We start from the raw sequence: 288,358 nt of genomic DNA on the forward strand, positions 1-288,358 counted from the left end.
TGGCGCCCACCAAAATCCGACAGAAGGATTGGATCGACAACCCAAAACAATATTTCTCCAGCTTTGGCTGTCGCAGTCACAGAGGCATAAAAACGAAATCAGATTTATGACAATAGGATCAGACTTCAGTTCAGTTTAAACACAACAACTAAGACATAATCCCAATTTAGATTCTCCTGGGTTGTGCATTACACTTAGATTTATTGTTTGGTGTCTATCAGTGAATCAAAGATAAGCATGATGGCGGTTGGATGTCTTCTCTGGGGCCTTGGTTCTGATGATGTTGGTGTCATCTCCGGTTGTTTTATGGCGGAGTCTAGATTGGGTTTTGTTGGTGCGCCTTGATTACAACTGCAGCACTGCTCATTTCACAAATGAACAGCTCAGCAGACACCACACCCTGTTGTATCATCGGTGACACGCTGAAACGGCGCCCGCTGCCAAAGGGTCCCACTCTTGTGGAACAGCAGCAGCTGCTCTTTAAATCTTCTTTGCATTAGTGTGACATTGAATTGAAGATGCACTCTGTGTGGGAGGAGATGTGTAAACAGGAAGACAGAAAAAATATGATCTTTTTTTCCCCCCTCGACATAATTGTTGTGTTGCTCAACATTTTCTTCTCAGCAACTGGTTTTTGAGATCGTTCTCATCCAGAGAGTTCTGCATGTTTCCTCAGGAGCCCTGTACCTCAGCGGTGCAATAGCTGTTGGACATGTCACCTGCTGCCTGTGTTTATTTGCCTCAGTCGAAATGGTATGAACAGCCTGTTATACGCTCCCTCATCTAATCCACTGCTGGAGTTATTTATACTGCTGTATTGTCACCGTGGATCCAATCTCACCAGGAGCCTGAGCTCAAAAGAGTTGTCATTGTCATGTGTCATTGTCAGTCGGGCTGTACATGCTGCGCCTCGGTACGTTTCCCACCAGCAGAAAAGCCTTATCTTTCTGTTTCACATATGGCCGGGGGTAGAGAGTAATGCAGCCTTTTTTAAAAACATAAAGACAAATCTGATGTGGGCTTTGACCTTTCAACCTAGACCAAAGGTGACAAGCGATGCAAAGCAAAAGATAGAGAGAGCAGCCGGAGATGGGCAGCGGTGCAGCCCATAAGCAGGCGAGTTTAGACTCAGATAGGGCGTCGGGGGAATACAAGTCTCCATTTGTTCCATTAGTCTCCTCCCATGGCACATCCAATTCCTTTGGGGAATTAGCCTGTCGATAAGAACGCATCAAACCTGCAGCAAAGGATAGAATCCATTTAACCAGCCTTCTGTTTCCGACATTTTTCAGCTGCCATCTGGAAAATGTCATGGCAACCTTATCACAAAAGTCACATGCTGTAGTGTCGACAGTCAGCATCTGACAGATAGAGCAGCGTTGGAAATAATGTGACATGTCAGTTCATATATGGTCCAATCAAGCGCTTGCCATTTTGCCGAGTTGGCCCCTAACATGCTGTGAGTGCTAATGTGGGCAGTGGTGCAGGAATGACTGGTGATGCTTCATGGTTTGCACCGTGTGTAATGCAAAGTCATTTTGGGTTGCACAAATGAACTCAAAACATGATTATTGTGGTGATAGGTTATGACTGTAGCTATCATTAGCTGTGTTAGTATTCATAATGGGCAAATCGTGAAAAAATGGGCCCCAGGGCACAGACAGGTAAAAGCCTCCCCTCTTTAACATTCATACTGTATATAAGCCTTGTTTCTATACAGTAGCTTGTGGCTGTTTATCAGCTCTGTAGTCGGCTTTGTGTCACTATTGTGTGTCTCTTTGTGGTGATTTTGTGTCTCTTTGTGGTCATCATGTGGTTGTTTTGTGTCTCTTTTTTTTGGTCATTTCATGTTTCCTAATGGTCATTTTGTGTCTTTCTGTAGACATTTTGTGTCCCTTTGTAGCCGTTCTGTATCTATTCCTAGGCATTTTGCATTGCTTTGTGGTCATCAGAGTTTTTGTTTAAGCAGCAGTAAACATGTTGACATTGAAATATTTGTGAGGATAGTTACTTAAGGAGATGACGCTGCCTGGCTTGTGTTCTTGTATTCACTTATTCGCTTATGTTTTTGTAGATCTTGTGCCAGCAGTGCTACTAATGGCAGTGTTAGTCATTGTAATGGTAGCGGCAGTTGTGGTTACTCAGTATTTCATGTTGCCAGGCTTGTGTTGTGGGGATTTCTGTACTGTCGTACGTTCTTTTGACATTTCTCAGGTATGTAGGAAACACACAGCACATGATGTCAATATTTCAGGATATCGCTGTTTCAAACAAGCAGCTGCTGAAGACAGCACCTCCTTTATTTTTTTTTTAAAGCGAGTCCCCCTTTCAGCATTTGCAGCGTGCCACAATACAGCAGACAAGCAATTAGTCGACAAAGACCAGACAATTACGGAGACTGCAGCAACACTTCAAAGAGTCCAGGGTTATAAATCCTTAAGGGCACAGTATGCATCCTCTCGCACAACTTTTGCTGGTTGGCAGTTTGTTATTTTGTCTACATCCAGTGCAGAGAACCAGCTGGAATGTGTCCGTCTGAGTCTCAGCTGAGCCTGAGGCGAGTTAAAACGGCAGTCGTCCTGCAAACACACACATGCACACGCACACACACACAAAGACCTGTCAGTAATTCTGGAGGAAGCCTGCCTCCTCTGTGCAGTTAGCGGTTGCTTTCCTGCTGTGAATGGTGCTGTGAGAAACTTAGCCTCTGCCAACACTGACCTCCACAAATGTTCCACTCTGAACAGACATTTGCATCTGAATCAACTGACTCAAGCTTGCGCAACTTTTGTCAGATGGAAATGTAGTCAAGTGATGAAATCAGCTCTATTATCTGTAAAGCTGGTTGGCCTCATGGTGTGATGGGATCTCACATGACTGGAAGGTCGATTTAAGAATTGGTAACATCCTTATCACCAGTCAGTTGTCCCGTGGTGAAAGTGAATAGAACAGAAACAGGCAACTGGAAAAAAACAACAACATGGTTTTAGTTTTCCTGTCTTCATCATAAAAACCTCAAGGGACATAAGACATAAAAAAAGAACAAAAGAACCAAGTGTTGTTTGTTTTTTACTTTGAGAAATGAAAAGAAAGAAAAGATAATCAGAAGAACTGCCAATAATGGTAAGCTGCTGTGCTCAGCTTCGTGCCAATTGCTTGATTACACTGTTGTTGATTGGAGGAGAAACACTATCATCATATCAAATTACAATAATTTGGTAAAATTGCAGTCTGTGATAGATTTTCAAGTATGTGAGCAAAAAAATGTTTTTCTGTTTAAAACTGAAAATTTAAACTGACGAGAATACCACCAAAAGAATTACAAACTTTAGAGGAGGTCACAATGACGTTTGAAATTCTGGTAGTCACCAACAACTATGATATTCCAGGAAGAAAGTTTTGCTCAATCCTCAGCTAAAGCTTAAAGGGATAGTTCAACATTTTGGAAAATTGACCCATTGCCATAATCCCTATAGTCTTAGGAGTAGGTTCGTTACCTTTAATTGTCGGTGCAAGCTATTTTTAGAACGGCGGAGAAGAGCCGTGAGCTGCTCAGAGCTACGCTATGGAGGCTCATGGGATTTCTTGGTTTCCCTCATCAAATATACACTATCTCTCCAAAACACTCGCGTGGGCAAGTTGTGGCCTGCACATTCACCACGCTATGAGATAATAACGTAATGTTACGAGACGGAGTGATGAGGGAAACCAAGAAATTACATTAGCCTCTGTAGCGTACTATCCCTTTAAAACCTGTTCAGGCGTATTGTCCCACCCGTCGGATACTTTGACCTGTGGCTGAGCTGTTTTCGGTGAGTTTGGTCTGCACTGTGCTCAATCTTCATACAACCTTGATTAATTGAATTATACACTGTTTGAAAGCTCCTGGTCTCCTAATTCTGTTTGTGCAAAAAGCAATTCAAGACCCCAAATTACTGCAATACTGTTGACAGAACTGGTTCACACTTGTGGCTGGGGCTCCAGTTCAAGGTCTGACCAGGTAGTCCTGCTAATGCCAAAAAAGTAGATTGCATTTCAACTATGTTTGTGGCTTTGTAACTTTGGTTCAGTATCACTTGTACTCAGTTTGACTTTGTGTTTGGAAAATGTTCAAGCACCACTTTTTAAAGGTAGGGGAGAAGATATTTTTCTGGAGCAATTTTTTACTGTATTGCTTGAAATCCTCTCCACACCCCGATTGCAAGCAATGAATTAAATGCAAAAATGTCAGTCACCCGTGGAAATGGACATAACCAAAGAACTCATTCGATCGTGATGTGTCTATCAAACTGCCATCTGATGCCAATGATTTACGATACAGAAAAGACGACGCCAGAATTTATGCTAGCTTGCAAAATTCAACAAGACAGTTGCAGCAACGTTATGGCAGAAAAGAATAAGCATTGAGCGTTCCTGTGCTGTGGAGGCGTGGCTTCGGATTTAAGTCTAAGGAAAAGGGCGTGGACTTTTGAATTGTGTATTTTCAAATGTATAGCCTGCTCAAACCGCTTTTTTTTTTTTCCACGATCTCCAACTGTACATTTAATGGAGATGTTAAGACTTCAACAAAAAGTTTAATGTCTGTTGATGCCTGTTGGTGTGTTATACAGTATTGTATTTATAAATCAGGGAAAGTGTAAAAGATGTGTCATCCGAACAGCCCGTGTGTGTCTACAGTGGATCATATTTGATTGGATTCAGTGTATTTGTTGTAAGTCGTAGCTGTTTCCTGCAGTGATACTGAAATTTCTTTCTATAGATTACCAAAATCTTTGTGTCAATAAGAGAAGGGAGCTTAAATGTGTACTGAGTTTCTCTAATGCAACCAATCTCCTCTTTCAGAAAAGTGTTGCTCCTGCAAAATTTTGTCAATAAATCCACTCAGCAGATGACAGACTTATATTAACACATGCCTCAAGCTTTACTGTATCGCTGCTGTGTGGTGTGTTGAAGTTGATAAACTATGTTGAGCTGTAAAAGGGGAAAAACCTGCACTGATATGTTTTCCGTGTCATCCTACGCACCAGTGGCCGCCTCGGTAAACGTCATCATGGGTTCACAGGATACAGCATCTTGCCATGATGCACAGGTGTCCAGCTGTTTTATGATGTTGATGTAGAAACTCTCCAGGTGAGCAGCGGTTTTCATGACACCTGATCGATGGTTCTGTGCCCCGACCACCCAGGAGCCCAGACGGTCTTCTCTCTGTGTAGTTACTTTCTACACGTCTTGTCGTCTTCATGCATTAGGTTGTCCTTCTTGTGTCTTAGCCATTAAACATTGAGTCTAGTTGCATTTAGGACAATGTCGTACATTAGGATGTACGCACACCAGATTTGATGATGATTATCTAAAGGTACGACCACTAGCAGCATGACTGGCTGGTGGGTGATGATGTGATTGGATATTTCCAATTACTTCCTAAAATAATGTTTTTTCCTCTAGGGATTTTCAGATAAAAGCATCCACAGAATGTAATCAGCAAATGTAGACCCAATTTTCTTTTGTCTGTTACCCTCCAACTGCTTGATTATTACAGTGGAGTAGTCATCATGTGAAGGAGCTGCATCCCAGAACGAGAGTATTCAGCAAATTGTCTCGTATTAGAAATTACTACAATTAATCCAGCCCCCTGAGGGCAGATGGTTCCAAGGAAATTAAGCCTCTGTAGAATAGAAATCCCATCTGTCACTCAGTGGACTTAATATTGACATTTGGGTGGTCCCATTATTTTGACCTTACCTTGTATGTAATTTATCATAAAAAGCGCCTGCTGATCAGATAAGCTGTCTGTTTCAGCTTTGAAACATATATATCAAAGTGCTTTTCTGAAATCACTGGTGCACAAAATTACAGCTCCAGTTACCTGACAGTCCTATCAAGTTTGTGATTAGGTGTTCAACCTGAATGTGAACCAATATCGAGCTGCGATTGTTCTCTCGCAGCCACCAGGCAGTCCTGGTTGATGATGTGCTGCCCCCCTTCCTCTCCACCCACCACCACCACCACTACACACCCACCCATTCAAATACAGATGAGTCATGTGTGTCACTAATCATCTGCAACATTTCCATTGGATTTAGAGTCGACTCAAGGAGCAAGACTCCTGAAAACAGATCAGTGAGACGCTGTGAATATTTAAAAAGGACCTTACTTATAACCTTATTCATAATATGCTGGCTTTCATAGATTTTTGATTTTAGAAATATTTTCGCTGTGCACATGCTTTTCACACCAGCTTAAATGATATTTCTCACGGGTTAACATCTTCATCCATTACCCCCGTGCTACCATTACATTGACACCGCATACAAAATTGAGCAGAGAAGCAGAAAAGTAGAGACTACTTCCCTGACTTGCTGCTGCTAAAATGAATAGTCTTACATCTGAGCACAGTGTTCTGCTTGGCTGGATTTGTCTGCCAGCTTGCCTTTGTCAGAGCTCGACAGAAACCAAGCGAGAGCAAGAAAGAGAGAGAAATATGTAGGGGGAGACCGGGAAAGCTTCGCTCTGCCAGATGCGCACTTGCACGGGAAGAGACAAAAGGAAGAGCCAGAGGGTTCAGGGCAGCCAAGTCAACCCTCCTCTCTTTTACACCTCATCATTCTTCACTATCGCACTCACCTGTGTAGCAGTGGTATTGTTAGGACATTCAAAGCTGGGGGGAAAGCGGACTCATGGGTGGTTGCTTTATTTTGTAATTAAGCTGCGATTACCGCATGGGCAGGATTTCCACAAAACAGACCGTCATTGATTTGGTTAGGGGACCATGTATATTAATTTAGCTGAAAGTTGCACTGTCGACAGTGTATTGTGTGAAGTGGTATAAGGACTGCACTAATAATTAGTTTTCCTTTTGCTTTCTAATGACTTTCACTGAAAACCAAGGAAAAACAACGTATTAAACAACCACACACAATGTGTGTGTGTGTACAGATGTTACTGGTTCAAATTTGCGGACTTCACGCGTGGTCCACGCGAGACGGCACAAGACTCATGCATTTTTTTTCTTTGGCGAGACAAGAGGTTTTAATGAAAAGCCTCAATGTGCCAAAACAACCGCCAGGTGGCATCTGTGAGAACGGAGGACGACAGGCGGATGACTCAGTGATCTGTGCAGTAATCCACAGCTTAAACTCTAGGCTATTAAACTAGAACTAACTACTGTATACACTGCCTAAATCACAGAAACTATTGTAATATGATAAAGCCTGTCTTGCTTTATGACTTGATGATTATGTATCACATATCGCCGCGATTAGGAGTGGCGCTGTTCATGATACAGAATACAAGAGGATGAAAGGAGAACTAGCTGCAGACAGTAAATAATATAGTAGCCTAGTTTTTCAATGACAAAATGTAACGACGGCAGCTACAGTAGACTATAGCCCACGTCTCACTCTCTTTTTTCGGTCATCTGTCTCGTCATCTCCAAAATGTGTTTTTAAAATGAGCCAACTACAGTACTGTGCAGTAGTGCCGCAGATTTCTCACTCCGCACCTTGTTTGAGAGTGCAGCTGGATGATTTCTTGTGAATGAACGGGTCTGTGTCACTTTGGGGCTGGGCGATAAAACATAGGATAAATAACTTTCCCTCGATAGAAGACGCGGCCGATACAAAGTGACACCGTCAGCCATGCAGCCGGCCTGGACTTTTTATTTTTAATTATGAAGGATCATCTGCGCAAGGCAAAGATGATAGCATCAACAAAACACGGCGTAACACACGCGGCTGTATGGGACAGGCTTTTATTTAATTCAGAACAAACCGCTTAGCAAAAATGGAAAATATAGTCTATAATAATTAATTGATCTGTTGTTTGGCCACTGTTTGAAAATAACCCGAATTATGAGCAAATAATCTGATCCAGAACAGCAGTCATAATCAGACTTCTTCTAAATAAACCTAAACATTAAATAACTGGGTCAGGTCGGACCATGGGGTTATTTTTTCTCTTCTTCTTCACAGGAGAAGAGGAGGTGCGCTGCGCTCACGGACGCGTTGATGTTTTGTGATTTATCTGCTGCCTTGACTCTGCCCTTTATACATGTGCGTTCAGATTAACAATAAGACAAGCCATGGTTGAGTTTATTGAGTTTTAGCTGCTCAATCTCATTGTTTCAAAGAAAAGGGATTGATTTTTATAACGAAATGAAACGAAAACAATATTATATTGATACATTGTTGTAAAAAAAAATCCAAAAGAAACGAAAATGAACTAAAGAAAATAACTTTCACACACACACATTAAAACAGTGCGATTGGTTGAAAGCTGATAATTAGCCATGTGCTTATAAGCTGATTGGCCGAAACCAAGAACAAAGCCGCGTGAATGGCCAATCGCCATGTGTTAACATTTCCACATTCCGCACATTCTGTGACAAACTGTAAACTGTTTTCTTGTCTGTAACAACATCTATTGCACGTCTGTCCGTCCTGGGTGAGGGATCCCTCCTCTGTTGCTCACCCTGAGGTTTCTCCTGTTTTTCCCTGTTAAAAGGGTTTCCATGGAGTTTTTCCTCAGTCGATGTGAGGGTCTAAGGACAGAGGATGTTGCTACGATGCCATGTGAAGCCCTTTGAGACAAACTGTTTGTAAAAACGGGCTATACAAATAAAATTGCCTTGCCTTGCCTTGCCTTAACGGCCGACATGTAAATCAGCTGTTTCGATGGGCGTTATATGAATAGAGATGTTAATGTGGTACTTTGCACATAGCCTCCTCTTCTCCTGTGAAGAAGAAGAGAAAAAATAACCCCATGGTCCGACCTGACCCAGTTATTTAATGTTTAGGTTTATTTAGAAGAAGTCTGATTATGACTGCTGTTCTGGATCAGATTATTTGCTCATAATTCGGGTTATTTTCAAACAGTGGCCAAACAACAGATCAATTAATTATTATAGACTATATTTTCCATTTTTGCTAAGCGGTTTGTTCTGAATTAAATAAAAGCCTGTCCCATACAGCCGCGTGTGTTACGCCGTGTTTTGTTGATGCTATCATCTTTGCCTTGCGCAGATGATCCTTCATAATTAAAAATAAAAAGTCCAGGCCGGCTGCATGGCTGACGGTGTCACTTTGTATCGGCCGCGTCTTCTATCGAGGGAAAGTTATTTATCCTATGTTTTATCGCCCAGCCCCAAAGTGACACAGACCCGTTCATTCACAAGAAATCATCCAGCTGCACTCTCAAACAAGGTGCGGAGTGAGAAATCTGCGGCACTACTGCACAGTACTGTAGTTGGCTCATTTTAAAAACACATTTTGGAGATGACGAGACAGATGACCGAAAAAAGAGAGTGAGACGTGGGCTATAGTCTACTGTAGCTGCCGTCGTTACATTTTGTCATTGAAAAACTAGGCTACTATATTATTTACTGTCTGCAGCTAGTTCTCCTTTCATCCTCTTGTATTCTGTATCATGAACAGCGCCACTCCTAATCGCGGCTATCAGGCTGTCAGCATTGTCCCCAAAACGTCTGAGCAGTATTTAGTACGGTGCTGCCACCTAGAGGAAAACAGTTGTGGTGAAAAGTCACGCGATCACGCGATCCTGCAGTGCAGGACAAACCCCGCAAATTTGAACCAGTAACATCTGTATGTGTGTGTGTGTGTGTGTTGGTGATGTCTACTGGTGCAGGAAACTACTACATACTTTAGCAGGTGTTTGTGGTGACTAAACAGTTGTGTAGTTCAGATCAAAGTGGAGGCAGAGCTCGAAGGTGGGTGTGGTCCAACCCATGACCGCTGAGTCGTTATGTAAAAAAGACAACACACACACACACCCACACACAGAAAGACTCATGAGATGAAAACCATACCGGCCCAGCTGTTGCTGCTGCTGATCACAAGGAAATGAGAGATATCTGGATTGAGGAGATGTGTTTGTGGGTGGGTTAGTGAGTGAATAGGAGGTGGGAGGAAAGGAGAGTGGAGAGAAGAGAGGAGGAGCTACATGGGAGACTTGGAGAATGTTGGATGTCTGCCCTGCTATTGCAACGCTGCCAAATCCCCTCTTGGACCTGAGAGCTGCTCGAGCAGCTGAGACAACTGTGGGAGGTTCTGGGATGCTGGGCTTAGGGCAAGGAAACATCTACAGAATGATGAACAGGCAGGTTATCATTTTCATCTGGATATTATTAGATTACTTTACAAGTGATGCATTTTACAAAAGCACTTTCTGCGACTTTGTAGTCGGATTTCATTCCGCAGGCATGAAATTAAAATAATCAGATAATCACCAGTTGAAACTTCAGCTTCTCAGTGGAATTTTTAAATCGACATTTCTTAATGCAATATTGTCAACGCAGAAAAGCCAAACCTGGCAACTTATGACGAATAATTAGATGAGTTTCCTGTGAATTAGGTGTCATATAACCGAGTAGCTAGTTATTGAACCTAATCATGGCTAAAAAGAAAGCCATAACTCGAGGCTGTGAGCTCCTTTGAAAGATTCTTTGAGATCATTTGACCACATAGTCTTTGGGCCAGACCGGATACCGGTATCACTTGAGTGGGCAAAACCTTACCTATACTAAATTGTTTTTAGGGTCAATATAAGTAAATTAAAATATGATAGCTTTTTCATAGGAGCAGCTTTTTATATATATATTTTTTTCGCATTTTGTTGTTTTCCCCTATAGGCAGATTGTCATTAATTCCAAAAAGAACACAGACGACCAAATAACACATTAAAAGTAATTTAACACTCTTTTTGGACATCGCACATCATAGTTTTTTCATAGTCCTTCGAGCCGGAACAAACACCCATGCTGGAAAATTGACCTGAACGTGTAAACGGGGCAAATACGCATGGAATCGGATATTGTCAGATCAGATTCAGGCCCCCGTTATATGTGGAAGGCTGTCTTTACAGTATAGGCCTTGATGCCCAATTCCAATTTGTTGCCTTAATCTGATGTTTTTGACTTGTCTATTTACATTTTCTATCAGAAGTGACCCATATCTGATATCTGCCTTTACACCTGCTTTGTTTGTGTGAAACAACCCGCTGGAAATAAACTAGTTATTTCTTCTTCTTCTTTTTTTTTTTGAAGACGGGAGTTTGTCACGTTTTGATTCCATAATAATTTTAAACAAAGGTGAGTCTGGTGCTCAGAGTTTATATCCAACCCCTCACTGTTTACAAAGTGAACACCTAGTCTGTCCTTAGCCTACTAAATAAAGTCAGTGAAGTGGCTGCGTGGAGCGGACCTGTTGTGAGATGAGCAGCTGACGGTGACGGTGATAGTTGTGCCACCGTTCAATCCTCCGTCACTCAAGTGAGGACACGACCAAGCCTCTTGGACACATTTGTGTACATTGTTTGATTTTCCTGTCTTGATTTCTAATGGGCTCGATTCAGTTTTTGCCGGCAGGAAAACAAAATCTGGTGTTTGTCTCGCGTGCTCTCTCTTTTCACACTCCCTCACTTGCCCTCGTATTGATCCATAGACTTGACAAAAACAGACACGTGGACACCATGGAAATGAAACACTATAATTCCTGTGACAACTGGCTAAGGTAGTCCAGGTCAGACCCACGTGTCAATCACAAGCTACAGAGGTATCTGATTAATTTCCACATATAACGGGGGCCTGAATTTGATCTGACAATATCCGATTCCCTGCGTATTTGTCCCGTTTACACGTTCATGTTACAGATCTGATCTGAGCCACTTGAACCGTGCAGTGTAAAGACAGCCAAAATAAAGATACAAATCAGATATCTGCCAATACGTCTGCAGACAGACAGATCGGATCTTTCCTGGCAATGCATGTCATACGTCATCAATAATAATATTAATTCCCGTGCCCCCGCGTTTTGCTGAACCTCTGTAGCCTGTCAATCACAGGCTACAGAGGTTATTGACACGTGCGGTCAGTGTCAATAATACCTAGGCCAGTTGTCACAGGAATTATAGTGTTTCATTTTCATGGTGTCCGTGCATCTGTTTTTGTCCAGTCTAGGCAGATCAATTTGAGGGTAAGCAAGGTGCGAGTGTGAAAAACAAGAGCGCAGGAGACAAACACCAGATTTTGTTTGAGAAAGGCCCAAAGTTATTAAAGTGTGACTATCTAACAAGGACAAAACCTTTGATACCTATGCCATGATGGATCAGAGTGCACGATGTTGTTACCTGGTACAGCAGAATATCTGGGCTTGGAGGGAGAGCCTGAGCAACTTGAGCTTCGTACAGTGAGGCGACAGGCCAAGAAACGTGAAGGAAGAACCTTAGATTATCCGCTGCCTCAAGCCCTGAGAAAAAAATACTTAATTGTTCATCATTGTTCAGTTACCAAAATAAAGGACTGAACTGATATCTGGATCCAATGTTTTAATGTGCACACCACATGGTTGTTCTATGAGCCGGCACCACCACCACCACACCACCCAGCATCGTTTTTTCATTGTCAGTAAAGCTATCTATCTATCTATCTATCTATCTATCTATCTATCTATCTATCTATCTATCTATCTATCTATCTATCTATCTATCTATCTATCTATCTATCTATCTATCTATCTATCTATCTATCTATCTATCTATCTATCTATCTATCTACAATTGGCTAATTGAAGTTTATTTACACCTTTATTAGATAGATTACTTGAAACACTACTCAAGGGTTTACTACAAGTCTCTGTGGCTGGCCATTGAAACAAAGATGATTTCCATGGAAGGCACTTTTTTCGTTTCTGAACAGCAACAGTCTATTACTTTACAGTTTTTCTCAGTCGCTTTGGTGCTTTTCTCACATCACTCTTAACATTTGCACAACAGTTAGTGCATTTCTCAGAACAATTATCACAAACTGCAAAACCTAGTGGATGACCTGCAAAAGCGCGTCACTTGCTCAAAATGGATTGTCCATCCCTCAAAAGCAAGTACTCATGTCAATGAAACTGTCAGTGTCGTCAAAATGAGAAGTCCTGACACCATCGTTTATGAGCAAGATAGTCAAATGGCTTTGTCATGTTTTCATTAGGACACTTTATTCTCTAAGTGTGTTCCAATGCAGAAAGTGATGATACTACCTGAAAATGCTCCAGGCAGCACTATACACTACTTGTACAGCCATGTGAAAACTACAGTAAAGTTACACATTACTGTATTTAGTGGAGATACTGAATATGTATGTTTCACATTTCTACTGCATATGCTCTTTGCAATTCTGATTTGTTCACAGCGTTGTGCAAAGGAAAAATACACTACAGTCTACAACAAACATACATAAGAAACACTCTTTGGATACAACTTTACGTAAACAATGTTGCAGTACATATAGTAACTGAACCTACAGAGTACTGTAAATCATTCCTGCACATCCAGACGTTCCAGTCACATTTTCATCTACATCACTCTGTCAATTGTAGCGATTGAAACAGATTCAATATTCCCAAAGATACAGTAATGTCATCCTTACATTGTATCTCTTTCAACCTTATGCCATTGTTTGTAATGGGCTCAGTCTCTTCCACCTCTGTGAGGTTGTCTTGTAATCCTATGTGATGCAGAGTCAAATTACAGTAATGTATAGTACATGTACTGCATCAACCATTATTACTGTAGTGTACAATACTGTCAAAGTGCTTCCTACTTGTAAAATGCTGTAGTACAGTACCGTACTGTAAAGATGGGACATCTTTACTGTGGTTGCTGTAATACATTACAATACAGTAAATCTGTTCTCTAGTGAAGCTGTGAGTCTAAATGTAAATGTAAAAAGTTCTTGTCCCACTGTATCTTACAGTAATGCCTGACACAATGACAGTAGTGCAGATTGTTTAGTGCTGAATTACTGTCCAATACCATACATACCTGTTGTTCCTTACTTTAAATGTTTGAATAATTGAATTCACAGTGCTTCTCCCAACATTTAAAACTAGTTTGACAGATTTTGAAAACTAGTTCAAGAATTTTGTATGTAATGACTCAAACAATGAAATGAGGACTATTAGTTTTATAGGGAAAGACTATTCAGAGTTCAACAGTATAGTTCATTTTGACTGACATGACATAAACAAATGATAATGTTGTAAAACAGCAGAGAATTGTATGAGAGCAACTGATACATGCCCAAAAGCATTTGCAATTTGTTCAAAGGAAGGAGAAACTGCTACTATGATGTGGACAAATGACTACATGTTGTGGAGGTTGAACTAATAGTTATGAGAACTTTCATTCTGATCTGAGAATAGCACCAAAGCGACTGAGAAAAACTGTAAATACTATAAAGCTGCCAGTCAGCAAGGTCTATCATATCAAAACTTAATCTAGGGGTGTATAGGAATAAAAAAATCACAACTAGAATTTGCCCTTCCAGGTGATACCGATATGTGAAATTTTGGGTCTTGGCCCAAGGACTAACAGTGGATCTGGATCTAAACTTTGATATGCACCAGATGTACAGTAAGTGCAGGGTTCTTGATATTAAAAACATTGGTCTTCGCAAATGTTTCATAAAGGAAATACCATCAACTCCTCAGGGATACACACAGTACATTTTAGCAAGAAATGCTGACTCATATAATTTCCCACCAGGACCAGATCCACTGATTAAAGCAGTTCCATTCAAATGAATTGAATTGGGTCCACATTGTGCTGTGATAAATGTTGGTGTTTTAATGTTTTAGCTGGTTATGTTTTCCAGTCACAATCAGCCATTGGCCGCATGTAGCTGTATCTATCTACCGTTATCTAGGTTTTGCAGTTATGTAAAAGTTAATGTGTTGTTAATGGGTTGGCAGCACATTATGAACTATTGCTGCAATATTTACTAAACCAGACCATATAAATACTTGATTAACTGCAGCTATAAAGTGAATTCCTATTCTAAAGCGCAATATTGCTGATAAAGAGGCTGGTGCAGTAGCAGTAATGTATCTAATGCTGGTAAATGTAGTGAGTGGAGGGTGAACTTGTCAAGCCTAATGGCCACCTTGGCTAAAAGGGGTATTGTGCATTGCATTGGGTTGCCAATGCCATACGTTACATTTAGACCAGTGGTTTTCAACCTTTTTGTCAGACACCACCAAATGTTGTGCAATTATTACCAGGATAAGAGAACAGAGAGAAACCTGCTTCTGCTTAACAAAATGTATTATCTCTTAACTTGTTCTAATGAAGCAGTCCCAGGAGATAAAGTCCCTTCACAGCCACTGACCATCTGACAGAAGAACTGTCATGAATAAAAAAAAAAAGGTGTGTGCAGTACAGTAGTACACGCCCATCCGTCAGCCATCAGCAGCAACATGGTGAAATACATGCAAAAAGCCTTTAAAGGAGTCTTTTAGCCACATGTGTTTACCTGTCTCACTCGCTATGTGTTTGTAGAATAACATCCCAGAGCTAAACATGACATGTATAACAGCGACAGACTAACACTTCCAAGAATTTGTGACGGTTTCTTTTTCTTTTTCGTATTCATAGACACTGATGTTTCATGAATATCACAGTCTCATTATATATTAATGTAAAGTCAGAGACAAATTAATTTTTTAGTTATTCTTGCAGAATAGATGGGTTTATTATCAGTCACAGACTTCACTCTGTGTAATGAGTTTCACTGATTCAGCTATCAGATCATCTATTTGTCAAGTGTCATGTGTTAAAAATGCATTTATCATTACTGTATTTGCACTTAAATATACACATACGAGCCGTGAAGACAATTTTGATGATGAGCTATGTATTTTACAGAGAACTTCTTTTTCTGATTATAATGACTAGATAGTACACTAAGTACAGACACAATCTACTGTATCCTTTTTTCTTTCTTTTCTTTATGTTGGAGAATCCTGATTGGAAAAACATTCAATCAAAGGTCCATTTGCTTGATCATATCGGTGGATTGTTTGCGTACCTTTTTGGGATAAAGTGTCAGATTGCTGGGGTGTAGATAATATCATTGGGTTTGGCAGTGGGGAAAGAAAAAACATGTTTAGAATTATAGCCTTCGTAAAACTGGAGTAATCCTGGCTAAATTCACTCATGGTATCTGGTTTCTGTCATCCTCTAGTGCTGTTGTGGTTTAACTACCAGTCTGTCATAGCTAATCACAACATAATTTCCTTTGTCCCTGGACAGTTTCCTCCCAGGAATTAGATCTGCTTTCTTCATCCTCAGCAATTCAGAAAAGTCCTCATTTGCACAAATTGGAGCGTTGTTGAGGTGAGCACTTGCCTCAGCGAGTGTGAGCTTTTTTTGTGTGTGTTTTTGTGTGTGTTTGTACCGTAAGCATTTCAACATATTGGTCTTGGCTAGAGTTTAGTTTCACATTTGGTCTGGAGTGGGCTCTTTCACTTCCAATAAATATTGGATCAATTTTCAGTTTGTAGTGCAAGAACTCTCTGACCTTCTGTTCAGTATCTGACTTGTCCTGCATCACACTATAAATATTTACAATGATTGTCTAAATGATCAATAAAGGAAACTTTCAGAGTTCCTACACTCAGTGGATGGAAACTGCTGTTGTGATCTTAATAGTCCAACTTTTTTCTTCATTTTTCTCAAGTCATAAATTTGTGCCAGAGAGAATTTAATGGTACATTTGACCTTCGGGACTTCTTTCTTATTCCATCAATTGTTGCAGTTGTAGATTCAAGCATCGTCTCCGCAAGAGATAGAAAGTCCGTCCTTTATCCATTAAGCATTTCCACATCCAGTAGAACAACATCTGCTCTTCCATCATTCCTCTCGCAGTCTCCATAGAGACACAGCCCTCATCATTAGTGATGTTTTTGTTGTTGTTGTTACGGGGCACTGTTACCTGCTGTCGAAGGCGCAATGGATTTTCAACACTGAAGAGATTCCCCGGGGCCTTGTCGATCCAGAGTGTCCTTGTCACTTGACAAAGTGGATTGGATCACAGCAGAGGGAGTGGGTGGAGGAAGAGTGGATCCACCAGATACAACATGGCAAAAAGAGTCTGCAGCTTTTGGTTGCTTCTCCACTTAGCTTGTCATGAGATGTCAAGTAGCACGTTGGATTAATATAATGAAAGTTTTAACATTGTAAATAGTATTGTCAAACCATGTTGGAGTGTCAGCAGCTCAGGCTCTCATCCTGTCTCTTACAGAATTACTAAAGATTGAACTGCATGCTTGGAAATACTCAAATCTGGCTTGTCACAGCTTAGTTATATTTACTATATGCCATCATTAAATTGATTCTTTTTGGTCTGCTGAACTTAACAAGGGATTTAAGTGATTGTGAGACCAGAGCAGTCATTTGGGAGGACAATTGTTCTTAAGCATTGGATGCAAAACACCTTGGTGTCCCTGACACCAAACTTTGGTGAAGGGAAAACGTTGTGGAGATGTAAATAATATTGATCAGACTGGAGACGGAGGTGAGTTGAGTCAGTTTACTCTCCACAACAAAACACTGAAAACTACTGGTTGCTAAGAAACCATCAACATTCTAAAGAACCCGGAACCGGCATGAGCTCTCAGGTTGCTAAGTAACCATGTAAACTCTTAAAGGTACAAGACCTCTGGTACCTAGGTGAATGTCTCTTAACTATTAACTATTGTGGGTCACCACACAGGCCCCCCCAGAATTCACCCATACAGAAAAATAATGCAAACATACAGGCAATCAACAAAGTTCAACACCCAAAACAGTGAACAGTTTTCAAGAATAATCAACGGGGTGGGGGGCGGATCTGGCGGCCAAAACGGCTGCGCTTAGCAAGAGGGGGGTTAAGGGAAAGAGGAGGGGCAGGGGCAGTGCTGGGGGCCAAAGCAGGGGGGCGTCCCCGCCGCGGGGGCCTGGCCAACTCCACAGGCTCTTCCACGTCCAAATGAGCAGGCTTCAGACGGTCTATTGCGATGCGTTCTGGTTTGCCTCCCATGTCCACCACAAAGTTCTTAGACCCCCACTCCAAGACACGGAAGGGCCCATCGTAGGGGGGCTGCAGCGGGGTCCGATGACTGTCGTGGCGGATGAAAACATACTTGGCCGACGGCAGGTCCTTGGGGACGTAGGACTGGGGGAGGCAGTGACGAGATGTCGGCACGGGGGCAAAAGTGTCAGTGATGTCTCGGGCCACAGTCTGATGAGAGTCAGCTGACCAGGGAGCTGTTGCATCTGGGAGGAACTCCCCCGGGACCCGCAGTGGCTGGCCGTACACCAGCTCGGCAGATGAGGCCTGGAGGTCTTCCTTGGGGGCAGAGCGGAGACCGAGCATGACCCATGGAAGGCGGTCGACCCAGTCGCTGCCTGTAAGGCTGGCACGTAGGGAGGCCTTCATGGCACGATGAAACCTCTCACACAGTCCGTTGCCCTGCGGGTGGTACGCCGTGGTGCGGTGGAGCTTCACCCCCAGGTGCTCAGCAACTGCAGTCCAGAGCTCCGACGTGAACTGTGGACCCCTGTCAGAGGTAACATCCGATGGTGTGCCAAACCGGGCCACCCAGGATGCGATGAATGCTCTGGCCACCTCTGCTGACGTAGTTGAGGACAGGGGAATAGCTTCTGGCCACCTGGTGGTCCTGTCCACCATGGTGAGGAGGTGAGTGAACCCGCGGGAAGGAGGCAGGGGGCCCACCAGGTCCACATTGACGTGATCGAAACGCCTCTCAGGTACTACAAAAGGTGCCAAAGGGGCCTTGGTGTGACGCTGCACCTTGGCACGCTGACATGCCACACAAGCGCCTGCCCAGGCTCTGACGTCCTTCTTAAGGCCCGGCCAAACAAACTTGGCCCCTACCAGCTTGACAGAGGCCTTCACACCCGGATGAGAAAGGCTGTGGATGGTGTCAAAAACCTGGCGTCGCCAGCCAGCAGGCACGATCGGGCGTGGTTGGTCTGTGGAGACGTCACAGAGGAGCGTGGTGTTGGCTCTGTCGAACACCACGTCCTCCAGCCTCAGTGCAGTGGGGCCCTTCTGACAAGCCAGAATGTCCGAGTCTGTGGCTTGGTCCTTCGCCATAGCAGCATAGTCCAGTCCCAGGTGAACAGACAATGCAACCACCCGGGAAAGACAGTCGGCGACGAAGTTGTCCTTGCCCGCCACATGCTGAATGTCTGTAGTGAGCTCAGAGATTGCAGAGAGCTGCCGCTGCTGACGACCAGACCATGGCTCCGAAGTCTTGGACATGGCGAATGTCAGAGGCTTGTGGTCCACGAATGCAGTGAACCGGCGACCCTCCAACAGGAATCTGAAATGTTGGGTTGCGAGGAAAAGACCCAGGAGCTCTCTGTCGAAGGTGCTATATTTTTTTTCATTGTCGCGGAGCTGCTTGCTGAAAAAGGCCAGGGGCTGCCAGGCACCGCTCACCCACTGCTCACACACCGCCCCCACTGCATAGTCAGAGGCGTCTGTAGTGAGGGCTATGGGGGCACTGGGAGACGGGTGCGCCAGCAGGGCAGCGTTGGCCAGTGCGGTCTTGGCAGCACAGAAAGCTTTGTCTCTCTCTGGGGACCAGTCCACTTCACTATTAGCTTTTTTGCCTCGCAGGGCCTCGTACAAAGGACGCATGAGGTGGGCTGCATGGGGGAGAAAACGATTATAAAAGTTCACCATGCCCAGAAATTCCTGAAGAGACTTTGTGGTGCGGGGACGTGGGAAACCAGTGATTGCCTCCACCCTGGCAGGAAGAGGAACCGCTCCCTGTGGGGTGACGTGGTGTCCCAGGAACGTGATTGACAACTGTCCAAACTGGCACTTGGCTGGATTAACAATAAGTCCATGTTCACTGAGCCTTTCAAACAGCTGCCGGAGGTGTGTTAGGTGTTCCTCAACAGATGTGCTGGCTACGAGAATGTCGTCCAAGTAAACAAACAGGAATGACATATCTCGTAGCACAGAGTCCATTAGCCGCTGAAATGTTTGTGCCGCCCCTTTAAGTCCAAAAGGCATTCGCAGGAATTCAAAAAGGCCAAATGGTGTGATGACAGCTGTTTTGGGTACATCCTGCGGATGGACCGGAACCTGGTGATATCCGCGCACCAGATCGACCTTGGAAAAGATAGTGGCCCCCGCCAAGTGAGAGGAGAAATCCTGTATGTGCGGGACAGGGTAGCGGTCAGGGGTCGTGGCGTTGTTCAGGCGACGGAAATCACCGCAGGGGCGCCAACTGCCGTCAGCTTTAGTCACCATGTGTAAGGGGGAGGCCCATGGGCTGTTCGAGCGGCGCACTATGCCAAGACGCTCCATAGTAGCGAACTCCTCCCTTGCGATGGCCAGCTTGGCTGTGTCGAGGCGGCGGGCCCGTGCGTAAACTGGGGGGCCCGCGGTGGTGATGTGGTGCTCCACGCCGTGTTTAGCCACCGCAGATGAGAACGTGGGTGTGGTGAGGTCAGGGAACTCGGAGAGGAGGCGTTGATATGGGTCTCCAGTGGCAAGCGTGTTTGACAGGCAGAGCGCTCCAGCCCCCCCGAGTGTGCAGGGGTATGATGCAAAAGAAACGGCATCAATGAGTCGGCAGTTTGTAACATCGACCAGCAGGTTGAAGGCGCAGAGGAAGTCCGCGCCCAGGATCGGCGTAGACACAGCAGCCATAACAAAGTCCCAGCCAAAGCGCCGTCCACCAAAAGAAACCTCCACATACCTGGTGCCGTAGGTACGTATGGGCGTGCCATTGGCTGCATCCATCTGGGGTCCGTGTCCGCCAGCCATAGTGTCCACAGTCTGTGCTGGCAGGATGCTACACTGAGCTCCCGAGTCGACCAGCAAACGTCGGCCGGACAGCTTGTCGGTGATGAACAGCAGCTTACAGACATGGCCAGCGCCCATAACTGCTAATGAGCCCCGGCCCTGGCGTTTCCCTGGACCCAGCTGCATGGCTTGCGACACTGCTTGGCCTTAGCTCCAAACCTGGCATGATAATAACACAGTCCACCATCATCACGCTGGCGGCGGGCAGTCACTGCGGCCGCGGTGCCAACAATGTCAACAGTGTCCTCCAGAAACGGCTGCGGAGTTGAAGCCCCTTGGTTAGGCAACAGTGCGTGGACAAACTGTAGCCGGTTAGCGAGGAAAATCCTGTCCGCTTCCTCAGCCAGGGCACGATAGTCTTTGGATGAGGAGTGGTGTGAACTGGCCAGAGCAGTGCGCACAGGCGCGGGGAGCTGCCGCAGAAAAATGTGCGTAAAAAGGAATGAGGGATCCGCTGAGCCCAACACCGCCAGCATTCTCTCCATCAGCTGTGACGGTTTGCCGTCCCCGAGGCCGTTGAGGGACAGCAGGCGGTCCGCTTTCTCCAGTTCAGACAGCTCAAAGAGTCTCAGAAGGAATGTCTTCAGTGTGCCGTATTTACCGGTAGCCGGTGGCGCTTCCAGCAGCACCATTGCTCTGGCCGTCGTCGAGGCATCCAACGCCGCCACAACATGGAAATACTTTGTAACGTCCTGCGTTATTCCCCTCAACTGGAACTGGGCTTCGATGTGTTGAAACCAGGCTCGTGGGTTGTGCTGCCAGAAGTCCGGTAACTTAACGGTCGCGGCGTAGATGTTGGCGTTGACATTAACCGTGTCATTAACCTCGCTCGGTGCCAGTGCCGCCGGAGTGTTGTGTCTGCTTCCTTCGCCGTCAGACATGTTCGTATTCTCGGGGTCACCAATTGTGGAGATGTAAATAATATTGATCAGACTGGAGACGGAGGTGAGTTGAGTCAGTTTACTCTCCACAACAAAACACTGAAAACTACTGGTTGCTAAGAAACCATCAACATTCTAAAGAACCCGGAACCGGCATGAGCTCTCAGGTTGCTAAGTAACCATGTAAACTCTTAAAGGTACAAGACCTCTGGTACCTAGGTGAATGTCTCTTAACTATTAACTATTGTGGGTCACCACAACGTGTTGTTTATCAAATTAGAATATATCAGAGTTTGAAGTCTGTTGAAACTAAATCAGCACTGAAAATCAATCACGCAGCTTTTCAGAACTTATGTTTTAAGAAAAAACAGCAGGGAAGAATTATAACGATGACTCATTTTCAGGTCTAAATCGTGATTTATTTACCAAAGAAGTTGCATCACTCCTCATGTTCTGACTCTGTCTTCTTCAGAAGTTGAGATCTTGACAGTTGATTAGGACTACGAACAGGATACAATTAGACCCTGACAGCACAAGCATCACACACACTCATACTGTAATTTGTTGTCTGCGGAGGCTTAACAAGTCTGTGAAGAACTGAAACTTAACTTTTTGGAAATCATGTAATGTTTACTCTGGAGATCCAGACTGTTGTTTTTATGTCTTTTCATGTCTGGTGTTACTACAACCAGACTAAAGTCGACAGTATGATGGCAGCAGGGAGCTGTGGATGTGAATATTTAGAGTTGGACACAAATAGATGAACTTCTTCTTTAATCTTTAATTCTTTAATTTTATTTTAATTTGCCATTAAATCACTGCAGAAGAAGAACAGGTCACAATGTGATTGTGTGAAAAGAGTTCAAGTAAATTAAACTATGTGGAAAACGTGTAAATATGACATTTATTTTTGGTTTATGTATTAATTTGTGGGAAGTTACAGTCTCCTCGTTAGTGGAAAATGGAGTGACATTTAAGTCTTGTGTGTCCCAGCCACATAATGATTTATTTTTGCAGTTTCTTTCCAACACAAATAGTTTTATCCATATGTTGCTCATGTTTCGTCCCCCCCCCCCCCCCCCCCCCCCCTTTTTTTTTTTTTTTTTTTACAATAAACATAAACTTTACAAATTTCCACTGTGTCTTCCCTGATTTTTCTCTTGTGGAACAGTGATTATTGCCAAGAGGTCCCCTGTATGGAAGAAAAATGAATTGTGAACATGTGTAGGTTGGTCTCCAGCTGTTATGCTACATGAAAATACTTCTCTAAAAATGAATCGTTAACACCTTTTCAAATTGTCTGCAGTGTTTATATCAGATAGAGCCTCCATTCAGTCAGTCATTAGGCCTACATCTTGTCTATTTATATCCTCATTAAGGTACTTTTATCCAGTCAGGTAGAAGAGGGACTGGTGTTGATTTCTCAGACCCAGTGCTTCTCAAGCTTGATGTGGCCCAGTGAGAACTTGATGTTTGTAGTATGGAAAGTATGATCAGATGTTATGCCCCCCATCTAGCTGTCATAGGCCACAAAGGCTCAACTGAAATAAGCTCCGTCTCTTACCACTGCATTGCAAAGTGCAGCTCTTGTTGCCGAGCAACCTTAAAAACACTGATGGTTTTTTACATTTTATTTATTTAAATAAAAACTTGAGGTTTTAAGGCCCTTGGTTTGTGCTGTTGGCTGTTGAATGGAGCTGAAATTGCAGTAGTTCAAGGGGAACTATGCAAGTCCGGTCCCTTTTCCGCTGTTTTGCTAATCCTCCTCTTGGCCATGTAGTACATTTGTTTACAATGAAGCTGGTGAAAAATCAATACAGTACATGGATGGAGCGGTGAATAACGTTATATACGATGTTACGACGTGTATACAGTATTTGTGTAGTCTTAACCGTCTGAAACAAAAGATTGCCAGTTACGGAGCACGCTTGTGTCGCAGTGCGCAGACAAGAGAGCTGGGACACCGGGGCGGCGACCGAGTAACTATACTGATGTTGCAAGGTTGGTTTTCAGCCATTAGATGCCAGGTGGAAGGCAAAGAGTCACAAGTCATGTACAGTACTGTAGTTAATCACAATTAGTCCGGAGCTTTTTAAATAAGGTAAAAATGTAGCATGGCCACGGGAGAAATCCTGCTTAGTTCCTCTTTAAGGGTAATAATCAGGCTCTCTGTCAGCGTTGTTTGTTCAGATATTATTTTCATGACTGGTGCGCAATGAACCATGGAATAGATTGGACCACAAAGGCTCACAAAACAAGGCTGCATTTCTTGGCTGCGTGTGAAGGAGCCTTTGATATGGGACAGTCTAGTTATGCCACTGTGATGCACTCGCTCTTCAATTGCAGCCTCCGAATGATGCAGGCCCTGGACTGGAACATAGTTGTTGTCCATTAATATGAAGGTTGCAGGTTTTCCATTCATCCCCCTCACATTTGCAAAGGTGTAGTATATCAGTGCGTGTTGGTAAGAGTTTGTGCAGTTATCTTTTAGCAAAGTAGGCCTTCCATCCTCTGCTCCCTCTCTGTTCCATTATATCTGCAGTCACATCCTGTTGCACTAATGAACAGAGACATGATCGGGTGCTGCACACAGAAATTAGAGAGTTAAAGAAAAAGATGAAAATGGATTTCACGCCTGGGTTGTCTGGAGAACGGAGGATTATAATTTACATGACTCCACTTTTAATTCATAAACCTCAAATTCAATTAATTCAGCAAATATCATTCAGTAAACACAATGTAATATTCTCCCTAACTCATTTATATGACTGCAGCTGTTCTTGTGAGGCCACAAAGTTCAATACTTTTTTTTATGGTGTTGCATGCATGATTACCAATATACCTTTGTTCTGTGACAGAATTTCCAGAAAAAGCCGGAGGCCAACACATCTGTCATGACTGCAACCTATTTTGTAACTCATTGTGTATTCTTAAATTGTGCATAGTTCTCCTATTCCTCATTCATCTCTCTCTGGCACTCTTAAGCCTTTTTCACATTCAGTACAGTAGGACACGATGAGCGCAGGCTGCGCACAGCTTACCATTCATTGTGTATGTGTTGTGTGGCGCGTCTACGCAGTGCGGAGCGGTGCACAATGCCCACCCGTGCCGCTTTTGTGCACTGCACATAGGTTGAGCCAGTCTCAACTTGAGCGCAGCGCTCTGTGACAACACCTCTGTGCGTCCAGTAGGATGGAGTCCCTCAGTTTCCTTGTAGAAACCAATCGTTGTGAAAACGGAAAGCAGGAAGAGTTGAAACTCTCCTGATTGGGCCCCGACGGTTTCGTGAAGCATTCCCTCCCCCTCTTTCTGTTTGCTGCTACTCCTCTACTTCTCAGAGAAACTAATGGTGGGATTTTCTTTGGCCTATTTGTCAGATACAAAGGGCAAAGGTATTGCTTAGACAGGCATGGGGGAAAGAAACACTTCCTGATGCCGTTTCAATCACCCAGCAACACACATGATTTGCACCAGGGTCCTGGTGCGCTCTTGCGCTGCACCCTCGGATGGAGGAGCATGGAAAACGCTGCGTCCTATGTGAAAAGGGCTTTAGTAGCCAATCTCTCATTGAATAGCTAAGTGAAGCTATTAGTGTCCCACTGACTAAAGGCTTCACTTTTTTCCTTCATTTTAAGACCAGAAGCGTGAATTGCGAGGAAAGGTGCAATACAGATTCATAACCAATCAAAGAATGATTTCAGGTTTTTTCGGGCTAAACACAAAGAGGAATTGTAGCTGAAATCGTCTGTGTGATTTGTCATTAGAAGCATGGTATTAAGTGGTGAGGGTAGAGAGAAAAATATCTAGAAGAATGTGAACTGTCCCTCCTGTTTCTTGGTCCTTTGTTAATCCTTCATAGCCTGAAAAGTCTCTTGAAGACAAAACAACACTTTTGTATTTTCTGTGCAAGAGTAATTAGGCATTTTTCTAAATACTCTGCCGTCACACGTCTCACAAAGCATCAAAAGAACAAAGAGGATAGCCTCATTGTCTTTTTGTGCTTCTGTAATGAAGTTTTACATTTTTTGAATAAGTGAGTGAAAAGGTTTGTAATTTAATCTTCTTCTAATCTCAGCTAATTTTCTGGAAAAACTACAGGATATTAAACCTTGTTGACTTCTCTCCTTGTTTTCATATTACATTGTATTTTACTTTTTATTTGTATTATCTCTATTGATCTAGATACCGAGGTGGTGTGCAACTGTGCATAGGACTGCAGTAGTCAGTAATCAGCATGTGGGTGGTGTCTCTGCTATTGTAAACTGCAGTTGTTGGCATGTATGCTTGTCTTCTTACTTCCAAACTCAAAGCCCTGATTACATCTAGCACATCACTGGGTTGTATTTAGTCATTATGTTGGTGTTGGTCCTGGAATTGATGCTAGCAGAGTTAAGGCTAATGTTAGCAGCTCAGCTCTGCACTAACAGCAACTCCAGCTAACGTTTCCCAGTACAGTATGTAGCCCATTCATTATTAACTCAGCCTATCCCTTGGATGTATTATCATCCAATCAGTCTGTTTTTTAAGTATAAAAATTGTATTCAATATTTATCAAGTTTAATAAGCAAGCAAACAGTTCGCAATACTGTAGGTCTGAAGTGCTCTGAGCCTTCATTTTTACTTTTCATACTATAATCCTGTGACTAACTAGTGTGATGAAAATATGAAACCCACCAGACTATAGAGGGCCAAAGACATCCAACGAGCAAAAAGTGGTAGACGTTTAAGTGCATTGAGAAGGAGAATAATGCTTCTCATTCATTTCAGTGTCATGTGCATGAATCATTAGATTGAAACGATGCTGAAATGCAGCTTTTATTAGTCTGCCTGAACATTTTAAAGCCAGAACTGGACAGTTCCAAGGAGTGAATGTGTGCTTTTGTCTAACTGTCTGAAAATCAAGGGCCCATAGAATTTCAAGTGCTAATTATGGCACCATTATCTTAGTTAATGGCATACGTGTGTCGTGCAGGGAAGAAAAGCCTGACACGCATAGCAACAGTAACAGTCAGACATGTCTGTTGTATTATGCAACTATTATAGATATGCATTATTTGCATGCAAATTCCCCGACACAGTGAAGGAAATTGGCTGAAGGAATAGAAAGAGCGAATGTAGCAGCAGAATCTCACGCCTCAGTACACTGTAAGGTGTCAGGAGAGCAAGTTGGCAAAGCCCTGCTTTACATTAAAACTTGAGTGGGGCCATTTCAACCAAAGGTTATACACTTCATATTAGTTCGATGAAGTGAACAAGTCTAGATAAATGCCAAAAAAAAAGAAAAAAAAAGGAAAGTGCCAAGACAAGTTTTTAAGTCATTACAAGCCACTGGGAGTTTTGTAGCACTCTGGCATCAATTCAGACAGTGTCCACACCTACAGGAGGGAGGAAACAACCTCACTTCACTTAGATTACAAGACTGATTCATGATGGGTTGTCAGTGTTAAGGGGCCTCTGCAGAATCTCGTATAAATTCACAAGTTAGGTGACTTCCCCACAAAACAAAAACTCACATACACACTGAAGAAATGTTTTAAAGTGAGGATGCTTTGAAATAATACAATAAATCGATTTCATTTAGCAATTTAACTGAACACAAAGTCCTGAAACCTGGAAAAACAAAATAAATCCAGTTCCACGCTTCATATTTAAACAGCACCAGTTCTCCTTGGTACACACTCACTGTATTTGGCAGGAAGGTTGTTCCCAGTATCCTGGCCACCATTCCTCTATGGATTTTGGATGTCTCCTGGCTCTTCATACAATCCCAGACTGACTCCATGATGTTGAGATCATGGCTCTGAGAGAGAGCACAACATCTGCTGCAGGACTCCTTCTTCTTCTTGTCTTTGAAGATGGTTCTTTATGACTCTGGCTGCATGTGCTTTTTGCTTGTTGTCATGCTGCAGAATGAATTTTGGAACAGCCAGCACACCTCCTGATGGAAGTGTTGAATTATGGATAAGAATCTAAAATCTATGCCACAGTAGAGTGTATATGTATTTTTTCATATTCATACCAAAATCCATTCAGTGACCAGTCGTTGCCTGCCATTCTGCTGACAGGAAGAAGCTGCTTTTATTGTTATAGATCCATCACAACTGGACCATTATGGCCTCTGAGAAGGATTAAATGCTCCTTCTAAGTGCTGCAGGGAAAGAAAACAAACAAAATTTAATCCTAGCCCTAACCTTCCTCTCACCACAGCAGTTCAGACAGGTATGAAAATGTCATCCGCCGTGATTGAAAGTGTCTCCCTGCTACAGTTGTGGTGGGGCGTTTTATATCCTTTGGTGAGAAGGACCCCAGCAGTTTGTGGACGGGCAGCAGCAGCAGCAGCAGTGATCACTGCTCAAATGGTTTCAGACGCCTGCAGCACAAAGTAAGTGCTGAGCCCCAAGTTACCAAAGTCGTGCACTCACTGTCATACTGTGAATCTGCTGAGTTACGTTTCTGTCACACAACCTACATCATACATTACAATATACAGCACATGTACAGGGCTTTGATGGAAAAGAGAAAGATTGAAAAAACACTGGTGTGGCAAACTTCTAAATTACATGTAAAGTGCTTTATTATGGACGGTGGTAAAATATCCTGAACAAAAATGAAATTATTAATACTAAATGTCCAAGAACAATAAAATGCACACCATGAAGAGACAAAAAACACTCTTTAGAGCCAGTGTATGACTTTGTCCTCTCTGGGCTATTGTAGAAACATGGCAGTGCACCATGCGGACCCTCTTGTTGTCAATATAGCCCCCTGAATCCTACACACTTGTCCTGTAAATTACAAAGTGTTGAAGTAACCACAGCTCTCAGAAAATATTACATTTTATTTTGCTGTATAAAAGAAGGAAGATAGACAAACTTCTAAAAAAAAAAAGATAAAACAGGAAAAATTGGATGATGAATAATAAATGAATGAATAAATAAAAGTAACGGCTTTCTCTTATTCCTTCCTTTTATTCTCCTTACCTGATCTTTGAGCACAATAAATGAAACGTTGCTATTAATTTTGAATTCAAAACACCACATTTCTCCTTCCCATTTCATTTTTGGATTACCAATGCGGCGGTTTACAGCACTGAAAACACAATGGGGCATCTACAAGGAAACAGCAGTAGGCTGAATGATGTAGGCATTATTAAAAAAACGGCCCATTTTCTGAGACACTTGTTATGTTTTTGCCTCTGCAGCCTCAGATAACCGGTTGTATTAAACACATTTTGTTGTGTTTTGGTAAATTGTTGGGTGGCACACACACTAGTTCTGTGTGTGACTTTGTTGTGAACTGTCTTATCTGTTGTGAGTGATGCAGGAAAAGGCTCTTAAAAACGGTTTTCACAATACACAACCAATTACTTGGATCATGTACCTAAAGTGAGGTGCGGAGGAAGTATTTAAGCTAGCAGTGATGCTGTCATGTTGAGGGTATTTATTAGATTACTGCAAAACCCACACAGCGTGCAGCTAGACAATTTGTTCCAGCTTACAAACTATAATTTCTGTCATGTTGCTGTCATGGATAGTTGAATATTGTGCAGCCACCTTTTGTGGAAAGATATTGGGGGGCTGTCGATGTACTTTCAGGATGTTATTAATCCCCTAAATGAGATGTTTCAAGCCCTGTGGTTTGAAATATAAATTTAATTTGGACAGATCTCTTTATATGACCTCATTAATCCACATCTCTGCCCTACAGTGACCAATTAGGCTTTCTATTGCTGAAAGAAAGACCAATATGTGGATGCTGGAGTTTTATCTCTCTTTAAGGAGAACATATGGAGGGAAAACTAATGGCTGTTGTGTGGGATTTGTTTTGTTTTTTTGTATATAGTGTTTAACTGTGTAATGGGAGTTTTGCTTGCTTTTGGTCTCTCTCTCATTATCTCTGTAAATGGGCTCTCTGTGTGATAATTAAATGCAGTTCTGCAGCGGAAAAATGCAAATGAATGGGACAAACAGAGCAACAAGTCTTCCTAGTTCCCCGTGGATATGCCAAGCCAGGAAGTGATTCAGAGGAAACAAATGAAACAGCCCTCGTTGTGATAGCAGGAGAAATAGCATTTCATTCCTACTCTGCTTCATAATGAACTACTTTGCTTAATTTTGTATAGAGCAGGCCGCTGACATCTCCAACACTTGTTAATGGGAAATTAAATAAAGATAATGTTCCACTGACAGGCCCGATTGGTCACAAGATGATCGGATTTGAAGAACGCCATTTTACATATTCTCCTCATCAAATGTTTCTGCAACTCAAAATTGTTCACTGGATCACTTTCTAGTGAACTGCTTAACATGCATACAGTAGCGCAGTGCTGTAGGTAAGTGCCACACCAAATTATTTTCCATATTTCCATAATAATTAAGGTCAAACTAATACAATAAGAATACAGCCACCGTCACAGTAAATGTCTGCTTGCTAACCCTAACCCAGCTCCCCAGGGGGGGTGGGCGATACAGCCGCAAAATCCATTTAGACAGCACAGTATGTGAAGCATGAGACAGATTTTGACAGATGATGCTCATCAAACAAACTGTCACTTCACACCAAAGCAAAGAAAATATGACATAGCTTATCGTTTTAGGTCTGAAAAAGTCTGGTCTGCAAAGTTTGACTTGCATTATTCCATTTTCTAACAGTATAATGATAAAAGAAGTCATCAATGAATGCTGCCCAAGCTGATTTTATTTTGTTAAGTGTTAATAGGCTACAACTACTCAGTTCAGCTGTTTTCTGGAGACGTTCTGATGCTACTGCCTCAGCACCAAGATGCAGACAGTTAGCAGGCACATCACTGAGACCGGAGAGTGGAGAGTAAAACAAAAGTGAACGTTTTGTCTAATGACTAGAAATATGTCTTACTGTAAATGTTGCTTCATGGAGGGTAAGGATGAATGGTGCTGTTATACTTTATAATTTGTAACGTTAAGAGGACAGGATTTAACTTTTCTATATCAGGAGGAAAGAAAAGCCTGCATGGTAATGGTGTTTGTGTTGTAGGAGGAGGTTGGAGTGGATGACCTGGTCAGTAAAACACAGGACTTGGAGCAGGCAGCTGTTCTTCTCTCATGTTAAAACCATTTTTTTTTTCCAACCGTGACCGTTCCACAGCCATAACTGCATGTTTATTATTGTTACCATGACAACAAAAGTCCAATCCACCTGGTGCCAGTTGGGGTAAACGACCTGCATGGTTTTTTTCAGGATGGAGGAGCTCCATCGATGAGCTCCGTGAATGTGGCTGACACGAGAGGAAGGACCGGGGTCCAGCTTGATCATGCAGTCTGTCCAAGTGGCATTGTGGGACGAGAGACTGGTGGAGCGTCTCCACTCAGCTCATAAATGCAGATTTTTACACTGGATCCATTGATTTTTTTTTTGTGGGCAAGAAAACAGGAAACTGAGAAATGGAGGAGATTGGGTGGGAGTGATTGTGTGCTCTCTATACGCCCTATTGCAGTAGCACATGAATAAATTATATATGAATATGCTCTCCAGTTAGCACCTCCAAGCTTGGAAAAAAAGAAACAGAAACAATGCAAACAATATACAAAAACAATAAACCCACTGTGTTCTTTCTATCCTACTCACATACATGTATACAAATAAACACCCACGTCCACCAGCCGTTACACACTGTATGCATACATTTCTATACACTTTACACCTCCATAAAAAGACATGCAACACACTGTGGCATGAAAGTAAAGCTGTCGGAGTGAAGGCAGAGACTTTCAAACTTGGTCACCGGATATAAAAAAGCAGAACAGCTTTGACTTTGCAATAATAAATGATGAACGTGCAGCCTTCTGAGCACTGCCTCTGTGTTCAGTATATTCCCAAGAAAAACTCTTAAATCCCAAGTGAGAGGAGTGTGGTGGGTCGCAGGCAGGCAGGCTGTTGAGAAGAAGTATTGGCTGGCTCTGTATTATTTTGGGAAATATAAGCTTGCTTGCTCCATTGCATTTGAATTGCCTCCAACTCACCTGCGTATAGCGTTCTCCTAGAGGGAATAACTGTTTATACTTGCGCCATATGTGTTTTTTTTTTCTTTTTTCTTTTCCCAAGTCACAACAAAAACAAATTTATATTGAGCACCATATGAAGTCGCCCTATTCTCTTTCCAATGTAAGAACTATTACTTTGGTCGGGGGGAACATGTGAGGAAGAAGATTAAAACCTTGTTACTGTGTCAAACATGGGTGAGTCATCTGACAGCTCTGTGCCTGAGAATGTAAATCAAACATCCCCACAGACCTGAATGCCAAACGCACTCAATTTTACCACTTTATTGTACAATAGATTGTGGTTCAGTTCTCACGGCCTATGTATACCACTGCAAGCACTTCACCTCAGGAGAATAAAAAAACAATGTCACATCACTAGGAAATGTTTGTATCAGACCAGGGAAAAAGAAATACGCTGATAACATGCAGTAGCTTTAAACAAGCGTTGGTGTGGGTCTAACACCGCTCTTATTGACCTAACGCCAGGGGTTAGACTCATATTTTTATTGCTAAACTTTGTTAGTGTTTCCTATTGTCTTGATAAATTCAGGTAAATGTCTATATCACAGCACTGATAGAGTCAGAGGAACAAAACAACCTTATTTATTTGCCAGCCTGCAGAAAACAAACAGGAATACAGTTTTTAATCACAAACTAATTCCTGCCTTTTCACTTTTGCCATTCCCCTTGATGAGTGAAAATGAAACTGTGCCCCCTGCAGGTTTTTCACATTTAAAGATTTCCTGCCTCCGTTTTGTTGAGCGTGGGCTTTTATATTAGAATTGATATCAAATTACTGTTCCCACGAAGAAAGTGCTCCTGCACATTTGATAACAATAGAAATAGAGGAGTCCAATAACAATAACATCCTCTACCCTTCATTACTTTGATTACATGATAAACATGCGAGAGTGAAGGTGATAACATGCTATAACGACGTTGTGATGTACCATATGTTAACAGATGGGTTTTTTTTTTCAACCAACCAGGCCGGTTGGTTGCACTTTGCGGGTCATTTAAGTAATTACCTCCCCTCATCTCTGCACCGGTCGGGGGCAGCTGGTGTTGACAGTTGTCAGACCCGTTCTCTCCAGTTCTCTCTGCAGGCTCGACGGTCTGTGGAGCTCATGCCTCTCCATCCAGGATGTCACCGAACCCTCTTCACCTTCGTTCAGTAAATGTCACTGCGTGTACACAGTGCAAGTCGCCGGGCGTCATCCATCTCTGTTTTCCTACAAGAACACATGACAGTTGGCGTTCTCACATGATTTGCTCAGTCGTCTATCACCAGAAGTCAAGTTGTTGCTCACCAGTCATTCTGTTTGCTGTCTGAAGTGTCGACTCATTAGATTTATGCCTCCGACTGTCAAAGACTAAAAATCTGCACGTGTTGGTGGAACCAGTCCTGATGTGTCATTTGTTCAGTCTTCAGGTTCTTTTTCACTGGTCTTGTGTCTCTCTGTCTCTCATGTTGTATCACACTACTGCACGTTTACCTCTTTTTAACGTTTTCATGTGTACCACCGGAGAACTTAAGGTGTTACTGTAAATGATTTCAATTTAATGGCCTTTTCATTGACGATTGATTGAATATTGTTGTTATGCTAATATTTGTAATCAGGTGTCAACAGTTGCCTATAGCGAGGGCTCCTGTAAGCATGAGATAACAGATGAGAGCTGGCTAATGAGGGGTGGGCATTTTTTAAAGAGGTAATGGACTGACTAGGTGAGATCAGGTGTTTTTCTTAATACTTTGAATAACCTTCACAGAAATATGTGGAAATAACTGGGAGACACAAGCTCAGATCCAATCAGTGCTGTTGTCCACTCTGCAGGGCGTCTGCTGGACTCATGATAAACTGAGAGTTACACATTGTCTATTCATCTACTTTACATTTTGGTGCAGAACTCTTTTAGGTGATTGTTTTAATGCCTTTGGAGAAGAAGCATGTAGTAGAGGGTAGAATAGGCCTGCTCAGGGTTCAGTATCAGATTCAGATTCAGGTGTTTTTTTAAGAAAAATATGATACACATGAACAATATGCTTATATTGTATGTATGTACTGCAACTTCTGGTCCATTGGGTCAACCATAGTGCAAAACTCAAAAATTAGTAAAACAGTTCTTCCCTTAAAGTGTTGCTTTCCTCATTAACATATTAGCTGATTGACATATTAGCTTTTAGTGGCTCTTCTATCAATCTCATGAGCTTCAGTTTCCTTTTCTGCTTTTTCAATGGCCAGGAATGGACAAGAAGAAGCATAGACATCTTTTTTACCCTATCCATTTAAAAGCAAGTGTGCTGTATGACTGAAAGCACCAGGGCACTTACTGAATGGACTGTTTATGTCAAATCTTACAATGCACACAAAACTAAATAAGATGTATACTCGTGTAGTGAAGGTGTTTTTCAAAAAATAAAGAGTTTCCTCTAGAGCTAACAAAGCTTAGGCCCTTAGAGTTTTCTTTTTGAAGACAGATGGTAAAAAGACTTGAAGGGGTGATGGAAAATTCACATCCATCGAGTATATCCATCAAAAAAAAAAAGAAAAGAAAAGTTTATCCTCCTAAAGAAAATGAAAACTAAGTCTGGGTGAAAACGTAAATATCATCTTCAGAAAGAAGCTTGGGGGTTTATAAAATCAAAAACACGATTCTTCACATGGGCGAAGAGGATCCTAACAACGCTGATCACAGTCTCATCCATGCGTGTAGTGATTAGACGGCGGTAGCTCAATTAAAAATGTTAATAATAATAATTCAGGATTGAAATTCTGCATGTAGCGCAGAGTTCATTGAACACTGTGAGCGGCTACAGTAAATGTGCTCATACCCAGACAGAGTTGAGAGGGATCAGTGGAGATGACTGATGATTTACACAGAGTCAGAGAGGCTGTGGTATTTTAGCAGAGTGTGTTGCTGTGATAGACAAACTTATTTATAATTTCTTGAGGAAGTAGTGACGCGCATTAAAAGGTTAGCAGCACCATAGACGCACAGTGTGATGTGGGAGCTTGTGTGTGTGTGTGTGTGTGTGTGTGAGGCAACAAAATGGATTTAGTTTGAATTTCTTTGATAAACAGCAGCACATGCAGCTGCAGGCAGAATCCCAGAGGGCAGGCAGCGGAAAGCTTTGTATACAGTGGGGCAAAAAAGTATTTAGTCAGCCACCAATTGTACAAGTTCTCCCACTTAAAAAGATGAGAGAGGCCTGTAATTTTCATCATAGGTATACCTCAGCTATGAGAGACAAAATGTGAAAAAAAATCCAGAAAATCACATTGTCTGATTTTTTAAGAATTTATTTGCAAATTATGGTGGAAAATAAGTATTTGGTCAACTACAAACCAGCAAGATTTCTGGCTGTCACAGACCTGTAACTTCTTGTAACTTCTTCTTTAAGAGGCTCCTCTGTCCTCCACTGGTTACCTGTATTAATGGCACCTGTTTGAACTCCTTATCAGTATAAAAGACACCTGTCCACAACCTCAAACAGTCACACTCCAAACTCCACTATGGCCAAGACCAAAGAGTTGTCAAAGGACACCAGAAACACAATTGTAGACCTGCACCAGGCTGGGAAGTCTGAATCTGCAATAGGTAAGCAGCTTGGTGTGAAGAAATCAACTGTGGGAGCAATTATTAGGAAATGGAAGACATACAAGACCACTGATAATCTCCCTCGATCTGGGGCTCCACGCAAGATCTCACCCTGTGGGGTCAAAATGATCACAAGAACGGTGAACAAAAATCCCAGAACCACACGGGGGGACCTAGTGAATGACCTCCAGAGAGCTGGGACCAAAGTAACAAAGGCTACCATCACTAACACACTACGCGGCCAGGGACTCAAATCCTGCAGTGCCAGATGTGTCCCCCTGCTAAAGCCAGTACATATCCGGGCCCGTCTGAAGTTTGCTAGAGAGCAGTTGGATGATCCAGCAGAGGATTGGGAGAATGTCATATGGTCAGATGAAACCAAAATAGAACTTTTTGGTAAAAACTCAACTCGTCGTGTTTGGAGGAGAAAGAATGCTGAGTTGCATCCAAAGAACACCATACCTACAGTGAAGCATGGGGGTGGAAACATCATGCTTTGGGGCTGTTTTTCTGCCAAGGGACCAGGACGTCTGATCCGTGTGACGGAAAGAATGAATGGGGCCATGTATCGTGAGATTTTTGAGTGAAAACCTCCTTCCATCAGCAAGGGCACTGAAGATGAAACGTGGCTGGGTCTTTCAGCATGACAATGACCCCAAACACACCGCCCGGGCAACGAAGGAGTGGCTTCGTAAGAAGCATTTCAAGGTCCTGGAGTGGCCTAGCCAGTCTCCAGATCTCAACCCCATAGAAAATCTTTGGAGGGAGTTGAAAGTCCGTGTTGCCCAGCGAAGGCCCAAAAACATCACTGCTCTAGAGGAGATCTGCATGGAGGAATGGGCCAAAATACCAGCAGCAGTGTGTGAAAACCTTGTAAAGACTTACAGAAAACGTTTGACCTCTGTCATTGCCAACAAAGGGCATGTAACAAAGTATTGAGATGACCTTTTGTTATTGACCAAATACTTATTTTCCACCATAATTTGCAAATAAATTCTTTAAAAATCAGACAATGTGATTTTCTGGATTTTTTTTTTCATTTTGTCTCTCATAGATGAGGTATACCTATGATGAAAATTACAGGCCTCTCTCATCTTTTTAAGTGGGAGAACTTGCACAATTGGTGGTTGACTAAATACTTTTTTGCCCCACTGTATACAAGCATATGACAGCAAATGATGACATGTTGTTCTAGTTGCAGCACGATAATGTCAGACCAGCTTGTTATTTGGTTTATATTGATGTAACATCCATCACAACTCTATGTTATTTCATCAGCTATCACCGGCACTGTGGGGCCAGAGGTTATGTCTCCGAATTACGCTGAAGGTTTTGAGTATAATGCATTATTCAGTTATTATGGTTTTCAAAGACACAGCGTATTCCTCTTATTATGAATCAAGTATGAGGATTGTGGCTATGCTGTAGCATGGGCAGGAAGTATGTGCCCTGATCCAGGTAGTTGTAATTTAAAACGAACAAGATCTCCAGAGAAAAGCTGCGTTTGTTTTTTACTAACTTAACAACGCAAAGAGTCGACAGTCACGCCAGCAGCTCTGCAAGGCTGCACGGTAGCACAGTGACACTTTGGGCTAAATTCTTACATCAGCATGCAAACACATGTCCACAGTGACCATGCTAAAGTATGTTAGCATCCTCACATTTGTTAATAAGCCCCTAAATGTGGGACAGTAGCGAGCAGAGCAGAGCTGCTCTGAGATAATGATCACAGAAACGAAGCAGAGTCTTGTGGAAGTGTGGACGGGCTCTAATAGTCTGTGTGCAATAGACGTACGGCCTTGTCTCGCTGCCTATACTCAACACACTTCTTGCAGTTGTTACACTATATTGAAGGAGAACAAACTGTCTCTTCCCACAGACGGATGGACAGCGCTGGTCACTCACTTATGTGGAAGTCACAGCTCACTGTACCTCTGACTCATATTCCCACAATACCCAAAGCAAATGTCTGTTCCAGCGCTGTCAGCTTTTTTGTGTGTGTGTGTGTGTGTGTGTTGAGAGTTTCTCCCTGGTCTGCAATTGTTACAAGCCGAGTGTGTTTTTTCTGCCAGACTGGCTCTCGTCTCTGATGTGTGAATTTCACTTGTGAACGTATATAAAAGCCTGAATTTAGTGACAACTGACTCACATTAATTTCTATAATGCTTCAATTTATTTGTTACTTACTGTCTGAACACACACGACTCTGAACTAGTTTCACGTGTTTGTAATTGGTGAGATAGAGACAAATACACCAGAGAGAAAGGTGTATCCACTCTCGTGTGTTGTGTTTTAATGCAGCTGAACTCATGATAGAGTTCTTCTCAGTCACATGTTTTTCTTTTTCTATTCTTCAGTGTCAGAACTATAATGTGAAACTTGATTAAGGCTCATATGCTGCTATGTTTACCAGCATTCATTACCAAGGTGGTGTGTTGCAGGTATAGGATAATTATTTTGTGATCACTACATCGTCTGACAAAATGAAGGAAAACACAGGTTAATGACAGCGGCACAGCTGTGAGATTGAGTCAGGAAGGGGTTTCATGTGTTAAGCACAGGCAACAACACATCTGAAGAAGCTGTAAATGTGTCTTCGGTATTCTGAGCGAAACAACTGAACTTCAGTACAGTGTTTTAGAAATGTGACTTTTGTTTCTGCTCTACTGACAGAGCTGTAAGTTTAACCCTGTACAGGAAAAGTTGAGGTACCACCAAAGTCTGTGTAGGATTCCTGTGGGATGGGTTTCATCAGGTAATTGGGATGAGACAGAGAAAAAGAGTCGCCAGGAATGGGTAGGACAGGAACCGTTATCATATCGATATCATCAAGGCATTTATGGCGCAGCTGCAGTGTCCAAGACAAATTTCCCTGAACGGGGCAATTAGGTTTATCGTATCGTATGATAGCTCTGTCTCTATCAATACAATTCTGATATGAATAAATGCAGTTTTTGTATTTTTAAATATTATGCTGAGGACAGGATTGAGTCAATGAATGATGATGTCAGTTACTGATGATCAGAGCGATCGCCGATAGCTCATGCCTTTGCAAATGTCAAGATGTATTTGTCTTGTTTTCTCATGAATATATTAACCCAAACCCCCAACCCTACATGGTCTCTATCTTAACCCATGGTGACAGGATTCTTCAGGAACATTTCAGTGGGAGCAGGGAAAAACAGGAGTGACAATCTGCGTAGACGTCAACCACTAGTTAGCTTCATACTCGGGGATCAGTGAAGAATTCATGGCAACGCAGCGCAGATATTTCAGTCTGGACCAAAGCTGGTGAACTGACACTGTCATTTCCATTCGTGTGCCTAAAAAGCATTAAATCTTGTGTATAGTGGCCATTCATGGACATCATGGACTCATCATGTCAGGATTAACTGTTGTTTGAGCTGAATGAAACACTACAACCATGTTTCACTCCCACATCAGAACGCTATCGTTATGCAAAACGTGCACATTCAGTCGTGCTGCTGCTTCATATTGGATGCACATGTTATTTACTCCTGAGGTGTTGGATGCTCTTTAAAGTTTCATGAGGAAATATGAATAAGTAATGATCTCACCTGTCTCGGCAGGTTAGATCAATCCGCATACATTGTCCCCGTGTGACAGGACATTCCTCAGATGACTTTCCCTTGATAGTGTAAAAGGGGGGGCCGTGATGTGGGTCTAGTGGTGCGTAGGTGAGGGGGAGTGTGCTTGGGAAAATATTGCTGAGTCTAAATCAAAGCAGTGTGACTGGTTAATCTGCACATAAAATGATTTTGCATTTAATGAGAGAATGGGAACTTTGTAATGAGAATATTAAAACTTTCTTAAAACCCACTAACTGAACTGACCTTTAGTTGTAAATACTGTAAACTGCCTGTTCTGATGTTTATCAGATGCACTCAAAGGAGCTGTTTATTGTGCATGTGGGGCTTGTAACAAATACTGACTTTTAGTCCTTACTACGAGTCAATCACCAAAACACTGTATTCTACATTTCCCATAATTCAACCGATAAAACAATTTCATTAGTCCCTCCTGTTATCTCCACATCTTTCAAAAACTCCTGCTCCTTATAATTTAAGCTTTCTGTTATTCATGAGGGTTGGTTTCACAGGCTGAAAACTTCTCTTCATCACAACCAAACCGACTTGTGAGAGTGAAATTGTTGTAACATTTGATACGCTAACATTAAATATGCATTGAAGTGATGGACAAATTGATATTTTATTCAATAGTTTTCCAGTCATTCTAATCTGGATCAAAGTGGCGAACTGAGAAAACAAACCCCTCAGTTGCCAGATAAACATGTCATGCTGTATATTTACACTCTGCAGCAAAGATAACCTGAGTCATTATTCCTTGTATACTGTGCTGAGCTTGTCAACGGTCTTTGTTGCGCGGTATATTCAACCACTTTAACAAGAGAAAGCAGTACATCCACTGGCTTAATGGGAGTAAATGGAGTGCACTTATACCGTCTTATTGACCACTCAAAGCACTTTACACTAAGCTTTTATCTATAAATACAGCATTGTTATACCAGGGGTAGTTTGGGGTTCGGTATCTTGCCCAAGGACGCTTGGATATGCAGACGGGAGGAGTCAGTCATCAAACCACCAACTTTTCAGTTAGTTAACTTAGCCAAAGACACAAACTGTATCCTCAAAAGCACAAAGCATCCAAGGCCTTAATATTTACAGTCACTACTACTGTACTGTCTACCGTCAGCAGTCGCTATATGTTGTGATGGCAGTTCATCATCATGGCAAAGGTGTTTTGACATTTTACACCTAGATTAACACATCATGTCAAAGCAGAGAGCAGTATTATTACCATGTCTTAGTGCCATATATAATATAATGCAGCAACACTACAGCACCAGCTTCAAAATAAATGAAATAAAAGTTTATTTTGGAGCTTCTTCTTAACATATTCAAACAGAACATTTTTTCTTTCTTTCTTTTTTGTTATTACTTCTGTCATTTGCAGAGCTAATTATAATTTATGGAGCTTACATGGTAAAACATACTGTATGAGCTCCATAGAGGAAAATATTCCTTCTTTTCTAAATTACATTTCTGAGAATCGACTTCTGCAGCGTTCTGCAGAGTTTTTGCCAAGTCACAGTGATATTTTCTGCTGACTCCCTGCCTAAAATAAGAAGTTATTTACATGCAATCATACCATTTCATAACAAAGCCGCACTGTTTGTGATCCTGCGGAGGCTCTTGATGCTCTTTATGACTAGTTTTATGAGAAATATGTATGAGACCTGACCTCATCTACACCAGGAGGGCAGAGCAGCCCAACTTGTGTCTCAGTGAAATAACAAATACTTTTCTTTTCAAACTCTCACTTGATAAATTAGGAGATAAGGAGTGTGTGGTGTGGGTGTGTGGATTGTTTTAGGAATAAATCAATACACGACTTTGGGAAGTATTCAGACCCTTTTTACTTTTTACACACTGTTTTGTAGATTTATATAGATAAAATTTGAATCTTTAACCAATGAAAACATGTTTTTAGATTTCTTTCTCAAACACCAAAATCAAAAGTATTTAAATCCTTAATTCAGTACTTTGTAAAAGACCCTTAGGCAGCAATTACAGCTTCAAGTCTTCTTGGGTAAGTCTCTCTAAGCTTTGCACAGTCGGGGCAGTTTATCCCGTTCTTCCTTCCTGGTAGATCCTCTTCAGCTCCGTCAGACTGGATGAGAAGCGTCTGTGAACTTCAGGTCTCCGCTCTCCGGGGGTCGTCAATTAAAATTCAAAGACGTCCAGTCGGACAGAAATTTCCTCCAGCGAAGGTCCGGAACATTTACATTTCATCTTAAATAAGAGGTGTAATAAGTATGTTTCTTTAAAAAAATGTCACTATTAAAATAAAGTGCTTAATTAAAAAATTCAATAGGCCTAAGAAGTTCAGCTTCACTTTCCACTTTTCTTCTTCTTTTGTTCATTCTCTTCTTCATCCAGTTTCAACCATTTTTATAATAAATTCAACACATCTGAATAATTTTGAGGCCTCTTAAATCCCACTTCGCCCATTTACTTCTCAGACATTTACTATGGTCTTGTCTCTCCTTGTGTTTCTGTCTCGTTCTCTGACTCAGTGACGCAGTGATTGGTTGAGTCGCATCATGTGACCAGGACCAAAAAGACTAGAAAAGCTGTGCTGGTTTAGATAGAAATGTCCTGTCAGAATGTGAATAAGTCAGAAGATTTTATAAGAAAGGTAAAAGTATGTAATATTAATCTGACCTGAACCTTGGTCGACTGGTCCACGGACAGTTTGAGGCTTGTTCTTAAGTCACCACAGTCTCAGGTGACCAGTATATCCTGGTGTATCCTTTGGCTTCATATAATAATGGGAATTTCTCATGTCTTTTCTGTACTAGTTGACTTTTGGCTGCCATGGTTCTGATGAATACTTCTATAGCCACATACTTTCAGGGTGTTTTCACACCCGAAAGTCCGAACCAAGGTTGGTGTTTTTGCTACATTGTCTACGTTTTAGTCGGTCGGTTTGGGTTTCACTCTGCATTAAAGCAGAAGTAAGTGATATATTTGTGTTAATATAAGTCTTAAATAGTTATATCTTCCGACAGCAATCACTTACATAGAGTGTTTGGACTGAAACACGGGTCTGTCAGTCACTCTGCTCTGCTCTGAGCCGAGGAGAAAACATTTATCGTATCCTACAGTTTTTATCCAATGAGGAGAGAGAACGGCATGCAGGGCTGTGTGTGCAGCCAAGGGACGCCGTGAATGTGGCGACGTAGGGACGAGGACTGTTATGGTGCGTTCAAGGAAACTCGTATTTTTCCGACCGTGAAGTCGTACCAGTTCGATCTGGTACGAGTTCACCGGTCGGAAGTTACGAGTGGCCGTTATAGTTACTTTCACCGGTAAAACAGGTCGGAAAAACACGAGTGGGTTGCCTGGAACGCTACAAAGTCGTAAGTTGTGACTTGAAGCTGTAATTTACGATTTCAAAAGCCTGCCTGGAACGCAGCATTAGCAAAAACGACCGGACCACTTACTTCTGCTTTGATGTTCGCACACCAAAGGACTTTTTATGACATACTGACATCCTGTCTTTATTACCTGCATATGCTGCGTCTCCTTACACTTGACACTGATTGGTTTGTAAACAGGCGTGTGTATGACGTAGTCACTTCACCAAAACTCTCCTCAAATTAGCCAGCTAGCAAAGTAGTGATCTAGAAAAATGAATGAACAAGTTCCAGCCATCGCGGCATCAGGGCAGCATCAACGCCATGCCCGATATGCAAGCCTAGTTTGGATTCGGATAAACGTCCTCATCATGCAAAAGCGTTATTGTCATCAGCAGGAAAGGAGAAGACAACTGACTGCAAGCTTGTTTAACTCACTTTGTAGTACAGACTTCTGGTAATTACACACTTCTTCCTCATCATAGTTAAATACAACCACTACGCTGCTGGGAAGAAATAGTTTTATACCTTTTTTGTTGATTTATATCATTACATTTTTTGTGGAGCTCCACATCTATGTCCAGTTGGTTCAGTTTGTTACATCTGGGCTCCCATCAGGTTGTAGACACCTGATCACAATTTGGAGAGCAAAGGCTCTGAATACTTTTGCAAATGAGATATTACATTTTTCAATAAATTGCATTAACATCTAAAATCAATCTTCTCACCTTGTCTCCAGAGGTTATTGAGTGCAAAGCGATGGGAGGGAAATGGCAATTTCAAAATCGAATTTGAATATACAACAAAAGCAAAAGCGTTGTGGCTCAGATTACCTCATGACAGCTGATTATAGATGATTACCACATTTAAAAAACAGCAGTGTAATTAGCGATGCTGCTGATTAAAATGGACTCTCGCTCCCGGTGTGGCTGATAATTATTTGGAAACAACAGCATAAACTCACAACTGTAAATTCAAACAACCTTGTATTTAATAACCATAAATTTTATCAGTCAAAAAAAGAAACATTATGTGCTGGATTATAGCTGTTTCTTTGTAGTTTGACAAAGACCAAGCTAATTCTATACTTGTGCTTCAGTCTTGTTGTATAACGTTGAGTCAGAGTTACAGTTAATAAATCCAGTTGGTGCAACAAATTCAAACAATTGTCCTCATCCAGTTCTGCAGTCTCATTCTTCAGTCGAGGGCTTTACGTATTGTTTGAGTCCCTCTCGGCCTGAAAACCACGGGGTGGCTTCTCCTCTGTGCACTCAGACTTCCTCTCTAACAGCTGGCTCTTTGGCTAAGTGTCGTCAAGCTGGAGAGAGCTGTGTGATGTTTCCTCCTGGCAGTGACAGAGCTGCTCTCTAGACTGGTTTCCCCCTGGTGAAGGATGCGTCTCACTGTGTTTGGCAGCCCAGGAGATGACCATCACATCTGCTCCTCCACTCGGTGGCAAGGAGTAAATTCTCCTAATGACGGCTGGCTGGCCAATGGCCCGATCCGCCAGGGCCGATGTGAGGAGACCGTACTCTTGCTCTAGTGGAGAGAGAAATCTAAAGACGGGGGACCTTCGTGATTTGTGAAAAGTGTGAACACATTTCAGAGGTTTCTACTCGGTAGCCTGAATGAGAATGAGGAAGGGTTTGAAACAGGACACGCTGTTGCACGTCTCACTGCATCGCCTTACATTTCACTCTGCTGCTTGTTTTCTCCAAGGTCACACACACAGTGTGGTCTGACGGCTGTCGAGATAAACAGTGAGTGGGCCGGGCCACACGGATGATAAATGTCTGTCCCGGATTAATTATTGATGAAAGACAATAGAGATTTAACCCACTGATATTTGCTGTTCTGACATTTCTGCACTAATAATGCAGGAAACAACAAATCCTAGACGATGGCAGGTTCAAGTGCTAATATTTTAAACAGCAGATATTACAGATTACTCCACATGTCAGTGTTTTGGTGACAGAGACGTCGCAAGTGTGATGGTCGGAAGCCATTAAACGGACAGACTGGACAGATGAAATCTCCACCGTTCATCACACACACAGGCAAAATCAATGATGTAGTTAATAACGATAAATTACTAACAGCCCCAGCCACAGAGCCGGTCCTCTTAGAGTCAGAAAGACCGCTGACCAACGTTAGCAACATTAGCATGTCAGAAGAAATAAATGTAAACAATCCAAACTGCTCCCAGATGCTGGAGCTGGAGCTGTAGCATCACTCAGGGTTTATGCAAATATTTAGGCACATGGTCATATTGTATTTGTAATATGAATGTCATTTACACCGCAATCCTAGCTAAGTCTTGGGACAACATGATGATATTGACATTACAACGTATCCATGGATCCAGAAAGTCCAGACTTTGTCTCTTATTGTTCAATTAATCACTTATTTAACCACTGAAATAACAGAGGAGAGCATCAGGTTGATCAATATTCCTTTGTTATACTCTGCTGTCACTTCCTGCTGGTTCAGCTCCGGCTCCACAGACAGGTTTATTGTACAGGGAGAGACGTCTTAAACTGCTAATGATACATAAACACTGCGATTACATCTGTCACATCCATATAGTTTTATTATCTCTTTTGATAGAAGACAATAGCTTCAATATCAAAAAAAACAAAACTAGCCTATATTTCTTTACACAAAAAATGAATTTGAATTTCAGTATCACCATACAGGTAGAAATGTTTTGAGAGTTTCCTACAAAAAACTGTTGATACAAAGGACAAAAGATGCATGAAAGATTTTAGATAATTAGCATGAGCAGCCGTTTCCTCCATGGATGAATGAACGCGTTTAATGTTTGAGAAACTTTCAACTTCCACAGGAGAAAATCAAACTTCAAAGACGTTGTCTGCAATCATCCAAACAGATTGTTAGCAGCGTGCTAACATGTGGATGTCTCATATATATATATCAACCTTATTTCCCTCAGTCATCTCAGCTGGATGCCACTGACAGAGTAATAAAACTGCTGTAGTCGGGCGTGTGCTGTGATGAGATACTGTAGCACTGTGCACTCATTTAGCTGCACAGCACTTTCAATACGCTGCAGACTGCGCTTTGAGAAATGTGATGGTGATTTCATGCCTTTCTCAGGGCTCAGGAACCACGCCCCTGTTTAACTAGTTTGGGATGAAGCTAAGGAGGAACTGCGGGGCTAACTCGCTGTGGGTTTGGTAACAGGCTGCTGGCTCAGTGTTCACAGAGTCTGCACTGGAAAATTAGAGTTTGGAGTCAGGAATATCAGTTTAAAAGAGAAAAGTACTAAGTTGAAAGTCATTTTGCAAATGTATTCAAGACAGTATTGTTATTTCAGGTGTTTTTTTCAATGTTATTCTCCTTACTGTATGTGCAGAGGGAAATATTCGTGTTGACACAGCCAGCAGATTGAGTTTGCTCATTTGCAGCTGAGCCAAACTTGTTATGACTCCGAGCAGCTCTAGGTTGTCTCCACATTTCACTATGTTTCTCAATTCAGCATCCACTTCAGGCCTGCACCCAACAGCTGTTTTCATTATTCATTAACCTGCAGATTATTTCCTTGATTCTCCAATTAATCATTCTTTCATTAATGTCAGAATAATTGTGAGCAGTTCCCTGCTACAGTATAATCCCCCCGAAGCACAAATGTCTTGTTTTGTCCAAAGAGTCACTCAGTTTACAATGATCTATGACAAGAGATGCTCTGTGTTTGGCTTTTTGCTTGTTAAACAATAATGATCATTCAAATAATAATTCAATTAGTTGATTAATAATTTCATGTTGATTGACTAATTTGCAGCTCTGATCTACTCATTTGCTCGTTCTGGAGCTTTGATCATATCCCACTCTTTTTCTCAGCGGATAGAGTTTGCTCATAAATCATACAACAGTGCAGGGTACAATTTCATTTGCAAAAATGAACTAAGCAGTATTTTTTAAAAGTAGTCAAAAAATCTGCTCAGGTTTTCTTCACTCAGTGAAATAAAGGAATGTTTATGAAATAAAGGTAAAGAGGCTGAATCATCTTCACTTCAAGCTAAAAAAAAAGTCAGACTTTCTCTAAGAACCATAATTTCTGGTTTTGGGAAGAACTGAACAGACAAAACAAGTCAGTTTGTGGATTGAATTTGTGTTTTATTTTATGTTTAACAACCAAAACCTTGCGGGCTCCCGTCCCGAATGTGCAGAATCCAGAACAGCAGAACACAGATCAAAATAGTTTCACTGGATATTCAGACAAAACGTGTCAGGAGTGGTTTAAAAAATTGCAGAGAAAGATCTGCAAGTTCATCGTTGAGACCTGTCTGCTCCCTGTTCTTCCTTCTGGAGCCGACCTTGCTGAACGCTCCCCCTGCTCTCCTCTTCGCAGCGCAGTGAGCAGCTACAGGACAGACAAGGTGCATGTTAAGCGGAGGTGGTGGCTCCTGTCATGGCCGACCTGGGCGCTATCAGGACGGGATCAGTCAGCTGTGTGTGGATGACAGAATTTCGCCTGCGTCCCCGTCACCGCCGAGCGTCCACAGGCGTCCTCTGGCCTCGGTGTCATGACAACCAGCTCAGCATGACAATAGGACAGCTAAAGGGGACGAGGCATCTACTGTCAGCATATTAAACCACATCCTGGGCGGCTGCCATCACCATATGTCCAGGATTTTAGGATGAAAGGTTCACCTCTAAACTGATGTAAATAAATAGATATATAAATAAAACATAATAAACATCATCATCTCCATTCAGCATCACCCAGCGAGTTAAAATGTGAGTGGTAAAGATTCACCAAGTGACCTATTAAAAGTTCCTTTTTGCAAAGACTGTCATGTAGATCCCTGAAACCAGAAAACCAGCTTAATGAGTGAAAAGCTGAAGACTTCACCTGCTGAAGGAGGTTGCAGGGTTTGAATATTATCCTCAGCACTAATGAGTACTTCTCTCTCAATTAAAGAATTGTGTTAAAGAACTTCTTTTAGTTGATCAATATCATCATTTTTCTAGTAAAAATGCAGGAGATCAGAAGAATAAAGTTTGGACCACAGGAAACAATAATATTTTTTGAAACATACTTTTTATTTCTTGCTTCATAACTTTCCTGAGCATCTACTTTAACTCATTAAACAAGTTGTTAATTAAACAAGTTGTGAATTAATTTGTACCACAACAAAAATCTCCAATGGAAGCAACATCTGCTTCTTTTTTTTTCTTTAAAATCTCAACATTGTAATGTGATTTTTAATTTTTTTATTTAGACTTTTGGAAAAAACAGCAACAACAATGTTTCTCTGTCTTCTCATCAGTCCAGACCACAGACTGTAATAAAGATTTGACAATCTGCATGTTTCTTAGGGAGCTGTCAGACTGTTCCAGTGTCATCCTCTTGGTGAACTTCCAGCTAATCTACCTATATGCTGTAGATGTCTTCACTTTTACTGGACATTAAGATATATATATAGGAGCCAATAGGGATCGACTCAGTTTTGGAGTCAACCTCCAGTGGCCTTTTGAAAAAGTGCAGCATTTGTTACTTTGTTGGCTTCGTTTTGTGTTGTTGCTTGGTGTTGACTGAAGTTGTTCCTCGCTGGCCTTCCTGTAAGTTTTGACCATGTGTAAAAACTTGGTGATCATTTTTACACTGTGAGTCACACACACACACACACACACACACACAGCCGTCTTTGAACTCCAGCGCCTTCTCGATCTCATGTCAGTAAACATTGACTGAATCTTGCAGAGTCCAGACGGTTGACGAGGTGAGATCAATACCAGACAATACTGTGGCTCATTATCACCTGCTCCACATCTAGCACACATTTTGCTCTAAACTTAGTTAATTCATCAATCAATACATACATAGAGAATAATCCATAATGAAAATAATCACCTTGCTTGCAGCGATGCAAAATGTGTGCGTGGCTGCTCCTGCATATTTACATTTTGCTTACTGCACCACTGTGACAAGTCCATTCTTTCCCTGAGAGCAAATCCATTGCTTCCCTCCACCAGCTCACAGACGTTCACTGATTATTCTGCAGAGAGAAAGAGAGAGAGAGAGAGAGAGAGAGAGAGAGAGAGAGAGAGAGAGGGAGGGAGAGCAGGCAGCAGAATGCAGGATGAGGACCTACAACTGGCAGAAGGTGCAGCTCCACCAGTGGCCTCAATCAGTCATCAGGTGCCTCGGTATGGATGGAGCAGAGAGGTTGTACTGTTGGCAGGGCCCCGGCAACATGATTAAGGAGCCAGCGGCATGATTACGCTGCTCGCCTTATGAATGGAGTAATAGAGAGAGGCAGAGTCTGGTGCTAAATTCTCCTGATGGAGGGGTGTGTGCATGTGTGTGTGTGTGTATGTGAGTGTGTGTGTGGTGGGGAGGAGTCTGAGGCCCTCCCATGTGACCGCGAGAAGATAAAGGACTGACGATAGATAATTAAGGAACTGCCAGCACCTCTCTTCTATTCACATGGCTGTTTTATTAAAGGGGATTCGGTAAGGAAGAATATTAATATAAACTACCAGCCTGTGTGACTCTGGGATGAATATAAATTGGGAGTAGTGGGGGGGAGGAATGTGTTAGGGAGCGTTTAACAGGAGCGGAGGGGTGGGGGGTATGGGCGGGTGGCCACTGGCCACACACTTGTGTTCTGTTGATCTCTGGTGAATCAGGAGAGTTTTCAGGCCTGTTGCTCTGTCATTAACTGGGCTGTGTGGACGAGCGACAGCTGCAGCGTGTAGTTAGTTTGTAGCTGAAGACAAAACATGACCGTGATCATCGATTGAGTCACTGTTCAGCAGCTGAAATCAGCTGAGGAGCACTGAAGCCTGTTACTGTAAATGAATTGTAAAAGCAGCATGCTCTTTTGTGCTGTTATTACTTCACTTTCACCTTTTTTTATATCTGTATTGAGCACAGACCCGTGCAGAATACCGTACTCTTTGCACACACTATAATTTAAGATGAAGTAATTGGTCACTTAAAGGACAATTCCAGGCAAATTCAACCTGGGGCTATAGACTTTATGCACAGCTTGACTACTTCTTGAACTTAAACAAGCTCCTTTATTTCCTTTTTTACATTATTGGACTGACTCTGACCTCAGTGGTTTGTCCAATAATGTTAAAGGTGTACAGAAAAGAAAATTGAATTTGAGCCCACTTTGGGTCATAAAATGAATGTGATAACTCATCTTTCAGACGATGTAGGCCAAACTTTGTGCAAAATTCTATTTTTGAGTAAATCCGGGCTGAAAGTGTGTATTTTTTTTTTCGCATTGGATAATGCAGGCGCACGGATTATACGTCAGCCTGTACACGATTCACCAGCCACTGATATTGGATCCGTCATCCGTCATTCAAACGTCTGAGACACGCACACACACACGGAGCTCGGGCTCGCCCCAAGCTTTGAATATCCCGCCCGCTCGATAACGACCAATCAAATTCGTTTTCCTCACTCGGGTAAACTCGTGTTGCAGCTCGTGACAACTCGGCGCGACAAACAGGACAAACGGCCATTTCTGTACACCTTTAATGTTAATCCTCCTAATGTCGGAGCTTTAAGTCTGAAGTGCTCCTGTTTGGAATATCAGATCGGAGGCGCAACGTTTTCGTAGCAGTAAGATTAACTTTGGCTATTGTTTACTAAACATACTGAGGACATCAACTTTACTCTCACGCAAGACTTTGTATTACAGCATGCATTTACTAACATGTCGGCTCTCTTGAAGTGAACAAACCCCTCGGTGTATGTTTGAATAGCCATTTGACATTGTTTGTGAAAAGAAATTGCGTTTTTGTGGGATGTAAAAACTTAAGATCGGTCTGCTCCCATTATACGCTGCTGTGACGATGCAGGGACAGACGGAACTACTGTATAACAGGATCAATGGGCTTTATGCACAGCTCCACTACTTCCTGAACTTAATGCTGCTCCTTTGTTTCCTGTCTTACATTATTGGACAAACTGATTAATCCAGGTGTGTCTGACCATTGTCACTACTCAGACACACCTGGATTAATCACAAAATCTTTAGATTCATTCTTTTAGACATAAAATGTTAGGAAACTAAAGCCCCATTTTTGCCTGGAATTGTCCTTTAATCAATCAGTTGAGTTTCTTTTGCTTTAGGAAGGATGCTTCTTCATTTTAAAGATTTGCTTTACTTTGGGGGTTGCTCATACAGTAGGTTGGAGGCAAAGCAGCAACTTCTGAGGTTAAACTCAAGCAGCCATTCTTTGGTTTCATATTTTTAGACTTAGATGATAAAATGTCCGACTTCACAGCTGAAATAAACACGTTGACAGCCTGTTCCAGAAAATGTTGACTCAACAACGTACTTTTTAAAGTTATCAGCTCCACATGTGCTTCTTGTCTGAGCTCGTTTTTGTTTTTGCTGTAAGAGTAAGGTCAGAACCCTGAGAGGCTCCGTCCACCTTTATTTACAGTCGATGTTGGTGGCAACAACTGCTGTTGTGTTGCTTTTCTTTCAGTTTGACTTTACGTGTCGTGACAGACGTGTTTGGAGCAGGAAATGTGGCCACAACTCCCTGTTTGTTCCTCAGTTATAGTGTTTAAAAAATGACCATGAGATCAACGACACGTTATTATATAAAATGTCATCACTTTATAATTTTATTCTGTTGGACATTTGTGGTAATTCTTTTGTTTTGTGAGCTTGACCTTTGACCCTTCGACAACCGAAACCTACTCAGTTCACCCTTAAGTCTAATGGCCCTTTTTCACTACACAGTTCCAGCTCTACTCGGCTCGACTCGACTCAGTTTAGGTCCTTTTCCCTCACAGCTGATTACTTCAGTTCCTCCGCAAGGGGGGCGGGGCCGTTATGTCACGGCGGCTAGCTACGGCCGCATCATCTCGCTCTCTTTTTTAGATCCTCTCGTCAGCTCCAAACTCACTCGTCTGCACCTCGATTACGGACCGCAGTGTGGTTTTCCACACAGCAGTCTTTAACGCACATGCAAGAATAACAACAGTCTGAGTACAGATCAGTGGGCGCTGTTGTCGGTGTGTTTTTAAAATTAGAGGGTTTGATTCTAGTGAGTCTGATGAAGAGCTATGAGCTCGAAACGTTACTACTGATGCGCTAATAAATCTGCACATAAGGGAGCTGATGTGTGCGGTCTCCTCTTTTTGCTTTTCAGGGTTTGATTCTAGTGTCAGACGTCGTGCACGTGACTCTTTCAGTGACGACGCCCTGGCCAATCAGTGGAAGGCAGTTGGCTGATGTCATGTTTTAGTATCACCTCAGCTCGCTTGGAACCCGGGCTGAGGCGTTACCAAAAAGTAGCAGGTACTATGGGCTGGTGGAAAAGCAAAATAAATTAGTAGAGCCGAGTCGTGCTAGTGGAAAAGGGCCATAAGTGATTATTTGAGCTCAATGTGATGAAATTCCCCATTGGTGTTCCTGATATATTGATTCACAAGGATATGAGATCACTGTGACCTTTGACAACCAAACTCTTCTCAGTTCATCCTTGAAGTCAAATGAACATTTGTGTTGAATATGAAGAATGAGAACAGGTTGTAAACCCACTGCCTCAGCTCTCACCAGTGTGGAGACATCTTAATCCACTCAGATGTATCACAGTGAGAGAACAGTAGAGGCGTCTCTCCCTGGATCCTCACGTGTCTTACATCATGTAATTATAACACATAAATTTTAATACTTTGTGCGATTCAAAAGCCTCCTCTCCAGAATACACAGAGAGTAGCTGCTGTCTGTTTTACAGCGTCCCCTCAGACCGTAAACCACGTCGCTGTATTATGCATGAGCGTGTACTGTGAAACTCTGCCTACATTTATTATCCATGATGATTAAAGGCGCTCTAGTTCTATCAAGGCTATTGTTTTTTTTCAATTATCAGTTAATATGTAGATCATTTTCTTGATTAATCACTTAATTGTTTTGTCTAACAAATGTGGGAAAATGGTGAATAACACTCATCACAATTACCCAGAATCCCAAGGGAGGTCTTCAAATGTCTTCTTTTGTTTAACCTGTTGAAAATATGACAAAACTTAAAAGAATCATGTCTCCATTTATCAACCAAGCTAAATATAAACTAGAGTATTATTACTACTTTATTATTATTATTAATAATTATTATTTTTTGATTAGTCAGTTGTTTTATAAGACTTTATATAATTTTGGGATGCACAATAATTAAATATTGGCTGACTATTATTTGCAAAAATACACAGATAAGTCCGATGATATCTTTTTTTGTTGATTACTAGAACCAGTTATAATTGGCCAACCTTGCCTTGATTTCGCTCATTTTCAGTCCGTTGGCCCCATGAGTTGATTTGAAACAATAATAAATGTTGATTTTTGAAGAGTCGTGTTATTGTTAGACGTAGGCAGTTCTGCTGAAAAACATAAAAAGTTAAATTTATCTTTGGAGTGTCTCTATAATATATTCCTGTCAGTCTATCTATAGACTAATGAAACAGTAACTGTAGCTGCAGCCCTAGTTGGCGCCTACAGACTAATCACAGTCACAGCAGTATGGCCACTTCTACATCACAGAAAATGAATCATATAATAATCATCCAGATAATCCCGTCCTCTTTGTCACAGACGTGGTGTAACGCTGTAGGTTTTTATATCCGCTGCTCGGATGTAGAGCTGTTCAGATATAAGGACCTCTCCACATGGATTTCAATAAGTGCGCTGCCTTCTGCAGTTTGGAGGAGCCTTTTATCCAAAACACCTGACAGCACCTGCAGCCATACAGACGAAGAAGCCCAGAGGGTAGAAAAGGAAAAAAAAGACACACACACAGATAATAAGATACAGTTTTTACCTGTGGTGAAATCCACACCTCTTGGATCCAATTTAATGCAGTGGCGTGGGCCTGAACACAAACCGCTGAGTAGGAATGGCATTTCATTGATGATGACTGATTTGTCTTTAAAGGTTATGACTGATAGAGAATCGGTGAATCAAACTGGCAGCTCTGACATTTCTCTGACTCTAAAACATTTTGTCTTCACGTATTAGAACAATTAGTCAGTCTACAGACTGTTATCTCTCCTGAACCTCAACCAAGTGCTGACAGTGTCCAGACATAACCAGGAGAGGTTTGATAACACTAACCCCTAACTATGAATGGATATTATACCGTAAGATCATATATTATATGGTAAACACATGAAATAGCTGGTCTGTGAAACATTTATTGTTGACAAATACATTAGCTTTTCCCTAATTATACTGTATTGGAATCAAAATGACTTCATTGATCCTCTTTACATGTAATATGTTAAGGTATGTAGAGACAGGGTAAAACTAACAAAACAGGCTTGAGAATCTGAGCTTAATCGAGGAACTGTATTTTTAACAGGATGGGTATTCTCTTTTATTTCTCCTTCAGGCAGTTATAGGCTGAGTTCTGCCCCTGTCGATCACATTTTCCATACAGTCATATATGAAATACACAGACATTTCATGTCAAAGAAAATCGAAGTGATTTCACAAAAAAAGGCACAAAATGATGAGTTACTGCAAACCGCTCTGACGTGGTGCAGATGCAGGATTCCTGCACCTGCGCACATGGTTTTCCAAAGTCATCAAGGTTAGCTGTGCTGTAAAGGCAGTAACAGTAATTGTTGGTGTGCTCAGTGTTTCTTTTCAGTATTGTTTAATAGTCATTATATGATTTGTTTTTTATCATGTTTTACAGTAATATTTTGGGGATTTAACAACCTGCAGATTTCTGTCTTCCCCTTTTAATGCACCTCAGTGTCACAATAAGTGAACTTGTGCTTCTACCTGATTGTTCTTCTCTGTGTGTCTGATCACTTGTGGTGTTTTTTTGTTAAAACCATCCCTTTAATGGCCTGTGCACATTTGCTTAACATCTCAATAAGTGAGATATTTTAAAGCAGAACCATGCAAACGCACAAGTTAATAATTCTGAAGATAAAAGTTTGTGCATCGTGCCCCTGCTGTCCCAGCAGGTCAGTCTGCTGCTCTTTCTGTCCCACATGTGTATTTTCTGTCTTTGCTAATTATAAGTGAACATTATAGTCCTTCCTTTGCTGCAAAATAAATATGCCCAAGGGTTAGAGCGGAGTCTTGACCTCGCTCCTGTGGCGTCTCTTGTAGAATAGTAATTGGCAACAGGCTGCTCGAGCTCCTAAAGGAAACTTGTCAATGCGTAACTGTGAGAGCAGCAGCGGCTCCACAAGCTTGTTTTAATGAGAAAAAACACTCGACATTACGTTGTTTTTCATGGTATAGTTTTTTATTATTGGGTAAAATGACAAGCGTGTTCTCTCTATATAAATAACAATCACATGAATAAACATACAAGACGTGGCGCTATGGAGGTGACAGCAGTGTTTGTGATCACAATGTACTTGAGTACAGGATGTAGGTAATGACAGCTATGTTTTCATTTCTTAAAAAGGAGTGTGCTGATAATTTGCTGGGAAAACGAACAGAACCTGCATGAACCTTTACATTCATGGGAAACTAATGGACTCACAGTAAGCCGCTATGTACAGAACAGAAAGAAAGAGATAGGTCAGAGGTCGTCATTAGCAGTACAGTCGAGTTTAAAGGTTGGAAAACAACACGTGATGGGGAGGGGGAAAAAAAGACTCAAAATAAAATCAGACCAAAATATATACGAGTAGGGTTTAACAGGAAGGACAGAATGACTTTATATAATCTGTACACATCAGAAGTCCATACTAAGTTTGAAATACAGTTGCCCATTGTGATTCACAGAGTCATAGAGTGCTAGGGTGAAAATGCATAGAAATGTGTCCAGCTAGGAAAACGCTTTCATTGACTCATCAGCTACGACTCTACAGCAGGAACGTTCACGGCCTCTACACGCCATGGTGGAACCACAGCCCTGTGTGTGTCAGCTCGTCATTACCTCACATTAAAACAGCCACTTGAAACATGCTGTCAAACACAGCAGACAGTGCATGTTTTCCACTCTTCACTCTCTTTTACTCTACTATGCTTTGCTTTTTCGTTCTTTTTTAACTTAATCTTTTTTCTTTTTTTTGGGATCAAGGGATATTGAAGTTATGATAGGATTTTCTTCACACACAAGTGCTCTATTGACTCTTTGCTAAGGAACATTTTGAAATACTTAAATCTCACAATGTGCAGCGTGTAAAGCCGGTACAATTTAACTAACATCGCCGCTGACTTTCATTATTCTGCTTTGGACTAAAAATAAAAAATATCATTCAGAACCTTCCAACGCTGGTTATAAATTTGGATCAAAGGTTACGGAGCGCACAACCATAATGAACCACTCAGTGTCTCAGTCTCCACTTCAAACAGGATGGGATCACAGCGAGGGCTCGTTTTAATTAGACTGAGTCGGTCGTGTTGGATGGACAGATAGACGAGAGAGAAACCACACTCACTACGAATGGAGGAGTCAAATGAAGGGATGTAGTCTGCAGTCATTCTGGGAATAATTACACTAATTCCTCTGATGGAGGGCAATTTTCCTTCAAGGCACAGGAAAAAGTTGGGGACGGGTAAACTTAAATTACAAGAATTAACCTGGACATACACAGTATATATATCTATTTCTGCCAATTCACTTATGCATTAATTTTAGATTCAGAGATTATCTACAGCATTCCCACACACTGAATACAACTGACTGTGAATAATAACGCAAAGTTGCACAGATTTACGGATTCATACCAATTTTTCCTGAAAATGTTACCAGCAAGCAACTTTATATCGACTTAGAGACAAACCTCCCAGTGGGTGGAACAAAACAAAATTAACTTGGCCTTGAGACAGTGTCAATCAATTACTTCCTCACTTGTGATTTTCTTTTTCTTTTGTTTCTTTTTTTTTCATGGATGACAGTTCTTCATCCAATAGACTTACAAATGGTCAATTTGGTTTCTGAATCTGTGGTTTTCACTATCGTGCTTCCACAAAAATTAAAGAATCTGCAACAGAATTCAGTGCAACAGTACCTTTGAGGAAAACAAAGCTCCTTGGGTGTTGGTGTTACGACTTAAGACTCCCCCACCCACACCACGACGTTGCCCTTGACGACGTCGGTGATCTCACAGTTGAGCTTGTTGAGCCGTCCATCCAGGATGAAGAGGGACTCTCTGGACGGGGTCATGAGGTACTGGCCGAACAGTCCGCTGCTGGTCATCACCCTGTTCCTACTGCTCCACGGCCACTCAAACGACTTGGTGGCCTCCTTCAAGCTCTTGATCATCTTGACTTTCCCGGTGCTCAGCTCCACAAACAGAGCGTCAGTTTGGCGACCGGAGCTGCCGAACACGTTGTACTGGTGGACCTCGGTGAAGGAGCGCTGGAACGCCACGTCGGACAGGTGGAGGTTGGTGTGGATGTCGAAGGGTTCCTGGATCTCTCCGCGCTCAGAGACGGTCTGGATCCTCATCAGGCCGTCGCCATCGTCGACGGTGACCAAGTAATGACCATCTGGAGACACGTAGGGAGTGCCGGTGACATCGCCGTTCTGGCCAATCGCACTGTCCGTCACACTGTCCAGGATGAGCTGAGGTTGTGTGGCGCCGGTGGAGTCGGGTCTGCAGTTGACAAAGTAGTAGCCGCCGAGATGGGTGTAGGCTACGGACTTGGGGATGCAGTTGTACTCCCTCAAACTGATGTTTTTCACATACGACAACGTCTCCAGGTCGATTTTGTGGAGGACAGGCTCATTTCGATGAAGGATGAGGCCAAACCTGTATTGAATTTAAAGAAAAACAAAGATTGGATCAATAAAACACTCCTGTCCTGTAAAACCCCAAATTATTTATACAAGAACATTTGATGTCAAAACATCCATTAATTCTGAGAATCATATTCCCCGAGAGCGGAGACTACCAACTTCTACCAACCTTCCCTCCAGTGCCACCGCAAGATTTACATTTTTGTTCATTTTTTGTTTTTTGATATTTCTCATTTCTCAACAACTTTTGGATGGATTGCAATAGTAGTTAGTCGCACACATTTATGGAGCCTGGAGGATAAATCACAGTACTTCTAAAGAGTTCACCCATCCTCTCAACATATACCCACTTTGAATGTACCAAGTATTGGACATTCATGGATCCCAGAACATGTAAACCCAATCATTTTGATGATCTGAGGTTGACATTTGTATCACATACTTTGAATGACGTCACAAAAACAATTTCATTCAACAATGACATTTGAAACATTTATGTCCGTCACAAGATCAGTCATCATGGTGACCTCTTGTTATTTCATCAAACGCCATTATGAGGCTACATTTTCATTTAATCCAGTACTTAATGACTAAATACTTATCAATTGGTCTCAACAATACTAAGTGTGATGCTACTTAACATACAAAACAATGTTGTACCTACAGTATGAATATGAATTTTATGGTTAGAGGGCTTGAATTTTTGGTTAATCAAGACAAAATGTAAAGTAAAAGATAGTAAAACTGATTTAAGAAAGTTAATTTGACCAAGTATTGTATATGAAAATGTATTGTTTCCTGTTTTAAACAGAGGAATATATCAGTTAGACGTTGAGGTTCTTTTTTATTTCCATGGCTTATGAAATTTCCAGCAGTAAGTGGTAACGTCTTGAATCAGAGCAGCACCATCTACATATCAAGATGACGTCAACCTGAAACAAGAAATGCAAACTGATTTTCACAGGGTAATTATAAGAATCTTTGGACTGGCATAATTTCAAAGAAAGGTTAAAAAAAATTAGATGTTGCTGAGAGGTCCATTTAACTACTTGAACAGGCAAATTGTGGACCCTGACAATCTTAATATTGGCAGTCTAACATTATCTTTAGTTTCCTCTCTAATAGAATTACTGCAGTGTTTTATGTGGGCATGGATCAGTGGAAATGCTCCTCATTACAAAAACCTAAAGAATCTTTTAATGGCACATTACATTTTAACAGCTGAACTGGGCAGAGGGGGGAATATGCAAGGAGCTGACAGGCCTCAATTAAATGTGAATACCAGCTGATCGATGCTGACAGGCACTTCAATCTCGCTGTTATTCATCATCTTTTATGCCATTTGAGCACCAAGCTGTCTGTACCTGTGAACAGAAAATGGCTGTTTGAAAGCCACGAAACACATTATCATCCCTGTGGAGGGAACCATCGATCCAGAGATGATTCTGTCCACCAGGTCCAGACGGGAGGCTGCAATGGGCCAGACAAGATGAGATCTGAACTGATCTGAACTGTATTTTTAGTTTTTTTTATGTAAAAAAACAAATTACACATTAATGCTAAACTGTCTTTGATATTAGTGTCACTACACTGAGCCAAATTTGGACCTTGAATTGGGCACCGCCCGACAAATTTCAATATAGATTTCTGCCAAGTTTGTTTTCCTTCGATTTGTCGCTGCTGTTGACTTGATGAGTTGCTGCTAGGTCAGAAATTCTAGTCGGCCGTCGTACTGTTTGAACAGATCTGTAATCAGACTCCCCACAAAGCTGCAAGCAAAAGATCCATCATAAACCAGAATGAAGTTGTCTTATCTTTATTGGAGTAGCGTTTTACATTTGGTGGCTACCTGTTGTCTTGACTGAGACAGTGCTGTGACAGAAAATAAGCTGAACTTCAGATCATACTGTCCATATACTATACATAATGTCCAATATTAGAAGTCTGTTTTAGAATAAAAAATAGTCCGTTTTTTTTCAGATTTTTATGTACTAATTTATTGGAGCTGGTGGTTTTGTGTTGACTGTCAGTGTTGGATGGATGTCTATAAATAAAAAATGACATTAGCTTCGGATTTTAATGTGAGTCCAGAACAAAACTGTCTCACATTACTTACATTTGAGTGTCTCATTTGATTAGACAGTGCATTGGCCTGACTGCTGTCACTGTTAATTTTAGACTGCACAACCAACAGCCTTCACAGCACTGTGTGTGTACAGCAGCCAAAGCTAACCAGTACTGCTAAACAACAATTAATATTTTACTGGAACTGCAGCAGCAGAACAACAACAAAAGATTCAGTACAAAAGTACTGAATGTGATTGTGATACCAAAACAATATCACTAGGAGGAATGAGTTCAGTATTTTTAGGTGCATGAGTGCTGAGCACAGCTATCTAAAGGAGCTACATTAAAGCAGAAGTAAGCGATCCGGTCGTTTTGGCTAACTTCGTTAGACACACAGCCCTTCATGCCGTTCTCTCTCCTCATTGGATAAAGGTTGTAGGATACAAGGAAGTATACAATACATTTTCTCCTTGGCTTACAGCAGAGCAGAGTGACTGACAGACCCGTGTTTCGGACCAAACACTCTATGTAAGTGATATAACTATTTAAGACTTATATTAACACAAATATTCCGCTTACTTCTGCTTTAAGGTGACATTTGACTTTTAATGTCAGTACAGTGCCAAATAAATACAGTAAGTCAATACATGGATGATTATCTTTGAGATATTAAGTTGAGTTCAAATTTTAATTTTAATTTATTTATTTAGGATAGCCCCTTGAGATGAATCATCTCATTTTCGAGGGGGTCCTTCCACAAAAAGATACAATGATACAATGTCAGGTAAAGAAATACAAATAAAAACAAATACATTGAGACACACACACACACACACACACACACACACACACACACACACACACACACACACACACACACACACACACACACACACACACACACACACACACGCACGCAAGAGAAGGCTCTCCTAACCCCAGCTAATCCACAAACGGCCAGATATCAGAATAATAGTAAATTTGTGATATCTAATCTATATCAAATTGAGCTGAGAAACTATGAAACCTATGATTCACTGTTACAAGTTTCCATCTGTTTACATCACATAAACTTATATTAAATCCTTTAATTACATATAATAATGATCTCATCTTAGAACTTCAGATGTAATTAGATGCAATTAACATGTACGTGGTTTTTAATTAAAACTGAAAATTATTTCATAACTATTATTACCGTCACAGAAGAAAAAGTGAAATTGCCTGCTCCAGGCTACATTTACCTCCTGTTATTCTTGAAATAAGTCTCATTTAATACTCATAACTGACTTGGAGACAGATTTATTCCATCTTCTAATTCAACAGTTATGAAATTGTAGGTCTTTGGCTATTATGTCAAATCAATTTAAGAGTCTTGATATGACTGGGAAAGCTAAACTTGTTAGATTAAACTCTACACAGGCTGGTTCATGAACCGGTATTAAAGAAATAAGCTCTCATTGATTTTTTTTAAATGTGCAGTTTAAACCTGGACAAACGTGTCCCTCTCTTATCCACTCAGAGACGGAGCTGAGGATTTACTGACTGATATTACCACTCCGCTCGTCAAACACTGTTGAAATTGTTTTGCAATGGGTTGTGTTCAATATTGTGGCTGTTGTGAGAAATCGATGAGTAGTGCTCACATGCTGTGAAATATTGGTAACATGCTTAGAAGCTAAAGGTCAATGGTGCATTTATCCCACAATGAAGAGATTATTTTCACCAACAGTGAGACTTTTTTTTTCCATGTATGAAAAATTCATAATCAGACATTGTTTGGCCTTGCTCTGATCTGAACACAGCTGGGTTGCTTCATTGGCAGACCCAGATTGCTCTCAGCCAAACTGACAGCTGCTGTTTGTCGTTTCTAGTTTCTACTATTGATTAATACATTAAAGATTCTCCCTAGTTCTGCAACAACAGGACTGTGTTCAAATGAAGCTCCTTCACATTTTATTATCTTATCCTATTTTCAGTTCGGGAATAGGCTGGGTGTGTGAATGTCTAACCCTGATATAATGTTTACTTTGAGGTTCAAGTTATAGATCCAGAGGCCAGAATTCATGAACCCAGGGCAGAGCAGTGAACGCTGCACAGGAAAAGATATCCACAGCACAGCAACTCTCACTTACCCGTCCTGCATCATAAAAATAGTGAATCAACATCTCGCTCGGCTTGTTTTGCCAAGAGCCAGTCTGTGCAATGATCAGAAATTTGTGACAAATAGGTGCAAGCAGCCGGAGCTGCAGGGAGCGGTAGATGTGGCTGAAAATACGAAATAACAGGGTTTTTTTTGCTGACGAGCCAAGTCCCCCGACTGTAACTCGATGGGTTTAATGAATGACAGCCTCCAGAAGTTCCCGCTTGCTCTGTACTGTAGTAGCTGCCGAGGGAATCCCCAGTCATTAAACAATTCCCGGAAGTTGGTGAATATATGTCGGCTATTCACACACTGCTCATGCTGCTAAATCGACTAATCGATGCTGCGATGCTGGCAGCAGACAAATAGCTGTGTGGGTACAGAGAAAAGCCACGAGGCGGCAGTTAATTCAAGCTTTTCCTAATATCTGCAATAAAAACAGCTGTCGAAATGAAATAAACAACAGCCATGCACATGAACACAACCCAAAGCCTTTCGTGTACTTCATCTGTAAACTGAGATATTCTGGCGAAGATATAAAACGACCACTTGACTGTTCCAAGGATGAACTTCAGGATTGTAGCAGCAGTATAAACACAAAAATCAAACCAAGAATTAAATTCAAGTTTGTTTGGACGAAAATTAATTCAGTTGAATTCAACAGTTACATAAATGACTCCTGAAAGTGAAAAATTACAGTAATAACCTCTCAACATTGCCACTGTATTATACAGAAGAACTTTGTATTGGTATTTTAATTAGTTCATAATCGAATTGGAGATGTTAAAATTGAAGTTTCTTAACCACCATAGGTTTTGAGACACTGTTTATATTTTCAGTGGAAGCTCAAAACACCAGTCTGATGCATGAAATATTGAAGTGAGAACATCTATTTTCAACATAATCCCAAGGCGGCAGAAGCAGACATGAAACATGCTGCATTATAACACTGTCTTTTCTGTTGTGGACAGATACCAGGAATTTGCTTCTTGTATCAACTTGATTTTTCAAGTATTTAATTTCCTGGATTAACCAGATATGAGTCGTTCGTAACAATGGATTAGTCAAAGGACAGAAAGGTAAATCTGCATCTGAAATGTGACACACCCTCTGCTGCGCGCTGGGTTTTCTCATGTTAAACATAATCTCTTGGTTTTAGACTGTAAATCAGACAAAAAGAAGGCGTTAAGACTCTGGGATGACGTCTGACATTTTAAAGACAAAACTAATCGATAATGAAAATTAGAGCAGTTAGTCAATTAGCATATCCAAAGAATTCTTCTTAAACTATGAATCTAGTTAAACACTTGTTTTTACAAGTGGAAAGGTCAAATAGTTGACATTTCCAGCTTCTACAAAGTAAGAATTTGTCGTTTTCGTCTTCTCACTGTGGTGATCTGTTTATCTCTTGATTTTTAAATCACAGTTTTGATTTCACAGCTTTGCTGAGTAATTTCATTTAAATGGAATATTTTCCTTCTGCCAATAACGGGTCATTAATATTCAATGAGATCACCTTGGGTTTAGAGAAATTACAAGAGGAGTTCTTCACAGATTTCTGACTAAATACTTGATTAAGAAAATGATTGGTTATAAAAATGGTCTAAAATTATGTTGTTATATTGTGAGGATTTTATCCACACTGCCGTGTCCACTGAGACGTAGCTGTACAGTGACAAATCACTTTGGTCACAGTGTTTGTACAGTTAAACGCCGACACACCATTAACTGGTGAGATACACAACATCCATACTGTGTGAAGGTAATTGTCATTGTTCTGTGTTTGTGTGTTTATGTAAGTGACAGTCATGTTCCAGCAGCAGCAACAAGGAGCTTATTGTGAGCTTCAGAAATGATGAGCTGGTAAAGACGACAATTTTCAAAGGCAAAAAAAAAAATGCAGCCACACTGTCCTGCAATCTTCCATGCAGGTCTCGGAGGGTCTAATTACAGCTGTGATGAAATTAGATCCCAACACAGTCCACCAAACTCAGCTTCACCACACACGCGCACACATACTGGACTATCACTCACAAAGCCTCCAGACCTCCAGCTCGTTCCTGGCCACACTCTGACAACAGCCACGTGTTTGAATTGATCATCAACTTCAAGATTTTTGCTGATTCTTTTTTTTGCATGCATTTCCATCCACGTTTTAGTGCTAATTCTCAAGTCAGCTGCCAATGTGCAGGAGAAAGAAGGTAAACAAACGGGAAAGTCAGTGGCAAAGAAAACAAAGGTGGCAAAAGAGAGAGAGAGAGAGAGAAGAAAAAGAAGAGTTTTGAAGATTTACTATTCCAGATATGTTGTCTTGGAAGAGTTATAATAACAGCCATGTCTGCTTACATGGCCGTGTTAGGAGCAGTTCAGACTAGAGATGCTGGAGAAGGCAAACGGTTGCTTGGTCATTTATCCATTTCCATCATCTGTATCAATACAGCAAATTTTTCACCCTCCCCCTTGTGCAAAAAAATTTGATGCACACTTTTGGCCTTTCCACTGAGGTTTTTTGAAGCGCAAATTCAAAATGTGCATGAAATAGGTGGATGGAAACATGACTCAAGTCTGTTATGATTAATGTTATTCAAAAAAAGCCTAATTGACTATTGACACAAAGTCTGAGGATATATACCGGTAGATCTAAACATTATAACTGATTTAGTGTTTTAAAGTTCACCCTGACTGTGTGTGTGTGTGTGGTCTTTTTGTTTAAATCAGCACACACGACCTGCACTGCATTCACTATGAGGCCGAGCTGATTCAAGGCTGCTCGGTCCAACCGATCGTCAGCGTTTACTTACCATTCAGGACGCTTAGCAACACAATTAAAATGCCTATCCTCGTTTCAGTGATAGAGCCGGTAAAAACAATGTGCTTAATCACTAAGCGCCTTCCTCAACACCACCAGATATTTATAAGGACGAGCGATGTGGGAGAGGATTTTATTGGAATACTTTATTTTAAGTAGCATTAGTGGATAGAAACATATTATGAGATATATGCACACACTCAGTGGTCGTTTAATCAGGCAGATCTGTAGCTACACTACAACTCTGCCCTGAAATGTGCTTCAATGATTTTCTCCACTGACACAGAGCTGTTCATTGAATCATGTGTTAGCACTGAGGTCATGTAGTTAGTGGTTGTGTTGTATTGAACTACATTATCTACAGGGGTGTTTGTAATGTTGAACATAAATGAACATATAGCTAAACATTATACCAACTTACAACTGATGACCTCACAAGATAGATTTTCCAATTAACACATTTCTAATTGTCAATAAAACTGAACATTACAAACATTGCGTGGGTTGAATTTATATCAGAGCTGTTGTGTCGGATTGAGCTTAATAAAGTGGCCACTCAGTGTAGATTCAGTTCCTATTTGTTTTAAGATTAAAGATTTCCCCAAAGCTTTTGATTCCCTGCTCCTTGATTCAGAAACTGAGAAAAAAAAAGCCAAAAAAGAAATCTAAATCTCACCAATCTCCTTAAAATTCTCATAAATCCTCCAGAGTGAAAAGTTTACGTCCTCAGTCAGTCGTGTTTATCGGCTGAAAGTCCCTAATTTTCAACCTCAGCTCTTCTGCCCTTAAAGCCCCCCTCCAACCACCCTTTTTAGTTATTGTAAAGCATTCTATGTGGTCTTTAAATTGTGATTAAGCCAAAATCACAAAACCTGTGCCATTTCCCAGGGCTCTCCTTCTGCAGAGCACCAGTAGCTCATTAGCAATGCGCCTCTGAGTGGTGGGCGGAGACTGCGCTGCTGTGCACCCACCCAGCAGGGGGAGCTCCGACTTGCATAGATCCCCTTTAACTCATTTTATGTAGAAGGCTGCTGTGACATCACCGCATTTCATCTTGACATTTGACTTTTGTAGAGATGTAACTTCGCAACCGTATAGTAAAGTTTCTAATTTCACTTTCAAGGAATTCTTTCTCAAGTGTTGAGCTTCTATTATTTAAATCACACGGCCGTGCTGCCTCAGGTACGGAAGCCGAGAACGGCCAGGTCCGTATACATTTTTTTATTACCGTTTTCTCGTGATAACGACTTATTATTTCGTTATCTCGAGATAACAAAGTCCGTTTTCTCGTGATAACGAATTAATTTATTTCGTTATCTCGAGATAACAAAGACCGTTTTCTCGTGATAACGGAATAATCATAGAATGTGTCGTTGACATGGTTGCCTAGCAACAGGAGGCTACTGTTCAGCTCGAGCATGGGGCAGTTAACTTTAGTCTACTCTAGCCTACTCACTGGTGTGATTATTGTCCACACCAGCTGTCAACAATAACTTACCAGTAAGTTACACTTAACGTTAGTTTGTATAACGTCACTGTGCTGGGTTTATTTAAGGGGCTACCGGCCGGTGGTCCTGGTGGTCCCATCGATCCTGTTTCAGCTAAGCTAACGTTAGCTACTGGCTGCTGCTGTCAGAAACCACAACCATCAGACACCTGTTGCCTGCGACCACTGACATGTAGGCTAATGTTAATTTGGCAAGACAGCAGTGTTCATGGTGTTCATGAGCTTTATCTGAGCAGCAACTAGCTAACATTACCTTAGCTGAAGCTGCCGGATAACGTAGTCTACTCTCATGTGTTTATGCTAACCTAACCTGTAGCCCCTTAAATAAACCCAGCTCAGTAAACAAACTAACGTTAAGTGTAACTTACCGGTACTTCATTGTTGACAGCTCCTCAGAGCAGACTCGTTAGTGGCAGCTCTTGAAGGCTGAAATCAGGATGATGTGATCACATTAATCAGCTCACTGATACGAGTTCTACACATGGTTCTGATTATCCCACGAAAACATCTCTTCTGTTACGTTAGATCTGTAGATGTGTAGTGTTTCCAACAGACTCGCTTTAGTAGCCTCCTGCTACGAACATAGGCTACAGCGGCTAACCAGCTGCTACCATGGATGTATTATATTAACCCCGTAAACAGAAGCGATTGCACCGGGGAAACATGTTGCTAGGCAACCATGTCAACGACATATTCTATGATTATTTCGTTATCACGAGAAAACGGTCTTTGTTATCTCGAGATAACGAAATAAATTAATTCGTTATCACGAGAAAACGGACTTTGTTATCTCGAGATAACGAAATAATAAGTCGTTATCACGAGAAAACGATAATAAAAAAAATATTATGGACGTGGCCGTTCTCGGCTTCCGTACTCAGTAATGTTCGATCTAAACATTGTGTGTGTGTGAGCATCTTCTTTGGTCCATGTGGGCTGTGAATGCTCCAGATAACAAAGTGGAGGGTTGTTTGGAGAGAGGAGACTCATTTATATGATTCCTGTATGAAACGATACAAAGGAGCAAAAGGCTTTGAACTCCTGCCCTTATTCTGCTGCTCTCGTCGAGCGCTCACACATTATAGTTTCTCTTTTTGCCTTCATGTCGTTATCTCCTCTCCTTGTTGGTTTTTATAGGTTGGTTAACGACACTGGGGAAATGCTGAACATAATAGTAGTAGTAATAGTTTGAGTGGAACCATGTGTAGCTCTGCAGCCGTCTGGACTTTTAGTAATTAAAAAAAATCAGTTGCTGTCAACTGGCCTTGTTGCTTTTGGATCCATAACATAATCAGATATCAACGATTAATTCAACAGGGCTCATGCAACAAGGATTTGTTCTGAGGGGATCTGGCCATGTGCTCATCTGCAGCACAGATAGACACTGGACCTTTCTCCCAAAACCTCTATTAACAGACAAATACACACTCGTTCTCACACACAAAACACCCATCCACATCATTACGGCAGAATTGAGTCTTGGAGAAAAGAAAAAAAAAAAGTGAATAAAATGCCAATGGGGTGAATTTAATTTGAAAATCAATTTGCATTAGGAGTGTTCTTGGATCACGCAGTACGTACCTGATGTGGTTAATGATGAGGCTGGAGGCGGGAATGAAGAAATCATCCACCCTGTCGAAGCGCCGGCCGACCGGCTGCGTGTGCACGGTGTGGTGAGAGACTCTTCCACTGGCCTGATTGATTACCTGGTGAACACCAACAGAGGAGGTGGTGGGTGTTTAACATGAGCCTGATGAATACACTCAGTGCTGCTGGTTTCCACTCACTCAGCTCTCTGACTCACACGTATCTGTAGCATAACAACCAGAGCACATTAATACTTGTACAATAAATATGTTTATCTTTAAGAGACGGACTCATAAAAGCAGTGTCCACTCGAGTATAGCACTTTGTGTTTTGCCTTCATGTTTATCTTGTTGCTTGTTTGCACAGACTTCAGATAAAACCCTGAAAGCCTCTTCTCGTGTCGCTAACATGATATGTGCTCTTGTCACTGGCTCCTAAATGATAGCTGTGCAGGCATCAGCTCGGCTGTCGGCAGGGTTTGCTTTGATTTTTACCACACAATGCACAAAAAGCTAATTTGCCTCAGACCAAACTCTGCTCCATGAATTCTTGTGCAGGGTTTTCAAATCAAACAACTCGAGATGAATCTCAAAGGAGACGAGGGGGGAAAAAAAATCTTTACATATTTGTTGATTCTATTTATAGCGTATTCTTCAATTGTCTGTCACGCAGTGTAATCTTTAAGTATTTGGACCTTGTTTTCAATCTGAAATGAAACAGTGTCTGACACTGAAGTTCTTCTGCTTGAACATCAAAGTGTTTACATCCATCTAAGATCAGTGACTGAACTATGACCTTTAAATGTTCCTTTGAACAATATAGTTAAACCAGTTATGTATCAGCCAATTCTAGCTTGTTGCAGATATATACCCATTATAAAATCACAAATAATGAGCAATTTTATTGATTACAGACATAGTGAAAAATGAATGTTGCAATTTCCATAAGCCCAAGGTGTTGACTGTCTTTTATTGTCTCAACAACAGCCCAGAAACCTAAATAATCTATCATAAACAGTACTGTATATGAGAATATCAGAGAGAAAATCAATATGTAATATCAAATGTATATTACTTTCTGATTGTTTTTCTGGCATGTGACTAACCAACCGATTGTTTAAAACTTTTTTTTGTGTTTCTGATATTGAAGTAAATAAAAAAGTAACTATCAAACAATTAATGAGAAGAAATTGCACAACACAAACTCTCTGTTGGTGCAGGCCTCAAAAATCCATTATTGATTAGATTATAGATGTGACTGTCCTCACATTAAAGCTCAGAGTCAGCACTTTGACTCAGAGTTTTTATTTCAGTTCCACTGAGCTGGAGTCCAGAGCCAAAACAATTGAAAATGTGTCACTGTCCAAATACTTGCTCACTGCACTGTAAGTGACTATTAATTACCCTCATCAGGCGGAACAAACAAATCAACAATTGAAAGTCCCAGAGAGGCTGTAGTGATTAATGCCACATTCATGTCATATTGGAAAAAGAGGAGGAACAAGTCAAGTTGAAGGAATTCACATATAATTAGTTGTCATGCCCTGCTAACAGGCTGATAATAAGGTTATTTATAATGCACGGTGTGTGTGCCTGTGTGTGTGTGTGTAATAAAAGTTTACATCAAAATGCAGCAGAAGTTTCGCAATTAGTTGAAGCTAGAATAAAGTCTCAGTGTGAGTCTCATGACCTTAGACGTTGTGTATTTTCTGTCTTGACAAATCTTTGCAGTTTCTTTGTTCAGAATAGAGTCGATAATGAAAAAAAAAATGTTCTTATTATAATCAGCACTAAGCTATAATCATGTAGTGTGGTTTGAATTTGTCACTGTTTTGTTAAGTGACTTGAAGGATTAATTGATTATCAGTCAAAAAAAAAAAAAATCCAAAGTTGTAACATCTTTGATCTGTTTTGTGTGTAAATTGACTCTTTGGCTTCTGGACTGTTTTGGAGAAGTCACTTTGGACTCAGAGAAACAGACAATTTCTTTCTTTTTCTGTCATTATACAAATGATCAAAATTACAGAATTGTTAATCATTTGAATGGACACATGCTGCGTCTTCACAAAGCATGGATCTGTTCCTTGAACGTCACACTTGGGCACACACATCATCTCTGCAGAGGAACAACAACAGCAACGTGTGGATTTACCTGCAGCGTAGGGAAGTTCTTCTCCATGTCTCCCCAGCTGAGCAGCCACACCTGGTCGTGAGATTTGTCATAGTGGAGCTTCACAGGATACGGGTCGGTGCTGACCGTCTGGGAACACACACACAGACACACACACATACACAATCAAACCAAACTGAGCTTTTAAAGACAGCGGGGACACGGAATAACAATTCAAGGCAATCTAGACTTTGCTTTTGAAGAGATCCCTCTTTGATGTGCGGGGGTAATGCTTTTGAAAAGTTTTACTGCACACTCATGCGTCGGGGGCTGACAGGAGCAAGCCTTCTTTTAACAAGGCGGACCGGAGATGTGCTTTTTATGTATAAGGTGTTTTTGGTGTTGAGCTGCATTTCAAATCAAGTGGTGACAGACACAATTGCTTTACCACACTGAAGTAATTGCTTTCAGTCTTTATCCGTTCCCTGACACACGGCTGCTATATTCCCAGTCAGAACAATAGATGAGTCGCATGTGACAGAAAACGCTCCTTATGCATTATGTCCACCTGAGTGCAGATAGACAGCCAGCTCACAGGGAACAGGGGAGGAGGTATCAGGGTGAAGACTGCGTGCAGTCGCTTCCCTGCGAACAGCAGCCAGAGAAGGCAATCATCTTTTCTCAAGGAAATTATTGCAGCCTTGAATTCCCACAATTTCCTTTGACTGCAGCTTACTTTCTATAATATTTGTTTTTGCTATGGAGGCCCTAATAGTGTTGTTTACTGAGGCAAAATATATATTGTTTTACTGAGAGTGAACAGCTCCTGAGAGGGTTACTGCACAAAAAAAGATGAGAATATCCGTGGAATCCTAACTAATCTCTGAGCATGTAGTCATCTGAGAAAACAGGTGTTCATGTTGTTCTTTTTTCTCTTGACTAACAACTTCTTTCTGGATGAGGAAGATTATCAGGATCCTCATCCAATATGCTCGTCTAAGTTCAGCTCCGAACGCCGATCTGTCAGAAATGAACCACAGAAAACATTACAGCGCCTTCAAACATTCATCCCTGTGCACTTTGCATACAATCAGCTCATTAACCAGTCTTCACAATATTTAATTAGTTACAAATGTAAAAATTAAATTTGTTTATTAATATTACTTCATGCATATCAATCATATTAATATTTCATGTGAGAATGGAAACTAAAACTTGTGCCTGTCTTACTATTCAAGACAAGGGATGGGTTCAGGTGGTTAATTATCAACTTCTAATATAATGCGAATGAATCTAAACCCCCAGGCAGCTGAATAATGAGCTTGTGACAGTCTCCGAGACAACGGCGTGTTTACTGGCAGGTCCCTGAGGGGCCCGCGAGCTGTAAACAGCCATCATGGTGTCAGGAACATCTGCAGGGATCTGAGCCACCATGGATGAACCTGGCACACCCCAAAAACCCACTGACACAGATGATTTAACTGGATGATGCTCATGAGAAATGTGCTCAGCGTTGTCATGCAGGAAATGTGCTGCTTCCTGAGTCCGCCTCACAAAAATAAAACTCCCTCAGGAGAGTAAATGATGCTGTGAGGTGGCAGAGTAGTTGAGGGATTATCCCCCCCCCTCCCCTCCCCTCCCCCCTTTCAACATCTGTGTAGAAAACTGCAGGGGTTGCCATGTAGTAACAATATCTGTGAGGAGTTGCCAGGTTACAGTATCCACGGAGAGGCGGCTCTCAGGGGTTACTCGGCCCCCACATCGATGCAGAGGTTAAGTGTAACTCTTGACATGTGCAGTATGTATAAAAGGGGTCGGGTCAGAGGTCAGCGGTTCAAATGAAGGTGAAGGAGCTGAAAAGCTCTTAGACTAGAAGTAGAGCAAGCAGGAGAGATGTTCTGATGTCAGAGCAGAGAGAAACCTGAAGGAAACATCCATCACACAATGAAGTCCTGTAATCTGTGGTCACATCGGAGGTTTGAGAGTTTTAATCTGAATTCTTTCAAATCCCTCCATCAATGCTACTCTAACAACGTCTAGCCCAGTGTGATGTTTGTTGTGTGTACTGGGTGCTGTGTACTTTTTATGTTTTTTTTTATTCAGAGATATAGATGTACTTTTAATGGTGATATTTATTCAAATTCCTATTTTTAATGAAGTTATTTATTCACTTTCCTTACATGTAACTAGCAGACTTTGCACACAGCTGCCAACCCTCTTTTTTCTTTCCTGGTTTCTCTGTTTTGTTATGTGTTTGTAGCCTCGTAAACCAAACTCTCGCGGAAATGCATTTCATTTCGACGGAGAGTCTGGCCTCATTCCCGCTGTAAGCGTTTGGCCTGAAACCCTCAGAAGGCCGAGCCAATCAGCGTCATCAGCGTGTGATTGACACAGCACGTTGGCCAATCAGGGACCGACCGGTGCAACGCCCCGTCACTACACTAACTTGCTGATTGGCTGAATGGGGTTGTCTCTCAACGCTACTACTCCCGCCCAGCTCCCGCCCACCCCAAACGCTTACAGGGGGGATGAGGCCAGACTCTCTGTCGAAATGAAATGAAATGCATTTCCGCGAGAGGCTGGTTTACTGTACGAGGCTAATGTGTTTGTGCTATGAGCATGTGGTGTGTGAGCTGCCAAATGGAATTGCCCTTTAAGGGATTAATAAAGTTGTCTTGAGTCTTGAACAGTTGCAGGTACATGAAATTATGGACTATTAAAGGGACAACGAGGAGTTTGTATTTGCTTATAAAAAAGTCTCACATTAATGTGGATGAATCTACGTTACCCACACTTGTTAATGGCTCCATTTTCGATCAATATATCGTTTTGGCTATATCATTATTTTGTTATTATTATTAGTGGTGGAAATGCTGGACAAGCCGACCAGCATTTCCTTACTTTCGGTTTCGCAGACGCTGCCCAGCGGGTCATGGCAATAACGCAGCCGAATCGCAGTTTATGGTCAGAACTATGACGGTATCTGATCGTCTTCAAACCCCCGACTTTCATTCTTGATGAATTAAAACATTCTTGGCAAGACGTTCGTCTTGCGCCGGTCCAAGAATTTCACTGTGCGTGCGGAGGCTCATGTTAAATGTGGTGTGAAAACACTTCGCTTTCCAAAACTCCTCGTTGTTCCTTTAAAACAATCAGATACGACCTGATCGACTCGTCAGCCTGTGACCTCTGACGCCTGAGGTTTCACCAGCAAACTGCTCCAAACACCAGAGGATCTTTTTTTTCTCATGTTCTTTTACTGTTTGCTACTGCTTTTAATGGTTTTACTTAATATTTTCTCCTCATGTAAATCACGTTTAGCTGCATTTCATGTTATGAACCGTGCTACAAAAGTTTGTCATCATTAAGTATCATTCAGTTGATACGATAAAACATCCATGTGAGTTGCGCTGGATTAATTCACCCAGAGAAGTCTGAGAAACTACAAAAACATTTAGTTTACTTGTCACTTGCCATGATGAGTGTGATGTTTCTTTTCCTTCACTAATAATCTCTGGTTGAACATAGAAACTCACTTGTAATGAACTCTCCAGAGAGACAAAAGTTATATTTAATTTCAGCCTTCACAAAGTTAATGATAATTAGCTACAGTTGATATTATTTGAGATTTTAATTGGCAGAAGCAGCAGTCAGTGCTGGCTCTGAATGTGGAGCCTGATACCTAAATATTCTCTAAATGACTGTGAAATTGGACAAAGTGTTTGACTCTAGAGCAATGAGAGCAACATGGACTTCTTCAAATTTCAGCTCATGTTGTGTAAATAAAGATCAGAAACACAACAAATGTACACTTCTTTTTTCGGACAACAAAAAAAAAATCAATGTGTCGCATTTTACAGCTACAAAAATCCCAGATGTGATCAGCTGTCGGTGATAATGCACATGTAGAAGAATACAATTAAATAAGAGCAGGAGTCTGAAATCTTGATCAAGCTCAATATTTAGCAAACAACTGAATGTGTGTTTATGAAGAGAAGTGAGTGGGTGGGAAGCCGAGGATTTTAGACACAGGGGCCGTTTTGAATGACAGCTTTTAAATTGAACCTTTAATTATAACTGACTGACAGATGAAGATGTCTATAAAAGAAAGCCTGCATTTGTTTGCATCGCCTGTCGCCAGGCAACCAAGTGATTCATAGTTACAGTACTGTTGCTATGTCAAAATCAATCAATAAAATGTTGACTGCAATGAGGCCGTTTTTAAGTTTGTTCAATTTTTTTTTGTTTGTTAGTAGCTTCAAGTTATTGTTATCGGCTGTACTTCACATAGTGTAGCCTACATTACAGACTAAATCAGCGCCTCTATGTACATTTTCTGTAAATCAGGTTTATGCTCAAGTGTAAAAACAAGCAGCAGGTGTCTTCAGAACACAACATGTTCCCATTTCCAGGAAGTTAAAGGACATAATTACCCAGTCAGGACAATTTATGCTGAAATGCATCAATACAATTACGTTAACTGTTCCAGGAAAACATGACGTGAGCCGACGCTGAGGCGACTGCGAGGTTTTCATCAGAGCTTCATACACTTTGACATTTCAGCGCTGTGTGTGTAATTTGTAGCATATGTGTAAATGTGAGCACTCTTCAGACCTTTAGTATTCAGTAGGGGTGTAACGGTGTTTGTATCCGTCACGGTTCGGTGCACACAGTCATACGACGAATACGTCTGAGTGATTATTAAAAAAAACTTAAAATTAAAAAAAAGTTGAGTCCTCGAGTAATGAGCCAAAAAGCTTCCAGCAACTGTCATAACAGACGAAGAAGAGAAGTGACGAGAGTGTGAAGTTAGAGGAGTCGCTTGCCTCATTCATGTCACTGTGTGGCTTCTCAGTGAAACACAACGACGGCGGCGGCTTGCGACTGGTCGACTGGACAAAGTCTGTTGGCGATATTTCACGGATGTGCGGTAGAATTGTTGCACGTTAACGCATATAAGGCGGCATCACCCCAATATGTCAATCGCTGGTGCAAGGAAAAAGACAAGTTGTGCAACAACTTAACCCCATTGCTGCTTTCAAGCCTCTAGACATGAAAACAGACAGGACCAGAAACATCACAAAAGCAACTATTGTAAATTAACTAAACCAACCTTGATGTTGTTTCTTGTTTTTTGGGTTTTTTTTTACAACAGTTGCCAGTTGTCAAGTGCAAGCTTTTGTCCTGTAGAATTAATGAATGGTATTATAACATTCCTAATAGGCTACACTTGTTTTTTTTTACTTTTATAATAGAAGATGTTTTTTAGTTTTTCATTCAATTAGTGTCTGTTGTACCAAACCGTGACTTGTGTGTACCGTTACACCCCTAGTATTCAGTATAACATTCAACCATGGTAGTTCAGGATTGTACTTACTATCTACAGGCTTTGATTGTCTCAATGAGCTGAAGGTGGCAGGTATTAAACCGTGCAACACGGCTCATGTTACTGACATAATGAAGTGATGCTTAGATTCAACAAACTGTCAGACTTGTTGTGTTTTACGCAGCGTCCTTCCTGCATCTGAAGTTCACCATGATCAGTATAAACACACCACTGCACTGACTCCTGTGTATAAGCATCGTACTAAATTATTACTCAAGTTGAATATTTTAAGACCAAACATATATAAACTTGTGGCTTTGTGCAGAAACCCTGGATGCAGTTTGGGTGAGGGCTGGAGAGTGTGGCTCTCTGCTTTTAAATGACTGTGTTTCTGCATGAAGGACAATGTGTTGTTGTATCAAAATGAATCCTCAGTCGAAGGGGGCAACTTCATGAAAAAGAATGTGTCCTTCACTCTCACACACTACTGTATATGGAGTTTAAAGTTACCTAAGCTTCATGTGAAATATGCTGCCTTCAAATCAACACACAAACACATTTTCTTCACTTTGACATAATAAGTCAGAGAGAAGGGAAAGAATCTCTCCTGCCTCCTCCAACCTTGAGGTTTGTTGGAACAGATGGAGGCTTTTTTTTTTTTTTTTTTTTTTTTTTTAAGTTGTGTGAGAAGCAGCCTTATATAAAAAAGGCACAAATGGTAAAGGATATTAAATTTTTCCGCTTGCAATGTAAAATTTCCAGCTTTTCACGTTATCGTTGTGTTGTTTGCATAACTGACATGAACCTGGTTTTTCCAATTTGGCCTGGAAATTACCTGGACGGCCTTCTGAGACTGGATGTCGACTATGAGCACTCGATTCAAGGTCGGCTGTGTCACATAAATAAACTTGTCCTTGACGTTGACCGCTGATGACCACACACACCTCTGGACCGTCTCTCCTGGTGACATCGGACACACCTCCTCCTGGAAAAAACAAACACACACATGACCTGTCAATCTATTGTTTCTCATATCACAAGGAAACATAGCTCCTTAAAAAACAATTAACTTCATCCAGCCGCTATTCTGTGCTGTTAACTACTCGCAGTCTTATCACCTATGTTGATGGGAGTTGTGTTATCTTGGCAACTTAGATAAATGAGCTTTGCGAGGACCTGTGAAATCTCTTTAATCGCCCCCATTTGTCCGAGCGTAATCCACAGAACAAAGCCTGCAGACGATCTGCGGCCGTGCAGCTTCCAGTCCTGGCACAACTCGCCTTCCTGGCCAATGGAAAACCTAAACCGGCCTTCTGTCTCTGGAGCTTTCCTCCCTTTCACCCCCTTTCCCAGCCCCTCCAAGCCTCCAGGCTGTGCCCAGTCGTTTGTTCCAGACTCTGTGGGATGATTGAGGGAGCTGCTGGCCAAGCAAGGATGAATGAAGGGCTCCGGCATGGCGGGATGAACTTTTATTTATTTATTTTTTTTCCAATATTTACAACCGCAGAGGCATTCCATGACAGGTGCCTTCCCACAGGCCAGCGTCTCTTGGTTAGAAGGGCATTAGGTAATGTGTGAACTACAGTGAACTATGGACAGGATTAGAGGTGATAGTTGGCGGGGGGGCAGAGACACCAACAGAATTTATCTCATTCCTCCTGCAGCCCCCTCGCCACCCCGCCACCTTGTGTTTCCTCTCTGGAGCTGGGTTAAAACTGTTAATTCGACTATTCTAAAACAATGACAGCGCTTTGGCTTCCTAACAAGCTTTTTTAATTCTTTGTATCTGTGGTGTCTTTCAGGGTCCAGCTGTATTACCATCTGTCTGTGTTTTTGATCCAACACAGGTTTGGGGGTGGGGTGGTGGTGGGCAGATCTGAGAGCCAGAAATGGCTGCACTTGCTGAAGTAATCATTGAGTCATTGGTATTGAACCCTGTGAAACCCCTGCAGACCCACACTGTGGTCACTTTGTGTTACATGGCGGTAAAATCTTACTTATCGCACCTTTGAAGAGGTGAGAAATTGAACATCTGATGCCCAGCTGAGGGTGTAAATGGAGGCGGCGGTAATCCTCTCTGTGTTTATGTGTGTTGCATATGTCTGGATGTGTGTGGGTGCATGTATGTATGTGATTTATGTTGTAACTGACAGCTTCTAAATAGTGAGATGTGTGTTTTCCCCTCCCTTTATTATGGTAATGCCTACACTCTCCCTGTTACAGAACACTATATATATTTCATGGATTGACTAAAATCCTCAGTGTGCATCACATTATGCAGCCCTGGAAAATTCACCTATAATACAACACTGTATCTATTAAACATACACTGTTAAAAAAAAGTACCATTGTAAAAACATTTTTAAAAAAGACTTTCATGTCTTTACAGTTGTGAATGTGGATGATGACACTAAAAGAGTCCTGCTGAGATGTTCCCCTGGTAGTAGACAGCAGCAACATCCAATGTGTCAAAAAGAGGAAGTTTACAGGAAGATAGCAGCACACACACACACACACACACACACACACGTTCACCGCTTGTTCTTCAACTAGATCTCAATCCAGGCTGCGATGAGTTTACAGCATGACACGATGCTCATCTCATAATATCTTGTGCAGCTTTTCCATACGGGAGATGAGTCAGATGGAGTTCAAGCTTTCGCAGCCGTTAATATCACTGAGACGGATTCTCCTGATGTCGACGTTCATCACATCCACACGAGGCTCATTATTTACCAACTTTCATCCTGGCTTTTATTTATTCGCTTTTTTTTTTTTTTTTTTTAAAGAGCAGGTTTTTTTTCTTTCTCACGCATCCAAAATTGTCTGATGTACCCACTTGTTGATCATCATGGTTTTAAAGTAAACAAGCTTTTCTTGGAAAACGAAGAGTGAAGTGAAAAATTGAGAGAAAGTGCAAATGAGTGGTTGATTACATCCCTTCAGGGACGCACGCTGAGATTTTAGATTCTCCTGTGCTGCATGCGGAGGCTGAATGAAGACACTTCCTGGACTGAGTTTCCTACAATTGGACATCAGTGTGTTCCCCTGATACTTTGTGTATCACAGTAAAACACTCTATATGGTAGTTAAGGATAATGGATTGGCTCTGCGATTACCATAAACAAATCAATCAATGCTCTTTTGCAATTCAGAAAACTTGAGCGCCACGCTGGGAGCGGCCGCATGTGTTCGCGCAGCAATCCCCCAAGACGCCACTGGAGCTGGCACCGCGGCGCTCACAGTGATTGATATCCTAATACAAACAGCTCTCAGAGGAACGCTTGGCTGATTGTTGTGCGTTCACGGGCATATCTTTATGTAGAACAGCCATCCAATCAGCACCGCGCTCCTGGATGAAAAGCAGCTCAGACGGAAAAGCGTCCATTCGAGAACCCGTGTGAATCAAACGGGGATCTATCAGCGAGACACTTGGAATATTTTTCCTGCTTGAGAGCTTCAGCGATAAACGTTGAGTCAGTGAGGGGGGTGTGGGGTGGGTGTAAACTGAGAGGAGAGACACCCCCCACTGAGTACATGTGGTCTGTCAATGAATTAAATTAAACAGAGCGGCAGGAAGATGGCCGCTGTGTTCACTGCCCAGGGGAACGTGTGTGTAACTATCAATAACCACTTTAGAGCTGCACCAATCAATGGTTTTATTATTAACAAAGGAAACAACTACTGGGTTATATAAAGGTGTTGTTCATAGCATCAATCCAACAGACTCCACTCTGAGCCTCTTCCAGCTCATTGTCCTCACACGTCTTAACACTAACACTACAATAATGAACCTGCAGTGAACTTCCTGCCCAGAACCAACTGCACAGAACATGTGGCAGCGTAAGAGCCAGATGTTTACCTCTGTGAAGACTGAGTGAATCATGAACTGATAGAAAGTGTGAATGAATCCAAACAGATGCCAATAACGTTGATAAAATGTCTGTATTGATAAAACAGACTCAACATTATCTATATTATTTACTATTATACTGCCCCTTATGATGTTTCCATGTTACTGTTATTTTATTCTTGTTCTGTATCTGCGGAAAACATGTTTTCAAAATGTCAATTTAAAAAAAAAGAAAAAAGAAAGAAATAAACGCCACAAGTGAACACTTTTTTCTTCAGTTAATGTGAATTTAAACTCACCCGATATGAAGACAAGTGCTTTTCACCGGACTCATTTTGCCCTTCTATTATAATGTGACTCTTTTATGTGAATTTTCAGGGTGAGACAATGGCGTCACTATTTTTCAGCACACACAGTGCGCAGTAGATCTACAGCTACATCTAAGTTGATGGAGGTCCAGGAGGTTCAGGGCATTGAACCTTTACCTGCTCACATGACATGAATCTGAGACAGGGCCTCGGTTAAATCCCAGTATGAACTATATTGACTGCTAACGATTGATTTCAGTAGCTGCTCCTTCAGACAGCTGGATACTTGAGGTGTTGGTTGTCAAGGCCAGTAAATCAAATCACACCACCAAGTCCTGTACATCCACATTTGGCCATTCAAAGACACGGGGGCGAACACTTTCCCATTTCCCCACAGGAGTTCACTGTACAACATCGACATCATGAATGTTTCAGCACTTTTTACTTTGTGGAGGAGAAGGTTCAGGTCTTGATTTATGTCTGCCAAGGACCTGCCACGCTCTCCATAACATTTCTTTTCTTTATTACACTATCTGGTTCTTTGACAAAATGTTCTCACATAATAAAAAAGAATTTTAAAGGGATTGTTCAGCGGTGTCGTGAGTCTGACAGGAATAAATCATCACGTTTTCTGGACTCGGCTCCTGGACAAGAAGATTTTTTTTTTTTTTTTTTTTGATTATTTGAAATTGCATTATACATTACTTCAGAAGTACTCAAATAATACCATGAAATATTGCACAATGACTTGTGAGCCAGTTCTGGCAGGCAGCTTAAGTCGCAACACGTATCCAAGACACCTTGTGCAGTCAGGCGACCTATTTAAAGTCCTGACATGTGCTGCCGCCACTTTAATCAGCTTCACCTCCACTGCAACATCCACCTATAGACTCTGAGGTGGAGCTGCCAAGTCTCCTTCTGACGAGGTCACAACCCAGATGCCAAACATACCCCCAATTCCAATCCGCCCCCTAAAGACTCAGGCCCTGAACCCTCACTGACTAAAGTGACGTCAGCTCTAAGTGACAGAGTGTGAGAGTCTGTGAGGGTCCAGATTCTGTAAACATGAATGGAACAGCACTTACCCACTCTCACCACACGTTACCTTGACAACAAAATGTTTTTAACTCCGCCCTTGGACCGATAAATTTACTGTAATTTCAATACACACAAGGTGTGCAAGGGAGGCGGACTCAAAACAAAATATTCCTGGATCAGATCTGATCAAATCATCATCAATAATCACAAACTGCACGTTAACACTGACAGTAAACTTCTTCTTTTCTTTTTATGTATTCCTTTTTTTTGGCTCCTGTCCATTAACAATAAAGAGACTGGCAGAGCTCTCTCTGACTACTCATGTTAATTTCTTTTTGTTTTAACACTTGCGTTCTGACGGCATCCCATGTGTTATGGTTTGACTTCACAACGCTATGAACTGTGGGTAATTCCCCTACCCAAAGTCAGCATCGGTGCTGACTTACGGTAAGGGGGCAGTAAGGGCTCATTCACTGACTCACTGACTTGATGATCTGACAACGGAACAGCCCTCACACACTCACGGACTTCCCGTGAACGCGCCTCTAAGTCAGTGAGTCCGTGAGGGGTCGGATTGGAATTGGGCCATTCACTACACTCTAGTCTCTTACGACATCAATATGACACAGGAGAGTTGTGTGAAGGGGCAGAAGATTCAGACGGCTGAATCAAAGATGCTGTTACTTTATAACTTTTGAATAAAACTTTATATTTGTATTAAAAGTTTCACAGAGCTGAGAGGAATTGCTGAGTGTGGTGATAATTGTCTGTGGGTTTGTCACTGCATCCGACGTCTGTCAGGGCGCACAGTCATTTGATCCGTTGTTAGAAAAAGAGAAGTCAGCCATGACACTCTGGCAGCATATTGGTAAAAAAACAAAAACTCTTCAAAGTCTGACGCCTTCACCACTCAAATTGAGCTGTATCTACTGTAAAGCTGATCATTTGTAAAAACCTGACAAAAACATTCACTTCTTTCAGTTTTCTTTCATTCTTCAGATCAACGTTACACAAATCCACGCGGTCTGAATTTGCTGCTGCACTGATTGTGTGAGCTTGCAACTGGATTCATTTGCATAACAATTAAATGGGAATTGTAACAAAGAGCACAAACAACAAACCAACCACACTCAGAAATGAAGCTGAAATAACAGACTGATGACCAAAACACTAGCGTGAGTATTGTTGAAGTACCTTGGAGACTGTGTGGATATTATACAAAGGAAACCAACACCAGCACCTTCACTCATTCGAGAGTTTAGTGCATAGATAGTAGTGATGATCTTTGCGCCTGCAGTGGTGCAGGAAAAGCTAAATTAGTCACTGTTTCTCTACACGTTTCTTTTCCCCCAAACACTCACCTGCAGAGCCAGCAGCTTCTCACTGGGTTTAATGTGTCGCTGTATCTCACATGCCACCGGCTGAATGACTTTTATACCATCTTCATAGAACACGTAGAACATGTTGCCGATGCCAAGACCTGCAGGAGGGTAAAAAAAAAAATCTCTGTCACACACCTGAAATAGCTCGTGCACAGTGTGAACGTTTATAATAAAGCCTACAACATTGTTATCTACTTCCAAGGCATCAAATCATATAATCCCTCTCATCACAGTTCACTAACCCTATTACAAAAATTCAATTAACGCAGTTTAATGAATGCTATGGTGGAATAGAAGCCGTCTAGACATACCTTCTTCTCGCCACAAAATGTTTGCCACTGTGAGGGAGAGAAAGAGGAAAGCACAGTTGAAAATAAATGCAAGAATCAATAGGATCTCCTTTGCAAGAGCTAACACCCAAACACTAACTCCTATTGAGGGAAAAAGGAAAACAGACCACATGAAAGTTTTATGGAAACGGTCTCTCTGACACCTACTGCAACAGACAATCGATGGAGCACTCTGCTTGGAAATAATTTGATACCAAACACTGGAAAATGAAGTGCAGTCAACAAATACAAGCACTGTAACAACAGAGCTGTGGCTGCTGCGACCGAGGTATGCTGATGTGGATAAGTATTAAAAAATAAAACCTTAGATATCAGATCATTACTCATCAATATGAGTTTTAGGGATAAGCTGCCTTTGACACCCCTGAGTAGTCCACAGGTGTTAGGCTCAGATGACTCTCATAAGTCATTAGGACGGATTAGTGTGTTGCTCCTTCTGTGGCAAAACCAGTTTGGCTCCTATAAAAGGTAATTTCTCATTAAATTCACTTAGAGTTGACTAATGACACGGAAAGAGGAAAGAAAGCCACATAACACCCTGAGTGCTTTAATGGCCGACCTAAAACTCAGACTAGTTCGCTTTCAGGGCAAACACTGAGCACTCAGAGACGAGACGCCATCGTACGACTAAAAAAATGATGTGGTAAGAAGAAAATCGAGAAGTATTTATTTTACAGACATATATCAGAAAGGCTTTGACACAAGTGAAAAGGTGGAAATACAACCTCTGCAACAAATACAACAAACATACATATTTTAAGTTTGGGCTCTAGGACTTCATCAAGGTGTTTGGCCTTGATTGAATTGTTTTAGCTTTTAAAGGGATATTTCAACATTTTGGCAAATTCACCTATTGCCATAATCCCTATAATTTAGGAGAAGGGGCACAGACATGATCTCTCTGCACGACGCTGTATTTTCGCCTTTCCCTCATCAAACTCATCAAATACACAATCCAACAACTCCAAAACGCTCTCGTGGACAAGTTGTGACCTGCACATTCACCACGCTATGAAATAATAATGTAACAATACGAGATGGAGTTGTTTTTGTTGGATTGTGTATTAAGTTTGATGAGGGAAACTAGGGAAACTTAGCAGCAGCTCACGTCTCTGCCCCGCTGATTGAAAAACAGCTTGCTCTGACAATTAAACCTAATGAACCTACCCCTAAAACTATAGGGATTAGGGCAATAGGCAAATTGTTGAAATATCCCTTTAAAGGCAGGTCAAGAGGTTTTATTAGAGGTTTTGTTGGCTGATCACATTTCCAGAAATGATGAATTCTTCTCACTTTGGCAAGACTTGTCAACTGCGGGCTCCTCTAAGCTACTGGCTGAGGATCTGAAAACCAAAGAGCTGAAGCCTGAAGAGCACAGGAGGCTATAAAAAGATATCAAAGCACTTCCATCTTGAAATTTCCTCTGACTGAAATGTCATTAGGAACCGACAGTTGTGAGGAAGTGTGGAAGTCAAGACAAGATCTGGAAGGAGAGAAAACTTTCAGATAAAACGACACGTCTGTTGGGCAGGAAAGAAAAACAAAAAAACCCCACATGCAGGAAGGTTTTAGTCGACAAGGGTGTGGTGGTGGTGGTGGTGGTGGACCGATGGTCCTGCAGGCAGTCAAGACAGTCTCACTGAGAGGAAGCAGGATAGTGATTACACCACAATACTTAACAAAAGTCATTCAGGAAAAACAAAAACGGCCTTGACAGTCCTCTGACCTCAACATCTTTGACAGTGTTTGGGTAGATCTTTAACATGCTGTGATCGCTTAATAATATCAAAGAACTTTGAGTTGATCTGCAGAAAGTTTGAGTGAGAATTCATAAATCAAGAACAGAGGGAGTCTTCACTGCAAGACGTGTCGTCAAGCTGTGATATCTGTCAGAGGGGGGATTACTGATTCAGTAACTTTTGCACAAGTCATGATCACTGGCATGTCTTTTGAATAACTTTGGAGCAGACGTGAACATGACGTGCATGAACAACTGAAGAAAGGTTCGCTGCAGCAATTCACCTCTTTTCATTTTTAAAAAAATCAACAAATTTGCCAGGAGGTGTGCAGACTTTTCACTGTGTCCTTACTTTTTTATGCAAATCCTGCCACTCAATCTGTATTATCCTCCACCCCACCAGCAGCACTACTGTCCTCTCACACCTGCTTTTTAACTGTGACCTTCTCTCTCATTGTTCATCTGTCCCCAGTCTTCCCTCCGCTCCGCCATCCCATCTTCCATTTTCAGGCATTTTCAGTCTACAAACCAATCTCCAGACCAATTCACATCCGATTCTAATCTCGCCTCTAATGCAATGCTCATTCTCACAGCCTCTTGCTCGGGTGGAGCGATGCAGAGAAAGAAAAGGGAGGAGACAAAGCCAAGTAGACACCACTGTGCCGTTAGTCAGCCTTAATCTTTCAAAAGTGCTTTGTCAAGTGTTTCCTGTGCACTCTTGCATACCCTTTAGCTCATTAAAAGTTGCACAAAAGGAGCGGGGTCTGTAGATAGAGGGACAGGGAAGGGGAGAAGGAAGGAAGGAATGAAAGCCAAGGACAAAACAAAAAGAAAAACAATACAATTTATTTGAGATGTGCCAAAAATGGAAAATGGAGAAAATGGAAAAGAGGAGTTGAGATGAGATCTTGTGTACCCCGGTCTTTTCCAATAGCCCACAGTATTGATGCTATTCATCACTTGGCAGAAAGACCGCGGCTGCTCTGCGCATACAAGAGGCCCATACATCAACTTCATCATCCATATAACAAAACAAGCTGGCTGCCACTGTAGGCGGTGAGTTCACTCTTTCTGGCCGTAATAACTGTTTCCACTGGGCTCCAAACATTGGGAACGCCACGCTTTCCCAACCAGCCTGGACTCTGCGGTTCCTACCCGTCAGCAAGGTTACATAAATTCAATTTGTTTACAAGAGCAAGCTGCTGCGACAGTCAGCCAAACAGCCTGTGGTGTTCACCATAGTGGCGTGGCAGAGGGGAGCGAATGCATAATATAGGTAGACTAATTGGGTCAGAGTAGATGCAAATGCAAAATGTAACTCGGGAAGACTTGCCTTGGGTGAGCACGTTTTCGCTGCTCTTTCCAGAAATCATCCAAGAAGTTTCTAGGAAATATTGACCCCTGCAGTGTGTTTATGTTGTGCTTTAATTATGAGCTGAACAACAACAACACTTTATCACTAAAACGGCAACTGTTGTCAGGAGTCTAGTGCCCGCTCACTGCTGGAGACAGTTATGGAGAAGCAGAATCATTTTTCCTCCCTCCTCATCTGCATTGATACAAAACAAATATCCTTTCACTGCAGTGATTGATAACAAGCAGAGCAGGTACACCACATTCCCATTACTGTAGCAGTGCCAGGAGGATTTTAGATGTACCTGCCAACACCCACTTACAGTACACATCCAGGCTTGGATTAAGATGCCTCTGGACCCCCTGCTCTGGGTCTCTGCCAGAGCCTGTAGAGCTGAACATCAGCAGAAATTTATCTTTATCAGTGGCGTCTGTAACACTAACTTCAATTCTGTTCTCTCAACTGTTCCTTTTTTCTTTCTAATGCGTCTCTCTTTTCTCCGATATTAACTTGGATTGTACCACCTCACACAGTGGCTTTGTCTTTCTCTCATGTTTTTTTTCCTGTTAAGAAGTAGTTTTTGTTTCTCTTATCAGAATCAGACAAAGTTTATTTTATTTTCTTAAGGACCCTTGAATTCTCAATCAGCTTCATACTCTGACATCCCACATTGGCATGTTCGCCTAAAAGCTCAGTGAAGGAAAGCCTGATCTCTCTCTCACATGGTAATAAACTCTAGACTCTCCTCTAATACAGAAAACAAAGGTTTGTCCAGAACATCGCAAGATCTGTAAATTGGTTACATTGTGCATAAAGTTAAAAGATTGAAACTAATAAAACTATTTTTTTTTTAAAGATTTTTTTTTCATTTGATTTGATTTTATATGATGGAATATTAAGAAAGAATAGAATACAATAAGGCTGAAAGGTCTATTGCTTTATAGCGTATTCAGGTGCATCATGTTTTTGAAAAGTACTTAAAGGGACAACGAGGAGTTTTGGAAACTTAGTGTTCTCATACTACATTTACCATGAGCCTCCGCGCGCACGGCGAAATTCTTGGACCGGCGCAAGACGGACGTCTTGCCAAGAATGTTTTCATTCATCAAGAATGAAAGTCAGAGGTTTGAAGATGATCAGATACCGTCGTAGTTCCGACCATAAACGGCGATTCGGCGGCGTTATTCCCATGACCCGCCGGGCAGCGTCCGCGAAACCGAAAGTAAGGAAACGCTGGTCGGCTCGCCCAGCGTTTCCGCCACTAATTAAAATAACAAAATAACGATAGAGACAAAACGATATATTTATCGAAAATGGATCCATTAACAAGTGTGGGTAGCGTAGATTCATCCACATTAACTTGAGACTTTTTTATAACCAAATAGAAACTCCTTGTTGTCCCTTTAAGTAAAGTAATTATTTAAGTAACTAATTACTTTTGAAAATAAGTATTCAGTAAAGTAACTGCCTGGATTACATTCTTGGAGAAGTAATCAGTAACTAATTACCAACGGCCATTGGGCACATGGTGTAACAGTCAGCTGACCAGTGGTGAAACTTGGTCAGTCAGTGACAATAGGGCTGTTGCCCTGCTCCAACCAAATATAGCAAAATAAAAACACAACAAAAAGGGACAGTAGAAAACATCCAGCTTACTGTAGTGATATGTTTTGTCCCTTCAGCTCAAATGCACTACAGTATGATGTTTTTGGAATAAAAGAGATGGTTATACCAGTTGTAACTTTACCAGACAATCAGAACTAAATCTATATTTTTCTTGTGCAATTAGCAAAATGTAAAAAAAAATGACAGTCAGGGAATGTGAAGGTCATTTTAAACACTGCGGTTCTTCATGTTTAATTCAAAGAGACAAGCAGCTGATAATGTCTTGGTGTTTCTAATGTTAAAGTGAATACTAATGAAAAAAAAAATTCAGAGCTTTGTGCTCCTCACTTGGCTTCGTCTCTCCCACCACACAGTCATGACTCACCTAGGGATCAAGTCTTTCAGCTTTTTTATACTTTAACCACCCATTGTTCAGCCAGAAAGTTCCTGTGATTTTTAACAGCTTTTTTTTAACTTTTAGCAACTTGCTGCTTCGTACAGTATACAGTACTTAAGGAGATTGAGGGTTGACCTCGCCATAGAGTTCCAAACAGTACGATTTACAGTCACGTACTGTAGAGTGAGAAACTTTGAAAATAACAGGACTGCCTGCACTAGAATTAGAGCTGGATGCCTGTGGGGGACTGATGGCTGTATCATCTCTTTAAAAGGAAAAGCATTCAAAAGACTTAATCCTCAGAGAAAAATCCTTGAGAGTTTCATATAAGTACAACTTGGAAAGAGCCTGAAACATCGACACAAGTCTGATTGTGCCTCGTCACAAACCAAAAATGTTATTGGGAGACATGGAGAGATCTGTTTGTGCAAAGAATGTTAGTCACCTACAGCACTGCTACTTTGTCACGTTTAAAATGGCTTTTTTTTTTAAGGCTTTATAAATGTTTGTGAAGTCACAGAGGTGACTAATTCTATACATTTCAAGCAGTTCAGGTTACTTGGTTTAATCTTGAACATAATGTCAAATAAATCCCTATGAAGGTTTACCACACTTTATATAATTCATTTTTTCTGTTCTTGCTTTGTCCACTCTGTGCTTCTTGTTTTCTATTGATTGCTTGATTAGAAAGATGAGTATTGTCTCTCGGGATCAAGTCCTCTTGTGTCAGTCTATTACACATTATATCATCAAAATATTATTATTCATAAACTGTCATGTTGTAACTGCGGCTTAAACAGCGTTTAAACTTTTCTCTGGATTTGCAATATTCATTTCACAAAGCCTTCAGCATGAAACTCAGTCGACAGGCAGTAGGCTGCTGACACCGGGGATAGCGTCACTGCCTGGTTAGAGCTCTGTGTTGCTGACAGCGTGTCCAACACTGTGTGAAAGCCCGCTGTGATGGGAGGGACTCCGCTGATGGAAACATGGACGCTATTTTGGCACAAGCTGATCTTCTCTATTCAGAGGATATGGAGCAGACAGCGTAGAATAAAACAGCTTTGTGAAGAGTTTGGTGTGAGGTAGTCGCTGTCCGCTGTCATCCGTGTGGGATTACAGGGCTTTGTTGCAACCAATCACTTCACCAGCAGATTTCAATGATTAGGATCTTCTTCTGCCTCTCTGCCTCGATCTGTGAAATCAACTGGTGCCGTGTTTGATTGGAACTAACGATTACAAACTTAGAGCCGCTAAGAAATGGTGGAGAGCAACAAGAGTATGGAACAGAGCAGTAGAGTAAGTAGGAGTTGGAGAAAGTGAAGAGTTACTCATCAATAACACTGATCAAACAATTTCTTATCTTCTACACTTTCCTATATGTTGTATGTATGTCTTACATGTCATATAATGTCAGATATAGATTTGTTTACTTCTCAAAATGAATCTCCGTGTCTTGACACAAGCCACAATGATCAGATTTACATTTACAGTCAAGATCACGACTGTAGGTACTTAACACTGTGTTAAAACAAAAGCTTATGTCTTGGGAACGGATGAAGACAAAAAACACTTCACCCAATCTGCAGAAGTGTCACATCAGTAGCTTCTTAAGATTCAATAACTGACTCACGACTGAGGCGAGTTGTTTCTGCTCTGTATGAACTCGTTTCCCTGCCCACTGGAGTTTCAAGACTCCCGTGTGAGTCATGAAGCGGGGAGAGGGCAAAGTGTGGAGCAGGGGCGTTCACAGGCGTTAAGACGTTATGGGACATATGCATAACATTTCCAAGAGATGAAACAATGTGGAGTAGATTGGCATCTATGTTTGTTTCACAACAAAGGAAAGTTCACATGTGGACTTGATAGATCATCACTGTCTGTCACAGATCCCCTGCACTAGTACTTCCTGTGTCCCATCACAGTACGGAGACAAAAGTACTTGTCGGATGTATAGTAAACTGTGTGAAATAAAGAGGCTGAAGACTTCATCCTGAAGGATTCATCTCTTGGCTGGCTGCATCTTTGAAACCAGGTTTGCATAACAGGCTCTTCTTTAAGCTGCCTTCCCCCAGATTTTTGTCTCTGCCTTTGTGTAATCTTCACTATGACTGTAAACAATGTGCATCCAATAATAAAATCTATTTTTAAAAAGCAACATTAACCCGAGCCGAGCAGTCAACTGTCAACCCATTAAAATCTTTTGCTACTCCGAGCGCAGGGATATCTAGTGCGACACGATGCACTCATTGATTTAAACGTTTTATCAAGGGTCGGTGTTAGAGCACGGTGACAACAAACCAAACACCACAACAGCCGCCATGGTGCGTCCTCTGTGCTAATTAGCTCAATTAACAGTGAAATCATGCACAAAGAAAGACAGAAAGGTACAAATGGAAAAGTTTTTCCGTCATTCACTGACTGACAGTGTTTTAATTCATTTTAGCGCCGTGGCTTTAGCGGCTCAGTGAATGGTTCTATAATTAAAACTTCTTTATTTGGTCCAGAAGGGCACTTGAGCTAAAAAGGGGAAAGGAGCAGCAGTTTGAGCCACTACATCCGCTGTGCAATACTCTGCCAGTCCCTGATATGAGCCATGAAGTGCAGCATAATGTAGAGACGTAAAGTGCAGAGACGAAAGCAACAACGCTCGTTCTGAGCCTCGCGGATCCTCTGACACTGCAGAAATAATTGGCACATTGTGAAGGGCAGATATTTATGCCAGTTTAGCGGCAGACTGTCAGAGATGGATGGTGCTCTGTCTGCTGGTGACAGACTGTTAAAGAGATCTCAGAATAGTGACTGCTTATGTTTTCCCCAAACAACGAAGTGCATGAGTAAATTTGAGAGAAAAACAATTCACTCCAGCGTCGTTGTCCCTGTGAAGTCAAGCTTTTGACCTACAAGTTCGTCTGCGGTGAATTCATCAAAAGGAGCCCTTTTCATGCCTCGCTCATCACATCAGGTTTTTTAGTTCATCTCCTGCTTAATACCTTATTCAGGCCTTTGACAACCGGCGTCGTTAGTTATCCAGCTCTCTCTCTTATTTGAGTGTTTCAGCGAGAGGCCCAAGGCAGGTCATACACATGATTTCACAGAAATGCGATCATTGCTTCACACAAAGTCAAACTTCTAAAACATTTCCACGTATAATCACGACACGCCATACAACTGTTTCAGATCAGTGGTGTTAGATCAAGGGTAGCCTGCTGCCACAACTTGCCCACCAGCATCTCAACTTCTCACAGTGTGGAGCTTTTGATTGAAAGCATCCTCGATTCTTAAGGCAAATTCCATCCAATTTAATATGGAGCCGGTCTCCTTCCTGGGACTCCAGACAATTAACTCAGAGTCTGTGAACATACAGTACAGTACTCATGGCTATTGGAAACCAGAAGGACTAATGCTAGAATATGTAGAAGAACAAAAGCTTCTTTCAGCTTGAGATTGCAAGCTTTTTTCTCTTTTAGATCAGATTGAAAGCTCAAGATAGACTTTGAAAATTATAATTTGGCGAATATGCTATGAAACACTTAGGCTACATGTGAATCATTTGATTTTTCATTTTAAGTGTAGATCTTGGGTTGGTACTGTAAGGTTAAGGTTGTACAGCTTTGGAAAAAAAATAAAAGATCACTTCAAAATGTTACAAAACACTTTTGTTTCATTCTATAATCTACTGACAACATTTCTCCCAAATTTGAAATGAGAATAATATTGTCATTTAGAGCATTTACTTGCAGAAAATGACAACTGGTTGAAAATAACAAAACGATCCAGTGTTTTCAGACCTTGAATAATGCAAAAGACAAAACAAAAACAAGTTCATATTCATTTTTAAACAACATGTTTTAACTTGAGAAGAGTTTAGAAATTAACATTGGTGGAATAGCTCCAATTTGTAATCACGGCAGTAGTTTTTATAGTCTTCATTTTTTCCAGAGCTGTATTTTCTGCTTTGATTTCTATCATATTTTCCTGTTGTCTCTCCTGGAAACCACACTGTTGACCCAGATGCACTATAGATGTGTGATAAAAAATGCCTTTAAAGAACCTCTCAGCTCAGAGCGTGATGCTTTAAGGTAATCTTTGTTCAGACACTTGATGATCTGACCTACAATGTTTTTTTTTATTGGACAACATTTTGTTTTGCAGTCGTTTTTGGTCACAGCTCACCACTTTAAGAAATGAAAACTGACATACAGTCAGGTTTGGGTTTTCCAGTAAGCTACGAGTTACGTACTGTACTTCCAGATTTTTTGATCGATTTTTGACCATTGGCCAAAATGTGTCCTTCAGTTTAGAGGTTACTTCAGAACCTCTATTATGCATGTTGATAGAAAATACAGCTACGTGACCACAGAAATTTGATTTGAAGCACAAAACCTTTAGAGGCAGTGATGTAAAAAACAAAATATTTAGTTACAGTAAGACTGTAGTTATGAGGCATTGATTGGCTGCGACAAATATAAAAAGTGTCCAAGGAGGAAAGAAGGATCAAGAGGAACTAGAACCTCAAACCTAAAAAACAAACTGAACCGCTGCATCTGGAAAACCAAAAGTACTGGTTGTAAATAACTATCAGACACTTCAGAGCAGCTTCAGCTTCTTAAACGAAGATCAAAGAACAGAAGTAAACACAGGTAATTCACATATCGAAGCGCCCTCCTTCACAGCACGAAGCGCAACAACACACAACTCTCACACACGATGCCTCCTGCTAACTGATGAGGGGGAACAGCTGTGTGCAGCTCACCTCCTCCCCTCTCCTGGAGGAGGAGCGATACCTGGAGCCGCAACACCTAAACACTACTGGGGTTGTCACGCTGCCCTTGCCGTAACTTTCACTAAACAGTATGAGTGTCTCATTTTATTGAATATCTCAAGATACTCAAGTGTTGGCCAAGGATACACTGGGTTTACTTTTTTTTAAATAATCTGGCAGGGTCACAAAGAGTGCAGCTGGATGTCACATGTTGGTGAAGAGCAGTTATAACATGAACCTTTGTTAAATCCATGGTCACATTTATGTGCATTTTGATCAAGTGCTTCCTGAACAACTTCAGTTAATAGTCTACTATTTGCAGTGTGGCACATTTGGATGAAAACATGTTTTTGTGGAATACAGTACTAGAAAAACCTGAAGTACAATTTCTCTATCCGTAGTGCAGTTGAATTCAGCACTGGTTTCAAAAAACCACCTTCACCATCATTTTGTAAACACTTGTGATTGCATTGCCTTGTGCTCTCAGGTGACAGGCCTAACACAGTTTGACAGTTATTGCTAGGAGGGTTCAAATGGGCTCTGAATTACAGTCCATGCTGGTGAAAAGCTCTCGGTTGAAAGGTGGCCCAGGGTTTGGCGAGTTAGTAAGAGCCAGCTGAGTGTTGGAGACGAGTGGTCAAAGTCACTGAGAGGTCACTGGTTATTGAGCGTTAGAGAGAAGTGAGACAAGAAAAGATGGTTGGAAATGAAACAAAAGGTCGACATCCAGCAGAGGTCAAGTTGTTTCCTCAGGGTGCTCATGTTGATTGCTCTGTAAGTCAATGGCATTATCAATATATCTATATATACTAAGCTGACTTCAAGTGCATTGGCTGCATTTGGCAACTATGTCATTACCGAGTGATCACAGGTTAATGGCAAGTATCTTTGGCCTCTGCCTGATTGTACGTCATTGCAGGGAAGGTAGTTAATTTACCTCCAAGACTGGAACCAGAGAGAGGACAGGAACAGGAAGGCTTTCAGTATAGATAGAAACATCTGCACTCAGGAGAAAAGATATACTGAGTGTAAGTATTTGTCAGTATCATGTAATTGTTGCCATTTCTGATTAAAGAGCATCAGACTGTACTTTTAGCTCAGCAACCTGGAACATCATCAGCCTCCTTCAATCTGTCTTTGGGACAGTGTGGTCAGGTCACCTCGATCAAGATGTATGCACAATGAAGGAACATTTACTTTTTATTCTATTCAGCGATGACCCATTCAACTTCATGCCATCTTATTTTTCCACTTTTATTGAGTCACTATATATTATTTTTCTAGCTTATGACATTTTATGTCAAAATGTCATAAGTAAAAGAATGTTATATCAAAATGTAAAAAAAAGAAAAAACAAACGAAAATATTATGATATGATCTGCATACTACCTACTGCTGTAACATGTTATGTCAAACGTCATAAGTAAAAGAATGTTATATCAAAATGTAAAAAAGCAAAAAACAAAAGAAAAAGATTATGATATGATCTGATTATGAAAAAGATTTTATTCTGTGGGTAATGGGGGCGGGACTAGATAAGCTTTTGCTTCTCCCGCTTTCCCTTTCGGCCATGTGTATTGTATTATTTGAACTAAGATGAAGTGTGATGATGATTATTTAAATTGACATGCCCGAAATAAACAAATTGATTGATTGATTACATACATTGTATGTTGTCTTTGTCTTTTGGCTGATCTGTTCTTGTAGCAAGTGGAAAGTTTAGCAGGGTGTGCTTTTCTGTTTGCCTGTTGATTACTAAAAATAAAGTAAAGCTGACAATTAATTACTGTAGAACCTGAACCAAAAAACAAATTTCGCTAGGATGTGTAACTTGTCACATTTCAATGTGTGAAATAAATTACCATTAATTAATGGGAGGTGGATTTAATCAAGAGGAACTTACGCGTTTGAATTTATGAGAATAAAGTTAAGTTTGGAGAAAATATGCACAGATAATTTCAGTGATATTCACAGAATAGCATTGTTTTGAGTGAAAGCAGTGTCTGGGTGTGAGCGTTGAGCGCCAACATGTGCATAAAATACAGATAGAGACTGTGTTGTTGAAGTCAAACATCTAACAACTTCAACAACATCAGCAGCCAAGCGAGCTATAAATACTCACTGCAAGATCATCTGTTTGCACTTGACGCAGCACACCATATTATTATTATTTCTTTAACAACAGCTTCTTTTTTAGCATATAAATATCCATTAACAAGAAAATGAAATAATGGCTCCACTAAAGTCAGCAGCGGTAAACACTAACACTTGTTGTGTGTGCTTTGTTAACCCTGAACATCACAATATACACAAGCAGCTCAGACTCCCAGTCGCCCTGCTCCGGCCTTAACGCTGATGTACTGACAGCAGCTGGCAGCTTTCCTAGAAAATATCACCCAGCTGGCCCCTTATCGGAGAGCCCAATAAGAATATCTGTCCATCTGCAGTGGCTAATCAAATGCCAAGACAATGCAAATAACAAGAGGGTCAAAACTCAAACCCGCAGCCTTCTCACAGATTTAATGAGTTTTGTGTTTATTTCACCTCCTTACAGGCAGCGGATCTTCTTCTCCACATCCACATGTACATGAAACTAAGTTGCTAATACATCTGAAGGTTGATTGATCAAATCTTTCTCCTGCAGTTATTGATGAAAGCAGAAAGCTGAACATTGTACAAAACTCTTTGAATTACTGTAGTACTGAGGAAATACATTTGACTGCATGGCCTTTTTGTGACTTATTAAACTAATTACACACAATTTGACCGTCCTCTTTCTGTCTGCCTCTTATCCCAGATCCTCTTGTTGTCTCTTTGTTAAAGGGATAGTTTGATGCGGGGTTGTATGAGGGTTCAAGTTAGTTGATGAGAAAGCAAAACATTGAAAGCCCATTATCAGTGGAGAGCTGAGTGGAGGTTAAACTTTTGGAGGTTCCTCTCGTCATTTCAGGTTCTTGCTATCTATAAAGACAAAATGGTATATATATGGACCCATTAACACGTGTTGGTAATGTAGATTCATTCCCATTAATATGAGACTCTTTTATAACCAAAAGCAAACTTCTCTGGGTATCTTTAAGAGTCTGCCCAACTACATGACTATCAGGATGTATAGTTTTTAGAGGCAGGGGTTTCTGCCTTTCAGAGCTGCAGCCAGTGTGAGCTAAAACCCCACCTCAGGCTCAGGCTCAGGCTCAGAGAGCTGGCCAGGCCTTGGAAAATAGTCAGCTTCCATTTACTTACTCTACTAGTTCCTGAATAAAGGTGTTATTCTCACAGGAGAACTAGAGTGGGTCAGGTACACTGTACAGTCAGTCAGATATTCAGGCCAGACTACGGCTACAGTGTAGTAAAGACGGTTTCTTCCCTTTCGTAGCGTAGTAGTGCAGCGGCGTTCGGATGTCTGCTGGCATCCCTTTGAACTCCTGTGTCCTGTGGGGTTGCTCACTCCAAACGGGTTCTGCAATATCCAGCTCCTATCGCCGTTTTGACCCACAGTGGAGCATCAAAAGCTTCAAAGCACAAGAGTGACTTCTGACCTCGTCGAGCATGATCCTCTAATGTGTGGCAGGCTGGGTGGAGGAAGTGTCATACAGCCGGAGTGACATCTGAAGGCGTTTGGTCTGGTGGAGGTGTGGAGCAGGGTGTGTGTGACTCGCCTGCAGAGTCACACACACTGTGCGCGCGTGCACGCTGTTTGAAAACCCTAATTACCCAAAGGAAAATACAACAAACCAACAACTGGTCTCGAACCCCTAAGACAGATTTTGACATTTCCAAGAAGGTCAAAGTTAATTACCATGTGAGACTCTGTTCAATGGGCGGGAACAAGAGGAGATTGTTTGTGTCGAAAATTGCTTCCACATTTGAATAAGAAGGTTACTTGTGCCACAACCCTGATGTTAAAACAGTCGACAAGTGACGGCGAATGGCAAATACCACCTTAATCAATGATTCATTGATGCAACAAATCATTAACGTGGAGCTTGACTTAGTCAGGACATTTTTGAGCTGGCAGTGCTGAACTATAAAAGACCTGAACATTTCAATAGACAATCATTTTAACACCTAATTAACATCTGTCAAAAATGTCAAATATCCACTTTACACACAAGATTAAGCTTTTTTTCCTGTTTATAAGCAATAATACAATATGTAATTATTCTGTGCACACATGCTCATGCTATGTTTGTCATATTTATTCTCATCAAATGCCTTTTCTGTCTGACTAACAGGCTAGACTAATTAAAAAAAAAAAATTCATCTGTGATGATATAATATAGAGAAAAGCAGATTTTCTCATCTCTCAGGCAGAGAACAACTATAAATGTTTGGATTTTGTCATTGATTAGCAAAACTGCTGACAACTTGAGATCAACTTTCAAAATAATTCTTAGCTGCAGCGCCAGTGGTGGATGAAAAGGAGCCAAAAACAGTTTCTCCTGCTTCCACACTGGGACATGATAGAGAGTAAAGACAGCGTCACCATTACCTCCCTCACAGAGGCTCCATCATTGCATCGCAGGATATAAACTATTAAGAACTGACAGGATGAATTATTGAGACCTCCATTTGCATGGCTCCATGAATAAGAACAGAGACAGACAGCATGACTTATACATACGCGTTTTGCGCGCAGAGTCCTCCACAAATAGCGATGAGATGTCCTCGTCCACACCGGCATCGTTTTTGGCGATGCAGGTATACGCGCCGGTGTCCTCAAAGTGCACGTTGCTGATGTGCACCTCACTTCCATTAGCTTTGAGGAACAAGAGAGGAGACAGACAAGAAAAAAGACAGTTTGAGATAAAAGGCGACTGCTACCATCCTCCTCCTACCATTACTCCGTTACGTAACGTTTCTCTAACATGTCGGGAGGATGGGTGAGAGGTTGATTTCAGAGAAAATTCAAAAAGGTAGGAGTTCAAAGTAAGACGGTGGCTCAGGCCCTGACACACGCTGTGAGTCTGTGCACAGCCTCTAAAGAAAAGCATTTGTCTCCACTGTTTATCGAAACAACTTTGAATAACTTTAAAATGTGAACATTTGATACTGGGGCTCGAGAAATGTGTCTACATGCTGAGCTCATGAATTGTTTGTTGAAGTACTCATATCGCAGTTTACAGCCAACATCTTTTAACCAAAGATAGCAACAACAACAACAATGACATCTATCCAGAGAGTCAAACTGCAAGGACGCCATTGTTCAGTGTTTATTCTCGAATTAAACAACACAAATAAAACTGAATTTAAAGACAAAATAAAAGCACTGATGTTTATTCTTTTGCATTTTATGTTAGTGAAGTTCATTCATCTTGCCCCAGTCCTATGTTACAAAGGCAAAGGTAATAATCATAAGCTGTATTAGTAGGAGAAGGAATAATAGTGACTTTTATCTTAGTGGTAGTAACAATTGCAGGAGTAAATGTAGCAGTTAAAGTGTTAGTAACAGCAGTAGTAAAATAATAATGGAAGCAGCAGTAGTGGCAATAAAAGCAGATAAGTGTGACTTCCGGTCTGGCTGGCGAAGCGATGGCAGCATAGACTAGCAGGCTCCCGACGGTAATATTTAAACACGGCCCGGCCACGACTCGAAATACCTTTGAGACGCGCAAATATAGAGGCAAATGAAACGGGCCAAAGAATATGCCCAGGAAAACTAAGAAAAGTGTCGCACAAAGGAAGGAAAACGACGACATGGAAGAAGATCGTCTGTCACAAGCTAGCGACGACATGCTAGCGGACACGGAACCGACTGACCCGGAGCACAGCCATGATGCTAAACTCGGAATTATCCTGAAAGAGCTACGAGAATTTAGAAAAGACTCTAGCCAGAAACTGACCGACATCAGCGAAGACATTAATAAGATCTACAAACGAGTGGAAGAGACGGAGGAGCGCATAGACGCTGCGGAGACTCGAATCCAGTCTTCAGAGGAGGTTTTGGTTGAGTTGGTGAAACTTCAGGCGCAAACAGAAGCTAAATTGGTGGACCTGGAGGGGCGCTCCCGTCGGGAGAATGTCAGACTATATGGGGTAAAGGAGGGAGCCGAAGAAGGCACGGCAACAATGACTAAGTTCGTGGAAGATCTGCTAATTAAAGGCCTGGAGCTCCCGTCCTCCACAGCCCTGAATATTGAGAGGGCGCACCGGGCGCTCAACACGAAACCCCCGGCCGAAGCCCCGCCAAGATCCATCGTGGTCAAATTCTCCAGCTTTAAAATGAAAGAAGAGGTACTCAAAAAAACATGGCAAAGAAAGGGAATCGACTTCCAGGGGAAGAAGATACATATGGATCATGACTACGCACCGGAGCTGCTGAGGAAGCGGAGGGATTACACCGAGGCAAAAGCTGCGCTGAAGGAAAGAAACATACGGTTCCAGACCCCGTTCCCAGCCAGGCTGCGGGTGCACTACAAGGAAGGCACGGTGACCTACAACTCGGCAGAGGCGGCAACGGAAGACATGGCAGCGAGGGGGATACCGGTGACGGTTCTGAAAAACCCAACCTCTCTCTTGGATCAGATCAGCCAGCTGACTTGGCGACCCAGCGGAAGGCGAGGAAACCGGGAGAACCTGAGTACCAAACACGGCTTCAAAGAGATACTTCATAGATTCCGACGTCAGGACACTTGATAAGTATTAATAATGTAACGATCACATAGCCTACCTATTTCTCCCTGTGACTTGACACTGAGATGAGAGAATCATATAGGACATATTCTGTGAGGTTATTTGTGTAATACTACGCATTTTAGCCTAAGTAGATAATTTTAAGGGCATAAGGAATAAATATGTGAAGTCGGGACATTTTACTGGACACTGGACCTGTCTATCAGCTTAGAAGCTGAAGAGGGCCCTCTCTCATCGTTAGATGGAAGAGACTTTCCCTCTCAACTCACGTTCCATCTGAGTTACGAGGCCATGAAAGAGGCCTCATCATTGGAAGTCAAAGTGTATTTTTGTTGTGTTCTCTGTTTTGTTATAGTTAAGGTTCGTGTTGGTGCTATTGTTACCCACAGCACCAGGGGTGCAGAAGTCTTTTTTTTTCTTTTTTATCTAGGCGTTCAGGGCTTCAATTATACTTAAATGACATACAATGCAAAGTACCAAGTCAATTAAGGTCATTACGTATAATGTAAATGGTCTAGGCAATCCAATCAAGAGAAGCAAAATTATGGCAAAATTAAAGAGGGAAGAAGTAGAAGTAGCTCTCCTCCAAGAGACACATTTATCAAAATCGGAACATGAAAAACTTATAAGATGGCGATTTAATCAATACTCGTCTTCCTATAGACAGGGCTCAAAGAGAGGGGTGGTAATCTTAATTTCTAAGAAATTAAATTTTGAGTGCATTTATGAAAAGAAAGACTTGGATGGGAGATTTGTTCTGGTCCGAGGTTATTTACAGGGTGCTTTAGTTACCTTCTTGAATGTTTACGCTCCTCCACTATCTGAGTGGACATTTTTCAAACAAATTTTTGAGTTATTAGTCTCGGAAGCGCAGGGCACCCTAATCTGTGGTGGAGACTTCAATGTTAGACTACACCCAACCCTGGACTCATCAAAACCCTGCCACACAGGAGAAAAGAAGACTACTAAAAATATAAAAATAATGATGAGGGAGCTCGGTCTCTGTGATACTTGGAGAGAACTGAATCCGACTAAAAAAGACTTCACTTTTTTTTCTCACCCACATTTGATCTATTCTAGGCTTGATTATTACCTTATGTATCAAAGGGACATTTATAGGGTTACAAATTGCAATATCGGGACTATGGATTTATCAGATCATGCACCAGTCTACTTAAATGTAACATTAGACACCGAAAAAAAGAGGACCATTTGGAGCCTAAACACAGGGATCCTAGATCCAATGCGGGAACAAATAAGAACAGACATAAAGCAATATTTTGATGAAAACGACAACGGAGAAGTATCCCCACTAACTCTTTGGGATGCTTGCAAAGTGGTTCTAAGGGGAAAACTTATAGGCTACTGCTCGAGTTTGAAAAAACAGAGAAAAGCAAAAATTGAACAGTTACAGTCGGAACTGGAAAAACTAGAGAATGCACATAAAAAGACCTTAAATCCAGGAATAAAAATGGAAATGAGTAAGAAAAAAAACGAATTGAATGAAATTTACTCAAATGATATTAAGAAAAAATTAACCTTTCTAAAACAAAAATACTATGAAACCGGAAGTAAATCAGCTAAATTATTAGCTTACAAATTAAAAAAGCAACAGGCAGAAAATACAATTCATAAAATAAGAGACCCCATTACCAACTCTACACACTACAAAATAAAAGATATCCAACAAACCTTTGAAACATTTTATACCAATCTATATGCCCAACCCAAAACGGATGAAGAAGCGATGGAAGCTTTTTTAAAACTCATAAAATTACCCAAAGTGAGCGATGAACAAAATAGGTTTCTAATTGGCGAAATTACAGATGAAGAAATTAAAAAGGCAATATCACATTCAAGGATAAACAAAGCGTCAGGGCCAGACGGATTTCCGGCGGAGTGGTACAAAGAGATGAAGGACTTACTCACCCCTAGAATGAAAACTACATACAACTATGTGCTTAAAACTGGTATTGTTCCTCTCTCTTGGAAAGAAGCAGTGATCTCTGTGATACCAAAAGACGGTAAAGACAAGTTAGACTGTGGAAGCTATCGGCCGATAAGTGTTTTGAACCAAGACTATAAGATCTTTACCCACATCTTGGCAAAAAGAATTGAAAATATTCTCCCTCAGATAATAAGTCTAGATCAAACAGGTTTTATTCAGCAAAGGCAGACACAAGATAGCATTCGCCGAACGCTACATGTGATTGAGGAGATAAACAAAAATAAACTCCAGGCAGTATTGTTAAGTCTTGACGCCGAGAAGGCTTTTGATCGGGTTAATTGGGAGTTCCTATTTCGACTATTGGACAAATTTGGATTTCATCAAATTTTTATTAAAACTATTAAAGCACTATATAATAAACCAAAAGCCAGAGTAAAAATAAATGGAGCAATTTCAAACCCATTTGGCCTGGAAAGAGGGACTAGACAAGGCTGCCCGTTGAGCCCATTGTTGTTCGCATTGTTTATTGAACCGTTAAGTCAGGGGATTACTCAGAATAATAATATCTCTGGTATAAAAATATTAGACCAAGAATACAAGATTTCCTTATTTGCTGACGACGTTTTAATTAGTTTGTCAAACCCTGAAAATTCAATTTTGAAACTACTATCTTTCCTAGATGCTTTTGGTTCTGTCTCAGGCTATAAACTGAACATCCAAAAGACCCAAATATTAAACTTCAATTACAAACCTAGCCAAAACATTACTTCTAAAATTCAAATAAAATGGGATCTAGAACATATGAAGTATCTGGGAGTCAACATCCCAAAAGATTTATCAAAGTTATACAACTTAAATTTTGATCTATTAAATAAAAAATTAAAGGAAGATATAAAGAGATGGAATCTTATTCCAATATTAAGTTTTGAATCTCGACTTGAATCGGTAAAAATGAACATCCTACCAAGGATATTATATCTATTCCAGACCCTCCCAATTGAAATAAATGATAAACAATTTAACGAATGGGATAAATTATTATCACGCTACATTTGGCAGGGGAAAAAACCGAGAATAAGGTTCCAAACTCTTCAAATATCAAAAAATAAGGGTGGACTGGCTCTTCCCTGCCTAAAAGATTACTATATATCAGCCCAGCTAAGGATCCTGTTTTGTTGGTGCGTCTCAGATTACAAAGCAAGATGGAAGGAAATTGAAGAAAACATATCGGGGACGACACCAATTCAAGCAAGAATAGGAGATAAAAGACTAATTAAATGCTTGATGGAAACAGGAAATAAATGGATCAACCTAACACTGAAAACATGGTTAAACGTTATCTCGAGATATGATATGTTAGAAGAGGTGAAGATTCTGAAATGGTGCTGTTACGATCTTGACTTTGCCCCAAATAAGATGGATGCCAACTATAGGAGATGGGTTAGCCTGGGTCTCTCCTCATATTGTACCTTGTTCAACCAGACAACACTGAAGAGCTTTCAGATGTTGAAAAGATTACATGGTCTCAACAATAGTGACTTTTTTAGATTTCTTCAGGTACGCCATCACCTAAACAGCACTATGTTAAAAAGTCAAAAGGCGTTGGAAAATAGTTTATTAAAAGTGTTTATCAGTGCTTATAGGACAGATTCCATGCTTAAAGTCATCTCTAGACTTTATAGAGGCCTGCAGGAAATAAAAACAGTGAATACCACATATATAAAACAAAAATGGGACAGGGAAACCAACAGCTGCCTTTCAGAAGATACCTGGATTAAATACTGTGAATTTCAGTGGAGGATATCATGCTCAAACACATGGAGATCTTTCGGCTGGAAGTGTCTCATTAGGTATTTCATTACACCTGCTCAGCAGGGCTACCACACAGGATCTTCTAGCTGTTGGAGGTTGTGTCGTTCTCAGGAAGCCAATCACTACCATTTGTTCTGGGCCTGTCCAAAAATAAATATTTTCTGGCGCAAGGTTTATTCAGAATTAACAACAATATTTGGTACTGTCATCACATTTAACTGGGACGAACTTCTTTTTGGTTTTGTACACTCAGCTAATGTAAGTGAGAAAAATAAATATTTATTTGGAATACTGAGTCTAGCTGCTAGAAAAGCAATTACAAAGAAATGGCTCAAGCCAGACGTCCCATCTATAGATGAATGGTATGATATTATTTACGATGTGTATGTAATGGAAAGAATCACTTTTTCAATGAGGCTCCAGCAATCCAAATTCAATGACATCTGGAAGCAATGGAAAATGTACATTTCTCTGAAACGCCCTTCTTTTGTTTAAGTTTCTTTTCTATATCAAGTTGTACTTGATTGGTTACACTTTGCTGTAATTTTGTGACAGAAAACACCCCATGTTCATGTTGTGTTACTTTATAAAATGCTTTGTAAAAGGAAAAACAATAAATATAAAAAAAAAGAAAGTGAATGCAAAAAAAAAAAAAAAAAAAAAAAAAAAAGCAGATAAGTGTACATCCAGTGAGCAGTAAACCCTGAACTCCCTCTGTACCTTGCAGCGTGAGCTGTTTGGACAGCTTGGTTGTGATGTCCATGCCGTTCTTCAGCCAGGCCAGCTGGGGGCTGGGGATACCCTCGGCATGGCAGCGCAGGCTGGCAGTGACGCCCGGCTCCCTGGCCTGGCTCTCTGGGTAAACCCGGATGACAGGAGGAACTGGAAGGAGAGAGAAGAGAGAGGCGGGTGGGGTGGAGAAATGAATAAATGCTGCATGATCCCACACTGTTGTTTACATTAGTATCAGTTGAGGAGTGGGGCAACGTTATTAGAGGAGAAGTTTTAAAACAACTACCAAGTCCTAAACTTATGTGTGAGCATACACTATCATTCAGATCAAGCACATTTTCAGCGTTTCTCAATGCCTTTGGATAAGGTTAACATGCTCTTTGAAGCCAAACAAATCAGATAGATAAATAGGGGAGAGAACCTCTGTTCGAACATTATGGATTTGGCTTGGCAGTCATTGATTTTATGTAACCTTTTGTCAGGAAGGAGATGAGAGGATAGAAGCAGAGAAAACAAAATGTGTGAAGAAAGAAAAGGCACAACACTAAATGTCACTGTCTCTTCTACAAACTGTTCCAAGAGCTGACGTTACATATTTCTGCACACTGTGCCACTGTCATTCGAGTTTCACTTCTTTACCCCGAGGCAAAAATAAACAAAAAGTCTCCTCCATACTGTACTTCCAAGTACCATAAATCAACATGAATCAATAAAGCACACAAATACATTAATAATATGCATTTATGCATTGGCTGAGAAAGTGCCACAAGTTTTTTGCTCTACACCCTGGGGGCTAACTTGTTAGAGTCTTGCTCCACAAAACATGGGAAATATCAAAAGCATGAATTTGAATAATCCTTTAACAGGAAGAAGCCTCTGAGCAGCGAAACAACGATAATACCTTTCAAAAGAATAGTGGTTTATCGGGGGAAACTCTCTTCCTGAAATAGCGACTGAGACCTGGACACTGACAAAGAGCTGTTTACTGAGCAACCATAAAAAAGCAGCATCATTCATTCCACAACAGCCTGTCACGTATACGGACGGCAACCTGGCTGTGGTTTAAGTAGGGACATCAAATCTCTCTATCTTGCCATCATGTTTTGAGAAGTCCCTCGTGGCCTCTGTGGCCCAAATCAGTGTCCTCTTTTTTTTTTTCCTTCTTTCTGAAACAGATTTCAGAGACACAAGCGTGGGATCGAAGTGAGAGACTTGGCAGAAGCAGAGAAGGCAGACGTGCTGTAGAGACCGTTTCCTGTGGGCACTCGGTTAGAGGAAGTCTTTACTCAGCCAGGTGAGTGAAAGGCCTGAAGATTGCTGCCACGGCCATCTGGTAACCATGGCACTCCCGGGCTTTGGAGCTCACGTCAATCTGTCTGCCAACACGCCGTCCACAGTGGGCCACTAAGGGCTCTTATGGCACCCAGGTTACTTTACCAATCACAGTCACAGAGACACTCCAGTTACGCTGATGGCCCTAAGCAGTAACGAGGTTGGCTGAACACAACCCATGGAGTCAATTATTTTGTACTATCTTTCTGAGTGATGACACGTGCCCATACAAGCACACACGCAGACTCCGACCTCATTTCTTTGTGTGTGCAGTTCCTCCACTAGTTTCCCCCCTCTCCCTTTATCTGTCTTTGAAACACATGTTTACCGCAAATCAATTTGTGACAGCGGTCTTTGTTGCAGTTGCTCTGTAAATACAGGTTGTTTGAATCTACTGCTGCATCTGGAAATCAGACCCTCTGAATGCACACAATAAAAGGACTGGTCTCCATAGATGTATTATTTTAAATCAATGGTTCGCTCTTGTGTTTTGCATTTTCCGACTGAGAATGGGATCCCTGCTGTTTATAACCTGTGTCTTTGCACAGAATTTACTATGGCAGAGGGAAATTCCTGCACATTTCACATGAAGCACCTTTGTGCATATAAATGTTATAACCTGGTGTCAGAAATCTGTAACAGCATGTCATGGTTTTGAAAAACCCTATTGTGGACACAGGTTTAGAATTAGAATTAGAAAAACGTTATTGTCCTGCCAAGGCAGGAAATTCATCTTTGGTCTCACTTATAGACAAAACAGACACAACACAAACGCTTGCCAGCAAGGCTTACATGAGACAAAACAAAGTCAACAGCGGTCACATCACATACTGTACAGATAGTAAAAATAAAAATAATATAAAATAAAATCCCCTTTACTGTGTCTTGTTTATTATGTAGATGGCATTGGGGATAAAGGAGCCCTTGTAGATCTTTTTCTTTGCTAGAGGAACTCTATAACGCCGCCCTGAGGGAAGTTGTTCAAATTCACTGTGTAGGGGGTGAGTCTCATCTCTAATTATTGACAGGGCTTTCCTTTGTACAGCGGTGTTATAGGCTGTCTAGTGATCTTTGTTGACGGCCAACTATCTTCCCAGCCGTGTTGATGATCCTATTAAGTTTATTTTTGTTTACTTGAGTCAAGTGCCCGTACCAGACGGTGATATTAAAAATAAAAATGCTTTGTACCAGGCTGACATACACCCTTTCCAGAATGTCCACCCTGACCCCGAACCCCCTCAATTTCCTGATTACAAACATTCTCTGACTAGCCTTTTTGTGGATGAAGTCAGTATTATCAGTAAAACTCAATTTGTCATCTATGAGTGTTCCTAAGTACTTCAAACAGTTAACAATTTCCACAGTCTGGTCACATAGTATCAGAGGGGGCGGGTCTGCATAATTTAGAATCAGCTCCTTTGTTTTGCCTTGTTTACTGTGGCATAAAAACATCTGATGCACGTCTTAGGGTGAAAATATTATTTGTTTGCAGGTTTGCCCTCAACATATAATATGAGGTGGTAAGACAGTAAAATAAAACACAACAAAAGATGATAGAGCATTATGACCTATACCAGTGGTTCTCAGCTTGCTTTTCCCATCCATTAGGGATAGTCTTTATGATCCCCAACCAAATTTTGTTTGGGAAAAAAGCAGGCAAGGAGGCTGGATAAGCTTGTCAAGAAGGCTGGCTCTATGATTGGAGAAAGGATGGACTCTCTGGGGGAAGTGGTGGTGGGATGCAGTAGAGGTCAGAGAGGTAGAGGTCATCATCCTGAACAACACAGATCATCCACTTCATAACACCTTGATGGACCAAAGAAACAACAGTGGTGGATGGCTCCTCTCTCTTTGTTGCAGGACAAAGAGAGATACAGAAGATCTTTTATACCCACTGCCATCAGACTTTTTAATTCTTCTGCAAATGGTGGATGAGCTGACAATTTCGGGGATTAATAAAGTAATACATTCGTATTCGTAAACAAAGTTGTCTTCCCCTTATTCTAATGTTGATTATTATAATTCCAATACAACACGATATGAAATACTTTATTAATCCCCAAAGGGAAATGTATTTGTCTGGCAGCTCATCTACCATTTGCAGAAGAATTAAAAAGCCTGATGGCTGTAGGTACAAACAATCGTCTACATCTCTCTGTCCTGCAGTGAAGAGAGAGGGGAGCTGTCCACCACCTCCATTTCTTGGTGCATCAGGGTGTTGTGAAGTGGATGATCTGAGTTGTTTAGAATGGCCTCCACCATCTTCAGTGTGCATGTCTCCACATCCCCCAGTGAATACATCAGGGAAAAATGATTGAAGTCTCCTGATATTACTAAAAGTGCCTCAGGATGTTTAGTCTGCATGCTAGCAACGACTTCATGGAGAACTTCACATGGAAGTTGCCTTGGGTGGGATGTACACAAGTATCATTATGATATGAGTAAAATGTCTACTTTCTGAGTCTTCACCAATATCTCAGCTCATCACTCTTGTTGGGCAGAGAGTTGACATTTCCCATGATGACTAACGACAGACAAGACCTACTGTACTGTACATCCCCACTTCCAAGCCTAACCTATGCACCGGCAGCACAGCAACTATGAAAACACCTCTTCATCTTAGCTGGAACGGGTGGCATCCTCCAGAGTTGCTCTGTTTTCAATGAAATAAGCTTATTTCATGAACAAACTCCTCTCCTAACAGAAGGTATGCATCAGCAGTTGACAGAATACAACAAAAATATAACAAAGACATAAAGCAAAGGTTGAGTAAAATCTCAGAACCTCCTAACTTTGCTGTTACCAGTTGAAGTGCATATTCTAGAATGTTCTAGAATCATCATGTGTTCTGGAAACAGAATGTCATGGAATAATTCATCTGATTTAACTGGACAGTTAAAATGTTACTGTCCCTTTCCCTGAGTGCAAAAACAGCCATGTGAATAGACATTATAAATTAATGAGTGTTAAACAAGCAACCATTAAAAATTTGACATTAAAACTCTACAAATAACAGCCGATAGTGAAATGCCAGACAAGACATATGCTTATTAATTATTCCAACAGAAAACAAGCATAATTAATATTGATAGAATATACATTTCTTTTCTCTTTTTTTTCCAAAAAGGTCACTCTAGTCACATATTATGCAGGCTGTTACATTTGGCATTGAATAAAGAATTATTTTATCCGACACTTGAACAGTTTGGTCTGACACCGCTTTATGTTATTCCAGAGATTTCACCTTTTGTTTTGATCGTATACTTGAAGACGTTTCACCAAGGCTGTAAAGTTCATGGTTAGACGAAACAGTTTTACAACACTGCAGAGAGAGAAGTTCTAACAGTGTGAACTCCTTCAACTCGGCTGGATCAAACCAGCTGACTGCATCGCAGTGACACCAAAAGACCAGAGCCACCAAAAGTACGGTACTGCTCCAGGTTCCCCCCCGACACGCTCCGAACGTCCCCTGGGGGGACAGGACCACCCCAGTTTCAAAAATACTAAAATGAAAGTCTGGTACTGGTAAGACTGAGTATTTAGCCACATCTGCCAGCCAGTTGGTTGAGATATTGATGAGTTGGAATTAACTTTGTTACTTTTTGTGGGTTCAAGCCTCTTAATCATAAATATTTGTTTGCCTCTATTTGTCTTATATAACAGTTAAATTAATACGTTTGGCTTTTGGACTGTTGGATAGAAAAAAAAATAGCAAATTGAGGAGTTCACCTTGGGCTTCAGGAACACCACAATTCTGCCATTTCGTAGGCAAAACAATAAATCAAAAAAATAATATGCAGATTAATCAATTACAAAAACAATTTAGTTGCAGCCCTCCAGAGGATTAATTTCGTCTTTGCTCTAGTTTTCCATTACTGACGATTAAATGAAGAAGCTAAATTCAGCAGAGTGGTAATTGCAGCAGGGTCCGTGCAGTCGATTCATCCTTAGCCGCTGGTGGAACTCGGTCAGTACAGAAATTATAGATTTTCTGCATGTCAGAAACAAACACGCACTGATGCAGATAATCAGAAACCTGTATAATCAAGTTTATGTACACAAGACATGTAGCTGAGCAGCCAGGTGTCTTTATGAAACAGGCACGCTCATTTTGATCCATGTGTTGTAAATTCATGGCAAGTTTAGTACTTCATTTAAAAATATTACACGATCAGATGAAACTTCACAAACATCAAATATTTTGACCCCTTTTAGAATTTAAAGAGATAAATGATCAATTTGTCCACCTTGTGATCTCTCAGCCTGACTGGCAGGATGTTTGTGTGTGTGCGTGTGTCTGTGTGTGTACGTGGTGTTGGGGGAAGATTTTGAGGTCATGGCAGACATGGCATGACATGTACCTTTGTTTCTGGCAAAACCACAGCAGCCTATTAATCAACAGCTGTATACTGTGAGCATGGATAGACCAGGTTTCCGCTTGAACACCTCATTAATAAAACCTCTCAGGCAATCTCACACTTACATTAATTAGTGCGTTGAAATTCAAATTTAGGACAGATCCACAAGTCTTATTCCTGGAAAAAAATACTTTTCCTGCCATGGTGGTTGGTAAGAGTGACATCCAGGTTAGTTAGTCGGGATGGGGTACTTCAGTTGAGTGAAAAGCTCCAACACTCACATACAGTACACGCTCACCAAGAGCTTTAATAGGAACGCCACACTAATACTGAGCAGGGCCTCCCACTGCTCTCAGATCTGCCTCAGCTCTTCAAGGCATGAATTCCACATGATGTTGGAAATACTCTGGTCCACACCGACATGACTGAATACACATCATTTCTACAGATTCGTGAGCTGCTGCATATTATTATCACACTGTCAATCATCCATTCAACTTCCACCTACCAAAGGTTTTTTTTTTTTTTTTTTTGCATTCAGCTGCTGGAGTAAATTGAGCTCATCGAGCACAGTTTCCCTAGAATTATCCATTAGAAGGTGGTAAACTGTGGCAACATCACTCAAGACAGGGTGGTGGTATTCAAACCATGACTGATCGGTACAAAATGGGCCAAAGTGCATCAAGAAAGCATTCGCCACACCATCACGCCACTAACCACCCGCCTGGGCTGTCGACACAAAGTTGGGTTGGGTGCTTAGATTTATGCTGTTGATGCCAAACTCTGACCCTGCCATCTGTGTCCCTCAGACCAGGATCCATGTTCTCAGTCTCGAGCTATCTTGAGTTATCTTAGCCTTCCTGTCAGCTGCAACCAGTCTGACCTTTCTCCTCTGACCTCACTCATCAACACAGCGTTTTCATTTGCAGACCTGCTGCTCAGATTTTCTGTGTGTGTGTGTGTGTGTGTGGGGGGGGGGGGGGGGGGGTTCCCAGGCGATCAACTGTTTTAGAAAAACTCAAACAAGCCCATCTGTCACCAACAATCGCACCACAGTCAAAGCAACTGAGATCGCACTGATGTTTGATGTAATCATTAACTTCAGCTCCCAACCTCTATGTGCAAGATAATAAGCATTTCCCTGCTTCCCTGCTGTGCTGTTCATGAACGAAGTGGTGTGGAGGTAATAAAGTGTTCTTTTAAGCTGTGCACACACCAAAGTGGCAACGTTGCGTGGCCACGCCTTTTGCCGAGGAGCGACAGCGTGTAAATGTGGGCGCACGACATCCTGCGGAGGCGCACACAGCTTGGAGAGTTACACAGCCTTCTCCAGGGATGTTGGCCGTTTCCAGCGCTTCCTGAGGCTCACCAGTGCCTAGTTTAACAACGCTTTGTTTAACACTGATCAGCTGTCATGGGCCGGACTTTAGTTCAATATTTTGAAATTGTGGCACTCACTCTGACGTGGCATCAAAAGGGTTGTTGTGTCATTCCATTATCTTTGTAAGTAATATCGTCGCGCCACAAATAAAAGTGGCTTTAGTATACACGTATACATGAGGATAGATGCAAATGTTTTATTTCTGCTGTATGCTCAGTCATATGTTCCATAGGCACTAATAAAAGTTTTTTATTTTGTAGAAACTGGTTAAAAAAGAAGAAGAAGAAGAAAAGAATACAACATGTCCTGTGGTAAAAGTAATTACATATTACATATATTACAGTTTTTCTCTGTGGAGGATAATGGTGGTGAGCAGTGTCAGAGAAAAAAATTATCTAGATGTAAATTCACCAGGTGCTTTCCAGAGGGTAGGTGATGGTTTAATACATTAATCCACCCGGTAAAATGAAATTTGACCTATAAGCTTCATTTTGTAATATTTAATGTTCAATAACTTGATTTTATATGTATGCTTTTATTAATAAAAAAAATTAAATCTTATACTATAGATTATAAGATTTTTTTTATTTTTTCCCCCTCAATTTCTCTTATAGTGAATACTGAACTGGAACCAGATGCTGAATAGCAGGGCAAAGTGAGTCATCTGATGATGAGGATAGTGATTTTGTGGGATCAGTACAGTACTGTATATAGAAATATCTTCTGATGCTATTAAGGATGATCGAAAATTGGAAAAAAAAAGGACAGCATGTCATCAAGTTCATATCTAATGCCATACACTTTTAGGGTAAATTGCTTGTGTGATTTGAGAAGACTGAATTGGTTGTCACTTTGGAGGTCTCTGCCCGTGATCCAATCAGACCAAGTAACAGCACCACAGCAGTCAGACAGGTTACAGTGACAGTGCGGGTGCAGTGTGTAGAGGTGTACTGTAATTACAGAGCAGGTAAGTGCAGGTCTAATCAGAGTGAGTGAGAACGGGCGTATTCTGCTGAGGCAAAGCAGAAGCTGGAGTGAAGTCCTCTGTAGGTTCATGGACCTAATTCGACCAAAGATCTGCGATGGCCGGGGCACAGCCGCTGCCAAAACCTGAACAACCCAACCCAGTTCCCTCAATACAGGTTTTCACCCCATCTCAGTTCAACATACTGTACCTACTTGACTATGTCCAAAATATCTGCACAATGTGTTGATCGATGGGAATACTTCTAAACACTGTCTGCAACCAGTGCTCCAGCCTGCCCGTCAGTTTAATAGTGAAACCCCAATAGCTTAGGGAAGGAACTGTAGATGTTCAAGAGTCAAAATTTCTGACCTGTCCAGGATTCTTTTTTTTTCCTGAAAAGTTGAGATTCAGAAATCGTTCTTGGCCTTGGCACTGAGGTTATTGTTTGGTCCATCGCTACAAGGATTTCTTTATGAAAACTGGGCATGAGTAAAATTTTAATGTGAGTTTTTACAGTGAATTTTTCAAAAGGGAACAGTGTGTCCTTAAATCTCCTTAAACCATCATACACAAGTGTCTTTGTTGGGTGAATCTCATCTTCACTAAATGCTGTGGTTGTTTGCCTTTAATTACTAAAGTGGGACAATGCAGCATCACTTCTGAACTCAGTCTTCAGCCTGAAAACCTGTTTAAAATGCTGTGTCACCACAGTCTGCATTGTATTACATCCTATAGATTTTCCTTCCAGGTATCCACTCTGAATATCTAGTTTACCGATCTCTTCTGTGTAAATGTGGGTGCTGCTGTCTGTCAGCTACAGGCCACTGCTGTTACTCAGGGGACAGCAGTGCTGGGGGGGGTTGTTACAGATCTGTGCAGAAGGAACCAAGTTATATCAAAGTTTCTGCAATTCCCACTCTCTGCCCGTAGAGCCCAATAAAGGTCATTCCTTAGTTAAAGGCCCATTATTTGAGTAAAAACCTGTGTCAGTGAATTCCCATTGTGACCGTGAATGTAGGTGAGAGTGAATGCTGCTCTGCTGTAGATCGTCTCTCTCCATGTTCGCCAAGTCTTAAACAATTCAGAAAATCTACTTCATTAGAAACCTGTGCAAAATGATGATGGCAGGGTTTGAGTGAGTACAAATCAAAATGTTGCATTGTTAAATTTCTGATTCATCTACGTATTTACCATCAAAACTAATTCAGCTGATCCTGTACCGGGAGGTCTGTGATAATCATTGTCAATTTAGGAGAAGCACTGCTTGCTGCTCACAGCAATTATCTACGCAGCGAGTGATTTTTATGCATTACATTAATGAATGGGACCATTAAACCAAATTTAGTGTAATTATTGACAGTGTTTGTGACTAACAGAAGTCTAGCTTGTGCACAAGTGTCCTTGATATTGATATGATAACTGATATTTTAAACCAGGAGCTCCCCTGACACTTTAGATTCAGATTTTACTGATACCTGACACACTCTGCATACTCTGCTTCTTAGTTACTACAGAAAAGTCAGAACCTGAAAACATAACGTCTGTAATCTTGACTGTGGCCCACGCAGAGGCATACAGTAATTATGTTTGAATGAGTTACAGTACATGATAAAGTTTTAGTCACAGTGAAACTGCCGGAGCATCTTTATCTACAGTAATGAGATGAGGCTTCATGGGGGATGTGGAATACGTAGGTGGGTTCAGTAACGAGAGGGATTACAATCAAATCTGATGGATGGAGGAGAATTAACAAATTAGACTTCAAACACCTTCTTTGGGATATTCACTTTTTTCTTCTAGATTCTATAAACCACAAGACAATTTTATGCACATATGACAGATTCGACACACGAGTGTGCCACGACATGGCAAAGAAAAAAAAGGTGCCGATAAATTATAACATGAATGTATTAATGAAATTATTGAAAGCATTTCAAATATCTCTCAGACTGAGTAGTTTTGCTTAAATACATTAAGAACTGTTGTTTGATTTCACACTAAACCGGCCCCTTTCTCCAGGTTCCCAAATGCCTTATTAGGCAAGGCAAGGCAATTTTATTTGTATAGCCCATTTTTACAAACAGTTTGTCTCAAAGGGCTTTACATAGCATCATAACAACATCGTCTGCCCTTAGACCCTCACATGGACTGAGGAAAAACTCCCAAGAAAACCCTTCTAACAGGGAAAAAGAATTGGAGAAACCTCAGGGTGAGCAACAGAGGAGGGATCCCACGTGCAGTAAGTGTATACAGACAAGAAAACAGTTTATAATACAGAATATGCAAAACATGGAAATGGTTAACAAGAGCTGATGAAGGCAGCTTCACAGACCCTTGAAATTCTCCTTTTCTCACTAAAAGGGGGGTATTTTGGTATTCTGCCTTTTGAAGAAACACCTCGTTCTCACACCCCACCAGTGTTCATGTGTAAACCCAATCCCTGCGTGAAAATCATTAGAATTTCTTTTTGCCTGGACAGTGGTGAAAATGAAAAGGAACGGCGCCGGTCGGTGATATTTTTCTACTCAAAACTCGATTCAGACAAGATGTGAAAGAAGTTGCATTCTGATGTGTTTCTGAGAGTGTCAGGAGAGTCACTGCCAGGAGAATGCGACACAGCAGGGCTGACAGCTCCATCATAAAGCTCCCTAGCCAGTCGTCAATCACTCAGCAAGGCTCCCGTCGGCCATGCTGCTGTGGAAGATGAGCAGGCGTGCAGCAGACACACCACGAGCGAGCGCGTGCACTGAGAGAGATGAGGACGCACAAACACCACCATGGCAGGAGACCACTTCACCATCACACCACTGGGAGGTTTCCAACTATGCCTGGCAGACTCGTTACAACTCTTCAATCGAACTGAACTCACGGCTGAGACTCAAAAAAATTGTTTTAGTCACATAAAGCAGTGAATTGTTTGAACTGACCACGTCCTGTGTTTTCTCTCTCCATCACATGAACACAAACACAAACACAGAATCATAAACCACAAACACACGCCACAAACATATGCTCACAGGTTTCCTCTCTCAGCTCACATGGGCGTCATTCCTCCCATGGCGCCGGCTCAGACAACAGTTTTGTCTCGAGCACGAATCTACTGAATGGCATGTACATCACAATGCTGGTGGAAAAAGTACTTCTCAAGGATAAAAGTAAAAAAACAAAACAAGTAAAACTGAAAAAATACGATCTAGGACAGTAATTAAGAGGCCTGATGGGAATTCTGCTGATTCATGTTTGAATGCTCTCTCTTTTCTCATCTTGCATGGATTGGACTCCTCATACGCCTCAGTCTGATTTATTATTTATGACAAGGAATCTAAATAATAACATTAAAATTAAATAAAGTCCACGGAGAATCTGAAGCCTGAAACAATGGAAAGTAAAGAAAACAACACCATACAATATATTTTCTAACAAATTCCTGTGTATAGATAAAACTAGGGGTGTTCTGTTATTCTTCCATTATCAATACACTTATTAAAAGTGAGAGAACATCAATGTGAGATGATCTGATTTGATTTAGGTTAACATTTTATTCAAGAAGCGAAGGAAAAACAATTCATATTGAATAATCTACCACCAGATATTGAACAACACACACTGAATTGACCTTGTATGTATTGATCAACCGAAATCTCTCACGCAAGCAGGAGATGATAACAACAATGTCTACAATATGTTTGCCGATTAACTCTTTCATTGTTATCAGTAGCCTCGCCTATCACAGAAGAAACCAACTCCACTCCACACAAAGATTAAAGCAGGTTTCTCTGCCGTTACCCGAGTCGAGTCGCTTTGACTAAACTGTGACGACCCCGGTGTCGCCCTCCCCGAGACCCTTCAGCCAGACACTCCAAGTCTGTAAGTCTTGTGTCGTCTCTGAGCTGCTTCTCAGTGCCTGGTTACAGCGACATTTCACAAAACACTGTCTCATGTGGGCTGCCCTCTGGCTCTCCGGGGGAAAAAAAAAAACTCAACAGAGTTTCAGGTACTTGTGGGTTGTGTGTCCAGAGTCGGACCCTGGTTCTGGAGCTGCTGCTGCTGTGCATCATCTAGCTTTGGCCTCTTCCCAGTAAGAAACATGACACTGCAGGTCCTGAGGGATGGTTGTTGTAGTGAGGGATCAGCACGCAATGGCCTCCTCCCTCTCTCTCCCTGTGCCTTCCATCCACAACTAGCCTCACACTGAATTGGCTTTAATGGAGACAGTCTCACATTACTCCTCAGAAAGGCCCCCCCAATGGTTGTAGGCTTGGCCACCAATTGTGCCGGGTCTTTAAAATTACTCTTAATGTGACCGTCGCACCTTGGAGACCCAGTACGTTAACCCCAATAAGACACCAGCCACAGTCACCACAACAACCCCCCCCCACCAGGACAAAAGATATAATCAAATCATTCTTGGATACCGTGCAAGGGCAGCAATCATACGACAGCAGCAATATATTTTGAAAGATGATGCTCCCAGGCACAAGTAAACGCAACATTAGGAACCACTTTTTTTTTTTTTTTTTTTTTACATTTTACCAATCAGAAATACTCACATTTCAAATTACATTTTCAAAACGAGTGCAGCTTTTCCAGAGTGAAAAACTACATTTATTTTTCTTCCAGCAACAGAACTGGTCGCTATACTTGACAATTCAACCAAGGCTTTCATTAATGTACCCCAAACAACAATTTGTTTTCCCAGCCACAGTACAAATTAGATGCAACTTTATTGATTCCCGTGGGTAAAGTGTGGTCACCGCAACAAAGGAAGGGAAGACAAAAAAAAAAGAGCAGGGACAACAAACAAACAATCACAACAAAATGAACACCTTCAAGATAAGAGAGCACACTGAGGACAGCGTTACAGTGTCTTCATCAAGATGAGGTCGACCAGGCAGCTGGCTGGTGATAAATACTCATGGACAAATGCAGGTGTAAAAGGAATGAAAGGTGTATTGAGTCTATAAAAATAAGTAAATGATCCTACGTACACCACACATAGCCTCCGGTACATAAACCCCTCTGCTCTATGCCTGCTTCACAGGGAATTCAAAAGTACTTCTCAAAGTAGATCCAGTCCAAACTCCATCAGCTCCTCTGAATAAAAACCCTGAATGGTATATATATCTTGTCATTCTCTTGTGGCTGCGGAGCGATGGATGGCATTGTGAATCCATTTTCCCAGAATTGCCCTCTCTTTCAGCTGTTTCTTAATTGAGTTTTTAGAAAAATCTCAGTAGTCGCTGCAGAGTGATAGTGGGTCCTTGGAGGCTTCACCCAGACTAAGAATGTGAAATTCATGGTCTGCGGTTAAAAAAAAAAAAAGGTCATGTGGAAGTTTTGCTATCAATTACCAACAAAAGTCATCCGTCTCATGAGATTCACTCTGTTTCCATAAACACAATATTTGGTATAATAAGACCAGTATATCATTGCAATTAACCTCAGAGTAATATTTTAGAGGAATGATAATGAACCAACTGTCTGTCAATTGTAATGAAGATGTCGAGTGTTCAACGTTGACACACCACGTTGTGATTTATTCATATCCAGTTCATTAGGGCCAGAACGGGAGAAAACAGTCTCATTCACACAAGCGCCACCACTTCACCTTTGCCTTTTCTATAATATCTCTAGCTTCAGTTTCCACAAGGTTCACTCAGCATGCTGAAAGCTCTATCCCAAACCAATTACAACAGAGGGGAACTCTTTACTCGGCTATAGGTATTGATGCGTATTTAAGGTATGGTCTTCAGCTGAAATGAACATGAGGTATGTGAGCTGGGAAATAAATTAATACTGAACAGAGTGATTCTACATTTGAAAGAGTGGGTGAGAACAACACTGCAGTTTCTAGTGTGTTTAGGGTCATTTGTAGCAGTCGGTAAAACAGCACATGGCTCAACACAGATAAACACAGCTCACCTATTTATTATAGTGCCTCTATTAACCAGTGGCCTTCCCTACTATTAAAATCAATTCAAAGAGAAGCACTAGTGTGGTGGGAAATTAGCACTATGTGACTTTGGAATAAATTCTACTACTAAAAATTATAATGATAAAGTCAACAGATTTTCCCTAAAATAAGATTTTTACTTTTGTTTACAGAATATGCTGTTGATTTTAAGACACACTACTGACTTCATATCTGATACCTCAAAAGTTTGGTGCATGCCTGGTTCAAGGGTCAGGAGATTTTTCTGTTGTGCACTAGTCTATGGCTTAATCTCAATATATATTCAGAAAGGAACGCATAATGAGACAGATCTGAATATGTTTAATATCGAAATATTTGCATCATTATTCAGAAAATAAAAGGGAAACCCAATTTTTATGTCATGTTATGTATCTTGACTCTGCAACGTCGTCTCTGGGACGTTTGTTTACTGAAGCCGGTGAGAAGTTTGTTTTGAGTTTGGCTTGGTGACTTTAATGTAGCCCACCTCCAATCGGCGGTGTGTCTCGTCTCATGCCATTGTCTCTTGGTGGAGGAGGCATTAATAGGGAATTAATTGCAGTGAAAGTGTCTGGCAGGATTTTTTTTTGTTCCTGTAAACTACACATTGGAATTAACCTTAGAATTATATCACCTTATATTTAACCTTTATTTTTACCAGGTTGTCCTTTGAGATTAGATCTCTTTTCCGAGGGAAACCTGCAACTTCTAACAATAATGACATGTTATTATTTACATGGTAATAGTATATGCTGCCAGAATTTACACTACTTCCTTAAAGAGGAACTATGCAGGATTATTAGCTTAGCTACTGTATGCTACATTTTTAACTTAATTAAACAGCTTTGGCGTAATTGTGATGGTTTAATAAATGACATGTAATTTGTTACAGGGACAGTGGAGTCTTTCTGCCTTCAACCTAGCATCTCTTGGCTGAAAACCAACCTTGCAAGATCAGTGCCACCGCTGATCTTGCTCTCGTCTCTGCTCACCGTGACACAAACGCACCCCGCAACACAATCTCTTGTATATGACAGATAAGACTACACAGATATACACGTTGTAACATTGTATATGACATATAACCTTATCTATGGATCTATTGATTGATTTCTCGCTAGCTTTGTTGTAAACGAATGCACATGGCCAGTTAGCAAAATAGTGGAAAAACGACCAGACTTGTATAGTTCCACTTTAAATCCTATGTTACTTTATAAAAATTGTTTGGAAAAAAAAGCAACAAAAAAATGAAACAAACAAAATAAAACAAAAACAAACAAAGAATTTCCAGTATAAACAACACCCACTTCCAATTAACACCAAATAGACATGCTGACACACCATTCTTGGAATAAACAGATACAGCTATAAATAGTGGAATATCTGTTCCTCCTGTAAAATAGTGTAGTACCGGTAAGTCATCAGCAAACGCTCTTAATTTGTAACAGACAGAGAAAATACAGACCCTCAGTCTGTCAACAGAAAATCCAAAACGTTTTTTGACTGAAATGTGAAAACACTAGAACAATGATCTTGTGCAACAACAGATGCCATGCACTAATACGCTGCAGATTATCACATTAAAAATTCATGTCAAATATAAAGACTTTTTGAACAAAACATCTCAACCACAGGAGCAAATGAGAGCAGGTGAGAGTCGAGGCTAAAGTCAGGTCTGATGCATCAACAGTGTGTAGCTCTTACTGTTCACTTGAAGAGTGTGGGTCTGGAAGAGTTTCTCGTAACCGTCGGCGTGACAGGTGTAGTTGCCCATGTGGGTCGTTGTCACCTTGGTGATGTACAGTGAGCCATCATCTCCAAAATCCTATCAGCCAGACACATAAAAAAAGAGTTTAGATGAGTCTGAGTAACTACTGGTAATCTAGAGGCAGCAGTGATGGTTCACGCCGTTGAGAGATGAAATGAACTGTTTCAGTGGGAAACGCAACAAGCCTGTCATGTGCAGATGAGAAGATAAACATGTTTCATGGCGTAGGAAATGAAAAATACAACAATATCTCAAAAAGGCACATCGTGTAGCAATGTCCATAAATCTCATTCAAAAGTTGGAGCCATTTGGTGACACGAAGAACTCAAAGGAAAATAAATGTCAGAGTCAGAAAGAAGAGAAATTGCTACATGTCACATTTTCCCAATCAGAGGAAAGTGATCTGATGGTGAGGGAGGCTATAATTGATTAGTTTAAAATGACACTGTGTTAACTGCTTGCAAAACAACAACAGGGAAACGTAGTGCTGCAGACACAGACACAGTCAATCAAAGTAACTTCTACTGCATTCAAATGTCATTGTGCCTGATAAGGACAAAATGAGTGTTAGTCAACGTGCTCGCCACACAAATACACAGCTGCACATGTTGCACTTTGACTTTCAAACTAAAAACCAATCCAATGATGTGAACTTGTGCAGAGAGGCAAGTTGAACACGATTAATTCATGCTATGTTATTTTTTTTTTTTTTACCAGCAAATGAAAACAAAAAACAAAAAGAAATGGTGCCAGACAAAGAAAGACAGAAGACGGAAATACATTTCTCAAGCTGTGGCAGAGAGAGAAAGCCCCCAAAGCTACTGAGCCCTCAGACGACGGAAAAGAGCAAATGTCTGCCACCTTGGTGAGATCATGCTGCGATAAAAAGTTATCCTCACAAGACATTGTAATGGGCTTTCCCCAAGTATAAAGTAACTGTATAAAAAGAGGTGGTGCTGATCCTTTCAAACTAAAATCTACCTTTTATGTTCTCTGGGCCCATAACATAAAGACAAAAATGTTGCACTTGTGAATGGAAGGTAAAAGTGGAAAGCTTTCTTCTCCCTTACTTTCAAACTCGATAAAACATTTAAAAAGCGAATAATATAAACTTCTCTTTCAAACCTAAAAATTAAATGTTCAGACCTCAGGAGGTCTGTGAAGTGGAGAGTGACCTGTCAAGGTCATCGACGGCTGCAGCAGTGACTCAGCAGAGTGCTTTGGAGTGACTGCACAATATCACACTGGTAATGCAGGATTTGGATAGACAATTAAAACTCAGCATCGTTCTTTTTTAGATGAGGGTAAAGGTGATTTTGTTTTCCATTGTGAAGCTAACTTATTGATAAATCTACTTGGAGCAGGATGTTGTTTTGTTTTGATTTTATATCTGTTTTAGACAGTTTTCTTGTATTGTTGTATAGAGATTTATATATAAATATAACATTTTCTTTCTCCTAATGTTAACCCTGTCATGTTAAATTACAAAATAAATCTCAAACTACATTGGAACTAAAAATATCTCTGAGGTGTTAATGTGTTGACTCTCAGTGGGAAACTCAAATCTATAGTTAATTACCTGTCTTAGATCCAGTGACTCTATTACTCGTCTTTAGAAAAGTACTTGGAAACAAAAGAACTGCCTGAGCTTAAATAATAATAGGTTTCACCATTTTCCGATGCACAGTGGCTTTTCAGAGATGAACGTGCTGCAGCACTCATTATGGTTTTCTTCAGTCCCCGCTAACCTGATGAAGGCCAAGTGCCAAAACGTGTTCATTCCTCATTGCCGCCATGCATTAAAAAAACATTCAGATACCTTTAGTGGTGTTAACTTTTGTTCTCAAGAATGTCCATGACTCTGCCCCTGTGCTCCTCATTTCTTATGACTGAACTCACCATTCTTATGTAGAAGAAAGACTCGGCCCTAATTGCTAGTCCTCCTTCAGACAGGTTCATAATAAGAAAAATGCCTTTTCTCATTAAAGAGCTTTTAGCATTTGGATCACATCTTCGCTGGCTGTTTACATCTCGACATTCAGCTTCCCCCCCTTTAAAAAGTCTACAGACGAGCTAGGAGAGTCGGCCGTCGTGTTTACAGGCGAACAGTGTGTTTATCAGTTCGTCCCGGTGTGCTCCGATCTAACCCACGAGCTCGGTAACAGCTCGGGCTGAGTGAAGCATCAGAGCTTCACAATATGAGGGGAAATCGATGGTGCGTTTTGGCCCCTTGGGCTGAGAGCATATTGTGTCACCTTCTTAAATGAAAAATGAATGGGGGGAGAAATGAAACTCAGAGGGGTGGAACGAGCCGCGGCGGAGGCTGTCGACATGATTCCTCCACCTCACCTCAGCTATCAGCTGCACCCAGCGACCAGCTCTCTGCAGACAAAGCAGAGACCGGGGTAGGACTATACTCAGAGAAGGGAGACAAGGGCAGGTAAAGGTGGACTTACAAATAGGCCATAGCCCTCAAGAAACTATAATTAATAAAGCTGTCAGTGGCAGGTCACCTCTGAAGGGGCACTAAAGAGCCACCTCATTGGATAGCCAACCTCAGGTAGTGACGAGGTATTTCACAAAATGGCCTTTGAAGAAATTTCCAGCTCGGCCTCATGAACCATTGTGAAAGGAGAAAGAATGTGTGGAGAGAAAATCTTCTCCAGTGTGAAGAAAAGGTGAAAACAATGTGGAAAGGAGTCGACACAACACGGCCGAGAACAGATCTTTATAAAGGTGCTGTTCACCCAAACGACAAAACATGAATAAACATTTCCTTTCTCACCTCTGATCATATGAAGCTTTGCAGATACTCTCAGTTCTACAAGCCAATGTTTTGAGATTTCCCTACAAAACGTAGTGAAAGATATTTAATCTGTGGTGCTCACAGCAGTAAAAACAGATTCAACTGCATGTGTTTGTCCACAGACCTCAGTGTCCAGCGCTGTGGGGACAGTTTGCGGAGAGAGAGACGATGTTGCTGGGGTTAATTTGTTTTCATGTCGTGACCATCAAACAAAACTCCATTCACTGCCTTTGTATTGAGGCAGAAGTCTGAGATGGATAACTCAAATCTTATCATATAATGACTACACCGTCGGCATGGTCGACCACCACCAGAGGTAGTAAGAGAATGTGTTGTTTTTTTCATTTGGATGAACTAACGCCCTGAAACTGTGAAAATAATAATTTGAACCATTCAAAGTCAACTATGAGTTTAGTTTCATTTCTCATGTGTACAAATATTTTTCTGTCTTGGTGTAAGTTTTTGAATTTCACAGTAATATTTCTTGTTTTGCCAACAAAAAAAGGTTTCTGGTACAACTCGGCGTACGGGGGAAGAAAAAAAAGTCAAAAATAAATTATAAATAATAATAAAATTCTGCTTAGTTGGCTAATCCTTTTGTAGTGAAGCAACATAATGTTTAATCTCAACAACTTGCTCTCTGCATTTCAGTGTTTCTGACGGGTTAGTGATGTGGATATACAGCATCATGCACGCAGGCACTTCACTAGCTTTGTGGGCTTTTTGTGAATGAGATGTTTTAAAAAAAAAGGGTGAGGTAATGTTAGTTTGTTGAGACAAAAAAACACCCTACCTGGGACGGGATCTGTAGGGGAGAAAACAGATGTCAAACAATTAGAGGTTTATTTCAAATCACACAATGTTAAGGCATCAGAAGTGGACAGGTGACATTACTGCTGGTGTTTCAGTCAGAAACTAAATTATGTGAACATTACATGTACTGTAAGTGAAGCAAAACATTCAAATGGCATCAGCTTTTGTCTTGTTTGGTATCACATTTTAGAAGATAATCAGCAGATAATTACATTTACTATTACAGCAGCCCTACTGTAGATTGAGTGCAGTATGTGGCACAGTGTAAGTCTAATGTCAGGGCAATATGACAGGAGTGTGGTTGTAGGCTCACACACACCACATGATACATTTAACCAAACACCCATCTTGACAGACTCTGGAGGTTTAATGAATCAGGCCACTGTGACTGAGTAAGATTCATGTGTTATCTGCCATATGATGTTGCACAGCTTGATTTGTTCATCCTGCTGAAACAGCACAGGAACAATACAAATCGGATTACTTGGCGTGGCTCAAACTGATCAAAGCTGAACATAGATATTATAAATAATCAAACACATTTAATGTTACATAAAAGGTGCATCTCCTCTCTGCAGAGTGGGAACTAACAGCACAAGGCACAGGGTATTATGGGAGATGAAAACACCTTTTACTATGGACAAGATAAGACGGGAGAGGAAGAAAGATCGAACTCAGATTGTACGGCTTCCTGTCCCGTATCTATTCCTGCTGAAGCCACAGACTTCAAAACATATTTTCTATTTTTAACAAATCTGTGTGTTTTTTTTTCATGATTAAATTCAAAGATTTCGCCTGCAAACTCAGATATATTTTATTGTGACCTTGCAAACTTCGCTTGCCCAATGAGGACACAACGCTCTGAAAAGTGGAATTCTTCATACAAACTTTGACATTTCATTTTCAAACTGTTTAAGAATTACAAAATATCAAATGCAGTTTTCATCTTCTGAACTATTTCCGGGAACACAGATTCAGCATCCCCAGACACAAACATGAATGTGTATAGAGACACACACACACACACACACATACACACTCACACACTCACCAAGGCATAGACAGTACATGACTGTGTCTTTTTGCTCGGCCACTCAGGGAGGATTGAAATACTGACAGCCTTGGATGATGATGCAATAGCCAGCAACTGTCAACTTCATGGAATTACAGTAAGCTGCTTTGTCAAAATTTAGAGAGGCTCTATTGAACTCTGGGATACAAGCGCACCGCTGGGATTAATACGCGATTCACTAAGTCTGAATGTCGACAAAAAAAAAAAAAAAAAAAAACTCTAAAATAACCACGTTCTAAACTGGGAAGGCCTGCGAGATTAGAATACATAAACCTCCCATGTGTACTCACAGGAATATGACTCTAATTAAGGCTGGCAGTGGATGCTCACAAATATTAACAGCCAGCAATTATACAGAAATTGTCTGCAAGGCAATTTAGAACCGGTCTGCGGATGCCAGGTGCAGACAAAATCCATTCTCCTCTCTGGAAGGAACAACAATGATTGACTGGACGTCTCACAGCCAAATATAAATCTGGATTAAGCCGGCGTTGGTGTGCCGCTTGTGCTCCATTGGTTAGTTTTTTCTTGGTGCTTGCTGCGTGGTTTGCACACTTTTCTCTTCTTCTTTCTGACGAGCCACAGGAGACCGTTGGTGCTCGTGCTGCTTTGTTGCTGGTTGGTGTTCAGTGTTAGTGCATCTGCTCTCTGGAGGTAATCTCTGCGCTAGCGAACATTGTAAACTCAAACTTTGTTAGGCATCAACTAAAAAAAAAAATGAAAGCCACATCTGACAATTGCAAAGTACAGCAGGGAATTTCTGTCTGAAGACACAGATTGGTAAAGTAGTAGTTTAATTCACTCTCACTTCATGACGCTGCACTGCCATCAACAAATGCTGTGTGTACTGTATAAACAGCTGTAATTTTTATGCAACAGCCATAAACGTGGGCAATTTAAAGATTTGGGGATACAACTGTGGTTCAGGGTAATTAACACTTAAAACTGTTATTTGCCTTCTTCTTCTTTCGGCTCTTTTCTCTCTCTGATCTCTGAGCTTATTTTTGAGTTCTGTGGACTGAAATCTAATTTGATGCTCTCTCCGGGAGGAAAATGGTTATAGACCACAAAAGACCAAATGGTTTTAAGGTGAGGAAAATGAAAACTGACATTTTTTTTAAAGAGGTTCTGATGCTCAGTTTGAACATTGTCCAACTATTTTAAAGGATAAAAGGTCATTTCAAGTCCCTCACCTACTGTATGTGCTGTCTCCGTTCCAGCTATTGATGAGTTTCAGACCTAGTTCTCTCTTTTTACAATGGACATACTTGGAACAGCATTCAGCGCTTGGCTGCAGACGTTCTCATCCCTGAGGTGACATTTGAATTGAAAATACACCTGAGCAAAGATCTGATATTAGTCTCAGGAGAAACTGATGACGGCGTGTGAGTCGCAGACAAAGACCACCTCTGGTCGGGACATTGAACTGGTTTGTGTCTTCAGGCAAAATCAGGTGATGAAACAAAAAACTATGTCTATTGAATCTGCAAAAAAAAGGAAGAAGTAAAACAGTTCCAGGATAAATATATATATATATATGAAAGATAGATCAAAGCCTGCAGTAACCTTAAAAGACCTCACACCTTTTCTTTTTTTTCTCTCCCACAAATCCACCAAAAGATAGAAAGAGTGTTTTTAAGAAATAATCTAACTTGACATTTCTTTTTTTTTTACATCTAGCACTTGCTTTTGACTTCTTTTGGGGGTTATGAATTGCTTAGAAGCAGTCATAATATATAATACAGAATGACTAAAAAGGGCAAACGGTGGAAGAGCTGTTACTCTCTTGTCTACGGCCGAAAGATTACCTCGTGGTTTGGAGCTGCTCTTTATGGAAATCACACATCATCAACAACCAGAACCAGCACACTACTTTAGAGCCAGTTGATGGTGCCAAGGATGACTGGCGACAGCTGGGCGCCTCTTACTCATTTTAAGGGTCATCAACATTTAATGTTACATTAGCGGCTTCGCTGGGCCTCCCTTTATCTACTGCGACAGTGTTGACTTAATTATGCACAGCAGTATCACACTCATCTTGGTCAACCCTGACACACACAGAGGGAAAGGGTAAGGCAGAAGAGGTCTGCTGCCTTTTCTGCACCTCGCCACATAAGTATCCTTGCTCCTTTTGATGTGGATGAAAGTGACACAGAGGGCTGTCTGAAGCCATGCATGTAGATTAAAACACACACGCACACACACACAGAAAGACAGACACACACAGGTTTTCACCGAGTTGTAAAAGTAGGTTCTTCCTCTAGGGCTGAACCCCTTTGGTATCCCCCTTCATCTTCCTTTTTTGTCTGAAATCCCTGTCCCTCCCAGCAGTCTCTAAACACAGACACCAAGAATACAAACTGACATCCTGGATTACTGTCAGACCTACAATACAAAGCCGGCGCCAACAGTCAAATAAAAAGTGCTGACAATCTGACTCGCTGCCAAGGAAAATAAAGCAGAAATATGATGAGAGAGAAACATAGAATGAAATTATCAGAAATTTACAGCTCGTCTGCGAGACCGTCGTTAAAAAACTGATGATGCTTCACAACGTGAAACGCTGTAATTAGATCTGCTCACTGCATGTGTTGGAGTAATTCAACTATAAATCTCATTATGTGGCTATTAACATATGTATCAGTGTATTTATATCATGTCCTTGTGTGTCTACTTAGGTTTGTGTCTGCATATCCGTGGGCCTGTGATGATAAGCAGCTCTTACATTGATGTCCTCCAGGTTTAAGGAGTTCAGATACTGGTAGTTTCTCTTCCACTGGATTGGAGGCCTCCGCTCCCCTGTGATGGCGCAGGTCAGAACAGCGCTCTGGCCGACTGTTACTGTGGTGACGCTCACTTTCTGGTCATCGGGAAGGTTAAGCAGGTACACATCTGGAAAATAAACAACACAACATTAAACAGACTATTTAAGTAAAAGCAGAAACAATTCAGGTCTTTGTAAAACTTATTTTAAAATTTGAGCCAGTTTCTCTGCACACAACCCACTGGGTTGCTGCACAAGGTAAAGGCAGAGTTCTCACTAAACTTAATATCTGTGATTTGATGGACGGATAAAAACCCATGGAGATACTTCACAATGTGAGAGTTCATGTTTTGTTCACAATTTCTCTTCATGAAGGTTGAAAAGAAGAATAAAAGCACATGAGTGTTTCCATTAGGTGCTGTTAAGCTGCTGCAGCAGATGTTTGTTTAGTTAAAGATCCACCAAGGCTGCACATTTACTGCAATTTCCAAAGTAATGAGAGTGAATCGAGTTTAATATTGTAAATACTTTGCATAATTTATGTGATAACAGTATAATGGAAATTCCACTTGCTCTCGGTATCCTCTCCCATGCACCTTTTTTTTTTTTTTTAAAACAAAGCAGACACTTCAGGAGAGCACCGGTGCTGCTGGTCTGCTGACTGCTGAAATCTCATCTCAAACTCACTGCTTTTTAACTAGAAGTTGGAATATTTTTAACGTGCTCGGTGTTCTGAGGGTTTAAAACAAGCTCGGCTCTCCACGCTGTTGTAAAAGCCCAGGAGTGCATCCTTTCTGATGAAAGTAACATGAATGTGCTGCCAGGAGAGCTTCCCCCGTGGAAACACAGCCCTAGACCTCGATCAGAGTCTCTGCTTTGCTCGCCTCAGTATTCCTGCAATACCTCAAAGTTTTTCCAAGCGTGTTGCTGGTGATGATGGGATGTGGTCGAGATCTTCACGGTTAATTTTTCACCGAACTGTGAGAGCAAATATCGCCACAAAGGAAAAAGGCCAGGGTGGGGTGGGGTGGTGAGAGGTCAGTGATTGGCTAATGCCTTTTTTGTGTGTCCAGTATTTTGATGAAACAATGAGCACAATGTACACTCATCCAGTTTTTTGGTTGTATTATGTAATGTGGCCTGTGAGAGAATGCTTTTTAATCTTTCTCTGGGGTAATGAGCAACAGAGCAAAAGGAAACAGAGACTCAATTTGTTCTGCTCCTAAGGGCATGAAATACAAAACCTAATGAAAGAGCAGGTCCAGCAGACACTGTTCACTTGCCACAGCCCAGAGAATAAGGATGAGAGCACCTTCAATTACGACATGACACCAGTGGCCCCCGTACCATTGGCCTCTGAATGTTTTTTTTATTATAAAACCCTCTCACTGATTTGCTGCGTTTGGACCACTTGTTGTGTCTTTGAACTGTGAACCCGGCTCACCCATCAGATCCAGACCGATCGGACCAGAGCCATGAGACAACTCATACTTCTCTTTAGCAGGAAGCTCAGAGTTAAGACTTATAATCTCTCATTTGGCCCCATGAAACCCTGCTTAAGCCCGGGCAAATCACTGCCAGGCTTACATCAAAATTAGAGGATTAATAACAGCCGCCGTTTTCTTCTGAGGGGAGTATACCTCTAACTTCAGACAATTACACTGTTAGCAAAGAGCTGATGCAACTCTGTGGTCATCTGTGAGAATCTATTGTACTCGGCCGATTTGTTTTGTGTACTAAAAAAGAAAAGAAAAGAAAAGAAAAGAAAAGAAAAGATCCAGGCACTTAGTTTTCATTTGACTATGTCAACAGGTGAAAATTGGAAAAGCACTTATAGGATGCAATGAAACCTGTTTTTTTTCGTTACGTGTGGCGCATAATAGACAGCTAATTTACATTTTCTAATTTTCACATTTGTTAATTTTCTCTTCATTTTCACTGTAGTACTCCTCTTGCAGGGAACAAAAACTTTTGGAGGTTTAAAATCTAAGTGGAAATTGTGCACTTTCAATCTAGCTGATGGAGAAAAAAAAGTTTTTTTTTTATTATTAATCTGTGAACCATTATACAAGATATTTCTGTCATTGTATGTAGCTAGAAGGCCGTTTAACAGAAACAGCTCATTGTAGTGAGGCACAATGAAGAGCTGCTCATGCTTAACCTTGCCTACTGCTTTATGGACAATGCAATAAAAAAAACATATTTTCATGTAAGGTAGTTCAATGCAACACCACTAATGTTAAAGTTTACACAGAGTTGAGCCGGTTGCTCTGTGGCAAAGTTGACAAAGACTGAACATTATCAGCTCCAAGAAGATGGAGCAAGTGTACAGTATATTGCCAGGATGTTACATCAGATTGTATCATTGTATCAAATATTCCAGGTATTCTTGTTGCCGAGTCCACATCCGTGTAAGTTGTAATAATTGATGTATGCGTTTGACCTTCACTGTATTTTTTTTTTTTTTTGTATATTTTTGCCTTTATTGGATAGTTTAGTATAGAGAAACAGGAAATGGGGAGCAGACTGTGCCACACGACATTCCCACTTTCTACCAACTACGCCACATGACACCCCCACTTTATGTAAAGTGCTACTATCATTTTTTTTCGATTCGAAAGCTGCATCTTCTTATTGTGATAATATTGGTGAAATGAAAATATTAGTATGCTTATTAAATAATCTGCCACAGATGAAGAACTGAGGAAGCAGGTCTCAAACATCTATTAATGAGCCTGTCTTTCATTTCTAAAAATCAAACATGAGTTATTCGTTGGTCTCCTGCGCAGACTGTAATTCCTCTTGTAATGGATATTACCCATAACTCGTACTGAACTAGAAAAGGAAGGGTTTAAATGGCACATGAAAGGAAATAATCAACTGAGACGTTTCCCCTGTGCACATCATAAAGTGACAGAAGTTGTTTGATGGAACATGTTTGATCATTAAAGGGCTGTTTGTATGTAATAAATGACAACAGCAGTCAGCAGGGGCGATATAAGAGTCATCATGGCCACACAGAAATAACAGACGGGAAATGAAAAATGTTCGAGAACAAAAGCTGCATTTTTTTTTTTACAAGGCCTCATTAAAAGTGTATCCCACCCGGTGAGGCCACAATGGAGCAACTTCAGCTCTGTCCAACTTCAGCAGGATCTTTAAAAAAATGGTCTTACTGACAGATTTTAAAGTAGTAACACTCATTTTTAATGCCTCAACAGAGTGAAATCTGCTGTGGAGAAAGACAACACATCAGTGCTCAACTTGACACATACTAAATAATGGTGGACGTTTCTTACAGGATGGAACAAAATCCACCCTCAGAGCTGAAGTTCAAACTGCCCCAAACTGTGCTGAGTCAGAGACGCTGTTGTTTCTTTAGTGTAACATGACAGAACTGGGATGGCAGATGTCAACAGATAACAGATTCAGTTTATCACAACTTGGCTTTGGCTATCTGATCAATCTGATCATGACAGCATTGGACTCAAAACAAGAGAAACTGGTAATATCACAAAAAAATATTCTCAGTAGGGAAAAGAAGTAAGTTGTAAATGGACAGTTTTAAATTTTTGCTATTGATGCGTCCGTCGAAGAGGTGCAGACAATGTGTTTGGAGCAAGGGGGCAGTTGTCGGTCTGAGAAGTGAAGCTCACTTCCGCGTTCAAAAAACTGCAATCCCCCCGGCTTCCTCTGGGGGCTGGTGTCAGAAGGGAGCATTCCCCATAGACCCCCATGTTAAAATCGCCAACTTTACATCCTCAATAAACATGTTAAAAGCCTGGTGTCAGAACGTTTTTTTGTCTCAATCAATAGTTTCTACCCCCGCGCACACTCTGAGGGGGGTGATTTTTTTTTTAACTCTACCGTTTTACTGTTATTAGGTTAAAACTCTGGCCAATTAGGGCGCGGAAACGTTGAGTGACAGGTTCGAGCAGCTCCGTGGACAGCTGCTTCGAGGCCAGTGGGCGGGTTCTCGGCCGGCCAATCCAACATGGCGCTGTTCAGGCCGCCATATTTGAGTCACAAAAACGACTCCCCAAAACCAATGGGTGACGTCACGGACGCTACGTCCATACTTTTTACAGTCTATGGTTTGGAGCTGACGAGAGGATTGAAAAAAGAGAGCAAGTTGATGCGACCGTAGCAGCCGTGCTATGACGACCACGCTCACCTTGAGGAGGAACTATGAAGTACTCAGTTGTAATGGAAAATGACCTAAACTGAGTTGAGTTGAGTTGAGCTGTAACTGTGTAGTGGAAAAGGGACATAAGAGATGAATGTTTGGTGTTTTTTGGGGAAATTCTCAACATTGTCATTATCAATCTTTTCCCTGTGTTGACAAAATTATGTCTCTGCACAGCTGTATGTTAACATTTCAAATTCAATAACTGCCACTGTCTCTCTCAGATCACAAAGCTGCAACAGATACAATAACTACAGTAATCTCTCTACTCCAAAACCTGCAGCACATTCAACTCCACACAACTGCAGGTGAAACCTTCCTTTTTACAAATGAAGAACAATTTGATTAATTTATTATCAGCCCGCTCTCTGTGCAAGTTATTTATTATGTTCCCTTAGTTCGTGGATAATCACAACCGAATACCAAACATTTAAATACCTATTAAAACAAAGATTAAAAATTGTCTTGTCTTGTAGTAAAATGCAAATTCAAAGCAGTTTGGTGCAGATTTTAAATGGATCAGAATATGACTAGTAGTAAAATGCTTTAAAAAAATAAAATAAAATGTTGGCCTCAGTGTAAATTGGTGGACTTACAAGAATTAATGTCAATTAAAAAGGATCTTAAAAAACAGAAGCACACAAACAAAACTGCATAAATTGGACAATTAAAGGAGCAAAATGAAACGCACTGAAACAGCCCAGACGCAGGAAGTGAGGAATTAAAGGAAAAGTGGACCTTCCATCAGTCACGCATCCTCCTTCTCCCCTGACACTGATAACACTACAGCCGGCAGATCAACACACCATGCAGCTACTCGGCTCTCCATGGACTTGAGGTGGTGGTAGGTGGATACGCTGACAAAAATCTCCTTCAATAATGTCCTCCCTAACCATTCAATTACAGCCCCCTTGTATCTTAATGCTTTTGGAATACGCTGCAAGCAACAAACTCGATTTGCTGCTGATCCCTGCGGGGATAGAAATGTGTGAAGTTATAGGAAGAATTTAAAGAAGAAAGTGGGCGACAGACAGCCAGGCTGGCTCCATCGTAGCTTTAGCTGCTGGATGGAGGAAGGAGGGGAATTAGGAAGGAGGAAGTCAGGGGCTGAGAATCCGACCTGAATGAGAAACTCCTTGGAGAGATGGGAGTCTGGACTGTTGGAGCCAGCTCAAACACTTTCAGTCCAGCACCTCCTCTGTGAGAGATTTATCAGAGGTGGAAGTGGCCTTGGCTCCTCTCCTGGTCTGATTTTAGGCCTGAGGGACTCGGGGCCTCTTGGGATGGATCAACCTTCAGCATCCAACCTGTACTGTAATTAGTGATTAACGGGAGAAGTCCTGACTTCTGATTTACTCTGTTCTTCTCCCAGAATGGGATGTTGGTCAGTGCCACGGTGAAGAGGTAAATCACCTATTGCACTGGAGGCAACAAGCTTGTCAGGGAAAATAGCCTGGGTCTGCAGGACGTTGCGAGGGGCCAGCTGCATGAAGACAAATTGCACCGATGTTGCTCAGCCAACCTCCTTACTCCATCCTCTATCATGCTCTCTTGCTCTCTTTCTCAAACACATGCTCACTTGCTCTGATTCTCTCCACCAGGTCTTTCACTCGTCTAACACACTCCCTCTCTCTCCCTCTCAATGATGTTCAATATTACCCGGGCTGAATGGTTGTGTACCCCCATTTGCTTTTGAGTTTGACATTTTGAAGTGGAAATAAAAGTATTTTCCCTGATGTTGAGTATTCAGAGCCCCTACGCAAAGACTCAAAAGGGAAAAAAACATCCCAATAACAGAATACACATCCTTGTGAACATGCTCTGATCTTGGCTCAGTTGATTTGCACAAACTCTCTCCCCAAAGCAGGAAGAATGGAGTCTCTGTTTTTGATACTTTGGATGAGTGACTCAGTGGACTCAGTGAAATAGTTTGAATGCTGCAATTCACATTCTCCCTTTGTAGCTGATTTTTTTTCCCTTTTTTTTGCTTTCAATGTTGAACTGCTGCCACGACACTAACAAAGTGGCTTCATGTACAACAAGAAAAAAACAACAACTAATGAGTTGATTCAAGCACACCCAAAGCTGACAGGGGAAAGATAACACCTTTGCATAATCATTCAACTATATAAAAAGAGGCAGTTGACTATATCAAATATATATAATACACGTTTTAACTCATTGAGTGCCGCGCTCCTTTCCAAAGTTTTAGTCAAGTGTACCGGCAATTTAGACCATTTTTGACGATTTTTGTAGAGCCACAGTGTATTCTCTATTATTGCCACCAACACATACTGTAGCTCATTTGAAAGGTGAAACTTTATGCTTCAAATGGCCACAAACCGTTTGTTTCTACGTGTGTCCGTTCCTGAGAAAAGTCAAGCTAAACATGGCTGGGTTTCACCAAAATCCCTCCTTTTTTTCTAGAAAAGGAGATAGAGCGTCTTTTATGAAAGGTGCTCTGTTTGTGCCTGTCGCTCTTCTGACACTCGCATTTCTGGATCAAAGGGCTCGTATAAGATAAATATATACAACAATTGTTGTTCTATTCACAAAACCACCATCGGGGGTGGGGGGTGCCACTAAACAACAATAACGCAGACGCACCGTGCCGTGTCACAGCCTCTCGCCGCGGAATGTGATTAACATGTGTTAAAGTGTCTAGTTTCATAATTTAAAAAAAAAAGCAAAAAACGAGAAATCTCGTTTTTGGCACTCAACGCATGGGAAGGAAAAACGAGAAATTACGTGGTTGGCACTCAATGAGTTAATAATAGTTTTCTTAATACCCATTGGGACCTCCAAACAGTGACCTTATAGTCAGGAGTAGGCCTATATCTTGTCTTGTTTATACATCATGTATGATCGAAACTGCAGTCCATTTCTATAGATCATTTCTATAGCATATGATCTCCAAACTCCAATTTTAATTTGTGTAGATGACAATACTTATTTTCAAATCAGCTCTACATTGTGTTTACCTTTGTATACCACCTTTACCACACTATCTGCTGTCTTTGTTTTGCAGGCAGGCTGTTGTAAATGCATATTATGTCGGCCCTTCTATTTAATTTTACAGGCCTGTAAAATAAGATAAGAGGGTGGGAGCCTCCTCTGCGAGTGCTGCGTTGACATTGAGATTTAACAATGATAATTAACTTGATAATATAGCAGTATTCTCGCAGCAAAGTGTTCTAGGAGAAAATAAGTTAATTCTAAAGTTCATGTTTCTGTATTTATTCAGTTTAAATTCAGATGTTATTTATCAGTGCCTCGTAGTTTGATCTTATGGGTTTTAATTTGACCATTAGAGTTTTGTATTCAAAGATGTTCTTGTGTAGCATGTGTTGCGTGTACAAAATGACGAACGAACGAATGAACCCAAAAGCAGAAAAACAAGACCGAAAATAAAAACAGATGTACATGTCAGCTTGTTATTGCAAGATCACAGACCTGTAAAAAGATCTTCTTAGCATTTTTGAAGGTAATAACTTCATCTGAGACGGTTGTGCACTATTTCTGAACGAGTTGAATTCATCAATGTAAGTAAATGTGTTTGTCAACGTGGAAAAAACTCTGGAGCTCAACTTTAGGTCAAAGAACTTTGGCATCATTTTAAGGGCAGAAATACCTTTGATGTTGAATCTGAGCTTTTCCACTTAAATGAGATTATTTTATAATGCTTTGAACAGTCCCAAGCCAAGGAAAATACTCCAGGCACAGCTACAGTGACCAGGCTTTTAGAAACCATCAGCATCTCCCGTCTCATCTCTCTGCTTCTGGTGAACCTGAAGAAAAGATTTGTGTTTTTATAGCATTAGCGCTCAGAAATGCAGAAATGACTTGTTAGGTAAAGAGTGAGGAGATTATAATTACCCACCTCCTCTCCCCTCCCACAAACATTACAAATATCATGATGACTGTAAAATGTTAACAAATGGCCTGGCCAAATGGTGAGTGCATTACCGCTGGCTTATCAGCCGCAAGACTGTTTCCAAAACAGCTGTTGGGAGACATCCTGAGGGAAGGCCAGCATTAGTATGCAGCAGAACCTACGAGGAGCTCTAATTGGACTAATTTTATCACTGCTACCTTGTGGAAAACAACTAATGAAAAATTCTGCTACCCTACTGCAGTAAGAAAATCCTAGAACTGAAACCGTAGAGCTCTTAACTTGTAACATTGAGGGTTTAATGTTGAGTGATGTCTGTGTTGGTGTGTGTGAGGGCAGGGTAGTTAGCACCTGCATCAATCAGCTTCACCTGCTGGAAATGCAGTAAGCTTCACTGTAGGTCACCTCTACTAGTTTGACATCGGCAGCGGCCGTGCAGCACTGGAGAAGCTGCACAAACACAAATGGTGCATGTCAACACCTTCCACTGGTTGACAGGAGATGTTAAATGTTGAGAGAAGAGGATGAACGCAGCAATCTGTTTACACTGAAATGCTTAACAATCCTGACAGCCAGAAAAGCACGTTGAACCTCTCAGTCAGAGGGCAGAAAATATATTTGGAGAGAAGGTTTATCCATACTGGGAATTTAAACCTGACCTCTCGGTGGCGGGTGAGCGCTACTGAAGCGTTCATTCAGTGAATCCAAAAAAGATTGTGACTCCACACAGCATCACCGTCCTCAGAACCAGCTGCCTTGTCAGCAGCAGGGCAGTCACTCATCCTTACCAGGCTGAGTAACATCAGAGATTCAAGTAAGCTGCAGCAGGGTTTCACAGGAAGCAAACAGCAGTGTTTAATCTGGACTCATTTATTTCATTTTCATTCATCATAGTTGCATGCGGCTGCAGTGAAACCAAAGAGCTCATACTCAAACTTGGACCCTTAAAACGATCATTATCAATGTAAAAGAAAGGGAAGTTAACAACAAAGTACTGTTGGAGTTTGTGTGATCTGTACCGCTCCCTATGGAGTTTACACAAAAAAGACTTTGGGGCTTACATAGTGACACACTTCTCTTGGGAGTGGATGTGGATTGATGGAGCGACTACTGTTGTGGTTTGTCTTTTATTCTGATTTATTGTTCTGTCAAACCACTTTTGCTTCTGAAAGTTATATTTTATCATGTTCTTTGCGATGTATCACTTAAAATTCTGTTGCTGCTCCACAAAATGAAAAACAATATAGCACTTATTTCAAGGATAAGGATTTTTTTTTTCCTGCCACAAACTGGTGTTAAAAGAAGTTAGATATATACATGTTTCTGTCTCATTTTTATGCCAATGAATAAACTCTAATGCTAAGTGTCTGGTTTTCTTTATCCATAATTGAACTTTATAGTCATTACATGGCCATGGGGTAATTTCTTTATATTCTAATGAAAAAACTGCTATAGTAAAGATATAATTTGTCATCAAGTTCAAAGGGAAGAACAACAACAATCATTCCTTCAGAATCACTGAATTGGCCCTTGTACTTTGCTCAAGGATCACTTAGAGTAAAAACAAGTCAGTCAACTTCTTTTAAATCTCTCTAATGCATTCTGGTGATAGAAAAGTCACAAAATTAACCATGTATAATGAAACCATTTGAACACCACTTCTCTCAGCCTGTGAATGGAGTGCTCAGCAGGGGTTCCTCCAAGTAAAAGCCTGCGTATCCATTAATTGTTGCTGTGCCATGGGTGCCAAATAGACAGCAAACTTCCCCTGGTGGAAGCATTTAAAGAAGGAGGCCCAGCTGTTATTTGGGGTGTCGAATTATAATCTTTACAGAGGTAGAGACAGTAAGTCAACCAATTTTTGAGCTTGGCAAACTTACACCAGGCTTGGAAACACACACAAGACTGATGCAGTGAAGCCTTTGACCAAAAGGAAATGAGAGTAAGGATGACATAAAAAGAGCTAAAAAGTACTGTAGGCACAAAAATGTTACAAATGATGTAAAAAGGATAGTAATGAAAAGGGAAAAGCAGAAGGACCACCACAACAAGACAGATGCAATTGGGACTATGGATGGAAACTAGCAGTTGTAGATAATACGGTGTATCTATCTTGTATTGTACGTCCATTTACTGTATACGCACAGTCCCATTCAAATAAACAAATGAATTAAATTAAATGAAATTTATGTGCTTCCCTGCAAAATAAGTAATTCAAAAGGCTGACATATGAATTTGCTTAGACTTGCATTAGAATTTTGGTATATCCACAGCAGCCATGACCAGAAACATTGACATGATTGTCTCTCTTAAATTTGACCTTGAACATGTTTCCTCAATTAATTTATTAACAACATTTTAATGTAATCAAGTAGATTGACTCCAAATTCATACCTGACCTTGTTCACAACTGGCAAAAAACAAAAAACAAAAAAACAATGTCACCACAAGATCCATGTTGTTATCATCAAATGTTGAATATTACTGTAAAACCAACATGGACAAAAGGTAATTCCTCCATAGACATGCCAAAAGTACCATCTGCTGATGAGAATCAAGTGATTAAAAACTTAAAAACAGGTACTAAATGGAGCTTGTGGTAAGATTGATTCCTCAGTTTAATGATGATGATTTAGTTGCCTAAACTTGGGGTTGTGCTTTTTTACTTAGAGTGCCAAAGAAAAGAAAAATCCTTTAATTGAACCTGGCTACCATCTGTTCGTGCAGTGTTGGGTCACCTCCATGGGTCATTTCACAGCTCAAATGTCCTTATGATTTGCCCAAGGACCTCTCCAATTGGCCAGAATGTCTCTATGGTGAATGCAAGACAAAGAAAATATGTGAATCATGAGGAGAGAGATGGACCGTTTCTTTCTTTTTGCCTCTTATTATGTCAGTGCATGCTTCAGTTTAATTATTCCAGTGATGGTTGATCCATTGTGCCATATAGAATTTCAACTCAGCCATATTCTTAGCCAGTGCCTCTCCTCCAGTCTTTCCACAGCATCTCTACTGGATTATGGTCTAGGTCGACTTTCATGTTTGGAGTCATTGTCAACCCTTTAGTGAGCTTCAGGACGTTGGCAGCCTCCCTGACATTATCCTGTCAGATACCTTGATAAACTTGGGTATTCATTTTCCCCTTGATGATTGGAGCCGTCCAGGCCAGGCTCCAATCCTTTCATTGATTTGACTCTAGATTTGATAACTCCTGACTCCAATTAGCTTTTGTTAATGTCATTAGCCGAGGGGTTGATGTGCTATTTCCAGCCTAGACTGTGAATATCTTAATGCGGACTAGAACAATACTGACAATGATTTATTTGTGTATTTTTTTTTAGCTCAGTAAGATTGTATTTGTTCATAATTGCAACTTGGATGAAGATCTGACCATAGTTCAAGATGAATTTATGTATAAGAGGTGTCACTCGCTGTTATATGGTGAAGGGGCATCCCTGATATTAACATACCATAAGTGTTACCTTTAATAGAAACAATCAACCCTCACCTTGAACTCATGCTATCTGTGGTGGCATCATCAAAATTACAATATGATGGATCACGTTACAGTCCATCTTGGGTTCCCACCAGTCCCTCAGGAGTCTGACGGGCGCTCCAAGGCTTCTAGCCTCAGCAGAAATCAAAGAGCTGTATCTCCTGGCTGTGTGCTCTGTCAGTGGTGTCAGGGTTCAGATCAATATCTTGGCACCCAAGAACAATAAGCGTGTGTGAGATACAACCCACAGTGCAGCACAGATAGCATTACCTATTGGTCATTACTGTGACTCAGTTTAATAATGTATACTGAGTACTAATACTTAATAATAAATACTAAAGACGGGCTAAAAATGAGATGAAAACTGTCATTACAGCTATAACAGTGCATAAAGTAGGACAACTTGTGTTTCTGCTCTTGCCAGAGACTTGAAATGAAACCATGACAAGTAGTGAGGACTTTTGCATGTAGTTTATACAGCAAGGTGCACTGCAAATCTGCTGCGCAAGGACATAAGAGGAGGTTTTGTTTGGGACAAGTTATAATGCTAACAAACTAGCCTGAGGGAGCATTCAGACTGAGGATTCTTTCCAAACGCTTGCACATTCATTTTCATTGTTGTCTGTGGAGCAGTACGTCTAGACGCTCAGAGAATGCATTAACTGTAGTAGGTGTAACCAAACTAATAACATTTAAACTGCATGGTGCAGAGGCAAAGCGCTCTGTGATTGCCCTGCCAACTTCAAAGGGCTTAAAAAGCACATTGGCACAAGGATGCAGTCGCAGTCTGGCTCACGTGTAGCAGCCTTTAAAATGCTATCCAACTTGGTTAATTATACACTGAGTGTGGCTTATACTGCCTGGATATGCCACCCACAATCAGATAAACTCACAGGTGAGTCGAACATCAGATGCACTGTGTTCCTGACTCCCTTTTTATATTTAGGGAGAGATAATACTTGGCAAACTGCGAGCATGACCTTTTCCTAAGTTTGTTTGGCTGAGATCGCACACGTTGACTTGTCTGCTGCAGAAGACAGACAGATCCCTCTGAGCACTGACTGCACTAAAGTGGTTTCAACCACCTCGTTTTAGCAGAGTGCACAGCTACGGCGGCTGTGAAGACAGTCCTGGATGCAGCGCCAAGACGAAGGAGTGTTGCAGATTACTACATACACTCACAGCCAAGGTGGCTATATATGCCACGCTGCACAAAATTGACCTCTGCTTGAAATGCAATAATTATATTTCACCTTTAGTGGCTGACAGCATAAAGTACAAGTGCTACACTTCATAAGCCAAAGCTCATAATAGTGTTTTTGGTTTATTTTTTATTTTCCTATATGGGACAGCTGCAGTGTGCTGTGTATTTCATAACATTTATGTTTTTCAAAACTTTATACTTGAGCGAAGTACATTTAATGTAATTGCTGTGCCTTTAATGGTGTAATACCAAAGGCTTGTGTTTTTTTTTGTTTTGGTAGTGCATATAGCAGATGTTAATGGCTGCCAGTCAAGGCCCCAATGTACTGTGACACTCCTACCAAAAGTTAATGACACTTTTTGATAGATGGCACCTTATCTGTTTACCCATGATGCAATGGGCCATCATTCACCAAATTATTGAACGATGACAAAGAGCTGACTATCAGTAGTGTGGCAGACATCATTCATATCTGTAACATCATCTAATTAAAAGACATCACTTCTGCCAGACAGTTTCCTTACTGCAAGCTGAAGCAAATTGATTCTCAACCCCCTTCTTGTCTATGCAAAGGAGGAATGAATAATGCATGGACATTAAAGTCTTATCTTCTGCCCTGACAAACAATGTTGCCACGCTTTGAATATTCCACAAAGGTGTGCAAAGGGTCCTTATTAGCAGAGCAGTCAGACAGGTGCCGTTTTCATGGGGAGTCGGACTGAATTTGCTGCTGTTGGTTTCAAAGCTGCGCCATAATTTTGGACACACTGGATCAACGGATTTACTGTCTGTGCTCAGTTTACGACAGCGCTTCAAGTATTTGCATAGATTTTTATTGCTGCCACTCACAGATTATGATTGCAATGACTGCCACACATTTTTTTTTGCCTCAGTCACTGTGAGCATCGACTATAAGCCCAAATAAATCCATGGATTCTGTCCATGTCTCTCCTGGCTACATCTGCAACCAACCAATGCGATGCATGTTAAAGTCTTTGACTTAAGCCGTTATGAAGATGCCTGCAATTGCATTTTGTCAACAGCCAGTCAACATCCATCCACACAGGTAAAATGACGCTGTGGTTGTTTATTACCTGGATATGGAAGAGCACCAACAGTAATAAAACAGATTGGCCATGCTCAGTAAATCTGACCAACTTGTGTTTTTAGTCGATTCAATGCCATCGTAAAAAGTAATGTGTTTTCAATTAGCTTTCTTTTCCTAATGTGACTCTTATAGATGATTATAGATGTGTCACAGTGAGGCACAGATGCAGAACTGTGACGTAGCAGTGAATGATATGGATGATTTTTTTCAACTGGATGACATTAGTTTAAATTGGATGTCTTTACAGGTCAAATCGGTTTTTGAGGGATGAAAACCTGACCCTGAGTCAGACCGTGTTGGGCTCTGCCTCATTTTGTTGCCACCGGATTTATGACTGTGTGTTACAACATGATTACTGTGGCATGTTTTTAGAGGGAGAACAGGAACTGGACTTCACCGTGCACAGGAACATTGTTCTGATGAGGCAAATGAAGCCTTGTTTATTTTAGGACAATTCCTTAGCCTGTGGGATTGATGCTGTTAAATGTTTTTTTGGAAATTGATTCATAAATATTAACGTGGTTGAATCACAGCATTTTGTGAATCTATCTCCCCGTTCCAGCTACAGCGTGTTTTACTGTTGGTGCAGGTGGTGCAAACAGGACTTTCAATTATTGATATAAATTTTTCTTTGAAGCATGTAAACAAATCATTTTAGTTTCCATTGGTGTGCATTTGTTCTTAGGACATTTTAATAATATTCTTGCTCTTTTCCTCCACAGCTGCTTTTTTAATTGATTGAATAAATTGTCCTCAGCCCCTCAGACTGAGTCTTCATTGAAAATGTATTCAGGCACAATGAGTAAAGGGAGGTATTCTTCTCTGGCTTGTTTCAGAGCAGGTCCAAGACCTCTATTTTAAATTCCATGTTGCCATGATGCTTTTAGTGTTTTGTTTGCCAGTCTGGCAAAGATTTATTGTCTACCCACTTTTCTTTCTTTGGACCACATGACAGATTATTTTTGAAGAAGGTCTCTTGGATTTTTAATGTGTTTGGTCCTTTGCACCACGAATATCTTAAGATAAGATAAATAGAGTACTATTGAAATTAGATGAATTGAAATGTTGAATACAGCTGTTAGTCTCCAGAGAAGGTGAATTTGTGACCTTATTATCAGTCTTTCGCTCTTAACTGCCTCACAGGCTAACTCAGGGTCTTTGTTAAAAGTACCTCAGCGTTTAGCAAAGTAAAGAAAGTTTTGAAATGAACAACGTGCAGAAGACAACCGCTAAGAACTAGAATGACCTCCATGTATGTAAAACAGTCATCTAAATACATCACTGAATGGAGAGAGGTGAAATGAAACGAAGAGACACAAAAATCGCTTCAGTCATCCCTAGATCGTCATTAACTTATTCAAACTGCTACTTTTTCTTTTATTGAATACATTTTTTTTCGCTCATTCCTCAGTCGAGAGTTTTTGCAGTGAGTCGTATATTTTCATATAGATTTGGAAAGCTATTCACTGTTGCTAAATAACAACATTTAGTGGCACTTGCGGACAAAGACTGGAAAAGAAGCAGTGACAGAAAAGAATGAAACAGGTTGAAAGAAACTGCCCCAGAAGGAGAGATTTACATAAAATATCCCATTCCTTTGTGAGCAGTTAAGCTGGGAGATCTGAAAACTGAAGAGGAAGTAGTTGGAGTTTGCGCACTTCAACTCTTCAAGGAAGTGCAGCTCTCCCCAGATTGGCTCCGGTACCTTTATACCCATGGTTTGCCAGAAGGAGTTTGCTCCCACACATTCATGTGTGATGTGGGGATTAGCAGACAAGGTGAGACTCTTTAACTTTGCCATTTGCTCTTGTGACTCTTTCGTATTGTCTTGTTCTGAGAAATGATTTAAATACAAAGAGCCGATGATATGAAGGTTGATTATGAATTCTCTACCACCGTTAAATGTGTCAAGCCAGCCAAATGTCAGAGGATATTCTGTCAGAGGATATTGAGCTGACTGAAAATGTCAGACAAGCAAAGAACAATGAAAGAGAGCACGAGGAGGAAACAAAGGGAGGAAACTGGTGCACTGTTGTTGGTGCGACTTGGATATGGTGTAGCACTTGTCATCATTACGGGGGGGCGGGGAGATGGGGAGATTGGGTTGGGGTTTAGTTTGAACTACTGTTTCGCAGTAGTTGTGACCTGGTTCCTTTGGCAGCAACTCAAGGTTTAAATCCTTTATCCATCTATCCCTGTGGATCCAACATCTGAAGGCCGACAACACAGCTGGCAACAATATGGAGTTCAAAGTGGGAATACCTTTGGCGAGATATCAAACACTTTTCCAAGTGTATCAACACCTTTATCAACTTTGAAAAATGGCCCGGGTTTCCAAGGAAATGCAACAAAAAAATGACAGTTCAGACGTTAGTGGCTCCTCAGACTTCAAAGTGAAAAAAAAAGATCTAAATTTATCTAAATCAACTTTTCCTTTTGAGGAGCCTATAAGGTTTATTTAAAGAAAAACACTGGGAAGGAGCATTATGAGTATAAATATATGTTAATTATGTTGTCAACATATTTATCCCACGGTGGTTTGCTCTGACAGGTAGTTGTTGTTTCTATGGTTTCAGGTGGACTTTTTATAGGTTGTTCATAATGATTATTTGCATTACTGCCCAGGTTGATTATGATTAAGTGGTGAAAAATAAAATGTCTTTGTCTTAATGTTTATGCACAGATACAATGTGAGCAATAAACTTGGAGAAACGTTATAAAACAAATGCGGAGGAATCAAAAAATACTGACTTATTCTCTGCCGGTGAGAAAATCATTTCTGTCTCATCAGATCAATGTTTTTCTCAGACAATGTAAATGGAAAATGTTGGCGCGGAAACATCACATGCTGTTGCTTTCATTCTGGTCAAATGGGTTTTTCTTATCACGAAGAAATCTATCGCTAGCAAAGCATTGTTTGTACTCACCAAAAGCTGTGTAAAACTCGTCTTTTGTCAGGTGTTCGTCATCGTTGACGTCGTTGTACTTCAGAAGGTCAAACAGCGTGCACTCGGAGAAATCCTTGGACAGACCCTCTTGCTTGATGACCTTCAATGAGAATGCATTGGTACTTGTCATCAACCATCTCACCTACTTATTATGTTTAAGCAAATGTCATGTCAAGCAAATACTTTTCACAGAACACACAAAGCTGCTATAACAGTATTTGTTTTGTTTGAAAAAAGAAAGAGATGAAATGTTGACCGATAACAAGTTACTGTAATATCCAATTTTGCAGTTCAATATCTTCAAGCAACATCAACAGCATCATTAAGTTTCTTATGGTTAGGTTCATGCACTGACAGCAACATCACGGAAAGGTCATGATCCGGTTTCAGACAGAAAAACTCCAGCTTTAAATACAATCAATACACATTTATTATTTTTTTTTTTACAGCAAACGTTCCATCATCTATTTCATGGCACACCTCCATGTCCACCAACACAACATGCATACATATGTAACCTTTCCACAATTTTTAATATCTAAACGCATTAAACCTCCCACAATCTGCAAGTTTAATAACACTGTTATTCTTTTAAGGAAAAGAAGAACAAGTTTATTTTTTCTAAAGCACTGAAAGGAACCCCATAAGTAAAGTGTTAGTGTCTCAAAACTGTGGTTATGTACCGTCCTTGGGTAAATGTACTTAGTTTGTTTACTGAATTTTTTGATCTACTTTGAAAGCTGTGGATATAATCTCTAATGAGTCAACATTACGTCCCCAAGCAAAGCTGTGTTGAATGTGAAAGTGGATGAAACGCATAAACGGCCCTAAACCTGTCAGTTCACCGCGGCCAAGCTTAAGGAGTCACTGAAGTTCTGGCACAGCGGATGGTGAGACGGCACCCCAAAAAACACTGCACAGGTTTCATCATTATCCTGCTAAAGCTTGATCCTATCCAACACCCTGAGCCTGGCCCTGGCAGGAACACATCCATCATAGTAGATCAGCAGTCAAAATGCTGATCACAAGGGACAGCTTTATACATCATGCCTCGTCCATCGGATCAGTGCACTTCCCTTCCCTAACAAAAAAAAAAAAGGAGTCACCTGTAATGGGTTATCTTTAGTCCAGCCCACGGATGCTACAAGTGACAAATAACCAGAGTGTAAGAGGTGCCTGTGTCTTTCACATCTTCAATCGTTTGATCTCATCTGTAAAATTGGTCTTTTATTCCTCTCCTCTTTCAATTCTATTACCCAATGTCTGTTTTTAAGCCAAACCAAAAGTGAGCTAACAAATATAACCGATCTCTTAAAATGCCATGCAGATCTTAAAGGAGAAAAGAAAAGCTAAAAGACAAAAACATTCTTGACTCATTGATTCTTCTTCCGTCTTTCTGCTTGCTTTGAGTCAAAGTAATGCAAGTGGCCTTTGACAGATTTTTAAGTGGAGTTGAAGTCACGGGCTTTGATAACTGAACAACGTGTTCTGTTTTGAGGAATATGTATGGCTCCTAGAAAAAGACCTTTGATGGCTTCGCTCATAATTTCTAAAGATTTGTCCCTCAATAACTAAATAAGTGTGAGCAGAGGTCATCTATTCTAAGACTTATTTTATAATTGAACATTTTCAAATTTCTTTTCCATACAATATCTGGAACAGGATAAAAGACCTTCTCTGTACTTCAGAGAAAGGACCAAAGCCATGACCTTAAAAACATGAAAATGTTCTTTTTTCTTATAAAATAAAAAGTAAAAAAAATATATATATATATAATTATTTCATTAAACTTTTATAACATTGAACTGATTAATCGAAAAATAATACATTTTTCTAAGGGGATGAATAATGTGTCTCTGTATACCAATCTCTTTATCTCCATTAAAACACATTTAACACAATCTTCGCCTGGAAAAATCTCAAATGCTCTTTGTCCTCCACATTATTTTGTCTCAGATGACAGCTTGACATTGCCAGAAAACAGTACATGCTATTGTTTTTGTTTTGTTTTTTGTGTAAACTCTATAATTGCAACCATCTTGTGTTTGTTTTAATGATCAGTCTGAACAACACATAAGGGAAAAAAAAGTTTTGATTTGACATTTCTAAAGTGCACCCAAGACTCAAAGGTCAGTGACAATTGCTCCCCGTGCCCCTTCATGTGCACACTCACGGGCAAGTCAAGTAAGCCAGGATGAGGGATTTCCATCCCAGAATTTCAAATGAGATCTGAGAACACTCCAATTATATAGGGCGCTTAAGGGCACGAGGGTGGCGGCCGTGGTTTTGTACTTTCAACAGCTGATAAGAGTGTGATTTGCTTGTGTAGTGCTCTTTTGATGGTTGCTCACAATAACATTTAATTTGCATAAACGTCTTGTCTTCTTTCTCTTTCATCTTTTGTCAATAAACAAAACTCTGCACTTCAAGCTCAAGCAGCTCAAGTTTAGAAAACAAGAGCAGATTGTCCCGACAAAGCAATCTAAGTTAGTCTGAACTGTTATGTATTGTGCACAATATCTAAAACTCATATTACTCTGAAATTACATTCTGAAAGACATTTAATGCACCATCATAAAAACTCATTAAAGACCCAATCCATAATTACATTGAGGGGCCGCTTATGTTTGAGGCACACTCAAGCCATGACTACCGTCTTTTATCAAGTGATTTATCAGATTGATGGAGCTATTTCGCTCTCATATTTGTCATGCAATTATTTACTCTGTGGTAATTTTGTTGCGACTTGACAGTCAGCAGAAGCTGAAAGGTCTTCTCAACATTTTTAGGTCATTTAGACGTGTGTGTGTAAGTTTCCTGTCACTGCAGCGCAACACCTTTGGGATGCAGTATGAGAGTGTGACCAAAAAAAAAAAAAAAAAAACTGGTGCCGATTATAAATCAACAGGACCGTGAATTTATGCATTTATGTGAATGAAATTCTTTTGGATTCAACTGAACGCCTTCTAGAGGCCACCTGCAACCCACTGATATTTTCATTTCTAACTGTCCCTGAAATCCTCTCTTCCCCTGCTTTCTTTGAAACTTTGATTTACGTAGCTGACACCATATAAAACCTGCCAACACTAAATGTGCCAAGGCTAAAAAAAAAGACGGAAGACTAAAGGCGGCCCTTGAGGAACCCCTGAAAAGAGCTCCTCCATGTGGGTGTTAATTACTGACTTGCTTCTGTCATTCAAACACCTCAGGAAAGGTGTAGAGGTGTATCTGTAGGTTGGCCTGCAGTAGAGAGGTTTGAGAATCTATCCAGGGTAATATTGAATAGGTTTAAAGGGCATATTCAAATTCAAACTCAGAGCATACTGACAATGTTATTCCATGAAATACAGCACAACATGGTCTATTGACTATGCATTTCACCCACTAAGCATTGATTTCTCTCATGCTGGCACAGGGCACCGTGTGAATGTAAAAACATGTAAAAATATGTAAATAATATGAAAATATGGCAAAAATATCACTGTTTTTGAGGCATTATTTAGATGCTTTGAACTCAAAATACTAAATTAATCTAATGAGACCACCCCCGTCGGGATAGACAGAGAGCACTGACAAAGCAAACCAAGGTGACCCCCACACAGACAGTATATCCTATTGTGTCAGCAGGAAACTGACCTCAGAGCAGCAACTTTGTATCATGGTTCTGAAAACCACCGCAGGTTGCCTACCTTTGTTAATTATTCCAGTACTTTCTATATCAAACCAGTCCTGGGGTACTGGGAAGCTTTGTTTGTTATGCACAAAATATCCTCTTGCAGGGAGCCACAAAAAGCTCTTTTCACAACCATCCCTCTTGGCAGCGCTGGTCAAAGGCTGAAGCCTCCCATGAACACACGACTCCTTTGACCCACATTGCTTTTCAAAAGATTTACCTAGAGCCGCGTACCACAGCTACGTACCAGAGGGAAGGGTAAGAAGAATAAAATGGACGCAATTATGGCAGACATCAAAGCAACTAGTTTAAACACCTGGGCATGTGGGCTGTTTGTTCATTTGTGGGCTCCTTTTGATTATTCTTTTTATTTTTGAATTTAAAAAAATAACGTCTTGACAGCCTTAAGAGAAGCTGTGGTGCATCTTGAAATAGGGTATGTGCTGTCATGAAATGGTAAGCAGCTTTCTGCTCCTGTAGCTAAATACATTTTACATTGGTGTTAGACTGAGTCAAGGTTAAGTTCTTACATTAACCCTGAAGCCCTTAATTAACTGAATGTAAGCACGTTTGTTATTTAATTTTTATTTCTCAATCTATTTGTGTTAATTATGAAAATGTTTTTCAGTGTCTTTACCTGTGAGAGCTCGCTGGCTTCCACTCGACCGTTATTATCTGCATCAAAGCGTTTAAACATCATGTCAACGAGTTGCTTCCTGGCAGCCATGTTGTCCTTGTGGGCGCCATGGAGGTGAGACCCCATATAGCGTTTGTCATGGAGATCCAGAGTCTTGGTTTTCAGCCGACGGTAGTCACTCAGTCTGCAGTTGTCATCTGAGAAGGAAAAGGAAAAGCAGGATGGTCAGAAGGAGGGAGGAAATGGATCATCATTTTTTTTTTTTTGCTTTTCTTGGATATAATTAAATTGTTCACAGGATGTCTGCAAACAGATATTTCTTAAATGATTCCCCGGTGCTGAAAAAGGCACATGATTAAAAGCAGTGAACATATGATTTCTAAAGTTGGATGCAATGTTACAAATCTCAGCCAATTAGTTACCTGTGAAAACTAGAGTCCCCCCTGAAGAGTCGTATTTTTAAACAAAAGGCTGCTGTTTATTGCTGCAAAAACCCAAATCTGAACATGTCTGTGATTGTTTGCGTCATAATAACAAATGCAAAAGATTATTTTCCTGGGCGGGTTGAGAGGAGGGCACAAACAGTGACAACTAAGAAAGCAGCAGTCCCGTCGACACAAAGAAACTTGCACACAAATCCATCACACAGGTGTCAAGAGCTAACCCTGACAGCAACAGAAAACACGGTGGTGTTGTATTTACAATCCGCCATCAAAGGCTCTAGATCAAAGAAGTCAACTACATGAAAGGTTCAGCCGAGTCGAGTCGAGGCAAAGAGAAAATAATGACTAGAACTAGAGGTTGACACATATCACATCAAATTCCCATTGTTAGATCTGGAAGTGTCTCTCCTCTAATAACAGTTATATTAGCTGATGTCAAGCAGCCCACAAGGAAAACTTTGCTGTGCACCGAGATGCTTTCCCAAATCCCCGGGGAGCGAGGTGACATCTCTACCACCAACCAACCGACGTACAGTGTGTGATCACCTACTTGGGGGAAAAATAGCTGCCGCATGAGGTCTGAGTGCGTGAGACAAATGAACTTTGGAACAGACGAGAGTGATTTAGTGATTGTGGGTAATGAGATCTCCTCTCAATAGAGTCTGTGCTTGTGAGAACTGACTAGTTAAAAAGGAATCAGGACCAGAAACCAATGTCATGTCATTATCAAAAGCGTAGGATCTCATTTTTGTCTTATAAATTTCCTCCAGTTTTCCCTTCGGTGAAACAACTCGAGCAATCAGCGGGCACTTAAATGAGATGCTTAGTGTAATCCTGACTCTAAACCATCACTTGGGCATAAGAGGCTGGAAGAAGTTCTCCTTGCACACTGCTTGGGAAATCAATAGGCTTCCCACAGAGGCTATCAAGTCATTTTCATTTTCATCTCAATTTTGTGTGACCTTGTAAAAAAGTCCCAGGGTGTAGGAACTTTATTACCGGCATTGAAATATTTAGTTTTATGGCTGAGAAATGTGCGAGATGCAACAGTTACCGTCCTTGTTTGATTTATACTCCATAAATACACAAGACATTTGTGGAGCCAGAATTATTTCCATGTCATATTCTTCCGGCTGTGGAGAAAGTGTGACCATGTGAGATGACTTAGTTCTGATTTTAACAACAGATGTGTGACAAAGCAAAGGCAAACCCATAACTAATGTAGTTTCTTCTATAATCAGGATGCACCTAGTGCCATTGCTTTCTACCATAACACTGATAATAACTCAAACTCAGGTTATACCAATGCCACTGCTGATGCCACTGATATTTAGAAAGTAAGTTTAGTATCAGTGAATTCCTACATGGGACATTCACGGTCAGCAGCCCACCACTCAGCCAATGTGTCACACAAACAGAAAATGTTAGATCAACATGAGACTGGAAGCTGTTTTTGGGGCTCCTGTTGATTTTTCTTTTAATTTGTCATCCCCCTGTATGCGGTGGTGTCTTTTAAGAAACTCTCTGGCTGTCATGTTATCACCCGAAAAATGTAAACCTCCTCTTGCTCTGCTTTGTTTTCTAATAACAACTTGGAGAGCTGAATAATTGAAAACTCACAGAGCCAGATGGAGAGAATTAAACATAACCAAGGAGCCCTGGAACAATGCTTCAGTTTGTTTTTGCAGGTACACCTGTCAGTGAGAGACAAACTGAGTTGTTGACAGATGTTCAAGCTGCACGCTCAGTCTGAAGCTTCCTGCAGCTAGCAGGGTGTGAACAACAACAACAACAATAGTGGTGGCTGGTGAGCTTGTCTCTTCTACCAGCCACTGCCGATAACAAACCAACAGGAGGATCCATTGAATTACAAAATTGTTTTTGGCTCTTAAAACACGCAGTGGCTGGTGAATTCCTGGGAATGGGACCAACAAGTTTAATTCTTTGCCTGGAAACTGCATCAACTGTTAGAGCGCGGGCCGCCGAGGCTGCGGCAGGCTGCATATCATGGGACAGGGTCTGTTTTGACAAGCGTCAGTGCCAGAGAAGCTGCCTTGGTCACAAATGGCAGAATGAATAAAAGATAAATGGCTGCTGGCGTACCCAGCGGATATGAAGGTCACCGACGTCAAAGGAGCATGTTCTGGCACATATGCACACACACACACACACACACACACACACACACACACACACACACACACACACACACACACACACACACACACACACACACACACACACACACACACACACACACACACACACACACACACACTCATGCACTTAGGAATTGCTATGCACACATGCACATACACACATCTGCCACACCCCCTATGTACCCAAACACTGCATAGGGTGGTCTCAGCATTAATGAGACAATGGGTGCTACGATTTTTCTTATATTAAACTACGCCAATACAACTCTATAGAAAAATCTATAACATTTACAGTCCTGGCCAGACAGTTGAATTGTAATCTACTGGTAGAATAAAATTAAAAACAACCATCCATCTCATGCATACTGTAGCAAAAACAAATGCTTTTTTAAAATAAACCCAGACTGCCCCTGTAAACATTGCTGATTCAAATCATTCGGTGGAGAGGCTGAGATTTGAATGTCTGTGCTATCAGGACAAAACCATGCGACTCAGACGATCCGAACCAGGGAAATGGAGATGGCAGGTTGCAAGCATCTGCAGAACTCAAAATTACTTGACTGTTAAATTGCAAAATTACTTAACAAGACATTGGCATCCTTTCTCCGCTGTCGCCAGGAGTCATTGGTGCCTCAGCTGACAGCATTAGCAACAATCACACAGAAGAGAAGTGTGAATCCAAACATGTTATGTAAATCAGGATTCATTGCTGAAAGCGGCTTTATTTATTAATTTTATTCTTTTGGTTACAGCTTTCACATCTCAGATAAGGATCCTGCATTTGCCATGAGTTAGGAAAAAAAGAATTAAGACTTCAAATGTGGCTGCTGTGAGTGTCTATTATGAGGCTGCTCTGTACAGTACTGTACGTGACCTTGAATATAGTGTTATTAGTCTAATGACATTCATAGTATGGAAGTTGTAATTTTTATTAAGGTGTACTAATGAAAAATTCGTTCCGTATGTAAAAACTGTATAATAAAATAATACTCAAATGATGGAATTTAATGCACAAATAATATACTAAGGAAGCTCTTTCATTTATGTTTTCACATGTTTCTTGTTTCAGCTGGAGCTGCCCAGTTTAAACGTGTCCGTCCATGTCAGAACATCTAATAAATCTTGCGGCACATGGATTTTACACAGTTAATGGGAAAGTGTTGTTTTTATTTATTTATTTTCTTGAAAGAGTGAAAAAAGCCCTGACATACAAGCGTGTTTTCCCACACATTCAACACTACGACCACTTTGACCTTCATACAGTACAAGCTGCTCAAGCCAAAGCCCTTGTGCAGGCAGTTACAACCTCAAGCAAGATGGATAAAATTTAATTTTACATTTGACCGTGTTTTTCCCCACGGTTGGAAATCCAACCATGGACAACCTCCTCTGTGTGTGTGCGTGTGGGATTGCTGCACCTTAATTACTAAATATTGCCTAAACTTACTTTTTCCCTTGTGTAATCTTACAATTTTCCTTTCAGAACCGTATATTATATATGGCAACACAGTCCTTGTTTACAGCATCCAATTACAGGCTGAGTAAATGCTGTTCAAGGAGAGGTAACAGTTTAAGTAATAGCACCATCAAGGGTGAGACTCCCACTAGAATACTTGAGCATAATGACACTTTTGTCAACATTACTTATTATGGATGGAGCACAAGACAATGTCCAGGGCCAAAAGGTCATGTATAGAAACCTCCTCATATAACTAAAGTCAGGTTGTGAAAGTTTTTCATTTACTCACAGGAGCCTTTGCAAATGTGTTTGTAAAAGAAAATAAATCCTTGTAAAAGTATCTTTTCATAGCAGTCGTCAAAGATTCTTTTAGACAAAATGTAATGGTAGTTTGATGATGGGTTGCGTTCATTTTTAATCGTTGTTTTGGAAACGGTACATGAAGGACGCAGACTTGTCGCGGTTAGCTTTACTGTTTGCTTTCCACTGCTCAATGACCCTGTGTGTGAAAAATGTTTCTCATCATCACATCGGCTCCATATGTGCACAAGCAGCTGGCCAGGTTCCACCATGAAAAGCCACTGCTTCTTATCAGCTGCCTTGAACTGCTCGATGTGGAGGTCAAGCCTCCAAGTAGATGGAGCTGCATGTCGGGTGTGGGGGTGGGGGGGGGGGGGACTCGTGTGCGCCAGTGCTGATTGGGGGCAAATGATTTATTTGATTAAAACCATTTGTCAAAAAGAACAACACGGCAACAGAGGAGGCCGGCCGCTCTCCCTGTGAGAGCAGAGACTTGTTAATAAGATGCCAAGCCAAGAGTTGAACAGCTTTACTGCTACAGCCGTTGTCAAACTCACTTTTAATGGTATGCTTTTGAATTACTGCTACAATTAAGCTTGGAGGAAATTTGGCTTTACTGTGTTTCGCAGCCTTTCATTTAAAAGAAATCGTAAATTATTGGTAGAAGTGCATTGAAAGAGCTGTTTATAAAGGCTGCTATTAAATTAACAGAAATAAAATAGAAGAACTGAGGAAAAGTCTTTTATAGATCTTGCAGAAAATACTGAACATGTAAATGTATAAAAATGTACATCAAACCTTTTGTACTAGAGCAGATCAAGCTGCCAAAAAATCTGACAAACTGCCTCCAGGGACAGAATATGAGGCAACGTTAGTTCAGGTTATAGCCTGAACATGAAATGAAATGTAATAAGTCTGAGAAAGAAATAAGTCTGGTGCTGTGGAGCAGCAAGTTTCACAGACGCACTCATCCCAGCTTGAAGCTCGTGGCTCCGAGCTACATCAGCCACTAAAAGCCTACCACACCCGAAAACTCTGACTGTGATCAAGTTGCATTATGGGTAATATAGGCAGCAGGTGACAAGGGACGAGATAAGAATAAACGGGACAAAAAAGATTAGATACTGTATCTTTCTTCTTCTGTCAGTTTTGATCATGTTTTAAATCTGTCTACGGTGAGTCTGACTACATTATATAGGTGTAATGTTAAACTGGCAGAGCAGACGGCTTCTAAGTGCTATTGATGTAGGATGAATACAGGAAGGACTTTCTTTTCCAGGGCCATGACATGAAAATTGAAAATCACTTGGCCCATCTGTTTTCTGTATCACAGTGTGGAGGTGGGAGAGGTGAAGTCACACCTGGTGACTTCAAATGAAATAAAACTGTCCACATCCTCCACATGACATCAATCCATCCATCTATCCATTAGTATACAGCTAACCCACGCAGGCTCCACTTAAAGTTTTGTTCATATTCACTCACTCGTGCTCAAACGCCACAGTTGTGCAACGTCTTATTCTCTGCGAAACAGATATAGATATATACTTCTCTTTGAAGAAACAGTTCCTGACATAGTGGTATTTCTTCACTGCCAGTGCAAACAGAGGTGTTGATTAAGTCTGAGGCTGAATACCTGAATCTGGCATCATGTCATTGAACTGGAAATGTAATAATTATGTCAACAAGGTGAAACACAAACCCCTAAATACTTTCTAGATGTAAATTAACAACTTGGATTTAAAAATGCATCAAAATAAAGCTCCATTGTGATGACACCGTGCTGCTTCAAAGTGTCTGAACCCTCGAAACATGGTGCCTGTGATTAAGGCCAAATAATTCAATTTTGGACTCAGAATGGAGAAACCAGAAGGTCTCTGGTTTGTCCAGGCAACTTTGTTCTTTCTTGACAGAAGAGGCTTCCTTCTGTCATTTCTATTCAGTTTTCACCTGATTGTAGACACATGTACATTTGAATTGAATTGAATTGAATTGAATTGAATTGAATTGAATTGAATTGAATTGAATTGAATTGAATTGAATTGAATTGAATTGAATTGAATTGAATTGAATTGAATTGAATTGAATTGAATTGAATTCCTTTATTGTCATTCATACCAAGGTATAAACGAAATTCAAATGCAAACCTCCATGTGGTTAAAAACATCAGTGAAGCCAGATGCTGCCAGAGAGGTCTGCAAATCTCTGGAGGTGATGTGTGGGTTTGCCTTTACCTAATTTTATTATTTTTCTGGTGCTTCTTGGTGAAAGTTTGGATGGCTGTCCACTTCTGGGCCAAGTTGTGGTGATTGTTGTGATTGGCACAACAGTGGTTTGGGCTGGTTTCCCCTTTCCTTTAATCAGTGCTGCTCCCACAGCTGGGCTTCACTTACTTTTGTACATACCCTGATTCCTTCTTTTACGTAGTTTGCCGACTACTCAAGGACTACAAGGGCATGGAATTGATAAACATAAACCTGACATTTCATATATAAAAACTGGCAATGATAAAATACAATACTACTACTACTCAAGTGGTTCATAAACTGTCAAGCAGCCACTGTCTGGAGATCATTTCGGAGGTTTGGTCAGTTTAACAACCATCTCTTCCTGCTTTAAAATGCACCAAAGTCTTACCCCTTCAGTTAATTAAATCCCTGCAGCTATTAACATAGAGCCATAAGAGGGCCCGAAGCTGGACTTTTTTTTTAACACTGCTGTAGTACAACTGTAAGAACTAGGGTCAATTTGTAGAGGACAGAGACCTACAGTACCACCTTTTTCAATATTAATCATAGCACAAAGAAGACGCCATCAAGGTCAGGCCAAGAAGTTCAGATATTCAGTCAATTCAAAATTCAGCAGCTACATTCATGGCACATTTTCTTTGTTTCAGTTTCCTGTGGCGGTGCCAAGGGAGAGTCATTGCTGAATGGTCTGTGGTTTTATTTCATCAGTGCAGCCTGTTACACCAACTGCATTATGGGGGATAAGGTTTAACAGCAAGTTAATGTTTAATTACAGTGCTCCAAATTCAACTTAATGATTAGCTTCGGGGGTTTATATCTGAGAACTATGAATGCTTTACTGCTTGAACATAACTCATGGAAAGCCAAAGAAATGTGTGGGTTGTATAAAAGACTTGTGCTGCTGTGCAAAAATGTACAGCATGTATGGCTTTGCCTTTATATTCATCCATTTGTCTTATTCTTTATATATTCTTTTCATTTTCACTCTGCGTAAACATTTGTTTAGCTGCTGGTGGCTGAGCGATTACTCCCCCATCATGAGACGTAGTCCACCACTCTGGCCTCATACCACTCAAATGAACCTGAAAAATCTTTCGCAAAGACAAAAAACAACAAAACTCTGCATGAGAACCAAAACATAATGGCATTCTCTGGGGTAAGATAGCAGCATCCATCCGCTGGGAACCGCTGGCACATTTTGTGATAGTGATGAGCGGGCTATATGAAGCATGAAGGCTAACAGCAATGTTTGTATTTGCTGTAAAACAGAGCTTCTTTTTTTTTCTTCTTTCCAGTTATGTGAGTAATGGAATAGAGATGGCATCAGCATGTAGGGAAAAAAAACAGTCTGAAATTGTAGTGATAACTTCTGCTTTCTAAGCACCTGAGGAGAAAACCACTGCGCCCCACGAATCTACAGCCACTGATGCGTACTGTGCCGCGCAACACAGAAACAGCTCCTGCATAAACAATTACGGTAAATCCAGCTGGCACTCATGAGAATCGCAAGTTGCTTCGTGACTTAAGAAAAAAAGCTCTGAAAACTAACAGAACCTGCTGCGCGACACGGAAATCTCTGCTCATGTTGTTTCACTGTCTAGCCGTTGTTTTTGTTGAAGTCCACAGCTGAAAATGCACATTAATCCTTCCTAGAAAACATAGTAAACTGAGTGAGGGAGGAAAACAAGAAAAAAGCAAAAAGCAAAAAGCCAGCCATGTCCTTTTCATCCACTTTTCACTGAGGCCATAACCGTGGGTGAACCCGCCGCCCCTGCCTCCTCCATCTGCTCCTTTAAAAGCACTACTGTTTTATTTATACAAAGAAAAAATAAGTGAAGCAGTTGGAATAGCCAGACTCAACTCAGGCTCAAACTTTCCCCATCTTTGCCCCGCCACAGTCTGCACCCCCCTCCACCTCCTCCAGCTTTTCCATCTCTGTCTCCAGGGGTCTGGGGACTGCCACGGCTCACAATACATCAAGACAGCACACTGTGACAACTGGGTTACCCAAATCAGAGGTCACTGATTGCAATCTTTAAGAGCAACTAGAGGTGTCACTGCCGCAACACCTGACTGAATCTGAAATGGATATCTGGGCAGTAGGGCTGCAGACTCTTCACACACGCTCCAAGATGTTACAAATGCAAAAAAAAAGGAAATACTCCGTCTCAGCAGACCACGGGCACAGCAGAGGAGTTCTGCTAATATTTCAGAGTTTGGTTTGGATAAAACTTTCAGTCGTAGAGAGGATCTATGAATATATATATATAAACCAGGAGGGTAGATAACAGTAGGGAAGAAAGAAAACAAGGTAGTTGCATTTCTGGATCAGGATTTTAGTCAGGAAAATATCTATACCATCCTCATTCTTCATTAGCAATGTTGCTTAACAGCTTCTCTTCCATAGTGACAGTAAAAGTAACTGCAACAGCCCCACTGAACCTGTGGTTCATCATCACTCTGAACTCACTGGCTTAATTATCTCTATATGATAGTATCTCACCATCGTCACTTTGCATCCGCCAGTTCACTGTTGCAAGGTGATGACAGAGAGATGTGAACACACTCCACAAGAATTAAAAGCAAGAGTCCTCTTTAAACTTTACATGAACATCAACTTCATAGTGAGTCAGGTCGTCGAGGATTTGAACCATGTGGCATGTGAAATACCAGTGGTATCTCTTCCTGGTCCGTCCAAATCTCGCGTGATTTGCGCCGGCGTCAGTGCGGTTACTGCGAATCACGCGAGATTTGGACGGACCAGGAAGAGGAGCTTCGAGAAGCTTCCGCTACAAACAAACTTAAAATATAGACTTATTTAATTTTTTTCGGGACAATTACGCAATTTGGGGCTTCAGCACAAGACGGACATTACATACGAGCATCATGGAGGTATTTGGATGTTTTTTTGTGTGTGTTTTTTTACGAAGAGCTCTGGTGTCCCTTTGCAACCGTTGCATTGAAATGCACTGCGACGCCAAGACCCCCTGTAACTCAGAGAAGGGACGGTGGACTCTGGAAATTCTTCCAGCCCTTAGTCAACATGAGGGTGAGTAGATAATGAGCGAAATATCATTCTAGGGTGAACTATCCCTTTAAGTGTTTCCCAACAATTTATATCAATCAATAAAGAACTTTTAAAATCTTCTGATGTTCGCCCGCAGATTTAAATTAAACCTGCAGTTTTTCAAAACAAACTCGGCCACCTTAATTCACCAAAAGGGATTTGAAAGGCCTCAGCCCACGGTCTGGATCAGTAGATGGAGTTTGTCCATCTGTTATGGAGCCGCATATGACAAAATTGAAGTTTTTTAAAAAAATGATACTTATACTGTAAGTCTATGTTAATATGATATACCTGCCTGTACAATATTAGTGATTCATCTGCTCAGAGTTTATTTTATTTTCTCCATGCTGTGCTGAAAACAAATTTCCAACACCTCTGGTCAGAGCTGTAGAAACTTTGGAGGCCCGCCAACCCAATTTCTACAAGCCAAGCTCTCTCGATGACATTTAGAGTTGAACAGGCCTCTAAATGATTGTTAGTCACATGTCAAAGTGGCTGCCAGACTTGATAAACTGAAACTGATGGAGGACATTTTGCTGTTGGGTGATTACACCTTATGGTACAAAAAAAAAACTTGATTAAAGTTATGTAAATATTGTAAATGGAGTGCACTTCTATTGTGCTTTGCTAAAAAGCCTCTAATATCCATTGACTAATAACCACTCCATTGACTAATAACCACTTCACACTATAACGGTTACAACATCACACTTAGTGCATCTTTGTTTTTACCTAGACTAAACATCATTGTTTGCACCACTGCAGGGAGTTATTCATCACAGGTTATTTTGTTGTTGATGAGTCTGTAATCAGCAGTTTCTCGGGGAACTGAACTTTGTTTCTGTAGCACACAGATAACTTTCTGGGTGTGCGGTAACAGCCTGAGACAGATTCCCTTCCCTTCATTCAGTCTCTGTCACAACCGTTTCCTCCCCGGATGCAGGTGTAATTCTCTCCCTCCCATCTTTCATCAGGACCGCCGCTCTTCCTCACGTCTTAATCTTTGATGTATTACCTCACCCACCCCTCCTCTCTCACCTTGGAGGGAAATCATTATCATCCAGGACTTTACTCGAACTTCACCTCACCGATTCAACTCTCCCCGCTCCCACCTTCTTCTTCTGCTGCTTCTGCTTCTTCACCACCAGGCTTTAACAGAAGCCTCCAGAGGTGTTCAGGGCCTTCAAATATCCTTGTTAAATCTCAGCCTTCCTGCCATCTGCTACTACACACTACAGTAGCATGAAACAAGACTGCTTCCACTTCACTGGGATTTCGTTTTTTAACCCTGTTACATCCTGTCTATTGTGGCTTTGTGGTGTCTTCTGACAGCTCATGTTCATTTTTAATGACAGTGAACGGGCCTGTGTGAAACATGTGACTCATCCTGACTCCTGCATGACATTTAAGGTCCTATTAAACTGTTGCAATGCATTTCTAGACTTTTATAAAAAATGTTGGTAAACCTTTAATTTACACGCTGTTAAAGCAGAAGTGAGTGATCCGGTCGTTTTCGCTAATGCTGCGTTCCAAGCAGGCTTTTGAAATCGTAAATTACAGCTTCAAGTCACAACTTACGACTTTGTAGCGTTCCAGGCAACCCACTCGTGTTTTTCCGACCTGTTTTACCGGTGAAAGTCACTATAACGGCCACTCGTAACTTCCGAGCGGTGAACTCGTACCAGATCGAACTGGTACCACTTCACGGTCGGAAAAATACGAGTTTCCTTGAACGCACCATAACAGTCCTCGTCGCTACGTCACCACATTCACGGCGTTCCTTGGCTGCACACACAGCCCTGCATGCCGTTCTCTCTCCTCATTGGATAAAAACTGTAGGATACGATAAATGTTTTCTCTTCGGCTCAGAGCAGAGCAGAGGGACTGAGAGACCCGTGATTCAGACCAAACACTCTATGTAAGTGATTGCTGTCGGAAGATATAATTTAAGACTTATATTAACACAAATATATCACTCACTTCTGCTTTAATTACGTGATAATGTCGAGAAATATAGCCAAGAAAAAACAATTAATTGCATCATAATGTCTACAAATAGCCTAGAAATAACGGTCAATTTCATAATAATGTTGAGAAATATTGCCAAGAAATAACAATTGATTGTGTAGCAATACCCCAGAAATATCGGTCAATTGCAAGGACTTGGTGGAGAAAAATTATCTCATTTCACAAGAAATTCAAAACATGAAAAGCATGTGTAATCTTTTACCTCTATGAAAAATTAAGTTTCAGTAGCACATGACATAACTATGAAATTGACCGTTATTTCTAGGCTTTTTCTTGACATTAGTACTGTATGCAATTAATTGTAATTTCTTGTCTATTTCTTGACATTATCACTTAATTAACGGACTGTAAATTAAAGGGTTACCAAAATTTTTAGGAACTTTTTAAATAAGTATTTAATCTCTTAAAGAGATGCAGATTGTTATAAACTAGTTTTCCACCAACCCTCTATGCCGCCACAAACACAAAAGAGAGCGAGATGGCGGTAGACTCGGCTGGAAAGTCAGACAGAGAAAGAAAAGACAAGGAGAAGAGGAGGAGATAGCAACGGCAAGGAGGCTTTGTTCAATTCTTAAACTGATCCCAGTAGAGTTGATTACAAAGAGCTTACTCTTTCAGTGGCAGGTCTTGTTGATGACATGATAGAGGACAGTGACCCAGGGGCTGAACACGCCTAACACACAAGATATCAAATCAACACACAGCTGCAGGTCTATATTTGGACTACCGCAGTGAGGCTGCATGGGGAATATTGTTTTTTTTTCTCTCTTTCCCCCACCGTTGCGCCACATGTTGACAGACTGGGCTTTTACAGTCGGCATAGAAACATCTCTCAGGTGTGTAGAGTTGGGGGCATAAATGATGTAACTGCTGGATGTAAAGACTTAATCATGTTAGAGTGAAGCCCATGGTCATAAGGGAAATGGGATAACATATAACACTATAAATTGTGGTGCTCTTACAAGTAGCAAGAGGCTGTGGATGTATTTATTTTTAACAGTTTACATCCTCGCCCGCTAGGAACAGAAGCTCAACATCATTTCAGTGTCTAATGAAATTTGGACACAACTGATCCTGAGTCACACCAACCCAAAAACATAGTTATAATACAATGCAAGGACAACAAAATACTAAAAATATCATGCTATTCACTCCAGAAGTATCCTTGAGTTGAGGATATTTTGTATCTTCTGCACCTTCTATCATTTATATCCGAGTTATAAAGACTAGTGTGGACATTTTCTTTTTTAAGTTTCAGTGTGTAATAATTGGCAAGGTATATTGGCAAAATCTGAATATACTTCTCATGAATATATGTAGCCATATAACTATTCTTTTACATATAGCAAGTGTCTTGCTTTAGAGAGTGTTGCCATCTTGCGCCACCATGTTTGTACGGCAGAAAGAAGGAGGAGTGGGAAACAGCAGACATATCGTAAAATGGTTTAGATCAGGCTGAATACCTGAATCTGGCATCATGTCATTGAGCTGGAAAATGTAATAATTATGTCAACAAGGTGAAAAACAAACCCTTAAATACTTTCTAGATGTAAATTAACAACTCTTAGATCTCACCGCTCCATGCTCCTAAAATACTCGCTGTCGTGGTAAACAAGTTTTTTTGTCCTCAGAGGCCACCGTCACTTTGCCGATGGGAGAGGTGAGCGCGAGTGAGTGAGTGAGCGCTGTAAAGTTACCCCCATATTACACACTGGACCTTTAATTGTTTTACCGACTGTTTGATTCTAATGATCTACTTTACATTTCAACAAACTTGTATTTTTGTAATCTTAAAAGGTTTTCTTTTTGACTTTGAATATCAGCTTATAGGTGTTTATTTTGGTCTAATAAGCAGCTCAGCCTCTTAGAAGTGTTTGTTGACTGAATAAAACTCCAGTCTGTTCTTTGGCTCAAAGAAGTAAAACAAAGCTCTGCAGGTTTGTGTGGTGGCTTGTATTATATTACAAACAGTAATGAAAAAAACGGAGAAAAAAAACCCACCATCTCCTCTGTCAGACCATAAAGGAGATTCTTATACTGACTGGTGCACTCTGCTTATCACACACACTGCCTCCTGAGTCCTGCTTTTCATCCCACAGTGAGGTCAGCATTAGGTTAAAGGACTCTATTATCATCTATCTAGCTACTCGACTCATAGCTGGACCCATAAAGAGCTGAATACTATAGATTTGCTGCCCAAGATATGGCATAGTCTGCAGCCTTTATTGATCAGGTCACACAGCATTCAGGTTCACAAACAAGGATGAAAACAAGCCTGTTTTGTTCCAGTGTTCACTATTTCAGATTTTCTGCACAGATTGTTTTTTTGTTTTTTAAAGTCTCATTATGTCTCCAAAAACCATCTGGTTACATTTCAGTGCCATTAAAAACCAGCAGTTTTTTAAATTACAGTTGGTATTAATTTCCTAATTTATTGCAAGTATACCTTTAAAAAAAAAGTATTTTCTGTCTGTTGCAACCTTGGTCCAAGAAATATCTAACATTACTGTGACACATTTTCATTAATCCTGTATCTTTCTTTCTTTGTTGAAGTTTATATGATCACCTTGACCGACTGAGGGGCGGAGCAAACGGGGCCAGGTCAGCTGCATTGTAGAGTATTTCTCTTGTGTCCAGCCCATGTATTTTTCTTGTTGATGTTTTGTCAGGAATAGGAATATTTTCTGATGTATGGTGTAATCCACCGTATTGGCAGCCAGCTCAGTCATTTATACTTTTGACAGACTCTCATTCAAACTGATAGTGCTGTGAGGGAGAAAAAAAATCCCACATACTAAATTCACAGAGGAGCCTTGCACTGCACCTAATGTGCAAAATTTCTAACTGAATTAACATCAATTTAAGTGAAATTTACATCATGTAATATTTTACTTTTTCCTTGGTCTTGCCAAGAAGAATGTTGGAGACAAATTCGTAGTTAATGAAAAAGCATAAATTATAATTATGCTTAGTAACGAAGTTTAAAGGAGCTCTTTTCATAATGTTAATGCAAACGATGTCACTTCTAGTTATGAACCTGCAGATTTATCATCCAAAGCTGCAGCTCCCTTCAGTTTTACAGCTTTAAAAGTGAGTTTGTGGTTTAGCAGCACAGCCCCCATCTTCACTGCACTTCATTCTTTTTGGTAACATTCATTAATTTTCAGTGATTAAAGATATAAAGACCACTGTACACTACCAGATCAGCTATAGCAACCAGCTGGCATAGAGAACTTCCCTGCTGTGGAGCCTGATATTTGTTTGAGGAGCTGGTAGAGACCAAACACTGAGCTAACAGGATATTAGGTTAAAAAAATAAAAATAAAAAATAAAAAAAGCTGGTGTGTCAATGTTATATTTTTACCTTCCTGCCTATGTTATACACTCAAAAGCTCCATCGAGCTTTTTCACAACAGATGGAAAGCACAACATACTAAAGATGGCATTGTTATATGGTGAATATGTGGGTCCTTGATGGAACTTGCTTTGTCAACTCTTTCCAAGGTCAACAACGAACTGTTACTGAGATTAGATGTTTCTGAAAATCTCCTTGGATGGTGCAGAGAACCTGTGCCCTGCAAATCATGTTCAGTATCTGATATAAACCATCTTGACAGTTTGCAAAATAATCTCCAGTGCAATTATACATACAAGCGAAAAATATTACAGTCATGTTGCTAATGCACACACACTAATTATTTCTTTTCTTTCCTATGGCTGAATTGAAACATCAACTTCACCTTGTTTTACCCAGAGATAATAGTTATGTTTCTTTTTTCTCCACTTTAGCTTTTCCTCCCTCAGAGGAGATGCATGCTTCTCTTTCTTGCACTGTCCCGCACTCTGAAAATCCAACACATTTGTCACGTCACTGGGTCAGAAGGTCTGTGTTATACATAGAATGAAGTCAACGCTTTGATATTAGAAAAAAAACGCCCACAATGCAGCAACCCAGTCAACCCTCTCCCTCTACGCTCTCTTCTTCTCTCCATTTCTCTATCTGCGATTTACTCACAAACACTCAGGCTTCTAGCAATGTTGGCAATGACTGTTCACTTTTATTTTGCCAAATTGTTCAAAGGTTTTAATGTCCAGGATGGAAAGAAAGGGGGTGGAAACGACAGAGAGAGAGGAGGCTGAGGACAACAAAATGAAAACTTTCAAGATAATGGTCTGCACAACCAATGCATTAATGAAAAGGCCACATTGTGCCGACTGAAAAAATGGTCTTGGAGCCCACTGACTCAAGGTAAACATACTTGCAATAGGATTCAATTGGCAAATTCATCCAGAGTCTAAAGAGTCATTCCTGAGTGGAAAGTTCGAGACGAAAGAACAAACAATTAAAGAACAAACACTGCAAATGGGTGTATGTTGCTTGAATTAATGCCAATTAATTTGGTCGTTTTTTCTAGTTAAGAGAACTAAATATTTTTTTTACTGTGGGTGTAGCTACATGCCTTTTTACATAAATTCCTCCTGTGAACATCAATTAAATTATTCTGCACTGTCAACCTCTTATTCAGCACTGCAGGGGGGAGGAACATCAAACATGTTTAATTGGCTAATTTGTCATATGATTGTTTGGGATCCGCAGCCCAGTCCTTTTGCACACGCCTTTGATGGAATAATTGGCCATTTTAGGCACATAATGAACATGCAAATGAATATCGGATGCTTTGAAGCTGAGCATGCTATAAATAAACCCATCGATCAAAGACAGAAGTTCCTTATCTTAAGATGAGCAAACGTGCAAGGTGTGGTGTCTACATCAAATTGCACTCGCAGTTATACATCAGTTCAACCTACTGTATAAATAGACTTGCAGCTTGCTACTTATGTAGGTGTCGGGTGGTAGAGGTGTGGTGTATCATGAAATAATTAAAGATATAATTTTCCTCCAGCAGTGTGAGCAGAACTGTAGGTCAAAAATATTTAATTAAAGCATTTCTTTCAAAAGGAACATGCTCGTGTTTTAATATCAAAGCCGGGCTTGTTGTCCTTAAAATCAATGAAGCGCAGAGTTTTTTTTTTTTTATGTAATATTTATGATTTGCTTGTGGTTATCTTTGAAAATATCTCTTAAAAAACAGCTAACTTTTGACTGCAGTTGAGCACAGTGTTTGGTTTAAAAAAAAACACACACACAGCTTTAATGCAGTGATTGATCCAGTTAGAAAAAAAGAAAAATCACAACTCGTGTTTTTTCTTGTCTTATGTTCAGTTTTACTGTAACTCAATGGTCTACTTTTGTTAAGTCGGCTCCTCTTGCATTTGTATTTGAAGTTGAATGTGGTTTTACTATCTGAGACATGTTCACGATAAAAGCCAATAAACAAACTGAGCTAAACTTAAAGCATCTTACACACTACAGTATCCAGCAAAGCATGATTGCCAAAATAATTTGTTTTGAAGCAGCTGGTGCTAATTGTGCTTATAAATAGGGTAAATCAAGCCTCGGGTGTCTAGACTGTGCAACACTGAGGAACACATAATAATAATAATAAAAATAATAATAATAATAGAAAATGGAAGTGGGAGGCACAACAACCCTTAAATGTACGCTGAATAAATTACAGGTCTTTTTGTGGGAATATCCTCAGGGGAACCTTTCTGTATTTAAAAAAAAGCAACCTGGTACATACAGTACTTGTTTCTAGATGCACACATGCAGGAAAGATGGGGGTAGTGGGACAAATTTAATCAAAACTGTAGAGAATAATTTTGAACACAGTGCATTCATCCACAACCCTATGGAGCTCCACCTCATATTCTTTGGATCAGTGAACCAAATGTGAAAACAGCTGCTATTTGATTTCTGTTAGTTTGTCATGATATTAGCTCCAATTTTTCATATAGCTGTGAACACAAACCAGATAAATACAGTCATTATTAATGCTGAACTTCTGGGAAACACAGACCTGTATAATGTAGGTCTATATAATGTACAGTATATTGATGGTATACATACATATACATATACATATACACACAGCAAAAAGATAAGGGTAAAAAAAAAAGCTTTTAATCTAGATGGGATTAAAATGACATTAGAAGAACTGGCAGTACAGTACAGCCCATCATGTTTACGAGATTCAAGGGCACATTGACAATAATGGATCTCATTGAAGTATTGGATGACATCACCAATGTCCAGTGTCCTACACTGTATATCTCTTCATGACAGCACATGCTGTCATCATGATGGCTACGCTCGAGTGAGAGGACAGAGCAAGATGGCCGGGTGAAGACAGCTCAGGACAAAATAAGGTAACAGGGTGAAGGTTTCAATATAATTAAATCTTTCCCTTGACCAACTGTATTATTCATCAGACTTATATTCAGCTCTCCCTTTTTATTTGTCTATTTCTTTTAACAGATAAAGAGAGAAAAATGAAAAGGGAAATGTCAGTTTTTTGACAGAGCATCAGTATAAGAAATGGAAAGTAAAATGAGCATGTTGTGAATGTGTGGGCTTCTCGGGATGCTCTTAACCTTTTAGGAGGCAGCTGTTAATTTATGATTCTTACTAATGTCTTCATATTTTTAAGAGATGTCCTTTGAAAAGTGTAATGGACTCAGAGTTTACCCAGACTGCCTGTTGTTTGGACTGTAGGAAGAAACACACACACACACAGAAACATAAGGCCTTGAACATGAAGCAGAGAAAACAGCTCAGGTAGCCATAATTTACTGTTGAGACTGAAGGCATCAGCTTTTAACAAATCCTATTTATGACATGAGCCGCTGCATAAACCTATAACCAATGACTCGCCAGCTAATTTAGGTGACACGGTGGGGGTTTAGTGTTTTGTCACTTTGACAGGAGTCAGTGCTGTGAATAAACAGACTGAACCTGCAGCCTTTTAAAATTACACTACTCTAGCTGCTCAGCCTTGTCAACAGCAACACTGGGCCGGACTGTGTCGTTCAGGAAACATTAACCGTCTCACCCTCACGTCTCCCTGTGAATCCCTCACTGTATCCCACACATATCTCATGCATGTATCTTACAGTATGAAACTTACTCAGCCTATGATTGCAGGTCTATTTCTGTGATTTTACCCTTAGATAAATTGTACAAGCAAGACAAATGCATCTGATTGCAACTGGTGATTGTGGAGGCCTAAGCAGAAAACTGTAAATATTGTGTTACACAGCAGAAGGTTTACCCAGAAAACAAAGATTTTCCACTGTGTACAGAGTCAGGAGTTCTGATTCACCTTGCCATGAATTTTCACCCTCATCTTATTTTCCCCATTCCTGCACCTAATTTCATGTGTATTAATATTGGTTATGCTCCGTCCTTTCTCTAATGCATCCTTCCTGACTACGGCTTGCGAAGAAGCTATTCCTGCACAACCGAGACACAAAGAGTGATGAGACCATTGTGCTCTGAAATTTCCCTTACCTTATCAGTTCTCAACAAATGAGCCAGTGCTGGTCCCTACAGCTATGTCATACATCTACTCTGTTTTTCTACCGCATCAGTCTTCATTCAGCTATAATAAGGGAGGCTAACGGTGCCATGTATTCAGTGATATGATATGACCATCATTAGCAGATGTCCATGTCCATGAAGGAAAAAAAAAAGCTGGAAAAACGACAACATCTTTGTTTTGCTGTAAAGGCACTGATTTATACAAGACTCTATTCTCCTATACAGTAAATTCCTACGATGAAATGCTCTGAAACATCAATTTGCCGGACTTATGAATGCTCAATGTCATGGCTCTGAACAATTAGCCTTTTCAGTGACTCATTTGAAAGTGAGTCACAGAGACGACATTAATTCGAAAATTTAATGTCATTCTTCGCAGCACGACTTACGATCCTGGCCTTGTGCTTCTCCATTCTCTGAATCGTGTCAAACATCAATTCACTCACTGACCACTGAAAATGCCACAATGACGACTGGCTCTGAACTTGTACAGGCTGAGGATGTTCAAGGCTGCTGGTGCGTTTCTCCCTTAGCATCTTTATCTTTCATGTAATGACTTGTTTGCCCCTTTGTCTTTCTCTTCACTGTGATAAGGCTGTAGTCACAAATATCCATTTTCAGAGTAACAGACACCCCCCACTCAAAAAGATAGTCGCACAGCTTCCGTAGTGTTTATGTTTTTGTGTTTGTGACTGGTGCTGTTCTTAGTTACAAAAAAAAAAACCTATCTGATCCTGCATCAACTGATCTGACACACAGCTGATGAGCACATAATCTGGATAGATTGGACTGGAGCATTAATCTTCTTTGCCCTGAGGAACATTTAACCAGTTGATACAGCCTTGAGATTTTATATCCGAAATCCAGAATTAAAAGTCTGAAAAAATGTAATGCTTACGGAAGCCGAGAACGGCCAGGTCCGTATAATTTTTTTTTATTACCGTTTTCTCGTGATAACGACTTATTATTTCGTTATCTCGAGATAACAAAGTCCGTTTTCTCGTGATAACGAATTAATTTATTTCGTTATCTCGAGATAACAAAGACCGTTTTCTCGTGATAACGAAATAATCATAGAATGTGTCGTTGACATGGTTGCCTAGCAACAGGAGGCTACTGTTCAGCTCGAGCATGGGGCAGTAACTTCAGTCTACTCTAGCCCAGAGCGATAGCTCTGCTCTAGCCTACTCACTGGTGTGATTATTGTCCACACCAGCTGTCAACAATAACTTACCGGTAAGTTACACTTAACGTTAGTTTGTATAACGTCACTGTGCTGGGTTTATTTAAGGGGCTACCGGCCGGTGGTCCCATCTATCCTGTTTCAGCTAAGCTAACGTTAGCTACTGGCTGCTGCTGCTGCTGTCAGAAATCACAACCTTATCTCCAACCATCAGACACCTGTTGCCTGCGACCACTGACATGTAGGCTAATGTTAATTTGGCAAGACAGCAGTGTTCATGAGCTTTATCTGAGCAGCAACTAGCTAACATTACCTTAGCTGAAGCTGCCATAACGTAGTCAACTCTCATGTGTTTATGCTAACCTGTAGCCCCTTAAATAAACCCAGCTCAGTAAACAAACTAACGTTAAGTGTAACTTACCGGTACTTCATTGTTGACAGCTCCTCAGAGCAGACTAACGTTAGTGGCAGCTCTTGAAGGCTGAAATCAGGATAATGTGATCACATTAATCAGCTCACTGATTTGAGTTCTACACATGGTTCTGGGCAATTATCCCACGAAAACATCTCTTCTGTTACGTTAGATCTGTAGATGTGTGTTTCCAACAGACTCGCTTTAGTAGCCTATACAGCGGCTAACCAGCTGCTACTTCCCCGTAAGCAGAAGCGATTGCACCGGGGAAACATGTTGCTAGGCAACCATGTCAACGACACATTCTATGATTATTTCGTTATCACGAGAAAACGGTCTTTGTTATCTCGAGATAACGAAATAAATTAATTCGTTATCACGAGAAAACAGACTTTGTTATCTCGAGATAACGAAATAATAAGTCGTTATCACGAGAAAACGATAATAAAAAAAATATTATGGACGTGGCCGTTCTCGGCTTCCGTAGATGCTTATTTTTCAATCCGTCAAAAATCATCACAACATATCCTTCATGCAGTATATCTATAACTCAATCTGTGAATCTCATCCTCAAGGAAAAAACCTTCAATCCACAAAGCAGATCACAAAGTACATGAACTCTAACTTCAGAGTCGACCGACAACGAGATCCTGCAGCTCACAATGGGTTTGGACGTCCTTGCAAACTTAATGATCCACAGGTCTAGATTTTAATGAGGAGCTTGTTCTTTGGCACTGCTGTCGATGACAATGCCAGGTCTCATACAGAGGTTGCAGCGTTAATGGCGCCACAGAGTCATTAAAAGAAAGTGAGAGCACACAGGAGGTTCTGAAGCCCTTTACTGTACACAAGCTGAGCTCAGTGGATTGCCTCTCTGGAGGGAAAGACGCAGACACATCGTTAAGGTGGAGGGTCTCTGGAGGCCGGAAAGCTATGATGCTTCACAAGCATGTTTTTCTTGGCAGCGCCCCGAGGGACTTACCCACAAAGAGTTTGCTCTGCGGAGACGCCAGGAAAGCAGCTAAACAACAAAAGCACTAGTTCAACAAGTCTTACTTTCATAGACACAACCTCATTACAGATGTTCATCGTTGCTGTGCGGCATATGCATGTTGGGTTTGGTGAAAAATATAAAGTGTAATTATGACATGAGATTTTTTTTCTTCTTTTAAAAGAGAGCTCTTAAATGTAACCTTCTGAGGGTTTTTTAGTATTTGTGCAGAGAACAGACATAAAATAAAGATTTAAAACAGTGCTCACATCACACAGATCTACAGTATAAGAGCCCACAGCCACATACACAATAAGCCATCATGAACAGACCACTAAATATAAACTAGGAATTAATTAAAGCTATGGTTTATTTGCAGTTTCCTTCATATATATATATATATATATATATATATAGTGGGTATGTGTAGAAAAGTCAGAACAACAGCCTGAATCCATTTGTGATTTGAATAAATCAAGGTTGTGATTGGTCATTGAATTAAACTAGGACCCTGAACGAGAATACATGACAGTCACTATGTAAGGCTGTCACAATCATGACATTTTAGTTGATGAATAATTATCATACAAATTATTGCGATTAACGAATCTAATTTTCTTTTTCTGATCATTTTATGCCATAGTATTCTGTATGCCTCAACATAGTTTAATAATACACATTCACCTTATGAAGAAGAAGAAGAACCATTTATTGGCATTAAACATTGGCACATATAAAAATATATTAAAATTACATTTCTGTTTGCCCTTAGGCTTTGCAACTGAGTCAATGATGCTAATGTCAATAGATACTAATCAAGATGTGGTCGATGAAAAAAAGAAATTTGGCCTCCAGATAAACAGTTTGTGGCGCTCCACTCATGTGGTTATACCATAGAACAGGGGTCTTCAATGTTTTTCAGGCCAAGGACCCCCAATTGATGGAGAGATGGAGCAGAGACTCCTACTATTGTATAAAATTGTGTATTACGTATATTAAACTTGGCCCAATGCCATGTATAAACATACCTTGTTATTGTGCATTCACTACTAAGCTTTTCAAATAATACACAGGTTCATATATTCATGTTTTACAGATACAGTGAGTAGAGTGGCCGCCGTGCCACTGCCAGTTATACAGTAAACAGACCTTGTTAACTTATACGAACAATGTCTGTCGATTGCATGATAATCGTGCAGACAAGCTATTCAAAATTGATGTGTTTTTTTTAACCATAAATGTGTAAACTAAAAGATATAAAAAATTGCCTAATCAACTAAAAATTCCACAACCCCCTTGCAGTACCTCTGCGGACCCCCTAGGTGTCACAGACCCCCTATTGAAGACCTCTGCCATAGTAGAAGAAGGGGGCGCAACGTGATGATGTCATTAAAAGAGGACTAGTCAAACCTCAAATGGTGAAAAACCATAATACATCCATGTGAAAAATGATGAGGAAACAGTGATGGAAATACAACATTTCTGTAAGTTTCATCCAGCTGTTTTTATACAGATGAATGGAAACGATTTTAAAGATTATGCAAAATGAATGCGGTCACGTGATTATGTAATAATTGTGACAAGCCTATCACTATGTAATATAGTATAGAGAAGAAAAAAATAATTTCTGTTCATGCAGTCTTTAAGCCTATAATGAATGAGCTTTGAGAACATTTCTAAACAATTGAATTCTAAATGCTATCCTAACTACAGTATACTAGGGGTGTACAGCCAGTGCACTATTTGTATTTGAGTTCGGATTCGGGCTTTTAAAAGAAACTTTGGATTCATTATTGGTATTCAGGAAGAAACCGGAAGTGGACGCAACTAGAGACCTCTGCTGAGCTAGTCAGCTACTGTAACCTCCGCTTTAGCTCTTGGCTAACTAGAACGGGAATAAAATAATTTAATTGTGCGGCTCTTCTAGACTTTCCAAACATAATCGGACTGAATGGATCTAATTCTGGTAATGAAACGAGTCGTTTCTTTTGTGACACGTTTTATAGCTGCTTCTTTTCCTGTTAAGGTGCATTACCGCCACCTACTGTGTTGGAGTGTGAACCAGAGTCATGTGTTGCTGCTCCTCTGCGATAACGTAAGGCTCTCTTCACCAAAACCAAACTGTGGCAGTGTCTCGTGCATGGAATATGTGATTCGCTCAAAATAAGCACCAACTTTGATCCTGAAAAACTATTCGGGATCAAAGCATTATTTGTGTACTTCCGAATAACGTATATGGGTACATCCCCACAATTCTTATTTACTCTAAGATACATTAGACCAGTGACGAAATCTGACACAAGTTCACTCTACTACAAACAGTTTGTCACAAACTAAAGAAGAAAAACAATTAAATAAAACTCAATAAGCAAACCCAATTGTTATTCCAGTAATTTAATACAACAAATGTTGAAATAAGATTGTGTCTGGGTTATTGTGGGCTCATGTTTCAAGCTTGTTGGCACTTGTCATTTGGCCAGGTGAATTAGACTGTAACAACAATCTGTCCAATTATTGATTAGTCAATAAATAGAAAGTTAATTGGAAAAAGGATTTGGATAACAGAGTAATCGTGGGTGCAACTTGTTTTCCAAGTAAAAATGAAAAGAAATCTTTTCACCTCATCTGTGGCTTCTGTCATAGTAAGCAAAGCAGCGAAGCATGAACAATTTCACAAAACCATTGTGGATGTTTTTCACATTTTTCCCAAATATGTATCCACGAGACTGATTTATCAAGAAGATAATCAGCAGAATAACTAACAATAAAAGCAATCATTAGCTGTAGCCACACGGGGAATAGCTGATAAACACATGACTTAAGGAGGCTGAGGATTCAAAAGGCTCAGAGACATGAGCAGCAAGGGTGCAGGTGAGATCATTAGCACAGTGCAGGTCGTCAAGCAGCTGCAATTGCATTTTAATTGTAAAAGTGCTTTTCTCGGCTCTGAGATATCAGTCATTTTGTCAGTAATTCCTACAGCATGTATACTCAGCTCCCCACTCCAGCATCTATCCATCCATTTATCATCCATCTTTACCTGAGTAGACTATATGATCCTTCAAAACTCTGCATGACGTTATTTTATCTGACTAAATGAAGCCTGCAGCAGCCCATTTTGAGTATTTTACTTTATACAGGTATGATGAAATCCAACAACTCTAGCTCATTTTAATGTTGAAACAAAGCCCATGCAAAACTTTGATCTGTCTTCCCCACCGACATGATGCAATCGCAAAGCAAATGATGTAGTGCAACCGTACAGTAGGTAGTAGTAAATAAAAAACTGAGATGCTCAGGCACATAAGGTTTATTGGGAGCCAAATGTCTGAAGGTTTTCTAAATGTATGATCTCCCAGATAATTGGATGTGCTGAATGCACTGAAACCAGTTGCTTGATGTGCCACAACCTTAGCCCTAATTGTCTCCGCTTGTGGCAATTGCCTGCTGTAGAGATTGCTCGCCTTCATGCACACATTGCCCCTCTGCAGATTGGACAGGCTTTTGTGCACCACTTAATTTTCAATCAGATCCGATCCTGGCTAAGTTGCCATTCAGAGCGAAGGGAAAATGGGGGTCATATGCTCTACCTAGTGCTAATGAGAAGCTTCAGTCAACACATGGCTGTCATTTTTTATCCCGTCTACCACGGCAGATAAGAGGAACAGACAAGGTCTGACTGACAAGTCTTGTCCATTTCCAACATAGAGCCATCCAACTGGGACCACAACAGTGGCTCCACTTCTTTGCATATGGATGTCAGCTCTAGAGCAATCATTTCCACATGGGGACTAATTATTTTGATGTCATATTAATATGAAGCAGAATCTTCAGTGATCATGAGATTCCTCAGACTGGTGATACTGTATGTGGTCTCTCATTAAGACATCACTGTGACATTTGAATACAGTGGGTAATTGTACAATCTCGAGGCTTCTGTTAAACAACGAGCCACAGGAACTGCACTTTAATTCCACTTTCAAATTCTCAACTAGCAATATAATACAGTACTCAAGAGAAATAAATATGTAAATCCACAATATCAACACAATATAGCCTAATAAATTTTGGGGGGGCTATACAGTAACTCTAATGCGCTATTTCATGAATATTTGCTTTGGAGGGGGGTTTGTGTTTAATCAGCAGTAGTGCAGTAGAGGGCTGGAGGGTTTAACTTGGATTTCAGATCCGTTCAATACATAAGCAACTAAAATAAGATGACCTGCACATGAATTATTTAAAAAAAATAGGGTTTGCACTGATTGTGTGGCCACCGAATGTTAGCGGCTGATAAATGGTGGAAATAGGCCATCGGTGACCGGTTGATTGCCATTTCATTAGGTTCTGTATATCTAACAACAAGGAAAGTATGAGCCAATTTGTGGCAGTCAGCAGAGCGTTCGTGGAGCCGGCATGTCATCCATCTGGCACTGACAGTTCATTTATGGCATTGTGTTTTGAATTTAACAGCCTACAGACATACGATTACAACCAGTTTAATATACTGGACGGAGAGAAGACCTTATGTTGCTGTAATGATAAGCTTTCCATGCTGCATCGGGGGCAACAACCGAGTGAATGTCTCCATCATAAACATCAAAGTCATGTCTGATTACAATTATAATGTTCGGAAAAAATCAAGTTGGACAGTTAAATAGCTAATGTATGCACTCAACAATGACAGATTTGAATGCTACATTCAAACCCTGTATTTTCAAAATGTGTCATTTCGGAGTAAAATGCATTATTCAATCAGCGATCAGCTCGTCACACGCACCGCTAAAAACACTGGCAGTATGAACCTAATAAAATCCTTCTGAATGCATTACGCTTAGCGTTATAGTCAATTGGCTGAGTGCACTACCTTCTTGGAAAGAAATGACACAATCTTTCCAATGACAGATTCAGCTTCAAAAGGATTTTCAAAAAGAAAGCACTAAGACAGTATAGACATCTGCCAAAACATCAAGCGCTGTTTTTTTTTTCCAGGTCCAAACACGATGCTCTTCAGTCTGGTTAAAATAAACTCTGGTGCTTTTGATGAGTTGGGTGCGGTTTATTTATGCAGGTGAAGAAACCGTCCATTGAACTCTGTTTGGGCCAAACAACTGGACCGAGACCACATGAAAACAGGGTCTCAGTTGTCCACATCCAAACAGAATCTGGTGCAGGTTGTTTGTGGTGTGAAAAAAACAACAAACCACCATATTTTGTGACAGATGATAAGAGACTTTCATATGAACTGACAAAATAAACTGCCATCAAATGCCATCATGTTGTGTTTGTGAACTGCTCAGGAAGCAATTATAACATCGATCAGAATAAGCAAACGTCGGTGTCAATTATTTGGTAACCATGGTGATATGTCACAAGCGTCATCACAAGTGAGGGTAAATCCAACTCGTTTGTGGCCTGTAAAGACACAGCGCCTAATCTCTGTCTCGCATTATTCTGAGATCAATTTGCAGCCTCCAGTAATAACACCTAAAATCATCATAAATAGTTGTTTTCTAGAGAGCGAGTCGTTACTAGACAATATAATTACAAACAAACAGATGGACTTGCTGTCAATCACCAGACTAATTTTGTTCCCCCTTCATTGGTCCTGATGATGCATTGATGATGCAGAAATACCTCACGAAATAGTCCAATCAGTACATCAGCTATCAATTTGTACGGCTTAAATTACTCCTCATGGTTTGTATTACAATGTGACAGTCAGTGTGAAGCTACACCAGACCACAATGTAATTTTCCCATGGGTCATACTAAATGAAACTGACCTACAGGTGTAAACATTCCTAAAGAGCCAACACAGTGGCCAGCATGAGCACAACAACATGTTCAATATGACACAGTTACAGTAGCATGCTGATTTTTTTAAGTAGCTTTAATGTTTACCATGTTCACCACTTCAGTTTAGCCCATAGTGCATGAGATGCTTGATGAAGCCACTTTAACTGTGTGCAGCTTTACCGTGTATTAAACAAGTTGTGATACTGAATCCTAAAGTAAGGATGGAAATTGTAAGTCCTAGCTTTCCTTTTCTAATATGCTGCCAGAGTAAAGTAATAGTTTGATATTTTAGGATGCATCCAAAAAACAGCAGGCGGTTCCTATACCAGTTCCTCTGAAATCACACTTATTAACACTTTGGTGAACTTTAAGAATAAAAATTAAGTCTAGACCATTACATAGCTATGAACAGAGACTTCTAGTTGCCTGGAAATGTCTTTATTAGTGAGCTTTACAGGTGCTGAAAGTGATTCTTTAAACGAGGGTCAGAGCCACGATATGCGTTTCCATGGTTTTCTTCCATCGCCTAAGCTAAGCTAACCAGTCTCTGCCTTGTTTAATGAGAATGACATGTAAAAAGTCCAGTATGTTGGGCGTCCACTCCTGACCGAGATCCTGCGAGAGCTCTGTCACTCCGAGTCCAGCGCTGATGTACTTTATCTGTGACCTGAGTAAACTCTACTACTTTTGTACGAAAGACTTCTCTGGTTTGTTCTTGGGCTTCCAACACAAAGAATCGGGATTAACATTTTACTGTGAAATTAGAAACATGCGTGCCATCTGAACTGATGGTGAGCAATTTGTTTCTAAAGTCCATTCACTGAATATGGTTGAGCTTATTTTTTTTCACCTCCCAGGAGTGTTGCTGCTGTGTTTTTGAAATATTCTCAATAAGTCATTTAGGTCCAGGGTACTTAAGTTAGTCCTCACGGTTTGTATTACTGTACATGTGACAAACAGTCAGTGTGAAGTTACACCAGTCCAGAATGTAATTTTCCCCTGGGTCATATTAAATGAAACTGAGCTACAGGTGTAAACATTCCTTAAGAGCCAAGAGCCATCTACAGTAGTGGCCAGCATGAGCACAACAACATGTTCAATATGACGCAGTTACAGTAGCATGCTGATTTTTTTTTAAGCAGCTTTAATGTTTACCATGTTCACCACCTCAGTTTAGCCTATTAGCATGCTGGCATTAGCTAACTGGCAGTAAATACAAAGTGCAGCTGAAGCTGATGGGAGTGTCATTAGTCAAACAGCTGCTGAGACATTTTACTAAAAACCAAAAATGTCAACCTCGTGATGGCCCTGGAGGAAAGGTCAAGGAATCTCACAACTTCACAGACTTTGTCCTCTGGGGAACTTAAATGTTTTAAACAAAGTTTAATGGCAATGCGCAAAGTAATTCTTCAGGAATTTAACGCTGGGCCAAAATGGTGGACTGACAGACAGACAGTGGCATCCCTGGAGCCATCTGTTAACATGGTTAAAATGTAATCACTTGCTTTCTACAAAATTTAATTGAAATCTGTTAAGTAGATTTTATAGTACCTAAAGCAGACAGAGAAATAAATGGGACCAAAAACCATAATCTCTTTGGTGGAGGTAACTCATACTGAACTGCTGGAAATTCATTATTACACTGTGATAATGAGTATATCTCCATACTGCTAGGTAAATTGAACCCATTACCTGGAGGACAAATAATCAAGTGACACATTTAACATGCCACTGAGGGCACATTCCATTTTACCCACTAATAACCTCTGAATCATAATGACATCTAGATTTGGTTGTAAGCTCTATTACATTTGCTCAATTATCCATTTCCTCTGAATACCACGGTGCCTTTTGTAGTATTAACAAAGAACGAATTCTCTGCAGCTGTTTATCATTCAGTCAGTCCCTCTGTTGGCCTCTGTCAAGCTTTAACAGGGAAAACAACAGATTATTTTTATGATTAATGAATTTATCTTTTGAATATCTAAAAGCATTGGGGGGGGGGGGGGGGGGGGGGGTGTCTGTAGCTGCAATTGCTAATTACGCCAACAGGTTCCCTTCTCGTCCTCCTCCTCCTGGCGATCTCATCCAATGAGAAATTGATTACACATCAGTCACAGTACAAAGAAAACCCATCTGGACAGAGCGAGGGACAAGATGAAGGGAGAAAAAAAGGGCTTGTGTTTTTTTTATTCCTCCTTTGGCTCCTGTTGATCTGATATTGATTGCCTGACATTGGTCAAATATCCCACTCTGCATTGCGGATGGATGCTGATTGGGTGTAGAGAGGGTGGTCTGACAGGACAGGGCACACGAGGGAGGCTGATTGGGATTGTTACCCACCAGGGATGTATCATTGATCCGAATGCCTTTTTTTCCCCTCTTTTTTTTTGGGTTCTGTGATGGAATCAAACAGATGCTTTGGTTGTTCATGTTGGCTTACCTACACTGTGTCTGCACAGGCTGTTCTTAATGTATGCCAAACAATGAGGTGGCTGTTTTCAGATGGTTTGTGCATTGGCACTTGTGAAGCATTGGGAGTTGTAAAAAAGCTTGTACACATTTTCCTTCCTTGCAGTTTGGCTTTGTTCATCTCTAAACTGAGCATTTCAGCAGAACACTTGGAACGGAGGATGTGCTGGTTTTTTTGTCTTGGGTTTTAACAATCCAAGGATGTTACTGTACCCTCCCCACCCAAAGCTCTGTGTATGGAGGACCACAGAGAGTTTCATGTACAACAATACAAAGATGCAAAGTCATACTGTACCTAGTCATCTATGAAGATAGTTTTCAAAACTAAGTAAGTGAGGTAAGAAACCTTGTCAAATCACTGCAGACTCTCAGTCAATTGCTCATGAATATTATGAATATGCTGTCTGTGAGCAATGTGCAGCTATTCCCTTTCACCCTGAGGGAAACAAAAGGTGCAGAGTGTCAGGAGCTCTTACTTTAGTGATGTCTAGTTTTTACAAAAGGGAGAGTAGCCTTGTTTCCAGGGACTAAGAATAATTGCTGTGTTTATACAATAAATGGCAGAGAGCAGTCAAGCTTCTCTGGGGAAATATGAACACTGCAGCTCTACCACCTGCTCCTGCCTCTAAACCGAACTGTGCATTTCACAAACAGCTATATGACTGGTTCAAGACTGTGTCCTTTGTTCTTTATGCTGTATTTACCATGCAGCTTTTTTTTACGAACGTGTCAACAGTTCACATCAGCATATCTTGTATGTTCTGCGCTACGTCGTGTCTGAAATGTTTTGTTACACTGGCGTGTGATTTCGCGTCATTTGATGTATGTGTTTGTATTTTGACATGAAATATTAAGACGTGCAGTAAACCATGAATCTACTTCAGAATGGTAATTATTCTGCTGAGAACATTAGAGATAGCATCCTAATTACAATGCTGCTTTTCATGTTTTTCCCTGCATAATATTCCCACATGGATTCACCAACATCATTATTTTTCTCTATGACAACATGAGAGCGTGAGATGCTTGATGAAGCCACTTTAACTGTGTGCAGCTTTACCGGCGTGTATTAAACAAATTGTGATATCGAATCCTAAAGTAAGGACGGAAATGAGGAAATCATAAGTCCTAGCTTTTCTTTTCTAAGATGCTGCCACAAAGTAATAAATTGACATTTTAGGATCCATCCAAAAAACAGCAGTCAGTGCCTATACCGGTTCCTCTGAAATCACACTTATTAACACTTTGGTGAACTTTAAAAAATAAAAATGAATGTCTAGACCATTAAATAGCTATGAACAGAGACTTCCCACTAGTTGCCTGGAAACTACTTTATTAGTGAGCTTTACAGGTGCTGAGAGTGATTCTTTAACGAGGGACAGAGCCAGGATATGCGTTTCCGGTTTTTTTCCCACAGCCTAAGCTAACAGGTTGCTGCCTTATTTAAAGTGACGAGGACTTTTAGAAAGCGGATGTGTTTTCACAATACATTTCCCATGAGCCTCCGTGCGCACGGTGAAATTATTGGACCGGCGCAAGATGGACATTAATCAACAACGAAAGTAGTAGTTCCGAATATAAACGATGCCAACTAGCGATCCGGTGGCGTTATTCCCATGACCGGCCGGGCAGCGGAAACCAGGGCGAGTGGACCACCAATAATATCAAAATAACTATAAAGACAAAACAATATATTTATCTAAAATGGACCCATTAAAAAGTGTGGGTAATGTAGAGTCATCCATATGTTATAACCAAAAGCAAACTTCTCAGGGTATCTTTAATGAGAATGATATGTAAGAAGTCCAGTACGTTGAGTGTCCTTTAATGTGAAATTAGAAACATGTGCTCATGTGTGCCATCTGTGTGACATGGTGAGCAATTTGTTTCTGAAGTCCATTCACTGAATATGGGTGAGCTGATTTTTCTCCTCCCAAGAGTGTTTTGCTGCTGTGTTTTTGAAATCTTCTCAATAAGTCATTTAGGTCCAGGGTACGAACTATTTATGCTTACATGCCAAAATGGAGATTTTACCAGCCAAGAGGAAAATCATACGGGTACTTCTTAATGACGGTTGGTTATTTGCCAACGAGGCTGAAGGAGAAGACTAGCTTGGATGCCAGCATTTGGCTGACTGTAATTTCCCTCCCAGTTCAAGTCTCTTTGCTCATAGATGATTCATTTATTTCTCCATTTCTACACTGATGACGTTTTCTTATTCACATTTCTCATTTATCTATTCTTTTTAAGTCATAAGAAAAACAGTCCTATGTTGTCTAACATAAATAACACGGCACTGGCACTACGGTTAAGTATTTGTGTTGCATGGGAGAGTAAGTAAAGTAAGTTAAAATTATACACATTTGGTGGAATTCACACTTAAAAATGGCACAGAGCAAGTCACAGTATCCACTGGTCCACACACAGCCTGCATTAAAGAAAGGTCACAGGAGCTCTTACCTTTGTAGAAGCACTCCTCACTGTGTGTGATGGTAATCCTGTGTCCGCCCAGACAGGAGGCCCGGTGGAGCTCACAGTGGTTCTGGTAGAGCTTCCCATCTGAACCACACACGGGCTTGTAGTGCGGTTTGCAGTGGTCCAAGCACTTGCACTCCCCTTGGCCTGTCTCATGGTTGACCACACAGTGACGCCCCAGGCCACAGTACTTGTGTTCACAAGGACCCGGGTAGCCAATGTGTCCGATAAAACCTGCAGAAACAAACAAAACCACAATCACTGCCTCGCACTTGTCTGCCTCCACCACTCCTGGCTGTCGCATATGGAGAATTATATAAAATAAAATATTCACCATTTGTCTGAAATTTGGTCACAATTGCTGTGTAAATTCTTGAATATCGGCTACAGGAGAATAGTCTGAGGTCAACGTGACCTTGACCTTTGGACCACTTTGCCCTTGAATCCCAGTGGAAATTTCTACACTATCAATATATCACAAGGCTAAAACTGTGTCCTTGACCTTTGACCCCCACAATCTAATCATCATCCTTGAGCCCCAGAGAGTGTTTGTGCCAAAAAAAAGAAAATAAGAAATGCCATCTTGGTGTTGCTGGGATATTGTGTCCATGAAAATGTGCCGTGAATAAACACAGACAGACAAACCTGAAAACAACAGGCCTCCAGCTCCGGCTGTCACCGGGCGTGAAGGCACAAAAAAACAACCAAAGAGCTCAATTTTTGTCTGCGTCCAACCAGTCATTGACACTTGTATCTGCCAAAACAGATAGAAAGCCTGGGTTTTTTTTCGCTCTTGTTACAGACTGGGTTTCATTTAGGCCGTTTCAGTCCTGTCGACCCTCAGGGATTCCCCATCGATACTGGATGGTGTTGTTCTCAACACAACGTGTCAGTCAATCCATAAATTATGCGAGTCAAGTTCTCTACAAAGCACCCACCGTGGGAGTGTTTAAAAAAAAAAAAATTGTATTCATTTTATGCATAAAATCACTCAAAATTGCAATGGCAGGAAAAACACATCTGTTTTGTCATTTAATATTTGCTCATACAGAAACAAGACTGCAGAGATGTCATGTAAACTTAAATATAGTGCAAACAAATTACTTAAAATTAACTAGGAAAGAGAGACATGTCTTATTTTACCAATTCTGTCTTAGACACTGTGACCCTAATTATTAAAGAAACTAAAATGTCACTGAGTATTCATGTGATCCAAGCGCTGAAAAAGTGACAGCTTAACATGAGAGAAAAAGCAAAGATTTATGCAAGTATCCCTTTGGTGAAGCATGTATCTGTGACTGACTTCAGGGCTGCAGCTTCACAGCAGACCTTGAACTCTGACCTCTGTGTGGAAGAAGCAAGAAGAGGAGTTTTCCAGTGGGAATTAGTGGAGTAACAGGGGTGAAATGTAAAATGTGCAGCTTGTTTCAGCAGCATTTGGGAGGAGAAAGAATAAAGAGAATATTATTTTAAAGTGATATATTGCAAGAATGTGAAGGTATAGCTTCATTACAGTACAAAAAGGAAAGTTTAGTGTGGTTTCTCAGAGGTGAGGATCCTGTTGTGATCTGCCTTTCCAGACACTAAAACCTCTTGACAGGCCACAGAGCAGTCTGTACAGTAACCCATGAACTTCATCAAATATATCGACTCTCTAATAGCAGCTTTACTCACTCACATTGCGCTTTGGAAAATGTCCTCAAGGTGTTGAGCTATGATGAGCAGAGGAAATAAAAATCTCTGCCATCAAAGAGAAAAGACTCTTATGGCTGCACCGTTACACAGAGTTATGAACAGAAGGGACGGGTGGCAATGAGCACATAGAAAATGATTATAGGTTTGTTCACTCCTTATTCTGCTTGTGAAAAGGTCACTGTATTTGTTAGTGTACTGTCCTTTAGGGAAACTGCCCAGGTAATGGGCTTACAATAAGAAAGTGTTTTTTTTTTTCTAATGACATGACAAACAGTATTTTAATGGCTACAATCAAAGCTGAAATGCTCACACACACACTTACAAACACTCGCACACACACATCCAAACAAAAGAACCAAAAGAGACTCAAACACAGAGCTGATGAATGAAAGCTCTGACATAACAGACTCTGCAGCACCACAATAAACTGCCTCATGAAGTCCTCTTTAATGAGCACAAAATAAATCATAACACACCCTGTGAATATTGGGTTTAGAGGCATATGTCTCATCATTATGAGAGGATCAGACAGAGGAGATGAGCCTAGATGGAGACATTGGGTTTGATGGTGTGGACATCAATGTTTCATGCGCTCAGTCTGAAAACCTCTGTGGCCTCGATTTCCACACGGCAAAAGATGTGCCCCCACTGTGAGTTATGTTTTCATTTTCAGCAAAACTTTAGTCAGCTACACCTCTTTATTTTATTTTATCTTTCAAGTTAACATCTTGTTCAGTGCGTAACAACTGGCACAAACAATATAAAACATATTTCAGGAGTTCAGGGTTACTTCACTGTAGCTTCACTAGAAAACATTTCATGAGTGAATATATTCAGATCTTAGCTGCGTCTAACTAACTAAAACACAACAACTGCACGTTACCTGACCAGCACCGCCTGGCTGCCAGACAATTGATTATGTTGATTTATGAAAACAATAACTTTGTTTTGTGTTATTGCAGCAACCGTGTCTTTTATTAGCCCCTTTATGGCAGAAACAAAGCCATCTGGGTTATTATTACTGACAATATTAAGAAGGAAAGAAAGAAAGAAAAGGCAAGATTGGTTTTTATGGTTATGTTGAAGCAAATCACAGCACTTGGTTATTGTTGGAGAACGATCATCTCATATTGATCGAGTCCATTCTAACATAAAGCATGAGATAGAATAAGAGCTCTTGTCTCGAGTGTTTAGGTCATGCACTTTCCACATCCAATCATCCACGTCAAATACTTCCTTTGGCTGCCACACAATGTTCACAAACAAACCAAATGTTGCCAGTGTAAGTTTTGCATTTTTACATTTCCTCCAAAGCATATTAGCCGATGCTAATTAGTTGCACAAGATTGCAATTTGTCGAGCATGGGTTTGTACTGCGTTTAGTCTGGATAAGTGGCCTGCAACACGGAAAAAAAAAAGAGGAGTAAGTCAACTGAGGAGCATACAGACTGGCATCCACCAACTTTATTCTCACATTGCACACACTCTGTTTCATTACTGACCAATAAATATTGACTAGAGAGCAGTGCTTCAATGCATTAATTACAATCTATGATGCATTTGGCTTCTAGCAGTATGATCCACTGATAAATAGACTTGCATGGAAAGCAAGATGCACTCCCAGTGTGCACAGACAGCCTAAGCAGATGGTTATAGTAATGCATTAAATAAATGACATTGCTTCTTAGGTCAGATACAGATACATCACACACTCAGGAGTTAGTATCGGTTACTTTGGCACAGTTTGTTTCTTCGCAGCCTTATGTAATCCTGCTAACAGATAAAAGCCACATAACTGCAGGGCTTTGTTTTTCCTTCTATTTAAACACCATGAATTTCAAATCTTCCTGGGCTTCACCGAGAACTTCAATATTATTAAATCCTTAAATTTCCCATTTGACAGTTATGTGACTTTCAATTAAATGTGCTCATTTCAGCGGCCGGACGTCAGGGTAAACAAGCCGACTTCAGGAGTTAAGCCTCATTCGCATCCATAACATCTCCTCACACACAGTCCTGCACTATCCTCTAGCCGTCACAGAGGATTTAGACGAGATACGAGTGTGTACACTGTGACCTGATTGGAGCCAGTCAATTTGCTAGTTTATTAATTCCCTGCGGTGCCCTGGCATAATGATTATTCAGTGAATTTGTGTCGCACAGTCAGGCATCCTCTGCCACCAGCAGGGTCAGCGAAGGGCGCAGTCATTTGTTATCAGTATGCACATCCAACAGCCTGGTCATCAGCTGACATCAGAGACAAATGAGGAATTGTGGACAGCCATTCATTTATCGATGACCTGTTACTTTTTCAGAGCGTGGACTGAAATACATGATGCTCAGAGTCGGGGTCGACTGGAGCGTGTCGAAAACCCGGCGTCAGTCGTGCGCCTGCGCCAGCCACTGAAAATGCAGTTCACATCCATGTCTCTGTCCAGAGTTCAGAGATAATACACCGGGTAAGAACTTAGTAAAAACTACCAGGTGTGCTCTTTGACTTGTGACTTGGGATGTGTTTTTGAACTTATTTGACTTCACTTTGATCAGATTTGCTGTTCCTGTTGTGTGTCTACTGCATTGTGAATAGTATGTGAGTGTCTGTGTTCACATCATTTATACAACGCACCAAAAAGTTAGCCTGATGCATCAGCCGCTTACTTCATTACATTTCATATAGCGGTCTGAACACGAGCCATAGGGATTCGTTTGCTTCCGGGAGGCGGTTGCTTACATTTGCTTCAACTAATCGCTGCTGCTTGGTGGTCACGTGTGCTATACACCGGTTAAGCTCATAGGTTAATCTTGAGCGCTTGAGTTCAACGTCATCGCCTTCACTTACCCGTCTGTTCGCTGATTGGTCCGTCCGCTCTGGCGGACGGAGCAAACCGAAACGCATTGCTAGTGTCCTGACTACATTGTTGAGGCAAATGAAATTTGCCGGAACCAGTAGGCGGCGCTAGCCTGGCTACCAAAAAGTAACAGTCACGGTAAAGCTGACCTTTGACTTTTTGGATATAAAATGTCATGATGCCATTAGACACTGTGAATTTTTTAATTAACATGAAATCTGAGTTTAGGGCCAAAAATGTGTTTTTGTGGGGTCACAGTGACTGGATCATCCTCAGATGAAGAAGTGCCAAATTTGAACAACACTTGTGATATTGTGTTTTTGTAGGGATGGACTGCCATTTATTTTGGACTGTTTTCTATGTACTGTATCGTCCTTAGTTAGGGAGGTTATTAGTCTATGTTGTTTGTTATGCTTCATTTCCTTACAGGTTTGTTTCCTCCCTCAGTTAGATTCCTTCTGTTTGTTGTTTTGGCCTTGGTCCACCCTGAAGCTTTCTTAGTTTATTGTAATTTCTATTTATGTAAATAAACATTTTCTTTTCTAATTTTTGAACTTTGCTATAGACAGCCTAAGATGAAGAGAAGCTCACCATGGGACTTGAATGCGGAAAAAAATCCCCATATAAGTGAATGGGAGACAATCGAATCACAAAAATAAAATTGTGAGTCCCGTTCACTTACATGGAGATTTTTTCGAAATTGTGGTCCCATGGCGAGCATTAGGCTACTTCCTGCTTCCGCTTAGGCTCTCTATGGCTGCTTGAGTCTTGGGAAGGACGGGGTCTGCATGTTGCACTCAAGCCACCCCTGGATGAGGCGTAACATTGAGACATTGTATTCACGGTCAGACGTAGCACCTTGATAGTGTATGTGCAAAAAAAGGCTTGTTTATTTCATGGTTAAAGCCATAAAACAACAACATTTAACATTTGTATTACTACAGCAACTTGTTCAGTGGACATGAGGCACTCTGCTAATCTACCGTATGACCTTTGATCAAGTTCTAAAATAACAATCAATAACAACCAACTCTTTCAGGATTTTAAAAAGGCAGGACAAAAAAAACTTCAGTGTGGAAAATGGATTTAGATGCAAAGAAAATGAGTCTGAATTGTCTCATTAAAAACAAAGCAGGCAGAAAACGCGCCCAGTGCAGGTAAAACGTTAACCTTTAGTCTGAGCATGTAGACAACACCAAGGTCCTGACATATGTTACACCAGTGTGCATCGTTTGAAGGGCGTCCTCCCTCGTTGCATGCATAATGAGGTGAACACGGGGCGAAGGGATAACAGGCGCGCTTGGACAAGGCCAACATAATCAGATTGTCATTGCAGATGGATCAAAGCTTCGATATCACAGCAGAAGACAGGCCCCCGCGAAGTAACACAAAACGCATCATAATGGAAACTGCCCTCCACAAATGTGCAACAACGCGCTCTCTTTGTAAAGTCATTCAAGCTGCCTTCTGACATCGCTGGTGCTTCTTTCTGAATTTAAATGCTCACATCCAGCAATATGCCCCCGATGTCTTAAAGCATGTTTACTCTTGGACAAGCGTCTCCTTTTTAACATGCTATACTCCATTTCCTTTTCTTTTTTTTCCAGGCACGGCTTTTTCTCCTCTTCCTTAAACTAAGAACGTTCGTTTGGTTCCCATCTGATGTTTTCCATTACAGCAGCTCAGAGTCCTGAGGGAGCGAGCAGAGTGTGGTAAACAACAATCAGAGGCTCTGAGCTCACTCGATGCACCAAGTTAAGCTGGCCCACAAGGCCCATGAAGGGGAACAAGGGGATGCAAATCAGAATAAACAACTACTAAAACTTTTACATGGCACATAAACAATGTCACATTCCCTCAAACCAGCTGACACTTTGCTTGATTAAGTTCTTTGAAAGTCTCAACAGAAGCAGAGCTGCTACATGAGGCTATGTGCGTGTATGTGTGTGTTTCTGTGTGTGTGTGTGAGTGAGTGGACTAAAATGTGCATCTACAGTAGCAGCAGTTAAGTAGATTGCAAGCCAACCTGCTGTCACGCAAATAACAAAGTTCAATGGATTCAACGTATTAAACGGCGAAAAGGTCTGACATCATTCAATCTGCCATCACCCAAGGTTTACTCCAACAATCACTGAATTAAATTGTGACCATTAGGCAGCGTCTTCGAGTCTAATAGCGGAACAGTGCGCTCTTGAATGTCACCAATTTATTAACAGTGAATTATTTTTTAGTGGAGTATTTATGAAGAGAGGAAATTAATGGCTTAAAGCTCAATTCATTTTCAGCCGGCTTGAGTCGTAGCTATCCACAGTTTTGTAGATTTAATTTCAGATGTGCAACAAGGGGAACCAGTAAGGGTTTACTTTTGCTCCTAAAGACACTTGAACAAACCTGTTACCGTTTGTCGGGGTTTTTTCGAATAATTAGTTAACCCCCAGAGGATTGTCACATAGAAACACACTTCATAATTTGAGGATGCAAGTCAAACTCATTTCTGTATTCTAACAGTATTCAGGTGATGAAATGTAACTTTCATCATTTGAAAATGCTAAAATTTTGCTTTGCTTTGCTATCCATGGGCTATCATTAAAAGTCTTGCCTTAAAATAACTGAATATCAGATGCTATTTTTCTTTTTTTTTGTTTCTACATTTAACTTTCAGAGGCTCCTTGAGTGTTTTTCCTCAAAAGATCACCTGCCAAACACATTAAACACTGTGCACTGTCTGTGTCTAGAGGAAAGTTCAGCCTAGGTTACACTTGTATACACTATTTAAGTGTAAACGTGCATAATCATCTTTGCACACTCAGCTGTCAGTGCAGAAGTACTGAGATATATTTATATATCCAGCGACTTCACTAGAAGTGTTCTTGACAAAGTTCTTCAAAAATAAAAATTGTTGTCGGACGGAAATAAGCGTCAGAAAAGCAGCAAGTTTGCAGCTTTGTTATCTCTCCAGCTTTATGCGTGTCAAGTCAAAGACTCATTTCTGTCTGCCTCTAAGGTGTGGACCCGTATCTATCAGCACCGTTACGGAGGTGTTATGTTATCAACCGCTGAAATGCACGACGTCTCCTTCCCCCCCACTGTACACTAATTGCAACACTGTGACAACACTTTTACTCCTGGTGGCATAAACAACTCATGAACATTTTATGAGTAGCTATTTGAGGCATGAGAGCTTTTTCAGCCCTTTGGAGCCGAGTAACCCACTATGTTTAAAACATTGATGACTTCCCTTCCACCTCAGTGAGTCCGTCCCATAGTCCTTCCTCTGAAATGCAAAACACAAGCTAAATTTAAAATAAAAGTGTGATGCCATTTCTCATATTTAGTAACTTCACACTTTTGTTGTCTATCATAACTCACTGAAGGCAGACGTAAAAAAAATCTTGGAGCTAGTTTCATACCGTCGCGTGGTTGGACGTGATACAGTCTGGCTTTATATTCATGTGGCCTTGTTCTTTTTCTTTTGCTATTTTTGTTATGTTTAATGAATTCAATCTCGCCAAACAGCATGAACAGACGGCAAATCCGTGGTATCATTAATAAAGTAGTTAAAGTTGTTTTTAATGAAAGCGCTGCTGTGCAACTTGCAGATCTGAAACCTCGCCAGTTTTACTCCTTGTGTCTTTGCTCTCCAGCTTTAAACTGCTTCTATACCTCCATCATGCTTTCCTGTTACAGACAACATGCATGTTTTTCCACTCTCATGTACATGTAGGAGTTTTGAGGGGGAGGGGGGGATATCTCCTTCTGTTCCTAGAGATACAGCACCTTGGCTTTTTGCAGAACATTATAATGTCACTTAAGTTGAATTTTGACCTTTTGGATTAAAAAAAATGTCTGTTCTGAGAGAAAAGGATGCATGTATGGACGCACATTAAACTGAAAACAATGCCTCTGGGCACAGCTGTCACAGGCAGGAAGCATAAAAATGTGAAGAGAGAATTCCTGCATTCACATTTTAGAGACTCAAGCCTTATATGAAATGACTGAACAATAAAATGCAATTTTTTTATTCAATAATAAAAAGCAACCACAGTGGAAAAGTGCAGAGGTCAAAGTCACTACATGCTGACAGGGAGTTGGAACAGAAAATTGTCTTGAATTGTCACGTGTGACGATGGTAAAGCCTTGGATGAAGTATATACAGCGACAGGGGGAAATGTGATGTATTTCCAAACGACACAGGAAGGATCCACGGCAGGTATAAGAGGCAGATATGGGATAGGCAGTTGTTTACTACTGAACATTCATCTTGTTGCACTCAACAAAACACAACTGACAGCACATGAATAGACTGCGCTGAGTGTTTGTGGAATCTAAGAGAGCATCCAAATCAAGTAATGTTCAATTTATACATAAAATACTGTCTGAAACATTCATCAAAAAACACTTTGAGCACTACAAAGCCCATACTGTAAAAACAAATTATCATAGGATATAGTCCAGTTTGTCAATACTGACTTTAATAGCCATGCCACAGCTGTGCCTAATAACAACACCCCTCCTCCACAGTGAGGGACTTTTTTCATATTTCACTGTTTTATAACTACATTTGAAACACAGCAGATTAATTAGGTTTCTTTGACACTGATCCACAAAGAAGAGGCTTAAAGGTACAAGTGAAAACATCACATCTCTTTTAGAGTGAAAAACATCAGATGTTTGTTTTCTCCACAAGGTTTTCAAATCATGCAGAAAATGAAACCTTTTATTTACATAAACACTTTGTTCTAGGATATCAAGTCCACATATTAAACACAACTGTGACTTCTGATACTATAAAAACATTTTTTTTTTCCCTATTCATACAAATTGTGCATGTGGTTTAAATATGGTGAAAAATGCTGAATTGCGGAGATTATCCTTTTGAGTAATTATGTAATCATATTTTTATGCATTCTAAAAAAAAATATCAAAATATAACGATATTTTGAGTATTTTTTCCCCCTCCAATGAAAATAATCTACTGAGAACCTGCTGTGACATACACCATGTCTGTTATAGTCATACAATCATCTCTGTCCCAGCTCTCGTCTCGGTGGCACGACGACACAAATGTGCCCTATAATGCGTAATCTCTTGTTCATGACAAATAAAACTACACAAATATACACATCGTAAAACGTATATATATATATACGGATATATCGCTATCCACCGCTGCATGAATTACCTTCACGGCGGCCTCAATGAAAACAAATGCACATGGCCAGGAGGAGGGTTAGCCAAATATTGAAAAAGTGGAGCATTTTGGTAAACATGTACTTTCTGGTTACTTTAATTCATCCAGATTAGTTTGTCAAAAAGATAAAAAGTCTTAGTTGTAGAGATGATGAATGTCATAAACTGGTGCTATTTTAGCTAATTAACTTTATTGTCAGAAGTAACTTGCAGCCTAAAATCACTAGTGGATTGTGTTTTTGTCTCCTTGAACAAAAGGAGTTTCAGGTGCTGCAGTTTGTCTGTACAGAATGAATTGTGACTTCCAGTATTTGAAGCAAACGCTGCAGCTGGGGTTTTAAACTGTCACAAACATTTAATCAGCGTTTCTCATCTTGTGTGCCTCATCCCTTTTTCAGATTGTATCTCACAGGTTGTGAATATGACTAGGCTGGCATTAATCGCTGCAGTGTCTGTCTTCTCAGCTGGCAAAATGTGATTACAGTTGCTAATTGAACCTTTGAGTGTTATTTATAACTTAAGTTACTTACAACTGTTAAAAGATCAGGCTAATTGAATTTAGTGAGGCCATGAGAGGATCCAGATTTGAAAAGCCGATCCGATGCTCCATTTACAGTCTGAAGTGCCAGCACTGCTTGCTTTCTTAAACAAATGATAACCTTTAATTTCTCTACTCTGCTGCATGTTAGCAGGTAAAATACAATGTCAATATTTAATGAATAATTCTGTACTTCCACTTGCTCTGCTGGATGTTATTTTCTAAATTAGTTTTAAGCTCAAGATCGAGTTTCTGCACTTCTTACTTGATGTTTTCCTCTACATTGTGATAAAGATATAGTGAACTTAGCACTTACACGCCCCTCGGCAAATGCTACAATATTTGCATTAGTCCAATTTGTGTAATGCTTTCACAGAAGTCAAGTTATGCAACATATTGTGGAACAGTTGCACTGTAAAACGCAGCCATATGAAATACTTAATTATCAGGAAAAAAAAAAAGTTGTCAATTTCAGTAAAAAGGTTGAAAGAAATGCGTTACCTCCTCTTCCAACATGTGTGTGTGTGTCTGTGTGTGCCGTGTGTGTGCCGATCTCTGGCTGAGTGTGTGTGCTACAGAGTGGATATGAGAGCACCTGGCAGCCACTTGGCAACTTTCCGTCCCATTTCATTCCCCCGCCTAATGACTGAACGTGGGCCCGTCTCCTCTCTCATTCTGTCCACATCAGGATGCAGCACTTAGAGCATTTCCACCAACAACCCCATTTATCAGAGATTGCAGACTAATTGTAAGCACCCCACACTACTCCCATTACCACTTCACATTACAGTGAGTTGTGTGGTTGGTGGGCAAACAGCAGAAAGCTGAGCTACTTTTCTTATATCTGATATTTGGGGTTTCTTCTTTCTCTGCTGCTTTAATGGTTTTGTTTATTTATTTATTTTGATGATTGTGTTTTTGTGTCTCTATAATCAAGGATCAGAAGAGCTGAAATGTGCATGCATATCCCTTCAGATGGATATATACATCAATATTTGTGAAGTGTTACACAGATAGAGAGGACTTCTCCTCAGGTAAAAGGCTCTTAACTTCAGTGTGTTATAATGGTTGGTTGTGGATTAGGGTAAGATGTAGTATGAAAGCATACGATAAGTGTCTGTTCAACATTGCAAAAATACTACAGCTCAGCTAAATCTCATAGTTGTGTGGCTGTGTAGTGTGTGTATGAAGCGTATGCATGCGTCCATGACATGAGAGCGGCAGGAGAGTGGCAGCACTTTTTCAAAGCCTGCCTTCCTCAGCTTTAATATGAAAATCTGAAAATAGTGACCCGAGGACACACTAGTCCTTTCTGTCCAATGTTGTTTGGGCAAGGACACAGGCTTACAGCTAGAGCAGGACTGAGTGAAACATACTGTATGTACTGGACTGTATACTGCTCACTCAAACAAAATCAACACAATGAATACGTTTTTCAAACTTCATCTAATCATTCAAAGCCATTTCAATATTCGAAACTAAATACAGAGCATTAGCAGTTGCCTCTGTGTTCAAGGTTATGTTGTGTGTGAGAGTCTGAGCTTTTTAGGATAACAAATAACTTACAAACACTTCTCAAAACACACAGAGACAGACAAATTAATCTTATAAAGCCAGTCTCTCTCAGGGCCGAAATTACAGAAACAACAACGATTCCAATTAACCAGTTAATCAATTAAACCAACCTGCACGGCCCATCATGCATCATGGGAAGACAGGCACTACACACCTTATTGCTGACCACTATAAACCACTGTGCCACCAAAGCAGTGTTTTGGTGGCACAGTGTTTTTTTTCCATGGCCTTTGTCTCAGGTTGAAAAGCTCAGGAGCGGGATCAAGGCTTTTGTTCTACAGCTCTCTGTGGGTTACACCGTTTAAATTCAATAGGGGCCTCTCTCGCGGGGTGGAAAAAGAAAAAATTGTGCCACCAAAAAATGGGGCATGATTGTGGAATAGAATCGTCACAGTGTGTGAGGAGATTAAAGCATACACTGCTCCTGTCTGACAAAAAAGGAAAGGAAAAAGAAAAAAAAACACAGAAAAAGAAGAGGGGGATTTTTTGTGATGATGAAACACATGAAAAACCATCAGCTCATGGAGGAACACAAGGAAACAAAACTTGCGCTAGGTTTTTTTACCCCCCAACACACACACACACACACGGTGATAATCTAAACCCCCCTGCTGATAACAAGACACCAAGAGAGTACTGTCAATCAAACTGACTTTTCATATCTCTATACAAACTGTGATACACACAGTTCAATAAAAAAAAAGAGCTCCAGAAGACAAGCTGGACCTTTTGTTCTTTTTCCATTCATGGTCTTATCCATGCCTTCTTAATTTACCACAAATAACATTCTTAGGTTTTTTATGGTGAGGTGATTCATGCCAAGCTCCTGGGGGAAACTTGAATAAAGAACGTATTCTTCCATTCATAAATTTGGACTGAGGTTGGACAGATTAGCGTTTTTTTATGGAGTTATTTCATGTTTGGACATTAATGTGGCCCTGCCATTCAGATAAAAAGGTACATTTAAGTTAGTCTTGGCTCAGAGCAAGAGCTGTCTCTCAACATAATGTCCCATCCCATGATTACTCTGTTGACCTTCAGATTGTAAAAAAAAAAAAAAAAAAAAGCCCTGCTATTGCCAAGCTTTCATCATTATCCACTGTAAGTAGCACGGGTTCGTGCAGATCACTAAGAATTATTGATGAATCTCAATTAGATTCGTCTCACTCCATTTAATTCTACATATTCAGGATATGGTTTGCCAAAAAATTATGGGTATCAACACCCTGGGAGTCATTTATATGATGAAGCTGAGTGTTGATGGTGATATTGTTGATCTTGCTAAATGTCTGGTTACGTTATGCTCCCTCTGGCAGAACTGATGGTCGCCATGACAGCTATCAAACTATTTGTCACCCTGGTGTCCGTTATTATTTTCAAATAAGCGGTTGGATAAGTTCTTTTAAAGTTCATTAACCAGTTCAAAAGACATGAGAATAAATTACACGGTGCAGTATAGTCCAGTATGGCTAATAAACGTTACTCTTATGCAGGGCCAAGGGCTGTCAGTTAATGTTTATTATGAGCATGAATAATTCCCCCCTTAAAGCCAGGAGACAGATAAATGTAATATGAACATTTTATGCAATCAGAAATATGTAGAACACAAATCTGTCAAATAAAAAGAAGTGATGGTCAGAGTAACTCATAACGCAACTAGAGAGTTTTTTTTTTTTTTTTTTTTTTGCTCCCTTAAGGTAACGGTGAATTTCCTACATCTGAACTCATTAACACAACTGGACTGTGGAGCTCATTTGGTTTGCAGAGAAATCAAATGTTCCACAAAGTCCACAAAAAAATCTGTCTGGAATTAATTTTCAATGAAACAGTTCAAAACTACTAAAAAAAAAAACAGACGCGCTGCTCTAAACCAGAGGGCAAAAGCAGTCAAACAGCTAACCCCACCATTTAAAAAATGTGTCTCCATGCAGGGGTGAGAGCAGCAGCAGCAGAGCCGAGTCGTTTAAACTGCTCTTAAAGAAACACTATTTGAACAATCACTTCTCTGGCTGATTGTGGGTCATTAGACCACAAATAGTTCAGCAGTTCGAAACATGGTTTATAATGTGGTGCAGGTTTACATTGCAGCTATCCAATTAGAAACCAGATTACCACTTGGGACTCAGGTTAAGTAGTTTAATGATCTGATTGGATGGGAAAAGACTGTGCACTTAATCATGATTTTTATTTGACAATTGAGTTAAAGTCACCATCCCAGGCGGCTGGACTTACAACTGATAAGCACCCACCCCCTCCGTCCAATCAGGAATCACCTAAACCGTTAAACAGTCCGTTGCTAAGTAAAACAGACCTTTGCTAGGGACACCGCTCTGATCGGAGTAGCACAGAGCAGAAGAACTACGCAGGGTATTTACGTTATGTTTCATTTTTACCAACATTAAACAGCTTGGGACCAATTGTGATGTTAGATAAATGACTTGTAACTTGCTACAGGGTGAGTGGAGGCTCTCTGCCTTCCACAACGCTGCTGCAAACCAAACCTGCATCAGAGCCTCGGACCCAGTGTCACAGCTCTCGTCTCTGTGTTGGTTGCATGATTTGGCAGTTTGACTGACAACCAAAGTTGTCTGAGACTAATTTGATTGGTAGGCCACATTTTGGCCCCTGCCATTGATATGTCAAATCACAATATGTAATCGATTACTGCCTAATAAGTATTAGACGGTTATAAAAACAACACTGTATGAGACCATTATTTAACAGTTGTGCTTTTGCTAGTCAAAATATCCATGGTGAGATTGGTAAAGGGCCTTTAATTGTACCAGAACTGAAACTGTATTATAAAAATGGATGGTGGAGATGAGGAAAACAATTTTTCGACGACGATTAAAGTTGATCATGATTACAACGTGGAACCTGAAAAAGAACAAAACCAGACTGGTAAAGTGTGGCTAATTTTCAACCAGGAAAAAAATTCAGAGCAGGTAGAACACTTTCAAACAATAAAACCGAATTAAAATTCAAGAACCTAATCAACTCAACCTGGATTAAACTATTTTTTATCTTCTCACCACTAACTTTTAACAAGCAGCCGAAAGCACACAGTTGCAGCACATTTTCTCAAGAAGGACCATTAAGATTCCTGTGGGTCCCTATCAGATGCTACTTGTGTTGTGTGTGAATTTAATGTCATTTTAGACAAAAACTGAGCATCATTCAAAGGGCATTAGCTTGTATTAGAAGCATTTTTCATATTCAACGAATGAGCTTAAGAGGAGAATTGATGAATGAGCAGCAGACAACCAAATGTAATATTATGCAAATATTTTTCGTGGGTGAATTTCTGACATCACAGTCAGGTCGTATTGCTATCAGATAACTTATGAGCTATATGCAAAGATTCAGAATGTCACCGTGAGAAGTACAGAGGTGAGTATAAAGTTGAAACTGGGCATGGAAAATCTGCAGTGCAAATGCAGGTTAATACTTTTTTGAAGTGTAAAGTGACCATGAAAGGTACAGCTGGCTTTCCTCCCCCCAAGAGGAGGTGAAGAGTCATACTGTACAGTATTTAGGCCATACATTTACCATCCTCTTATGGCTTAGTGGGTCAAGGAGCATTAAGTGACCTGTAAAGCTTGCAACAAAGTCCTGTGGGAATTCAAAAGAAAAATCCTATAGGCGTTCAAAAAAAAAAAAATACTCAGCAACTCCTCTAAGTGGCTGACAGTGGTGCTCATACACAGATGGTGCAGTGCAGTCCCACAGCCTGTGTTTAAAAAACAACTTATTTCCTTGCCCAGAAAAGGAATGCGCGCACCATCTACAGTAACTTGATTAAGACCCACTGTATGAAAGCTATTACAAATTAAATTGTGGTCAAACAGTGAAAGGCTAGATGGAACAACAGGGAGTCTTCCAGTAATCCTGTCTGAGAGAAGCGCAGGGCAACGCAGTGCCCACCGCTCCTCTGTACCGCTGTGACGAGTTATAAAAACTGTAACCGGGGCCCAGGGGGTGGTGTGTAATTTTAGAATTAATATACAATTTAGAGCTTGGTGTTTGCTCCTTCTGAATTATTCAAATGTACTGCTGCTATGGGCTTGGGTCTGGTGGGGGCAAAGCAGCTGCTATGCATACAAATTAATACTGTATATAATGTCAGTATAGTAAAGAATGGGAGATGACACCGTTCAGGGGAACACAAACATTGATGCCTGGCAATACAACAAGATGTTTGCTCTTGTCGAGAGTTCAAACCCTGAAAGGCTGCTCCACACTAATGGGAATAATCAACAGGAGTTTGATTGTTATTAAGGCCTAATATTGTGATGTGTCTGTGGGGAAAGCTTTCTTCAGTGGCCATATTCACAAGCAGGAGGTCTGCACTTCAGCTGGGTACTCAACAAACCACCACGTCCTCAAGTTATAAGAAAGCCGACTAAAAGGCTATCCTGTAGATATACAGGAATACTTGCAGCATTAACAAAGGCATTGTAATATATTCATGAAAAGCTATGAGGACTTTTTTCAAATTTTTCCCCTGCTGAAATCTCTTAAGTACCATCATCACTATGAGCTGAAGTTTGCTGCTGTGCATTGATTTTTCAGTCATCACACACTTGGTAAGGGCTCTGCTAGAAATAACACACTAATACTGACTAGAGTCTCTATTGACTCACAAAACAGCTTTGTTTTTATTTTTTGTTTGCTGTCGGGTGTTTTTAGCACAGTCCTCGCAAGAGATTAGAAAACTTATAAATGTTCTAACAAATTGCAAAGGTGTCATTTTGATTGGGATGTGGTGACCGACGAGGCCATTGAACTTAATTAGACTCATTGACATGTCTGTGTCTGTTTTTTTTATTTGATATGGTGCATAATCCTGTCGGAAGGAGCTACAAGAAGATGGTCAATTGTGGCCATAAAGGAATGTACATGTTTAGCAACAACAGTCAGATGGGCTGCAGCATTCAGATCATACCTGATCGTTATTAAAAGGCCCAAAGGCAGGTTGGATCAAAGATTTGTGCTGTTGATGTCAAAAATCAGACCCTACCAGATCCATGCCTTAGCAGAAGTTTCAGACCAGGGATTGGTTTCACAAGGATGATTCATGACGGGTGGCAGAAAAAAATCGACATTATTGTGATATACGATATACAGACGGAAAGTATCAGTCAGGACAGAGTAGCAAAGTTTTCATTTGGAGAAATAATTTTAAGCTGAAAAAGCTGATAAATCGCAATATATCGCAGCATTTTGCAATATTTTTAATACCACATTAATATAATATTGAGACACAAGTATCATGATAAAATCGTATCGCATCTGGTGATTCCCACCCCTACTGAATGAATCTACAAGCTAAGCTGCTGACAAAATGTCGCAGGGAGGATGACCTTTAAAGATTTGGATATAAAATGGCACAACTTCATCATTTTATTCTGTTTCTTGTTTGACACAAATGTCATAATCAGCATACGCGCTCATTAGTTACGGTCACAAATGTTCCATATGTCTTAGTTTTTGGCTGTCAGGACTGAAACCAGACGTGGTCTTCTGCTGGTGTTGTTTCCATTCTGAGAAGCTGTTCTGCTCTCTACATTTGTAAAGAGCGGTCATCTGGGATACTGTTGTGTTTTTGTCATCTCTAAACAGTCCATTCTCCACTGACCTGCCTCACCAACAAGGGGGTTTCCATCCACTTTACAGTATCTGCCGCTCAGACTTTTGTATGTGTTTAGAAATATTCAAACCAGTCCATCTGGTAACGATGATCATTGCCGTGGTCAAAGTTACTGTTATGTTATGTTTATTTATTTGATATGGACATCACAAATACATTAAGACTGTTCCAGTGGACAGACCAGATGCTTTGCTTGAGTGTGTTTAGCACAAGTGCTAATTTTCAACACCAGTCCATAGGCGGCTAATCTAAAAATACAGAACATATTATCAACAGTATGAGATAAAACCAAGTGCATGACACTACATCATGAAAGTAGCATACTAAAAAATACAGAGCACAAGATCAACGAGAGGAGGTTGAGCAGACAGAAATCATGATCGCAACAGTAAAAATAGTAACAATAAAAAAGTCCATATTTATACATGTGAGCATTGTTGTTTTGCTTTTAACCATGCTTTTAATCCTCTGTTAAACAAGTTTGTGTCAGTCTCCAGTTTCAGGTGAGTGGGAAAAGTGTTCCATAGGTTAACCCCTTTTATTGAGAAGGCAGACTGTCCAAATGATGTTGTACACTTGGGAACAATGCAGTCGCCATTGTAGGAGGCTCTTGTGTTTACTCAGCTTGAGCACAACTGACCACAAATTTTCTTTTTTTCCCCCAATTCTAGTGCTTGATGTGAAATTATCTGAAGTCCCTCTATCTGTAGTGTGGTACACAACTGATGACAAGTGGACAGCAATGACTACATGAGCAAAAAGCAAAGAACAAAACAGATCAATGTGTGTCTCTCTACCATGGACTCTCTGCAGACAAAAAAACAGCAACAACCTCAAACTGTCCATCATGAACAAGACTCAAGTATCATTGTACACTGGTTGACAAATGTTGCACAACATAACTATTTTAACACAGGAATACGGCATAAACTATTTTACCTACAGATTCCACATAAAAACCCAAAACAAAACATGCAATGAAGTAGGTGAAGCTATATTAATTTGGATACTTGCAGCAGAGTATTTAAAGGATATACATACAGTAATTGTAGTTTTATTCTGTTTTAGTAAATTTGAATTTTGTTGTTCTCATGACATTATGTAAATCAAAAACAAAGCAAATGTGATTTTAAAAAAAAAACAACATTCACATTTGCATAGCTGTTTCCGCTCACTGTTGTTAGCACAGTGTGAAAATATCATTGGCCAAACAGCTACAGTAATGTGAACACAAACACGTTTTTTTACTGAAGTGATCAAGTTAGACTGCCTTGGCACCAGCGACTGGACAGGTGTGAACTGACAAACCTGATCAACGTCTCTCCCAAGCAGATTATGGAACGCGTCCCCAGATACAGTAAATGTGTCATGTTTCAACCATGCTCCACAACACCTGTAAAGATTCATCTAAAAATTTAACACTGATGGGAAAACATTTTGAATTTGAGCTTTAAAATTTATATTGGTTTCAGCTGTGTTTGGGCTCAGGATACAGCGTTGTATTTTTAGTTGTTGCCTGCAATCATTGCCTCAAAATTTCACAAATATTCAGTGACAAACCTTTACAACAAAGAACCTCAGACAAAGCATTTTTCATTAAATTTCCAAAGAGGCTCTGTCATTTTTTTTCCTTTTTGTTTTTAAAATAACAGGGGATTGGTTGCGCTAAAGATGGATTGTAAACACCAGTAATAATGTTGGAGCACACAAGCACAGGTCAGCCTTCAAACCTGTGCTGCCACCACTGACACTTTATCTTTTATATCTAATGAGGATGGTAAAATAAGATTATCTGAAAAAGTTCCATCAGGTACTTGACGTGACTAAATCAGGCTGTTTATTCTGTTAAAATGCATTTCACCAGCAGCCCAAGGTCTTGCTGCAGTCTGCATAACAAGCTTCGTTCGGTTTGGCACACACTCATTCTGGGACTCCAATTACAGAGCATCCTGGGAAAAAAGCCTGCATTTGTCTGTCTTTGTCTCTTCCGTGCTGACATCCAGTTCAAGTTTATAGGCCGCCGCGTTCCCCTCGATCTATAATTATTTCTCGTCTTATCATCCGCACTAAATGTAAATATCCATCCGTCTATTTTCAAAACTGCTCATCTTGTTGAGGGTAACAGCACACATTAGGTGAAAGAGTGGGTTGGATGCACCAGAAAGAGGTCGCCAGTCTATCACAGAGTAAGGAATATAATAATCTCAGGCAACTGAGCAATGAAGGGGAATGAACTGAGAGGGAATTCACCCGGCTACAATATAACTGACTGCCACCTAGTTTAGATTTTGAGGCACCAGTTCTAGGTCATTTTAGGTCATGGACATACTATATATAATGAGAAAAACTATAACTAAATTGACAGAATAGAGTTCTGCATAAAACTGAATCTCCACTTATTTTCCACCAGAACCCGTTTTGCACTTTATTGTAACTGTCAACCGAGTCATTGTGCTCTCCGTTCATTGGCTCCTGTGTTCCCTCTTGTTTCGGTTTGCTAGATGTCCATTGAAGATGTAGCTTGTGACGTTGCTTGTAAAATGGAAGTTTTAATGGTAAATTGACCTCAGTTGTGTAATAATGAGAAGCCTCCAATGTACGGGGTGATGCCTGAATTATTTATGATTTCCTCTACAGTTCGCTTGCCTTCTCGTTATTGGGGCTGGAAATGAGTTTGCTGAAAACTGGCCAAAGTGAGATCTCGCCTCTCGGCTTACAGAACACAGCGCATTAAAGTGAATCACAGCAGACAGCTGGGGCCGCCCTTTATGGTAATGCACCCTCTACAATTACTGCTTCGACCTTCCCTGGTGAAGAAAAATGGGGAGACGTCCATTTAGCGGCCCTTTCAAACACTTAGTGGCAGACATGTTGGGCAGCAGGACCACCTTTTGCCTGACATTGACTCTTGTTTGGAGGAGACAGAAAAGGCATTAGAAAGGTGACAGGTTGACAGATGAGGCACATCTGTCAACCAGCAAGAGGACCACGGCACATTAATGCATCCACACCACCCGCACCACACCGGTAGATTACGTTAGTCGTGGGTAACGGTGCAAACTGCAGGTGCTCCTGATGCTTACCTTCATTATAAATTAATTTACATGTCTCAAACACTAATTAACAAGCTGCTTTATATAAGATGGGTGGACTATATGAATCAAATGTCAACAGTTGGTGAAACTTCCCATCACAATCAGGAAAACTTGAAATTGTTGAAAAGTTGTCATCAAGTGTGAATGTTTGCAGGCCTCCTTGGTCTTCTAAGGTCGCAGAGAATGAAAAAGTAGAAGTTTATAATTGTTTGTTTTGTCTAATTCACACTTCCGTTGGTTTTTTGTTTTTTTGGGGGGAATTTTTGCCACTTCCGTCTTTGCCTCTTCCCAGCACTGTGCAATTGACAGGCAGCTCCACAAGCGTAAGAGAGTAAAAAACACACGTCACCGGGAAAGACTCAATAATAAGACGTCAGAAGACCCAACAACTGCCAACATAACATAACAAGAAGAAAGCTGCACTTACAAGAAAAAACAAGAGGCCTGTTTAAATTATGGGTTCATTGCAACAGGTGATTCACATGCTCCGAGCTCTCCACCACTTCATCACTTCACAGAAAACTTCAAAGGTCTGTGTGTTCTTGATTAAAGCTGAATGAATGAACAGCCAATGGCGAACAGGACCTTCAAAGACATTTCAATGTCAACTCCATTGATCAATAACTATCAAAATAATCAATAATGCAAGTTATTGTGGACTATATAGCCTACTGTAATTAAAATTATTGGGCTGCCTCCATCACATTTATCTCCCACACTAACACATCCCACTAAGAGTGATATCTGTTTTGTTACATCACCTGGACAAGTGCGTGAGTAGTAGTACAGTCCAGTGGGTCAATGTAAAGGCACACTGAAGCTGTTCTTGCAGCACGCTACTAATACACTTAGTGATGTTTTCTTAAAGGGACAGCGAGGAGTTTTGGAAAGTGAAGTGTTTTCATACTACATTTACCATGAGCCTCCGTGCGCACTGTGAAATTCTTGGACCGGCGCAAGACGGACGTCTTGCCAAGAATGCAGGGTTTTTCCTGCGTTCAAAATTGCGTGGCGGCCGCCTCCACCTTATTTTGTGCTGCCCCCAGCGATATGCAGGGTTTTTTCTGCATTATAAATTTTGAGGCGGCCGCGCGCCTGAATCTTGATTGAAAATCAATGTAGTTCTATGGAAGCTCAGTGGCGCTGTTTTCAACCAGTTTTCAACTCGACCGCAGCAGAAGGGGTGCGTTTGATTTCAACTCCGGGGCCGGGCCGCAAGGTGACGTTGACGCGCTGCTTGTGTGCCCGCGGGGATGGGGCTCATCGGGGCTCCGCTCCGCTCAGACGTTGTGCTGAGCGTGAACCAACGCACCTCACCGGCGCAGAGCGTGAAGAGAGAGAGAAGGAGACGCGGTGGTGTCCTTTGTAGCTTGGTGACAGGACTTCGGGTACCTGTAAAAGCCGACTCCCGGTGCCGGTCCCAAATACCCGAGGTTACCGTATCAAGTTGAACAGCTTGTGTGTCAAAGACACCAGAGGCTACGAAGCAGGATTTGAGCTTATCCAGGTAACTTAAGGGTTAACTCTGGGTCTTCCGTACTACGACGGTGGTTCACTTCTTACCGGGATGAATCTCCATGGTAAGATGCTGAACGACTGGTCCGGAGCAGGTTATGTTCTCTTGGAAAATGACGGGACAGTGAGCGCACGACATGGTTCAATCATCTGACACAAGTTTGTCAGTTTGTCGCTCCCTGAACACTCAGGATCCTCTCACGATCAGCGCTCCAAGTTTTTTTTTTTTTTTTGACACTAGTGTGTGTGAGATATTCACACACCTAACTCATACGTATACACCACAATTACATGTGAGCAACAGGCCAGAGGAATATAATGTGATTCCTGTAGAGCCAGTGATTTTATTTAATTTTAATCCCATGAACTAGCCTACTGTATAAGCATTGTCACTCAGCAATATGGGACTCCACATTAATATGAGACTTTTTTATTGTCGCAGAATTTTCGGTTCTGCCGATGGAGAAACTCCCCGTTGTCCCTTTAATTTTATCTTTTACCCATTGGTATCTGGCAAAACAAGTGTGTGCCCCCAATCACAGTGGTGTTGTTGGCTGACTGTATTGAGCTGTGATTGTCATATGAGATATCTCTTTTTTTTCTAAGCCAGGCGAACTGTGGATCTAAAATGTTTCCTAATTTGGAGTTTTTGTGTAAGAATCAGGTTTTTCCTTGTGATTTTGTTTTAAACTTAAGTAATTACACCCGTTACAGCATGGATAATCTAAAAAAAATAAAAATAACTGCATTTGTGCTAAAGCCGTGATGTTGCCTCCATCAAACAACAACCGACACCCACAGGAACATGCATGAGGTTTGATGCTGGTTGCACATTGCATATCATACAGTAGGAGGAGGGAAATATGGAGAAATGAGAAAAAGGGAAAACGGAAACTCACCCTTTATCCTCAAGCTCTCAGGGATCCCATCCTGCTGGAACAAACACACACACAAAAAAAGAGAACACGGTTATAATAAACCACAACTTCGCTGCATCAACAGTATGACAGGAAGCTGTTTTCATTTAGCTGAATGAGTGAAATCCTTGGTGATTGTACCATAGAAATTGTATTCTGCAGACCATGTAATACAGTTCACATGTCAACGCAGGCAAAATGTGAAGCTTCAAGGATCTCACTGCTGCGGCAGGAACTCGTCTCAGACAATGTAGTATTGCCTGTTTGACTTGAAGTAAAGGATGCCTTGCCAAGTCAGATATCGATGCGCCTTTATGTTAAGTGGTTGTTTGACTCGTTCACATTCACAATATTAATACTTAATTCACGCTAATTAATGAATAGGCTTCCAGAACTGGTCCCCTCTGACTTTCTTTTGTATACTAGAGATATTCTTGTTATTAGCTTTTTCCCTTTTTTTTTCTTCTTTATGAATCTGGTTCATGTTGTGTTTTTTTTTCACGTTCCTTGCTTTCTGTTTTTCTCCTTCATACACTATTAATATTAACATGTCTCCTCACTCTGATTTTAAAACAACAATACTGCTGGTTTCCATCATGATTGGGGTTTTGCTTCCTCACTGTTATTTCCTTCTCATTTTCACTTTCTTGCTTGTTAAGATGAACCAAAATATACTGTAATTGAGTGGCACCGACTATGACATGAGGATTAGAAATAGACAAGTCACTCAATGGAGTCATAGTGAAGAGACGTATATAGAGCAAATAATCATGACCCCTTGAGTTGGTGAACTATTAAATCAACTGCATCTAGAACATGCATAGTCATGACAGTTGTAGACAACGCTGTTATCAAGGCTACTATTCGAAGTAGCTGCTCTCCCAGAACCATGAATACGAAAGAACGAGGCATAAATATTTGATTTCTCGACAGTGAAATCTGCATAGCTCATCCTCCTCGTTCTTGTGCAGAAAATTCACTCTCTCTCTTCCAACAAGCTCCAGCAGGGTGATGTTATGAAGAAGATGCATAATGCAACAGGTCTACTGTAAATAATGAACTGGCCTTGACTATCTACTAAAAATAGTGGATTACCCAATTCCTTGGTTTGCCCACAAAATCTGCATACTGCATATTTCCTTTATTTTTTTATAAGTCAATCAATAAAGAATGAGATAGGTACAGTTACACACAGTGTAAAATGCTTTTCATCTGAGAGATTTGTGAAATAAAAATCATCATTTTGACCCAAAAAAATCTTTCAGCTCATATTGTATCTCGGTAACTGCATAGTGTATCATTTGACAGTGATTCTGTCTGTGCCATTTTCTTGATATTGTAATTTTTACACTTCCATGAAAATGGCACTTAGTCTGTACACTTACATTTATAACTGCTGCTACTAATGAGACACTTATCAGAGAGAAAAAACACCCACATGAGCAGAGCCATACTTTTAACATCCTTATATTGGATGTAGAGATTTCCTCTGGGAACCAGGCTGTTAAATGCAAGTGTTGGTGTTCATGTACTGCAGCTGAAAACTGACAAGAAAGCACCATGTCATGAACAAGTTAGGCTCAAGAATTGATGTAGTGCCTCGTTTCTCATTTTTTCATCTTTATGAATTCATATTTTCATTATTTTGTCCAATGGATTGATCGTGTTATATATAATAGTAGTAGTTGCTTTGTTTCTCCGCTGTGTTTTTGTCAAAACCCAACGATCAAGATCAAGAATTTAGTTTGACTTATACAATACTGTGTCTATCCAAAGCCACTAGTTGTTTTCGTTGTCCTTTTATTGTTGTTCATAGCCAGATTCTGTGGGTTTCACTATGAAGAAACTCTTTAACAGAAGCTGCATAAAGTCAGGGGATCACCAGAGTTCACAAAGACCATGAATGTCTGTACAAAACTCCCTGAAACCTATCCAAGACTTTTCACTCTGAACAACAAACACAGAGCTGCCGGTGGCTTTAGAGGAAAAGCCAGGTGATCGGCAGAGTCTGTAGGATTCATTGTCAAGGCCTCATGAATGTCACTACAAAGTCGGGGACATGTCGACGTGGTCAGAGGGATCTAACCAACATTGCCACCGACCCCCAAAAGCCGTGCAGCTTGAAATTATTCTATGAAACCATGAAGCCAAGTTAAACACTGTGAACCATCTGCACAGCATCTGTGTGGATGTCACAGAAAACACTGTTAACTAGAAACCCGGTAAACACAAATCACAGCAAACACCTGTGGCTCCCTGACATTCTTGGTATTGCCGCCACCCTCTAGAGGAGGTGACATTTAGAAGTGCACTACAGGTAGGGAAGATATCAAATGGGGCTTATTTGCATATGGCAGACTCTGTTCACACTTCATTTGTTTGAAGAGAGTGATTTCCCCAGGGCCGCTGGCAGGCCTGTCTCTGCTGCCCTGAGACTCTGGGGACGGTGAAGCACCCAGCTGTACAACCTGAGGTTCATCTGCCCCTGTCATACCTAGCTGGCTGACCGCCCACACCTCTCTCTCTCTCTCTCTCCCCTCCTCCTTGTCCTCTCTTGCACAGCTTCAGATTTCACATCCTGCACTCCTCTACACCGTTGACTTCTTAGTATGCTTCATCAATGACATATAATTTATAAATTATTTATAACAAATTGCAACTGCAACATACATATATGATGAATGAGTAGATGATTAACATACTCTATATACACACTATGTCCTATCAGTCATTCTACTACATATATCCATTAATGCTGTGTGGAGGGAAAAAAAAAAATTCATATCCACTTCTATATAACCACACCTCCGGGACGCCACAAGTCCTGAAGCAGATGGCCGAAGGAAAAAACAAAAACAGTGCTTCCAGCAAAAAAAAGTCCTGATGCACCTATAGCTGTAGCCCAAACAAGAGCATATTTTGCACCTTGATAACTGACAGGAGGTGTCCTAGTGGTATTATAAACTGCTGAGAGGCGTTTTGGCATCTTCTTCCGAGTCAAAATGTTGCATTACGGGGAGCTTACAACTTTCAATGCATAGACTTTACCTGTAGCAATACACCCACACTACCAGCCAGGCCGCTGCAGGTTTTTTTTTTAAATAAACACTAGTGCATTTATGGCCTGATCCTTTTTTCCAAGCCTGACACCTGAATCCGCCTGTTCCTCTGAAATTTGAAGAGACTCTCTGTGTAATGTATGTGGCCTGTGGTTAGCCGAGTTGGAGCTATTCACAACAGAAGGCAGTGAAGGCTGCACTACAATAGGTCTATATATCAATAGCAGGTAAAGCACAGTAGATAACAAGCCGAGGGATGGCAGAGACAAGCATGCAGCCAAAGAGACTCGGGGAAATATAAGATGAACACCCGCATGGGCATCAGCATCCTGTTGTTGTGGCAGATTGGCTCCATACAGTGTCTGCTTCTCCTGCCCCTGCGGAGAGACTGTACAGAGGCTGGTTACCTCCCCCCTCAGGCTGGCTGCCATTTGAAAGTAGACAGCTCATCAAGATGAGTGACATGGGCTGGGGCTAAAACTGACCAGCTGAAGGGGAGGAGGTGCGTAAATAATACTGACAGTGGTCACATTTAAGCCACACATTACCTACTGCAGCTTTAAGTACAGTGCATCAAGCTGTTTACGAACACTGTGATTTATTCTTGTTATTTCTCCCCATCTCCTGTCTCTTTATCTCAATTTCATTTGCTTCTCTTTCTCTCCCTCTCTCTCTATCATCCCCCCTCCCTCCCTCTCTCTCTCTTTCTCTGCTTATCCCCTGTTAATCTAGATTTGCCATGTGGCCAAGCCAGTGCTGGATGGATGGGGCTTTGCACAGTTGTCCTTGCCTCCATTTTGTTTGTCCTGACATAACAGCATGATGTCACAGCGACAAACTCTCAGAAATTGCTTTTGTCCCCTCGTGTCGGGCAAACCTGGACACTTTTCCTCAAATTTCACAAATTACACACAGAGCCATGCCATCACTCTTAAAGTGAATCCGAGACAGAGCCCGAGTAAAAATCAGAGCGTATAGAATAAGATCTCCACTTTATAGAAGCTGAAGAGCAGCGAGTACAAACATCATAGTACTCTCATTAAAATCAATTATCATTCCTGCTGTATTCTGCTGTTTTCTGGTGCACAGGATGTGTGTCCTGTATACCTGAGCTCATGTGGATGTGAATTTCTGAAACAATACCAGGGGAATTATGGGTAGAGCATGTGACCAGCTGTTTATGGCCGAGTGCCTCCCGGTGATTGAAGTCTTTGCAAGGAAAGCTTATAAGGTCGTATCCGATCCTGTTACCCTTGTCAAACACTGTCCTTCAAAAAACAAAAAGGCCCAGCATTAACACACACAGCATCTAGTGTTACAGATTGAAAGAAAACCACATGCCACTGTTCTGAACGTGCAGATGAGGAAATGAATGCAATTATGTTAGTAATAACATGTTTTGCATCACCCTGTTCTTTACAAATGATGAATGTGACAAGGTTTTAATTAAAAAAAATATATCTAATGCAAAGTAGAAATTATGAAACGGATCTCATCATTTTGTAATTACAGACTTTCATTACCTACCATCCTTTCAGAAGAGTAACAAAAGCATCAAATCTGAGCATGAACTGTCAAGAGACGTTAGAATTGCTTTCTTTCCTTTTTGTTTTATGATAATATCTCATTTTAAAACAACTGTTCTTTGAGCTGCCAACTAAACTGTATTGACAGGGGGCTGATTCAAGCCTGTCTCCATCTTATTCAAGAGTGGAGAAAAGTCTCTCAGAAACAAAAAGGCCATGGACCTCTCTTGGAAAAGGGAGTTTCAAATGTGGCAATTTTTTAACCTAAGGGCTGTAAATTTCCACAGCCTGGCTTGACAGGCGGATAGATGAGCGGAGTTTACCTCTGTCCTCTCACAAGACGAATTGTAATGGTATGCAGATGCTGTAATGACATTCCTCTGCGATGTAATCACAGTGCCTGGCACATTAATTTCATTGGAGTGGAAAAGAACATACATCATTTTTGTAGCTTCTTGTCAAATTCCCGCTACATGTGGACATACATTACTTTAATTATTAAAGTCACGTTGCTTCCAAAACAGGGCAATAAAAAGAGAGAAAGTCAGAAGTGTTTAGTTTCAGCAGGAGAGAGTGCACTCTCTTTTGCACACACACACCACAAGGTGAACTAGGGATGCTGAGAATCGAGATGGGGACAAAAGATTGAAATAAAACCAGTAAAAAGTTTCAAGTGGGAAAAAACATCTGAAATGCAAATTTGCAATTAACACTAAGAGCAAAACAGATTTGTGTTTCAGGCTTTTTAACTGCCTCTAAAATTCTAGCAGTTTGTCTGAAGATTTTTTTTATTATTCAAAGATGTTTTCAGCCCTTACTATAGAGTTATGTTTTTGAGATACAGTCTGAAAAACAATCAGTTAGTTTTATGTTATGTGTATTTACAGATCCCCAAAATTGCAACTTCATCAAAACTAAATCTCTACATATAATGTAGTTTTGTGCAACACAAAGACAGAGCTTTAACTTTATGTAAAAAAAAAAAAAAAATTATGGCAGCAAAGTTTGACCAAACTTTTAGTTCAGAAATGTTACTTCATTTAAACAAACTTTCTTCACATTTGTTTTCTTAATCCCTAGACTTAACTATTGCTATACTATCATTATTAGGGCACTCCCTCACCTTTTATAGATCCTGTAAATTCAGCAAATAGTTCCACAAATCTGCAGAAAGGGACTCCAGTCTCAAAACTCCTGTTACACATTTCATCCTCCAATTTGTGCAACAGTGAAATCTGGAAATAGGCCTGTCGTCGCAATCATGAAATTTTAGTTGACGATTTATTACCATACAAATAATTGCAATAAACGATTTAACTGTCCTTTTCTGATCATTTTATATCACTATTATAGTACGCCTAAGCATAGTTTGATAATACACATATCTTATGAAGAAGAAGAGGAAGAAGAACATTTTGTTTAATGCCATTTAATGGCATTAAACATTGGAACATTTGAATAATGTCAGCCTTAAGGCTTTGCAACTAATCCATGATGCTCATGTCAATAGATGCTTATCGAAATGTGTTGCCAAATATTAGAAATTGAGCACCTCGAGATACACAGTTTGTGGCACTCTGCCCATGTGTCATTATTAAACCATAGCAGAAGAAGAAGGGGGCGCAATGTGATGATGTCATTAAAATAGGTCCATTCAAACCTACAACAGTGAAAAACAACTGTGACAGGCCTAGTTGGAAAAGTAGTTTTTGTTGCCTCTGCTTAGCCCTGGATGTAGAGGATCTGAAAGGTTACCAAGTATTGACATGAAAATGGTGCAAAAATACACTGTGCACAGATATACCACTATAATCTTCAACACTGGAGCTTTGAATGCAGTAGCATACAGAGGTTGACACTGGATCACGCGCCTCCCTCTTGTCTTTGGTATCATTCACTGATTCATACTGCATTTTGTAGGGTACTTAAGTTTAAATCTATTCACTTTCTTAACACATACAACATTTCCTGGGTGGTTAGAGAGATGGAGAAATCTTGTACAGCTGATATCTCCAATCGTGGCATTTCGAGAACATCTCCCTGAATAAATTGTTCAAAAAGGTCAGAATGTGTTTGCCCGTTGCGTCGATTCAACAGCTTTGCATCTCTCCCGGCATTACACTCAACTCTGATGCAGTCCTATGACGTTCCTACCATCTGTTCCCTCCCTGCCTCCCTCCCCGTGTAGCCACCTCTCACCCCATGCATCCTTTAGTGCCACTGTCTTTGCCTTTCATTCCCATGCAGATGCAACCAAAGCTGACTTCAACAAATTTTAAATGCTGTATTTAATCTGAAGATGATCGATTGCCTTGAAGTAAAAAAGGAAAAATAAATTCATCTTTCTTCAGTCACTGCTAATATTTATCTTGGATTGGATATAGAGATGTGTTTACTAGTGAACAGACTTGCAAAGCGGGCTTATGGGAAATGTGTGCTGAAGAGCCACAATCCAACTAATGCCTCTTGACAAAACACTTTGCTTTCCTCAAGTTCCCGTCTGCCACAACAGTCCATTTCTTTCACAGTCTGGTTCCGACACATCCTTCTGTTACTTTGGCATTTTGGAGCCGCAGAGAATAACAAGAGGAGTCGACCGGTTCACTGAGATGCAGCGAGGGATTAATAAAAGATTTTTATTGCGGGGTCTGCCCTGCATGAATAAGAATTTAGTTACATCTTTTAATTTAAATGTTCGGCTAAAAATGCCACGCGAGCATCCACACTTCATTCAAAGCTCGTTTTCATCTTTGCTCAGCTGTGTCTTCGCAGTAATCTGATGTTGTCTTTGAAAAGACAGTCCCCTGGCACTGAGGGAGGGATAATGATTCATCAAGTATTTTTCAGCAGGCAGAAAAACAACCACCGCGGGAGAGTCATCTGATGCAGCAAGAAAGTGCCACTGTAATTAGTTTTATACTTGGCAAAAGCAGATAGATCTCTTGTTACAGACAGCAAATTAAAAAAGAAGGCAATCAATACCTTGTGTCGGAATCTCACGACTGGTCGATAGGGCGGCAACCCGAATCCCTCCTTGTTGGGTCTCCCGTCGGCGCCAAGCACAGCAAGCCCCAACAGTAAAATTGCCGCCGACCACCATCTGGCTGTCTTCATTGGTCTTTTTCTGTCAAAAACAAAACAAGGATGTTGAGTGCTCCCCTCCAACACTCTGGAGGTTCAATTCCAGTTGGCCGCGAGACCATACATCAAGTCGGCTGTAATTAGTGCAGACAATGGGAACCGCAAAACTGTCGCTGGTTTAAAGTAAAGCTATCAATACGTGGCCCCACACTCTGCGAGGAGATGAGATCTCCTTTTGAATCAATTAGGGAGAACTAGACGCCATGTGAAAATCAAAATAAAGGAGACAAAGAGCCAATATATTAAGGTAATTAAAGTGAGGGCTTTGGATTAATTAGTGAGTGTCGAAGTCAAGCAACCGTGATGTAGCGCAGAGATTACATCTTTGTTTCCTTACACCCTCGCAGATAGACAACCAAAATACATTCAAGGGGGAGAGAGAGACTATTTACCTTTACCCCCAACATACCTGCGTTTTCAATTATTCATCACAGTGTGTAACTAGAATTACTGCCACCACGAGACTAGCTGTGAATGTTAAATTTTGTCAGAATTGCAGAGTAAAGTCTTAAGTAAATGGCTAAAAAAAAGTGTACTTTGAGGCCTTTGACCTTTGACCAGTAAAAACAAGAGTCCCGGTGAATGTTCATGCAAAATTAGAGAAGGTTTTACTGAGATATCACGACCACGAGAGCAGGACAGAAAGACAGACTGCTGTCGCTGCAGAGGCATGAAAACAAGTCTGACCTTTTCCAAAACATGAATTAAACAAAATCCCTCCCAAAAAAAACATCCCCTGTGAAATGTGTGCGTCTCAGGAGCAGCGATGTTCAAGGAAGTTAAGATGCAGATAATACAGAAGAATACGCAGACACTCTCATATATATTCTTTGTGCAGCACTTTGCGAAAACCCCCCTTGTTAGAGCAGCTTTATAAATACATTTGACACAACTTGACTTGTTGATTTGCAGAGACAAACACTGAGCTGTACTTCCTAAGCCCTCTCGAGCCACCAGTGTCTGCTCATCATCCAGTGAAGGGAAAATGACTGACAGCAGGATTGTGACCCTGCCTGCCTTGTTCTTCTGGAGTGACACCAAGTCAGACAACAATGGCAATGTCGTGGCAGCTCTGTGGGCCCACTTGCTATTCACCGGAGGTCAGGGGGTCGCGGCAGCGGAGCGGCATGTCACTGTGATGTTCCGGACAAAGAGGGAACACTGAAACTTTATTTCCGTGACTTTATGTGACTTTTATTGCCTTCGTGAGCTGCCTGACACCTGCACAGTTTCTGCTTTGAAACCCACCTCCCCCTTCTACATTTCAACCCAGGGTTTTCTCATGAGCAGATACGAACCTGGTGTGTACACTGTTTGTCATTTATCCTGATGGAAATATGACTTTACCTTGGAAGAACAAATATCAACAAGCGCAGTGTGTGGACGTCCAGATTCAACACCCTATTCCAGACTTCTGGTCTCACCTTTAGAGACCCTGGCATTTCAGACTCTATGCTCTTCAAACAATTCAGAGACCAACTTCAAGGGGTCTCCTACACGAATTTCACCTATCACCCACCCAACAAGCAAACTAGGGCGAGGCGAATCAATCCCAAAATATCAATACTTTCAATACATCTCTTTTTTTCCCCCAGAGGATCAATTCTAGCATGAATAGGATCTATAGTTTCTGTTTCTCTCATCTGTGGTGCCCAGAGTCTGTGCAAACAGTCACACACATGAAAGCAACACCAGAGTGCCTGGGAGCGTTGAGAGCGTAGGCCTACACCTTTTAAGTTCAGTCCTTACCTCAGCAGTCCAGGTATGAATCCTGCCTGTGCCATTTTCTGCACCCCCCCCCCCCCCCCCCTTCTCTCTCAGCTCTCCTGTTTTCTCTCTCTCACACACACTGTCCCACATTAGAGCAGTGCCCAAAAAAATAACAAATAAAAAATGAATGCAGTGATGTCTGCACGAAAGAGGGGCATTGTCATCCATTAGCACTTTTTATATAGAGATATGCATGAATGGCTGAAGCCACTTTTTGTTCTGCTTCACTTGCTACATACCAAATCAAACCCAGATCTCACAGGTAGCAGGTATAAAGTCTGCCATCAGATGTATTAAGATTTAGCCTTCAGCATTTAGCCTACTTAAATCATGGCTCTTCCTCATATGAGAATGTATGAGCCATGAAAAAGTATTGGTATCATATCAGAGATTCTGACCCTGTTTTATTTGGTAATATCTTCCATCACCCAGCCCTGGACTAAACCATCCAGTTGCTACTCGAGTGTGGTACATGTCATAGCCAACACGCCACCATATTACCTTTAGATTTGGTCTTTAGTCTGTTCTCCTTCAGAACACATCCTTTAGTCTTTGTAGATGAAATGCTTCCTTACTTCTGTCCCCAACAGGGTAAAACAGTGGGGGCATTAAAGTTCCCTAATAGTCCCGTGGGCGGGCTGTTTTTGTTCCTTAATACAGGTCTGGAAATCCAAAAGATCTCCGAACCTTGTAAAGTAATTGTTTAAAAAAAAAAGCTAATGATCAACAGTCTCACCAGTCCCCTGCAGACATATTATGGTCATTTTGTGCTATGGGGCATTAAGAAATCCCACTTATTGCCTCTTTAATATGAACATATTCATTCTCTGTGCATTCCTAACTCTCCAGATCCAGGTAGGAACCCTGCCTGCAGCAGCTGCTGCTCCACTTCTCTGCTATAACACAGTCTTTTAGCCACACTAGGTAGATTACCATATCTGCTAGCACAATCAATCAACTTCTTTGCGGCGTCCCAGTGTTAAATGGGTTATTAATGGACTAACTTTTGCAGGATGCTGTGTCACAGGCGGAGACATGCACAGTTTTAAGAAGTTTAACTGCTTTAACTCATTATGATCAGTTTACAACTGCATATCATACAAATAACTTTCCAGCTTTTCTACTAAATCATTACTTCTCTTACTAAAACTGCAAACTATGCCATTTCATATTTCATTAAAGAGGGCTCTGTTCCTAATGAAATAGTCTTTACTCCGGACTGAACAATGACCATTTAAATCCTCTCTGTCCTCAAAGAAATGTTCTGAGTTTTGTTGCTGCTGCTGAGTTAATTTTCTTGTCAATGAGTCTATTTTTTTCATCTTGTGGACCATTACTGTTAATAGAGGACTGGCACAAGGACACACTACATAACGCAAAGGAATGGATGCAAAATTGAGGTCAAAAGTTGAAGAAAAAGAGAAACTGTCATAATGAACAGCAGCAATCAACAGCTCACACTCAGTTTACATCAATATGTCTTTACCCAGATATGTTTCCAGTATTTTCCATCCAGGCTATCTCAATAAGACTCTACAGCAGCACAACATGTAACTGAATGGTTGTCAGATTGAATCAAAACAGGTCTCTGAAATCTTTGTGTTAAGGTTTTGGGCATTTGGTTTGATAAAACCAAACATTTAAAACATCTCTCGAGGACTTTGTGACAGTTTTATCAATTCAACATTTTATCAATTCATCTACCCATCCCTACTCAATTGTTCTACAGTAACAGGGATGGGACAAAAATGTATTTGATTACCATTGCCTTATCCTGTCTTCCACATTGTCTTAAATTATTTAACTGTAGATGACAGCCAGTACTGTAAACTACTTCTCTAATTAAAGAAAATAAATAACCGTGAGATGTTTGATAACCAATAAGCTATAACGAAAGGCAGAACATCTGTCTGACACTAGCTGAAAACGAGTCCGATGGTGTCAGATGAAGGACGTCTTCCCTTGCAGCTTCCAAGTAAACAAAAACAAGTGGATATATAACATATGGTATTAAACGATCTGGTTGCATAAGCACACGCACAGTTTATGGTCCAACTTTCAAAAATGATTAATGAATGGACGTTAATTTTCAGCACCAATCGATTGGACAGCAACTACTGGAGACGGCTTAATTGTCATTTAAGACAGAAATCAGTGCAACGAGAACATACATAATATGGCCCAAGTCCAACTGCCAGCTCCTATTAGTGCACACTTTGAATTGTGCTTCACAGATAAATTATTTACTGAGTTGAATTCAAGGACACAGACCATTAAACTAGCAAAAATATAATGGAAATTACCCCCACCACCGCCAGATGGACTCAGATTCGCCAACAGCCAATGTATTTGTCAGATTGCCCAACCTTAAGTACAAGTCCTTGAATGTCACTAAGTCTGTGTATTTGAGTAAATACTGCAAGTCAGGAGTCTTACTTATTTGCTTTGAAAGCACTGGAGACAAAAGCAGTCCAGAAGTTTTACTTGGGGGGGGGGGGGGCAAGGGAGAACCATCACAACTCTGGCTCGTGGTTTTAAATCCCCTGGAGCTTGTCTAAGCTTTGGCATTGACTTTCAAATGAAGACTACCCATTTCCCACTATGTACACAATGCATCATGTCTTGACAAGCTCATAGTCGACCCCCCCTCCACCCCCCCATCCTCCCCACCATCCATCTCATTCAGCAGATTTTTGCCATTCAATGCACGCGGGGTAAGCAGAACAACAGAAATGTCTGTACATTGCTGCACACACTGAAGACACCATGTGTATGAGCCAGTTAACAGCACCACACTTTGCATTAGCTGGGTCTGAAATGCAATCCACTATCTGCTGTCATGCATGTTGGTTGCCTTTCCTCTAGAAAATAGGAACACATAATTACAGCCGTGCTATACATTTTCCTGACATTCTGCATGATTTCCCCCCAAAAGGCCTTCAGGAATCCTCCTCTGCCACCACGACTATTATACCGTAATGTCAGCTTACACTAATTCTGACTTATTGCTGATAACTCCTCAATTTACAGCTTTTTAATTACAGTCAGCTTGTCTCAAATATAATTGAACAAAGCCCTTGAGAAATGTGCTATTCTGAATAAGGCTGATTGTCAACTGGGAACTTCCAAGTTTCTTCCCTGAATGATTTTTTTCCTCCCAACAATAGTAGCAAGTCAAAGTTTTATACAACAATCCTGAGAGTAGGGTGTCAACAATTAGCACAAGCTAAGATATTTCAATATCCAAAAGGGTACTGAACCCTCTGGCATAATGTTCAAAATATTTCTGCTATAACAGCCACAGAAAGTCTCTCATCTGTGTTTTGTGCTGCTAGCTACTTTATTTTCAAGAAACTTTCTCAAAATAAAAACATCTTTGCCCATTTCTCAACAAACTGAACAAAAGGCATGAACAAGTGTAAAGTCGTGAACAATGAACCGTTCAACTGGAATCAGTAGACCACTGTGGTTGCACTGTACAGCTCCCAAGTGAGAGCGGGGTAAACATCTATGAATGAGAACAAGGCAATGCTGAAAAAGCACAAGGTGCTCATTGAACTGATGCCTGCCAAACCAACCAGCCACTAAAATACTTGGAGCTTTCTTCAAGGTCAGAGTGTTGTTTGAAATATGGAGCAATTTTCTTCTTTTTTTTTAAAGTGTGAGACTTCACCATTCTGACAATTAAACTATTTGGAACATACTTTGGAGGATTTTCATATTTCATCATCTTTAAAATCTGTTTCAAACTCATTTTTGTCTCTTGGTGTCACATCTCTCAAGTGCAAGATATTCTGTTTATCAAATCCATTTAATGTCACATTCTTTCTTCTATTCTACAGCAGCATAGCATATCTTATTTTTATTCTTGTGCTGTCACTGAACTAAGTGATGGCATATACAATAGAAAGAAACAGCAAAAAAGCTTTGAGTTTGGAACCAAGGTAATTCAGAAGAAGTCCGTTCTGCAGCATAGACGGTTTTCTATACACCAACATCATTCTTTAAATGCCATTTTTGCAAACTGTGTTTGAAATCTGTCATGTGTTGAAATGACATTTTAGGCGTCACTCATTGTTCTCCTGTGACAGCAACTTTTCAGCACTTTGGAAGGTAGGCTATATCCTATTTTTTTTATAGGTATAAAATGCAACGAGTCCAAGGGGATAAAATAACCTCTTTTTTCATTTGTTCACTTTTAATTTATCTACTTTGCTGAGCTTGCATAAGTTTTTTCCTGCAGTCATCATACTTCAAAGTCGGCCAGTCATGCAGATTTACTCCGGGGAGCCGTCCAGTACAATCAGAAATGTTGCAAAGCTGAGCAGTGCGTACCAAATCTTTAGTGTAGTGTTCAACAGTGCCACTGTAGTCATAGTTATTTGAATAGAGGGTGCTATTAATTAATTTCAAGATCATGATGTTGTTTTACAGTTATTTGTACGATGTCTCTATAGTTTGTGCCTCTCAGAATAGAATTTAGCTGTAGATTCCCTCCTTTACTGTGCAAGGTAGGCTACATAAGACATTAGGCCTAATCAAAATCTAAATTTACCAAGTGCATTCATTTATTGAATTAGGCTAACTGATCTGTATCACTTGTGCCAGTTCTTCCCAGTAATACAGACTTTAACAGTAACCCCTACTTAGGCTATATCTTTACTTTACTCATATTGACATTGGTCAAACATGCTCAGAGAAACATAACGTTAACTTCTGTGAACACATTTGAAATGTTTCAGGATTTGTCTTTTCTCTTGTTTTGAAAACCCAATGCCCATTAAGACAAGAGCATTTAGGCTACGTCACGTTAGTAACTCGTGAATATTTAATGAAGAAAAAATGTCAACTCTAGATTAAATTACAGAGCTAAAACGTGGAAAATAGCTAATACACAGAATAAACTTCCCCTGGGTCTCAAAGCTACTTTGTAAAACATAGCATGTTGTTATCATGTTAGGCTAGGTATTGTTGCTGACTCACCTACAGGCTCCTTTGGTGTAGTAGGCTACATCCGAGAAAGTAAAGCATTTCTGTCATTCTGTGGCAGTAAAGTTGATTTAGACACGTGGAAACAAGACAAAACAAAACCACAGAGGGTGAAGTTGCAGCCTGCAACGTTTCTAAAGAGTTCACTTTGTCGTCTGAGAGCCTAAAGAATAATAACAAACAGCAGCAGGTGGACCTGCACGCATTAGTTTAACCTGCGGAAATCCAAGATGGCGCTGATTCATTTCAGTGTGCCCAGGTGTGCGCATTTCTCAGTGCTGCCACATCTGGCCAGAAGCCAACATTACAAGTCAATGCATTTTCAATGGCTGAGTTCTATCATAGATAGTGTGTTTGTTTTTTAATTTTAAGTGCAGCAAACATTTTTTGCTGTGACCAGACTGTTAAAACTACATGTTTTCTCCCTGGTTCACTCCAGGCTACTTGGTGAGTTAAGTTGTTTTAAGCATCCTGGAGAACTTGCCACAGTTCCTCTGTGGATTAAAGCTGTCTCAGGGTCTTCAGCCTCTTCATGTATAATCCCAGACTGACTCTGTGAGGTAGAGATCAGGGCTCTGTGGGGGCCAGGCCATCTGTTGTTAGACTTCTCAGCTTGTTTGTTTGTTTTTTTGTCTCTGAAGATAGTTATGTCTCTAACTGTATGTTTATCGTGACTTGTCATACTGCAGAGTGATTTTGAGACTGGCAGCCTCCCGGTTGAATAAGAATCTAAACATCTAAAGTGCCTCAAACTTTTCAAACAAGAATATATGGCATATAAAGTATACTTAAGATGTAATATTTGCTTCCTACATATAGGCCTACTGCAGGGGGGATACTGAATAAGGCACCAATTATAAATCTTTGACTTTCTTCTCCAACTCATTTTTCAAACAGTAGGAGATCATTTCAATGATTTCCTTTCTTTTAAGTTGGATAATAGTATATTTAGTCACGGAAGCTGATTTCCCAGCAAAAGCCATGTTACTGTAACATATAGGTGAATGTTCTAATGTTCTGTCAATCATTTATATTCAATTTTATACAATATTATCTGATTTTCTTACAATATCCATTCTGTAATGCATCCAGCAGATGCCTGTAGGTAAAACAGCCTGGAGAGTAGGAAGAAGAGGGCTTTGTTTTGCTTTCAAAAAACGCTGCAGCCAGTTTTGTGAACACAGAAAGGCTTTCTAAACAAAGGTGAATTTTAAAGCAGCAGGGTTTTCTCACTCAAGATATTGGATTTACTCTTTATTTCTGCATTGTCATCAGCAAGGCAGGGGTCTTTGCACTTGCATATGGTTAGTTGCATGTAAACATCTGTTTATTTGTTTTGTTTTTTTATTTTAGAATAATCACATTCACTCCAGGAGGATCTTTACTTCAGGAGGTGTACTTTGTTTTGCATACAAATTAATTTATGAATTTTCTCATAATGTGGCTTACCAGTAAGTTTTTTGTTCAACAACAATGTCAACTTTCGACTGGATGACTAAACTTACCTAAACTTATTTGTGACTCCAGGCTCCAGTGGATGGTCAATACAATAAAAATTACTTTCTTCACTGGGCTGAGTTAAATGAAGGCCAACTGTACGGGTGAGAAATTGGATTGCCATGGGGGCTCCGGGGGCCTTCAGCTGGCGGGGCTGCAGTGGTTGCTCCCAGTTTGCTCTGTAAACCAATGATTTCCTAGAGAAGCTTGTTTGAAATTATTCAAATTGTCAGCGAGGTCACTGGAGGGGAACTTGAAGTCAGCAGATAAACTGCTCCGCTCTCCCCTCTCCCCCCACCTCTTTCACCATATGCTTCAGCTGACACATTCCTGACCCCCTGTGGGCGGCTCTCTTTAAGCACACTCAGTGGTATTTCTATGTACAGATCAATTTGGTTGAAGTACCACAGTTTGTCTCCGAGATATCTGGAGAACACTGGAGCATCTGCTGTGTGTTTGCTGCCCAACCACCCTGCCACAGCATGTCTTATTTGGCAGAGTTATCGTGGTACTTCTCATACTCATACATCCCCGGCAGCACTGTATACTGATAAAGGACTCCTTCAAGTTCAAAGCACGTCCAAAACCACAGGCGACACTCTTCCCCCTGGGGTAGTGCTTCCGTTTGGTCCCTGTTCTTGCCTTACAAACGCTAAAAATGCTTTGCCAATCTCTCAGATGGAGCAGTTCCTACAACAAAGGAACAGAGGGAAGACTTTGAATGTCATACATGCCTAAATGAGTATCTCATATAGTATTCATGTTATGCCCTTGCATGAGGTCTGCATGAATCGTTTTTCTTACATCCTATGACTGCTTTGTTATTATTTTGGTGCATAAAGGAAATGCCGCTGCCTCTGTGGTCTGCACATTTATGATGTGCATAAAATTGAAACACTTGAGGTTTGAAAAGGACATGCTGAGAATGTTTTGCATAGGGTGAGAAGAAAGCGTTTTACCACACTTCTAGACAAGTTACGGGAAAAAAAACAACTCCTAACAACTCAAACGGACCATACTACATTTCTTTCTGCAAGACTGGCAGTCAGCGAGTCAGTTAATAAATGGCAAAGTGGGTTCATCAAAAGGGGCAGCACTTGCCTCGAGGTTAGAGGAGTTGGCGAGTGCATATAAGGTTGTAAACTTATATTCTCCAACCAGCCCAGAGAAGCAGGGTGTTTGAATGGGCAACAGTCTCCCCCTCCTCCAGAGGACACTGCTGAGATCTTCCCCCCTGGACACAAGAACTCAACCCTGATGAAGGCCACAAGCCAGAGAAGCCTCGGTCTAACAATAAAGCTGTTCAATATACCAGTGCTGCTGGAGTTTTGACTTCCCTAAAGTAGTCAAACCAAATATCTGTGGTTGAAAGCGTGAGCAAGGAAGTGAGAGAAATCCATAATCTGATATTCAGACAGGGAGGAGATAGAGATTTATACTTTTATGATGACCTTTCTTATTTCACAAACCTCACATTTCCAAATACAGGCCTTGTAACATTATGCTATAAATTGAGCAATATAGTATAGGCTATAAACCGAAAATAAATATTGAACCGTATGTCAGCTGTAAAGCTTTTCCAGGATCAGATTTTTTTATCCACCTTTTTAAGAATGAAGCCATAAAAACATTTTTCCGCTCACTCACAGCTGGGACACCAAACTCAAAGTTGTTAATTCCGTCACCGTACACAAGCTATTACTTGATTAAAGGTGTAATTTAAGATGAATGGAAGATTGTTAAGGGCGTTTCCAAAACAGCTTGAATCAATCACGTAACATTCATTTCTTTACCTTTATTTCACACACAGGATTCACTCTGTGGGGTTGCTGTTCATGGAGAGATGGTATAGGATGACACAGTCAATCACGTTCATTATTCATGCTCAGTTTTTACTATTTGATTAAAATATAAGACAGGCAGTTGCCTTGATATGACTCTGATATACCACTGTGTCTTACTTTACATTGATTTGTCTTTAAATGCAGATTGTTCCTTTTCCTCATCTCATATCAAGTCCACTCTGTAGTTTTCACCTGTTTTTCATGTTTTCATCAGTGGCATTTGTTCATGTGTAGTGAAGACGGCTCCATTGTTGCTGTTGCAGTTTCTTTCATAGCAGTTTTGGGACTTCTTGTCTGTACTGGCTTTAAAGTGCTGTATGACTTTGTTAGTACAATGGATAAGGAATATCGGATATGGTAAAAGGGTTAGGGCCACAAAAATTTTTTTTTTTAAAAGTTGATATGTGAATTAAAACAGTTTTGTCAAACCACTAAAGAATTAGCTTTGATGCTGAAATATGGATTTGTATGAAAGCCACCTTTTGCAGTGATAGATATTGCTTTGCTACTTTCCAGTTTAGTATTTTATAACAGTGTTTTATCGCTGTGCAGTAAAGCAGAAATACAGTGCTGGTCTGCCTCCCGTGTTTTTTGGCAACAACTTGATCACTGTTGTAGAATTTTAATACTACACCACCACAGAACACTTGTCTATTAAATCCTCTGTCCAATACAGCTGAAACTTTCTCCTTTGACATTGTGTTGTTGATGATGTTTTGGTTCCTGTAAGTTGTACTGTTTCATCTGTTCAGCTGACTGTCGCTGCCTGTGATAACTGCCCAGTCCTTCTGTTTGTTCCAAGCTGTTGCGGCAGCTGGAAACATAAAACACATTACTTCCTATGTGCCAGAGAATTCTTCCTGAACTATAAACCAGGTGATTAGAACCTCAAATGTGAAAGCTTTCATGATTGGGATGTTCTTTGATTCGCGAATCTGTGATATCATTGGGCAATAAAGAGGAAAACATCTCCTCCCTCCTTTCTGCAGGAACCTTTCCATGAACCCAGAAAAAAAATGCTTCAGGTGGTAGTTCCTCTTCCTGCTCCCAAGGTTGTACTTTCTGATGTTTCAGGAACAAGCAGACCAGGTTTGTAGAAGTAGAGGTTACCGACTGGTCAATTACAGGCTGCCACAATAGGGTGAGAATGGATGAATATGTCTGTCTGGTCACCCCATGCCACGATGTTCAGACAAAGACCAACCTTTCCTGTGGCTTCAAATTTCCTTTGACTGCTGCTCATATAATTGCATAATTACCATTATTGAAATGCAAAACACCACTGTGCAACAAGAACCTTTTCACCCCTGAGGTTTTCCATATTTTTCTTAGCACTCCTTACCCCAAGGACTGTTTGGTCAAAAATCTCTGATGAGAATACATTATCATCTAAGTATCAGATTGCAACTTCTATTACAACACGTCCCATCAGCGCTGCTTCTCTCGGAAGAATAAGGCAACTTGAAGAGTCTTGTCGTGTACCCAGAATTAGGTGGTTGGAAGCCACCCCCTGACAAAACCATCATTGTGTAATCACCGGCAATTCATCTGAAATGACATGGTGACAGATGTTTTGGTGAGAGGATGTATGGCATCTTTTTGCTACGAGAGCACTTCCTCTGCAGACGCCCAGCTGTGCTGGCAGCTGTATCTGCTGACAGCTAACATGGATTTTGCTTTGTGTGCAGACTTTAATTTTTTTCTTCGGTGATCTCCATATTTGGAAGATACAGTTGCATATTTAACGTGTGTCTCTAGGCAGACTCATATATGACCTTTAGCATATCCTGCAGTCTCTAACAATTAAACGTCTCTGCTTATATGGGTCTTAGAAAGTGCAACGAACGGGTCAGTGATGCTTTAATCAGCTCCCTTTGATTTACTTTGCTTTCATCTTCTGAGGAAATCAGTGCTTCCATGACACATTAGCTAACTTGAACTCACCTACAGTATAAACCTCCTCTGTACATCAAACTCTCTGACCTCCGCTGAACACAGCACCATGGTTACAATAATGACCACGTGATTGACTTTATTGGATGGTTTGGTAAGGTTTAGGTCAGTTAGGTTCAGGAAAAAAAATTATAGTTCATAGTTATAATAAACAACAAGTCAGTGGGTTTATCCATCCATCCAAACTTCCCCATTGCTCAATTACTCAACTTCCTACTTTGATCTTGATTACTGTAACTGCTGAAAGTCCCTGACCAATGAAATGGTCCTAACAAGCTCCTTGCTCAGGCATATAGGCTTCTTTTTTTTTTACAGGAGAACATTGCTCTGTTATAACAGTCCACAGGTCAGACAATATAGGTGAAATGCCAACAAAGGTGTTATATTTCATTATCGGTATACTAGTTTGTGCTTTTCACAGCAGGATAATGAGCATCAGTCGTTATTATATGAAAAATGTGTGAAAAGAAAAGGAAAAGAAAGTATGAAAAAGAAAAAGTATAGCTGTGCTTTATTTCTCTCTTTTCATCTTAAGAGCAATTTTCAGAGAGGAGGGATTTCTTTGTGAAGCTTAAATTGAGTCCAAATAGTTGAGGCAAATCTGAACAGGCCTTGAAAATGCTGAGGCCTAAACCTGGCACGTCCTTAATCATCCCTCAGATATTCTGGATCACATCCAAATAAGAGGCACTTGAGGTGCCTAATGTCTTCCCATAATCACTGTGATATATTAAATATGACCCGTTATGCTAATGGGGAAAATTAATTAAGCTAATTAATGCACTAATTTGTATATATTCTATGTCAATGTGATTGTCCTCATACAGTACAACATGCAAGTGTAAATAGCAACTGTGCTCTGCATCGTAAAGATGTAAAGAGTTAAACTAATTTGAGGAAAACAGCATTTTCTTTATATGCAAATTTATGCATTAAGATGCACCAAAAGCAGGTGAGGTGATCCACTGACCTGCAGTTTGAGTATTAAATATGACAGGCAGTCGCAGAGATGATGATGTGGCGCCTTGCACCATGTGCTGTTACTGTAGGAGATAAAAACATGATGGCAACGGAAGAGTGAGAAGCAGGATGAGGCAGTGGGAGTCCTTGAAGTGAGTTAGGTCACCTCAGTGCTGCAAAAATAATTAACAGCACCTATGTGAACTATATAAAAGGTCTATATTCTCATACTTCATCATTTGACTCGCGTATAAAACATTTTAGGATCTATTACCCATAGGTTAAGACTTTTTTCTACAGTACATTGAGGTGTTTATTTCCTACCGCTGTATATTTCACATCTATAGCACAAAATATACACTTAACCTTAAACCTGTGGCTGTTTGGGTCATCTCTCCTCTCTTGACCTTGACCAGCTGTAAAAATAGTTCCTCTAACCCAATGATACAACTTTTGTGTTTTTTTTTCAGATAGTCCATATTCTTTCCTTTTGTGTTCCTTTTTTTAGATACTGAATTAACCTTATCCAGATTAATTATCCCTTATCCAGTTTTCTTCTTGAACTGTCCAGGGAATAATCTGCTGGAGTCCACATTAGGTTGCATTCCTCTCATGCTCCATGAGCCCTGTCTGCATGTGAGTTAAAGCTACAAAATCAGATCTGACACCTGAGTCTTAATAGACAAATTATCAAATTTATGAATAAATGTTTGCTTATTATTTTGCTGTGCTGTTTTAATTTTCAGATCAGTTGTGAATCAGACTCTGGGGTGGCACAGGGGGGAGGGACTCATCACAGTGGCAGCCCTGCTTCTCACTTGGCCTGGTACCAACTGGCAACTGAACAAACATTTAGCAATCAAAAAGACAATTGAAATATCCCGAGCAGCGACTCAGTGGAACCTGAGGTGAGGCTGTGTCTTGCCACGTGTGGTTCCCAAGGTCAAGAATGTACTTTGAACCTCAACTTTTACACTAGTTTTGGTGGAAAGTCCTCAAATCAATCAGAAAAACAATTCCATAACTACAGGTAAACTCAACCAACTAATGATGATCATGCAATCTGTTGGAAAAAAAAACATCTCAGTAAAGTTCTCTACCAGAAGGTGTCTTCTTCACAAAGTCAAGGACAAATTTTGAATCTCAAGACTTGGGAGAGAGTTTTCTGCTGAGAAACTAGTGAGGGGTCGTTTCCTTCTTTCTGCACCAGCAGCAAAATCATTTGTGAGCGCTCTGCTGGCAGGGTCCTTCAAATGTATTGAACACCATGCGAATGGATTTCAGAGAAATATGTCTCATCTTTCCAAAACCCCCCTGTATCAATCACAGGTTCCTTCAGTTACAAGCTTCCGACTTCACTGGCTCACTAAATAATTAGTGCAGATTTCTTAAGATTTGTGAACCCTTACTTTCTTTGGACTTCAAAGTCAAAACTTGCCGTCTACAACCCTCTCTCTCTCTGAACCCTTTAGGACAGCACTGCTCCGATATCCGAGACTCATTAGAGAGGACGCATGGCTCAAAATGCCAGGCGGATAACAGCGGTGCACCCGTGCCACCAGATAACAGATAAAGACGGAGATAGGCCCTTGTGTAAATGTGTTGGCTACATGTTGTGATGACATAATTCATTATCCCCCCCATCCCCTTTTATGAGGCCCTTATCTGTTTCATTCAGATGTCTATCCAAATGCATAAAATGTGATTACACTGAGCTTTGAACTTATGCTGCCGTATTGTGTCTTCTCTCTAAATCCCCAGTGCATTTTACCACTCACAGAAAAACGTTGAAAACACTTGGGAGTATGTTTATTGTGTTGTGTGTGTGATTAAATAATGCCTGTACAGTGCTGCGCCTCTACATTCATGCCGGCATGACTGTCACTCATCTCCTTTCACACCCCAGACCTAATTAAGTTTTGATATACTCTGCTGCCACTATTAGGGTCACACAAACAGATCTCATTTGACGTATCAGGAATATTTAGTGAATGAGGGAATACGAGAGTCGGTATAGGAATGGCAAAACCTGGATGAGAAAAAGTTATTTTTCAGCCTTGGTAGCAACTGCAGAAGCCGAGAGCTAAATCACTTTCAAAGTTAATCTGCAATAAATCCTGGCAGGCAGTCCAAATCTAGGCAGAGAAACTTTTTGAATCCAAATGTGGAATTTCAATGATCCTCACACTCAGAAAGTCGCAGCTCCACCGACATTCGACAACAATACCAGGAGCAAAACAAAGAAGGAATTTCCCAGTTCCTGAGAACACAAGCGTCTCATTCCATTCCCTGGCTCGGCTCTTTACACTGTTGTTACTTGAGTTGAGATCATGAAGATGTCAACTGTGCGAGACTGGTGCATGCACGGAGAGGAGGAGGCGGAGGGATTTAGAGCAGGGGAAACATTAAGCAAGACATTAGGGTAACTAGAGTTCAGATGGTCAAACACTGGAGCGTTAATGAGCCTCTGATGTGCTTCCAAGTTAGCAGCCTGCTTTGTTCTCAGCAGGACTAGATGGTCTATGCGATGGACTGTGGGCTTTCAGTGATCACTGATGGATCCCAAGGGGACTCAGACATCACACTGAATTTTATTTGGGATTTTTTCCGTCTTGTTTAAAACATCAACATACATGATGAAAATATGGAGGAAATGTCTCTTTTGCACACAGAGTAACATTCTGGACATTTATTATTGAAGTTTTTTTTTTTTTTTTACCAAACTAATTATTGCTAGTTATGTCTGTGTTTCGGAAAACACAAAATTTGCTTTTGTGTGTGTGTGCTTTTTTTTTCGCTGACAACAGGACGAGAAGATTAATACCACTTTATTGTGTCTGTAGTTAATATGAAACTAGACAGCAGCTGGTTAGCTTAGCTTAGCACAAAGACTGGGAATGGAGGGAAACAGGTAGCTAGGCTCTGACCAAACCACAGGGTTAATCCCGTTCAGATGGGATTAACACAGGGGGCAGATGGAGGTTAAAATATTCCCTCTGGTCGCTGGTCATTTTAGCTCATGTTTCCAGGTGGGATTTTAAACTTTGTGACATTTAGGATGTGGTCTGTAATAGACATGGACATTCAGCAGGATAAATAAAGAGGGAGAATGCACATAACTACAAAATAGACATGTTTTAGAGCTTGCCTGAGCATCATTACAGTTTTAATTTTCTTTTTTTTTTAATGATGCTGGTAGGAACATTTTCATCCAAAAGCCAAATTACACACATTTATGTTTAAATGCCGGATATACAGTATATAAACTCTTTAATAAATTAAGGTTAGTTCTGGATTTAAGTTACAGCAGGGCCTGTGAGTTCACTGAAAGACAGTACAGGTCATTTCATCTGTAAATATTATCCAGATGGGGGTGAAAAATAACTCTTATTCAAACTGGATTACGAATCACTGACTAGAGAAGGTAACATTTAATCGCACCCCACCTTCCCCAGAGAAATAAATCCCATGTGATTGGAGCTTAAGGCAACAAAATCCACCTACAAGAGCCAGGTTACCAGTCTCTCGTCTTTGTGATAAGTTAAGCTACCGCCTGCTTGATATAGCTTCATTTTTACTGCACCCTATTTAACTCTCAGCAAGAAGGTGAATTAGTGCACTGAGCCGAAATGTCAAACTCCTATAAAGTCCTCATAAAAACTGAAACTTGAAACATGTACAATCCTCTGACAACTGGGCAAATTTTATCTGGTGATACTGTATCTGTTACAAAGGCCCAGAAAGAGCCACTGAATGCAGTATTTGTGTTCGTGTGAATTTAAATTCGTTATCAAAACTTAAAGAAAAGATCCGAGTAACTTCACTTACAATAGGACTGATTTAATTCGTATGGAAATCGCTGGATTCAAGGCTTAAATATCTCTTGTAAAGAGACTCTAGGTTTGTCTTTGATCCACCCAGGCAGTCCTCTTAAAGAAGGTGAATAGCTCAGTGTGGCCACTCCTCAGCTGCCGGTTTGTACGATATGAAAATTTGATCTAATTCATCCGAAGGGAATGTGCACATTATTCATCACAACTCTGGATAACCACCCGGTGAGAAAATGAAGTGATTCTAATATATCTTTTGTCATGCACAAGATTTCTGTCTAGCTTGGCATGACATCAGAGAATTATAAACAGCCTACTGTGTACTATGAGCTCCAATTGTACCCCTGGATTCATTCGAAAGCCACAATTATTATCAATTGAGAGCATGAGTGAGCTCCAGATTACATTTCCGGGGTGCCCATTGTCATCTGGCCGGGGACTACAGCAGGATATTAGCCATGCTGGCTAAAGCTGCCCTTTTTACTGTATTTAATGCAGTTGATTAATTGGGACTGTCCACGTACAATAAAACAATAAAGTAAAGTAAAGTAAATACTTCCAATAGTCATCCTGCACAGCAGAGGTTTGAAGACCTTTTAGTGCTGCGACCAGAGTGCCCTCATAAGTTCTGTGTGACAAAGGTTTGACAACGGGGACTTGGACATTATATGGTCCACATTACAATCATTTATGATCGCAGGAGTCTCTACATATGAGGCAGTAGCGGGAAAGACCTTGACTTTTCCTTTATAGGCATTTAATTTATAGACCATTTCAAATGTCGTGAAGCCCCAGGCTGTCGCCACAACTCTGCAGGAGGAGAAACCTGGCAGAGGCGGACGGCTCTCACAATTGTTAACAATCATTACATAATCAGACTGATCTGATCGACTGCACTGTGCCCAGAACAATGGCGTCACACTTGGCCGCGATGGCAATGAACAGTGAACTGCGACCTGTGATGCCATTAAAATGCAACGCATGGCCAGACCACCCTAGCTCCCGCCTCCGCCTAAGTGTCATACGCTTCCAACAAACAGCGAACAACAGCGTTATTATCTCAGAGACAGACTGTTACGTCTGCAATCCAGCCTTGGCCAGCACCACCTACACCTCCACTCACTCAAACATATTCTACAACACCTAAAGCCACATTGTGCTTGCAGTACACCTGCAGGATTAGCACAGAAACCTAGAGTGTGTTGACCCTCACCTTTACTAAGATCTGTGCAACTTCTATTATGGTCTGACCATCTGCCAAAGAGCACTGAGACAGAAAGAGAGCCGTCTCAATATTTCACCCTGCCTTGGCTTTAAAAGAATCCACAAAAGCCTTGTTCTGCTGTACCGTATGAAATAGGTTATGACAATAACAATTTAACAATCCACTTGGAGTTCAATCAAGACGTGGGAGTGGAAGAGGTCATGCTTCAGAAATCTAGAGCTGTTTGAGAAGTCCTGAGACAGAACCTCACACACGGCTTATATATCCTCAAAGTGAAGGAAACAGAAATGTGATCCAACGGAAACAATACAAGCTTGACTTCATTTCAAAGAGAGACATTCTCATACATCATTACAGCAGGTTAAGCATGTGCTAATAATCAACATTACATTATTCTCATCTGTAACTGCTTCATGCTTTCAAGTAACAGTGAGGAGCTATGAAAGATAAATGCGGCGTGCACATTGGAAGGAGACATCATCAAACAACCCTGCTGTTTGCCAGGAGATAGAAGAATGTCAGGAGGAAGTGTCTCCTACACATGGCAGAAGGATGACATATTTCAATGTGTGTGGGTCTACTGCACAATAACGATTCCACGTATTGAAGAGGGGAACAACAAAGACGGACACAGAGACCCAGATGGGAGTTGGCAGCGGTTTAAAGATGAGCTTGTAGTGCAAAGACAGAAGATGCAAAGGGGGATGTGTTTTTTGTTGGGGAGGGCTTGGACTGAGCTACTGAGAGATGAAACGTGGTACGCTAACGATTGGTATATTGAAATGTACATTAAAAACATTTCGAAATTATATTCTCACTGTTTTGACTCTATTTTGTTCGGCTGATTCTTATTACTTCAATTATTCACTAATACATAAATTCAGAAAATGAGTCAAAGTCACGATCCACACCAAGAGTTCCTGGCCACCTAAGAGGACTGAAGAGGTAAATACCAAATAGTACAGAAAAGGGCTTCACACTCTAAATTGCTCCAGTGGAGTCACTCTTGACTGTAATGAGCAACTCCCAGGTGTGAACATATGTAGGCTACTTGCTAAAATAAAGTTTTTTACCAATTCTGTCAGTGTCATTCCTGCAACTGTGGCTCAGTGCACATACAGTACTTCTTTTCCAGTCCAATCATAGAAACAGGATAACATACAGTAGCTAACTTGCTGTTACCTGTATAAAGGCTGTGCAACAACAACAACAACGTTCTTCAGGGCATTAGTGTTAGTTTACACTGTGTGACCCTAGTTTAGCTTGCCAGTCCAACAGATGGTGCTGTGTTGGTTTCTGCCCATGTGTGTTGAGTGAAAAGAACAAACTAATTAAACCTGCCTCGTCAATATTTAAGGTGTACTGGTTGATTTCTGAACGCATATTGTGCATTGAGTAACAACAAGCAAGGAAACGTTCCACCTTATAAGTTACTGGCAGCTGCCGATGTACCGTCTGCGCTGTAGAATCAACTGATGAAGAAGACACATGATAAAGTCAGCAGTCGTTTGTGCCACTGGAAATGAAAGTAAGCTTAGCGTAGCCGGTTAGTTTAGCTCCGTTTTCATAGCTTAGCTGTTAACTTAGCCGTAATGATCCTGACCTCACTTCACTTAATGCTACAGTAGGTAACGCTACATTCAAGACAAGTTGGAACTCGGATCTTTCCTAGTTAGTTAAGAGTTATGAATTCAAAGCGTTTGAGACGCCCCAGGTCAGAATAACCAAAAACGTGGCACAAACATGGGACAAACTTTGCATTCAAAGTGCTTCATGTAAGTCTAAAAAAACATTACAAAGGGCACAAAAACAATTTAAAAAGAATGTTTCAATGTATTTTGTCATTTAAATGCATTTTCATTGATGTTACCATCGATGGTGTGCTTTTACGGGTGAGTCACCTTTTAATCAAGAATTGATTTTGAATTATACCTCTAACCAATGTGTTGAATTAGCTCAGCAATAGCTTACATTAAACTCACTGAGGGCTCCAGACTGCCCCTAAAATTTGAGACAGCACAAGTAGATTTTTCATAATCTGCAACCAGTAAATTTTGCTGTTTTTTTTTCTTTCTTTTTTAACACTAGTGAAACGTGGAAGTGGTGACTCAATGGATCTGGTGACTATCTGTTATTACAGGTGTCAGGCCTGTGAGGATCATGAATGAAAACAAAATGTGGAAAATATTTGGTTTGCAAAGCGATTTACAACCCTAAATTTTCTGCTTGTGCTCCTAAAATTTTAAGTTAGGGGCCACTGTGCTCCTAGAAACAAAAGTTGTACACACTGTAAGCGTAATGCTGCTATGCTAGCCTGGATTGTGTTCTTGTGTGCAGGGTACCTTCATTAACTTGTGTTTCTTGATGTGTAAGAATTTAAATGGAGGCTGTAGTTGTGGTGGTTTGAAGGATTGAGCATTTCTTTTTGTCTACTTTGACATTCAATGCCAGTGGATGATTGTTTATAGAACTTCTATTCGCAGTATGTCACCATGTTCCATCTAGCTTTGTAGCATTATGATGGTATAGCTACATGATCGAAGGGCAAAAGGATTGTGGAGATCCCTGCTTTCAAAAGCAGCTGTCAGGGTTCCAGTACAGTTTGATCTCCCATGTTTATTCAGAGTCTCAGTAGGAACCACTGGAAGCTCAGAATAGCAGTAGCCCTGAGAAGGCTATTGGAATATCACAATATCAGTGGTGGAATTGGACACATTCATGGATCTGACCTGGAAATAAGAAGTGAGCCACAGGATTTGCGGATGCACCTGACATTTGTACAAAAAACCACAACAGTAAAGCTGAGGAACAGGGCTTGTTAAAATCAGTTTGCTCCTTAAACCAGCCCATAAAGACATCTCACAGGTAAAGAGTTTTGACTGTGCTGGGAAGCCAGGACACCTGGGATCATTGTGAAGACCTTAAATTGGTGCCATTTCAAGTGGCGGTGCAATTTTCCTTACATAACATACTGCTTTATTGTCATACTATCCAGATATGCACCCCCCTTCCACCCACCCACCACCACCATTTATCATTACTAGGCACCTTTATACTGAGTGCTTTTCCAAATCGGAAAAGGCTTCGGTCAGCTCCTTTGAATTTTTTCTTCCGTCAGAGAAAAGTCATATTTGCTCAAAGGGCTTTGCCTCCCTGTGGTGCTCAGAGAAAGTCATTGTAATGAAAAACAGATCAGCCCTACTCACACTTCTAGTTGCTCAATAGACTGCATCTTCTACCTGTTGTTAAATGGTTTAATTGGATCTGAGGTTGGGGGGGGGGGTCAGACTTTCTCAAGTCTACTGGTGGTGTGGTGAAGGAAAAATCTTGTGCAGGTGAGAATATTCGGAACACTGCTGTTTGGCTTTGTCTGAGTCTTCGTGGTTTTGAGTGCACCTGTGAAGTGAGAGCATCAGTATCATTTTAGTGCGAAAAAGCCGTCAGTCAGTGTGAGAACCAGCATTATCTTGTCTCTCTTTCCACAACGCTCTCCAGCTGAATCTTGACTGTGGCACATCTTGTGTCCCCACTACACTCAGCACAATATACATCTATATATCCTACATTAATGATACATTACTTCGTCTCATGGTTCATATTCGAGTGGAGAATCAATTAATGAATGCAGCCTTGAAAAACAGATCCACTCATTCATCCGATGCGCCAACTGGAAATAGATTCTATCTTGCGGTTTCAAAGAGCTTTCACAGATAAAGTGAATGCATTGTGGGAATAAAGGGATTGAAGTTGGATTGTAAAGGCCTACAGATGGCTGAGCATTCAAACTGCATGGTTTCTGTAGCATTCACACTTTCCCGACAAGAATTTCAATTACTGTTGCAATTAGTTTAGAAATTATGCTGGGATCGTTAGTTTCTCTGTGCCCAGCGAAATACAAAGGGATTCAAAATATTGTCAAGGAAACACAATATGTGGACTGCCAGGGATCTGTGAGCGTAAATCAATAATAGTACACACATTCTTTGTCTTTTTGTGCTTGTGTAATGATAAAGTTGTCACCAGGCACCTTTCCCCACAGAAATAGTGAGAAAGGGAGTGCTTATTTTAAGTAAAGGTCACTAATATACTCCCTGTCATGGATGGAAGAGTTTGTCAAATCATTTACATCAGTACAAGTAGTCTGATACAAATAAAATGTTATATGAAACTATTCACAACATCTCTTTAATGTGAAAAGTAAATCTAGTCACTGCATAATGTTATGCTTTTTATTTATTATCCACACATAAATGTAGCTTTGCTTTTTTTGTAGTAGTAGTAGTATTTACTATAGGCTAGTTTTATCTAGAAGAATGTGCCACCAAATGTTCGATATTGCAAGATCTGCACTTGTCAATTAAAGCTGAAGAGAGCTCATTACAATAATAATAATGATAAAATGTGTCAGGTATAGGCCATTTAAAACTCCTTTGAGCTTTATCTACTAATTATGTCCTGTTAATTGTGCTGTACTGATCGTATATTGCTCCAGTTAACATTAAGGCTGCTTTATTTCCCACAACAGAAGCTTCTTCAAAGGATTGCAGTCTGTACATCTGAGTCCTATCGATAGCAGAACTTAATCTGGTTTAAGGTTGGCTTTAACTCCATCTGCTGCACTAGCGTGGCGATAATAATAATAATAAAAAAACAAGACCCCAAATTTCATTCTGCAAATCATCAAACAACACAATTAATGGCCATCCCCGGCGCAAGAGCTTGTAATATACTGCCAAATGAGTCAGGCGCAAAGCTGAGGATGAAAAACAAAAGTATAATCCCTCTGCTGCTAACGGTGTCACTCAAGGATTAGCGTGCCAAGGAAAAAAAATAACACACTAAGTACTACGCGGATGAATTAAAAGCCCTGAGCAACATAGTGCGTCTTCAGCCATTTAAAAAAAAAAAAAAAAAAACATTGATTGTGCCTCGGTGGGAAGTGTTGGTGCTTCAGTGCGAGCGCCCCGACTGAATAACAGCAGCAAGTATAATCTCAACTTCAGCCATCCTCAGATCAGTCGATTTGAGCCTTTGGGACCAGGCGACAAGTAAATAGAGACAGTAAAAGGCTCAAGGCAGAAGATATTCTCTGATTCAAGGAGAGTGGTCGGATGGATTACTAGAAAAGAGTTGTGGCGCCTCACTGCTGATGCGGGTTAAACTCGGTGTCTGATAGCGAGTCAGACGGAGAGGGGATACTTTTAGTGGAGGGAGCTCAGCTGTGACTCCGATGGGATGGGAACAATTAGTCCTCAAGAAACAAAACACACAAGCACACAAATAGAATATTTATATATAGAGATTTTTTTTTTACCTGTGTGTCCAGATGTAAACCATCCAGGAAAATAATCCAAACGAGATTTAGTGGTGCAAGACTTCTCAACAAAGTATTATTAATGACAATCTGGAGCTCCGGTCAAATCCACGGCTGCTGTAGTGTAATTTCCGATGTGTAGAGACAGAAGGAAGAGATGTTTGTATCTATAAACAGCCCAAAGGGGAGGTTGTTAATCCTTTCCCAAAATATGGTCAATGTACAGTAGAGCCAACAGAGCAGAAAGCAGAAGCAGAAGAGCAAAGGGGGGGCGGACGTGGAGTTCAGCACCACGGCAGAGTGGACAGCTCCAACGGCGCAGCGATCTCACCTCGGCCGCTCTCCGGTCTCGTGTGCGCCACCGAGGCAGGAGCCACCAGCCCCAACCTCACCTACTGGCTCAGTCCCGACCGGATTTACATACAATCACGCGGGAGGGAGGGAGGAGAGGGAGGGATGAACCAATCACGAATATCCCGTAGTAGGCAGCATAAGCAACCGAAAACGAGGACAGTCAGTCTGACAGACGGAATGTGGAGCGGTTCAGTCAGTCGCTCCGTGCCAAACCAAAACTGTCCTTGACTAACACGCGGGGGGGAGGAAGAGGAAAAGAGAGGGGACGAGAGAGAGTAAGCTTTCTTTATGGCTGCCCCACACACACTATCTCTCTCTCTCTCCTTCACACATACACACACACACACACACACACGCGTGTACTCCAGTGATGGAGTGCAGAATAAAAAGCTGCTGTATCCACCGTTTTATTCAGCACTACATCACCGCGCTGTAGCATCAGTGCGTGACCTCCAGGTGATCATCGTGTGGGAGGAATGATCGCTGAAACGAGCGCATTGTCAGATTTAGGCTTTTCTCGAGTCGTTTGTTTTTTCTTTTTTCTTTCTGTCTGTCTCTCCTCCAGACCTTATCGATCACTCTCTAAAGAGGAAATCAGTATATAATTAGAAGAGTAATCAATTCGGCAATAGGAAATGGTTTCAAGGAAAATGTTTTATTATTGCTTTTTGGTGTTAATGGCCTAGTAATCCATTGTGGAAAGTGTATTTGTACTTAGCTGCAATTACAGTATGTGGTACTAGGAATACAAAAGAATATCACAAGAGCCTCTCTCAGTGTGAGATAATTTTTTTATTATTAATGCATTACATAGCATATAGTTGATCATGGTAAAGATATGCTGTTGTTGTTGTTGTTGTTGTTGTTTTTTTGTTGTTGTTTTGTTTTGTTTTGTTTTTTACATTTTTTACAGCTATGCAGAGTTACATTATGATATGACCTGATACTTCATGAACAATGATCACGTGTAAAGGTATCAAAAAATAGAGTTATCACAGCTTAATGAACGTTTTATTGGCAACATGCTCAAAGTTTTACTGCATCTGTGGAGGTGTACTGTGTCGAAAGTACCACTGCAGTAATAAATTAACCTAAACATCTGTTAGATAAGAGTTTCTAGTAAGAGTTTCTTTGATGTAATATTACCTAAATGACTAGTCTCCTCTTTCAGGTAGAGCAAATAAAATCTGTCATAAAAAGTTCCACTTCATAAAAAACTCAAGTCCTTTAAAATCATCCAATCTCAAGAGTGTATCACAGATAAGTGGCATTTTAGTAAAAAACAACAACACAACAACCCTGAAATAATGAGATAATGGACAATAAAAACATAAAATGGGCTTCACTCTCATGAAAATGACTCGACAATCAAAGTCCTTTCTCAACAGCAAGATTGTTAAACCCAACTGTTTCTATAGCTACACACAGTAAAGCCAACTTGAGTGCATTGTAATTGCGTGCACACACACACGCAATATTATATCCACATCAATTTCCTTTTCTGTATTTACACTTCAAGGCAGCAGACCCTTATATATTGCCATGTGGAGGCTGCGTGTGGTGTTTTATAATTCTGTTAGGAACGTATGCCACTACAGTATTTATATACATGTAGCTCTGCTCTTTTGTATAATCCAGGCTACTTCTTTTTACCACAGTATAACTCATTTTGCAAGATGTTCGGTGTACATAATCTACTTGCAAATTGTTATTCACTTCATTTTTATATACACTGTAAATTTCTCCTGACTCTCTCTCTCTCTCTCTCTCTCTCTCTCTCTCTCTCTCTCTCTCTCTCTCTCTCTCTCTCTCTCACGGACTGGTGTAGCACAACAGTAACTTAACCTTTAACCACTTCATAAAAAATTTCCCGCATCTGCAGTTTCAAGCATCTGGTGTCTGCTTGCTCGGTCTTTCTCGCACAAAATCAACTGATGCATGAGCAGCGGGAACAGACAGAGGAGTGTAGATTTCCAGCATTAGTCACCATGACTGTACAGACAAAGAAACACCACCACCAACAAGAAAACCTTGGCTGTGTCTCAAACCAATCCCTAGTTTCTGTGTATACAACTGTCCAGGAAATAAGACATTTTCTAGGGTTCTCCCAGTGCAAATTCTCCTCTAGTACAAGAGTGATTCAGCCATGGAGACAAAAACAAAATCACACAAAGATTAATGATCTCTCTTAGAGAAGAAGGATAGCTGAATGTTATAATTGAATTATGGCTGAAGTATGTTAATCACTCCTTAAAGTTTATTCACTTATTTTCATAATGCACTTTGGAACATGTGGGGAATATGTCATTGTCATTGTCGTTGTGACAGTAAAGTTGCAGTGAAATGAAACGATTGCAACAGTTTGGGGATAGATAAGGCTTTTGTTCCAAAGTGCTACAATAAATTTGTTATATTGTCAAATAGTGGCAGCGTGCAGACGTTTTACTGTCCTCTCCTCTATGCACCTCGCTGCATTTATCGGCAGCCGAGCAAAGAAAAAAAGTATTCATGCCACAATCAGAACTGTGCAGGCCAGGGACCCATCAGTGTCCAGTGAATCAATAAGGTGATTTAAGTGTTCAGTGAATCGATATACCTCAATAATAGTGACCCTATACTGAACTAAAGATATATAGATGTATTATTGTTAGACGAGGTGGACGGCAATGGTGCTCAGTGTAGCATAATGCTGAAAACACCAGATTAGTGTTTTTCATAAACTCTCACTTTCTGCTGGGTCTGCACATAGAAACTCTTCTAATAGTTTAGAATAGGGAAAGACAAATAAACAATGGTTATGCTATAAATGCACACTGGCCTTGGACATTATAATCAGTCATGAGTTGTATACTGTACATACAAACCAGTGTCCCTTTCTGCTCTTCATTGCATGATCTAAATAAAAAAAAACTGAGCAAACTCCCTCCACCTCACTAGGAAAGAGTCGGGGATGTGGTTCAAAACTCTAGAAGAAACAACGCACTGTCAAATTTTGTCACACATGCCTCAGTAACCCAGCCTCCCCTATTTGTCTCACCTTCCAAAACTCGCCCTCTTCTCCCTTTCCGCTATCCACCCCCCTAAATCACTGTCTACACATCCATTCATTCTCTCATCACTGCTTTTATACCCTCCATTCTCCCAGTTCAATCACGAGCTATACCTCTTCTGTCTCTCCTCTGGCTTTAAGGAGCCATCTGGTCTCTCAAGTATGAGCTTAGGTGCAACAAGTCTACTTTACTAAACAGCAAAATGGCTTCTATCCCTCAGCGTCTCTCCACATCCTAGGTTACACTCATAAATGTTTTGTTGCAGTCAAACGGTTGCTGTAAGTATCATCTACACTGTAAAAAAATATAACAGACAAGGTGAAATAAAAAAAAATTGATTTAAAAAAATATTCGCATAACGCAACAAATTAATTACCTGCAGAAAACTACTGCTATTTTACATATCAACCTTTATGATTACAAAAGACAGTCACACATAGTTATATTCAGTCAAGTTTTGTCAACTGAAGCCTCTTGTTTAAGGTTATGGGTCAAGGTCACAAGCAACCATGGAGGAGACAAGACACTGTCTTGCTGACGCTCCAAGACAAGTCAGTTTTCTGTATATGTGTCACGTGGGTTTCTCCACCACGCCCCTTCCGGAGACCAGCAGCAGGCCTGAGTCTATTAGTCTGGCCTGACGGAAGTGTGTTGCTCCGATTAGCCTCTGATTGGCTGGAACGAGCCACCCGGCGGAAGTCCTGCCTCCGTGCTGCAGCTTTCACAGTCCGCCCGGTAAAGGGAAACATCAACAAACAACAACAGGAACCGAACCATGGATCCATTATACATCCGTTTCATGAACCGAACAAAAGAAGAAATATCCGTCAGCGGTTGCCGACCGTCGTTAAACCGAACAAAAGAATAAATATCCGTCAGCGGTTGCCGACCGTCCTTACACCGCGGACCCAAATCCAGTTTCCAACCGGCAATATTGCTACGGCGCCGACCACAACAATTGTGACTGGTTGAAAAAATTCCAAACGGCCTGAGCGTTTTTTTTCTCCGATCGCAGAATCATAGGCGGACCAGCCAGACCCTTCTTCTCTGGAAGAGGGTCTGGCGAGCGAGACTATGAGTCTATTGACTCCAATGGGAGAAGTGAATGTGAACACAGATTATGGTTGATTCCTTCACCCCATAGCCACCAAAATAGATATTGGACTCATTGGACTCACACAAGCCACATCTCTTCTGAATATTTTGACATGAAAATGGACAATTTCAGATGGACAAATCAGGAGAAAATTTGTTGCGGACCTGTCTTGAAATATCTGGCACAGATCACCTAGGTTATGTCAACTAACATTCGCAAATGCCCACGCTAACCTATTTGTGAAATACAAAATATGACTGGTAGCTATGTACATATTTACTGTAATAAAAGAATATATAGTAACTCATTTTCCTCTACCGACAACTTTTATCCATCCACACATACTGTACTACTGCATGTTAACACGAGGTGGGGGTATGGGTGACCACTCACAGTCGGAGACAGGAAGTGTATACCATTTCATATCATTGGTGCAGCTTGTAATGAGCCATGTTGTCTTAGTAGAGTATCTTTGCTGTTAATTATACTTCCTCCTTTGTTGCACAAACACAAAGTCTTAGTCCTTTGTCCAACAATGTCTTACGGAAGAGGACAGAATCACCTTTCAGCAAGAAGTCTTTTGTTTGGATGATGTTGACACAGGTCGACTACTGCTGTTGTTTTCTGGTGAGTCCAGTTTCCAGGAATAACACAGAGCTTCACATGGTTCACACATGCTTCAGTCTGTCCTCATGTGTCACAAATCAGCCTCACCTTATGATCCTTTTTTTTTTTTTTTTGCTGCATTCATTTAATTGCCTGCATCCAAGTATAGGGGAAAAAAATAATCTCCCTGCCACCCACGTTGTTCAAATGACAAGTAATCTCTGACACATACAGTGTGGAGAAACCAGGATAATAGAGAGTGAGCACAAGACATATGATTAAATATCAAACACGTTTTCATTTAAATCCTTAAAACAAGTCAACAGCTTCCTGCCGCATGTGTAAATAAATATATATGTCCAGAGTCACATCACCATAATCAAACATGATGTATGCGCTGACGCTCGTTCAGCACATATGCCAAATGTGTTGTTGCTCCTGGAAAATGAAGTTATAGCATGATTCATTAAGGCGAATAAGAGAGAGCTCTCCCTTGACATTCTCCCCGTGAATCCAGAGATTATGTTGCCACATCTGTGCTTATGAACAACCCGCGTGTATATGTCACAGGAGTGCTGCAGAGATGGCTGTAATTTATCAACCGCACAATTAATGCCCTGCATGTTAAATAAGGAGGAGGGGGAAGGAATTGTCTTCATGAGTGAAATATTGCATGTTGTATTGCCTTGTTATTCAAGCTGAGAGTTCATTTTGTGAGTGTGAGTGTGTGTGTCTGAGTTGATATGTATAGTGGAGAGTGAAATGGTTTGTGGGTGTTTGAAAGGGACACACAGAAGAGTGAAAGAAAGTACATTTTTGTGTGTGGGTCTGTGTGAGAATTCATCAATTTACATGTGTGTGTGTGAGCTGGTGTTTTTTATTTATTTATTTTATTTTGTGTATGCATTAACACAAAAGAATGGCAGAGAGAAGTGTGTGTGTGTGTGTGCGTGTGTGTGTGGTGGAGACAGTAATAGACTGTGACACATTGTATGGGGAGCGTCAGCAGGAGCGCGCTCACACAGATGTGAAATGTGACCAGTTTCGCATCCCATTATCCGTTAAACTACACGGTGTTGTGCGCAGCTCCAGATTGCGATGTCAACCGGGTGTACATTCACTGCGACTGCTGCATTAGGACTAAACATATGGCTCCCACAGTTTCCACTCAGCTTGAAGGGAGTGACTTTAGTGTAGATCCGTCTTGCCTAGCAGAGGCTTTTCCTTTTGACCTCTGTGAATTAATGCAGCAGTTGTGCAGAACAATCAAACCCTGCATTCACTCTGAAAAAGGAAATACTTTCAGAGCTCTGTCTCTGAGTTGAGATTTTCAGTGCTGGGAGAAAAAAGAAGAAGAGATGTCTATTGTCACAGAGTAATTAGAAAGAGCCAAGGAGAGGATTTCTTAAATCAGTGATTTGCAGAACGGAGCCTGGAAATCTGATCCAAAGATGAAGAAAGAAGGAAAATACTGATTTAATTAGCGCTGGAATGATTAATCATTTAACAGACTGCTTTTTTTTTTAGTTTTTCCAATAAATATTTGCTGGGTTGAGCCTCTGCAGTGTGCAGATCTGCTGCTCTCCTCAGTTTTATGTCAATGTGCACCAAGCACACTTTGTGGGTTCAGCATCTGACAAAACACAGACAATCTGAGGCTGACACCTTCTGCTCTCGTGCGCATTTTTCACCATTTCATGTCACATGTTTGCAAAGACTTTGGCGTCGTCAAATAAATAAATAAATAAATGCAGCTTCTTTGTTCATGAAACCACTGCAGTGTCACCGCGGGGCTCCCAACAAATAGAGCTCTGACAAAAAAAAAAAAAAAAAAAAAAAAAAACCCTGGCACAACTTTTATCACAAACCGTTTTGTAGGCCAATTAAATATGTGAGTGCACAATCCTGGGGGATGTAAATGTATAGTTTATCTCGCCTTTGAAAGCAGAGAGAGTAAACTGACTGCTGCTTTGATATCTGTGCAGGGCTGTATATTCCTGCCCAGTTGCAAAATGCATCTCTCAGATGTGCCAGTATTTATCTTCAGTGATGCTCCGGGGGGTTTCGGGTCTTTCACCCCTTCACCCATGTGACCAGGCCGGGGTTGATCAAACCCCAACAAGTCCTGGACTTGCCCTCTTAATCCCAAACTTCTTGGTGACTCTCTCTCTGCAGCTTCAGTGATGGAGCATATGACTTTAGACATTTATGACGTTGGTTTTTCAGAGTGAACGAGCCCCCCTGCAAAACCTCGGCAGTCTGCATCAAATGGGACAGAACGAGCCCCACCAGGTCCAGCTCTGCTCTCTGCACAGCTACTCCAGCTGTTTGTATTTGATGAGTTTCCTCTCATGAGCTTGTTGGAGTTGGACAAAAAATGATCGAGTGTGTCTGGAGGTTCAAGTTGTCTCCTCAGGTCCAGACTGGGGCTGTGAAACCAGATCCTGTTGATCCTGATGTTGTCTTCAGACCCTGGGTTTATTCAGTCATATTTCAGTGATACCTGCAACATGTCACATCAATCTGAATACCACGACCCAGTTAATCAGTGGATTGGTGTACTGAGATATTATTAAATCAATCTTTAACTGGCACATTCAATGCAATGTTTTTATGTCCATGTTGACTACTGTAAATGCAAATACTTGTTACTTACTTGTGGGTGTCAGTATATTTATAGAGCTAAATGCTGCTGTGAGTTACAGTATGATAGTATCATGACAGATATCAGGCCTTGTGGATATTTTCTTTATAAGTTCTTCTGGTGGCTTTTCTCTTCCCATCAAGTGTAAATTATTTGTTTTGTGTCATGTTAAACTCATATTTTCTGGTAATTCATTTATCAAACAAATGCACAGATTTCTTTTTGGCCAGCACAATCTATCCCTGAATTGTGACAGCTCAACTCAAGATTGAGATCTGAAGACTGTTCAGCTCAATCTCCGGGTCTATATTCGGCTTTCTGCGTTGTGTTCATGTGCCATCTGATGTGTGTCAGTGCTCCTGGATGCTTTCAGCAGACCCCACTCATAGCTGTTTTGCTCTAGTCATTTATGCATAGAGTGATACTTTGAGACCATGTGGAAGTCTTTGCTGAGTCATTCCTAATGGAGTGCTCTGCTGGTTGCCTGCTATATTCATAATGCAACAGTCACCGCACTCTGAGTGAAAGCTTTTGTCTGGCAGGAGGTCAGAGTCCAGACATCACTCTAATATCAGAGGCCAGACACCCAAACAGACCCCCCAAGTGGGGCGTGCCACCGTACTGGTTCCAGGCCACCTTGAGTTTTATCTCAGGCCAGTTCTCTGCTGCACCAAAACGATTGTCCCCTGCCAAAGGCATCAGGCCTCCATTGGTGTAAAAACGAATCTGTGCTCAACGGATTGAAAATTGAATATTTATTCTAATTAGAAAGATAGCACTATAAAGGAAGAGAAGCATGCCACTTAGTAATTAAGATGATTATTTTTGCATATTTTATGACTTTGGACATCCTTATCATTTCAAAAACATTTGAAAGTGGTTCTTGAACATCAGAACCTACTGTTGCAGCCAAAACATTTTCTCCAAAGGATCCAGACCAAAAAGTGGATCACCACTGATCAAAACCTTTTGTGGATAATGCAACCAAGTGTTGTAGCCTTTTGAAGTGTTTCTTAGATAAGCATTGTTTCCCAGAGGATGTGGAATAAAATCTGACTCAGCAGGAACAAAAACATGAAACACTTCTTTGACATGAAGAGACATGGTCTAGATTTACAGCAGGTCTAGGAATGAGATCACTGGCAGGAAGAGACAAGGGGAAAAAAAAACTTTGACAAACTTTGATTGCAGTATTTTTGTGTGGTTTTTATCTCCCGACAACATTGGTTTACTCCCATTTGAATTTCATAATCATCTGCATAAGTGCTGCAACTGTAATTGGACAAATACTGTCTATAAATGGAACAAAAAATCTTGAAAACAGAAAGTAGTCACATATTCAGTTATATCTATACAACCACAGGAGACACATAATAGACATTTTCAGGCTAAGTGGATATACACCAACGCAGTCTCACAGATCCTTTAAACGTTTGGCATAATTACATGTCCCTTGCGAGTGGATTTTGTTTGGCTAAAGCGAGGACTGTTTATAAAGAGCACAATACCATAAAATCCACAAGTAAATGCACCCAAGAAGCGAGCCAAACAACCTCAGAGACGTTACAATATATCATTGCATTAGTCCAATTAACAACAAAGTGTAAATGCAGCAAGTCTTGAAAATCAACACATATACTGCAGGAAATATGATGATAAATATGGATTCAAACAAATGGATGCAAAACAAAGTGGTGATGGGCTATCCAGATTGTTGCACACTCGTCAAAGAGGAACTGTCAGGATGATTAAGAATGGTAAAACAAAGCAAGCTGTTAAATTGGATGAAGTGAAATGAGCAGTTATTTTACACCGGAGCTACATTTTAATAGATTATGTTATTGAGAAAAATCTAACCATGAAGCAGTGCAAGTGTTCACATCCTTCATAATAATAAAACAGTCTAAAACCTCTATTATGACTACAAGTCAGTATAGTTATACGAAACAATCAGAGATGTTTAGATGGTTGAAGTCTCATATGGTCGCTCGCAAAAAGGGTGAGAAACTCACAATTACTCATTAACAGAGCACTATAGTTTATATTATATGTTTTTAATGCAAAATCTTAATGCAGGGGAGTGTGAATATGAATGTACATAAAATTAAAGTAATCATTTAAAGCAAAGTACCTCAAACTTTACTTTTACAGCGTAGCAGAGGAAGAGATTCAAGGAAGTAAAGAAGCAGGTTTGGATCAGTACCAAGCTCTGACAGGGATGAGATGAAACAGGTTCTTCTAAACCGCATACCTCAGTAAGATGCAAGAAGGAAAAATCAACACGAAGGACAGAAATGTCACATATGGACATTTGTGATAATGTAGATGTAAAAATCCACACTGATTAAAGTGCTTCTGAAGCTGTTTAGATATTAAATTGGAACTGGTTTCACACAAGCAGCACAGCACAAGGCAACATAATTGTTAACTCACATTAAGTAAAAATGACCAATAGAGATAAAAGGAAGGAATAGAAGTCTTTCTCCATCTGGAGGCTGGATTATCCTCAGATGATTAGCGCTGGTATTTGTGGGTCATAAGACGCTTTTAAAATCTGAGTTTCTGTAATTAATTTGGTCGTATCATTGTATCTGACACCGGATTACCCCCCAACCCTAAAAAGAGATTTTCATCTCCCAGTCCAATATATGTGATGTGTGCTATGTGACTAATAACCAATCCAATCACGCTGCTGCTACACTTACATCTATGATTTATATGCACGCCTGCATTCTGTCCATATTGTGATCAGATCTCATTATGCAAAACAAGCGAACATGGCAGCTCTTGCTCTACAGCCTGGATGTACTTTTGCTTTAGTACGGAGGTGGTGGGGTGGGGGGTGTCGGGCCTGATAAGACGCAACAGAAGTGACAACCTGAATCTGTGAGTTTTGTCCTGTTTTGGATTTCACTTTACCGTGGGACAGTGGGAAATAGAGGCCATGTTGATGGATGTTTCTAGTTGTGCTTGACAACATTTACTGTAGAAGCGACTTAAAGGGGCTGTATGTAAATTTTCTCATGCTAAGTTTAGTAGAAAAAGGACATGAATAAATGAATAAAGTTTTAAGCTGAACTCACAAAGTCTTTCAGACAAACTGTTGTTGATGCTATGTAACAATGGCAAAACTTGTAAATAGCTCCTTTAAATGGATAGTTTAACATTTTGGCAAATTCGCCTATTGCCATAATCCCTATAGTCATAGGAGTATGTCCATTACTGTACCTTTGATTATCGGCATGGGCTTGTCTTACCTTAATCAATTTTGCTTGTTTTCAGGAACATATTGTAATCATAAACCACCAGAACCTTGATTTAATAATTAGGGCATATACAGTACTGACAAAATACACTCATAGTGTATAGGGCAGGTGGCTCAATTTATCCCAGAGCTACCATATTGACTTTATTAATCCCGGCACAGCTAAAATGCTAGGTTTACTACCTCATAATTTAGCTCATAGATACCATAACTCATGTATAAAACAAATGTATAATTATCTCTTTTGGTCCAAACACAATTCTCATGAAATGATCGAATACATTTACTTTTGAGGGTGAAGAATGTTTTTTGGACATATAAAAGTCACCACTTTACACATGTGGTCCTTACCTTCATGGTTGGTCACATGCTTACCCCACTCTCCCCTACCGTTCACCTCCATTGTGTTCGCTGAGCAGCATCTCTGTCCCGCGGATCTCAAAACAACATGCACTGATAATTAGAGGAGGTGATGAAATTTGCAGAAATGTTGAACTATCCCTTTAACACAAGGCAAGATATGCAATTCCCACTCCTCTTGTGGTGTAACCTCTTGTGATGTAACAGTGATGTAATACTCCCCTAACCCTAAATGCTGCTGCTTATTCATTTTGTGATGATGATGATGTTTCCACGTATTGGCTATTATTGGACCTGTCTTGGTTTTTACCTTGGAGAAGTCTGTGCTGGAGACGGAGGAAGTGTGATGTTGTTTAAAAACAGGGCACATTTCCAAGAAGGCACTCGTAAAAGTGTTGCACTTGGTTGTTCACATGAAAAAAAAGGTAGAGAGAGAGAGCGAGAGAGAGAAGTGCAATACCTGACTCCTCTCACACTTCCGCACGGCTGGCCATTCGTGGCGTGAAGTGGGTGCGAATGTTGAATCGTCGTTTTTTGGAAAGTTACTGAACATGGTCGACACAGTGTATATCCGACATTGGAGGTGTGTGTGAGGGGGTGTATCCGACATGCAGTTCAGAGAGAATATAAATGTGCAATGTCTCTTTGCTGGAAAAAAAAAAAATTAAATTAGGTGTTAGAAGGAAAGTTCTTTACCCTGTCTTCTTAATGTAAGTTGACATTGAGCTTCACTGGTGCATATTTCAGATTTCTCCATTAAATTAGCACAGGACAGTTAAAACACAGTAACCTTGGATCTTTCTGGAGTTCTGGTGGCTTTCAAATAGATCAAATAACAAATCAATAACCAACTCCCAAGGACACAAAATACTAAATCCAAATATAAGGCCAAATATTCTAAATAATAATAATACATTTGTTAAAGGGATATTTCAACATTTTGGCATATTCACCTATTGCCATAATCCCTGTATTTTTAGGAGTAGGTTCATTACCTTTATTTGTCGGTGCAAGCTGTTTTTAGAATGGAAGGGGAGTGACACGAGCTGCACAGTATTTCCACGTTTCCCTCATCAAAATACATGTAAATACACAATCCAACAACTTCAAAACAAGTTGTGACCTGCACATCCGCCACGCTATGAAATAATACATTATGACACATGTAGCAAATGGGCTACTCAGAACTACATGCTTTTGAAATCAGTCCGCCCAGCAGCCGTGTCTGAAATGTAGTTTTGGTTACGCATTTGCCTCTAAAACAACTCTGTCTCATAACGTTCCATTATTATTTCATTGTATAGGTCACAACTTGTCCATGAGAGTGTTTTGGTGTTAGTGGATTGTGTATTTAGTTTGATGACGAAAATGTGGAAATACTGTGCAGCTCGCGTCTCTCCCCCGTCGATCTCAAAACAAAAACTGACAATTAAAGGTAATGAACCTAACTGCTAAAACTATGGGGATTATGGCAATAGGCGGATTTGCCAAAATGTTGAAATATCCATTTAAAGCACTTTAATTTATCAATATTTAGTCATTTATTCAAAATGTGAGACTATTTATTACTATAATTTTTTTTTCATTGACAATATACAAAATATTTTTCAATATCCAATAATTTGTGAAACAATATCATAGAGTAATGTGATTGTTAAAGTTTTGTTGTGGAAAAATTGTGTTGAGTCAGAATTTAAACAACAAAAAGAATAAAAATGTTAAAAACATCTTTTTGTCAAGCTTCATAAATGCCTGTGAGCACTACAAGCTGCTTGTTCGGTACAAAAGAAAATGACTGACAGTGTTACATTCACATCCACTTTCACACTGAGACAACAATATTGTTTAAATGTCTATACGAATGTTTAAAAATATATTTCTGCCCATCAAAATTCCTCGTGTTCCTCTGGTTGTCCATCAGTTTCCTTTCTCCGTGACGTGTCATGTATGTTTAATTTTCCTGCCCGCAGGCCGGGTCACCTTCACAAAGAGAAACAGTGACGAGTAAATGATTGAACTGAAAAGCAAACTGCTGAAGCTGCTTCACAATTCATCTGACAAACGTGGAACATAAATTGAAATTTTCTTGCAGACGTGTGACCAGAGAAGAGAAGAAAAAAAAACTCAGAGGTTATAGACACAGGGCTTTTTATGCTGCAGTTTACAATCACATATCTGTCATTTAAAGTGTGGCAGGTATGAACATGTTCACTAGTTTGCTTGTCTTGTATGGATTTTTGGATTTGGCTCCGGCTGTGTTATGAGTGAAAAGCTTAAAGAGGAACTATGCAAGATTTGCACCTTGATTAAACAGCTTTAGAGTGTGATGGTTTAATCACTTGTTACAGGGAGAATGGAGGCTCTCTGCCTTCCACCTAGCGTCTCTTGGCCGAAAACCAACCTTGCAGAGAAAAAAAACCGACCAAAGCAGCGAAAAAAGATCAGACTTGCATAGTTCCCCTTTAATATTGACCCTGTAATTTCTATTCTTTGTTCATTTGACAGGGAAGATTTAAAGCGTAAACAGCATCTTTAATCATAAAGTTGCCACCAACCTCCTTACAATAAATCACTGACCTTCTGTTCAGTAGTTTTCATGTTTAGTACAGAAAAAAAAGACTATTGGTGATTGATGCCAGTAATTTTTATTTTTAGGGAAAAAAAAGCTTTTATTTGTGTTACAGCAACAACCATCAGTATAAGAGCCATATTGTTTTTATGCGTGTGTTGTCTGTCAATCCTTTCCATTCTCAGTAGGACCTCCCCTTCACCACAAAAGGATTATCTGATCAGATTGTTTTTTCATATAGGTCAAAGGTCAATTTGCCTCGAAAACAACTCAGTTTTGTAATGTTTCATAGCGTGGTGAATGTGCAGGTCACAACTTGTCCACGAGAGCATTGTGGTGTTGTTGGACTGTGTATTTGATGAGTGAGGGACAGTGGACCAGTACCATTACCTCCATTGTGTTCGCTGAGCAGTTTGCAGATCTCAAAACAAAATGCACTGATTGATAAAGATAATGAACCTACTTCTATGACTATAGGAGTTATGGCAATAGCTGAATTTGCCAAAATGTTGAACTATCCCTTTAAGTGGCAGAGCCTTTTAGTGACCCAAGAAGTCAGGTTACATTGTTTGTTAGGGAGGAGGTTGAGGTGGTTGAATATAAGTCAACATGAGAGACCAGAGGGTTTAAAAGCATTATATATCTACATGAGTCTGACTTTTTATTGGAACACGTTTGTGCTTCTTCTCTCTCCATTAACCTGCACTTGACTGTTCACTGACTTGAACCCCGGGGCCACTCCAAGTCCATCTAGTCTCATTATCCGAGTATCCAAGAGTGGGACAAATGGACGGGGAGTAGTGGTGTATTTTTTGGAGGACACACTTTGGTGAGCGAAGTAGTTTTTGAAAACATTTTGTTTTTCCACCTTGTAACTTCGGCAATTTTTCCCTCAAAACATTTACTGGTGACTTTTGTGTCCGCTTTTCCAACTGATACAATATGGCCTGTGTCTTCTAATGGTTCCTGATGTCTTTGCCCTTGATGAACAAAGTTCCTGGAGTATGAAAGCTCAAACCATGAATATTTTCTTAATCCATTTTGTATCAACCAAACCTGAGCTCGTAGCAGCTGTGTAGATGCCAGAAAATGTTTCTATGTGAGACATACCGTGTATTTTATTATTAAAAGAGGACCTATGCAATATTTTTACCTTCATTAAAAACACCCTCTGAGTAATTGTGATGGTTAAATGACTTGTTACAGGGAGAATGGAGGCTCTCTGCCTTCCACCTATAGCGTCTCTTGGCTGAAAACCAACCTTGCAAGATTAGCGCCTTTGACCCAGTGTCCCAGATCTCATCTCAGCAGCACTAAAACACATATGCGCCCCATAATCCATAATCTCTTGTTTATGACAGATAAGACTACACAAATATACACATAATTAAACATATATGATGTATAACTTTATGCCTTCTCACTGGCTTCGTTAGCAAAACAGTGAAAAAGCAACTGGACTTGCAAAGTTCCCCAACTGGAGGACATTTTGGACTTCAATCTCGCTCTGTATACAATCACTGTCTCTAAAGGTTCAAACAGACATTAATGCAGTTTCAGCTTAACGGGAAAAAAAACTGCAACTGCGGCGTGCGGCACACCTGAATCATCAAAGTTGATTTCAGGTGATATTTGGCTGTAAATGTCAAACCTCAGTCAGAATCCACGATGTTATCTTTTCACTGCGTCTGACTCTGAACGCCAACATCAAAAATAAATATAATATCTTATTTATCAGTCAAATAACATTTGTAAGATAAGTTGCCCTTTTTTATCTTTTGCTCAGTAAAATTCACATCACTGTTTATTATTCAGTATTGTTGTAGATTTTTCAGCATTGTTCAAAATATTGACTGTCCTTGCAGCAGCAGCAGCTGAATAATACTTTTCAACTAAGGGTTTAGAAAACACAGCGTGTGGAAATGTCAGGCTTTTGCTTTTCAGATATGAAAGTAAGACGATATGTCTTTCTGGGAATGTTTACATTTAAGTTTTGTTATTATAACTATTTAAATATACTATTTCCTCGAAACGCTGTAGAAAACAAACATTTGCGAGTCTAAATGGCTCCTTTTACCACGAATATGTGAACTCATCCCACGAAAACATTGTAGGTTTATCTATGAAGAAACTTCAATTAAAACAACATTTTTTTTCCCCCACCACTTATAATTATTACCAATTAAATAAACCTCATCATAAAACAGTGTTGTTAATGGAAAAAATAAATAGATGCTGTGAATTTGGCAGATAAAAGCTTTCCCCAAGGTTTGCTTTGAAATACTGAGATGTGCTGTGTTTCACCATGCACCATCCAAAACAAGTTAATCTAATAATAAAAAATAATGGACAACAGTGATGTATTTATTTCGTTTTTATTTTTTGCTGTAATTGATCATAACTACAAGGTGTAGACGAGAGGAGAATAACTGCTGGCTCTTCTTCAATATTCAACGTATTATCCTTTTTTTCCCCCCTTCTTCTTCTTCTTCTTCTTCTTCTTCTTCTTCTTCTTCTTCTTCTTCTTCTTCTTCTTCTTCTTCTTCTTCTTCTTCTTCTTCTTCTTCTTCTCATCTTTAAGCCTGGAGTGCATGGAGCAGATCAGATCAGTATCAATCCCACTCTGGATTCTTCCTTCCTCGACTCCAATTTGATTGTTTCCTCACACCAATGAAAGTAAGACTTCAATAAGCACCTGCACCGACGCCGGTGATTCCCTGGGATTTTAGCTTTCCACTCTTCTAATCACTGCTTCACCCTCCTGCGAAACCTCCTCTTCCTCTCTCTCTCTGTCTCTCTCGCTCTCCTGCCACCCACTACAGTATCAAACTATCACTTTATTGCTTCTCCACACTGATCTTAAGTCTTTACTAGAGGCAAGCTATACTTTTATCCTACATCAGCCACAGACGTCTCCTCCTCTGTCTACCAACAGATTACCCCAGCCCCTCTTTTTTTTTTTTTTTTCCACCCAGCTCTCGCCCTCCAGTAAACGTCTGACACCAATATCAGTTTCATAATCCACTTTAGGGGAGGCTGCTGCGAGATCTGAGACGTTACAGCCCGCAAGCTTCGCTATCTAATCCTCTCTGTTTAGATCACCTGGCCCACGATACACAGGGTTTTTGTTTTCAGAGCTCATACTTTGTCTACAGGCCACTGGGATGTGCAATCACACTGCACTGCTACAGGGTGTCCTGCATTTACTAAGCAGGGATGTTTTTAGTATTTTACCTCCCGTTAGCTGTGTCTGCACCGGTGCTTCTCTGCATAATCTCTGTGTAATCTCTTCATTTGCATCTACGTTATTTGCTCTTGAATGAAAAGGGCATAATAAACTACATGTTTATGATGTACAAGCTGCACAGGGCTCGGTGAAATGCCAAGAGCTTGGGCTGAATGTCTTTTTCTTTTTTTTTTATCAAAGGATCATGGGGACATCTAGTGTTGACTGAGGAAAGGAGAAGGAAAGAAAAGTCTTTTTTATTATTTTCCCCTGCATGGAGATCAGGCTCTCTCTTTTCATTTCCAGCTAATGCAGAAGCGATAAATCCTTCCTCCTAAAGAAATAGGACAGAGACTTTTCAGGAAAGCTAAGCAGAAAAGTTTCAACAGTGCATATACAATTTTGCTAAAAGTAAGAGATCGCAGTTGAAATACCACAGGAAGATACAGAGAAGCAGGATGAGCTTTGGAAACAAAAGTCATTTTATTCTCTGCTGTATTTCTAAAGCTTGGATGAGGAGGGAAAACTGACGAATAACATTAAAATCAGATAAAAAATAAAATACTTTCCTTTCTTTGTAGTCATTTGCTTCCCTTTGTTATCATTCTTTCCCTTTGTAGTCATCTTTCTGTTTTTTTTCCATCTCTTTAAGGTTGATTTGTGTCACTGTAATTGATTTTCATCTCTTTGTGGTTGTTTTACATCCCTCTGTAGTCAATGTGTGTGTCTTTGTGGTTCTTTTTCCATCTTTCTGTAGTCGCTGTGCGTATCTTTGCGGTTGTTTTTCACCTCTTTTGTGGCAAATGTGCATCTCTTTGTAGTTGTTTAGCGTCTCTTTGTGGCTGATTTGTTTCTTTTTGTGGATGCTTGGCCCTGCTTCATGGTCGTTTCACATCTATTTGTGTTCACTTTGTGTCTACATTTCATCATATTGCATACCTTTGTGGTCAATATTCATCTCTTTCTGGCATTATTGTGGCGGTCCGTCTTCAAACAGAGGCTTCCTCCTGGGCACAGGCCAAGGGGCGCATAGTCTCAGGGGCCCCCCTGGGTCTGTGCCCAGGAGGTCCATTTAGTAATCATCTTGTGTATCCAGCCTCTGTAATCTGTCTATTCCCCTCCCCGCTGCTCCCTGCCTCCCCCTTGCTTTGATTAGCTCCCATTAAGAAATCACTTCAAGTCGCTGAACTATCCGACACATTTAGAAGTCATAAAGCATTGCAATCAACAAATTCGCACCAGACTGAAACTCTCCAAGCGCCCATTTGGAGACGACCACAATGAAGCTGAGAATTCAAATGCAACAAAGTGGTGCTTGACAGAGCAGCGGGGATGAATCGAAAAGCTGCTGAGGATTTATGTCTCAAAGGTCCACAAGAAAGAGAGAGAGACCCTGGGGAGGAGATGCAACTATGTCCTCTGACAAAATTGAGGGAATCAGTCCAAACAATTTGGCTGGATAGAGCGTGGCTGCAGGAGACCCAAACTGTTGCCAACATTTGTCAATGGTAAAGAGGGGGAGTGCAGCTAATTGATTTTATAGGGTTTAATCCACAACTACAAGAAATGCAATATATTCTACATCAGAAAACATATTCACCTCGGATGTGCTGTTGTGTGATACAGGAAATAACGTTTTCATTTTGGACACTGAAGCATTATTGCAGAGCATTAGGAGGATCGATTTAAGTACACCAGTGCAGTGAGTCAGGAAATCCTCAGTGAGAGGAAACAAAAACCCTCCTTCCCACATACTGTATGTAACGTGATATTTTTTGTTTCCTGTGAAGAGGCAGAGAGGTTTTGTAAAGATACTATACACTTGAAAGATACAGTCCACCTGGAATAAATTGGCATGAGTGAGCATAAGAAATGGACACTAGATTTTAAATTTGACCCATTATCAATACAGACAGGTTGCTTTCAGACAGACACGGACCGGTTCTGGTTCTGGTTCTGGCTTCGTTCTCAGAACCTCTGTGCTTTCTGACAAACCAGCTCACATTCACTCCGATATAAGCAGAACCAAAGGGGAGTACGTTTCTCTGTGTTTCTCGGGTGGAAGTAAACACAATAGCGGCAAATAGTCTTTTGTTTTTGTTGCTGTTTTAGTAATCCTTCTTATCAATTATTTGGTCCGGCGTTTGAGTGAACCCAGCCTTGGCCATGTCTTGCACAAGTTCGGCATACAACTTGCTCTTTTTTGTGCTGTTTTCTAGCTTTTCTTGAAATTCTGTAGATGCCCAAACTGCCACTAATTATTTAATTTCTTCAGCGGACCAGTGCAAATTAATTTTCTCTATATTGTTAGTCACTGCCCTCTCCTCCTTCCTGCTCAGTGGTGAAACATTTCTACCCTGATGTTGGGAGTGGTGTCTCCATTGGTATAGAAGGAAGGTGTCTCAAGGTGAGACGTACTGTAGAGGATAATTCAAACTTTTATTTCTTTCTTTACATCGAAGACATGAAATTCACCTTTTATACTCACACAGGAAGTGTCGACCTGGTCAAAGTCTTGATGTCTTTTTCAAAACCCAAATCCTGTATCTATATAAAAACTCTTTCATTCACCTGGTCACACGCCTGTGTCCATTAGAGAGATGCTGCAGCTAAGTTCTTTCAGGTCTTCTGATCAGGGGTGACGGGTTGTTCAGGCATCGATCTAAAGGTGTCTCTGACCTGTTGAAGTTACATCTACTAAACCTTGGCCTTTTGTCCATTTGGGATACTTTTAAAAAGCAGCTTCAGGTCCACCTGTTAAGGCTCTTTTTTCTCTCTTGTGAAAAACTTCAAACTTGTGAAAAACTTTAGCCACAAATGGCTAAATAAACAAATCCCAATCTCTCACATGCTATGATAGAGTGGTTTTAGAAAGTTTAAACTTAAGCACACACCTGTGGGAGACTTTGCAGCGACTTGTTCGGCAACAATCACCAAACATTCATCCTTGAAGCAGAGTTTCACAGACGTGATGAATGCAAAGGAGAATTGAAGCTGATCTCCTTCGTACCAAAACGCTTTATGTTGGTTTTTCCTTTCATTAGCACTTTCAGGCTGAATTCCTCATATTGGATATAGTATATTGTGTAGTGTTCCCAGAACTTTAAAAGATACAGAGTGCTGTATGTAAAACCAAATAAGTCAAGTCACTTTTATTTGTATGGTGCCAAGCCCGTTATCTCCGGACATTTTTCATAATAGAGCAGGTCTGGGCTGTTCTCTGTGTAATATTGATTACAAACTGAACAGGCTGAGACTCAACAGTTCCCTTCATGAGTGAACACTTGGCCACAGTAGTAAAGAGAGAGACAAACAGCCTTGTATATCTGTGTGCTTCAAGGAACAAACAAACAAAGTTAAAGTGATGCAGTGGTTTCCAGAGACGTTAGTAATCATGTCTGCAGGACAAGTTGAATTACACTGTTTAACTGATGTAAGAAGAACAAAGGCTGAAATAGTAAACAGACAAGCTGCTAACTGAAAGATAAGATGAGTTTTTAGCCAGATAGCTTTGGTGTATTCAGACCAGGCTCGTTTGGAGCAGTTATCCCAAAAAAGGGAGCCTTTGACCCCAAAGATCGGTTCTTTTGGGTGGATGTGAACACAACAATTGCCCTCAGATGAAGGGCTGTTCTCGGCTGGCTTCCATTCGAGCCCTGGAGCGGTTCATTCGCAGTGAGAACGTAATCAACTCAGCAACCAACACAACACGTGACATGCTGCTGACGCGTTAGGCAGGCCAGGTTGGGGTCAAAAATATATAGGATGATAGGATTGATAGGTTGTGCTTCCTTTTGTTTTGTTTTTTTTGTTGTTTTTTTGGCCGGGTTTTGGCTGCGTCAGGTTTTTATTTTCAGGCCCATTGACACTGATATTCCATGGTTGTTGTTGTTTTTCCCACGTAACCTTAAGATTTCTGACCAACGACAGATCATTTGGTTCGCCCATGGCATTTGTTTACATCTTTGGACCATGGGACAGTTACTGTTTTATTGTTTTATTTGTTAGGATCCCCATTAGCTGCGCTCTAGAGCAACGCTAGTCTTCCTGGGGTCCACATTTAAAAACCAGTACATTTAAACAATCACAACACGAAAAAGACAAGACAAGTCAACAAAAACTTACATTAAATCTGAACGAACCAAACAAACCCAAAAGAAAAATGCAACAATTGTATTGTTTAAGTCCCTGAATCAGAACAAAGCAAACAAGCCAAATGTCTAAACACACCCCAAGTCTTACCTTTGGAAAAAGGTGATCTTAGTGATGCCCTTTTACGTGCTGATGGGAAAAGATGGGATCAAATGATTCTTGAGTGTCGGAGTGAAAAGAAATTACAGAGTTGAGAATTACTGTTACTTGATAAATAACTTCTCTCACTGTGTCTGTGATTGTTAATGACTGTACCATCACTAACTAATTGTGTTCTAACGCTGGAAAATCAGATTGTAGAGCACTTTCAGTAATGTAACACCAAGGGCATTTATCTTATTAGAGCGCCTGACACAGCTGATGGTGATAAACTCCAGAGCTGTTGCTGTGTCTCAATTCTGGGGCCACATCCTTTAGAGGCTGCAGCTGAAGACTGATTGTGACTGTCCCGTTTCGAAGGCTCCCTCAAATGAAGTTGAGAAATGTGGCAGTGGAGGGTCCAACAGGTGGATCCTTCGTGGTTCCACCTATCCCAAGATTCATTGTGTGCTGGTGATAAAAGCAAATACACATTGGCAGAAAGCCACTTTTCTGGGTTTCAGCTCATTCAACAGATAATGATATGACTAAGGATGAGTATCGAATTCAGTACTTTTATTGGTACCGACCGAATTCCTAAGGTAACGCTGAATATTGATTCAAATAAAATCAAACAGTTCCACATTTCGGTACCTGAATGCATTCTCTTGTCTGTGAGATAGTGGAGGAGTGTTTGACGTGAACACAAAATGTGTAAAATCTGATTTCCTTGTAGAGCTGTGCGCTGATACTTTGTCTTGTCTCTATTAGAGGAATGAAGATGTTACTAATAACATTAACGATGTTTCTGCTCTGTTCAAGCATCTCGGGTCAGGCCTTGACAGTGTGACAGTGAGTCTGCATGTCCCGATTCCAGGGTCCTCATTGATTTCAGTGTTTTGAGTTGTGCTTTTTCTACTGTGACACGTTGAGATGTCTTCTGTCAAAACTGTGAAAAGGCCTGTCCTGAACCTACATGACTGTGAAAAAATGACAGCGCGGAAGTCTGTGCATTCATTTACTTGGACATAGAAGCTACCAAATTGAATTTTAAATGAGCATCCTCACTTATGTGGCTGTGCAGACCTGTCTGTTTTGCACTTTGCACCTTTCAAACCACATGAACAACACAGCTCTACAGTGCTAGGTGTCTATCAGCACCGTGTGCACATCCTCTACCTTTACATCACTGTAGTTCAGCATGTTTATTGGTCAAATAAAATAAAAAATTCAATGGTACCACAAATGATAACCTAGTTCTTTGAAGCACTTCTTAAAGTTCTTACGTTTGTTATGGATGGAGGCAGAGAGTGTTGTGGATGTACAACAGTAGTTCAGCTGGTAATGTATGCATTGAAATAGCCACAGAATTTATATACAGTATAAATCCCCTCCGAAGGCATGCAGCGCACTGTGCTCAAACATGCAGAGAATACCCTCATGAAGCAGTGTCAGCACCCAGCCACTTACAAACAGAGCAGTGATTACCTATTTTCATGGGTCATTTTGAGAACAAATTTTACAAAGCGCTGAACAATAAAGATAAATGCACATAATAGGCATTATTCAACCAAATAAGAGGACTGCATGGTAAAGCCGACGACTTAGAAAGGTGTCATGGTAAAAGAACACTCATTATAGTTATGTGTAAGGTGAGGAAGGTTAAAACAAACCAGCAGAGTGGAATAATATTGGAAAATGAAATCACTTTAGCAAAGTAAATATGTAAAACCAGTCTTTATAAATTGTTTAAAAGCCAGAGCCTCTTTGACAATTGTTTCTAAAGGTTAAGGTGTGCATTTGGTCTCCTTCAGTCCTACATGAAGGATTTATTCAGAGGAAGGCTCCTGCTGTGGGATCTGGGATTGGCAATGAATTGCTAAAAGGGAACAGAGATAAAACAGAGGCCAAACTGTGTTACATGCTACTCATGTTTAGTACTTATGGATGCAGGAGCCTAAAATTGCTAGGCTCTGCCTGAAGCCTGCAGTTCAACGAGCATTTTAAACAATCAGAAACAAGATTCAGAAACATCAAGTGGCCTAAAAAAAAGTTATTGTAGCTGTAAAGTTATAATAATATAGACCGTTTCCACATTGAGATGTATTCAAATGAAGAAACCACTGTTGTATATTCTTTTAATTGACCTTATATGATCAAAAATGTTTGCAATAATCAAATCTGGAGAAATCTCTAATCTTATTATGATAACACACCATGTCCTTTTAGTCGCCTGTCAGTTGCCTGTCAAGCATTGGTAATGTTTTAAAATACAATTTCAATACATATTATTTCAGGCAAGATTGATTTTCATTGGCTGCATCTGTGAAGACATCAACTCCCATGATCCCAGTTAATGCCCTGCATGGGCCAAGATTAGAATCTGGGCCCAAGCGAGTGACATGTGAGTGACGTGCAGCAAAATATATACAGTATATTGTTTTGATTAAGAACTTCTGAGTTGCTGAAATTACGTACTGTCCATTTAAATCAATTTGCACATAGTAGCCTCCAAATCACATAACCAGTATTGTCTCATTATATGCTTCACATTGAGATACAATCATTAAAAACGATGAAATGTTTAATTAACCAAAGGCAAACCGGTGCTTTCTGATGAATCGTGGTTATGTGTGAGCTGTTGGAGTTTTCCGATCTGGACAGTGAAACCAACAGCTGTTGCAGTCTATAGATGTTAGACTTTGCATCTGAAATCATACTTGAGTCAAGGAGCTCAAGGATGAAAGAGCAGTGGGAGAGGTACTCACTCGCTGTCACATTTTCAAGCTCAGATAAAGAAAAAAGCCTCAGATTCTCACAGCATCGGCGGTAGCTCGCATCTTCTCTTCAATCACCGAAAAGTGCATGTAATGTTGAATCCAGTCTCACTCAGAGATTTTGCCTCATTACATTTGAATCCCACTGTTGCTCAACTTTTGCAAAGATAATTTCCATTTTAAAGTAGTTTGCAGGAGACAGAGAAAATGACCGACACTTTGCTCCCCTGATGATTAAATACCTTGTTTAATGGCTCCCCAGCAGTGTCTGTTTTCAGGGGTGATTCAGGGACCGTGGTTTCAAAAATCAGCGACCAAGCAGTGTTTTTGTGAAATATTATGGATATGATTACCTTTCTCTTTTTGAGAGTTTGATGGGAGGATTTGTATCAAACATAGATTTTATATGGATTTAGTGCAGGGAGACTGTTAACTTGGCTTAGCATACAGCTAGCCCCACTGAAATTCAAGAGTAAGACCCTGCATGACCTCTAAATCTCCACTGAAAACTCTGCATCTTGTTTGTTTAATGCCAAGACAATTAGATTGAATACGATTTGTGACTTCAGGGCAGAGTACAGTGTGTGCTGCAATTATTTCTAGGCAAAAGCATCCAGGCATATTGATGTCCCACTGTTAGGTTGCCAGGTTTGGTCCCTGCACACCTGCACAGAGACACTAGAATAAAACCTGTGCTCTCAGATGAAACTGCTACAACTAGACAATGGCACAGAAAATGCTGTCATCCAACCTGCAGGGATCTAAATGGGGGAAAGTGAACAAGTTTTGTTAGTAGAAATATTAGAGCCCACTCTTCTCATTTCAGGGAGATTATCAGGAGATCCAGTGTGGGTTGGAAACTTTTAATTTGTACAAGCAGTGGCATTCAAGCAGCATTATTATCAGACATTTTTGAAAAGATGATATTGTGCACAATTTAGCAAACTGGCGCTGATTTACACATCAACACAGAGAAAAATTTAGAGTCATTTAGAGTACTTGTACTGATAAACACTCTCTTTATGTAACTCTGTTTTGGCTTCCAGAAGTAGGCTATAGACTGTTCTCCAGGAAAAACAAGCGCATGAACCGTTGTTATTATGACCCAGAGTTTTACTTTAAGGCGACACCTAGTGGCTGTAGTTATTATGACAGGAACAGAGGGAGCGATGCGGTGATGTAGCATAAAGAGGAGGAGAAAGTGGACGGTTGGGTCAAGCCTTTATTACGTAGATAGTACAGTTGAGAAAGACAGGAAATGGGGAGGGGAATGACATTCAGGGATTCGAGCCATAGCCTCTACACATGTGGCGCCTGCTTAACCTACCGTGCCACTCGGCACCCCGAAACAAAGGACTTTTATGCACAATAGTGGGGTTTGATTCCCTTAAGTCACACAAGTCACACACGTGTTTCAGCAGTTGTTCACTGAAATCATGATCTTTTTCTCACCCCAAACAAGTAATTTAGGCGCCGAAACATAATGACGTTTTAGTGCCTAAATCTAATTACGCTTTTTTTTTGTGCTTAAACCTAATGAAGCCATCGCCGTTATTTTGATAATCAAGGCAACAATCGATACACCGGCACAGTCACGTGTTTGTTATGGAAGCACTTACGGTGCTAAAAGTGCGGTAAAAACGCATAAATGATCATTGTTGTGATTGCTAAAAAAAATTGGAGATGGAGGACTTCTCGGGAAATATTTAACTAACTCTAGATGCTAGCTTAAATGTGGACAGGTACTGTTTTTGTTGAGAAGAGCTGTCTGGAAATGAGCGAATTCAAAACAGCAAAGTTGTGGCCTTTCACATGATCCATTATTAACACAAATACGCACCTTGTACCTTGCTCAGCAGCAGGTTGCTCAAAAACACAGCCAAAGAAAATCTAAATTGCAACCAGCAGGATGTAAATCCTCCACTGAAGAGTGTCGTACTGTAGGTAGGAGACTTTGTCAAGTCATCATGGTAACCAACTCATAGCCTCTCATTTTACCTTGCCCGGGCCTCATGATTTTTCCACTTCCTGGTCCTGCTGCAACCTTTCAGTCATGAGTATCTGGTATCTTCAGGCAACTATCACCACAGCTACTTCTCCACCGAGCGCTCCAAGTCAAGTCATTACTGTGTCCACTTCACGCTGCGAGATGCCGAGCTGCTGACAGATTCTCCGCCTGGCTCAGATTGCCACGGCGTACTTCTAATTTTGTGTTTGTCAACTGTCAGGAGCCTGCAGGATGTCTCTTCTCGGTCCGAACCAGACAGCGGGACATAATTATTGTGTGTTCCTCGGTACATCACCCAGCTCTGGAGGAGGAGAGGGAAGGTCGGTCAGTCTCGCCATCTCCCATCACCCAAAACAGCTCCTCCTCATCTAACACTCTCAAGGAAGTGTGTATGTGGAATTTCTCTGTGTGTGTGTGTGTGTTTCCTACCTTTTCTGCTGGAGATAGGAAGGCAGGCAGGACGGAATGGCATAATACTTTTGTTTACAACACTGGAAAAAGTGTGTATTTGTCTCCCTCACACTCTTACAGTGTGTGTGTGTGGATGTCAGACTAGACAAACCATGCATTTATTCCCCCCGTAGCAGAAGTGTGTGTCATATCCAGGTGAGTGTGACAGATCAGGGGCTTCACCACAGTGACGGGGAGCCAAGGCCATCCTGCTTGTTTTATTCATGAGAGCCGGGGATGTCTCGTTGGCACGCTGCTTTGGCACAGCGCAGATAGCACAGCAGCAAAAGTAATGGGAAGCTGTAGCTCACTGCCGTGTCATCAGCATCGCAGGCTTGCAGCAGCACCTAGTGCTCGCTGGATGAAAAGTACAGCCTCGTACCTTCACATTTGTCTTGTTTTATGTCATCCTATCAATTCTTCTCAGATTACTTCAGAGTCAAAGGCACCACTTTTAAAGACTGCAGCTTTGTGAACTGTAACTCGATATAAGAGATTCAGGAATTCAGATAGTGGTTCCTCTTGAGTCTTTTAGGCCCGGTGGCAAGAGTTTATAGAGACGGTGTGCAGATGATTTTTGCTTGGAAAATTCCAAGTAAAACACTTAAAAAGGGATCACAAATCGTGAATGAGTTAATAAACTGAACAAAGTGTGCATGGCTGGTTGCTGCACTGGATCTCTCTCAGTTTGGTGAAGAATCTCTCAATGTGAATGGATCAGATGAATGAATGAGATGGATGTCAATAGAAATACTTATCACCTCATATTTGTCCTAAATGGATGGAAACAAACAAGACTGTGATGAAGCATTTGAGAAAGGACACACATTATACAGTACCAATCAGTATTCTGTAATTAGTAGTAGCTAGATATTGTATGGACATTTGGCAGAAAGAAAAGTTAAGTTTGGCGAAACAGGCTTGAGATTCTGCTGATACACTACTCACAAAAAGTTAAGGATATTTAGTTTTCGGATGAAATTTCAGAATGCACCTAAAATGCACATTTTACCTTGTCTTTAACTTTTGAACGCACATGTCCAACTATTCAATGTTTCAGTACTTATAACATGCTATTCTCTGATAAGGTGATTAACCACAAAAATCACAACAACATCTGATTCATGAATCCACCACTAAATGTTGTGGTTCAATGACAGTTTGTATTTAAACAGTTCTCTTCATCATGTTGTTCACATTTCGACATAAGACTAAGAAGGCACATAACAGTCCATTAACTGTACCTGGACATGTTGAAGCTTTAAATGTGTCATCAGCAGGTTGAACAGAGACACAGAGAGACTGCAAGAGTCACAGAAAGGCAGAGAAGTGGACATCCCCTGGCCACTTGACAACTTATTGACACTGATAGTTTTTGTCGTGGTATATCCACCACTGTTGTTAGCTTTTGTTTCAGTACATTGTTTGAGATGACGAAAGTACCACCCCATACTTCTACTTAAAGCAGAAGTAGCTAAGCGATCCGGTCGTTTTGGCTAACTTTTTGTCAGCCGATGGAGTTAGCAGTCCCCGCCCTCGTCATGGATCTATTGGTCCTCGTCCCTACGTCACCACATTCACGCGCATCCCTTGGCTGCACACACAGCCCTTCATGCTGTTCTCTCTCCTCATTGGATAAAGGTTGTAGGATACAAGGAAGTATACAAGAAGTTTTCTCCTCGGCTTACAGCAGAGCAGAGTGACTGACACACCTGTGTTTTGGACCAAACACACTATGTAAGTGATTGCTGTCGGAAGATATAACTATTTAAGACTTATATTAACACAAACATTCCGCTTACTTCTGCTTTAAATGCCAGATTTTCATAATATAATGTCACTGCATGAACTTTTTACATTTCCCATAAATCTCACCCAAAAGTCCAATATCACTAACTTTTTTGTGACCAGGGTAAAGGGGCTTTATGGAATATAAATATTACTCAGCAATACTAGTAGTGTGAGACAATGTAGTTGTAGTTTTTTGAAGTTTGAAAATGAAGAAGAAGAGTCACGCAGTGAAGTGGCAGTGAAGTTTCTTCATCTTGTGGGTAGAAAAACTGAAACCTAGGTGTCTATCAATTGTTACTCCTTCATTCCCCATAGTCATGTTTTCATCCACCACCAGGAACCAGTCAGCGCTTTGTTAGTACCTAGTTAGACAGAATTACAAAGATGCTGGCTGCATAATAAAGTATTTCAAACAAAACCTGCACTGCAGCAGCTCGTACAGGTGAAATGAAGGTGAAGAAAACAAACACTCCTTTCCAGCATGCACAGCTCTGCAGGTTGCATAAAGACACCTAATCAGGATTTAACGAAGCTAATAGATAAGAGCCTCCCATTGGATAATTACTGCATGGATGATTATGTTTCAGCGGGCAGCAACTTCTTTTACCTTAACTGATGCAGTCCCATTTCTTAAAGGGATACTTCACCCAAAATCGATAATTCACCGATTTTCTACTGCCAAGGAAGGGTTTGGAGAACTTTCAGAGTCATCAAAACGCTTTTGGAGATCCAGGGGGGGCCCCCCTGGCAACGGATTTTCATTTAATGGCAGAGGATAGTGCTCACTTTTGAATCATCCAAAACGCGAGATTTGCTGCGAGATGTTCTTCTGTGGTTACATCATGGTTTACAGAGACCAAAGAACATCTCGCAGCAAAAAAAATAGCTACTGGGAGCTACTACTACAACAAGGCTAAAAACAGAGATCAAATTAATTTTTTCCAAACAACTTTTTCATGTCACGGCTTCAGGACACTTGGGTCAGTACGGACGAGCTCTATCAGCCGCCATTATATGAAAATCTGTTGCCAGCCGGAAACTCCAAAAGCGTTTTCATGACTCGGAAAGTTCTCCAAACCCTTCCTTGGCATGACGGTGAGTAGAAAATTGGTGAATTATCAATTTTGGGTGAAGTATCCCTTTAAACAACCAGTATAATAATAAAACTACTATAGTAGCACAACCCACAGACAGAAAAAAGAAAAACAGAATTTATTAAATTAACTGATGCTAATATAATAGATATAAAAATCGATTTACAACAACAACATAAACATTAAACCAAGGCAAACAGACATCAGCTGCACCGCTGTTAGACCATCCGATTACAGACAAAACAAACGTGTTACTTTCGACCCCATTCAAACCACCAGAGCCCATTAGCACCGAGTTAATGTCTCTGTATTTTGCAGGTGATTATATTTAATATTTTAAAAGTAGGTCTGTTGTGCTGGAGCACCGGTAGTAGTAGATGCCTTTGACGTCAACCAGCAATGACTGGCTTTTACAAGCTGAATATGAGTGGAGATGGAGATCATGGTGGAGGAAACGTTGTTTCAGATGAAAAAAAACCTCCACATTCAGAGTATGGATAAATAATTTAATCTTAAGCGTAAAAAAAAAGAGAAAGCAGTTCATGGAAAGGACACATACTGTATGGACAGCCACTGTAAGAGGAGAAGAGAGTGAGGGTGGATGGATGGATGTTGCCTTTCTGGTCACTGTTGTGTCTCTTTGATTACAACAGCACATTTCTTTTGGTCCATCTCTTTTGTGTTTGTGTAATTACTCTCAGTGCCAGAAGGGGGACACAACAGCTCCACACCATGGGTTTAATTAAAACATAAAAACTATTCATGAAAGTGTCTAATTTCACACTACTGTGCATCACTATCGCAGCATAAAGTTACACATATCACCCACACTCTGTTATGTAGTAAAATGCCCATATATTCAAAAAATTATGATCTTTTATGATGTGATACTGTATCAGTTCTTTGAAGCATTGTATCAATGATTTTGTGACAGGTTTTGTCAGGGACCAGCAAGCCGTATGACACAATACCAGCTGCTGATATAACACAATCACTTCCATTTGTATCGAGTCACAGAAGTCAACTATAAAATATAATTTAATTACCATTATTATTATTTGTTTGAGCTCAACCAGACATTTAGTCTAACCGGAAAACAACCAGCCTGTTCTCTTTAAAGTGCCACTCTCTTATTTAATGAGCCTTACAATTTTCAACCTCTATTAATTAAAATTAAAAGAACATTAGGTTCCTATTTCTGTTACATAAACGGTTTTAGTCTGAGCCTCAATCCTATTTTGAGTCTCACATAAATTTAGTAATCGTCTTTGCAAATTAAGAACCATGGATGAGGACTTTAAGAATAAAGGTGCGTCTTACAAATTCTGTCTGATCAATTTTTTTTTTTACAGTATTTTGGATCTTTGCTATTCACTCGTTGACCATTGAGTCAGTGTAGGTCAATGTAGCGTTACACCCTATGGTATTGATAGATTATTACAACCATATTACTTAGCAGTGTATTTTCATATGATTTATCAAAGTCCTTAGACTTAGAGATAGTGCACATACATATCATTCAATATTATAAGGGCATGGTAGAGAAGAATAAAACACATATGAAAAGTAAGAAAAAATATACACTATATAAAATGATGTAGCTACATCAATACCGGTATGTTATGAGATAAAATACTAGACATAGAATAGGGGGAAAATATGCATAATGTATAAATTGTGGAATGGAAGAAAAAAAAACTAATTATAAAGGATTCAGTGCCTTATTATTAACTACTAAGAATAAGGCTCACTGGTCGACTTCACCTTGTAATAATTTTAATTCCGACAGTCTTTGAACGCAGCATTAGTTCCGCCGACCTGTTGCTTTGCACAATCAGAGGAACGCCTCCTCCTCTTCCTCCTCCTCCTCCTCCTCTCCGGTCTGTGTGTATTTATGTGCCGCTCAGCCGCTGCTCTCTCACTCAGTCACTGATAATCAGGACGCGATCATGGCCGCGAACCGGGTGCTCGTTTATGGCGGAAGAGGCGCTCTGGGCTCCAAATGTGTCCAGCACTTCAAGTCCAAAGGCTGGGTGAGTGTGGCCCGGCCGGTGCAGAATGAGGCTAACACTGTGCAATGCTAACTGAGAAGCTAACTGTGTACAATATGTGTTTATGTTATTAACAGTGGGTCGCCTGCATCGACATATCTGCAAATGACGAGGCGACTGAAAACGTGTTGGTGAAGTTGAGCGAGTCTTTCACCGAGCAGGCGGGACAGGTGAGCTCTATGTATGTTGTCAACCTGTGTCATACATGTGTCAGAAGCTAGCAGTCAGACTGCAGCCAATGAACTCATAAGACCAGAAACTTAGAGTCTAACTTCTGGTTTGAATGTAGTTGTGAATACATATGAATTGTTAATTAAACTGTCTTTGTTGTTGTTCTATATTTCCTTTGCTAGAAATTGTGTATAGGCTAATGTTGCGTTCAGGGCGCGTTGGAAAATAAGGTAAACTGGTGCACGTATAAGGCACAACCTGATGATGTGTAGTACTACATGTAGTAGGCCTGCAACTAATGATTGTACCATAATCTTATTTTTCAATTATTTGTCAGAACCTGAAATGTGTGAAATTTCAGTGTCTTTTGCTCGATAAATAACTCACGTGATTAATTTATTGTCAAAAGAGTTGATTATTTTCACTGCTGATCAGCTAATCGATTGAGCAATTAATCATTTCAGGTCTAGGTGAGTGACAGCATGAATGTAATAATTGTTTTTGCTGAAATTGTCACATGTTCAAAGCTTTATAGCTGAGTAGGAGATTTTTGAGACAAAATTATAATTTGTATGCGAATAATCAGCAGGTTCATTACATTGTTACAGATTTGAATATACTGTAATCACTCCAAGACAAGTAAACATGACATTCAACAATGTATAGATATTTATTTAAACTATATTTTCTCATTCTTTTGTCCATGAACCTTATTTTCAGTAAAGGCTTTTAAAGTAGCACTCCCGTCTATCACATTCAAATGTCCTCCCTTTGTTTATTGACCTGAACGCAGCACATAACATGCATTAAAACTCTCCAGCTGCTGTGACGACTGACATTTTAATGCCATTCATCTTGCTGGCAGAGCCCTAGCGCTTTTGTTCACGCTTAATTCTCCCCCTGTCTTGTTTTGTGTAGGTGACGGCAGACGTGGCACAGTTGCTAGGGGACCAAAAGGTGGATGCCATCCTGTGTGTGGCTGGAGGATGGGCGGGAGGAAAATGTAGTTCCAAAGGTCAGAGTTCAACCTCTGTTTGCTGAAACATTAATCATCAGCCACTTATATATCCCTGCAGTAATTCATGCTTAATTCTGAAGACAAACTCAATTATAGTTTATTTAGTGTAAAGAATATAATTTTGTGTTACATCAGATGTGGCAATTAAACACAATGTCAAGCATCTAATTAACATTGTGGGTTGTGTGTAAATCTTGTACGCACACTGGTACAAATGCTCCCAAAAGATTTAATAGAGGTCAACGTTTTGCTCTAAGGAGGTTGAAACGTTGACCTCTATTAAATCTTTTGGGAGCATTTACCAGTGTGCATAAATTTTTTTCCTCTTCCACCTCATCTGCCTTTTGTTTTGCACCTGGACACACACAGTGAATGTGCATGCACTATTTTACCCATTGTGTGTAGATCTTGCCTTTTCATGCCCATCTCATGGTATCTTTATAAGAATGATTCATATCTGTGTTACATCATTATTCCAGTAGCTAATTAAACATTTTGAAAAAGTATTATATACTGTAATATACATTAGTAGGGGGAAATGGATAAACAGAAGTGATGAAATCCGGTTGTTAGCGCCTATAAATGTTACTAATTAAAATGTTATATTGTGATTAATGAATTCAAAAACTCTTTCAGATTTATACAAGAACTCAGACCTGATGTGGAAACAGAGTGTGTGGACCTCCACTATCTCCAGCCACCTCGCTGCTCTGCACCTGAAACCAGGAGGACTGTTGACTTTGGCTGGAGCTAAAGCTTCTCTCTCAGGCACTGGAGGTAGGACACACACAGAGACACACACACACACACACTCTTGTTTACCCACCTCATCGTGATGACCTGGTCTGGCCGGGCGTCACGTCAGGGTTTGTGGCAGACTTTGACTTATTGGAGACTACATCGTGCATTCGTCTCTGTTGTCCAACCTGCCAATTCAAATAATGTAGGTAATAAAAGAGGCTTGCGGGGCTTTGACTGGGGAATTGACATCCTGATACGAAGCACAGGGAAGCTCACACAGATCAAAACAATGAGGGGAGAGAGAGCGTGTCGATAAAATGGATCCTAGTAATAAAGCAAGTGGGGGGGGGGGAAGGCTGAATGAGATCATGAACAGTGATGGGACTCTGTGGTTAGTGTCTGATTCAGGAGCCAACAGATCTATAGCTTGATTCCCAAAATGATGTGTTTGTCTCTCAGTTGTGATGTTGCTCTGTGTCCTCGACCACCTGACCCTGCTGGACCTGCTCACTGTTTTCAACCTGAACATAAATGTAACTGACTGAGGTTCATTGAAGCAGCTTTAGATCAAAAACGTCAGAGAGCAAAAAATGCTAAATGAATAAATATGAGTGGTCAGTAAAGCCATTTATTAGTACTAATATATAACGGTATTAATATAGTACAATATCTTCATGTTAGGTTGTTATTTAAAGAGTCCTTATCCCAGTGAATTGCAGAAGTATTTCATATTAAAATAAGATGTTTATTTAAGTGTAATTAAAATACAACTTGATTTATATTTCATCATGATTTGATTTGGTTTTATTTACAGTGTGTTAAGTACAGAACATTCTTGCCAAAATATACTGTACAAAATAATTAAGTTTCTCTGAGTTTAAAGTTGTTTAAAGCAGATATCAGTGGAATGTTTTTGTTAATATAAGTCCTAAATAGTCCTATTTTCCGTCAGCAATCACTTACATGAAGTATTTCAGCCTAAACACGAGTCTCTCCGTCACTCTGCTCTGCTGTAACCCGAGGAGAAAATTTTCCTTGTGGGATACAAGTGTTATCCAATGAGGAGAGAGAACGGCATGAAGGGCTGTGTGTGCAGCCAAGGGATGCGCGTGAATGTGGTGACGTAGCACGAGGACCAATTGATGCCTGACAAGGGCGGGGGCTGCTAACTCATGGTGCGTTCAAAGAAACTCGTACTTTGTGTTTTTCCTTCCTGTGAAGTCATACCAGTTCGATCTGGTACGAGTTCACGGGTCGGAAGTTACGAGTGGCCGTTATAGGGAACTTTCACAGACAACAGGATGGTAAAAACACGAGCTACGGGTTACCTGGAACGCTACCAAGTCGTAGTTGTGACTTGAAGCTGTAACTTACGGTTTCAAAAGCCTGCCTTGAACGCAGCATTAGCCGAAACGGCCGTGAAGCTGATATCTGCTTTAATTATTCTTATTAAACTCAAGGATTTAACTAAACTCACATTAGAAACCTTTATGTTTTTAGAAGTGTACCAGTTTTTATTGGCCATGTGGGGCTGAAATCCATTAGTTGAACAATTGATTTACATTTTTGTTATTAATTTAATAATGATAATGATAATGATCATGAAGATTCTCTATTGTTAGTAAAAACAACACATTTGAAGATGTCACCTTGACTTCTTGGAACCTGTGCAACATTAAATGCTGAATGAGTAATCAGTTTATCAAAAGAAAAAAAAAGCTAAACAGCTGGATTAATTGTCGATGGAAATGATCATTAATTGCAGCTTTATTACCATGTGACAACGGTCCAGCTCATTGAGCGGCTCTGGCTGCCAGACAGGCTTTGGTGCGGTGCCATGTGATGTGAAGCCATCCCTGTATTTAAGCCAACCATGTGATGGGCTGAAGTCTCTCTGTGCCGCAACACAAAACCCTGGCTCAGCAGTCAGCACACAGCCCACAAGCTCATTGGCGACAGACTTAGCAAGAGAATGACTCAGCATTTGTGGCTTCACACACATTATCCATATGGACAGAGGGTTAACTCCACTGAAACAGACCGAAGCACCTCGTGTGTGTTGGAGCAGGGCTCGGCTCAAATTCGTCAGGAGGAGCAGCTTCTGCAGGGGTTTTATTTTAACGACAAAAGAACAGAGAGCGTTACCAACTCATTTCTGTACAGCGTAATTAAATGTGCCAAGAGACAAATGATAAGAAATATAACAAAGAGCATTGAGGAGGTACTGTACCATTGTGTTCAATGGGCTTTGATCAAACAAAGGGAGTAAAATGTTAATATGAACTGGATAAATCAAAATCATTTTTGTAGTGGAAAGAGAGTTGTGGGTTTGGATGACTAATAGCACTGACTTTGAAGAAACTGAAGACCAATTTTTTACTCATAAAGCTTTGATTAATAAGATTCAAAAGGATCATTTGAAGTTGAGATTGACCAGAAATTCTGGTTACGTACCTAAAGCCTCATCAGATCAACAAAGGGAGCTATCGAACCATGTGAGCGTGTGAGTTGGTTTTAAATCCTGACTCTGAAGTCAGGATTATTACAGAGGTTTAACTTAAAACAAATGAAGGAGACGTCGCTCTGCCTCTTCATGTGACTTGTGTTGTTTTTCATAATCTGTGATTATCCTCCAAGGTATGCACAAGATGCCATTCAACGTTTGGATGTGCAACAAACCAGCTCAATGCCATTCACTCTATTTACCTGTATTTGATTCTGTTGAGGTTTAGTCTTAGTTTTTACACAAAGTAGATGGTAAGATCGGTAAAAAGTCCAGGCATCTAATCACAGCAGAGCAGACTGGAGCAGCATGGAAGTGGGACTTCATATTAATATCAGTTGTAATAAAATCTCTGCATCACGTCCTTTATTTACGCTCTCAGATCAGAGTTCTTCTGATCTACAGTAGCACCCTCGGAGCTCTACAGCAGCTGTTCAGAAGTTTAAATGAATGCACTTTTCCCCTCTCTGTCTGTCTCAAGTTCAAACTTGACTAGTCTAGTCAGAAGTAGAGATGAACAGAATTAACAGGATGGCATCAAATAAACAATTTCTTATGTTAAAGGGATAGTTCAACATTTTGGCAAATTGGCCCATTGCCATAATCCTTATAGTGTTAGGAGTAGGTTCGTTACCCTTATTTGTCGGTGCAAGCTATTTTTAGAACGACAGAGCAGAGCCGCGAGCTGCTCAGAGCTACGCTACGGAGGCTAGTTTTTAGCAAGCAGTCTCTGCATTTGCCTTGAAAACAACTCTGTCTGGTAAAGTTCTGTTCTTATCTCATAGCGTGGTGAATGTGCAGGTCACAACTTGTCACTTGTTGTGACCAGAGCGTTTTGGAGTTGTTGGATTGTGTATTTGATGAGTTTGATGAGGGAAACCAAGAAATCCCATTAGCCTCCGTAGCGTAGCTCTGAGCAGTTCACGGCTCTGCTCCGTCGTTCTAAAAACAGCTTGCACCGACAATTTAAGGTAACGAACCTACTGCTATGACTATAGGGATTATGGGAATGGGCCAATTTGCCAAAATGTTGAACTATCCCTTTAAGATTAGTTGTTTCTAAATGTTTCCAGGTTTATTGTCCCACAGCTGTGTGAACAAAATGACGCAACTGTCATCAGCTAGTGAACATGTGGCTCTGCAGGATAATGGGAACACACCTGTCTCAGCATTTCACACATCAAATGCTATTTGACAATAATGTGAAAGGAAAAGGCTTGAAAACACATTTAACAAAAATAACATTATACTGTAAACACGATGCTCTTGATGTTAATGACTAATGACATCAGCTGCTTTAGCATTATAAGTGTATCCTCTTCACACCGGATGAATACTTGTTCTGAAACATGAATATACTCAGATAAATAAAACCGTCCTTCGCAACTGTAGGTTTTATTTATGAAGCATGTCATGTAACAGGTTGTGATGTCTTTTTATATGGTTGTTTGTTTGTTTTTTTTATTGGATGATGCTTCAGTAAGTGATTTACTAGCTACTTACAGTACTTGCCAAACTATTTTTACTCAAACAGCCCAAATTAGAAAATCAGAAGCAGCCAGGAGATACTAAGAATTTAGGCAGAAGGACTTGGCTCACTCACACTTTGTAGCTACTGGAAGGACGAACAGTGAGAAACTGATTTCAAGAACCAACTGGATGACTGAGAGCTTCATTGTTGGTGGATGCACATGATCTATTATTTATAAGGATGTATGTAGTATATTTTTATATTTTGTAATTATATATTTATATAGATATTTATGAAATGTATATATGGTATATAGTATTTATATAGATGTATTATGTAGTTATAAGGATATCTGTGTAGTTAGGTGTCCGTGAAGGTTCTCAGTCATCCAGGTCATCTTATTCTTGTGGAGTTGTCATAAAAAGCAACTGGACTTCTTTTCTTGCTTTAAGACGTTTCACCCCTCATCCAAGAGGCTTCTTCAGTTCTGAAGTGAAGTCCAGAACTGAAGAAGCCTCTTGGATGAGGGGTGAAACGTCTTCAAGCAAGAAAAGAAGTCCAGTTGCTTTTTACGACAACTCCACAAGAATCTGTGTAGTTACAAACTGAAGAATAGTTAAAAAGGGGTGGGAAATTTAAAAAAGTATTGTACTTCTTCCCACTCCTTTTTCGAACAATGTGCAGTATTTTGTTATGTCTTGGCTCTATTTTTATTTATTTCTTTTAATTTCTCTTTTTTTTTCTTTTGTATGTACTAATAGTTACATACTTTTTTTTATACATGTTCGAAAATAAATTCATTCATTCATTCATTCATATCTCTGAACTTGAGACCTGTAATGTTCAGGATATGAAACCTGGTTCTTACGCAGCGGCTCAGTGCAGATCATGAGGCTGTTGTGAGCATCACTTTGAACCGGTCTTGAATTTTTTTTTTTTTTTTTTGTTTCGCTCTTGGAGGAAAAACAAAAAGCGTATGGAAGTCATGAAACAGTCATGCCACCACCCCTCGCTCTCATTGGTCAGATCATTGTAAGCCTGTCATAAGATTGGTTTTGGGGGGTGAACAGATGCTTGGCATTCTTTGGAAAGCCCATTTAGATGTTTGAGAGGAAAAACACTCAGTGTTTCCAGATGCTGAAGCTACACAACATTCCTCCGCATTATTAAAGACCGGGTTTGTGTACAAATTCAGAACAACATGAGAAAAGACAAGCAAGTGTAAAGGGAAACTTTGATCTGTTTACACCACAATATGAAGACCTGAGTTGCATTTTCTATTTCTACTATTTTACAGTCTCGACATGCTCCTCTCACAGATCCAGTGATGTCTGTCCACTTGACCTCTCTCCACTAAATCAATGTCATCCACTCCTGGGCACAGTGTGTGATGCATTTGATGCAGGGTGGGTTGCCAGCTTTGGAAACAAATTCTGCAGGACACTAAAAAAGAAATGTTGTCTCTGTATTTCCGCAGGCATGGTCGGCTACGGCATGGCCAAGGCTGCCGTCCACCAGCTGTGTCAGAGTCTAGGTGCAGAGAACAGCGGGATGCCGTCAGGAGCTGCTGCTGTGGCCATACTACCGTGAGTACTTACCGCGTCAGTCAAATGTTGTGATGCACATTTGAGCTGTGAAGTCAGTGGCTGGACTGCAGCGCTCCAGTGGCACCATGTAAGCCACAGTGTGACGGATAGGACACAGGTAGGGGCTTTAAAGGAATGGTCCACTGAAAATCCATATTTTTTTTTGAACATCAAAGTCCAACCTCCCTTGGACTTGAAAATGGCTCTGTAAAGTTTACAGCTCACTTTGATACGGAGGATGGAGGGCGTCTGTCACTGCAGAAATAATGAAATATCCATGAAAACCTATAAATCACACATTCACACATGAGTTATTTGATGCTTCACTATGTGAGGGGAAAATGTAGGATAATGTCCCTCAATCTGGCATTTTAAATTACAAGTTCAGCCCTGAATCAGATGCATTAAAACACAGCGAAAAATGTAAAGCGAAGAGAAAAATGTAAAAAAAAAAGTTATCCCTGTGATTTAATGTTGAAGTCGGGCAGCTCACAAAAAGCTGATTTTAAAAGAAATAAAGTGGTCAAAACTGAAGCAGCAGAAAAATAGAGATCTCACCCACCCGGCGAATGAACTCAGGTAGAAGGTCATCCAGCCTTAAAGCCACAATAACAAGGTTAAAGTGCAGAGTCTTCCCAGAGGCTATGAGGATCATAAACTCTATTCCTTAAGTCCGTCCTCTGCTGCTTGTGTCATAAGGTATATATTTTTTATTGGAGCTGAGCAACATATTTTGTTTCTCCATGTTTAAACATGAAAGAATCACAATAAATTGAACTGAAGAGTGGATCACAATAATGTAAACTTCATGGTATCTTACATTAGGTTGTCTCCACTTCATCCAAATCACGCATCTCCAGTTTGTAATAACAGTTTAACCACCATCCTTAAAAAAATATAGAAAAGTGTCAGCGTATTGAAGGTTAAAGCTATAAAAAAAAGAGAGGGTTTGTATTATATTTCAATATGGCCGTCAGCGTGTTGAGCCCAGGACTCCACAGGTTTGATTTTTCCGCTTCAAGTATCACAAAAAAAAAAAATATTGATGATACTAAGCTACAGACAGATGTCCATGTCTTCAGGATACACTGTGCTACATTAGCTAGAATCTCATTACTACCAGTCCGTCTCTGTTTTAGTGCAGAGCCGCAGCACATGTCATCTGCTCTGGATGTAATTGTTTGTGCGATCTCCAGCTGGACTGTTTATTAAGCGTATGTTTTTAGCTCAGTCAAGATGATCAGCAATTTAGCAGAAGTAGCAATCTGGTTAGAGGAAACACTCCAAAGTGTTGCAGCTTGATAAATAAATGTATATCAATATGCGATATAGGTAATTTAGGTATTCATACTGGAGTTTAGTTGAGTAAATGTGATATAAAGTCCAACATAGGATGCATAAAATGAGTCATTATGCTGCGGACTGACAGTATCGGAAAAATATCAATATTGATGTAGTGATTATTATACGAAAGCACAGTTTGCATGTGTGTATACCCTGAATGAAAGCTTTCTTTTTGTACATGTAACTGCCCTTTTTCCTTAAAACTTTTTAAAAATCCTCCCTCACAACAACAAAGATGTTATACAACCACTGTACGTCCATAAGCTTAGAAAGCATCATAAACTCTTTGTGTGTTGGAAAGAAAAGAAAACTTTTACAAAACCTTGAGGTCCTATATAGAGTCTTTACACAAAAACACGATGCCTGTTGAACTACAGTACGTTTATATTCATCTGCCTGGAGGCTCCTGCAATAAAGAAAAGACTGATCTCTGCTTGTTCGATACCAAAAAAAAACAAAAAAAAAACAGGATGAATATCCAGACTTTCACCTAATGTGGATTTTTTTATTCTCTGCCACAGTTTTGTGTTGTGTATTTACTGTAACGTAGAAATCCTACACACTGCGCCCACAGCCAGTGAAGGGAATGAAGATGAAAAGCTATTGTGCTGTAAAATTAGCTGTGCCACACGCTCCTTTTGTTGTGTTTGATGGATACGTGCGAGGTGAAGATAAGCTGCCGGAATAAAAGATGGATAAGGCCGCCAGGTTCACCCAGTGTATCTCTGGTTGTGCACATGATCTGTTTTGGATGAATGACGTGCCGGTGCGGCGGGCTTTGCATCATCGCCTTGTCTCTTTGCTTATTGGATTTAAAAACCCTGTGTTTTCTGCACTGTCATCGTGAGAAGCTAGAAATGGATGTTTCAGGGGTGTTTCTCGCTCCTGCTCTCTGTTTGGTTGCGTTTCCTAACAAAACGAGGCAGGGCTGCCTCTCCAGCAGGCTGTCACATCTGTTCAACATTAGCCCCATGACTTGCGTTTCTGCAACGGCTTTCATCCCCCAGCCCCCATGTGCTGCTGCTCTACCATCATATACCAACACTGTGGTGTGGTGCATATATACAGTATGTAAAGGCAGTATATATTATGGTGTATTCCTGCATACTGTAGTTGAACAGGTTGTCAAACATGGAAAAAACACATTTTAATGCATGTTACTACATCAGTGCGTTTTCAGATTCTTATTCTTGTTTTTTGTCTTGCCTCTATCCAAACTAATATGTGTTAATATGTGCTTACATGCTAAAACAGCGTCACAGGTTTATTTCTATGCTGAATTAAAAAACAGTTGATTTGGGACGCCATATGGGTTTAGCAGCCGACCCATATGCAGAGGCTATACTCCTGCATGTCATTATTCCTCTCTCTGCCTCCCCATTTCCTGTCTGTCTCAACTATCCTATCAATTAAAGGCAAAAAGCCCAAAGAAATAATAATAATGCTAATAAAACAGATGATTCTCAGGTAAGTTCTGTAATAATCTTGTGATTTCTAGATGTATTTCACACTGGACATCAGTGCAAATGATTCAGAATTTTCTAAAAGTCTATGTCCCACAAAAATATGTGTTGGTTCTGAACATACAGTACGGACACGACAGGGTTTCGACTGCAAGGAGGAGGTGGAGGAATGTGCTTTTAGACACAAATTACCTCAGTCGACCACTGAGGGTTTTTATTGAACCTTAACTGCCTCCGTGAGCTGCACATCTCACCTGCTGCTGCAGCTCCAACTCTTGACCCCGGTAAACTACAGAACAGTGTGCTCTAGTTCTTCTACCTGGATGTAATGATTCCCCTCAAAGTACGACAGCACAATCGGCTCATATTCATACGTCCTGTTGTCTAAAATTGTTCCGCATGCAGGCACAGTGCTTGTTGATATTAGTATGTTAGAACTGAGCAGCCTGATATGATAAAGAACAGAGTTGTGATGTAAAAGATTTAATCTCCGCTCCACATCCACATGAACCCTGATCACAGAGCTCTGGATGTGAGCAGATGCTGCAGTGCGCCTGCCTCCCAGACTCGCCCTGATTGTCATCTGGCTTCATTTGGCAGGGTTACCTTGGATACGCCGATGAACAGGAAGTTCATGCCTGACGCAGATTTCAGTTCCTGGACGCCGCTGGAGTTTATCGCAGAGTGAGTGCTGAAGGGAATAATGATTCATGGTGTCTTTTTTTTCATGGCTCACAGTTGAACAAAGATGTTTTCTTCCATCTAATGAAACAAAATAGATGATTTCTTCTCTTTTGTTCTGAAGAAACCACTGTTTTGTTTCTGGTCTATGAATCTTAAATCCTAAAATTGTAGCTAAATATACAAATTAGCAGTTGGTTCTAGTTTGGGATCTATTTATAGCTTTATTGACTTACAGTAAATATCACAAAACAGTACAAAAACACTCTCACCCAATGAACTAAGATCAATTGATATATATACGTAGGCACAAAACTAACTCAGACCTGATTAGTCTTTGTCCTGTCTTTGTGTTATTGATACACATGTGCACAGGCTTTGTTCAGGTGCTTGATGACTCCATTAAACGTGTCTTCATGCGTCTGGACCATTAAAGCTGCCGAGAGCTGAATTTCTCTGTGTTTGCTCAGTGTTGGTGCAAACGGCTCTTTGATTCGTAGCAGCTCAACATCACAAATCTTAAAGATTTACACGTTAACTTTTGATGCGTTTAGATCACAGGATTATTTTCAGGTATCAAACCACATTCAAGTTATCTGAAACACCTGAGATAATATTGCGTCAGCTGTACGGCAAAAACAACACATGAGCCCAGATGAAGGCAGCAAGAGCTATTTTTATTTTATAAGTTTTACAGGGTGAGTCTTTCACCACATATTACATTATAGTTGTAAAATAACATTATGTCTTAGATTTAATTGTAAACGATGCAAAAATTTCACCTTTCACCTAAAAGAGATTAACAATCTAGGAAGCTGTCATTTATTATAGTGTATGGATTTAAATACTTGATTCAATTTAAATATTTCTACTTCAGTTTTGATAAATTAACTTACTATTGTAATTATTCCTTCCAGTCAGTGTACCTTTAAGATTATTAGAAGTCGTCTGAACACATGTTGGCTCTGTCTATGGATGTTTGTGTTGATTTCCACTGTGTTTACATCGTGTATACGCCGGAGGGGGGTGGACTAGATTAGATGGGGTTTAATCCAGTTTGATAATCCCAGAGGGAACGGAGGATGAGTGTCCGAGGACTGAAATAGAAAACAGGGACAAGGGGCACATGGGTGGGATGTGAAGCGTGGCTAGCCCTGCTCACATTTGTGGGTACTGAAGGACACACCGTTCATTCATGAAACCTGTGCAGTGATTTAAGACAGTTAAAGGGATTATTTTTATTTCACATCATTTAAATCATAGATTTTCAAATTTATTATTCTACATCCAAAAAGTTGAAGCTGAGGATTTGTCCCCTAAAAAGTTGAATCATGTTCTGATAATGATTCTAGTGTTTGTTGTGGAGCATTACAATTTATAATCATCTGAACTTTAGTGAAAGTTTTCGGCAGTCATTTCAAATCTACTTTTCTCTTTACGTCACTTTCCATAAATTTATGTTGAATGACACTTGAAATGTGCAGCAGAGCTAAATAGATCAAATTATGACTGAAATCGGCAAATTATACCCAATAAAAGAATCCGAATCAGAGCGAGCCTGTCTCTGATTGGCCGACAGAGACTTATTAACCAGCATCTGCGGGTAACCGTGGAAACAGTACAGTACCTTTGCTTGGTTACTGTGGTACAGAATTTTGAGTTAATTGGGGTTAAAATCACCAGCTGTACTTGTGTCATGTCATCCACAGTACATGGCAGTGGCGTGCACAGGGGGGGGGCAGGGGGGGCGGTCGCCCCCCCTCATGGCCCAATTGTTGAAAAACGCGTGCTAAAGTGCCCCCTGGGAGCCAAAACGCGCGTTAGAGTGCCCTCTTGGAAGCCAAAACACGTGCTAAGTGCCCTCTTGGGAGCCAAAACGCGTGATTAAGTGCCCTCATGGCAGCCAAAACGTGTTCTAAAGTGCCCTCTAGGAGCCAAAACGTGTGCTAAAGTGCCCTCTAGGTGCCAAAACGTGTGCTAAAGTGCCCTCTTGGCAGCCAAAACACGTGATAAAGTGCCCTCTAGGAGCCAAAACGTGTGTTAAAGTGCCCTCTTGGGAGCCAAAACACGTGTTAAAGTGCCCCCTTGGAAGCCAAAACGCGTGCTAAAGTGCTCTCTAGGAGCCAAAACGCGTGCTAAAGTGTCCTCTTGGGGGCCAAAACACGTGTTAAAACAGGCCAAATCTACATTTTTTTAGTCTTAAGGTATTGATATTAAAATAGGCCAAATCAACGTTAAAAAAGGCCAAGAAATTTTCGCCGCCAACCTGTGGTCGCCGGCCAAACGCACCATGTCACTACGGTCTCACTCTTGTCATTTTCTGAAACTTGGCAGCCCTGAAAGTGCCCTCTAGGAGCCACATCTAGGAGCCAAAACATGTGCTAAAGTGCCCTCTTGGGAGCCAAAACACGTGTTAAAGTACCATCAGGGAAGCCAAAACGCGTGCTAAAGTGCCCTCTTCAGTGGCGAGGACGCGCTATTATGTGCCCTTTTTTTTCCTTTTCGCCCCTGCCCTTCAAAAAGTCTGTGCACGCCACTGGTACATGGTGCTTTCCTGTGTATATAAATACTGAACAACTGTTTTTAAAATTCGGTACATGCTTTTTGAAAACTGGATCATGCAAATTTTGTTCTTTTTCTTTTCACTGAAACTGTACGTACTGGAAAAAGGAAAGACACAGCTATTGCTGCGACAGTCAATTAAGCAATTTATTAGCTGATTAAAAGAAAATACTGTATATTAACAATTAATTTTGATGAATGAGTAATCGTTGAAGTCACTTTAAACATTTCACGACTCCAGGTTCTCAAACTCATTGACTATAGTACATTGATTATAGTACATTGACTTTTAAACTGATGCTTCAACTAAACACCTTTGTTAACATCACCCTGTCCACTGGTAAATTATGATTATTTTTCATCATCAGACCAAATGCTTAATTGGTTAAGGCCTCACTAACTTTTTTACTAGGAGCAAGCAGAAAATTTCAGGGTGCACGCTGTAATCAACTTGCAAAGCAAATATTCACCTTTCCTTTCCTTTGGCCTGACACCTGTAATGACAGATTCCAGATTCCTTGAGTCGTCCCTTTCACATTTCACCATTTCAGTGTTAAAAAAAAAAAAAAAAAAGGAAAATTTACTGGTTGCACATGTGCAAGTAGGGGCAAAATGCCCCATTTAGGAGCAGTCTGGTGCCCTGCGAACTGAAAAATTTAATTTATTTGAGAGTTGCAGCTTTAGATTTAACAACGTCTACAAATGGGGCTTATATTCTGTTATACATCATCATATACATGTCTTCACCACCAGGTCACTAGGATCCTCTATGTTAAAATATACTGTAACACAGGTAGTATACACATTACAGTGGTAGAGCCACAAAAGTAACACAAAACATGTTTGGGTAGGCCTATACAGTATATTGACTAGGGGATGTAAGGTATAGGTAAAGCATTTAGACATTTAGAAACTTTAAATGTTTCTTTGTTTTTCCTCAGACTCTTCTTCAACTGGTCCACCGGGTTGAACCGGCCGCCGTCTGGGAGCCTGATGCAGTTGCTGACCTGCGGAGGGGAAACCCAGGCTGTGGCCACTAAGTAGACGGAAGAGAAGAGAGTGGAGCTGTGGAGATGGTGATGAAGGGGAGGTTTGTAGGGAGGGAGAGATAAAGACGGTTAGGAAGCAGAGAGTGAGGAGGAGGAACAGAAGGAGGAGGATATGGGTAAGGAGAGTTGTAGAGATAGGAATGATGAAGAGGGTTGGAGTGTGTAGAGGTGAAGAAGAGAGATGGTGACAGAGAGAGGCTAAATAATAACAAGGGGGTGGAGAGAAGACAGCCAGATGTGGTTGCTCTGGAGTGAAGAAGAGGGGAAAGAGGAGGAGGAGGGGTGACGGTGGGGGGGTCTCTCTTAGTTACTGCAGCCTCATAGTGCCATCTAGCTGCAGGTCCCTGCAATCAATCTACAAGTTTTCAGTCACTCACAAAAATATATTTAAAATAGTCTGAATTATTTCAAAGATCAGAGAAGTGAGATTGTGCAAAATGAGAAGCGTGATATTAAAGTGTGTGTGTGTGTGCGCGTGTGTGTATTGGAGAAGCTAGTGTAGAAGCAGCCACCAATGAAGTTACATGTAAAAAGTTTGTGATCCCATTCCATAGTCATTCTATGTCGTTTCAGTGTTATTACGTTTACCAAGAAAACACATAACTGTTTACTCACCTCCTCACTCCTCCTCTTCACACCTTCATCAGCCACAGTCCTTTTCTCTGTGATCTTTGTGAAATCCAGCAGCACCTACACTGTCGGTCCTTTGTGACGTGTGAGATCTGTGGACCTTTTTTTTTTTTTTTTTTTTTGCACCGTTCAACGTCCCTGAAGGTCTTCTGCCTCAAAGCCGAAGGAAGCCGCTGTCTTCTCTCTCAAACGTACAATACGCTTTCAAGTGGAGTGGCCTTATTTCATGTTTGTAGCTATCAAGTCAAAGTGTCCTTGGTGTCCGCGGTATGAAAAAGGTGCTCTGTTCCTGTGGGTTTTCTAAGTCCTGTGTCGTAACTGTGTCAAAATTCACAATAAAAGGAGTCAAAATGAAAGATTGATTCCAGGTTTAAAGTTCATTCTTGACAGTGGAAAATGGCGCTTGACAAAACAATCTTGCTGCAAGGTCATTTAGTAGCTGTTCCAGAGCTGTTGATCATATAACACATGGACTAACACCACCTACTGTATTTATTACAATGCACACTTTATTACTGTCTGCCATTTAATTATTGTCTGAGGTTTAAAATCACAATATTAAGTCCTCTTAAAACACATATTTCTTCATAGTAACAACACTAAATAAGAGCTGGTCTAATGACATACACTAGAAATGTCGAACTTCAGCTGTAGTTTTGCCTCATGTCTGTGAGTTAGTACAGTAAGTTAAGACAGAAAGAGTCATGTTCTTCAGCAGTTTGCCTGTTTTAAAATCTCTAATTTTTCTCACCTCTTGAGGAATTCTTTCATTTGAGGTTTAAAGGTGAACCTCTTTGAAACAGCACAAATCTCACCTGCACATAACACTGAGCTGAAACTGATTTTTTTTTTTTTTTTTTTAAAGCTGAAACAATACTGCAGCAGCACAAATGCACTCTGAAACAAATCTTGTTTATGTTTTAGAAACAGTTGTTAAAGACACTGCAACAGATCCAAAAACCACCAGCACACACTCCCTCCACTGCACTGATCCCCCTGAACACATCAATCTTAGGAAAAATAAGGGTTAAAATGTTCCAGAAACAACTGAACACTGTAGTTCAGACATAATTTCATTCAAACCTCTATTAAATTTTCAAGGAGCCATCCAGTGCAAACCCACATTTTCAATAAGGTCAGTCAAGAGAACAGGAGAAAAACACATGTCAAAGAAACAAAACAACAGATTACAAAAGTTAAAAACAGAAGATAAATTGTTTCAAATGGGCCCAAAGCAACAACAACAAAAAATGGTGCATTTGTTAGGGACTGTTTTCAACTACAGATTAATACACATTTGGCGTTATAGTGTTAACAGCAGGACAAGTCTGTGTGAGAGATTTCATTTTAAAAAGGGAAAGGAAAGAGGGAAATATATAATGAAATAGGAACGTATCACCCAGTGCAGCAGTGTGGCTCACTGGTGTGTTTCTTTGTGATTGAGAAAACTAGACCAATCAGTTGTAACATTAAAACAACAGACTGGTTTCATTGTTGGAGCTGATTGGTCTTTGTCTTCTGATGCAATTCTGATTGATCAGTCGTTTGATTTGAAACTTATTTTGTAAATTTCAGTCAATTTTCTTGACAGACAACCACAACCTCACATCACCACCTGTTTTAATATTGTGCAACTGTAGTTCACTAGTCCACCACTAGATGGAGCCATCGAATAAGAGTCCTGCACTGCTGCACTGCACCTCCAGTGTTTTTCAGTGGAAGTAGCATTAATCAAACGGATGAGTTAACACTGGTGAGCTGAATACGCAGCAGCTCCATGCATACACACATACACATTCACACACTGTATAAAAATAACTTACAGAAGGGCCCTTTTACTATTCACTCTATATCTGCTGCATAGGACTGATTGCTGAGCATCCAGGCCTTTCACCTTGGCAAATGCAAATCTCTACAGCAGCAGCGACATCTGGGGAGACATCAATTTGAGAGTTGGATTATGACGAATAGATTATTTTACAGAGCCATTCCTCTTTGCACAAAAATGTTGTTGTTGTTCAACCAACCCATATATTCACCCCCAGCGTGGACCAGAATGCACATAAATAGACTACAGGGTAGGGTGGGGTTGGTGGGTGGGGGGGCTTTACTCTTAAACTCCACCATTTCTCTCAGCTGGCCACACTTCCAGGGGACTATATGGCTGTTGACAAGCACACTGCAATAAATCACCATGCTGAGGATTAATAGGAAAGAGCAAAGCGCCCCAGCTCACTGTAGCTGATATGTATTTATTCTAGGTGGCGTAGCAATTCATCTCACTGTGTGTGTATTCGGTGTGCACGTATGTGTCTGTGTGTGTGTGTGTGTGTTTGAGGGCCCGAGGCGAATTCAACATGTCTGTGCATACATTACCTCCCATGATGCCAGCACTATGGAGTGATTGCCCATGGGGATCGAGTCAATGTTTATCACAGAAAGCATTTTAACTGATCAAAGATTACCGCTGAGACAGAGCATGTTGTTCCTGTTTCCGCTGGGGCAGATAAGTTGTCACCCAGCGCCACAGATGCTATTGTTTTCTGCAATGTAAACCTGTGAGGAGCAAATTATTTGTGTGTCACAGGTGCAGCGGTGTGCGAAAGAGAATTTATCCAGGGTAGTAGTAGTTCTCCTCCTCCTCCTCTTTAAAGCTGCAGCGATACGTTTTTTTTTTTTCCACATCTTATCTGTGTGTGTGTGTGTGTGTGTGTGCATGTTTGTGTGTGGAGTCTGACCGCTGAGTGTTTAAACACAGGATGACGGATGTGATTTAAAAATATCTGATGTCTCATTCGCTGGTGCTAAACGAGAGGCAGATCGAGTCACGTCAGGTCAACATGCAAGAGCACATAATGGAGCAGGGCAGAGGCCAATAGGCATGAAATCCCCTATCACATTACATCTGATTTAGATTTTATATCACATACTTTGATATGGTAAACATTCAACCCCCCCTCCTCCCCAGTGTTGTGGTAATCTCATGGGGAATGTGTTTGTGGTGAACCTGGTGGTCTTTTAGGCGCTGATCATGAACTGGTGATGTCCCTGCTGGTTTTAATCCTCCTGATGACCTTTGTTACATATTTACCATCTCTCCTCCTCCTCCTCCTCCCCTTCATCTCTGCTCATGACGTCTCTGATATATATATAAAAAGCTCCTGCAGTGATGAATACCTTGGTAAATAGAGCAAAAATATACTTTTTCTGTATTTCTTGGTGTCTAATCACCACCGTGTAATGTTAATGATGATTTCCAGCAGTGGCACAGACGGATATAAGCTGATAGATAGATAGATAGATAGATAGATAGATAGATAGATAGATAGATAGATAGATAGATAGATAGATAGATAGATAGATAGATAGATAGATAGATAGATAGATAGATAGATAGATAGAATAATGTTATATCATATTACCTGTGATGTGTCTGTTTTTCTTAACACTTTATAACACACTATTAATCAATAGTTTAGTATCAATTCATCATTCATCAATGATCTTAAGAACCACTAACAAGTATGAAAACACAATAATTAAACACATTATAGATGAGCCTATTGATCCAGAGTCAAATATTTATAACTGATTATAAATCACATACTAATTAGTATCAGTGTACGCAGAATTAAGTATTTGATTGAGTGCGTAACTAATGCTTAATTGTGTGTAGGTATTATTATTAAGTGTTTTGCATGTTTTTTTTTATTACTAATTGCAACCTGTCTTTATATGTCCAGGGTGTTTACATTATCTTCTTCCTAATGATCTCCTTTTTTTTTTCTTACCTGTGCAGAGATGGTCAGCTGCTCTTGAACGTATCCTGCACCTTGCAGTTTTCTGGTTTCTTGTATCCACCCGTCCATTTAACCGTCCTCCTCCTGCTGCTTGTTATTTCCTGTCAGTCTGTGCTGAAGCTCAACACTGTGTTGTACTTAGAGAAACTGGCTCCTGTTGTTCCCCCTTTACTACCTTTTTATTTTTTAATTAAGCTTGTCACAAGTGTTGCAAATGTTTGAATTTCACTGTTCAACCTATAATTATTTTTATTATGATTAGAATATCAAATAAAGAACGGGCAGTGTTTCTGTTCACTTGTTTGTAAACAGAGTTGTTGGAATTCTCACACAACCTACTTCCTGTCTAATTTGTCATTTCTTTGACTGTTCGCTTCAAGACCAGGGTCGTGGTAACACTGGCAGTGACAGTTAGCATATTTTACCACACGAGAAAGTCATTTGTGTCGATGGGAAGTCCAAACAACATGATGTCTCTGTGCAAATTTATGAAAAGTGCAGTAAAAAGTGAGCGATTGGCTTCAGAGCAATCAAAAACATAAATCGTGTAGGTTACTTTACCTGCTCTGCATGCAAACAGCATGGCTCACAGAGGTGTTATGGTCTGTAGTGGATCATTATCCGGGGCGGCAGTGGCTCAGGTGGTAGAGCGGGTCGTCCAATGATCAGAGGGTTGGCGGTTCGAATCCCGCTCTGTCCCGGTTGCTGCCGTAGTGTCCTTGGGCAAGACACCTTACCCACCTGATGGGTCGTGGTTCGCGCCTTGCATGGCAGCTTCCGCCATCAGTGTGTGAATGTGTGTGTGAATGGGTGAATGTGATGTGTACTGTAAAGCGCTTTGGGTATCATTCAGATGGAAAAGCGCTATATGAATACAGACCATTTACCATTATAACATGGGTTTTGGTGTCTGCAAACCACCAAGTTGTGCATGAAACAGGGAGAAAGTGGCGCTAATGTGAGGTCAGACCAGCTCCTGACTTCTTATACATCATCCTCTCCCCTTTAAGCGCTCTCTGTTTCTCTGTACATTTACCTCTACACTTAGATTTAATACGGAAATATAAATATATTACAGTGTTGTTATTTATGTTGATTCAGTGTAATTGCCGATGGTGTTTTTCATCTCGAGCACTGGTTTATGAATTTTCTCCACATGCTGCATGTAAAGCCATATAATAGATTACATTGCGCACAGAAGAAACCTGTGATAGCATTAGCTTTATTGACAGTGGATTGAGGCTTTCATGCACAGGCTGTCTCGGTGATTCATTGTGTGAAGCAGGGAGAAGAGCAGCGTCCAGTCCTGCTTACATGAAACCCCTGGAGGTGAATTTCCTGATTAAAGCCCCTCACTCCCCCCCCACCCCCCTCCTCACTCCCCTCCTCATTCAAATCTGTGCCGCTGTGTGAGCTGATGTGCATATGTGTGTGTATGCATTGGCATGGGAGAGTGTGTGTGTGTGTGTGTATGTGCATGCGGTTTCACTTTTGTGTGGTGTTACTTATGTGAATTAATGTGGGTTTTTGTGTCGTTCACATGGTGTGTGTGTATGAATGTGCATTTGTAGCGGGCGTGTGCTTTCTTTTGTGTGATGTGTATGTACGTATTTATGGTTTTCATGCATTTATTTTAAGAAAACAACTAAAGAAACGACTTTTTCCTTCTTTTTCTTGATCGTGCTACTTTGTGTTTTGTGATTTGTGCTTGTTTTTATTAATGTCATTGTTCATTTCCTATTTTTTCGCTCTCTTTTCTCCCCTTTGTGGATCATCCTGTGATCTTAGTGCTTAAAAAATGTGTTTTGTTCATAGTTGCTGTTACATATTTGTTCACATTGTGCATGAATGTGTGCATATGCTGCGAATGTGCTTGATCTTGCGTAGACATATTTGTGTATTTCTGTGTGTGTGCATCAGTTTCATAAATGTGTATCTGTGTGTGTTTGTGTGTTGTGTAGGGGTTATGTCTGAGATGGCGGGGCGCCATGTGGAAGCCATTGAGACCTGGAGCGGCAGTGAACATGGAAGGTGAGGCCAGATGGTAGTGGTTATCCCTTGGCTGCTCTGGGTAACCTGACCTGCAGGGGAGGACCCCTCTGCCTCCCAGGGACCAGCCGCCACATGTGTTGCGTGAGAGTAAGTCACCCAAAACTCAGGAACCGCCTCTCGGCTTCCTGACTGCCTGTTCTCAGAGCCGGGGCTGTTTTTTTAACTGAGGATCTAAAACAACAAACGAGAAACGGGATCAGACAGGAGGAGTTCAGGGACAGGACCATGAGGTCTTATGAAGATGTTATTAAGAGCCTGATTCATGTGTTTCTCCTGCACAAAGTGTGTGTGTATTAGCACTTCACAGTGTCAGTGAGTGGTCGGCATTAAACAACATCTTTTATCTCTCTACAGACAATTCCTCCTTTAACATCATATATTTCCGCTGAGAGCTAAAACCATATGAGTCTTTGCTCTAGATTAAACTAAAAGTACTTAAAGTAGCCTACAAGTTTAACAGGCTTTAAAATGACACAATGTGCAATTAGAAACATAATATTATCACTACTAATGTTGCCTCTAATATATATATTTTATATAATGTAACACTTTTGTACTTTGCTTATGAAGAGTTTACAAATAATTTGATTAAGCTTGTAAAATCAGCTTCTTTCACCTGCACAAGAGTATTAACTCCAGCTGCAGGCTGCCTCCACAATAATACACAGTATTATATAATAAGTACAACACTCACTGGATTTGTCTGCCTGCATAACAAATTACTTTTTACTTTATTATTATTTATTCATTTATTTTGCTGCACATAAGAAACCACAGCTTTAATAAAGATATCATCGTGTAGCTTAAATATTCACCTGCACACATTCAAGCTAGGAGCAAACAAAACCCTGTGCATGAACAGGAGGAAACAACCTAACAAAGTAAGTTTAATGCATTTTATACTTTGATACAAATAAAACAACAGCTTAGAGTCATGACACATGATGTTCCTGATATTTATTATCACCCGAAAGTTATTTTAATTGCATTCACAATCAAATAATCTACAAATATTCAAGTACATGTTGTTTAAAAACATGTGTTCACTAATGGTTGTAATATTTCACATTACACTTGTTTATGTGAACTTGATTGACTCCAGGCTTAGTTGTCATAAAATATAGATACAAAATCCTGTTTATACAAACACGTTTCAAGGTGAATGCAGAAGAACTTTGCATTATGAGCAGATAAATGTTCAAAGAGATTTCAAGCGTCAAACTCTTAACGTGCATTATTGTGCACAGTCAAATCACATGCAGCAACTTTTAACTAAAACACATTATTAAGTGCAGAAGCTGCAGCAGAATCACGCTCATCGACCTCGACAGCAGCTGCTGAACTTGTAAAATGTTTAACCACTAATCGGTTCACAGAGGAGCAACAGAATTCAGAAAATGAAGAAAATGAAGTTCATGTGTCCATTAATGTGCTGCATTTGTCATTTTAATCACCGGCCGCTTTGAGTTAAAGAAATTCAGAATCATCCAGTGTATTCAAACAGCCATAACAAGCTGTACTGTGCGTAATGAAGACTAATGTCAGACTCTCCTGTAGTAGCTGCTGCAGTGTTTGGTGCCTGTAGCCGGCTCGGCCTCTAGATGGCACTAAGTCATAAGTGAACCTGGGAGACATTGGCAGCATAATTAAAATTTGAGTGATAAGTTTTTGATTTAATTAAATGCCCCTCAAGCCAGTAATTCACAGCGCAGGGTCGACGTGTACAGAGAATTTATTTTTCAAATAGGCAACATCAGGTCCAGTGTCTCTTAAGATCAAGGCAGCTGGAGACGGTTCTCAACATCTGCTCGGTGAGAGGTGAGCCACTGCTTGAAAAATCCATGTCAATGAATAAATGATGGGCTGATGAAGATCTGCTCCAGATATCTTTTCAATGCACACAATAATGAAGTCTCTGATATTACTCATCAGAAATGGAAAAACTGCGTGGAAAAATGCAAAAATAAATAAATAAATAAAAAGTGAGGATTTTGACAAAAGCTTTGACAGAGAGAATACAAAAAAAAAAGAAGATCACACACACACACAGGCAGGAAAAAACAGAGGCTTCGGTGTCTTGTGAGTGTTTTGATTTTGCGATTACATTGAAGTTTTTGGTGGGAACATGTTTTCTGGGGCCTGTCAGGAACATCAGTCTCTCAGTAACGACAGGCTGACAGCGGCGCCAGGGTTTCTGTCAAACTTTGACTATATATTTTTACTGTTTTCCTCAACATATATACACACACACACACAGCAGCAGCAGCTTCTGTCAATGACACCTGCATATTTTCTGACATAATTGTGTGTCCACTCAGAGAGACAGTGTGAGACCGACCGTCTGTAAAGAGCAGTGAGATGCAGAATCTGCTTCTCTGTTCGTCCTGATGAGATTCAATGTGCAGCTTCAAACTATAGCGCACGCTGACTGAGAGTGGTGTTGTCCCA

The 288,358-nt window shown here is 40.6% G+C and overlaps 2 protein-coding genes across 2 annotated transcripts; one reads left to right on the plus strand and one right to left on the minus strand.

The window, feature by feature from the left end:
- Positions 1–56,151: 56,151 nt before the first annotated feature.
- Positions 56,152–216,691, minus strand: fstl5 (follistatin-like 5; the record flags this gene model as incomplete). Its single annotated transcript, XM_083980598.1, has 16 exons — positions 216,640–216,691; positions 209,728–209,869; positions 202,143–202,173; positions 179,122–179,370; positions 146,663–146,859; positions 142,332–142,452; positions 125,480–125,646; positions 118,000–118,120; positions 102,293–102,454; positions 95,804–95,938; positions 81,282–81,308; positions 80,950–81,068; positions 75,225–75,374; positions 69,106–69,213; positions 66,949–67,073; positions 56,152–56,854 (listed from the first exon to the last, which is right to left on the minus strand). The coding sequence occupies exons 2-16, from the start codon at positions 209,857–209,859 to the stop codon at positions 56,152–56,154; spliced, it is 2,547 nt and encodes an 848-aa protein (XP_083836724.1). The 5' UTR covers positions 209,860–209,869; positions 216,640–216,691.
- A 47,978-nt stretch (positions 216,692–264,669) lies between these two features.
- Positions 264,670–280,420, plus strand: qdpra (quinoid dihydropteridine reductase a). The gene is made up of 7 exons (XM_083980996.1): positions 264,670–264,821; positions 264,917–265,009; positions 265,929–266,025; positions 266,665–266,805; positions 272,221–272,329; positions 275,737–275,820; positions 279,321–280,420. The coding sequence occupies exons 1-7, from the start codon at positions 264,738–264,740 to the stop codon at positions 279,421–279,423; spliced, it is 711 nt and encodes a 236-aa protein (XP_083837122.1). The 5' UTR covers positions 264,670–264,737; the 3' UTR covers positions 279,424–280,420.
- Positions 280,421–288,358: the final 7,938 nt, after the last annotated feature.

This window comes from Trachurus trachurus, assembly GCF_905171665.1.
Source record: "Trachurus trachurus genome assembly, chromosome: 10".
Lineage (NCBI taxonomy): Eukaryota > Metazoa > Chordata > Actinopteri > Carangiformes > Carangidae > Trachurus > Trachurus trachurus.

Bases quoted from the DNA above. Each gene is read 5' to 3' on its own strand.
- qdpra (XM_083980996.1), top strand. From the start codon at position 264,738: ATGGCCGCGAACCGGGTGCTCGTTTATGGCGGAAGAGGCGCTCTGGGC. The intron at 264,822-264,916 runs GTGAGTGTGGCC...TGTTATTAACAG, and splicing joins ACTTCAAGTCCAAAGGCTGG to TGGGTCGCCTGCATCGACAT. The intron at 275,821-279,320 runs GTGAGTGCTGAA...GTTTTTCCTCAG, and splicing joins CCGCTGGAGTTTATCGCAGA to ACTCTTCTTCAACTGGTCCA.